General features: G+C 41.2%; 1 protein-coding gene across 2 annotated transcripts; it reads left to right on the top strand.

Annotated features, from left to right (window-relative positions):
- Positions 1–26243: 26243 nt before the first annotated feature.
- Positions 26244–213398, top strand: tulp4a (TUB like protein 4a). Of its 2 annotated transcripts, XR_009515206.1 has the most exons (15): positions 26244–26795; positions 62160–62288; positions 68456–68617; positions 96725–96905; positions 102002–102136; positions 118033–118199; positions 125496–125720; positions 138173–138407; positions 159312–159456; positions 161034–161178; positions 161604–161697; positions 175874–176017; positions 181274–183759; positions 200824–201360; positions 213268–213398. XR_009515206.1 is itself a non-coding variant. In XM_059986566.1 (14 exons), the coding sequence occupies exons 1-14, from the start codon at positions 26496–26498 to the stop codon at positions 200938–200940; spliced, it is 4665 nt and encodes a 1554-aa protein (XP_059842549.1). In that variant the 5' UTR covers positions 26244–26495; the 3' UTR covers positions 200941–208205. The 2 variants fall into 2 exon arrangements, 1 of the variants encoding a protein (XP_059842549.1); XM_059986566.1 differs by lacking the exon at positions 213268–213398 and having other exon boundaries at positions 200824–208205.
- The last annotated feature ends 30698 nt before the right edge of the window (positions 213399–244096 follow it).

Here is a 244096-nt window from a genome sequence, read left to right as displayed (position 1 = left end):
CTCCCAAGGAGTTGAGTGCTGGTGGGTCCTCAGGTGGCTGTAAAATCTGATTTAGGATCCACATAATCTGCAATGTCAGGGTGGATTCCTTTAATGGAGAGTGCCTGTGCGTGATTTTATTGTGGGGAGGCTGATACATGGGCAACCAACACAGAGTCCTTGACAGATTGGGGTCAGGGTCCAGTGGCATGGAATGCAAGACTGAGGACCCTTCACCGCTGCAGCCTTCCTCTACCTTCACTGGCATTGTGGTGTGCCATTATTTTCTGCCAGCTCCACCGTTTTGGATTTAGAACTTCACTGTACAAGTTCTACCCAGTTTGACTGTCCAACGTGCACCACTTCACACTTATGTATGTTAAAATCCATTTGCCATTCCTCACCCCATCTCCCTAACTGATCAAGGTCGCTTCACAATTCATTGTAACCTGCTTCACTATCAACAAGACTCCCTAATTTAGTATCATCCGCGAACTTGCTGATCATATAGCAATCATTTACATTAATAATGAATAACAGAGGCCCCAACTCTAACCTCTGGGGCACCCCACTAGTCATAAACAGCTTTGATGGTCTTTAAGAGGACTTGGTCTCTCCCTAAGTCACCCTTTTACTATACCTGAAGAACTTCTTGGAATTATCTTTAACCTGGCCTGCCAAATCTTTCTCATACCCTCTTTTTTTCCCTCTCAAGCCTGATCTAAACTTTTTATTTGTTGAGGGATTCATTCATATTCAACTGCCTAGATGTGATGTCTCTCATTAAGCAAGGTTCCTTGAACTTGGTCTGTCTCTTCCCCCCACCCCAGAACAGGTACGTGCTATCCCTGGACTATCTCTTTAAAAACTCCGATTTGCACTACCCTACTGCTCTCATAACTACATACAATCTCTCAACACATCCGCCCCTCAAGTTCCCACTGGCTGTTGGGGCTTTTATAATATAGCATTACCATGATGACAAATGGCTTTGTCAGATAACCTCCCAAGAATATCTCAAAGCACTGCGTGTCAAAAAGGCAGCCCCCACCTCCACTCTTACCTTTCCTTCTGCCACACCTAAAGCATTGCAACATTCCCTGCTCTCAGCACGTTTTCAATACGTCCACAATACCTTAATCTCCAGAGGCAATCCTTGTTCATCTGCCTAACCCGTTAAACTAGTTGCTTTGAAAAAGGTGCAATTTAAAGCAGTGGTCCTACCTACTGTTTTACTGTTAACACTGCTATCCTGTTTGCTGGGCTTACACGCTCTGGTTGTGCACGTGACTTTGCCTTCTCAAAGATTCATTTATCATCAAAGCATACAACTTTGAAATTCTCCGGGTAACCATGAAACCAAGAAAGAAACGAAAGGCAGCACGATCATCAACCCCCAAATCCCCCTGCCCACACAAAAAAATGAACAAAAACGGAACAGGCACATCAACCTCCAAACCCTCTCCCTGTACAAAAAAAAAGAGAAAGATCGGGTGAATAACTGAATATAAAAAAACTGTAAGACTGGAAAAGAAAGTATAGTGCGTCTACATGGAAAATGCAGGAGAGCAGAGGCAGGCTCTCCCCTCTCCGGTAGCAGAACAAGCAGCTGGCATTCACCTCAATGCTTCAGTCTCAGCGCACGATGGAAGCTTTAATCGGCGAAGCATTCAAACATTGGCTTCCCACAGCCTGCCCACCACGAGGTTTGTGCACACTACCTCTGTCTCCTGGGATCCTCTCAGAGACTGCAGAGTGCTGAAGCACCCAAACAATCTCCAAATTTCTGCATTTGCCTCGATGTTTCAATCTCCCTCGTTCTAGTCAACGAACAATGGAAGTTTCAATCGGCAAAATGGAGTCGGACATCAGCTGGCGCCCTGTTCCGCAACCACCTCACCACAAGGTTCACACGCGCTGCCTCTCGAGTCAGAAGACACTAAGGTAGGTTAAGTGAACCTTTTGGAGTGAAAGAGGGTGGGAAGTGACCTGATACGGGTGTACGACATGATACCAGACAGATCGTGTGAATCTTTCTTCCAGGGTTGAAATGGCTAATGGTGGAGGGAGCATAATTTTAATGTGATTGAGGAAAGTTTAGAGGGGATGTCTGAAGTAGTTTTTTACACAGTGGGGTTGGGTATGTAGAAAGTCCTGTCAGGAGTGGTGATAGATGCAAATATTTTAGAAGCAAGACATTTAAGAAACTTGGATAAGCAAATGGATGACAGAAACATGGAGGGCAATGTAGGAGGGAAGGGTTAGATCAGGCATGGGCAAACTTCGGCCCGGGGGCCATATGCGGCCCGTTAAGCTTTTTAATCCGGCCCGCAGAACTTGATGAAATTATATTAATAAACCTTGTTAACATTTTTTCCCCGCAATTCTGGCATTTTCCCAATAGATGACGCACTCTATATACATTGACCTTTGTTGAGGTGCAGCGTATTACTCCACATTTGCGCTTTACTCTTTGATCGGCTCGACCTATTTGTGTGAACAGGCGTTTAGCGTCATGAACATCAACAAAGCCAGCCACAGATCCAAGTTAACTCACCAACACCTCAGATCCATCCTGAGAATCACCACAACAAAACTAAATCCAGACTTTGATGCGCTGGCTAAAAAGGGAGACCAACAACACTGTTTCCACTAAAATTAAAAATAAGTTTCTTCGTTGTGTTATGTAAAAAATGCATTTGAAAATATTTTTTTCAATAAGCCTTACATGTTACATGTCATTTCTGTTAAGTAATGGACATGAGTAGTGCGCAGGTGCACGTACATTCTCAAAATAAAAAATGCGCTCCAGATCAAATAATGCGCTCCGCATACTGGCGTGCTGTCACTGTTCTGTCCTTGTGCTGGTTGTTGTTGAGTTTTGGCACAGGGGACAATTGAATAAGAAGGAGCAGGACAAGTAGACCTGCATCTCCTACCGTTTTTGAAATAAAGACAGTCAGGAGGAGAGTGATGATGATAATATCTTGAAGGATAACAGAATTTTCAGTGCTTTAAAATAATAACTGTTACTATTAAAAAAAGCGGTATTTTATTCATTTAATTTTCAGTGTTTTAAAAGTCATTTCAATAAATACCATGTTGTAATGCATTTGTTCATTTTCAATTGAAATTAAAGCACATGTTTTCTACATATCCCATGATATTTTATTTTCTCTTATGAGGTGTATTACCAAAACACTCCGTCCATCTGCTCCTGGTCCGGCCCCCCTGTCAAATTTTAGAACTCTTTGTGGCCCACAAGTCAAAAAGTTTGCCCACCCCTGGGTTAGATTGATCTTCAGGTTGGCTAAAAGGTCAGCACAACATCATGGACTAAAGGGCCTGTATTGTGCTGTAAAGTTCGATGTTCTATAAGTCTCCCCCCCCCCCCCCCCGCCAATCTAGTTTGAATCCTCCTTGGTGGCAAAAGCAAATATCCCTGCAAGTATATTGGTTCCCCACTGGTTCAGGTGCAACCTCTTGTACAGCTGCCTCGGTCCCAGAAGAGATCCCAGTGACTCAAGATGCTGAATCTGTGCTCCCTGCACCGATTGCTCAGACCCACCTTTGTATGGCCTTCATTTCTATTCCTAGACTCACTGGCACATGGCACAGGGAGAAATCCAGAGATCACTATCCTTAAATTCCTGAATTTTAACTTCTAAGCTACCGTAACTCTCTATCTTTGTTCTGCAGGAACTTATCCTTTGTACGACCCATTTCATTTGTACCAATGCACGCAATGACCTCTGGCTGTTTGCCCACTGATGCACCATCAATAACTCTCTGAGAAGTGAGGCGAGATATCGGCTTTTATTGACTGGAAGAAAGAACAAGCAGTAATTGACCACCATGCTACATCCTGGAGACTGAGGGCAGGGCTCAGGCCTCAATCGCCTTTAAACCGGGGTCTGTGGGAGGAGCCACAGGAGCAGTCAGCGTCCAGACAGGTATATGTAGTTCACCATACCCACCGCTGGAGGATTTCCTGCAACCACTCAGAGACATCTTTGACCCTGGCACCCGGTAGATAACACACCATCCTGGCACTAACTACTCCTTAACTTAGAATTCACTTTGGATTGATGTATTAATTGTTTTAGTACATCAGACAGTTCCCTGCTTGTAATCTGAACTATTCGCAAGTGGGAAAAGAATGAGACAGTGTGTAAGAGAGGATCATGTGAACAGTGTGAGGAGAGAGTGAGCGGGTGCAGGAAGCACATTCCGAGTCGGCGAGCGAGCCTGCTCAGCACTCACGACTCTGCCCAGTCTGAGGGCTGGAGGAAGGAGGTGCTGTTCCTGCCAGCCTGCAGCATCAGGAAAATCTGTCCCATCAGTCTCCTGATCATTGGTTCTTGTGTGCAGGGTGTCCATAAGTCAGACACTTGTAAACTGAGGAGGATCTGTATCAAAAAGCAATGAAGAAATACTGGATTCTCTTTAAGCCTTCAATTGATTAAGGAGGCTAATTCCTTAACGTTTGAAATTCGGTATGATTTTTGTCATCCTCCTGCAATTAGGGGTTTTGTCACCATGCACGAGCCACGCGATGCTTCCTCATGCTCACTTCATAAGAGTTTCAGAGCCTGGCCATTTAACATTGTCATTTGTAGTTAAAAACAATCTCTGTCCATCTTTCAGAAGGAAACATTTTTGAAGCTATCCAGCCAGTGAGAATTGATAGCGAATTTGGTACCAAAATCCTCATTCCTGCACTCACACTGCAGTGTAGATATGTTGAGGCACTTTCTATGCCCTGGTGGTTTCCACGACAACTGGTTTAATTTTATATCGATGTAGCCAAGTATTCATAAGCGTATGCCATTGTGTAGTGATTTTCATTGTAACTCACGACAGCAACTAGATGGGATACGAGCTTGACCATTTTTAAAATTTTCTGTATTTTGTCAGCAATTAAAGTGGGAATATTTCATCATTTGCAGATATCTCCCGACCTGTAAATTATTTGGAGAGAAAACCAAGGATTATTATATAGTACATAGTTGTACCATGGGGGTTCAGCACAGAACTCCACCCTTCGTGTCTGTGCTGTTCCAGAGCAACTTGCTAGTTCTATATATGTATTTATTCGCACCCTAATTCTGCACTCCCACACCTGATCCACTTAAATAACTTAAGTAATACTGAGTTAAAATTAAACGTTTGAAATTGTACATCTACCTTTCTATGCCATGCTCAAGGGTGCTACAAACTTTGTATTCTTTAGAGTAAGGGAAGAAGAGTTTTGGATGAGTGTTAGCATGGGTTTATTCACACTGTGGCTGAACAGTCCAGTAGGCATTAGGGTAGAGCAAGGATATTTGCTCACTGGAAGGAAATTAGATTATATTTCAAGCTGTACCATGTTCAGAAGCCTGGACGTGACTTATTTAATCCAGTTCCATGAATGTACAAGAGAGAAAGGACACGATCTCAATTTAAAAAGATCATCTCAAATTGCATGAGAGAAAATCTAAAAACATTTAGGCTGTATTGCATTTAGTCGGTAATATAAAACCATAGGAATTTCACACCATTCGATAAATGATAATTAATATTTCAGTTACTGAATCACAGTCTATAATTCAGTGAGAGGGAAGGGAAGGGAATACATATGTCTGGAGGTTTTTATTGTACAGACAAAACCATGGAAGGCTTCTGCTTTTACAATGCGCATCAAATATGCAGGAAGAAATGAGCACTTGTTTTAGCAAAGCCGTGTTCGGAAAACTGCCTCTGAACTACCAGGCTGAAATCATGGACTGGACCATTAGAAAAAGGGAGTGATTTTTTTTTAAAGCATTTTAATTGCTTTATTGAGTATATTTTGATTCTGTCATTTTGAAAGAAACTGAATGAATAGGAGCAAATTATCTAGCATCTTTTACCAGTCAACTGTTAACTATTAACAGCAGGGCCTATCTTTTCTTAATTTCTGTCAACTGGGCGGCATGGTATCAGCGACTTGGGTTCAATTCCCTTTGCTGTAAGAGATTTGTACTATCACCACGTGACCATGCGGATTTCCTCCTGGTTACTCCAGTGTCCTCTGACAGTACAAAGATGGTTTTAAAAAACTTACTTTGGTTAAATGGGGGATTGCTGGGTGGTGTGGCAGAAGAGCCCATTCTGTGCTGTATCTGAATAAATAAATAACCTTAATCAACAAATAATATTTAATCTGAGGTTACTAGTTAGCAATTCATGCAGCAACTATTAATGCTCAGTTTTTTTTAACTTCCTTCCTGTTTGTAAACCCTCATCATAAACTACATTCAAACTGCTCTTTAGCTTTCTAAATAAAAAAGGTCGGTTTTTGTTATCTCTTTGTGGAGTCCTGGCATTATTCTGATAAACTTACACAGTCCTCCTTTGAAAGGAGTGGCACGTGGCGTAGTGGTTAACACATCGCTTTACAGCACCAGTGTCCTGCGTTCAGGTTCTGCCGCTGCCTGTAAGGAGTGTGTACATTCTCCACGTGACCATGTGGGTTTCCTTTGACATTCTACATTTCCTGCCACATTCCTCCCAACTGTAAGTTAATGGGTCACAGCGGGGTATTTGGGTGACACAGGCTCACTGGGCCAGAAGGGCCTGTTACCTGTATCTCTAAATCAAATACGTAAAATGAAGTAAAAAATCAATACATCCTTGTTAATCTGTAGTGACCGGAATAGCAAAAAACTCCCAGTGTTTAGGTGAAGTTATTCAGGATGGTCCAAACATTAAGTTTTTAAATAAAATTATTAAGTTGCCAAAAGTGAGGTAGTTACTGAAAATGTGAAATACGCACGTGCTCAAGTCCTCCCTCTCAGAATGACCTGACTCAAAACCATATGTAACAGATGGTACTGATAGAGCAATCCTTTTAGACATTGTATCTATTCTCAATATTAGGGAGATCTGAAGCTCTTGGAAAATAAACAGCCTGGGTTACATCAACATTCCTAGACCCTGTTGGCCATAGAAAGTAGCGAGGACAAGGTTGTGCTACCTTCTGTGTGATTAGGGAATCGGGAATTGTGGATCAGAGGGCGTGAGTTAGAGAAATGGCTGATTAAGATGTCAGCAGTTCATGGTAGCAGTAAGGGGTTGTTTGGGAGTCATTGAGGAGTGGAGTTAGTTCTATGTGAGGTTAAACCTGCATGCAAAACCAAGAGTCAAGACTTGCCTTGAATGGAAATTCTTTCCAGCATGATGTTAGAAACATGGTTTGAAACATGGTTTGACCACTGAATTTTGATTAACAATTCCAACTTGAACCTTGTAGGTTAGAAAGTTGTTGCAACTTCATGGACCCAAGGACCTGTACCGTACTGTGATGTTCTATATTATAATAACATGATTCTATTTTGCCTGCAGCGTACCAAAAATCCAAATGGTGAATCCACAGTGACTGGTTGATTTTCTGGTGCAATGATAAGTGCATCAAAGGAGCTCACATCTACTCTGATGTCACCGAATGATTTCAGATTCTGTTGTGCTCAACAGGACAGCAACACAGGACCCCCTTCCACTGTCATGGGTTCTATTAAGTTCATAGAACATGGAGCACGGTACAGGCCCATTGGCCCACAGTGTTGTGTCAACATTCTAATCTACTCTAAGATCAATCTAATCCTTCCCTCCCATATAGCCCTCCATTTTCCCATTATCCATGTGCCTATCTAAGAGTTTCTTCTCTGCGCCTAATATATCTGTGTCTACCACCATTCCTAGCAGGACATTCCACACACCCATCACTCTGTGTAAAAAAAAAACAAACAAACAAAAAAAAACAACAACTTACTTCTGACATCCCCCCTATACTTCCCTCCAATTCTCTTAAAGTTATGCCCCCTCCCTATTAGCTGTTTACACCCTGGGGAAAAATCTCTGGCTCTCCACCCAATCTATCTCTCTTATCATCTCTAACACCTCTATCAAGACATCTATCATCCTCCTTCACTTCAAAGAGAAAAACACTAGCTTGCTCAACCTGTCCTCTTATGACGTGCGATCTGATCCTAGTAGGATCCTGGTAAATCTGCACCTTCTCTGAAATCCCCACGTCCTTCCTATGATGAGGCAATCAAAATAAAACACCATATTCCAAGTATGGTATTAAGAAGCTGAAGCATTACCTTGCAACTCTGAAACTCAATCCCCTATCCAATGAAGGCCAATACACCAGTTGCCCTCTTAACTATCAATTTGTACAGCATCTTTGAGGGATCTGTGAACCTGTACCCAAAGATCCTTCTATTCCTCCATAAGAATCTTGCCACTAACCCTGGTTTCTGCCTAATTCAGAGTCCACTCAGATTTTTCCTGGATCCCACGCCTCCCAACTTTCTGAATGAGTAAACCATTGGGAACCTTATCAAACACCTTACGAAAATCCATATACACCATATCCACACCTCTAGCTTCATCAATATGCTTTGTAAAAACTTTAAAGAATTCCATCAGGCTCGTGAGGCATGAAATACCCCTCACAAAACCATGCTGACTATTCCTAATCAGACTATGCTTCTCCAAATGCTCATAAATCCTGTCTCTTAAGAATCTTTTCCAATAATTTGCCCATGACTGAATTAAGACTCACAGGTCTATAATTTCAACGGTTATCCCTACTCCCTTTCTTAAACAAAGGAATAACACTTGCCACTCTACAACCATTTGGTACCACTGCTATGGCCAGTGGGGACCCAAAAATCATCACCAAATGTGTAGCAATTTCTTTCCTCACTTTCTGTAGTAACCTGAACTATATCCCATCTGGCACCAAATTCAGCCTGGTTAATTGCGAACTCTTCAGATGACCATAGGGAATATTATTTTTACCATGTAAGATTTCAGTTTGAACTATTTATTTGTGCTCAACATTAAAGCATAGTCTTGGCAGTGATTGTTGTTATACAATATAAATTGTTAATTCCTTGGTATTAAAATGTTAGATTTGACAAATTAATATATAAACTTTTTTTTGGACACTGATATTGAGAGCTGCTTCAAATAATATCCTATCACCCGGTTATTATTTTATCATGTATGCTTGTTAGAGGTCAAAATCCTAGAGGGGTTTTGCATCCTCCCAAGGTGTTGTGCATGCATTGGTTTTACATTCAGATTAGGTGGAACAAAGTTTGTGTCATCCAGTTCCTGGTTTATGTCTTTTGTATGCTTGAAGTAGTTGAGGAGTCGGGAGGAGAGTCATTAGCCACAGGGTGCTTAATGTCTGCTTTGCCCTTGTTCCAGCAGCGAGGTTTCTGATCAGAGACAACCTGTTCATCGCTATTTAGGCTGGTCATTGGCTAGCAAATAATAGGTAACACTGCAGCATCATTAACCCATGCTCACTGTTCACTAGTGGCGCAAGGGAAATGGCTGTTTTATTTTCTGAGGAGTTGCAAGTGGAAGTGAATATTGCCATTTTGCTTGATGAAGCTAGTGGAGATGGTTGGGCCTGGGAACTCCAGCAGTAATGTCCTAGGGCTGGGATTATTAACCTCTAACATCGACAATCCTTTTCCTTATAACTCCAGATTTTCCCACTGACCCCGTACAATGGGTTCTTAGATGTCACCCTTTGTCAAATACTCAAGATATTCTTACCCCATTCTCCTATTTACTCAAATTTCCATATTTGCTACCCTCAGGATTTCTGTTAGTTATGATTTCGGAGCCAATGAGCAATTTAGGTTGTAAATTTCTCTTAAGAACATAAGAAATAGGATCAGGAGTAGGCCATCTGGCCCATCGAGCCTGCCCACCATTCAATAAGATCATGGCTGATCTGTTTGTAAACTCAGCTCCATATACTTGCCTTTTCCCCATAACCTTTAATTCCCTTACGATGTAAAAACCTATCTAACTGTATCTTTAATATATTTAGTGAAGAAGCTTCAACTGCTTCCCTGGGCAGAGAAATCGATAGACTCACCACTCTCTGGGGAAAAACAGTTTCTCCTCATCTCTGTCCTAAATCTTCTCCCTGAATCTTGAGGCAATGTCCCCTAATTCTAGTCTCACCTACCAATGGAAACAACTTTCCTACCTCTATCTTATCTATCCCTTTCAAAATTTTGTATGTTTCATTCTTCTGAATTCCAGAGAGTATAGTCCCAGGTGACTCATTCTCTCCTTATAGGTTAACCCCTTCATCCCTGGAATCAACCTGGTGAACCTCCTCTGCACCGCCTCCAAAGCCAGTATATCCTTCCTCCAGTATGGAGACAGAACTGTACACAGTACTCCAGGTGCGGCCTCACCAGTACCCTGTATAGTTGCAGCACAACCTCCCTGCTCTTGAATTCAATCCCTCTATCAATGAAGGCCAACATTCCGTTTGCCTTCTTAATAACCTCAAACTGTTCTCCCCCAAAGTCTTCCTCACCTTTTACAATCTTTCAACAGTGTGTACACATTAAGGGATGCATCACTGAATTTCTAACTTGGAATTTCCCACAATTTGGACGGACCTGCTCTCCTGATCCTGCACTCAGTGTGTTCCCCTTGGGACTTTTCACCCAGCTACCACTGTTGGGGATTCTTCATGCTATTGTGTTAGTTCAAGTATCTTCACTACTCATGTTGTCCGTTCTTCATAGCCCAGGTACACCTCTTCATGCTCCCCCTGCCCACCTGTGCTGCGCTCTGAATCCTCACCTTGGAAACAACTGCCTGCTTAAAAGCACTCTATCTGTTCTTTCTTCAGAATCCCTTACAAAATGGCTCTACATCTGATTGTCCTCTTCTCATACCTTCTCCCCGTGCCCTCAACCCCGTCTTCAATCAGGTTCATTCATATTATATTGCTTCCCTCTGGATTCTCCTTTCAGATTTTTATTAATGAAGCACTAATTGAGGGAATCGAAATCCACTGGTTGTCTGCTCTACCATCACTTCCTCTTTAGCGCCTTTCACTGGCTTTGCACCCATTTGGATTTCTCCAGAATTTTTTTTTGTTGAAGCTCATCATCAGACAAATATTTCCATAAGATGTATTTCAGGCATCGTACATATATATCATATAATCATATATATCACAAATCTCCACAAAGTATTTATATGAGGTATACACTTATAGAAAAGAGTGGAAAGAAAAAACAAACAAAAGGAAAGAACTATGTACAAGTAGGGAGTGATCTTTTTTTCACAACAGATTCATTGATTTGTGAGAATAAAATCAGGCCTATGAGGCATTATGTAGTTGAACCATTTTTCTCAGTATGAATCAAATTGTTCCAGCTTATGATTAACAGATGTTGTTATCTTCTCCATTTTGTAAATGTCCATTGTAATTTCCATCCATGCATTTAAAGTTGGGTTTTCCTGTGATAATCATTTCCTAGTAAGAGTCTTTTTACCAGCCACCAACAGTATATTCATTAAATATTTATCTCTTTTCAACCATTCTTGAGGTATATATCCAAAATATATGGTCTTACTCTCTAAGGGTATTTCACATTTAAAGATGTCTTGTAGGGCACTGCGTATTTCCCTCCAATAGTCTTTGATAACAGGGCAGTCCCAAAAAATGATAATGATTTGCATTTTGATTTCCACAATTTCTCCAGAAAACGGGGAGGTTACTATCATAATGGAATTTCTGAGAGGGTGTAATAAAATATCTTATCAAGTTTTTCCATCCAAACTCCCTCCATTTCTGTGAACTGGTACACTTCCATTGATACCTCCATATTGTTGTCCATTCTTCCTCAGATATAATTATCCCTCCTTCCTTCTCCCATTTTGTTTTAACGTATGAAGTCAAATGTGTTTTAAGATTGACAAACCCTTATACATGCTTGAAATGATTCTACTACTGTTATCAGAATTATATGCTTTTCTAAATAGCTCTATCAAGCATGTACTTACCTTGGTTACATTTTTAAATGTCTTATTAACATATTGTTGCATCTGTAAATTAAATACCGATAAAAATATTTTTCTAATAAGTGTTTCTCTTTAAGCATTTCAAAACTGAACAGTGTTCCTTCTTTCATTATGTTGCAAAGAACTGTTATTCCTTAGCTGTCCAGTCCTTAAATCTAGCATCCAATTTATTCGGTGTAAAATCAGAGTCATATGCACACCATTTAAGAATTGCAATATCTCCCTCTAGATTATATTCTTTTATAGTAGTTTTCCATATTTTAAGAGTCAGTTTCACTCATGGGTTATCAATAGTATTTCTGTACCTTTGCAGATTGCAATCAGCCAAAATTGCTTGTATGGGGATGGGAAGTACCCGCTCCTCAATGTTTATCCATTGAGCGTCATATGATGGGTTACACCAACATATCACAGCTCTCAACTGTGCTACAAAATAATAATCTCTAGAGAAGGTAGGCCCCATCCCCCCTTTTCCTTTGCTAATTGCAAAGTTTTGAGATGAACTCTAGGCCTTTTACCCTGCCAAATATACCTTGATAACATCTTGTTCCATTCATTGAATTGATTTTGATTAATCTCTATTGGTAAGGTCTGAAAGAGATATAACAGTCTGGGCAGTATATTCATTTTAATAGACTCAATCCTTGAACTGAGGCTGAAAAAAGGAATCGGGTTCCATCTTGCCATATCTTCCTTAATTTTTTATATAAAGGCTGATAATTACACTCTGATAATTTTGCCAAATCTTTTGGCATAGTGATGCCCAAATGTTTGAAAGACTCTGTTTGCCATGCCCAGGGATATCTACTTTCAATTTCTCTTGGTGGGCTATAGTTATATGAAAGTAATTGGGTTTTATCTATGTTGATCTTGTATCCTGATAATTGACCATGTTGTTCAAAGGATTGCATCAATTTAGGTAAAGAGTATGTTGGTTGCCTTGGATAGATCAAAATGTCATCTGCGTAACAAGCCAATTTATGCTCTGTCCCTTTAATAGTAATTCCCCTGATATCTTCATTTTGTCTGATGTATTGAGCTAATGGTTTCAGATATAATGTGAAGTGTAGCAGTGACCATGCACAACCCTGTCTCGTGCCCCTTTCTAGGGTAAGACTATTTGATAAATATCCATTGATTTTAATCCTAGAAGTAGGGTTGTCATATAGTGTCTGTATAAATAATTGTGTCTTGGAAACCAAATCTATGTAAAACTCTGTAAAGAAATTTCCAATTAACTGAATCAAATGCCTTTTCAGCGTCCACTCTTATCACTATTGCTTCGATTTAATTTTTTTTGTAAATGATCCATATTGTGAAGTGTCCTTTGTATATTGTCTTGTGTCTGGCGTTGTCATATAAAACCTGTCTGATCGTTACGTATCAGTATGGGTAGAAACTCCTCTAATCGTTCGGCCATGATGAAGGTAAATAATCTATAATCTACATTAAGAACGGATATTGGTCTAAATGACCCGCATTCCATTTTATCATTGCCTTCTTTCGGTATAGCTGAGATTATTGCTTCCTTCCAACTGGGAGGCATTTGTGCCTTTTTTTAGAGCCCAGTTCAGTGTGGGGAGTAAAACAGGAATTAACTCACTTTTGAATTCTTTGTACCATTCTGCTGTATACCCATCTGATCCTGGTGACTTGCTTAATTTAAGCCTACTAATTGCAGCTTTTAATTCAACTTCAGTTATGTCAGCAGTCATCGTTCTATTTTGTTCTTCGCTTAAGGTGGGTAACTCTAGAGAATTCAGGAAGGTGTCAATTTGGGTTATGCTTCCCCCTGGAACTTTGGAATATAGAGTTTTGTAAAACACTTCAAAAGCTTCTTGAATTTCACTTAGCTTATTTTTTATCATTTTCGTTCTTGGATCCATAATTCTATGAATTGTAATTTCTGCTATCTTTTTTTTCAGTTTCCATGGCAGTACTTTCATAGACTTAGATCTATTTCATAATGTGTCTGCTTTAGAAACATTAAACTTTTCTTGATTTATTGCATAGCCAAACTATTAATTTCATTCCTAATTTTTTTAATTTCCCCTAATGTATCCTGTGCCAAATTCAATTTGTTTTTTCTCTAGTTCCTTCAGCCTATTTTGTAATTCCTCTAATGTTTTATTCCTTATTTTTTCTTATATGAAGATATCGCTATAATTTTCCCCTCTTAAGACCGCCTTCAGAGTATCCCATAAAATGGGAGGTGAAACCTCTCCATTATCATTAAATTCTAAGTAGAGACCAATTTCTTTTTTAATTTGTTCCTTAAAGTACGGATCATTGAGTAGACTTGTATTTAGTTTCCAAATAGTATTCTTTGGTTGCAGGTCAAAATCAACAGATAAATATATAGGTGCATGGTCACTTACATCTATTGACCCAATTCCACAGGTGTTTATTTTGTCTTTGTCTTTTCCAAATGTTATGAAATAGTCTATTCTTGTATATACAGAATGGGGAGCAGAATAATGAGTGTAATCCCTTCTGTCAGGGAAAAGGTCCCTCCATATATCAATTAACCCAACATCCTCAAAATGTGTATTAACTTTGTTATGTAAGGATTTTGTTTAATAGGTTTTTCTATTTGAAGAGTCTAAGTTTGGTTGTAATTGTAAATTTAAGTCTCCCCCACATATCAGGAGACCTTCTGTTTCCGCTACCATAATATCAGTAATTTTCTGAAAGAAACCAGTATCACTTCCCGGGGGTGTGTATACATTCAATAGAGTAACTGAATTGCCGTCTATATTCCCCCTTACCAGAATATATCTGCCCTCTTTATCTCCCATTTTGAATACTTTTTCAAAATTTAGTTTACTTGAGATAAGAATAGCAACTCCTTTCCTATGCCCTGATTTATATGAGGAGAAAAACAGATTAGTGAAGCCCATTCTCCTTAGTTTTCTATGCTCTTTATTACTTAAATGAGTTTCCTGTAAATATACTACATGGCTTGTTCTTTTTTCATTTTGGATAGAGTTCTATTACGTTTGATTGTATTTAATAGTCCATTTACATTAAAATAAATGAATTTTACTTTGTCCTTAGCCATCTGTATTTATCTGTCAATGTATCATTGAAATTAGCAGAATAAAACTTAATCAATCTACTCCCTGAATAAATAAGAACTAAGAAATGCAAATAATAACAAAAAAGGCAACAAAGGTGTGATTCCAAGGCTGAGGTCACTAGTAGATGACCCTGCATTGAGCTAGAGGAAAAGTCTAGCTGTGGGGGATAACCCCTCCTACTTGTGAGTTGAGGGCCCCCAGTGCAGTATTCATAAAAGTCAGTGAACAAATCCATTACACAGAAAAGATTTCCCTGTGTACTCCTCCTATACACACACACACATTCTCATTTTGGTGGGAAAAAGGAGTAAGTCAGCGAATAAAGAAGAATAACTGAGTAATATAAAATCCACATTATAATAAGTATTTCTCGAGATAGGTATATCACCGTCTACTTTTGCTTCCGTTTAGCTTCTCAACATTTTTAACGTTAGCTACCTTCTGGAGGGGGTGAGGGCTGTCTTTGGAAAACTCCCAGTCTCTTCCTGATATACTTCTCTCGGCCTCCTCCCATCTCCTGTCTTCTCGATTCTCGCACTATTTCCCAAGCGGAGCAGGAAAATTCCTCTGCCAGGCTTTCCCTTGGTTTAATCATGCTGACGGGCAACCCTCTGGCCTTCATGTCTGTAGTCACCTCTTCCTCTGTCTGATACAGTTGGATCCCATCTTGATAAAACACTCGAAGTTTAGCAGGATATGGAGTTTGAAATCTAATCCTTTCTTGCTTTGGTATTCGCGTTACTTCAGAGTATTCTTTATGTTCCTACAGGACCGTGGGGGGGGGAGGGTAATCTTGGTCGAAATATATTAATTTATCGTCTAAAAACACCTTCTTACTCCATGCCCTTTGTAGAATCTCTGCCTTGGTACTGTATAGAAGGAATTTAATTATTATTGAGTGTGGCTTATCTGCTCTGTCTCGGGTAGGCCTCAGGACAATCACGCGATGCACTCTCTCAATTTCCAGCTCCATAGTCGAGGGAAGCTCCAGCCCTTCCTGCAGCAACTTTCCGACAAACTCTGTCATAGACAAACTCTCTGCTCCTTCGGGAATGTTGTATATCCTGATATTTTTCTGCCATGATCTTCCCTCCAGGTCAAGCAGTTTACCTTCTTGTTGATTTAATATTTTTATCGTCTTACTTAGTGTCTGTTCCACGTTTTCCACGTGATCTTCCACCTTCTCAATTCGAGTCTCTGCCACCGCTATTTTTTGATTGACGTTGGCAAGCTTTGACTTAATATCATGTAGCTGCTGTTTTATCTTTCTGGAACTCCCTTATCTCTTTCGAAATTTTGATCATATTCACTGCTTCGCCTGTACGAAGCCCAGCATCAACCTCGCTAGCACGCGGTTGGGTAGGAGAGCAGCTCGCTGCACTCCTCTTGTCTGCAGGCTCCGCAGTGTGGCTTGTTTTATTTCCATTCTTTTTCCCCATTCTTGCCCTCTTATCAGTTGAAATACTTTCGAAAAATACTAGTTTTGATGTAACGTGTTCTTTCGGAGGAGCTAGTGACTTAAGCTGCCATTCTCGACAATGATGTCACCGGAACCTTCTCCAGAATTTCTAAGCCTCCTCTGCCTTTTAGGGATGCTTTTTCCTGTTCGGCTTTCCTTGCCTCAGAAATTTTCACCAAATTGTGCATTACTCAGGATTTTAAACCTATTTTGGTTCCCTTAGAACTATTTACCAAATTTATACTCATGTATACATAACTTTCATAATCTTAGTGTGTAGACAGGAGATACAGGCAGGTAGTTACACTTAAGGGGCAGGACTCAGGTAACTGGGTGACTGTCAGGAGCAAAGGGGATATGCAGCAGCCAAGTCCCTGGCAGTGAGTCTGTTAGGGGACAGACTCCCCTATTTTTATTCTGTGGATAAAAACGAGATTCCTGGGTGGTATGTTGCCTCCTCAGTTCCAGGGTCAGGGACATCTTGGTTTGGGTCTGTAACATTCTTAAGTGGTCATGGTTCATGTTGGTACCAAGGTAAGAAGGGTGAAGAGATCCTGCAAAGTGAGTTCAGGGAGTTAGGTGCGATGTTAAAGGACATGGTTGTGATCTCAGGATTGCTACTCTGATAGGGAACCAGACAGGAGATTTGAGGGCATGGCAGAGACTCTTGGATAGTATGTTGCCTCACAGGTGCTAGGGTCAGGAATGTCTCAGACTGACTCCTTCGCTTTATAAGGGGGATAATGAGTAGCCAGAAGCCATGAAAGATATTGGTACCAATGACATAGGTAGGAAAAGTGATGAGATCCGAAAGGGAGAATATAGGGAGCTATGCAGAAAGCTGAAAAGCAGGACTTCAAGGATAGTAATACCTGGATTGATGCCTGTGCCACGTGTCAGTGAGGATAAGAATAGGATGATTTGGTAGACGAATGTGTGGCTGAAGAATTGCATGCAGGGGTCAGGGTTTCAGATTTGTGGATTATTGAGATCTCTTATGGGAAAGGTATCATGTGTACAACAGGAACAGGCTACATCTGAGCTCGAGTTGGACCAATATCCTTACAAGCAAGTTTGTTAGAGCTGTTGTGGAGGGTTTAGACTGGTTTGGCAGGGGGATGGGAATATGAGTAATAGGTCAGAAGATGGGCCAGTTGAGGCAAAAGGAAATTGTGAGGAAAAATAGGTAGTGAAAAGGGAATAACTCCAGTCAGTTGGATGGGTTGAAATGTGCCTATTTTAATGTGAGAAATATCAGGAACAAGGGTGATGAACAGGGCATTGGTCATTAAATGGGACTAAGACATGACCATTACAGAGACTTGGCTGTCACAAGGGCAGGAATGGCTGCTGGATGTTCAGGGCTTTAGATGTTTCAAAGGGGACAGGGAGAGAGGTAGAAGAAGTGGGGGAGTAGCATTGTCAATCGGAGATAGTGTCACAGCTGCAGAAAGGGAGGATGTTGTGGAGTGATTGTCTACTGAATCAGTGTGGGTGGAAGTCAGAAACAGGAAGGGAGCAATCACTCTATTGGGAGTATTCTATTAACACCTCCTCCCTTAGCAACAGAGACACTCAGGAACAGATTGGGAGGCAACTTTTGGAAAGGCACAAAAATAACAGGGGGCACCTCGGTAGTGCAGAAATTTTAGATGGAGTGGAATTTGTTAATGTGTCCAGGAAGGATTCCTGACACAGTATGTAGATTGGCTGACTAGAGAAAAAAACATACTGAATCTGGTCAGGTGACAGATTTCTCAGTGGGCAAGCATTTCAGAGGCAGTGACTTCAACTCCCTGATCTTTACCATAGTTCTAGAGAGGGATAGGAGCGGACAATTATGGGAAGTATTTAATTGGGGGAGGGTGAATTATGATGATATTAGACAGGAACCTGGGAATGTAAATTGGGAATGGATGTACTTAGGTTATTAAGAGCATTTGCATGGGATTCTGGATAGGTTTGTCCAGTTGAGGCAAGGAAAGGATGGTTGGGTGAAGGAACCATGGTTGACAAGATGTGAAGTATCTAGTCAAGGGGATGAAAGAAGCTTATTTAAGGTTTAGGAAGCAAGGATCAGACAGGGACTTGAGAGTTGCAAGATAATCAGGAAGAAGCTTAAGAATGGACTTGGGAGAACTAGAAGGGAACATGAGAAGACTTTAGCAAGTAGGATTAAGGAAAACCTCAAGATGTTCTACATGGACATGAAGAACAGGAGGATGACCAGAGTGAGGGTAGGACACATCAGGGATAAAAGAGGAAACTGCCTGGAGTTGGAGGAATTAGGAGAAGACTTTAATGAATATTTGCTTCTGTATTCAGTGAAAGGGACAGCACAGAACAGGCTGATATGCTGGAACATGTTGACAGTAAGAGTATGTACTGGAACTTTTAAAAAGATTGTGATAAATAACACCCTAGGGTCAGACAGGATATACCCCAGGTTACTACAGGAAGTGAGGGAAGAGACTGCTGCATTATTGGTGATGACCTTAGCATCCTCACCGGCCACTGGAATAGTATCAGATAATTGGAGGCTATTATTTCTTTGTTCAAGAAAATTAATAGGGATTACCCTGGGAATTATTGATCAGTGAGTCTTACACTATTGGAGAAGATTCTTAGAGACAATAATTATGAGCATTTGGAGAAGCATAGTCTGATTAGGGATAGTCAACATGCTTTTATGAGGGGCAGATTATGCCTCACGAGCCTGAATGACTTCCTTAAGGATGTGATCGATGAAGGTAGAGCAGTGCATGTTGTGTTTAGTTTTTTAGTTAGGATTTTAGTAAGGCGTTTGATATGGTTCTCCATAGGAGGCTCATTCAGAAATTGAGGAAGCATGAGATCCTGTACAAACTGTTTGTGTGGATTCACAATTGGCTGCCCAAGAAGGAAGAGGGTTATATTAGATGGAGTATATCCTGCCTGGAGGTCAGTGATCTGTGGTGTTCTGCACGGGGGACCAATATCCTGGCGGGGAGGTCTGCTGAGGCTACTGGGGAGAGTTTAAGCTAGAGCTGTTGGGGGGTGGGAACCAAACTGAAGAGACTGGGGATGAGACGGTTGGCTCACAAATAGAGAAAGCTTGGAGACAGTATGTGAGGGAGGATAGACAGGTGATAAGAGAAGGGACGCACTCAGACTGACGGTTTGAAATGTGTCTATTTTAACGCAAGAAGTATTGTGAACAAAGCGGATGAGCTTAGAGCGTGGATGAGTACTTGCAACTATGATGTGGTGGCCATTACAGAGACTTGGATGTCTCAGGGACAGGAATGGATACTTCAAGTGCCAAGTTTTAGATGTTTCAGAAAGGACAGGGAGGGAGGCAAAAGAGCTGGGGGCGTGGCACTGTTGATCAGAGATAGTGTCACGGCTGCAGAAAAGGTAGATGTCATGGAGGGATTGTCTACGGAGTCTATGTGGGTGGAGGTTAGGAACAGAAAGAGGTCAATAACTCTACTGGATGTTTTTTATAGGCTGCCCAATAGTAACAGCAATATCAAGGAGCAGATAGGGAAACAAATCCCAGAAAGGTGTAATAATAACAGTTGTTGTGGTGGGAGATTTTAATTTCCCAAGTATCAATTGGCATCTCCCTAGAGCAAGGGGTTTAGATGGGGTGGAGTTTGTTTGGTATGTTTGGGAAGGTTTCTTGACACAATATGTAGATAAGCCTACAAGAAGAGAGACTGTACTTGATTTGATTTTGGGAAATGAACCTGGTCAGGTGTCAGATCTCTCAGTGGGAGAGCATTTTGGAGATAGTGATCATAATTCTATCTCCTTTACATTAGCATTGGAGAGAGGAACAGACAAGTTAGAAGAGCGTCTAATTGGAGTAAGGGGAACTTGGAAGCTTAAATTGGGAACAGATGTTCTCGGGGAAAGGCACGGAAGAAATGTGGCAAACGTTCAGGGGATATTTGCATGGAGATCTGCATAGGTATGTTCCAATGAGACAGGGTACAGGAACCACAGTGTACAAAGGCTGTAGTAAATCTGGTCAAGAAGAAGAGAAAAGCTTACGAAAGGTTCAGAGAACTAGGTAATGTTAGAGATCTAGAAGATTATAAGGCTAGAAGGAAGGAGCTTAAGAAGGAAATTAGGAGAGCGAGAAGGGGCCATGAGAAGGCCTTGGCAGGCAGGATTAAGGAAAACCCCAAAAGGCGTTTTACAAGTACGTGAAGAGCAAGAGAATAAGATGTGAAAGAATAGGACCTATCAAGCGTGACAGTAGGAAAGTATGTATGGAACCAGAGGAAATAGCAAAGGTACTTAATGAATTCTTCAGTATTCACTATGGAAAAGGATCTTGGTGATTGTAGTGATGACTTGCAGCGGATGGAAAAGCTTGTGCCTGTAGATATTAAGAAAGAGGATGTGTTGGAGCTTTTGGAAAGCACCAAGTTGGATTAGTCGCCAGGACCAGATAAGATGTACCCCAGGCTACTGTGGGGGGCAAGAGTAGAGATTGCTGAGCCTCTGGCGATGATCTTTGCATCATCAATGGGGATGGGAGAGGTTCTGGAGGATTGGAGGGTTGTGGATGTTGTTCCCTTATTCAAGAAAGGGAGAAGAGATAGCCCAGGAAATTATAGACCAGTGAGTCTTACTTCAGTGGTTGGTAAGTTGATGGAGAAGATCCTGAGAGGCAGGATTTATGACCATTTGGAGAGGTATAATATGATTAGGAATAGTCAGCATGGCTTTGTCAAAGGTAGGTCATGCCTTACGAGCCTGATTGAATTTTTTGAGGATGTGACTAAACACATTGATGAAGGAAGAGCAGTAGATATAGTGTATATGGATTTCAGCAAGGCATTTGATAAGGTAACCCATGCAAGGCTTATTGAGAAAGTAAGGAGGCATGAGATCAAGGGGGATATTGCTTTGTGGATCCAGAATTGCCTTGCCCACGGAAGGCAAAGAGTGGTTGTAGATGGGTCATATTCTGCATGGAGGTCGGTGACCAGTGGTGTGCCTCAGGGATCTGTTCTGGGACCCTTACTCTTTGTGATTTTTATAAATAACCTGGATGAGGAAGTGGAAGGATGGGTTAGTAAACTTGCTGATGACACAAAGGTTGGGGGTGTTTTGGATAATGTGGAGGGCTGTCAGAGGTTACAGTGTGACTTTGATAGGATGCAAAACTGGGCTGAGAAGTGGCAGATGGAGTTCAAGCCAGGTAAGTGTGAAGTGGTTCATTTTAGTAGGTCAAATATGAAGGCAGGATATTGTATTAATGGTAAGACTCTTGGCAATATGGAGGATCAGAGAGATCTTGGGGTCTGAGTCCATAGGAGGCTCAAAGCAGCTGTGGTTAAGAAGGCGTACAGTGTATTTGCCTTAATCAATTGTGGAATTGAATTTAGGAGCCACGAGGTAATGTTACAGCTATATAGGACCCTGGTCAGACCCCACTTGGAGTACTGTGCTCAGTTCTGGTCGCCTCACTACAGGAAGGATGTGGAAGCCATAGAAAGGGTGCAAAGGAGATTTACAAGGATGTTCCCTGGATTGGGGAGCATGCCTTATGATAACAGGTTGAGTGAACTCGGCCTTTTCTCCTTGGAGTGAAGGAGGATGAGAGGTGACCTGATAAGGTGTATAAGATCATGAGAGGCATTGATTGTGTGGATAGTCAAAGGCTTTTTCCCAGGGCTGAAATGGTTGCCACAAGAGGGCACAGGTTTAAGGTGCTGGGGAGTAGGTACAGAGGAGATGTCAGGGGTAAGTTTTTTATGCAGAGATTGGTGTTTGCGTGGAATGGCCTGCCGGCAACGGTGGTGGAGGCAGATATGATAGGGTCTTTCAAGAGACTTTTGGATTGGTACATGGAGCTTAGAAAAAGAGGGCTATGGGTAACCCTAGTAATTTCTAAGGCAGGGACATGTTCAGCACAACTTTGTGGTCCGAAGGGCCTGTATTGTGCTGTAGGTTTTCTATGTTTCTATGATATGTTCAGTGACCCCTGCTCTTTGTGATTTTTGTAAATGACTTGGTTAAGGAAGTGGAAGTATGCAGAAGACATGAAGGTCCGTGGCATTGTGGGTAGTGTAGATGGTTGATGTGGTCAGAAACAATGGGATATTGATAGGATCCAGAGCTGGACTGAGAAATAGCAGATGAAGTTCAACCCAGAGAAGTGTGAAATGATTCACTGGAAGGTCAAAACTGAAGGCAGAATACAAGGATAATGGCAGGGTTCTTAACAATGTGGAAGAACAGAGGGATCTCGGGGTTGCAGCACAAGGTGCTAGAGTAGTTAAGAAGGCATTTGTGACCTTCATTAGCTGGGGGATTGAGTTCGAGTCATGAGGAAATGCTGTAGCTCTTTAAAACCCTAGTTAGACCACACTTGGGACTATTGGGTTCAGTACTGGTTGTTTCATTATAGGAAGGATGTGGAAGGTGCAGAGAAGATTCACCAGAATGATGCCTGGTCTAGATGGCATCTCTTCTGAAGTGAGCTAGGACTTTTCTCTTTGGAGCAAAGGAGGTTGAGAGGTGACTTGATAGAGGTGTACAAAATGATTACAGGCATAAATGGAGTGGATAGCCAGACACTTTCCTAACACAAGAAGGCATAACTTTAAGGTGTTGTGTGGGGGGGGGCAGGGGAAGAGAGTGCTAGGTGCATGAAATACCCTGGCAGGGGTGGTGGTAGAGGTAGATATGTTAGGGAGATTTAAAAAAAAAACTCGTAAATAGGCAGATTGATGAAAGAAAAATGGAGGACTCTGGGGGAGAGAAAGGTCAAATTGACCTTAGAGTACACTAAAAGGTTGGCACAACATCAAGGGCTGATGGACCTGTACTGTGCTGTAATGCTCTGTGTTTTAACCGCGACTCTCATGGAATTATATCCAAAGACGCACTATAGGTCTCAGTATTGCACAGTGATATGCAGATGGGAGGGAGTGACACTTGAAGTGTCACTAACTCTAGACCCTTAAACTTTCATGTCACAAGGTCATCAAAGTAAGGAAACCTCCTCCTGATTACCTCCACCCCCAGTGCTCTTCCTCCTCCCGATTACCTCCACCCTCAGTGCTGTCCCATGCTGAATAACATTTGCAAGCACTTAAGCCAACATCACGGAAAGGGGGTTCTTGTAAACCACTGCCAAGCTTTAGTAGTATTTCTCCATGACCTTCTGAGAGACAGGCCAAACAACTAGAAGAGGCTGAGAGAGAATGGATACTCTGGGAATGTTTGAGGAGGGGAAGATGCCCCTGAGAGTGCCTAGAAGGGAGAATGAAGGCTTTGGTAGTGAGGATGAGGGGGAGACCCCCAGGAATGTTAGAGGAGGAGGGATGGATCTCAAGAGTGTTGGCAAGATGAAGAGAGAGAGAGAAAAACCCTTCCGGTATTCCTAGAGCGTCATAAGTGGACTAACTGATAGCAGTGGGTGAGTGATATTGTAAGATCTGGCATTTCTACACTTAATCAGTAATATTTTACTGCAAATTATGTCCTAAAACATTGCCTGTTGTGCTGGTTCATGTAGAGTTTTAGCTTTCACAAGTAACAAGATGAATTTTAGCAGTACCTTGGAGCATGGACAATTCTGAAGGGTATGAGTGCATGGATTTCAAATGATACCTGATGCACCAGTGCTCCTGCTGAATTTGAAACCCATGCCCGAACCTCCTTTCGAATGATTGGTTGACTTCCATTATCCCATTTCCCTGTCCTTTCTCCGTATCTTTTTTAATATTTTCCCTTTGACCTCACCTTCGTAGTTCCATGTTAAATGTTATATTTCCTGCCTTAATAGCCACCAGACTTTGAGTGACAACATTTCTTGAACTTGATCCTTTGTTTTTATTGATAATTCTGAAGTAGATTATTAGCTCACTACCTGTAAAAGGACAGAACAAATAGGTCTCAAATCTAATGCATGTATACAGGATATGATTTGGTCAGCCCCTGGCAAAGTAATCTCATCAGAACTATCCTCCCACTCCTAGTTCCTTGTAGCTCTGCAGCCCATTCTTCCTCACTCGCCCATCAATTTCCCTTTTACTCTGTTGTCACTTATGCACACTTTGGCCAACTAATCTGCCAACAGTCTGCAGGATATGGGAGGAAATTGCAGGAACCCCGAGGAAAGGCATGTGGTCACAGGAGGAACATGCAACTTCCACACCGAGACCACCATCTACTGATTAAGTGGCGACCACTCAACTTGCCAAGAGACCTTTATTGATTGCAGTTTACATACCGACAAAAGCAAGCATTCAAGATTCAAGATGGTTTAATGTTATTTCCAGTACACAAGTGTAAAGGAAAACAAAGTAATTGTTAGTCTGGATCCGATGCAGCACAAAACAAGCTGAGCAACACAATAGTAAAAAAACACAATAAATATAAAGGCATAAGGTATCTGATATACATAGGTTGTATGTCCATAAAGTGATTGATTGTGTGCTGCTTTCACATTCTTGTCAGGATTCAGGCTAGCTTGAAGAAATCTCTGCCCAACTATCATCAGCACATCACATTAGGCCCCTTATGTTCAGTTTGACCGACTGTACACAGAGGCACCTTCATGAACTGCTGCAGGTCCTGACGACCCTGTGATTTCAGTCTTTGAAGCCAAACCCATGAAAAGCATCTGGTCCAGGTACACCATCTGACATCTTCAACCTCTCACTCAACTGATTCAAGCAGGCTTCAATCATACCTGCCTTGAAGAAGAATGTGGTAACCTGCCTCAATGACTATGGTCCAGTAGCACTTACATCAAAGTCCAAAGTAAATTCATTATTGACGTACGTAAGAGACACCATATACAACCCTGAGATTAATTTTCTTATGGACATATTTAGTAAGTCCATAGAATAACCATAACGGAATCAATGAAAGAAGGATGAGACGCAACTTAACAGAGCTGTACAAGGTGAAAGGAGGCAAGAAGAGACTTTTTCACAGGATGGTAATGGCTCATGCAAGAGGCGTACTTTTAAGGTGATTGGAGGATGAGGACGTTCGAGCTGGGTTTTTTTTCTGCAGAGTGGCAAGTGCATGGAATGTGTTGCCAGCTATGGTGATAAGAGGCAGGAACATTAAGAAACTCAGATAGGCATATGGATGAAAGAAAAGTAGAAGCAGGAAGGGCTAGATTGATCTTGGAGTAAGTTAAAAGTCTGGCACAACAGCATGGGGCCGAAAGGTCTGTATTGTGCTGTTACGTTCTGTGCTCTATGATGTGAATAGGCTGGAATGGGTGCAAAAAAGATGGACGTGTACGTTGTCTGGGCAGTAGGGCCTGAATTAGAGGGAAAGAGTGGGACTCTCCTCTGACGTCTGGACTGCAGGAAGCTGAAGGGTGTCCTTTTGGAGGTTTATAAAATTAAGATGCTGAGATAGTGGATGGTCACTTTTTTCCCTCTCTAGCCTAGGAAAGTCTAACTGATTTAGCTGAGGAGCAGGTTTATCTGCAAGAGGGTGGTGGGTATAATTACATCATGTAACAAATATTCGGGCAGGCACATTGCTAGGAAAGGTTCGTGAGGATGTGGGCCAAACGGGACCAGCCGGTGGGCCGGCGAGCCTGCTTCCAACGATTTCACAATGAAGATACCTGCATCGCGCCCCTTGCATTTTATCTCGGGGAAGCCAAGCCCCCGAAACCGGAGCCGCCGCACCTCAGGAGCCGTCCCGACGCCGCTGGGCGAGGGCAGACCCCACCCCACCCCCCAGTGACGTGCGCGCGTCTGCCAGGGTGAGCGTGAGCGTGAGCGCGCCGCCCGCCACTCGCGCTGGGCGCTCCCGGGTTAACGGTGACGCTCGAGGCGCAGCCGACAGCGGAGCCGCCCGCGTCACTCCTGCGCGTGCGCGGACGCGCGCTCCAGCCGCGTCAATGGGCAACGGTCTCGGGTCGGGCTGAAGCGGTCGGTCGCCCGTCCCTGTATCGCGGAGCGGGGGGGTTGTAGGCACAGCGCCTCCGCCCGGCCCCACCCCTCCCCGGCTCGGCTCGGCTCGGCTCGGCTCGGTCAGGCCAGGCCAGGCCCGGCCCCGATGCTGCTCTCGGCCGCCTGAGGGGAAGGTCGGCGTGCTTCGGCCACTGTTTGATGAGCAGCCGCCCGGCAGCGAGGCAGTCAGGCCTCGGGCTCAGCGGGATGTTCGCGGCGGTGGAGCAAGGCCCGGTACTGTGCAGCGACTCCAACATTCTGTGCCTGTCGTGGAAAGGCCGTGTGCCCAAGAGCGAGAAAGAGAAGCCCGTGTGCCGCCGGCGTTGCTACGAGGAGGGCTGGTTGGCGACCGGCAACGGCAGAGGGGTGGTCGGCGTGACTTTCACCGCGAGTCACTGCAGGAGGGAGCGCAGCAACCCGCAGAGGATTAACTTCAACCTGCGAGGCCACAACAGCGAGGTGAGCTCTGCACGGCCACAGACTGAACGGTAGCACCCATTCATTGGCTGTCGGTAGGAGCAGGTGCGACCCCAGGTCTGTCCTGCAGCTCCAAGGCTACCTCTCACTCCCTTTTCCCTTTCTCCTCCGGAAGAGAAAATTAGCTCAAGGGTTCTTTTCCACTGCCGCTTCATTTACCATTAGAGACAAGTGCTTGCTTTTTTGGGTGACTATATATACAGTGTATTAGTTTTGCTGCATCCCTTAGATAAGAGGGATGATAGCATCTGGAGGGTTGATTCTAACATGGGGTTGAATTCCAGTACAAGGTCAAATTTGAGTACACTCGGGAGCCATCCAACAAAGGGCTCGGAGTTCTATACGAAACTTCAAACTGGAATTTGTAATGTGTGTGTAACTGAGCCTGACCCCTTGCTTGCTTCTGATTCAGTTCCATTTGCATCTGGTTGAAACAATGCCTGTGACAACATCTAGATAACATTCAGAGGTGTGTGGACTTGTCTGGCATAAATAGTATTTGCCACAGTTGGAGGCAATGATCATGTCCAAGAAGTTTAAACGTTGGAGATTTAAGTGTAATCGTTAACAAGTTTCTCACTATTGACATCCCTATCCATTAATAAGAAACTCAGCAGGACTAGCTACATCTACATTGTGGCTGAAAATGCAGGACAGAGTTTGGGTATCCAGAGACAAGTAGCTTACAGTCTTAACATCTGAAAGTCTTTTCATCAGTTATGTGGTACATGCTAGGAATTTGGGTAAAATACTCTGTACTTGATCCAACTGTTCAGAAGAAGCTCAACATCAAAGCAGACAGGTTGACTTGACAAATTATCCATTTATTCCATCTATTGGTTTTGTTCTGTGATTGCCAAGAGTACCATCACAAAATGTACTGGGCTTTTCCCACACCTAAAAAAAAATTACATGTGTTTAGAAGGAGGGCAGTGGGTATGAATGAGGGAGCACTGCTACCTACAGATTGCCCTGTCATTCACCATACAGACTTAAAAAATATATTGCAATGTTCTCACACTGTCTGACGGCAGTGGGAACGTCAGCACCACAAAGACTGAAGTGGCTTTAGCAACAACATCCAATTCCTTTGAAAGGAATTTAAATAATTCCTTTTTAGATTATGATTTTGAGTATGGAGTAAAACTGAAGTGGAGGTTGATGGTGATGTAGTTGGTAAAAAAAAATAAGCTTAAGGAACTGACCTGTTGACTGCTGTTCCTACTTGCATAGTATTACAGTGGTGTAAAGTGAACTACCAAGTCATGAAAGATGAGAGACACTAGCAGGGATGATGTGAGAACAGCAATGGTTGGAGTTTCTGGGAGCAATTCGTAAGGCACAGAATAGTTACATCCCAAAGATGATGTATTCTAAAGGGAAAATGAGGCAACTGTAGGTGAAAGGGAAGTCAAAGACAGCATAAAAACAAAAGAGCAAAAATTTGCAAGATGTTAGAGGATTGGGAAGCTTTTAAAAACCAACAGGAGATAACTAAAATCTATAGAGAGAGAATATATGAAGGGAAATATGAGGGTAAACTAACCGATAGTATGAGGATACAAGAAGTTCAGATATATCGAGTAAAAGAGACACAAGTGGATATCAGTTTGCTGGAAGTGATGCTGGAGAGGTAGTGATGAGGGACAAAGAAATGTTGGACGAAGTTAAGTATTTTGTCTCAGTCTTCACTATGGAAGACCATAGCAGAATGCTAGAAATTCAGGAGTGTCAGGAGGCAGAAGTGAGTGTAGCTGCTGTTAAAAGGTGTCCTCAGAGTTCTCAGTGGTATTGAAGAGATTGTGGAGGCATTAGTTGTCATCTTTCAGGATTCACTAGATTTTGGAATGGTTCTAGTAGATTGGAAAATTAGAAATGTCACTCCACTCTCCTTTTTTTTAAAATAGAGAGAGGCAAAAACAGGAAATTATAGGCAAGTTAGCCTGATTTCAGTGGATGGTGGCACATGATAAAATAGATGGGAGTCATCATGGTTTCCTTAAACAAAAACCTTGCCTGACAAATCTGTTGGAAATCTTTAAGGAAATAACAGGCAGAATAGACAAAGGAGAGTCAGAGGATGTTGTGTACTTGGATTTTTGGAAGGCTGTTGACAAGGTGCTGCACGTGAGGCTGCTTAACAAAATAAGAGCCCATGGTTCTGCAGGAAAGATACTGGCATGGATAGCAGATTGAATGGCAGGAGGCAAAGAGTGGGAATAAAGGGGACGTTTTCTGGTTGGCTGCTGGTGACTAGTGTTTCATAGGGGTTGGTGTTGGGACCACTTCTATTACATTACTGTATATGTCAAAGATTTGGATAACAGAATCGACGGTTTTGCGGCTAAATGCAGGATGAAATGAAGACAGGTGCAGGAACAGGGAATCTACAGAAGGTTTTAGATTAGGAGAATGGGCAAAGAAGTGGGGAAGTATATGGTCAACCATTTTGGTAGAAGGAATAAAGGCATAGTCTATTTTCTAGATGGGAAGAAAATTCAAAAATGAGAGGTGCAAAGGGACTTACGAGTCCTCATACAGGATTCCCTGAGGTTAATTTACAGGTTGAATTGGTGAGGAAGGCAAATGCAATGTTAGCATTCATTTGAGAAAACTAGAATATAAAGCAAGGATGTGATGCTGAGGCTTATCAGATTGCACTTGGCATTGGTCAGACTGCACTTAGAGTATTGTGAGCAGTTTTGGGCACTTAGAAAGGATGTGCTGGCATTGGAGAGGGACCAGAGGAGATTTGTGAGATTGTTTCAGGGACTGGAAAGGTTAACCTGTGAGGAGCATTTGATGGCTCTGAGCCTGTACTCACTGGAGTTCAGAAGATTGAGGGTGGGATCTCATTGAAACATTGAATATTGAAAGGTCTTGATAGAGGGGATTCCTATCATGAGGGAGTCTAGGGCACAGCCTCAGCATAGAAAGGCGCCCCTTTACTACAAGGGTTCCCACCCTTTTTTATGCTTTGGACCAATACCATTAAGCAAGGGATCCGTGGACCCCAGGATGGAAACTCCTGCTTTAGACATGGGTAAGGAGGAATTTCTTTAGCCAGAGGGTGGTGAATCTGTGGAATTCATTGCCACGGGCAGCTGTGGAGGCCAAATCATTGGGTATATTTAAAGTAGAAGTTGATAGGTACTTGATTAGTAAGGGCATCAGTGGTCACAGAGAGAAAGCAGGTGAATACAGTTGAGAGGGATAATAAATTGGCCATGATGGACTGTTGGTGCAGACCTGATGGGACAAGTGGCCTAATTCTTCTGTTGTCAAATAATCTTATTATTTATGGTATAATTATAATACTGTCTCAAAATTGTTCATGGAATTCATGTCATAATTATAAATTTATTTTTAATGAGTTTCCAATAAATTCAGGTGTAAATTTTCTTTATCACAAAGCTTAACCCAGTGCTATAACCCCAAAACTTTTTTTAAACTCTGGTCTCATTCATAGCTTGTGCAAAGATTTGACACAGGAGGCCATTAGATTATTGTGGGTCTTGGTCACAAAATAATTACCTATTCCACCTTCTTTCATAGGCTTATGAGCTTGAAGATCATGTCTTCTCTGGTAATCAATCTAAATTGGATGGTGTAATAGATGGTGTAGAAGGCTATGAAAAATTACAAGGATTTTGGAAGATCAAACTAGGATAGAATTTGTACAATGAATGGTAGGGCCGGGGAGAATTATGGAACAGAGGGACCTAGGAGTGTGAATGCACAGTTTGCTGAAAGTGGCATTGCAGTTAAGATAAGATGGTGAAGAAGGGATTTGGATTACTGGCCTCAATTTAGATGTTGGGCATTATGTTGCAGTTATGTAAGATGTTGATGAGACTTTTTGAGTACTTTTTTTTTAAAAAAAGGGTTTTGATCACCCTGTTAAGGAAGGATGTTATTAAACTAAAAAAATATGGCACAACTATTTTCTGGGATGTTGCCCATACCTTGGTGCCTGAATTATATGGAGAGGTTGTATAGACCTGGACTTTATTTCTTAGAACATAGAAGATTAGGGGATGACCTGATAGTATACAAATCAGGAAGGGCATAGTTAGGGTGAAAGAAGAGTCTTTATTCCTGGAGGGGGTGCGAAAAGAAGAGAGCATTGGTTTAATATCAGAGACAAACGATTTTCTAAAGACATCAGGGACAGCTTCTTCATGTAAAGGGTTTTGTGTATTTTGCCAGAGATGGTGGTAGGCATTAGCAAAACTTAAAATACATCTGGATACGTACATGGATAGAGATATAGAGTACCAGCTTGCTGTGCAACAGTTGGTCTGGACTAGATGGCCCAAGGGCCTGCTGTTTCACTCTAACTAATCAAATATTATTTAAATTGATGTGGTTTCTGCTTGTCATGCAGTGTGATCCAGACTCTGCCATCCTCTGGATAAAAATATTTTCTTCGTCTCCCAAGAAAACTGTTCAACCCATTACTTAATCTGTAACCATTGTTTTATCTCTCCAAGATAAATCCTACATATTTACACTATTTAGGCCCCTTCATACAAAACAGAAGGAGACTGTCTGTTCCATCAAGTCCATGCCAGCACTAAAGATCATCTCTTTTCCCCTACTTGTTTCCCTGGAACTGATTCTCCTGCACCCATCAGTATCAGGAATCATTTACAATTCTCATTTAAGACCTGAGGAAGGACATCTGCAGTCAGTTATTAATAACATAGGTATTGCAATTATTGTTTGAAGTTTTAAAATGTTTTCTTTATTTGGATTGGTTAATAGAGATGGAGGGTCAGACTGAAGATTTCAGATGTAGTCAAACAGGCTAAACATTAGGAAGTAATTTCACATAAAGCCAGTGCCACTAAAACATATAATAAGCAAGTAGTTCTGTGCATTCACTCAAACAAGAACAATATATTCCTCAATATCTTTCACCCCACTGATTACCTGTTGAGATTTTAATCTCAATTCTGCTATCTGCTGGTTCTTGCACCTTGGTGAAATCAGATTGCCTGTCCTAAAGGCAATATTAGAGGACCTGTCATTTCCTGCAATAATTAGTTATAACGTCAACTTTTCACTGCAACATAAACAAGTAGGCCATTGAGGGCAAGCTTGTCTCATTAAATCATGAGTAATCTATATTCTTATATAGGGTTGATCATGCTGATAAGGTCAGTGGTTATTTTTTTAAAATCTAATTTCCCAAGTGCTGATGGTATTGAACTGCAGCAGTCCTTGTGTGGCGAAGGAACTCTTATGCTAGAAACTCCACGATGAAAAGCAATTATCTGAAAAAGTTAATGACATTTTGGTCAAGTTGGTCTACACTTTGGGGAGCCTGCTGTTATGATAATCTCATGCGCTTGTCCTTGTATGTAGAAGAGATCATGATTTTGGAAGTGATGGCAATGGATCCATGAAGAACTTTGCTGCAATTTTAATATACTATACACCGTGCTGTGGATAGTGTGGTATTTGGGTTTCTTTGTTTAGGATTCTTTTGACCTAATTGTAATGGGGCATCGTTCTTCCAGCCAAATGGACAGTATTGCTTAATGATTGGGATGTGCCTTGGGGATAGTGTATAATCATAAATTGTATCATATATTACTGGATGCCCAACTTCAGAACTTCTCTTGTATGATGTTTACTTCCCAGATGTTGCTCAACAATTGAAACTTGTTTAAATGTTTAGGTGTTGGTGACATTCCCTTATTGTTAGCAATGGTCATTTTCTGGCATGTGTGGTAGAAATATTAATTTAGTCAGGTCTTAATTTGGAGAAAATAAGGAATTATATGTTTATCTTTGGAGCTTGAATTGTTATTGAATTTTGTATGATCCATTCTAAAGTTTTCTACTTTTGATTTTGTAATTGTTGATAAAGCAGCCAAATGGTCACCAACCATGTCCATTTTTTCATGATAGGTATGAGCAATCAGTGGAGGATGATACTCTATTCTTTGAGTTCAGTTTTGCTAAGGCACCTTCAGTTCAACTGTGTGGTAGGTCTTGAGTGATATCATCCTTGGTCAAATTAAGACTTTTAAACCAATCTGCAGTGGTGTAGCAATGAGGCAGAAACCGAGCTTCAGTGAGTAGGTAATTGGGTTGATTATACCTCACAAAGTTACTTCTTGCTTTGAATGACAGTAAATAGGGTATCTACTATACTTTTTATTGTGGATTTTGTGGGCAAAGCATGACTGCACAATTTAAGGCATTGGTCAGATAGCAGCCATTGTGTATTGAAGTTGCTTGGCCAGAGATGTGGCTAGGTTTGGATACCGGATTTTCAGCGCTATAAACAGTGTATTGGCCAGTCACCAGCTATTGCTGTATCTTTGCCTAAGCAGTTTCTGGATCCCTGATCGGTCCTAACCTGAATCCAGTCATTTTCTCTTCTTCACCGATATATAAAATGCCTGGAGTTGCCAAGGCCTTTTCCTGTCCCCTTCTGGTTCTCTGAAGTCCATTCTTAAAGTCTTTCCTGGGTACTATGTAACTCTCAAGAACCGTGTCTGATCCTTGCTTCCTAAACCTTAAACTTCTTTCTTCTACTTGCCTCGATGTTCTACCTTTCTTTTCAACCATGGTTCTTGTATCCTACCATCATTTCCTTCAATGGGACAAACCTATTCAGTACCTCATCCCTAGACAACCTCTACATTTTTGTTGTGTATTTCTGAGTGCATCTGTTCCTGCCAAATAGCATCATAGTTCCCCCTCCCCCATTTAAATACTTTCCCAAACTGTCTGCTTCAATCTCCTGCTAAGGTCAGGTTGCTGTAGTCATTGTCTCTAAAATGCTCACCCACTGAAAGATCTGACACCTGACCTGGTTCATTGCCTTGTACCAGATTCAGTATGGCCTCTTCTTAATCGGCCTGTCTACATATTGTGTCAGGAACCTTTCCCAGACACAGCTAATGAATTCCACCCCACTTGAATGTTTTGCACTTAGGAGATGCCAATCAGTATGGAAGTTGGAACACAAACGAGAAGATCTGCAGATGCTGTAAATCAAAATAACACATACAAAATGCTGGAGGAACCTCAGGCCAGCCAGCATCTATGGAAAAGAGTAGACAGTTGACATTTCAGACCAAAGGTTCTGATGCAGGGTCTTGGTCTGAAACATCAATGGTTTATCTTTTCAGTAAGTGCGGCCTGGCCTCCTGAGCGTAGGGAAGTTGAAATAATTTATGTTAACAAGCCTGTTATTTGTTTACCTTTCCAAAATCTGCTTCCTGATCTGGTTCTTCTCTGTTACCACTGGGGGGGGGGGGTCCTATAAAATATTCCCAAAAGAGTGATTGCTCCCTTTCTCTGACTTCCATGCACACAGTCTCAGTAGATGATCTCTCCCATTCTGTATCTGGTGATACTATTCCTGATTAGCATTGTCGCACTGCCACTTCTTTTGCTCCCACCTCCTTGTCCCTTTTGAAATATTTAAACCCAGAACATTCAGCAGCCATTCTGGTCCTTGTGACAGCCTAGTCTCTGCAATGACCACACATCATAGTTCAATTTACTGACCCACGCACTGAGTTCATTACCCTTGTTCCTGGTACTTTTTGCGTTCAAATTGACGTACTTTAATTAATCCAACTGACTGTAATTGCCTGTCTGTTTTGAGATACAGTATAGTAGCAGGTTCTTCCAACCCAAGCAGCTTGCACTGCCTAATTATATCCATGTGACCAATTAACCTACTAACCTGTATGTCTGTGGAATGTGGGGTGGGGGTTGGAATAGAGCACCCAGATGAAACCCACATGGACATGGGGAGAATGTAAAACTCCTTACAGACAACAGTGAGAATTAAACCGAGGTTGCAGGTGTGGTAATAGCATTACGCTAACCACTACACTACTGTGCCACAACATCCTTCCTCAGTGTCTCTGCACTCTGTATCAACCTGTAGACCAAAAGCCTCATCCTCTGATTTATCTCATTGGTTGCAATCACCCTGCCAATCTAGTTTAAATTCTTAACAGCTCTAGCAAATCTTCCCCCAAGGCTACAAGACCCCTTCAAATTCAGGTGTAACCAATTCTTCTTGTACAGGCTGTGCCTTCCTCAGAAGCATTCCCAATGATCCACAAATATGAAACCCTGCCCCCTGCAATTCATCAGCCACACATTCGTCTGCAATATCATCCTATTCTTATCCTTACTGGAGTATGGCACAGACAGCAATCCAGAGATTACTGCCCCTGAGGTCTTACTTTTCAATTTCGTACTTCGTTCCCTATTTTCTTGTATTCCATTTGAGTTAATGGATTGTTCAGAGATCTAATGGTGGGAGGAAAGAAGCTGTTCCTAGTTCATTGTGTATGGGTTTTCAGCCTCCTGTACTTTTTTCTTTATGGCAGTGATTCTTGTTGATGTCCCTGATGACAGGAAGTGTCGTGCCTCTGATGGAATTAGCTGAGTTGATAAACCTCATGCGATTCTGTGCATTGGAGTCTGCGTGCCAGACTTTGATGTAACCAGTCAATGCACTCCACTTCTAAAAGTCTGTCCAGAGCCTTATAGGCTCATCAGGCTGGTGCTAGTGCCGTTTTCTGTGGTGTGAAGTGACTGAGAGTACGAGATTCTCTGAGCACTCTTGAGTGCAAGGGGAACCCTATCCCGAATGGGGTGGCAAGAGGATGAGGTGAGAGCAGATGTGCGTGAAATGGGAGAGATGCGTTTGAGAGCAGAGTTGATGGTGGAGGAAGGGAAGCCCCTTTGTTTAAAAAAGGAAGACATCTCCTTCGTCCTGGAATGAAAAGCCTCATCCTGAGAGCAGATGCGGTGGAGATGGATGAATTGCGAGAAGGGAATGGCATTTTTGCAAGAGACAGGGTAGGGAGAGGAATAGTCCAGGTAGCTGTGAGAGTCTGTAGGCTTATAGTAGATATCAGTAAATAAGCTGTCTCCAAAGATGGAGACGGAAAGATCAAGAAAGGGGAGGGAGGTGTCGGAAATGGACCAGGTAAATTTGAGGGCGGGGTGAAAGTTGGAGGCAAAGTTAATAAAGTGAACGAGCTCAGCATGCGTGCAGGAGGCAGCGCCAATGCAGTTGTTGATGTAGCGAAGGAAAAGAGGGGGATGGATACCTGTATAGGCTTGGAACATGGACTGTTCTACAAAGCCAACAAATAGGCAGGCATAGCTGGGACCCATACGGGTGTCCATGGCTACACCTTTAGTTTGGAGGAAGTGGGAGGAGCCAAAGGAGAAGTTATTGAGAGTAAGGACTAATTCTGCTAGACGGAGGAGAGTGGTGGTAGAGGGGAATTGGTTAGGTCTGGAATCCAAAAAGAAGCGAAGAGCTTTGAGACCATCTGGGTGGGGGATGGAGGTATATAGGGGTGGGATGTCCATGGTAAATATAAGGCGGTGGGGGGCAGGGAGCTTAAAATCATCGAAAAAATTCAAAGCGTGAGAAATGTCACGAACATAGGTGGGAAGCGATTGAACAAGGGGGGATAAAACAGTGTCAGGGTATGCAGAAATGAGTTTGGTGGGACAGGAGCAAGCTGAGACAATAGGTCTACCTGGACAGGCAGGTTTGTGGATCCTGGGTAGGAGGTAGAAACGGGAAGTACGGGGTGTGGGAACTATGAGGTTGGTGGTAGTGGATGGGAGATCCCCAGAGCTGATAAGGTTGGTGATGGTGTGGGAGACAGTGGCCTGGTGCTCCTTAGTGGGGTCACGATCGAGGAGTAAATAAGAAGAGGTATCAACGACCAGGTAGAGGCCAATACGTCAGACCACAACAGTGCCACCCCTTATCAGCGGGTTTTATAGTGAGGTTGGGATTGGAGCAGAGGGAGAGAAGAACCGAGCGTTTGGAAGGAGTGAGGTTGGAATTGGAACAAGGTGTGGTGAAGTCGAGATGGTTGATGTCCTGTTGGCAGTTAGCAATAAAGAGATCCAGAGCAGGCAGAAGACCAGAATGGGGTGTCCATGAAGAGGAGGAGGGTTGAAGACTGGAGAAAGGGTCATCAGTGGGGGTGGGAGAGTCATTGCCGAAGAAGTAGGCTCGAAGACAGAGCCGGCAGAAGAAGAGTTCAGCGTCATGGCATATGCGGAACTCGCTGAGGTGTGGGCGAAGGGGGACAAAGGTGAGGCTTTTACTGAGAATAGAGCGCTCTGCCTCAAAGAGTTGAAGGTCGGATGGGATGGTAAAGACCAGGTGTGGATGAGAGACGGGATCAGAGGGGGGAGGGGGGAGGCTGGTGGTGTTGGTGGAGAGGGGAGGGTTGGGGTGAGAGGAAGATGGAGCCTCTGAGGGCCTAGGAGCTGACGGTGGGATCTGAGGAAGACGGGGTTGCAGAGTGGTGGTGGGGGAAGGAGAGACAGGAGTCACAATCATAGCAAAACTCAGACTCCAGCACCATCAACGCGGGTTCCAACAACCATGAACACCTTCAAAGTGATTGCGCAGCCTCCAACTGCGACTCCAGCCTTGAACTCCAGGCCAGGTTTTCACATGCTGCGATTGTGACTCCCAACCGCTAAGGCCTTCTCATGGCCCCTTCCGGCTCTCCTAATTTCATTCTTAAGCTTTTTCCTACTATTCTTATAATCTTCTAGTTCTCTATCATTACCTTGTGTTTTGAACCTTTAGTAAGCTTTTCTTGACTGGATTTACAACAGCCTTTGTACACCATGGTTCCTGTACCCTACCATCCTTTCTGTCTCATTGGAGCGTATCTGTGCAGAACTCTGCACAAATATCCCCTGAATATTTGCCACATTTCTTCCATACGTATCCCTGAGAACATCTGTTTCCAATTTATGCTTCCACGTTCCTGCCTGATAGCCTCATATTTCCCCTTACTCCAATTAAACGTTTCCCTAACTTGTCTGTTCCTAACCCTCTCCAATGCTATGGTAAAGGAGATAGAATTGTGATCACTATCTCCAAAATGCTCTCCCATTGAGAGACCTGACCCTTGACCAGGTTCATCTCCCAATGCCAGATCAAGTACAGCCTCTCCTTTTGTAGGCTTATCTACATATTGTGTCAAGAAACCTTCCTGAACACACCGGAGCCTGATGCCTCGCAGATTTTGCTCTCTTAAATAATGATCTGACATCAGTGTCTATGATAGAGATCACAGAGCTGTTGGATGCTCTGGGGGACTCATGGGTGTAGTGATATTCTCCCTTTCAAAGTGTGCATAAAAGGGTTGTGCTCATCAGGGAATGAAGCATCACTTCATGCTGTTAGATTTTGCATGCAAACCCTGCCACAGCTTGTTAAGCATCCTCTTCAAGGGTTGAGAGAGAAAATAAATCAGCCATGATTGAATGGTGGAGCAGACTTGATCGGCCAAATACCTAATTCTGCTCTTGCGTCTTTTGGTGTTATTGTCATCTGATTCTGTCTCTAGCTTTTCTCAGATTTGCCTTTTCACTGTCAAGCATTTCCTAGGCCGTAGCTTGACATTTTGTAGATTATGGATCACTGGTCTTTAATGTTACAGATAGAGCCCTTAGCAGTCTGCAGTTCTCCCAGTTCATCCAGGGCTTCAGTTTGGGAATTTCATAAGAAATAAGAGCACGAGCTCTTATAACAAATAAGAGCCTTCTGGCCCGTCAAGCCTGTTCTGCCATTCAATAAGATCATGGCGGATCTGATCACGGACTCCTCTCCACGTACCTAACTTTTCCATATAACCCTTAATTCCCCTAATATGCAAAAATCTATCCGCAATCTTTTGTTTTAAGTGTATTTACTGAGGTAGCCTCCACTGCTTCATTGTGCAGAGAATTCCACAGATTCAGTACTCTTTGGGAAAAGCAGTCCTCCTCATGCACACAAAAGTGCCCCCTCTCCGGCTTCATATATTTTTTTAGGCACCAGACCCCTCAAATTATGTAATTGTAGCTGATCTATGTTGACCTCCATTCCTTTTCTAATTTCTTATAATGCTCAATTCCTTATCATTTAAATATTTAAGGTGAAGGTAGATAAATATGTTTAATGATCTGGTCATCACTACTCTAGGTAGGGTGTGCAAATTAGACAGACAATCCCAGAGATTGACTGCATTGAATTGTCAACCATACAGGCTGCATGTAGAACCACAAGCAGTTTAGACCGGAATATATCGCAAAAATGACTGTAATTATGAGGATAGCTTCTATTCTGCTGAGACTTTTGAATTGTTTCCTTGTAAGGTGGGCTCTTGACCTCACAATCTATCTTGTTAGATCCTTGCACCTTATTGTCTACCTGCACTTTATTCTGCAGTCTATCATTGGTTTACCTTGTACTGCCACAGTGCATGATTATAATGAATTGATATGTATGAATGGTATGCAAGAAAAATTTTTCACTGTTTTTCCCACCACCCCACTAGAGATAGGGTTCCCCTTGTCCTCACCTACCACCCTTCCAGCCTCCGTGTCCAATATATAATTCTCCGTAACTTCCGCCACCTCCAACGGGATCCCACCACCAAGCACATCTTTCCCTCCCCCCCCTTTCTGTTTTCCGCAGGGATCGCTCCCTACGCGACTCCTTCGTCCATTCGTCCCCTCCCATCCCTTCCCACCGATCTCCCTCCTGGCACTTATCCTTGTAAGTGGAACAAGTGCTACACCTGCCCTTACACTTCCTCCCTTACCACCATTCAGGGCCCCAGACAGTCCTTCCAGGTGAGGCGACACGTTACCTGTGAGTCAGCTGGTGTGTCCGGTGCTCCCGGTGTGGCCTTTTATATATTGGTGAGATCTGACGCAGACTGGGAGACCGTTTCGCTGAACACCTACGCTCTGTCCACCAGAGAAAGCAGGATCTCCCAGTGGCCACACATTTTAATTCCACGTCCCATTCCCATTCTGGTATGTCTATCCATGGCCTCCTCTACTGTCATGATGAAGCCACACTCAGGTTGGCGGAACAACACCTTATATTCTGTCTAGGTAGCCTCCAACTTGATAGCATGAACATTGATTTCTCTAACTTCCATTGATGCCCCCCCCCCTTACCCCATCCCTTATTTATCTATCTATATCTATCTATCTATCTATTATTTTTTCCTCCTTTTTCTCTTTTTCTCTCTCTGCCCCTCTCACTACCACTCCTTGCCTGCTCTCCATCACCCTCTGGTGCTCCGCTCCCCCTTTCTTTCTTCCTAGGCCTGCCGTTCCATGATCCTCTCCTTTCTCCAGCTGTGTATCCCTTTTGCCAATCAACTTTCCAGCTCTCAGCTTTATCCCACCCCCTCCTGTCTTCTCCTATCATTTTGGATCTCCCCCTCCCCCTCCCACTTTCAAATCTCTTACTGTCTCTCCTTTCAGTTAGTCCTGACGAAGGGTCTTGGCCTGAAATGTCGACTGTACTTCTTCCTGTAGATGCTGCCTGGCCTGCTGCGTTCCACCAGCATTTTATGTGTGTTGTTTGAATTTCCAGCATCTGCAGATTTCCTCATGGTTGCGTTTTTCACTGTACCTTGGACATGTGACAAGAAGCTGCTTTGACAGCACGTGGCAAGCCTGCAACCTCAGCCACCAAAAATGGCAAAGGTAGAAGATTTGTGGGAAGGGAGCACATTCTGCTCCAAGTCTTAGGTCTTTCCAGCTGAAATTGCCATTTATTGCTGCTTGACTGAAATTGGGGAGAGGCAATAAATGTTCTTGGCCTGTAGAGCATGACCAGTTAAAGGCAAATAGTCTTTCTAGCTTTTTAATTGCTTTTACCAGAATTTCAGAGTCGGCGCCAGCACCTTGGACATATGAATTTCTAGTATCTTAATCCAAGGATTTATTCATGAAATGAGCTGAGTCTCCTATGGACTAATGTGACAGCACTGTTTGTTTATCTAGAGGTACAGCAGGGTAATAGGTCCTTCCAGACCAACGAGTCCTTGCCTCCCAGTTACTCCCATGTGACTAATTAACCTACTGCTCTGCCCATCTTTGGAGTGTGGGAGTAAACAGGAGGAAACCCACATTCATGTGGAGAACGTACAAGCAATATACATACAGCAGCAGAAATTGAGCCCAGATTGCTGGCTCTGCAAAATGATGCGCTAACCACTGCAATACTGTGCCACTTGGTTTGGGTGACCGCATTTGATGACTGATGGTTGAAGGTTCCTGTTGGAATTGAACTGGACTGCTTCAGTCTTTCCTATACCGGCCCGATGTTGTTCTTCAGTGCCATGCCAAACTTGTAGTGACTTGAAATATTTCAATGTACAAGTGCAAAGGAGACGAAGTACTACAAATACGGTCTTTAGCTATTTTATTGTTAATCTTGTAAGTATATTGTTAAATATTGGAGGGACACAAGTTCATCCGTGCAGCAAAGTATATACTACAAAATGCCTTTGTAAAATAACAGTCAAAAATTTAGAGAAAGGAAATTAAACTCAAATTAGCACAAATACTAATCTGGAGAATACAGGGAACACTTTTTAATAGTTACAATAAGGAAAAGAGTACAGTTAGCAGCAGAGGAGTTATGATTATGATAACAGTGGATATGGTACTGGAAATAAATGAGACAGGTTGTTTCATCATTTTGTGTTTAGAATTTACATTAATGGAACAGGAAAGCAAGCTGGACCTTTAAAGAAATCTATTATTGAACCAAAAACTGTGGTTCACCGAAGTTTTGAGCAGCCCATTCTACTGCTTAAGAAAGATGAATTGAACAGAAACCAGCCTACATTTGTGAAGTGGGGTGCTGTGCGCAATCATAATCAATTGAAAATGGATGTGGGAGCATGGAGGAACATCGGGAAATTTCCAGGAAGACCTTTTTCGTTGCTGCTGTGAGGTCCGGGACTCTGCTGGGAAGAACCTCGGGGTCGCGTTGCTGATGGCCGTTGGTGCGGCCGTCTTAATACGCTCGGCAGAGGATGGTGCTCGGAGAAGCTGTGCCGGAGGGAGATAGTCGTCGGCTCGGAGGTTCGACGGACTCGGAGTCCGCTGCGGTCAGGTCGCTTTCGGTGTGTGCTGTGTCTGCGAGGCTGGTTTTGAAGGAGCTTTCATTGTGTGCTGCGTCTGCAAGGCTGAGTCGGGCGGTACCGTGGAAGACCATAGTGGGGGTATTCCCTTCTGCCGCTGGCATGGGATGGCGAGTCTGTCAGGACCCTGGGGACTTGTGGAAACTATGTGGTGATTTCTTTCGAACTTGTAGTCCTTTAACATCTTTGGACTATTTTTACTGTGCCTATAGTCTGTTTTTTTTCATCAATTATGCTATTGTTTGCACTGTTGTAACTATGTGATTTTGTGCAGGTCTTGTAGCTTTAGTTTTTGGTCTTGTTTGGTGGTTTTGGAGCTCCTTTCCGGGGAACGCGCTAAGACGGTAGTGCAATATTAATACACAGCAGCCTGTCCAGACTCTGGACTGGGGATTGCCAAACGTTACGTGGATTTTCTGGTGTAGTCTGTTTTGTCATATGCTTTTGTGATATCATTCTGGAGGAACGTTGTCTCATTTTTTAACTGCTTTGCATTTGTGGTTTCTAAATGACAATAAACTGAATCTGAATTTGTTGAAATATAATAAGAGTCGAAAAGTGACTGAATACTTGAAAAGGGTCACAGCTATTTAAAGGATGGGTAGATGTAGCTGCTTGCCTGGAAATTTAGTTTCTGCCTAGCTCTCAGCATATTAGTGCCCACGTTTGTTGAAAACACTACTGATTATAATCATTATGGATGGCAACATCAGGTTGCAGAAGGGTTGAAATTTTTTTTACATCACTATCATGTTTGGTTAGGTTATATTGAGATTGAGGTACCGCAGTTTAGGAAAGCTACCATATCTCCAAGGTTCAAATTGTCAGAGCTAATACTAATAAATGCTCGAGTTATGTTGAAGTATTTTAACTGTGATAGGGAAATGAGAGCAAATAATGGACACAGCCTCTGCTTCTTGCTGAGTCATGGACATGGATGCAGTGTCAATAAAAAGGGGTGGCAAACTTTTTTGGAAGTGTGTCTCCAAATTAGAAATAATCTTTTAACAAAAAAGTATTCTTGCATCCTGTGGTAATTTTGAGCAGATATTATCTTTGATTAATGAACTAGCAACAATAATTATAGACTTTTAAGGATGAAGGATAACTCTTACATATCCATTGTTTTCTAATTAATGAAAGTATAACAGATTAAATTAATGAAGAATTTTAGAAAACATGCTTAAAATGTCTGTGTTGATCTTTAAAAACAATTGAAGTAACATCGTTTTTAAAAGTCTTGTTTATTATACCTCATAACATGAGGAATGTGAAATTATAAACTGTACATACTCATAAAAGATCAAAGAAAGGAAAATAAATGCACTTAAGAATTGAGGGGTGACGCTGCATGCTGTATGCCAACACAATTTTGCTTGTTCCTTAAGTTCACTATTCCTGACATTCTTAAAATTTAGGGCCAGGTCTTGCAGGAGTGAAATTATATGACACTTCTGTGTGCAAAGGAAGATGAAAGACTGGAGGGTACTGAGTGCTTGGATCTTTTGTCAGTTTAAAATCTGAGGTTGATAATTTTTTATTGACTGATGGTATTGAAGGGTATGGAGTAATGGTTTCCAAGGGATTTGGTAGAGAGACAGTTGGAGCTGGTTTGCAGTGGTGATCTTACTGACATTATTTGAGGGGACAAGTGGCTTAATCCCTCTGTTCTCATGTAACCTATGGTACTGCTTCATTTTAATTTTAGTATGTACTATTTTTATTTCACATCAGTTAATTCTGAAGAAAACCCGCATTCTGATTAGCATTCTGATTATGCATTTTTAAATTTTGCAAGTGATAATTGATAATTACAGCATTTGGGCTGTCTTTATGGCTTGAGCTATGCTTCTATTTCTGCATACGCTTTGTTTGCAGTACAGTTTTTAACAATGTTATGTAGCTTTATGGTCTGACTAAAGACACTGGGCTTCTAAATTCTGAGCATCATGTTCTTGGATTGCCACTGTGGAAACAATTGCTCAATTTTCACTGGCACAAGCCACTGCTGTCTCCCACTCCTGAATGTAATGTACGTACTTGTGAAACTATCTTGTGGCAGCAAACTCATTCCCTGCTTCACAGCCTTTGGATTTTATTAATAACTGAATGTTTCCCAAGGCTCAAGTTTTAAAAGTAGGGTGATCAGAATCTTCAAAAGTGAATGGATCACCTATGATATGGATTTTTTTTTCTCTTCTCTGGTTCAGGGGAAATCTTGGTTAAAACAAATCAGCAATGCTGCTGAACTTCATGTAGTTGATTTGATTATTGCCCTCTATGATTTCTCTCAGATAACTTTACTTCTGTACTTCTATTCTCTCATTTATAAAGGCCTTCATACCATTTTCCTTACTATAATTACTTTCTCAGCCTGCATGTTGACTTTCAGTGACTTGTGAAAGTGGACACCCAGGTCTTGTTGAACATCAATGTTTGCCAATCTTTCATCATCTGAAAAATATTCTGCTTTCCATAGTGTGCTGAAATCTTGTACTTTATTTTCCATCAGCCATGTTCTCATCCACTCCTTTAGCTTATCTAAATCCCCTTGAAGCCTTTTTACATCCTCCTTCCTCTTCATCTCACTTTGTCTTATATCAATGTGAAGAGTAGAAGAATTTGGATAAGTGTGGTAGCCGTTTCTTTTGGTGAAGGGGAATAGATGATTTAAACAAGATTCAAGATTATTGCTATTCTTCAGTACGAGTATAAAGGAGAACAAAATGATTGTTGTTCCAGTTCTGATGCACTGTAAAAAAACATAAGCATAAAAACTCAAATATAAATATAAAAGCAATCCTATAAAACAATGTATAAGTAACTGTTTTGAGTGTGGTTGTAAATACATAGTAAATATATAAGATTAGATTATATCCATAAACCGATTGTATGTATCTAAAATGATGCTTGGTGCATGAATATCCATACATAAAGATTGACATGACAGGAAATGGCAAAGTGACTCTTGGTAAAAGGAACTCTTCTAGGTAGCAGCAGGGCCAATGACTAAACAGTAGGATGCCGACTGCATCAGTGTAGTTTTGAGGTGTGCAGTGTAATTGTAAAGTGGCAGTGCATGGGGACGAAGGGTGCTGAGGGGCTATGGAGAAGAGTGTATGTAGTGGGGGCGGGTGGATTAATGGGTGAATTTGTTGATCAGCCTGATGATGGGGGGAAGTAACTGACTTTGAGTCTAGTGGTCCATGTGTTGACACTGTATAGCCTCTTCCCTTTTGCAGTGTGATGAACAGTCCTTAAGCAGGATGTGTGGGTGCGTTCCTTCATGATATTGCTGGCCTTTTTTTCGGGACACTTTTTGGTATATATGTCCTTGATGGATAGGCTGGTGTTGGTGATTTGGCAGTTTTAACTACCTGCTGTAGAGCCATCCTGTCCACCACAGTGCAGCTTCTGTACCATGTAGTGATAAACTATGTTAGGATGCTCTCTACTGCGATCTGTACGAGGTCAAGGGTATTGATGCCCAGCTATCTTCTGCTTCTTCAGAAAGTAGAGGTGTTGGTAAGCTCTCTTGACTGTAGAGGATGTGTTCTGGAACCATGAGCAGTTGTGTGAATTGTGCACTGCCGGGTTTTTGAAACTCCTCACAGTTTTTCCTGCTGTGTCGCAAAGTTAGAGCAAATGCAAATCATTCTTTAAGCAGGAGTTGATGTGCTTCATGACCAACCTTTCAAAGCACTTCATCGCAGTGGATGTAAGTGCTACTAGGTGATGATCATTGAGGCAAGTTACCATGTTCTTCTTGGGCATGGTGTGACTGAAGCCTGCTTGAAGCAGGTAGGTACGTCAGACTGCCAAAGCAAGAGGTTGAAGATGTCAGTAAACATGCTAGCTACTTGATTAACATGGGACCTCAGTACTCAACCAGGTACACCATCAGGGACAGATGATTTCCATGGGTTCATCCTTCTGAAGGATGCTCTCATGTTGGTGTTTCAGACTGAAATCACATGGTCATCTGTGGATGTGGAGGGTTTGTGAAGTTGTCTCCATGTTTTGTCAGTCAAAGCAAACTTAAAAGGCATTGAGCTCAGCTGGGAGCAAGACCTTGTCACTTATCAACATGTACAAACAAGCTGGATGAACTCAACAGGTTGGGCAGCATCCGTTGAAACGAGCAGTCAACGGATACTGCCCAACCTGCTGAGTTCATCCAACTTGTTTGTACGTGTTGATTTGACCACAGCATCTGCAACGTACTTTGTGTTTCCTTGTCACTTATGTTGCTTGGTCTTGCTTTGTAGGATCAAGCTCTGCCAGAGCTCTTCAAGCATCCTTCTGTGATTCAAATTCGGTACAGAATTGTCACTTCAGATTGAAATGGTTTTCTGGAGGCTGTACCTCTTGTACTTTCCTGGGTTGCCATTCCTCAACACCACCAACCTAGCCTTCAACAGATTAGACGTAGATCAGCTTGCAACGTGGGACCTTTCTGAAGTCCTTAGTAATATCCATATTCACAACATCTACTGCTCTACCTTCTCCTATATCCATGGTTATCTCTTTGAAAAATTCCCAAGGACTCATTACACATGTCCTCCCAAGCACAAAACCATGCTGACTATTCCTGTTCTGGACTTGATTCTCCAAGTGATGATAGATTGTGATCCTCTGACATCGCCCCAGTAATTTCCCTACAACTTTTAAACTTTTCCTTACAACTGTTTTTAAAGCTCTCAAAGGTCTGGGATCACAGTATATCACAGATTCACTGTAGTTTTATAACGCTGTTTATGCTCTCGGGTCTTCTTCTGCTGGTCTTTTAAATTTAAACAACCTCCCTCAAAAGATAATTAGCAGATCAGCTGCTTTGAACTACACTCCTAAACTGTGGAATTCAATACCTCAGACTATAATGGATTAACCTGCTGAGGACTATCTTGGTGTTGTTCAGGAGCGGTGACCCAGAAAAGTACAAGAGGTCCAGGTATGACTTCTGGAAAGCTGTTCCACATCTGAAGTGAAAATTCCGCAACAAACTTGAATCACAGAAGGATGCTTGACAGCTCTGGCAGGGTTTGAATCCAAATAATTGATGCAGACTTAGTTGACATTCCCATCCTTGATCAATGCCCTATTTGCATTGAGCTCTCCTACCCTGGGGAAAAGACATCTTGATCTATCATGTTAATCCTTCTGTAAAGTTGCCCTCCTTGTGTTCTAGAAATAAAGACCTAGTCTGGCCAACTAGTCCGCATGACAGAAACCCTCGATTCCTGACAACATCCTGGCCACACTGGATCTTTATTCTTAGGAGAATGAGAAGTGTATAAAATCATGAAGGATATGGATAAGGTGGAGGCTTATAGTCTTTTTCACAGGGTTGGGGGGGGGGGGTTCAAAACTAGAATGAACGTATACAAGTTACGATTTTAAAAGAGACCTGAGAGGTAACTTCTTTTCCCAGAGGGTAGAGAGTACCTGGAATGAGCTGCCAAAGGAAGTGGTTAAGGCAAATATAGTTGCAACATTTGAGGCATTTCAATAGGTACATGAAGGGGAAGGGCATAGAGATTGTGGGCCAAATGTGGGCAACTGGGATAAGCAGGAGAGTGCTGTATTTGGTATGGATCATTTGGGCTAATGGCCCTGTTTTGGTGCAGTATTACTCTATGACATCCTTGTAAATCTTTTCTACAGTCTTTCAAGTTTCACCACATTTTTCCAATAACAGGCTGAGCAAACAATTGCACAGTATTCCAAGTATGGCCTTACCTATGACTTAGCTAACTGCAACTACTATCTCAACTTCTATACTCAGTGCCTTGACAGAAAGCCAACATGCTAAATGCCTTTTCCACCATCTTGTCTATCTGTGATGCCTCTTTTCAACAAATATGCCCTTGTACTCGTTTTGAAGTCAGACGCTTGGGGATTGAACTCCAACTTCAGAGCAGACTATGTGTGCACTAACACTTCTCTTGCTGCATGCCTCCACTCAATTCTGTACTGGCTATCTCTCCTATCTCTTTCTGTCCAGGTAAAGGGTCTAGATCTAAAATGTCTGCCTGTTTCCCTCCACAGATGCTTTCTTACCTGCTGAGTTCCTCCAGCAGTTTGTTTTTATTTTCCTTCTTCCTATTCACTCTCTCTAAACGTCTCATAATTTTCTACTGCTGGATTAGATGCTTCCCTTGGCCTCCTTTGATCCCAGTTTACCCAGTTTCTACTTGTAATTCAAATTTTCCACACCTGGCAATGTCCTTGCAAAAGGGTGATGCAGGTAGTAGAGCTACTATTACATAGGGTCAGAGTTTTGGGTTCATTCCTGACATTAAGTGCTGTCTGTGTGGAGCTTGTGTGCAAATTTGGAATATGTTGAGTTGTAATCATCATTAGGATTAGATTGAGCAACGATGGTGGATTTGTGAAATTCTCTTTCTATATCCATTTGCTTATAAAAATTAGCATAATTAGCCTTATTTGTCACATGTACATTGAAACCTACAGTAGAATGAAGCATTTGTGTCAGCGGCCAACAAGTCTGAGGATGTGCTGGGGCAGCCCACAAGTATTGCCATGATTCCGGCACCAATGTAGCATGCTGGCAAATTAATAATCCTAACCCATACATCTTTGGCATGTGGGAGGAAACCAGACCACCTGGATGAAGCCTGTGCAGTAATGGGGTGAATGTACTAACTTCTTAAAGACAGTGGCAGTAATTGAATCTGGGTCGCTGGTACTGTAAAGCGTTACACTGACACTTTGCTATTGTGCCACCCTATAATTAATACTATGATGTCTGATTATAGTTGTGAAACTTGAAGGCAAATTATTACTAAACAATAAATAATTATACAGGGTTAACATCAGCAATAAAAGTTAATAATTATGGATGAATTTTTGTTATGCAAATACATTGCTTGCAGTAGGGTATAGCCTAATGAGGATACTCCAATGCAGCAAATACCTTGAAAGGACATGTTTAGTGAGCTGTGCTGTTTTCAGTTGTCTCTTTGCACTCTCCTTCTGATTCTCAATACTACCAAATATCTCAATTCAAAATGTCGACTCACTTTTTGGGCTACAGTTGGGTTGTTGATTTTTGATATTTAACCAAATTGAATGATATGTCCCATCAGAGTCCAAAAAAAAGGAAAAGTGACTAGGAGAGGACTCTGAGTTACTGCAAGTAAGGGTTTTTTTTTTGGCTCTTATGTTAGAGGAAAATCAAAAATCTACAGTTTCTGGAAATCAGAAATTGTATAATAAGCTCTCCTTCAACATACCCCTATATTTTCCTCCAGTCACCTTAAAATGATGCATGCTGGTATCAGCTATTTCTGTTCTTGGACAAAGTCTCTGTATCTCTTATCTTGTTAACATCTATCAAGACACCTCTCGTCCTCCTTTACTCCAAAGAGAAAATCCCCAGCTCATTCAACATATCCTCATGGCTTGTAATCCAGGCAGCATCTTGGTAAATTTCATTTGTACTTTCTCTAAAGCTTCCATACCTTCCTCTAGAACACAATTCTCCAAGTGTGATCTAACATGAGTATTATAGAGCTGCAACATTGCCTGGCGGCTCTTGAACTCAGTTCCCTGACCAAAGGAGGCCAACACACCAGGCATCCTCTTAACTACCCTATCAACTTGTGTGGCAACTTTGAAGCATCTATGGATATGGACCCCAAGATCCTTCTGTTCCTCCACACTGCTAAGAATTCTGCCATTAATTCTGTATTCTGCCTTCAAATTTGACTTTATAAAGTGACTGTTTCTTAGCCTACCTCTACATTGTGTCGTGGTCCTGTTGTATCTATACAACCTTCTACACTATTCGCAACTCTACCAACCTTTGTGTCAAATGCAAACTTACTAACCCACACTTCCACTTCCCCATCCAAATCATTTATAAAAATCACAAAGAGCGCAGGTCCCAGAGCAGGAAGTTCCAGCACATCCTCTTAATGTTGACGTGTTCTAGATATCAGCCTGTTTTACGCTGTCCTCACAAATGTCGAGGTTTTCACTGGTGAATACTAAAGGCAAAATATTCATCAAGGACCTCCCCTACCTCTTCCGACTCCAGACAAGCTTCTTCTTATCCCTGATCGCCCCTACCTCATTCTGATCATTTTCCTGTTCTTTATGTGTGTAGAATGCCTTGGAGTTTTCCTTAATTCTACTCAAGGCTTTCTCATGAATCATTCTAGCTCTTCGAGGTCTATTCTTCAGCTTCTTCCTGGCTACCTTGTACCACACTAGAGACCTGTCTGATCCACCCTTCCTAAATCTTAAGTAAGATTCTTTCTTCTTTTTTCTGCATCTCTTGTTTCCTTCACCCTACCATTCTTTCTCTGCCTTAATGGGGCAAACTTATCCAAAACCACATGCAAGTGCTTTGTAAACAACTGCTTCTGTTGTGGATTTCCCTGAGTACATTTATTCTCAATTTATTCTCCCAAGTTCGTGCCTAATAGCATCATGATATACTTTCCTCCAGTTAAATACTTTCCCATACCATCTGCTCTTATCGCTTTCCAAGGCTATGGCAAAGGTCAGGGAGTTGTGATCCCTGTCTCTGAAATGCTTATCCACTGAGAGATCTGATACTGACCTGGTTCGCTGCATAGCACCAGATGTAGTATGTCCTGTCCTTTATTTAGCCTGTCTAATTGAGTCAGTAATCCTTCCTGGACACACCTAACAAATTCTGCCCCATCTAAGCCATTTGCACTAAGGAGATGCCAATCAATATTAAGGAAGTCCCTTATAATAACATCCTTGTTATTTTTGCACTGTTCTAAAATCTGTCTCCCAATCTGTATCTCAATGTCTCTTGCTAATGGGGGATCCATAAATTACTTTGAATAGTGTTGCTTCCTTCATATTTCTGACTTCCACACTGGCTCAGCAGGCAATACCTCTATAATGCCCTCCCTTTCCGTAGCGGTGATACTCTCTCTGGTTAACAATGGCACTATCCTACCCACCACTAATAGTAAAAAAGGCAATAAGGAGAGAAAAGATGAAATATGAATATAAGTTAGCCACTAATATAAAAGAGGATACTAAAAGAGTGGATATTGGATATTGAAAATGACACTGGAAACGTAATAATAGGGGACAAAGAAATGGCAGATGAGCTCAATAAGTATTTTGTGCCAGTCTTCACTATGGCAGACTCTAGCAGTATGCTAGAAATTCAAGCATGTCAGATGTTAGAAGTGAGTGTAGCTACTATTACTAAGGAGAAGGTGCCTGAGAAGCTGAAATGTTTGAAGGTAGATAAGTCACCTGGATAGACTGATGAGATTTTGGAGGCTTTAGTGATCTTTCAAAAAATCACCAGATTCTGGAATGGTTCTCAAAGACTGGACTCTCTAAAATGTTGCTCGACTCTTTAAGAAGGCAAAATCTAGGAAATTATAGGTCATTTAGCCTGACTTTAGCGGTTGGGAAGATGTTGGAATCCATTATAAAGGATGAGGTTCCATGGAGTCACATGATAAAATAGGTTGAATTCAGCATGGTTTCCTTAAGAGGAAGTCTTGCCTGACAAATCTGTTGAAGTTCAGGGAAATAACAGGCAGGATAGACATGGTGTTGTTTTCTTGGATTTTCAGAAGGTGTTTGACAAAGTACCATACATGAGGCTGCTAAACAAGATAAGAACCCATGATGTTATAGGGAAGATATTAGCATGGATAGAGGATTGTCCAACTGGCAGGAGGCAAAGAGTGGGAACAAAAGGAGCCTTTTCTAGTTTACTGCCAGTCATTAATGATGTTCTACAAGAGTTGGTGTTGGGATTCCTTCTTTTCATGTAACATGTCAGTGATTTGGATGTGGAATTGATGGCTTTGTGACCAGATTTGTCGATGATACAAAGATATCTGGAGGGCAGGTAGTGTTGAGGAAGGAGAGTCTTCAGAAGGACCATTAGGAGAATGGGCAAAGAAGTGGTAGATGGAATACAGTGTTGGGAAATGTATGGCCATCCATTTTGGTGGTAGGAATGAAGGCATAGGCTATTTTCTAAACCCGGAGAAAATTCAGAAATGGGAGGTGTAAAGAGACTTGGGAGGTCCCATGCAGGATTCCCTAATGGTTAACCTGCAAGTTGAGTTGGTGGTAAGAAAGGAAAATGCATTATTAGTATTCATTTCAAGTGGGCAAGAATATAAAGCAAGGATGTAATGCCGAGGCTTTATAAGGCATTGGTCAGACTGTAGGTGTATTATGAGCAGTTTGGGCCCCTTAGAAAGGTTGTAATGGTATTAGAAAGAGTTTCAGTGGTGGTTCATGAGTATGATTCTGAGAATGAAATGGTTATTGTATGAGGGATGTTGTACTGGGCCTGTGCTTGTTAGGGTTTAGGCAAATTAGGGGTGGCTGTCATTGAAACCTATCGAATATTGACAGGTTTTAATAGAGTGGACATGGAAAGGATGTTCCCTATAGTGGGGGAGTCTAGAATAAGAGGGATCGGCCTCAGAATAAAAGGGCATCCTTTTAGAACAGAGATGAGGAGGAATTTCTTTAGCCAGAGAATGGTGCATCTATGGAATTCATTGCCCAGACTTCTGTGGAGGCTGTCATTGAGTATATTCAAAGCGGAGTTTGATAGGTTCTAAATTAGTAAGGGTGTCAGAGGTTACGGGGAGAGGGCAGGAGAATAGGGTTGAGTAGGGTAATAAATCAGCCATGATAGTATGGTAGAGCAAACTTGATGGGCCGAATGGCTGAATTCTGCCTTATGGATGGGAGGGTAGAAAATGTTGTACTTTGTTCTAGAATGGAAATGGGGATAATCCAGGTAATTATAGTCCAATGAACCTCTCATCAGAAGAAAATGAGGGATATGGCTTATGCACTTTTAGAAAAGCATGGTTCGCTTGGGAATGGTCAGCATGGCTTTGTATAGGGCTGATCATACTTCGCATACCTCAGTTGAGTTTGTTGAGGAGGTGACAAAGGTGCCTGATGAGAGTAAGGCAGTATCTGCACAGACTTTAATAAGGCATGTGATAAGATCCCTTATAGTAGGTTAATTCAGAAGATATGGTGTTGACCTTCATCAGTTGGAGGGTAGAGTTCAAGAGCCGTGAGGTAATTTTGCAGCTCTATAAGATCCTAGTTAGACTACTTCTGCAGTATTGTGTTCAGTTCTGGTCACTTCATGATTGGAAGAATGTGGAAGCTTTTGAGAGGATGCAGAAATTTACTAGGATACAGCTCGGAGTAGAGAACATGAGGAAAGGTTGAGTGGACTAGGGTGTTTCCCTTTGAAATGAAGAAGGATGAGAGGTGACTGATAGAGGTGTACAAAATGAAGGGTACAGATAGAGTGAACAGTAAGAGACTTTATCCCAGAGTGGAAATGGCTACTATGAAGGGGAATAATTTTAAGGTGATTGGAGGAAATTATAGGGGTGATGTTAGAGGCAAGTTTATTACACAGAAAGTGATTTTTGTGTGAAACATCCTAGCAGGGGTAGAGGCAGATACATTAGGGTCATTTAAGAGACTCTTAGATAGGCACATGGATGATTGGAAAAATAGGTGGTTATGTAGGAGGGTAGGGTTAGATTGATCTTGGAGTAGGTTAAAATATTGGCACAAAATTGTGGTCCAAAGGGCCTATACTGTGCTGTAGTATTGTGTGTTCCATTTGAGCACTTTTCCAATCCACATAATGATTTTACTCTGAAATGTTAATAGTTATAGCTACATCTAGATGCTTCCAAGATGTCCTTGAATTTTTGTTTTTGAAGATTTTAGCTGCCCTAAGCAAATAGATGCCATAATTCAATCTAAACCGAATAAGAAACTTACAGAAAAAATTTAGATACCAGGACGTACTAAAGTTACTTTGATGTTAATGGTCTATTTTAATATTCTTACTTCAGTCATAATAATGACTGAAATTAAATTTTGCCAAGTGGTTCTCATTATTAATAAGCAGGTTTTTTTTACAATTTGATTTTAATTTCATATTTTATGAAGTAATTTACTGTGAATGAAAATGGTCAGACTAGTTGAACCATAGAACACTACAGCACAGAAACAGGCCTTTTGGCCCTTCTTGGTTGTGCCGAACCATTTTTCTGCCTAGTCCCACTGACCTGCACCTGGACCATATCCCTCCATACACCTCTCATCCATGTATCTGTCCAAGTTTTTCTTAAATGTTAAAAGTGAGCCCGCATTTACAACTTCATCTGGCAGCTCATTCCACACTCCCACCACTTTCTGTGTGAAGAAGCCCCCACTAATGTTCCTTTTAAACTTTTCCCCCTTCACCCTTAACCCATGTCCTCTGGTATTTTTCTCCCCTAACCTCAGTGGAAAAAGCTTGCTTGCATTCACTCTATCTATATCCATCATAATTTTATACACCTCTATCAAATTTCCCGCCTAAACAGAATTCATAAATCCCTCAAAAAATTGAAATACGAAATAAAATTTGCTCTCAGATTTCATCTGAAAAGTAATAAATGAGCACAATTTGTTTTGTTAACTTGAATAGATTATACAGCTTCACATTATAGAGAATTGTGATTATGATTGTTCTCCAATATATTATTTAAATACCTGCAGTTCCAACAATTAGATAGTTTTTAAAATGTTTCTCCATTGACTGTAACTAGTATTTTATTCTATATTTGGTTTGTTTAACATACATTGTTCAACTCCTGGAAAGACTTTACACTTCTGAGAATATAGGAACGTGTTTTACTATTGCCTGATGAGTCCTTTTTTGTTTTTGTTTCTAACTCCCTTGAGCTTCTGTTACTGACAACACTACGGGAAGCTTAGTGGGAGTAGCAAAATTGTTTTCATTGCTTTGAGTAGATAACAAACGTCCCCACAAGCTGGGGATATAACAAGAGCATTTTTGTTGGAAGATGTGGAATAGGTAGAGACGTGCTTTACAGAACACCTATTTTCACTTCCATAACTTTGACTTTTGTATGTCTAATCTGTGCTGCTGAAACTCTCATTTATGACTTGGTTAACATTGACTTGACTGTTCTAATGTACTCCTGTCCCTACAGGTTTGAAAATGCTTAACTTGCCTGTATCCCATCATCTCTCTTCATGGCAAATGCAGACCTAATGAGTCGTACAATACAGAAGCAGGCCTTTTGGCCCACCATTTCTTTTACAACCTTTTGCCCATCTACACAAATCTCATTTTCTGCATTGGGACAGTATCCTTCTATGCCTTCCCTAAATAAGTGTCTGTCTATGGTAATTGTATCTGATCACCTTTCCACCTCTGGCAGCATATTCTACATGTCACTAATCACCATGCATTTAAAACAGAAACAAAACCCTCTTTAAAGCCAATGCCTCTATCTTAAACCTGTAAACATGAGGAAATCTGCAGATGCTGGAAATTGAAGCAGTACACACAAAATGCTGGTGGAATGCAGCAGTCCAGGCAGCATCTATAGGAAGAAATACAGTCCGCCCTCCTTATCAGCGGATTCCGCATGTGCGAATTCAACCAACTGCAGATCGCGAAAACTCTAAGTGCTCTTCCAGCACTTGTTGTTCGAGCATGTACAGACTTTTTTTTCTCTTGTCGTTATTCCCTAAACAATGCAGTATAACAACCATTTTACATAGCATTTACATTGTATTAGGTATTATAAGTAATCTAGAGATGATTTAAAGTATACGGATGTGTGTGGATTATCGTGCATCGGGATCGAAAAAATCGGAAGTTCTCTTACTAGGTAAGTCGGAACAGGTACAACCAGTATTATTTACCGTCAGTTAGTCAAATGTTTGTCTTAGTATATAGTATATATTTTACCTTTCTATGCATATAAAACACTTAAGAGCATATTTTTCAGCGCCGGGCTTGACAGATCTAATGACAGATCACAATCGAGTGCGCTCTCCACCGTACCGGGTTGATGTGAGGATCAAAACCCCAAAGCCCGATAATTAAACCACTGTGTTGCTTAGTAATAATTGTAGCTTTCATCAGGGCAGAGCCTTTCTCACTTTATCCTTTAAAATTGTTCCGCTCGTTGACCAACGTAGCCTAACACTTTTCCAATGACCAATGGCATTTCACCTCTTTCCGATTGTTTTATTATTTCCACTTTATTTTCAATCGTGATGGTGATTATTTTTGTGAACAGAAACACTGCGCATTCAGAGCTCTGGTGCCGGGTCTTAATGTCCACCGCACTGCGACAGGTTAAATAAGGTCTGGAGTTCCGCTGGGTCCTAAGGTCCACCAGATTGAGACAGGTTGCATAAGGGACTTGAGCATCTGCAAATTTTGGTATCCGCGAGGGGTCCCAGAACCAATAGCTGCGGATAAGGAGGGCTGACTGTACTTCTTCCTATAGATGCTACCTGACCTGCTGTGTTCCACCAGCATTTTGTGTGTGTATCTTAAACCTGTGCTGTCTTGTTTTTGATACTCCTATTCGGGGGTGGTGGGAAGAAAGACATTTTGATCATCTACGCCATCTGTGGCACTCATAATCTTACATCAATCAAGTCACCTGTCAGCTTCATTTCTCCAGGGTAAATAAGTCCAACTAAACCAATTTCTCCCCCATAACTAAAGTCCTCCAAGCCAGGCAACACCTTGGCGAATCTCTTCTGCAATCTCTAACACATTCACATCTTTTTTATGATGATCAAGACTTCTTATGGGGGATTTCAACTTCCCTAATATAAACTAGTACCTTCCTACTGCAAGGGGTTTAGATGGGATAGAATTTAAGTATAACACGAGGAAATCTGCAGTTGCTGGAAATTCAAACACACACAAAATGCTGGTGGAACACTGTCGACATTTCGGGCCGAGACCCTTCATCAGAACTAACTAAAAGGAAAGATACTAAGAGATTTGAGATACAGATATGGTCATTATAGGAGAGTTTTAAATTGGAGTAGGGCAAATTACAAGGGCATTAGCAGGAACTGAGAAGAGTTAATTGGGAACACCTTTTCTCTGGCAAGTTCACATCAGACATGTGGAGGCTTTTTAAAGGTCAATTGCACAGACCACAGGAAGGGTATGTTCCTGTTAAATGGAAGGGCAGGCATGGAAAGATAAGAGAACTTTGGATCTTTAGCGAGGTGATGAATTTAGTCAAGAAGAGAAAGCAATTGTATGTAAAGCTTCATAAGTTAGGGTCAAATGAAGCACATGAGTATAAGGAAACCAGAAAAGAACTAAAGAAGGGGATTAGTAAAGCCAGGAGCGCCATGAAAAGTCCATGCCAAGTGGGTTTAAGGTGAATCCTAGGGCATTCTACACATACTTCAAGAACAAGAGGATAGCTAAGTAGTGGGTGGTACCACTCAAGGATAAAGGGTGGGGGTGGGGGACATTTGCTTAGATGCAGTGAGAATGAGTGGTACTTAATGAGTGCTTTGCTTCAGTATTTACCAAGGAAAAGGATATGGAGGACCAGGAGGTCAGTGCTGAGTGTATAAATACATTAGGGTTTTTAAGAGATCAAGGAGGAGGAAATGTTGGACATCCTAATGAGCATTAAGGTGGTAAGTCTCCAGAGCCTGATGGGATTGACCCCAGATTATCGAAGGAGGCAAGGGACGAGATTGCTGGGACCTTGACCAGTATCTTCGTGTTCTCTCTAGCCACACATGAGGTCCTGAAGGACTAGTGAGTGGCTCATGTTGTACCTCTATTTAAGAAGAGAACAAGGGAACATCCTGGGAATGATAGAATGGTGAGTCTCACGTCATTTGTAGGGAAATTGCTGGAGGAAGTTTTTAGGGATAGGATATATGAGAATTAGGGAGAGCCAGCATGGCTTTGTGCAGGTTAGGTAGTGTCTTACCAATTTAATTGACCTTTTTGACAAGATGATGAAAGAGATTGATGAGCGTAGGACACTGGATGTTGTCTGCGTGGATTTTAGTAAGGTGTTTGACAGAGTCCCTCATGGGAGGCTAACCCAGAAGATAAGATGCATGGGGTCCACGGCAAATTCATTGTTTGGATTCAGGCATAGAAGTTAGAGGGTAGTGGTGAAGGGACTTATTTGAGCTGGAGGTCTGTAATTAGTAGTTTTCTGCAGGGATCTGTGCTGGGACCTTTGCTGTTTATGATGTGTATAAATGACCTGGATGAAAATGTAGGTAGACTGGTTAGGTGAAGTTGTGGATAGCATAGAACACTGGCAAAGAGTACAGTGCGATAAAGATCAGTTGCAGATATGGGCAGAGAAACAGCACATGGAGTTTAACCCAGATAAATGTGAGGTGTTGTACCTTGGTAGAGCAATGCAAGGAGAGACGTACACTGTTAGGGCACAGTGTTGCTGAGCAGAGAGATTTTGGGATCCAAGTTCATAGTTTCTTGAAAGGGGCTGCACAGGTCAATAGGATAGTTAAGAAGGCTTATGTCATATTTGCTTTTATTAGTTGAGGCATTGAGTTCAAAAGTCTAGAAATTATGTTGCAGCTTTATAGGAGTGGTTAGGCCACATCTGGAGTATTGCATTCAGTTCTGGTCACTCCACTGTAGGAAGGATGTTGAAGCTTTTGAGGGAGTGCAGAAGAGGTTTACCCAGATGTTACCTGGTTTAGAAGGCATGCGCTATCATGAGAGGCTGCATAAACTTGTTTTTTTTTCTGGAGTGCTGGAGGCTGAGGGGAGATCTGATGGAGGTTTATAAGATTGAGAGGATGGATAGAGTAGGCAGGGAGAATCTGTTTCCTAGGGTTGAAATGCCTAATACCCGAGGGCATGCATTGAGGGTGAGAAGAGGGTAGGTAAATTTTTTACCCGATGAATGCCTGGACTTTCCTGCATGGTGTGGTGGTGGAGGCAAATACATTAGTGGCTTTTAAGAGACATTTGGATAGGCACACGGATGTAAGGAAGATGGAAGGATATGACATTGTGCCGGTAGGAGGAATTAGTGTCTGGTTGTCTTTGATTTGCTGTTTTGCTCATTTGATATAATGTGGGCCAGATGGCCTATTTCTGTGCTGTACTGTTCAATGTTCTATGTACCCCAAATGAACCTGACCAGCAATTTATAAAGTCGGAGCATATTTTTTGAACTCTTATATTCTGTTCCTTGACTTACTGAAGGCAAGTGTACCATTTGACACCTTTATCAATTTATCTTCCTGTGTTGTCACTCTTGGGGAGCTATTGACCCTGGACCTCTTGATGTTTTCTTTAATCAATATTCCTTAGGCCCTTCTATTTACTGTGTATACTCTATCCCTATTTGACTTTTGAAAATGCATTTCCTTGCACTTGTCGGGATTAAATTCCATCTGCCAACAATCAACTGTACATTCCAACTGATGTGTATCCAGTTGTTAACTTAAGACAACCTTTCCTGCTATTCATAACAGCACCATCATGCCAATTGCAAACCTCCATACTCATATGAATCTCTGATATATGTCACATACAGCAAACCTCCTGTGGTACATCTCTAGTCACAGTCCTCTAATCAGGAAAAAAATGCCTTTGCTCCTTTCTCCAAGCCAATTTTGGATCCAGTTAGCCAGTTTGCCTCAAGTCCTATGTGCCTTTATCTGTTGGACAAGCTTAAGGTGGCCATTTCAATTTCATCAATTTCATTGATTGTCTTTAAAAAAAACTCATCTCATTTCTCCTCATTTTATAGCCTTGATATTCCTCCAGTTTAGCAACCTCTGAAATGTTTATTTTCCAATTCATCACTCAAATCTTCCTCCATGGATCTAGTGGAGTAGAGGTTAAGTTACTGAGCTAATATCTGGGCTTTGAACAGTTGTAAACATTGTAAGATCTGAATTTGTAAGCATTTATCCCACCATAACAGTGGGAAATTTGAACTCAAGTCTGAAATTAAAGAAAAAAATTGTTCATAATACTAACGATGAAGCTACTGTATTGTCTTTAAAACACCACTTGGTTCGCTATGCTCCAAATCCACTTATGTGATCAACTCTTAACTTTCCCTAATTCAAAACTTAGATGTGAATTATAATAATAGATACTGGGTGGCAGAATAGGCAAATAAATGCCAGGTGAAGAATGTGAAGTCATACATTTTTGACAGAACATCTACAAAGTAAAACAAGTGAAACACAAGACTGCTGGAGAAGGATTGTCTTAAAATCCACTGAGTTCTTCCAGCAGATTGTTTGTTGCTACAAATTAAAGTGATGTAGGTAGTGTGTATGAACAGAAGACATGTAATGTGGTATAACTGGTTGAGAAGATAATTAATAAAGCATTTGGCATCACGAGCTTCATGAAGAATACAAAGGGTAGGTGATTATGTTGAGGGTTTGAGATACTTGTTGGGTCACAACCCCAGGTAGATGGATTGAAAAGGTTTGGAAGGTTATGGACCAAATGCTAGCAAATGAGACTTGGGTTGGATAGGGCACCTTAACCGGTGTTACGAACCCCGTAACTGGGTCACTTACCAGCAAAGATAGAGAGGTCCGTTGAAGTCTGATGATACGTTTTTTAACAGTATTTATTAGTACAAATACACAAAAATAATATCAATGCAAATATACAGATAATATACGTTGTCAAAACTAAATCTAAAAGTGCGGGAATAATAATAAGAAATAAGCTCTATTGTTGTCTAGGGGATAATGTATTGTCCGATGGAAATATAAAGTTCACTCAATTCATGCAGGTTGCAGCCTTTGGGGACTGCTGGGTTGCAGTGGTTGGAGAGAGAGATTTTTGGGAGAAAAACTTGCCGGCTTTTCCTTTTATGGTTTCGATCCGTCGGAGTCTCGTTGGTGTGGCCGTTCACTTGTGGCCTCTCCTTTTAGCTAAGCCGTTCTTCTATGGTGAGCCCGCCAACCCAGGCAAGGGAAGGACGCACATGAGCTCTCACCGGCTGTCGCTTTTAAACGCTGACACGGGATTTCTAGCGTTTCTCCTGGTCCGTCTAAAGGGGTTGTTCCCCAGACCCTCTTTTATCCTTACTCATGGGATCTCAGATGTCAATCAGGTTGGGATGATGCAATCCCTCAACCAGCCCACTCTGGTCGTCCCCTGAGGGGCTTCAATGAATAGTACAGTACTCAGTACACAATTCTGTCTCCAAGAGACAATAGCCATTATCAGTGGTTTTATTTTGCTGAGGCCAGGACACATTCCAAACCTTGTGGATTCTCTCTCATTTCCTGGGTCCCAGACCCGAATTAATAGCGATCTTGCGATTCTCAAAAAGGAGGGGGCGACTTTGTACCCTTGAGTTGTGGCACATTCGTAACACTGGTCACTAACCATTTGGGCCATAGGTCCTTTTTCTGTACTCTGACTCTATGAATTTTGCATCTCTTATCCAGATCCAGCTATCACAGTTTAGGAAGGATATGAAGATCAGAAGGAGAAAGTGAGTACAGAAGGAGATTGACTAGAATATTTCCAAGGATATGGTATTTTAGCCAAAGATGAGAGGTAGAAGCTAAATAGGTTTGCTTGGATCATAGAAGGTTGCGGCAGTAGTTTGTGGCAAATATGACTGGTTTAATTTGGGCAAATAGGAACCATTGTTATAAGCAGATAGCACATATTTTAAAGGAAGATGAAAAGCAATTGGGGAGGGTAGAGACGTGGAGAAAAATTTTGTGTGGCGAGTGACATGATCTAGAACTGGCAGACCACAAAGATGGTGTGGACTGTAAATCAAGGCTTTCATAAAAGAGCTGAGTAATCACTTAAGGGAAGTAATTTACAGAGCAACTAGGAAAGCAGCAATTCACCCAATGGGATCACTACTTCAACTCTTTAGAACTTTACTTCTATCATGTCTTTTGGTCTGATAACTCCTTAGTCTTGTTTTCTTTTGTAACTTTCATGTAAAGTGGTTTTGATGCGTTGAGCTTGAACCCATTGTTTAATCTATATTTGCTCAAAAATATATAAAATATTTAAATGGCCCGAGTAATGTTTGGTGACCTATTCTTGTATTTTTGAGATGGGGATTTAGTGAGTAGTGTTCTGAAACAAGATTTATTTAAGAAATGCATTAAAAGCTGGGTTTCAGAGAAATTGAATGATCCACCGGCTGCTTAATATGTAAAGATGTTCTAATCTGAAATTTCACCACCTTCTCCAAAAAAGCAGTGGATTGTCATGGAAAGGTAGAATATTTATAATACAGAAGGAGACCATTGATCTGTAATGTTAATTGTTTCTCTCTACAGAGATTGCTGCTGAGCTAAGTACTTCCAACATTTTCTGCTTTTATTCTAGTTTTACTGTATTAAGTATTAAATGTTATGCAGTAGTATTTCAAGCTTTTAGTCATTGACATTGGGTTCTTCCCTTGATCTTTCCTGATTTTAATCCTGTATTTCAAGCAAACATTGTTCCCCCTTCTTGGACTTAATTGTTGCTGATTGTTTTCAGGTGGTGCTTGTGCGCTGGAATGAACCATTTCAGAAACTTGCAACTTGTGATGCTGATGGAGGAATTTTTGTCTGGATTCAGTATGAAGGCAGGTGGTCAGTTGAACTGGTCAATGACCGTGGAGCACAGGTAAATATCACTAGAATGAAATAGTTGAAAACATCCATTTTATTTAAATCTGTTTCAAATCAAAACTCCCAAAATTTTGCTCAAAAGATTAAAATGCTGTGAGATGATTTTGTGGTTTTGAAGTTTCATAGTAATTTATAAATGTATTATATCTTTGTCAAGTTCTTTTTGATAGAGGTGTTAATCCATCAATTTAGGATTTTCTCAAGTGGTTTAGAGATGATTACGTTTAGAATTAGCATCTGTTGCCACAATCCAAGGCCCGTTTAATGCTTTATTTCTTCTACAAGACTGTTCTTTTGCATTTTTAAGTGTGAATTTCATAAATAGGAGCATCAGAATTAATACATTAAAATGGACTTTCTGTCCCCTTCACTTTCTACCATCCTAGCAAATGCATGAAGCTACAATAAACATTGTTATTGCCTGATGTGGCAGACTTACTGTCTTTATACTAAACTAGACCACATAAAGATGCAAAGAAAACTGGTATGATTGAAAGCCTTGGAAATCATAGGTCCATGGTTGCATATTTCTCTCAAACATAACATATTTCACATGTCATATATTCTCTTCCCATTTCCCAAATAAATCAAATGAATGTTTCTTCCTCATCCCTGGGCTAAGAGGAAAGCAGCTTCTATTGATGCACAATTCAATCATCAACTCAGTTATTGCTTCAGTGTTCTGTTGTCTAAATAATGTTCTTTGTAGTTTACCTATCCTGGGAAACTTGTTTTAACTGGATCACTTCTAAGCATTGAGTATGTGTTTAATTTGAGAGGGCACCAATGTGAACTGTTACAGTTGAGTCAGAACTAGTTTATATACAAGGATCTCCGATAATAAAAGCATTAAGACTGATTTGGGTAGCACTATAAGTGGGGAAAAAAATTCAATCATTAGTTGTTAGCAGAAACATTGTCTCTGAAATGCACATTCTACCAGACTGGTAAGGATACAGTAACACAAATAACTACATTGGTGTGTAGAAGAGCGTCTCTGAATGAACAACAGATTGAACCTTGAAGTGGATGGGCTGCAGCAGCAGAAAATCACAAACATTAAATACATGAGGTATCTAATAAAGCAGCCACTGTGTGTATATGATGGGTGCAGGTCAGGGTGATTAAAGTAGAGGGTGACTGTCAGAATAGCAGTAAATGTGGACATTCTGCTGAATTTAATGATGGAGACCGCAGTTAATTTTATTCTATTTAACAATAGCTACTTTGAGTGGAAGGTAAATATGACTAATGTTTGAAATGGTCCTTGGCAATCAGTGACCCAATCAAAACCGATCAATACTTCTCAGTGATTCAGAGCACTCAACAATTTCAAATTGTTCTTTGCAGTTTGGAATAACTGAGAGAGAGGGAGAGACCTGATTTATACCATGCTGGTCATTTTAATTCTGAAGAGAAAACACCTAGACACTATTTCTCAAAAACTGAATGAATTCTCAGTGGAGAAGCATGAATCACTATGGGGCACTAACATGCAAGTGTGATGTTAGCATTCATTTCAAGAGGGCTAGAATGTAAAAACAAGGATGTAATGTTAAGACTTTATAAAGCATTGGTGAGGCCTCACTTAGAGTATTGGGAGTAGTTTTGGGCCCCTTAATCTGAGAAAGGTTGTATTGAAACTAAAGAGGGTTCAAAGGTTCACATGATTCTTGGTTTGAACAGCTTATCATATGAAGAGTGTTTGATGGCTCTGGATCTGTATTCACTAGGATTCAGAAGAACGAGGGGTGACATCATTGAAACTTACAGAATGGTAAAAGGTTTTGATAGAGTGGATGTGGAGAGGATGTTACCTATGGTGGGAGAGTCTAAGACCAGAGGACACAGCCTCAGAATAGAGATGAGGAATGCCTTTAGCCAGAGAGTGGTGAATTTGTGGAATTCTTTGCTATAGGCAGCTGTGGAGGCCAAGTCTTTATGAATATTGAAGGCAGAGGTTGATAGATTCTTGATTGGTCAGGTCATGGAGGGATATGGGGGAAATGCAAGAGATTGGGGCTGAGAGGCAAAATGGATTAGCCATGATGAAATGGTGGAGCAGACTTGATGGGCCAAATGACCTAATTCTGCTCCTATATCTTGTGGTCTTGTGGGCAGTCAGCATGGTTAAAGACAGACCTACTTTGAGATCCCTCAGCTAAGTCATTGGAAGATTACTTTTCATAAATTGATTCAAGTTGTTCATTAGATATGTATGTAGATTTTCAAAAGGCATGTAATACGATATCTCTTTTCAAATGTATTTTTATAGAAACTTGGAGAAAAGGAATAAGTTGATCATCCAAATTCACCCTTCCCCAACCTGGGTCCGTCTATTGCCGGTCAGCTCTTAACTTGCCCCCTTCTCTCCACCTTTTAACTCGTGACTGTTGCCTCCCTATCTTACAGTCCAGGTGAAGGATCTCGACCCAAAACATTGACAGTCCACTTCCCTCCATAGATGCTGCCTGACCTGCTGAGTACCTCCAGTGTTCTGTATGTTCAGATTTCTGCCTGTATCCTGTGATCCTTTTGGCCCTCAGAGAAAAAAAATCTAAGCCTTGAATATATTGGAAGCATTGGAAAGGGTACAGAGGAGATTTACCAGGATGCTGCTTGGTTTAGAGAGTATGGATTATGATCAGAGATTAAGGGAGTTAGGGCTTTACTCTTTGGAGAGAAGGACGATGAGAGGAGACACGATAGAGGTGTACAAGACATTAAGAGGAATAGACAGTGGACAGCCAGCGCCTCTTCCCCAGGGCACCACTGCTCAGTACAAGAGGGCATGGCTTTAAGTTAAGGGGAGGGAAGTTCAAGGGGGATATTAGAGGAAGGTTTTTCACTCAGAGAGTGGTTGGTGCATGGAATGCACTGCCTGAGTCAGTGGCGGAGGCAGACACATTAGTGAAGTTTAGGAGACTACCAGACAAGTATATGGAGGAATTTAAGGTGGGGGGTTATATGGGAGGCAGGGTTTGAGGGTCAGCACAACATTGTAGGCTGAAGGACCTGTAATGTGCTGTACTATTCTATGTTCTATATTTAGGCTTCCTTAAGCACCTATGTGTATAGCACAATAGCTAATGCTTATTACAATGCTTTACACTACTAGTGGAGTTTAATTCCTGCCACTGTCTGTAAGGAGTTTATATATTCTCCCCATTTCCTCCAGGTGCTCCGGTTTCTGTCCACATCCAAAGATGTACGGGTTAGTGAACTGTGGACATGCTTTTGGTGCTGGAAGCATGGCAACACTTATGGGCTGCTTCCAAAACATCCTTGGACTGTGGTCGTTGACACAAACAATGCATTTCATTGTACGTTTTGATGTACGTGTGACAAATGATGCAAATCTTTCTCTCATTCTACATGCATAGTTCCAAGCCTATACACGCTGGAGTTTAGAAGAGTGAGGGTGGATCTCATTGAAACCTATTGTATATTGAAAGGCCTAGATAGAGTGGATGCGGAGAGGATATTTTTTATAGTGGAGGAGTTTAGAACCTGAAGGCACAGCCTCAGAATAGAAGGACATCCCTTTAAAACAAAGGTAAGGAGGAATTTCTTTTGCTGGAAGGTGGTGAATCTGTGGAATTCATTGCTACAGTTAGCGGCAGAGGCCAAATCATTCGGTATATTTAAAGCAGAGGTTGATATGTTCTTAATTAGTAAGGGTGTCAGGTTATAGGGAGAAGGCAGGAGAATGTGGTTGAAAGGGATAATAAATCAGCTTTGATGGAATGGCAGAGGAGACTCGATGGGCAGAATGTCCTAATTCTGCTCTTGAGTCTTATGGTCTTTCCTAATGGTCTCATCATTCAGATAATATTCCTTCCTGTTTTTGCCACCAAAGTTTGTTAATCTTGTGAAAGCCCGCTGGTTTCCTTGGCTGCGTAAGTCCAGGGATGACGTGCTCTGGTCCCATCAAACTGGTGAGATTGAGATAGCTTTCCCACCCCAAACCCCGGTTGGTGTGGATGCTCTGTAATTTGATTTCCTTTTACAACTCAGTGCCAAGAAATAACAGACAGCACACTACATACGACAAAAGGAATTATATTTATGAATCTTACTTAACTAAAGGGGTTAGTAAAGAAAAGGAAGAGAAACAAAAGGAGCCCATTATGATTAAACAGTCAAAGGTGCACAAGTTGGAGCTTATCTTGAACTTCTCTGTCACTCACGAGCTGGGCCCTTGGTGTTCATGAAAGCACACTCCACCTTCTGAACGTCACTCGCAGTCCATCTCAAATAAACGGATCTCCCACCAGATCGTATTCTACGACCAGTTGTCCCCAGTGTCTTCTCTCTTCATCTCCCCTCAAACAAAAGCCCCAAGACCATCCTGAGTGTCCCTCACCAAGAAAACCTTTCCCTAGTTCCACTATCTGAATTGGATGGCACATATTCCTCATCATCCCTTATCTTCAATAATAACCCAAACAGGCTGAAAACAGAACAGACTGGTCTTATAGAACTGCTATATGAAATAGCATAACAGTACAGATGTGAACCAAGTTTACACAAGTTTATCCCCAAACTCAACCTGCGCACTCCTTTTGCCTGTTCAAATCACTGTAGAACCTCTCTTTGTCCACAGCACATACTTCCACCATCTTTGTGTTGTCCAAAGACTGACATATTACATTTTGATATTAAATATAAAATCAATGTTTATGGTGAATAACTGCAGTCCTAGCACAACTATTGATATCTCAATACGTACAAAAGCTGGATGAACTCAGCAGGTCGAGCAGCATCTGTTGAAGTGAGCAGTCAAAGTTTCGGGCCGAGACCCTTCATCAGGACTGAGTTCATCCAGCTTTTGTACGTGTTGATTTGACCACAGCATCTGCAATATACTTTGTGTTTACTATTGATATCTCACTTGGAAAAGGACTGCCAATGTGTTGGGGCCTTGTGAAAAGCTTTTGGGAAGTCCAAAATCGCTGCCTTTTCCCCTTGTTAGTTCTGCTAGTTGTATCCTCAGATTGTGGTAAATTGTCAAGCATGATCTCCTTTTCATAAATCTATGTGAACTTTGGCTAATCCTGTAACAAAAAGAAAATAGAATGCTGGAAGAACTCTGGCTCAAGCAACATTTGCAGAGGCAATATTGTTACAGATTCCAGTATATGTACCCTGTTTTGTTTTTGATAGATCCTGTTGCTGCTTTCCAACAGCTCTTCCCCTGCATCCTTAATAATGGGCTTACATTTTTCCAGAACTAATATCAAACTAACCATTCTGTAATTTCCTATTTCTTCTTGCATGGCTTTATTAAACAATAGAGTTACGTTATCAACCTTCCAGTCCATCAGAACTATTCCACTTTCTTATGGACTCTGAATATTTATCATTTAAAGTTGACTTGTGTGTTGGTTTAGAAAAAACATTTGTTATACCATGAATTCCTGCTCCACGGTCTTGTTACTAAATTGGCTACCACTGTTTCCGCTGCACTGCGTGGATATATGGTTGCGCATTAACTGAATTGGTCCTGAGCACATAACCTTTGTTGCTGCACAGCTGCAATTTTCTTTGATATTATGTTTTTTTTTGAAGTGCCATGCAGTTTTCAGACCATGTTTAAAAAAAAAACATCCTGCTTGGAGTAATGGTGGCTCTGTGCAGCTGTTAAACACAATTAGGGGGAATATTGTGGCAGCCCAATTTTTGTCTAGATTAAAGTCATCCATAATTATAGATGTATCTTTGTCACATTTGATTTTCTGCTTTTAATTAGATTAAAGGCTGATAAATATCACTGTTTCCCTAATAATACCGATTTCCTTTGGTTTCTCTCTCCCCCCCCCCCCCCCCCATCATCTTGGAGGATAATTGTCTTAATGAAAGGACGTGGAATATTAGGTAAATGGAAGATAAAATCACGAATCATATTGCAAATGTAATACCAAGATACTGATTTGAGTAAGAGATTAGCAGTAGAAAACATAAATATTCATATCTAACAGTAAAAAGTCAAGAACTGGAAATATGAAGTTAAAAACAACGTGGTCGAGATATTGAATGGGTCAGGTCTACTGAGGAGAAACAGTTGATGTTTCTACCTAGAACAGCCAAATCATGAAAAAAGATTTTTTTAAAAATGTACAGTATGGTAATTGATGTATTTTCTCCAATTCTGCTTTACAGGTGAGTGATTTTACCTGGAGTCATGATGGTACTCAGGCACTCATTTCATATCGAGATGGCTTTGTCCTGGTTGGATCTGTCAGTGGACAGCGACATTGGTCTTCTGAGATTAATTTGGATAGCCAGATTACCTGTGGAATATGGACACCAGATGACCAACAGGTATTATTAATGAATTTTCATATCTGAAAATTATAATGTTTCACCAGCAGTACTCTCAACAATTTGTTTCCCTACAAGTCATTACCATTGCAGTACAGACAACAACAACATATGGCCCACTAAGTCCATGTATGCTTGGTGAAGTACCACCCAGACAGTTTTCTTCCCCTGTTGCCCTGGAAGCTTATTTCTCTTAATTACTAGTGTATTTCCTCTTGAAATCAGTAATCACTGCAATCATTCAAAAGCAGCAAGTTCCAGGTTCAGGTCATGACAAGTTCCAGGTGATGACAACTTTATTAATGGGAACATCTTTCTTAGAGTATCTTGCTAAACCTATCGTGAACTTAAGTCTACCGTCCTCTTCCTTTGCTCCAAGCAGAATTACCTCAGTCTCCAACCTAACTAACTAAAATCCCTCATCTCTGGAATTATTCCCAGATGGTAATTCTACTCTGCACCACCTCAGAGGTTTAAGTCCTTTTAAAGTATGAGGTGCAGAACTCAATATGATGATCTTGTCATTTAATCTGAATATTATAAAGGTTTGGCATAACTTGCTGCCTTTGAATTTGGTATCTCTATTTATGAAACCCAAGATCACATAGCTTTGTAGTCCAGTTTGAGTATTGTCTGCTTGTCTCTCCGTGACTTGTGTTACAAGTGTTATCTCACTGTTGCACTCTGTGATCATCAGCAAATTTTCTTTAAATTAGTTTTTTTAATGCATTTTCTACATCGCTACAGATAAAAAAACCCAGATCGAAATGAAGAACATTAATACAGTGCAAAAATAAACATACAAAAATAATATAATACAAAAGAAGATAATTGAGAAAGCACCCAAATTGAAGATATGTAAAATTAGAATCCTCCCCAAGTCCCGCAACAAAAGAGAACTCCAGACCAACCACAACACAATATAGACAGTATAAATCAGGACATTCAAACCCCCAAAACTGTAAATACACTTAGCAACAGAAGATATTGATGCCTACTACCAAAAAAAAAGGAGCTGAAAGCAAGGGACCGAAAAAAAATCCTTAGTTAAGAGGAAGGTTATGAAAGTACTCAATAAAAGGTCCCCAGACCTTATGGAACTTTGTATCCGAATTAAGAACTGAATAATGAATTTTTTCAAGGTCTAAGCAGGACATAATATCATTAAGCCATTGAGCATGTGTGGGCGGGGCAACATCTCTCCATCTAAGGAGATGCGTACTCCATTTAATGCGTACTTTAGATCTGTCTTCACCAGGGAGGACACAAGCAATCTCCCAGATGTATGGATGGGCCAGGGTCATAAGATATCAGAGGAATTGAGACAGATTGACATTAGGAAAGAAACTGTGATGAGTAGACTGGTAGGACTGAAGGCTAATAAATCCCCGGGTCCAGATGGTCTGCATCCGCGGGTTCTAAAAGAGGTGGCTCAGGAAATTGCGGATGCATTGGTGATCATTTTCCAATGTTCCTTAGATTCAGGATCAGTTCCTGAAGATTGGAGAGTGGCTAATGTTATCCCACTTTTCAAGAAGGGAGGGAAGGAGAAAACGGAGAACTATCGCCCTGTTAGCCTAACGTCAGTCGTGGGGAAGATGAGTCCATTATTAAAGACGAAATAGTGGCACATCTAGATGGCAGAAATAGGATTAGACCGAGCCAGCATGGATTTACCAAGGGCAAATCATGCTTGACTGATCTGTTAGAGTTTTTTGAGGGTGTAACAAGGATGTTAGACGAGGGTAAGCCAGTGGATGTTGTGTACCTAGATTTTAAGAAGGCATTCGATAAGGTGCCACATAGGAGATTGGTGAGTAAAATCAGAGCTCATGGCATTGGGGGCAGGGTCTCAACATGGATAGAAAACTGGTTGGCAGATAGAAAGCAAAGGGTAGCAGTGAATGGGTGTTTCTCGGACTGGCTGGAGGTGACTAGTGGGGTACCACAGGGCTCTGTATTGGGACCACAGCTCTTTACGATTTATGTCAATGATTTAGATGAGGGCATTGAAAACTATATCAGCAAGTTTGCTGACGATACTAAACTGGGTGGCAGTGTGACATGTGAAGAGGACGTTAGGAGAATACAGGGAGACTTGGATAGGCTGGCTGAGTGGGCAGATACTTGGCAGATGTCATTCAATATGAATAAATGTGAAGTTATCCACTTTGGAAGCAGGAACAAGAGGGCAGTGTATTGTCTGAACGGTGTAGAGTTAGGTAAGGGAGAAATGCAAAGAGACCTGGGAGTCCTAGTTCACCAGTCAATGAAGGTGAATGAGCAAGTGCAACAGGCAGTGAAGAGGGCAAATGGAATGTTGGCCTTTGTTACAAGGGGAATTGAATACAAGAGCAAGGATATCCTTTTGCATTTGTACAGGGCCCTGGTGAGACCACACCTGGAATATTGTGTACAGTTTTGGTCTCCAGGTTTAAGGAAGGACATTCTGACAATTGAGGAAGTGCAGCGTAGATTCACTAGGTTGATTCCTGGGATGGCAGGGCTGTCTTACGCAGAGAGATTGGAGAGATTGGGCTTGTACACGCTGGAATTGAGGAGATTGAGAGGGGATCTGATTGAAACGTTTAAGATAATTAAAGGATTTGATAGGATTGAGGCAGGAAATAATGTTCCAGATGTTGGGAGAGTCCAGTACCAGAGGGCATGGATTGAGAAGAAGAGGTCAGTTATTTAAAACAGAGTTGAGGAAGAGCTTCTTCTCCCAGAGAGTTGTGGAGGTGTGGAATGCACTGCCTCGGAAGACGGTGGAGGCCAATTCTCTGGATGCTTTCAAGGAGGAGCTAGATAGATATCTGATGGATAGGGGAATCAAGGGATATGGGGACAAGGCAGGGACTGGGTATTGATAGTGAATGATCAGCCATGATCTCAGAATGGCGGTGCAGACTCGAGGGGCCGAATGGTCTACTTCTGCACCTATTGTCTATTGTCTATTGTCTAAGGAGGATTAAACGTCTAACCAGGAGAGAAGCAAAAGATAATATTTGACACTTAGTCGAACTCAGACGTAAATCTGCCTCACCCAAAAAACCGAATAAAGCAATTAAAGGGTTAGGTTCTAGGTGGTGATTCAGAATATAAGATAACGTTATGAAGACATCTTTCCAAAATTTCTCCAAGCTAGGACAGTTGCCCCTTTTACATTTATCACAGAGAGGACTAATGTTAGGGTAAAATCGAGATAGTTTAGATTTAGACATAAGGGCTCTATGAACAATCTTAAACTGTAAAAGGCAATGGTGAGCACAAAGAGAGGTTGAATTAACCGATTTGAGAATCGAGTCCCAAGTCTCATCAGATAAGGAGATATTTAAATCATGCTCCCAAGCCATTCTAATTTTATCCACGGGGCAAGCCGTAAGGATGCTAATTTATCACGAATAAATGATATTAAACCTTTACCTAGTGGATTAATAGAAAGAAATAAATCCATAACATTTTTCTCAGGCATTTCAGGGATGTTAGGAATTAAAGGATTGATAAAGTGTCTAGTTTGGAGATATCTAAAAAAATGAGCATTGGGTAGATCGAACTTAGCAGAGAGCTGTTGAAAAGATGCGAAGCGATTATTAATAAAAAGATCTTCAAAATGTCTAATGCCCCTCCTATACCAATCATGGAATGCTGAATCATACGTAGTAAGTTTAAAAAAAAGGTGATTATGTAAGATAGGGCTAGAAAAGGAAAAACCATGGAAACCATAAAATTTCCTAAACTGAGCCCATATAAGCAAAGTGTGTCTAACAAGAGGATTAACAATTAATCTGGACAGACTACTAGGGAGTACAGAGCCAAGAAGTGCAGAGATAGATAAATCTTTAGTGGAACTCAACTCCATTGCCACCCAATTAGGGCACTCGGGTTGGCCATGGAAAAAAGACCAAAAGGTAACACAACGTATATTGGCTGCCCAATAATATAAACGAAAGTTAGGTAAAGCCATGCCACCCTCTTTTTTAGATTTTTGGAGATAAACTTTATTAATTCTAGAGCGCTTATTCTTCCACAAATATGACAAAATAATAGAGTCTAAGGAATCAAAAAAAGATTTAGGAATAAAAATTGGGATTGATTGAAATAAATATAAAAGTTTAGGGAGAACATACATTCTAACAACATTAATACGACCTACCAAAGACATAGATAGAGGTGACCACTGTAACAGACTCTGTTTTATAGTATATGAAAGATTGGCAGTTTTCACGAAAGAGATCTTTAAACTTCTTTGTGACTGTAATCCCAAGATAAGTAAATTGATTATGAACTACTTTAAAAGGGAGATCACGAAATGTTAATTCTTGTGCTTCTTTATTAATTGGGAAAAGTTCGCTCTTATGTAATTAAGTTTATAGCCAGAGAGCTGGCTAAACTGATCAAGAAGTGAAAACATTGGAGGTAAGGATGTAGACGGATTTGAAAGAAAAAGTAATAAATCATCAGCATAAAGAGAGACTTTATGCTCAACACCCCCTCTCCAAATCCCGGTCAATTAAGGACAATTTTGAAATGCTATCGCCAAAGGTTCTATAGCCAAATCAAAGGGAAAGGGACTTAAAGGACATCCCTGATGGGTGCCACGTTTGAGGTTAAATAACTGGGATTTCTGAAAATTAGTCAAAACAGAGGCAGTAGGACACAAATACAGCAATTTGATCCAAGAGATAAAACTTTGACCGAAGTCAAATTTTTCTACAACTGCAAAAAGGTAGTTCCACTCTATACGATCAAATGCTTTCTCCGCATCGAGGGAAATAACACATTCAGGAATCCCAGTTGGAGGTGAATATAAAATGTTAAATAAACGCTGAATGTTAAAAAAAGGAAGACGGTTTTTAATAAACCCAGTTTGATCATCAGAAATAATAGAGGGAATAACAGTTTCTAATCTATAAACCAAAACTTTGGCCAAGATTTTAACATCAACATTAAGCAAAGAAATCGGCCTATACAAGGAACACTCTGTTGGGTCTTTACCCTTTTTTAATAAAAGAATAATAGATGCCTCATTAAAAGAAGGTGGCAATTTACCTTAATTAAACGAGTCAGATAATACTGAGAGTAACTGAGGAGAAAGAAGTGAAGAGAATGATTTATAAAATTCTATGGGGAACCCATCAGGTCCAGGAGATTTCCCTGAAGACAATGCAGAAATTGCACAAGATATTTCTTCTGATGATATAGGCGCATTAAGTTTGGCTTTAAAATCAGATGAAAGCGAAGGAATATTCAGATTATTTAAAAAATGATCGACGGAGATACTGTTATTCAAAGATTCAGAGGAATGAAGTTGAGAATAGAAATTTTTAAATACGTCATTGATTTCTAAGTGATCCGATGTAAAGTCTCCATTCTCCTTCCGGATCTTTGTAATATGTTGTTTGGCTTTGGAACGTCTCAGCTGATTGGCTAGAAATTTACCAGATTTGTCACCATGAATGTAGAAGCGACTCTTACTTTCACCAAGTTGACGTTCGACAGGTTGAGTAGACAAAAGATTAAATTTAGTTTGAAGTTCTACACACTTCTTGTATAATTCAGGATTCTTAGTTTAAGCATACAGTTGATCCAATTCTTTAATCTGATTAATGAGGTCTAATTGATCTGCACAGGACTTTCTTTAAGATTTGCTGTACAGGAGATTATTTGACCCCTCAAATATGCTTTCATGGTATCCCAGACAATCTGGGATGACATTTCAGATGATGTATTGATGTTAAAATAAAAGGTTATCTGATTCTTAATAAATTTTAGAAAATCATCATCCGATAATAAAGTCGAGTCAAAACGCCAGTGTTTATTCCTCTGACGGAGACCAGGAAAATTTAAAGACAAAGTAATTGGGGCATGGTCAGAAATCAGTATACTCTGATAGTCACAAGAATAGACAAATGGAATAAGTTGATTATCGAGTAAAAAGTAGTCAATTCTAGTAAAGGTATGGTGAACATGGAAAAAAAAGAATAGTCTCTCACTAGGATGAAGGAAATGCCATATATCAGAGATACCATAATTAGAGAGAAAAGAGTGAATAGCTAAGGCAGATTTAGTAGGTGGTCTAGTAACAGAGGACGATCGATCCAAATTAGGATCTAACCAACAATTGAAATCGCCACCCAGTATAAGAGAGTATGAGTTTCAATCTGGTAGTGAGGAGAAAAAAACATTCAAAAAAATTAACATCATCAAAATTGGGAGCATACAGGTTTACTAGTACAACTTTAGTATTGTGTAATTTACCAGAAACAATAATAAAATGCCATTTGTATCAGATATCTTATTGAGTTCAAAAGGAATATTTGAATTAATAAGGATGGAGAAGAACCCCCGCCCCCCCCCCCCCCTTAGCTTTGGCAGCAAAGGATGAATGAAAATGCTGACCCGCCCACTTTGACAGAAGCCGAGAATTATCAAAACTACGAATATGAGTTTCTTGAAGGAAAGCAATGTCAGCTTTGAGTTGTTTAATATGCGAAAAGACCTTCCTTCTTTTAACAGGATGATTCAATCCCTTTACATTCCAGCTCACAAATTTAAGTGAATTAACCATTATCAATTGTTAGTGCGTAGAAGGTAGCAGGCATATAAAAAATCAAGCAGTACAATAACAGTCTGGGAGCAAAAATGTAAACATAGATCCATAGAATGAAAACAGAGACAAGTCCTGAATAACAAAGGAAAACAAAAGAAATGGTGAGTAGTGTTGGAACTGGAGAACCCATCTCCCCCCCCCCCCGCAACCCAGAATTAGACGGCTACCTAAAAAAGCAGCTAGCTCTACTTAAAAAATTAACCCAAGTATGACTTCCAGTTCTGTGTCGTTAACAAAAGTTCTGTATAAATAATATAGCAAATAATAACTAATTTATGCACTAGAAAACAGAATTACAGATAGGAACAGCTTCAACAGAAGTATAAAACTTAACACAAAGAAAATCAGAAGAAAACTAAAACTAACCTACCCGTGAAAAATTATAAAAGATTAAAAGAAAAAAAGGGAGGGAGAAAGGGGGAAATTATAAAATTCAAAGAGAGTCCTTATCAACCATTTACAGAAAAAAAAAGCAAAACTTAAACTATGAATCAACCAACAGGGAGGCCTTCAATAAAAACTCCAAACCCCCAAAACAAGTTAAAGACAATTGTAGTTCTCTATAGATAAGGTTATACAAAAATAAAATAGATTACACAGGTAAAATCTAAAAGTTCGCAGGGAAACATTAAACTTAAATTATCTATTTAGAAAAAACGCACCAAGTCCAGGGAGAGATTGACTACAGCCCTTAGAGTTTCAATAGATAATGACTGAATTATTCAAGTAAAGTCTGAGTTCGGAAACAATAGTTTTACTTCGAGAAGTACTTATCAACCATTTTAGAAGGTCAGGCCGGTTCCGAAGAAGACGAGGTGGCTGGAAGACTTCCAACAAACGCCTCAGCCTCCTTCACTGATTTAAACCATTTATAATCTTCAGTAGTAAGCGTAATTCGAAGGTCAGCTGGTTTTCGGAGAGAGGGTCTGAATCCGCGATCAAAAAGCACTTTCATTACACCTTTAAACTCAGCACGCATCTTCAGAATCTGGGGGGCAAAATCCTCCACAAAATGAATGACCGTATTTTGAAAAGCAAAAGTACCTCTGCGGCGTGCCTCCATCATCAAACGGTTTTTCACCTGGTATTGATGAAAGCATAAAATAATCGGCCTTGGGCAGGAACCCAGAATTGCTCGAGGAACATAGATCCTGTGTGCCCTTTCAAGCTCAGGTGGATTCGGAAGAAATTCTTTCCCGAAAATCTCACAGAGAAACTTGGAAAAAAATTCAACGGGAGAGTACTTTTCGGTGGCCTCTGGCAAACCAAGAATTCGTAGATTGCAACGTCTGCTCCGATTTTCAAGATCCACCATTTTGGAAAAAAGTTTACTATTCTTCTCCTCTAGGTTGGAGCAGGGAGTTTCAAGATATTGAACACGGCTTTTTAAATCTTCAGAAGTTACGTCAATGCGAGATAAATGTTCAGCATGTTCATCCACTCTAGCATTGATCTGATCCAATTTGACATTCAACTGGTTGAAAGAAGTTCTAAATTCAGTTCTAAAATCCATTAAAGTATCTTGTCGATGTTGTTCCAGAACAGCGAGAATGTCAGCCGGCAAAGCCGTAGAAGTTTCCTTTTTCCCGGTTTTAGTACTTTTGGTAGCCATTATAAGATAGATGTGTTCGCAGGCAGGTAAAAGAGAACTAATAAAATACCTAACTAAGGTTTAAGAAAGGAGACATATAGTGAGAAGAATAACGGAGCAAAAGTTCGGAGCAACTAAACAATCGCCATCTTACCGGAAGTCCTCATCATCAGCAAATTTTGAATGTTTTTTCTTTCTCTACTCTAAAATTTGTCATTCTATTTAACACAAGTAGTCCTGTCATTGTTTGCTGTCCTTTAGTCCAAATGCAACCATTGACCGTGTAAGAACATTAGAAAACAGAATGAATAGGTCATTCTGTTTCAATCTCCCACTTTCTCCCCATACTCCCTTTACTCATTTATTCAAATATCTATAAAATTCCATGTTTTGTATCTTCAGCTCTATTTATAAGATTCTGAGAAGAGTTGACAATGAATACTGATGGGATACTTCCCCTAGTGGGAGTATCTATGAGACATAATTTCAGAAGGAAGAGGAAGAATTTCTATCAGGGCTTATGGCATTAAAGCAGGGTGTTTTGAAAATCATAAAGCTGCCATGCAATGTACAACATGGTCTTGTGTTTGAATTTTACACACTTGTCTCAATTCTGTTTTCCCTAAGTTAGCAGAATTCCTTCCCATACTAATATATTACCCCTGACACACTGAGTTCTTATCTTGTGCATGTACCTTTTCTGTGACGCCTTACCAGCTGCCTTCTGGATATCCAAATAAGTGTACTGGTTCTCCTTAAATTTTTTCACTAAGCTCCCTATACTTATTGTGTAAGACCTCCTTGTTCTAACTATGTCATCTGTACCAACCTGTACAATAAATTCTGGCTAGTTGTACTCTGCTCCCCCTCCCCCTTCAAATGCTCTGCATCTGCTTAGAGACATCTTTGGCACTTGACCCTGGGAGACAACGTACCATCCCGGTGTCTCCTCTGCAACAACGGAATCTCCTGTCTGTCCCCCAGTGATCAAATCTGCCATCACTATTGCCCTCTCTGACTGTCTTCTGTTTGAACCTCACAGCGCCAGGACCTGATTGTTGTTGCTAGCTCCAGAAAGATCACCCACTCAATAGTAACTACATCCTCAAAACCCATGAAATTGGTCAAAGATGATTTTTGTTTCATAAAACCGATTAATGGATTCCAGCATTTTCCCATTGATAAATGTTAGCCAAATTGGCTAGTAGTTATTTTGTGTTCCTCTCCCTCCTTTTTGAATAATGACATTACATTTGTAGTTTTCATCAATCTTCTTGGATCTCTCCCAGGAATCCAAAGAAGTTTGGTAGATTGTAACCAACACAACCATGATCCCATAGTTGTATCCTTTAAGGCCTTGGGATACGGGCCAATGGGTTGAGTTTCGCTGCTACTTTTTTCCCCCTCACTTTTGAGATGAGTTTCCCCCCCACCATAGCTCATTGATTGGAGTATCTTTAGTGTCTTTACAGTGAAGTCTAATTATTATAACAATTATTAGAATCTCATCTTTTCCATTATCAGTTCCCCAGTCCTATTCTCTGACGTGCACTTGTGTAAAAAGACATGTCTCATTATCCCTGCAAATGGAAGAAGTGCTACACCTGCCCCCACACTTCTTCCCTCACCACCATCCCAGGCCCCAGACAGGTGAGGCACCACTTCACCTGCGAGTCAACTGGGGTGATATACTGTATCCGGTGCTCCCGATGTGGCCACTTATACTTTGGGGAGACCCGCCGCAGACTGGGAGACCGTTTTGCCGAACACCGGCGCTCGGTCCTCCAGCAGTGGCGGGATCTCCCTGTGGCCACACACTTCAATTCCACAGACCACTCCCACTCTGACATGTCTGTCCATGGCCTCCTCTACTGTCAAGATGAGGCCACACGCAGGTCAATGGAGCAATACCTTATCTCTTGCCTAGGTAGCCTCCTTCCTGCCGGCATGAACATCCAACTCACTGACCTCCTTTGATACCCCTGCCCCCCACCCTTACCCCCATCCCTATCTATTATTTTAGTCTGGTTCTCTTTTTCTCTCTTTTCCCCCTCACTATAATCTCTCCCCCCAGCCCTACCTTTCTTTCTCTTTTATTTCCCATAATTCTCCACCTTCCCCCTAGCCCATTTCCCTCCAGCCTATCACTTCCCAGCTTTCTACTTTATCCCTCCCCCCACTTCTTATCCCCTCTTGACCATCCCATGTTACTTCACTCCTGATGAAGGGTTTTGGCCTGAAACATCGTTATTACCTCCTCCCATAGATGCTTTCTGGCCTGCTGAGTTCTGCCAGCACTTTGTGTTTTTTATTTATTTCCAGCATCTGCAGATTCACTGGTGAAGTCTCATTTCTTGTTAGTTTCATTTTTACAGGAGCTGAAAGTGAAAGCAGGATCCCTGTAAAATAGCAAGTCTCACTATTGAGTAGACTTGTGTACTTTAATCAATTAAAGAAAGGTCAGATTAAGTGAAATGGCCATGGTGGCAGCGAGCCAGTTTAAAAGTGGAGAGATGAGGCTTTGGCTAAAGAGACTTTGTTGTGCAGGCACCAATAGGGAGCAGGTAAAATTTTAAAATTCCTTATATATCCTTAGCATTTCATTCAGTGTGGATAAGATGGCACTTAGGGCACTGTAATACTCCTGCGAGGTATGTCAAGTCAGGTTACCTCATGGTACCCCCAACTGCTGCTCCTTACAGATTGGGTCATGGAACTGGAGCTGAAGTTGGAGTATTCAGGATCCACTTGCATGCTAACAACGTCCAAATGAGACTTTTACTGAGGTGATCACACCCAAGGTACAAATTGAAGATAGATATGTGAGAAAAGTACAGAGAGTAGGCAGATAGTGCAAAATACATCTTACAGAGTGGCCGTAGCCCTCAGTGAGGACTATAGCTCTTTAGCTACTGTTTCTGGGGCTAGCAATATTGATCAAATCTCTCATGTTGAGGCAGTGGGAAGACAGGGTGATAGTGATAGCAGATTTGATCACTAGGGGGCAGACAGGAGATTCTGTGGCTGCAAATGTGACACCCGGATGATGAGTTGCCTCCTTGCATCCTGAGTACAAAGGGTCAACGATGTCTCTGAGCAGATGCAGACATTCTCAAGGGGGAGGGTGACTAGAGGTGGTTGTACGTGTTGGTACAAATGAAATGGGCAGGGCAAGAGAGGAAGTCCTGCAGAATGAACATAGAGAGGTAGGTAAGAAGTTAAGAAACAGAACCAGAGAAACAGGAATTCTGCTGCACAGAGACTACCAGAATTGGATAGTCTGATTAGAAGGAGTCAGTTTGGCTTTGTGTGCGAGAAATTTACAATTCTTTGAAGTAAGAGTAAGGGTAGATGAGGGTAGTGCAGTGGATGTTATTTATTTGGAGTTGAGCAAGGCCTTCAGCAAGCTGGCAGACTGGTCCTATAGGCTATGTCCAGTAGAATCCAAGGAAATTTGTTAGGTGGGTTCAGATTCGGCTTGGGTAGGAAGCCAAAGGTGTAGATTGAAGCTTATTTCTCAGAATGGGATATGGTGACTAGTGATGTGCCACAGAGGTTGCTATAGAAACCTTGTTATTCATTATTTATACAAATGATTAGGTTGCAAATGCACAAGGCTTGATCAGCAAGTTTGCAGATGACATGAAATTACAAAGTGTTATTGATAGTAAAGGTTATTGTAGATTACAGGGGAATTGTGATCCGTTAGGGAAGAGGGCTGAGGAGTGGCAAATAGATTTCAATGCTGGTACAGTGGCATGCATAAGTTTGGGCAATCCCTGCTCAAAATTTCTGTTACTGTGAAAAACTAAGCGAGTAAAAGATTACCTGATTTCCAAAAGGCATAAAGTTAAAGGTGACATATTTCTTTAATATTTTAAGCAAGATTACTTTTTTTATTTCCATCTTTTACAGTTCCAAAATAACAAAAAGGGAAAAGGGCCTGAAGCAAAATTTTGGGCACCCTGCATGGTCAGTACTTAGTAACACCCCCTTTGGCAAGTATCACAGCTTGTAAATGCTTTCTGTAGCCAGCTAAGAGTCTTTCAATTCTTGTTTGGGGGATTTTCGCCCATTCTTCCTTGCAAGAGGCTTCCAGTTCTGTGAGATTCTTGGATCATCTTGCATGCACTGCTCTTCTGAGGTCTATCCACAGATTTTCATTGATGTTTAGGTTGGGGGACTGTGAGGGCCATGGCAAAACCTTCAGCTTGCGCCTCTTGAGATAGTCCATTGTGGATTTTGAGGTCAGTTTAGGATCATTATCCTGTTGTAGAAGCCATCCTCTTTTTATGTTCAGCTTTTTTACAGATGTTGTGATGTTTGCTTCCAGAATTTGCTGGTATTTAATTGAATTCATTCTTCCCTCGCCCAAGGAAATGTTCCCCGTGCCACTGGCTGCAACACAGGCCCAAAGCATGATCAATCTATCCCTGTGCTTAACAATTGGAGAGGTGTTCTTTTCATGAAATTTTGCACCCTTTTTTCTCCAAACTTACCTTTGCTCATTGTGGTCAAAAAGTTCTATTTTAACTTCATCAATCCACAGGACTTGTTTCCAAAATGCATCAGGCTTGTTTAGATGTTCACTTGCAGACTTCGGACGCTGAATTTTGTGGTGAGGATGCAGGAAAGGTTTTCTTCTGATGACTCTTCCATGAAGGTCATACTTGTGCAGGTGTCACTGCACAGTAGAACAATGCACCCACCACTCCAGAATCTGCTAAATCTTCCTGAAGGTCTTTTGCAGTCAAACGGGGGTTTTGATTTGCCTTTCTAGCAATTTTACGAGCAGTTCTCTCGGAAAGTTTAGTTGGACTTCCAGTCTTCAACTTGATCTCCAGCATTCCTGTTAACTGCCATTTCTTAATTATATTACGAACTGAGGGAACGGCTACCTGAAAGCACTTTGCCATCTTGTAGCCTTCTGCTTTGTGGGCATCATTTATTTTAATTTTCAAAGTGCTAAGCAGTTGCTTAGAGAAGCCCATGGCTGTTGATTGTTGGGACAAGGTTTGAGGAGTCAGGGTATTTATAAAGCTTTGAAATTTGCATCACCTGTCCTTTCCTAACGATGACTGTGATCAAGCCATAACCCTAACAAGCTAAGGTTTGAGACTTTGGTAAAAGTTATCTGAGAGCTCAAATTTCTTGGGGTGCCCAAACTTTTGCAAGGTGCTCCTTTCCTTTTTTTTCACTCTAAAATTGTACAAAACAAAAATAATACACTAATCTTGCTTAAAATGTTGAAAAGAATGTTTCATCTTTAACTTTATGACTTTTTGGAGATCAGTTCATCATCTACTTAACTATTCACAGTAACAAAATTTGACCATGGGTGCCCAAACTTTTGCATACTACTGTATGTGTGAGATAATACTTTCTGGAAAGTCAAACCAGAGTAGGGCATAATACAGGACGATGTGGTTGGCATGGACTCATTGGGCTGAAACACCTGTATCCATGCTGTATTGCTCTATAACTCTAGGTGGCAATTCAGAAATGGGTTTCAGATCACTGGCATATGTCATGAAATTTGTTGTTTTGCGACAGTAGTACAGTGCAATATTTTAAAAATTTATAAAATACAATAAGTGTATACATTAAAAAATTAAGTGGTGCGAAAGAGAACAAAAAGAAAGTGAGGTAATTTTCATGAGTTCATTGCCCATTCAGAAAGCTGATGGTGGAGGGGAAGTTGTTCCTGAAATGTTGAGCATATCTTCAGGCTCCTAAACCACCTCAGTGATGATAGCAATGGGAAGAAGGCATGTCCAGGGTGATGAGGTCCTTAATGACATGACAGGGTGATGGGGTCCTTTTTGAGCCATGGCCTTTCGAAGGTGTCCTCAATGCTGGGGATTTTAGCTCATCTTTATATATTAATAGAGTATGAAAGCAAATAGGAAAACAGATACCAGCTTCTCCCTCTTTCATATTTTTTGTCAATCTTTGTGGATTTCAGTCAGTATCCCAATTGTTTATTGTTAATATTCATATTGTATGTGTTTTTTAATTCGATACCATCCTTAACCATGGAGTATTGTTTTTGCCTCACAGAAATATCTTTATTGAGGTTCATGAAATATTCCTGAAATGTATATGGCAGCTGATCTACCGTTACACCTTAATTTATATGTCCAATTCTACCTAAATAGTTATTCTGTAGGAGATCTAATCTGGTTTGTGAGGTGCGCTTGAACATTAATTCAGCGAATGATGCTTCTGTAAATTCAATTGAGGTAACCTGGTAATGGAAAAGAAAATGTCACCATGTGTTTGCTGTTTGACTGTTTAACCCTTTACATTGCTTGCTCCACCAGGCCATTTAACGTTGTGTGATATGAAGCCATTGTCCGGTAATAGAGAATCCAATGTGGGGGTTACCCCCCCCCCCCAATATAGTTGATGCAGGACAATAGGACAGTTACAGTAGCATCTTTTTAAAAGAACTACTGCCCATCAAGTTAGGTAGTTGGCCATTCCTGACCATATGCGCGAGTAATTGAAACTGGTGTCCCGGTGAACCATTTCCACCATAAAGACACCATGCACATCCACGCCATCTCCAGTATATCTGCAAGACTCTGGGTTCACGGTCACAATTTTGGAATCTGACGTAAGGATAATTTGCTTACCAATGTGATGGTTGACCTCATAACCTGATCAAATTTCATGGGCTGATTGTCCACTGTAAGTGTAACTAAGGAAGAAGGCAGGTTTCAGTGGCCCATGTTATGGGTTTAGAAAATAGTGTCCACTTCCTCAATCTGGCTGTCTCCATGCATGGAGTTGATGGTGAATTCTTCTATTTTCCCATGGTGTGTCACTTCGTGAAACACATCTTCTTGAGGTGCCCTACCTTCTGATGAAACTGACAAACTGTCTTTTGATGCTTGCAATTGGACTATTGGGCATGACTTTCACCACAGCAATGCATCTTTGTATAGACTTGCGTAATCTCTGTGGAGACTCTAGGCCATGGGTCAGTATCAGGAGGGGTCTCTTGTATAAATACTGCCTGAATGGGTGGTGACGGGAGTGGCTGAATCTGAGTAAAGCCTCTCTTGACTCCTGGTGACAAGCTTTGGAGCATGCTTTGTTCCTGGACAAATATTAGACCGAAGAATGTCCTATGTCCTCCCATCTTGGACTCCAACAAACAAAGCTTAGATATGAGTCGCTTCTTAGAATTGGTTGGGGGGAGATATCTTAGTATTTACATTCCTGTACCACTAGGGTCAATCTTGTGATGAAATCATCTGCATTCTTGTCAGGGGTTTGCTGCAGCTCTAAGAACCTGAAATGTACCATAAAGATATTGTTCATTGTCCCCAAATGTTATCCAAAGCCTCCACAGCGCCTGTCAGTTCAGATTTGTTCTGTAGGTGCGGAGCATTGAAGTATTTCTGCTCAATTTCTCCTAAGTGCTTACAGAACAGCTTGATATTCTTTGCTTCCTCCAGCTTTCCTACTGGTGTTAAAGCCAGTAGGAGCTCAATGCTGTCTTCCATTGTAGCCAGGTTTTAAGGGTTGGTTTTGCTGTAGCTGGGGCCTACTTGGAGTAGAGAAGCCATTCTTAATTTTGATCATCATCGTCAAATGTTACATCTGTGCAGAATAAGAAGAACAATGGAACAGTAGGATTAAATGTTTTTACTAGGTCATTTTAGCCACCGACACACTGGGTAAATTACAACGGGAGCAATGAATTGAATCCACTGAGGTGAAGATGTGTATTGAAAGCCCATGCCAGAAGCAAGAGCTCTCCATGCATAGGAGGCTCATTTGATCCACTGCAATCAATGCACACTTGCCACATTCTTGAAATGTATCCAGTACGGTTCATTTCCTGCCTTTCTTATTTCTTATCTCCACCTGACCTGATTTCTACATCATCTTAGCCAATATTTTTCCTTACCTTTGCAGCGATCACAATCTTCGTTGGTGAGGCTATCCCACCTCTTTTTGCATATCTTTTTAAAATCTTTTAATATTAAATTCATAACCTTTGTCACCTTGCAGCCATGTCTCTGTAATAGCCAAGATTATACCCAATTAATCATAAGTAAAAAGTAATTGAAAAATAATTTGTCTTATGAATGCTCTGTAAAGAGCTTTTCATTTTATCAGTTGCTCTGCTTGTTCTCTCTGGCTTCACCCTAATTTTTCACCCTGACGGACATTGAACCTCTGATTTGGTGAGCTTCTATTTTGCTCACCTTCAAGATAGAAAATATTTTGTCAAATGCACTTTTAAAGTTCAAGTAAAAGTCCATTATGGCAATACTTGGCTGAACCAGGTGAACTTCAGTTTCTTATGTAATCAGCATATCATGTTCCTTAGTCTCTATTTATGTGTCTTCTGGTCACATTTAGAGGTTTTATATGAATTAGGTTTGTTTTGCTGTGCTTCCTGTGAAGCACCTCACTAAACTGAAGGTGTAACACAAATACATATTGTTGGACTGGATAAGACTGATCTGCCTTCTTGAATTAGTGTTTGTCCACATTTGGGTGGCAAATTTTATATAGACTGCAACAGGTGCTTTTATAAGTTTTGGCTGAACTTGTAAAAGCACCCATCCAGAGTGGATCAAATGAAGGTATCATCTTATTAATATCAGGGTCTTGTTCTATCAAAGTTGGAGTACAGACATGTCACCACATACAACCTTGAGGTTCTTTTTCTGTGAATATACTTAGCAAATTTATAGAACAGTAACTAAACAGGATCAATGGACAACAAGCACTGCAAATGCAGATATAAATAAATAACATGAAATAAAAAGATAAGTCATTTGTTGAAAAGCCTGATGGTTGCTGGGTAATAACTGTTCTTGAACCTGGTGGTGCAAGTTCTGAGGCTCTTGTACCTTCTAACTGATGGCAGCGAGAACAGAGTATGGCTTGGGTGCTGAGGGTCTTTGATAATTGATGCTACTTTCCTATGACAGTGTTTCATATAGATGTACTCAGTGGCTGGGAGGGTTTTACCAATGATGTACTGGGCTGAATCTGCTACCTTTTGTAGGATTTTCCGCTCAAGGCAGTGGTGTTCCCATACCAGGCTATAATGCAGCCAGTCAGCACACTTTCCACCATACACCTAAGAAGTTTTCCAAGGCCTGTGATGACACGTTGAATCTCCGCAGACTCCTGAGGAAGTAGAGGCGCTGTCCTGTTGTCTTTGAAATAATATTTATATGATGGGTCCAAGACAGGTCTTCTGAGATAGTGACCCCTAGGAATTTAAAGTTACTGACTGTCTCCACCTGCGATCCTCTGGTGATTACTGGCTCTGGATCTCTGGTTTCCCTCTGCTGAAGTCTACAATCAGTTCCTTGGTCTTACGACATTGAGTGAGAAGTTGTTATGATAAATTCAGCCAAATTTTCAATCTCCCTCCTGTATGATGATTCATCACCACCTTTGATACAGGCCACAACAGTGGTGTTATCAGCAAACTTGCATAAGGTGTTGGAGCTCTACTTAGCCACTGTCATAGGTATAAAGCAAGTAGAGCAGGGGGCTAAGCACACATCTCTGCAATTCTCTTTTGGTGATGGAGATTGTGGGGAAGTTTTTGCCAACATCCAAACTGACCGGGCTGTACAAGGAGGAAATCCAGGATCCAATTGCACAAGGGGGTATTGAGGCTCAGATCTTGGAGTTTACAGATTAAATCTGTGGGGATGATGGCATTAAATTTGAGCTGTAATCGATTAAAAAGCATGCTGATGTATGCATCTTTGCTATCTGGTTGCTCCAGGGTTGTGCTTAAGAGTCAATGAGATAGCATCTGCTGTAGACCTGTCTCAGTTGGGAAATTGAATGTCTACTCTTAAGTAGAAAAATAACTCTATTAGTCTATAATTTGGTGGGGGTGGTGTAGGGTTGGAATTCCTTGTTATCGGTCCATGTTTGCATGATAGATTCCTATCTACTCTGACCATATCATCTCTCTCTAAAATTGGTTACTAATTCTGCAATTCTTTGGGTTGCCTTTGGTTAGCTTACAATCTTATTGTGATTGTAACATCTCTATCAAAACTTCCTACATTGTCACCTTGAATGAATTACATCCTCTTCTGCATTTATCAAGCTGCCCCTTGGTATCATCCTGTGCAGGCCTATTTTGCCCTCTCTCTTGACCCTTTTTTTTTAATGTCAGACCAGTTGTGCAATATCCACTTTTAGTTTAGGCATTATCTCCTGAACATTAGGAGGCACAACAGTATAGCAATTTGCACTGTTACTTTACAGTTCTAGAGATCAGTGTTCAAACCTGACCTCCGGATCTGTATGTGTGGAGTTTACATTGCTTCCTCCAGGTGCTGAGGTTTCCACACATGCATATAAAAGATATCCAGGTAAATTAATTGGTTTTAATATAGAACAGTGGCAATGCTTTCAGTCCTGAGTGTCTTTATTGGAGCAAGCCTTGACATAGCTGCCAATTCTACTGTTTAATTACTGTCATCCTCACTTGAGTTACTAGAAGTCCCAGCAGAGTCCATATCATGTCCATATGTAATTCCTGGGAATCTATGAGGCACTGTGGGCCATCAGCAGCAGCAGAATTGTACTCAACTACAATCTATAACCTCATGGCCTGGCATATCCCCACTCTAACATTACCACCAGACCAGGGGATCAACCCTGGTTCAATGAAGAGTGCTGAGAACAACACCAGGCATACCTCAATATGAGACATCACCCTGGTGAATCCACAATACAGGACTACTTGCATGCCAAACACCATAAACAGCAAGTAATAGACAGAGCTAAGTGGCCCCACAACCAATGGATCAGATCTAAACTCTAGTCCTGCCATATCAAGCTGTTAATGGTGGTGGAGGAGGAGGAGGTGTTTCCTCAAATATGCCCATCATCAAAGATAGAGGAGCCCAGCACACCTGTGCAATAGATAAGGCTGAGGTATTTGCAACAATCTTCAGTCAGAAGTGCCAAGTAGATGATCCAACTCAGCCTCCTCCAGAAGTCCCAGATGTCAGTATGCAGCCAGTCTGATTCATTCTACATAATATCAAGAGATAGCTGAAAGCACTGGATATTGCGAAGGCTATGGGCCCAGACAAAATCTCAGCAATAGTCTTGAAGACTTGTGCTCCAGAACTTGCCACACCACTAGCCAAACAGTTCTAGTACAGCTGCAACATTGGCATCTACCCTATGTGGAAAATTGCCGAGGTATGTCCTGTACAGAAGAAAACAGGACAAGTCCAACCCGGCCAATTACTGCCCTACAGCCTACTCTCAATCATCAGCTAAGTAATGGAAAGGGTCATCAACAGTGCTATCCTGCAGCACCTACTCGGCAATAATCTACTTACGGATGCCCAGTTTGGGTTCCATCAAGGCTACTTGGCTCCTGACCTCATTATCTCCTTGATCCAAACATGGACCAAAAAGCTAATACTAGAGGTAAGGTGAGAATGATAGCCCTCAACGTCAAAGCAGCATTTGACCGAGTATGGCATCAAGGTGCCTTAGCTAAAATGGGGTAAATGGGAATTAGGGGCAAAACCTTCCACTGATTGGAATCATTACCTGACACAAAGAAAGATGGTTGTGGTGGTTGGAGGCCAATTTTCTCATCAGGACATCACTATGGGAGTTCCTCAGGGACCAGCCATCTTCAGCTGCTTCATCAATGACCTTCCTTCTGTCATAAGGTCAGAAGTGGGGATGTTTGCAGATACTGCTCAAAGTTCTGCACCATTTGTGACTCCTCAGATAGTGAAGCAGTTCATACCCAAATGCAGCAGGACTTGGGCAATATCCAGGCTTGCGCTGACAAGTGGCAAGTAACATTCGAGCCACGCAAGTGACAGGCAATGACAACAACAAGAGAGGATCTAACCATTGTCCCTTGACATTCAGTGACATCACCATCACTGAATCCCTTACCATCAACATCCTGGCGGCTTACCATTGACAGGAAACTGAACTGGTTTAGTCATGTAAACACTTTGGCTACAAGAGCAGGTCAAAGGCTAGGAATCCTGCGGTGTGTAACTCACCTCTTGACTCCCCAAAGCCTGTTCACCATCGACAAGGCTCAGGTCAGGAGTGTAATGGAATACTCGCCACTCACCTGGATGAATGCAGCTCCATCAACACTCGAAGTTTGACACTATCCAATACAGGGCAGCCCACTTGATTGATACCCCTTCCACAAGCATCCGTTCCCTCCACCATTGACAAACAGTTGCAGCAGTGTGTGCTATCTACAAGGTGCACTGCAACAGCACACCAAAGTTCCTAAGGCAGCACTTTGTAGACCCATGACCACTACCATCCAGAACAGGGGTGGCCAACCTATGGCACATGCGCCAAAAGTGGCGCATTGGATGATTAGAAGTGATGCATTGCACCCCAGTGATAATAATAAAAAAGTAAGCATACTCATGCAAAAAGTATTAAACAAAAACTGATTTGTAGAAAAAAGAATCTATAATAGGAATTCAAGTAGCTTAGAACTAGAAATGGGTTTTACTGAGAATAAATCTAAAAGTTTTTAGTGATTTTATTATTTCATCCACATCGTTTGGCCAATGTTACGTTTTTTCACATTATCTGTTTTCAATTTTTTAAAAAATGTTCAATGAGTCAAACTAGGAAAGAAGGACTTTTGCTCTGCAGTCATTCCATAACTGTTCAATACACGTTTGATACTTGTTTGATTCTGAGGCACCAGGCGTCTGCACCAGCAGTGTGTTGCAAGTTTTTACCAGTCAGTTTACAATTGACACTTGTGCGCTACTTGTGCTTTGTTCTTTCTTTGTGAGCATTTGCAGTTTTGTACTTTTTCAAAAATTAATCCTTGTTTTTACATTCAGTTACCCATCACAGTGCAAAAGAAAATGAACAAAAGACAAGCGGAAAGTGATAGTAAGCGTGAATTGAATGAACAGTGGGAAACTCAGTTCTTATTTATAGCGGGTCTGTTGTGCATTGTCTGTGAAAACGCTTTCTCACATAATAGAAGACATGATCTTAATAGACACTATAAAACACACCATCAGACTGAAATAGAAGGAAAACTGAAGCTAGTGCTTGGGTTTGAGTTACGGAACGAATATGTGATTAAGAAAGGAAGAAATCAAAAAAAAAATATATTTGTTAAAAATCTCATTAAGGTAAGTAATGTTTATCTTGTTTTTATATTAAATCAATATATCATACAAAAATGCTAACTATGTCTATATTAACATATTTCTACAAGAGTTAAATGGGGGTACAAGAGTTGTATGGCACATCTGAACTTGTGCGTGAAAAAAATTGATGCATGGAATGTAAAAAGTTGGCCACCCCTGATCTAGAAGGACAAGAACAGCGGATACCTGGGAACACCACCACTTGGAAGTCCCCCTCCAAGACACTCCCCATCCTGACTTGGAATCATATCGCCGTTCCTTCACTGTTGCTGGGTCAAAATCATGGAATTCCCTCAACACTGTAGGTGTACCTACACCTCAGGGACTGCAGGGGTTCAAGAAGGCAGCTCATCACTACCTTCTCAAGGGCAACGAGGGATGGGCAATAAATGCAGGCTTAGCTGGCGACGCCCACATCCTGTAAATGAATAAATAAAAAAAGTTATTGTGTGTTATGTGTACTAATGTGCTTTATACCCTGGTTCAGAAAAAGATCTGGTTTCTATATATGTTATATGGTTATATGTTTTATACATGTATATAGTTAAATAAAAATAAACTTGACTGGAAACCCTCACTCACCTGTTCATATGTAACTGGAGATTCAGCACCCCCTTTTTCTGTACAATTCATGACTTTTGGCCATTATCTTAATTTTATCTCATGTAACACAACCTGTACATGCTTTTGATCGCATGGACAGTGATTGAAATACTGTTGGATTGTCTCGAAATATCGTTGGATTGCAATTGAAGTATCATAGGATTGTGATCAGACTTATCCTTTGAGAATTTTATATGTATATCAAAATAATCATTTTAGAATTGCAGTTGGAATTGTATAGGATATTTCAATTGGTATTTCATAGGAGTACAATCAGTATTTTATTTTAGGAATAGAACTGGAATTTTGTAGAATTGCTATCGATATTTTATTGATTTCCAAATTATTTTTTCCCTTCACTGGATTGTAAATTTCAATATTTTTTTAAAAGCGTTAGATTACAATCGGAAGATTTGGGTACTCTTTTAGTTTGCACAAATTTAACTTGTTCTCAATGTTAATTTTAGTGCTGAACTAATTTTTTTTCAGAATAGCAATACTGTATATAAGAGTTCTCCATTTGTCTTAAACTTCCACTGGATGGTATATTGAAGCAAGAACTAGGCGATTTCTCAGATGATTGAGAAAATAAGAAACAAGGTCTTACCTCCTTTTAAATTTGTATGGTGGAAGTTTCCACTTTGTTTGGGATTCTTCTGAATCTTAAACCTCAACCATCTGCCATCTGCACCAAATATTGTTGGATGATGATGTTTGTGATCCGAAGTTCTTCAGAAGTCAAAAATGAGGCTTGTCATTGTATATTAAGCATTACAAGATCAAAGAAGATGAAGGCAGGAAGATGAAGCATGAGGAAGAGAGAGCGAGAGGGTGGGTGGAAGAGATTGTAGTGGCAGCAGAAAGAACAAAGGGGAAAGATAAAAAGCCAATGTAGTTTACTCCTCTTTTACCAGTTTGCTAATTCTATTGAATATCCATAAGATTACAATTAACCAATCAAATAACCCATATTCAAGTATTATGATAATCGCAGCTGCAATCACAAAAATACAGAAGAATTGTAGCCCTTTACATGTACAGTATATAGGTAATCCAATAAAATTACAAAAAAGCGTAAAGATTATATGGTCCAATCCAACAATATTGTTAATATAGATGACAAATGAGAGTGGGCCCAGCATCGACCCAGTTAGATCACTAATCACAGACCTCCAGTTGGACAAGTGTCCTTCCACCATCGGCTTCTGCTTCCTGCCAACCCGCCAATTTTGTATTGAATTTGCTACTTCTCTTTGGGTGCTATGTGATATAACTTCCAGAGCAGTCTACCATGCAGAACTTTGTCAAGCATTTTGCTGAACTCCATGTATGCTATGTTTACCCTTCCTCATCACTTCATCAAAAAACTCCAAGTTGGTGAATGAAGGTTCTCCTAAGCATGAGGCCATGTTGGCTACCACTAATCAATCCCTGATTCTCAAAATCCAATTATTAGTATCTTATCCCCTAGGGTACTTTCCAGCAACTTATCTACCACAGTTGTTAGGTTAACAGGTCATTAATTACCAGGTCTGTTGGTACAGCCCTTTCTAAATAAAAGCACATTTGCCAACCAGTAAGTCAGGTGACATCAATGGGGGGAATAAACAGTAACGTTTTGGACCGATACCCTTCAGGACTGAAGAGGACAAAAGGTGGGGTGTATTTCCCAGTTACCAATCATTTCAATCTGATGTCAAACAGAAGATCTGCAGATGCTGTAAATCCAAACAGCACTCAAAATGCTGCAGGAACTCAGCAGGCTAGCCAGCATCTATAGAAAAGAGTACAACTGACATTTCAGGCAGAGACCCTGCTGAAGTTCCTCCAGCATTTTGTGTGTGTCAGTTTGATGTCATTCCTACTCTGACATATCATATCAGCCCACGGCCTAGTCTTCTGCCACAATGAGGCCACACTCAAACTGTAAGGACAGCACCTCATTCCGTCTGGGTAGCCTCCATTCTGATGGCATAAATATTGATTTATTTCTAACTTCTGGTAATTTCTCCTCCCTTACTCTTCTCTTTTTTGCCATTCCCCATTCTATTTCCACTCTTGTGCTTGCTGTCTTGAGGCCAATTAGGGTGGGTAAATCCCCAGGGCTTGACAAGGTGTTTCCTTGACTGGCACAGAAATTGCATGGGCTCTCACCGAGGTATTTAAAACATCCTTAGCCACAGGTGAGGTGCTGAGAGTCTGGAGGATAGCTAAAGTTATTCTGTTGTTCAAGGAAGGCTGTAGGACCAAGTCAAAAAATTGTAGGCTGGTGATCCTGACATCAGTAGTAGGTAAGTTATTAGAAGGTATTCTAAGGGAACAGATATATACGTACTTGGAAAGACAGGACGTGTAGGAGTATTCACCTTGGCTTTGTGCATTGTAGGTTGTGTGTAGAATTTTAAAGAATTTTTCAAGGAGATTACCAGGAAAGTAAATGAAGGAAACGCAGTGGATGTTGTCTTCATGGGATGCCAGCAAAGCCTTTGACAAAATCCTGTATGGGAGGCTGGTCAAGGAGGTTCAATTGCTTGGTATTCAGGATAAGGTAGTAAATTGGATTCAACATTTGCTTCTTGAGGGAAGCTAGAGAGTTGTAGTAGATGAATGTCTCTGTGACTAGTGGTGTGTTATAGGGATCGGAGCTGGGTCCATTGTTTGTCATTTACATCGACATGACGATGTAAAATGGATCAGCAATTTGATGCCAAAATTTGGTTGGGGGGGAAGTTGTAGTAGACTAGTAAGAAAGGCTATCAAAGCTTGGAAGAAGGATCTAGACCAACTAGAAAACTGGTCTGTAAAATTGCAGATATAATTTAATGCAGGCAATTGTGAGATGGGCAAACCAGAGTAGGGCTTAGACAGTGAATGGTAGGGTGCAGAGGTGTGAGGTAGAACAGAGGGTTATGGGAATACAGATCCATAATTCCTTGAAAGTGGTGTCACAGTTGACAGGCTCATAATGAGAGCTTTTGGTATGTTGGTCTTCAAATTCAAAATACTGAGTGCAGGGGTTGGGAAGTTTTGTTGAAGTTGTATAGGACATTGGTGAGGTTGAATTTTGAGTATTATGTGTAGTTCTAGTCACCTCCCTACAGGAATGACATAAATAAGATTGAAATAATACAGAGAAAAATTACAATGATGTTACTGGGACTTGAGAATCTGAGTTGAATGGTTAGGATTTTATTCCCTGGGCCATAGCAGAATGAGGGAAGATTTGATAGGGGTATTCAAAATTGAGGGGTATAGATTGGGTTAATCCAAGCAGGCTTCTCCGCTGAGGTTGGGTGAGGCTAGAACTAGAGTTCATAGGTTAAGGATGAAAGGTAAAATATTTAAAGGAAACCTGAGGGGAACTTCTTCACTCTGGTGTGCATGTGGAACAAGTTGCCAGCAGAAGTGCATGCGGGTTTGATTGTAACATTTAAGAGAGGTTTGGATAAGTACGTGGACAAGAGGAATGTGGAGGGCTGTGTTCCAGGTTCATGTTGACTGGGCTAGGCAGAATACCAGTTCACTATGGATTATTGAGTCAAAAGGCCTGTTTTGTGTTGAGGTGCTCAATGACTCTCATCCCTTCTCACCAGCCCATCACTTTCCTCTAGTGTTCTTCCATGGCCCACTGTCCTCTTTGATCAGATTACTTCTTCAGCCCTTTATCACTTCCCTGTATCTTACTTCACCCCTCTCCACACAACTACTGCTTCTACTGTTTATTCCCCTCCGTAGATGCTGTCTGACTTGAGTTTCTTCAATACATTGTGTGATGCTCAAGGTTTTCGGCATCTTGTTTAACATTTGCTATCTTCTAGTCTTCCAGCATCTTGCCGGAAGATAGCGATGTTGCAAATATCTTTGCAAGGGTTTTGCAATTTATTCTAGCTTCCCATATGTTCTTGGAAATACCTCGCCTGGACCTGGAAATTTGTCTTTCTTCATACATCTTAATACCTACAATACTTCCACTGTAATATGGACTACTGCCAAAACATCTCCATTAGTATTGATAAATTTCCAGCTATTCACATCTTTCCTCAAAGTTCAAGGTACATTTATTATCAAAGTATGTATACATTATACAATCTTGAGATTTGTTTCTTTACAGGCAGCCACTAAACAAAGAAACCCAATAAAACACGTTAAAAAAACCGTCAAACACCCAATGTACAGAAAAAAAACAAATTGTGCAAATAATAAAAATAAGCAAATGGCAGTCAGAATTGAAGTTCATGAAAGTGAGTCACAGACGTGAGGCCAGGCATCACTGCAGCCAATTCAGTTCTCTAAACTACGTATGGCTCCATACATAGATTTCCATCGTGGTCTGAGAGGCCCTATTCTCTCCCTAGTCATTCTTTTTCCCTTAATATATTTAAAAATTCTTAAGATTCTCCTTAAGTCTTTATGCCAAAACCATTTCATGCCCCCTTTTGGTCCTTCTAATTTCATTCTTGAGTATACTCTAGCATCTGCTATATACCCCCAGTGATTCGCTTGATCCCAGCTGTACATATTTGACCCATGCTACCTATTTTAATTGATCAGAATTACTGTATACATTGACATCCAGTGTTTCCAAATCCCAGCAACTTTGCCTTCAACTTTAATAGGAACATGTAGTCTTTGAACTATTGCTATCTTACTTTTTAAAAACCTTCCACTTGCCAGAGATCTCTTTGCCCACAAGCAGCCTAGCCCAATCAATCTTTACAAGTCAAAATTCTTCTTGCCCAAGTTCAGAATTCGAACAAGCAGACCAGTTCAGTCCTTTTCCACAACTACTTTAATACTAACAGAGCTATGGTCACTGATCCCAAAGTGTTTCCCTACCATGATCTCGGTCACGTGCTTTTCCTTATTTCCCAGTAGGAGATCAAGTTTTGCCCCCTTTCTGATAGAGCACCCTATCTACTGCATGTGGAAACTTTCTTGAACCTACTGAAAAAATCCCACCTCCTCTAGAACTTTGACAGTCCCAGTCAATGTTAGGAAACTAAAATGACAACCCTATTATTCTTGCAACTCTCCCGAATCTACCTGCACATTTGTTCCTCTAATTCCCAAGAACTACTTGGGGACTTGTAGTACAATCTCAATAATGTGATTATCTCTATCTTCTCCATTCCACCCATAAAGCTATCATTGTCATCACTATATATTAATGGTCCCTTAATCAAAAAAGCAATTGACCCTTCTCACCACCTATTATCTTACCTAAAGCACCTGTCTCCCAGTGTTATGACCACTGTGGTCAATTTCTCTGACTTTTGTCTAATAAATACCAGAAAACATGCCAACTAAGTAGTGGGTTTGTTCAAGGACATTCACTGCTGTAAATGAAGATTCCCACCTGCTTCAACAGGGCAACAGTCATACCAGTGCCTGTGAAGAGCAGAGTGAGTTGTCTCAATGACTATCGCCTAGTTGCACTCATACCAACCGTGATTTAAGTGCTTTGGGAAGTTGGTCATGGCCAGAATCAGCTCCTGCCTAAGCAAGAACTTGGGCCTGCTGCAATTTAACTATTGCCACAACAGTGAGTGCAATCTCACCAGTTCTGTACTTGACCTTGGATCACCTGGAAAATAGCAATATTTACATCAGTCAGCTGTTTGATTACAGTTCAACATCTAACACAATCATACCTTCAGTTCTAATCAACAAGCTCCAAAACCTGGGCCTTGCTATCTCCCCATGTGGATCCTTGACTTCCTCACTGGGAGAACATGGTCAATGCAGTTCAGAAATAGCATATCCTTCTCACTGATAATTAATATTGACACACCTAAGGTTTGCATGCTTAGCCCACTGCTTGAACTGTGCCCACGATTGTAGCTAGACACAGATCATATGCCATCTATTAATTTGCTGTTGACATAACTTCTGGTAGAATTTCAGATCGTGACGAAGAAGTAAAAAGGAGCAAGGTGGATCAGCTGGTTGAGTCTCCTTGTAAAGTGAAGAAGTCTGAGTTTGTCTTCTGTAAAATGATCATCTACAGTTTCATTATTGTTCCATTTTTTAAAGTTCAGCATGAATTTCCTAGAAATATAAGTGGCAAATGTCTTTGTTCCTTTACGTAGTTTGTATTCACTTTGATCTCATTTTAGGTGTTATTTGGAACAGCTGATGGGCAAGTGATAGTGATGGACTGCCATGGACGTATGCTAGCTCATGTACTACTCCATGAATCTGAAGGTATCTTGGGAATGTCTTGGAATTATCCCAGTTTCCTCGTGGAGGACAGTAGTGAGAGTGACACAGATTCTGATGACTATTCGCCACCACAAGGTATCTCCATGTCTACCAAAGTTAACACAGTGCAGGCTGGTAATACTAGAAATAGTCTTCTGCTTGCTAAATATTGTCCCTGAAATGATTATGCCTGGTTGCTTCAGCCAGTTATTTGCTTTTGACCAGTGCTGAACTTTATTATACAGGTTTTTTTCCTAAACTTTATTTCTAGCAATAAAACCAAGATTTTATGTAATTAATATTGGAAACAAAAACATTAAGAGTGTTGTCTTTATGGAAATGTGTAAATCTTCAGATTTTTAGAATCCTTAGTCCACATCTGTGATAATTGTCATTTACTAATTTGTGGAGGGGTGGTCTTTTGAAATAGATGTTGAAACATTTTCCTTACTAAATGGGACAGATTATCATTGTGCTAAATGGGAAAAATTCAGACCTCCACCATATCAAAACTGGCTCATTTGGCTCATGATTTTGTACCAAACTTTTAACCTACTCTAAGATTAATTTAGCCCTACCCTCTCGCTTGTCCTCCATTTTTCTATCATCTAGAGGCCTATCTTAAGAGTTTCTTAAATGCTTCTAATATATCTGTGTGTACCACCACTCCTGACTAGGTGTTCCATGCAGTCTCCTCTCTGTGTGTAAAGAATTTACCTCTAGCATACCTTTATAATTTCCTCCTATCACCTTAAAATTATGCCGCCTTATATTAACCATTTAAGTTTAAGCTTAATTGTCACTTAACCATACATGAATGCCCATGAAACAGTCAAACTATTTATCAGGCAAGATTTCTCCTTGAGGAAACCATGCTGACTTTAGCCTATTTTATCATATGCCCCCCAAGTACCCTGAAACTTCATCCTTAATAACAGACTCCCAACATCTTCTCAGCCACTCAAGTCAGGCTAACTGGCTTATAATTTCCTTTCTTCTGCCTCCCTCCCTTCTTGAAGAGTGGAGTGACATGCAACTTTCCAGTCCTCTGGAACGATTATGGAATCAAGTGATTCTTGAAAGATCATTGCTGATGCCTCAGCAATCTCTTCAGCTGCCTCTTTCAGAACCTGGAGTTTAGTCCATCTGGTGAAGGTGACTTGTCTACCTTCAGACTTCGCAACTTCCCAAGCACCTTCCCCCCTGTAATAGCAACTACACCCACCACTGCCCCCTGACAATCTTGAAATTATGACATACTGCTAGTGCCTTCCACAGTGAAGACTGGCACAAAATACGTATTCAGTTCATAGGCCTTTTCTTTGTTCCATTATTACCTCGTCAACGTAATTTTCCACTCTTGCATTTTCAGTCCACTCTTTAGCATTGCCTACTCTTGCCACTCTTTTACTCTTGGTGGAGGGAGCTTTTGGTTTCTCCTTTTATATAATTGGTTAGCTTCAGATTTCATCTTTTCTTTCTCTTTTTTTAGTTATCTTCTGTTTATGAAAGCTTCCCAATCCTGTAACTTCCCAATAATTTTTACTATAGTAAATGTGCTCTCTTGCTTTTATACTATCTGCCTTTATCAATCACGGTTTCTTCTTCCTTATTTTTGGGTTGTATCTATCCTGCAACTTTCCAATTGCCCCAGGAAATTCCAGCCATTGCTGTTCTGCCATCATCCCTGATAGTGTCCCCTTCCAGTCAATGAAGGCCAGCTCTTCTCTCATGCCTCTGTAATTCCCCTCACTCTACTATAATATGGATACATCAAACTTTATCTTCTCTCTCTCAAATTATAGGGTGAATTTTATCATATGATCACCACTCCCTAAGGGTTCCATAAGCTTAAGCTTCTTAATCAAATCTGGTTCATTCCACACCACCAATCCAGAATTACCTTTCCCCTAGAGGGCTCAACCACAATCTGCTCTAAAAAGCCATCTCATAGGCATCCTACAAATTTCTTCTCTTGCGATCTAGCACCAACCACGCTTTCCCAATCTACCTGTATATTGAAATCCCCCGTGACTATTGCAATATTGCCCTTATAATGCATTTTTCTGTATCCCATTGTAATTTATATCCCACATCTTGGCTACTGTTCGGAGCCTGTATATAACTCCCATCTGGGGCATTTGCAGTTTAATTCTACCCACAATGATTCTACAGTTTCTAATCCTACATCTTCTGATCCTATGTCACCTCTTTCTAAGGATTTGAATTTCACTTTTTATCAACAATGCTACCCCACTCCCTCTGCCTATGTGCCTATCCTTTCTATGCTCCCAATGATGACCTTCTTTCAGCCACAATTCAGTGATGTCCCCAACATATTTGCTGATCTCTAACTTCACTGCAGGATAATCTACCTTGTTCCGTATACCATGTGCATTCAAATACAGGCAGTCCCCGAGTTATGTGCGTCCAACTTACAAACAACTCGTACTTACGAACGTCCTGCTATAAAGCCTATTATATTAAAAGTTTGTCGGCTTGAAGGAGAACGCTGTCCGCCATTTTAAGTGGGATCACGTTGCTGTTAACACTTTGTTGAGTGTGTAACTTTGTATTTGGCTTAAATTTTTCTTAGCAAGATTCATCCAGACCCTGCTTTTCCAGTCAGCACCACCCCTACTTGTTCCATTCAACCAGTCTCAGTGCGGGTGGACCTGAGGGGAGCTCAGGACCCACCACCAGCGGCTGCTGCTGAATCCGCAGGGTTTTGGTTCCGTTGACGGAAAACTATCATGATTGAAAATAAAATGGAAATAATAAAGCGATCGGAAAGAGGTGAAACGCCATCGGTCATTGGAAAAGCGTTAGGCTACAGTCAATCAACGATCGGAACAATTTTAAAGGATAAAGTGAGAATAATGGAGCATGTGAAAAGCCCTGCCCTGATGAAAGCTACAATTATTACTAAGCAATGCAGTGGTTTAATTATTGAAATACATACATTTCTTAAGTGTTTTATATGCATAGAAAGGTAAAATATATACTATATACTATGACAAAAGTTTGATTAACTGATGCTAAATACTACCGGATGTACCTGTTCCAACTTAAGTACAAATCTGACTTAAAGACGGAATCAGGAACGGAACTCGTTCATAACCCGGGGACTGCCTGTATGGCACTTTCAGTCCTGTATTCATCATCCATTTTTGATTTTGCCTCATGTTACATTTGAACTCATGCCATTGACTGCATTTTTTTCCTTTCATCTGCCTCTTCTTCCTCACTCAGTATACAGTGCACCAACTTGTATACCAAATACCCCATTCTCTGCTCTACCACTCCAGTTCCTATACCCCTGCTAAATTAGTTTAAACACTCCCCAACAGCTCTGCAAACCCGCCCACAAGGATATTGGTCCCCTTTGGGTTCAGGTGTAAAGCATCCTTTTTTGTACAGGTTATACTTCTCCCCATACAAGATCCCAATGGTCCAAAAATCTAAAACTCTGCACCCAGCACCACACCCTCGGTCATTCTTTCATCTGTACTATCATCCAATCTTGCCCTGACTAACGTGCCACTGGGAGTACTCCAGAGATTTCTACCTTGGAGGTCCTGCTCTTCAGCCTCCTCCCAAACTCCTGATGCTCACTGTGTAGGACCTCTTTCCATTTCTGCCAATGTCATTGGTGCCGATGAGCACTGAGACCTCAGGCTGCTTATTCTCCCCCTTGAGAATCTTCTGCAGCTGCTCTAGACATTTGGGAGGCAACACTCTATCTTGGTGTCTCTTGTGGCCACAGAATCTCCTGTCTGCCCCTCTTACTATCGAGTCTTCGTTCACTATCGGTCTGCCTGACTCTATCCTTCTCTCCTGAGCCTCAGAGCCAGCCACAGAGCCACTGGCCTGGCTGCTGCTGCTGTGCCCTGAAAGTTCATCCTCCCAGCAATATCCAAAGGAGTAGTATACTTGTTGCCTCCACTCTGGCTGTGAACACCTCAGTAAAAGTCTCATCTATGAGGATTTCAGCATCCTGGATGGTCCTTAGTTCATCCAGCTCCAGCTTCAGTTCTTTGACCTTGTCAGTCAGGAGCTGAAGTTGGGTGCACTTCCTGTGGATGTATTCCTCAGGGAGACTGAGGTACTCTGAAATCCCGCATCTCACAGGAGGAGCATTCCACTGCCTAAACTACCATCCTGCCTTCACTTCTTATATATCTAACTTATCAGGCATAATTTCTTGCTTGCATCTGTTCTCACCCAAGTCAGTTGAGCCAACAATGACCGAGCCGCTTACACTTCACTTCTTTTTATTGACTAAAAGATTCAGTCCGCCAAAAAGTTACAAAAGGCCCCAAGCTCTCTTCAAACTCACTAACGAACCAACATGATGATTGCAATCTGCCTTAAAAGATCTGAAAGACCCTGAGGTCTCTTTAAACCTCAAGCAGCCTCACCGACAAACGACTTCTCACGATGATTTTAGCCCACTGAATACTGAAGCAAAGTATTCATTCAGGATCTCTCCTACCTCCTCCAGCTCTAAAACCATTTCCTGCACTATCCCTGATCAGCCTTGCCCTCACTCTGACCATTCTCCTGTTCCTCACGTCTTGTAAAGCATCTTGGGGTTTTCTTTAATCTACTTCACAAAGGGTTCTCATGACCTCTTCTATCTTTCGTAAGTCCATTCTTCAGCTGCTTCCTGACTACCCTGTAACTCTAGTTCTTTGGTGATGACCATTGAAGGATAAGTGTTGGTTGGTCCTTTTGGTAACTTCTCTGTTCTTTATAGTGGCATGGGATTTTGTTTTTACATACACCTGAGACAGTATATAGTTGTGATTTAATGTCATTTGTTAAAAAACATACCTCCTGGTGAAGGTATGGTAGCTGAAATTTTTGTGCCCGGGTCTCTGGAGAGTGATCTATCATACCAATATCTGTGCCACAGCTAGTACATTAAAATCAACAGTCATAATTTGGATGAGTTGACAATTTTTCACATAATTCTGAAGCACATTGCTGAAAAATAGCTCGCTGGAGTACTTAATTTAAATACCTGGATCTGTATTTTTATTTCATTTTGTTAAGTTGATCAGCTGACTGAACTGGTCATGGTCTCAACTGGGTTATTTGAAATGATTGCAGAAATAGTTCTTTAGAAATTAATGTGTTTTTTAACTAGAACGAGAATTTGTAAGTCTATTTGTTGTTCTTTGTTGCAGATGGTCCAGCATTATATCCTTTACCAATCCAAAACAGCAAGCCACTGCTGACTGTTAGCTTCACATCAGGGGATATCAGCATGATGAACAACTATGATGATTTGTCACCTACTGTTATCCGCTCGGATATGAAAGGTGAGAAATTCAGCTTCGGGAAAATGTGATGTGGTAGCTCAGTATTTTCATCAAATAGTATTTAATTATTTTGCCTTTGTGTAAGTGCACTTTTGTAATGACAAGATATCTAGCTTTGTACCTAAGATGATACAATACTGCCTTCTCTTTCAAAACTGCAAGCACTTTCACAGCATAGTGCTCCTTTAATTAGTAGAGCTACTAGGACTTGGTGTTTCAATCCCAATGATAAAGTTGGCACTCTCGATGTTGGCAGTGGCTTGGAGTGGTGATGAGGAGGGTAGCTATGTCATCGCAATCCCAAGCAACATACAGAATGCTTATGTCCTTTGATGTTACTTGGTGCACTGGAGGTTGGCCTGCTGGTACAAATCATGTAATGTGGACATTTACTGCCGACGTTTGTGGGAGAGCGTTTACGGTGGTTTGCCTCTGTTCCAAGATTGATGCCAGCTGTCTGAGAACTTGGTTATACTGCCAAGTATACTGTCCCTGGCTGAGGCTCATGGTGCATCCTGTTAAAATGTGCCTTAATGATCCAAGTGTTTGACAAAGAGAGCAAGTGGGGTCTTCTCCCCACCACTGGTTGAGGTTTTGAGGTGTTGGTAGGAGGTCATAAGTGGCTCTGATGACAGAACTTAGCCGAGATCCCTCCATCTCCCAGGTGTCATGCCAACTGAGTTTCCTCTTTTCCAGGCTCTCTCAATTAGTCCATTGGCTCTGCTTGTCCATTGAGACAGCCCTGGTATGTCGCTCTGCCTCCTCCTGCCTTCTTGCCTCCTCCATCACGAGCCATCTCTTCTGCACTGCTGTTGCCTTGTGCCGTTGAGGAGCCTTTGGGTTGAGCCCGAGACCAGCTCTCCCATGTTGGACTTGGCCAACCACATCCCTGAAGTGAAGAGCAGACCTAGCTTGAATGGCTTCAGATGGGGTCCACTTCCTCCCTGTTGCCACATGGGGGGGCCGCTGTTCGAATAACAGTATCTTCAGATTCAGTGAGGGTAATGACCAACCTTGCTTTGGTGCATTTGTATTCTTCCATAAGACCTGTAATTGGTAATTCCAGTTTGCCATTCCCATACAGTCCAACAGGACTTAAGCATTGTGGAAGTCCAAGCCACTGTTTCACATGTGTGCTGATCACTCTTTCGAGCTTTTCCACCTTGTTAATGGGATTTCACATACTGTTAAAGACCACATGAGTCTTGGGAGTATGCCGAACTGGAAGCACCACAGCTTGAGTTTTCCTGGCAGCAAGGTCTTGTTGATGCGAGCTATGTACGTGATGGTATTCTTTTTGAGTTGTTTAAACTGCTCGGTGTCCTTGAGCTTAGCAGCATACCATCAGCCCAGGCTCTTCACTGGCATTTCTGAAACAGTTGGGACAGGTGTTCCATCAATATGAATTCTTTGATCCGTGAATTGACCTTTGACAATGAAGATGCTTCTGCACTTGCTGAGCTTGATCTTCATCCTCGCCCATGTGATGTTTTGATGAAGCTTTTGAAGAAGTCACTTGGTGCAGGGGACATTTGGCGTCAGTATTGTTATATCATCCATATAGGCTCGTATCGGTGGTAACCTTTGACCAAACTGCAGCCGTTTTCCTCCCGCAACCCATTTTGAGGCTCTGATAATGAGCTCCATTGCCATAGTAAAGGCCAATGGGGAGATGGTGCAACCCGCCATGATGCCTACTTCCAGTGGTTGCCAAGCTGTGGTGAAGTCTGATGTTGTGAGACAAACTTGCAGATCCTGGAAGTAGTGTTTTACCAGATTTGTTATTGTTACAGGCACCTGAAAGAATTCAAAAGCAGTCCACAGCAGGGAATGAGGAACTGATCCATAGGCGTTGGCCAGGTCGAGGAACAAGACATGCAGATCCTTTCCTTCTTTCTTAGCTGTCTGGATTTGATGCCATATGATGCTGGTATGTTCAAGGCATCCCAAGAAGCCTGCTATGCCAGACTTTTGGATTGATGTGTCAATGAAATGATTTTGTTTCAGATATTTTGTAAGTCTTTGCGCCAACACGCTGAAAAAGATCTTGCCTTCTATGTTCAGAAGGTTTATTGGTGAAACTGTTCAATGGTGGATGAATTCTTTTCTTTTGGGATCAGAACTCCCCCCGCTCTTCTCCAGGCTTTGGGAATAATTTGCTTTTCCCACGCAACCCTCATGTTTCTCCAGAGTAATCTCAGAACATCCGGGATGTTCTTGTAAACTCAATACGGAACACCGTTAGGGCCTGGCACTGATGCCGATCTTGCCTTCTTCACTGCCTTTTTTACCTCACTCAGCTTGGGAGGGCTGATGTTAAATAGATGTTGTGGGGGTGAGATTGGTGGGATGTCAGCTGGGACAAGTATTGGTTCATCTTTTAGCTCATCTGTGTGGGTGGTTCTGAGATACCTTTCAACCTCCTCTTTTGATGCTTTCAGGGATCCGCTTTTCTCTTTTGTGAAAATACCTTTCGCATATTTATAGGGGTCTTTGTAGAAGTCTGTTCTAGCTTTTTCCTTCTTTTTGTGTCATTTCCTTAAATTCTCTGCTCTGCGTAACTTCGAGAGCCTCTGTTTTAGGTCCTCTTGAAGAAGGCTGATGTCCTCCCTTTCTTCTGCTGTTGCTTTTTTCCACAACTTCCTCAGACCTCTTCTTTCTTTAATAAGTTGTTGGATTTCCTGGAGACGATGGGATTTGGGGGGGGAGGAGGCATATCTTTCCTGCTGATTTGTTCCTTCACTCCAAATTTCTCCTTTCCATAGCTATAGATCAAGTTGTCCATCTTCTCCAACTTCTTTTCTGCTGATCCCTTGATACCACTTAAGATCACACTTACATCTGCATTGATAGTTTCCCACTCCTGCTGTTAGACTTTGGCCATTTCACCAACGGCTTACGTCCTTGCATGTTCTCCACTATACGATATGCCTGGTTGTGTCTTGGACTGCTGCTTGTGCCTGAAGCTTTTTCCACATCCCGTAGGGTGCTGATACTCTGCGGACTGTGGGTTTCTTCCTGCCACTGAGTTTCATTCGACTGATTTGACCTTCCTCTTAACAGAATTTGGTCAATGCAGGGCCCTAGGTTGGGGATTTTCAAGCATTTCTTCCGTCCTTGATTAATTTTAAGACCACGAATTGATGTTACTTTAGACCAGCCACATCTTCAGTACTGAAGAACATGTCCAGCTGCTGGTTTCTCAAGAGTATTACCACTTTCTTGATTCATTGTTGTGTCCATGCCAAGGTTCATTCAGAGAGTGTTCTTGTGCCCCCACTCTCGCAGACTCTGGGGATATACTTTAAACTTTCCATAGCCAAATGAGGGTGGCTCTTGTGCTCTGACAAGGTGACAGAGCTTGCTGTTATGGGTAGCTAGCCCATAACAGCCCCGTTGGGGTCTATTTCCTCCTGTCAGCTGTCTCTAGCTGTCACATGGTCTTTCCCTTGTTATCAGCTGCACTTTCACAGCAGTCACTGGTTTCTTCCAGAAGATCAGTAGAGCTACTAGGACTTGATGTTTCAATCCCAATGATAAAGTTGGCACTCCCAATGTTGGCAGTGGCTTGGACTGATGACGAGGAGAGTAGCTACGTCATCGGGGTCATCAAGTGAGCACCCTCCTTCTTTGACGTTTCGTTGATAAGCCCATGATGTCTCCAGAGGGCTCAACGGTGCTACCTAGCATCCCAGATACACCCCCCTCGGTTCCGTACCCTCCTGTCTTCACTTGCAGCCCAGTTGTTGTCTTTTCTTTTAATCCAAATCCAATTGCTGCTTTTCTCTGCTGCATTTGACAAGGACTTGATTTCTTGTTGGAGGGAGACACCCCTCACCCCCACCTTCTTCAGTAGACTGGTCATAGATATAGCAACGAATCCCCTGCATCCCACTTCTACAGGGAAAATCTTGGTCTTTCAGCCTTTCTGTGCAGCTTCAGTTGCCAGTTCAGAGTACTTGGTCTTTTTCTTCTCATAAGCTTCTTCAACGCTATCTTCCCATGGTACTGTCAATTCCACAACATGTAGACCACAGGACTATGTCTGGCCGGAGTGTTGTAGCCGCAATGTCTGGGGGAAACATAAGCTTTTTCTCCAAGTCCACGTCCATTTTCCAGTCCCGAGCAACATGCAGAATGCTTATGTCCTTTGATGTTACTTGGTGCTCTGGAGATTGGCCTGCTGGTACAAATCGTGTAATGTGGACATTTCCTGCTGATGTTTGTGGGAGAGCATTTACGGTGGTTTGCCTCTGTTCCAAGATCCAAGATCTGTTCCAAGTCTGAGAACTTGGTTATGCTGCCAAGTATACCATCCCTGGTTGAGGCTCGTGGTGCATTCTGTTAAAATGTGCCTTAGTGATCCAGGTGCTTGACAAAGAGAGCAAGTGGGGTCTTCTCCCCACCACTGGTTCAGACTTTAAATCTATAATGGATAAAAGAACAATTAAATATATCAAAATGATCTCTTCCTGTTTGGCATTCTCATCAGAATCAATTTCTCATGGGCAAATCTTGTGAGGTTTAGGCTGTAAAAGCAAAATGGTTGTTGAAACAAATATTTTATACTCATTGGGAATACAAAATTCATATGTTGTATTACAATAAAATGGAATGGTAATTTGTGCCAGGTGACATGTTCCCAATAAAGAATGTGTTATTTAAATATTTAAATACAATTTATGGACATCCATGAAGAGGTTAACTATAGATCATTTTCTTGTACCTCTCAGTAATCAATTGAAAAGCACTTAACAGAAAATGGGCAGAGATGTTTCAACCACATTCTCTGGCTAGAGGAGTTGTACAATTAATAATGAAAATAGTGGCAATTCACATAATTTAAGAGAAAATTATTGACAAAAGAGATGAATACTGAAAACTGGAGATTTTGAGAATTACACAGCATGTGCTGACTTGCGAAAAAAATGTCTTATGACAACTGCTGGATTTGTATTTCAACACTGTTTATTTAATCACTGTTTCACTGAATTGCAGGAGTTCAGCTATTAGTGAGTTTAGGGAAGAGGGAGACTCAGGGTTAGGATGTGGAAGATGTGGCCCAAGTATTAAATCTCTCAACTATTTGTTTATACATCTGACTTGGACATCAGTAATGCATGCTCCATGCCAGTACATAACTGGGTAGAGAAAATAATTCTCTGAGCTCAGAGCTCATATTGCAGGTCATCAGCTTTAAGCCTGAATTCCTTGAGCAGCCAGCACTTGCTAGAGATGTGCTTACCAGGAGCCACAATAGGGGTCAACAGCTCTTGCATCATGCAGCTGCAAGGTATCATCTGATCCCTATTTTTGTTGTAATTTAGTATCTGTAAAACCCATACCTGATAAATGAACAACAGTTACCTGTTCTTTGGCCTCCTTGCCAAAGCCTTTTTGATTTAAAGGATTAGATCTTCAACTTCTCTTGGCCACTCTCACATGGCCACCAAAATGGCATTGCTTGTTCTCTCTGAAGCCTCTTGAGCCAAAGTCTCAGTTCTCCACTCTTAACTCTGTCCACTTCAGCAATGGCCACACTGCTTAAACCTCACTTCTTTTCATTGGCTCAAGTAAAATTCACACGCAGCCAGACTTGCTGCTTTTAATAGTTCAGACTCAACACATCAGGGAGCATCTGTATAGAGAAATAAAAAGATCTTGTATCTTAGGCCAATGGTCTTTATTCAGAAATGGGAAAATTTAGAATGGTATTTAGTTAAATAGTTAAGAGAAGAGGGAGGGGCAGAGTGGACGGAAAGGAAGCTGTATGATAGTCTGAGGAGTGGTGAGCTTTGATACGTGATGGTGTTGCTGTTTGGCTGGTTGAAACTAGTAAAAGATGCATGTGCTGGCATTTGAGAGGGTCTGGAGGACGTTCAAGAGAATGACTCCGGGAATGAAAACATTAATGTATGAGGACTATTTCATGACTGTTTGATGAAGGATCTCAGCCCAAAACATCAACTGTTTATTCCTGTACATAGATGCTGACTGACCTGCTGAATTTCTCCATTGTTTTGTGTGTTGTACTCCAAATCAGACAGCATCCTTGTAAATCTCATCTGTACCTTCTCCAAAACTTCTATGTACTTATATACTTGAACACAATACTCTTTCCTTTCCTTTTTCAATCTTTTTATTAAATTTCATATATAAAAAAAAACAACACATAATAATGAACAGATTACAAATTCAATAAACTTGAGATTACATTAGTAATAGGATAATAATATCCTATTAAACATCAATCGACAAAAGGTACATAAATCAATCAAGTCTATATAAATATATATGAAAAAAAACCAAAAATAATCATCGAAAAAAGAAAAAAAAATTGAAATTATATATGAGAAAAAATATATATTGAAAAAAAAATACTAAACTAAACTAACATGGGCAATAATAGCACTTTATAAATATATGAAGGTGTCAAGAAAAGAACTCCGGAACTCCATACCTGAACAAGGATAAGTAGAGAAAAGGATCTGAAATAGGCCAAATTAATTCATATGAAAGTGTCGAATAAATGGTCCCCAGGTTTCTTCAAATTTAATTGAAGAATCAAAGATAGTGCTTCTGATTTTTTCCAAACTCAAATAAGAAATGGTTTGGGAGAACCACTGAAATGTAGTAGGAGGATTTACTTCTTTCCAGTTTTGTAATATAGACCTTCTGGCAATTAATGTTACAAAGGCAATCATTCGTCTGATTGAAGGGGAAAGCTGATTGCCATCTTCATTTGGTATACCGAAAATTGCAGTAATAAAATGGGGTTGTAAATCGATATTCCATACTGAGGAAATGACATCAAAAATGTCCTTCCAATAGTTATGTAAAGTGGGACATGTCCAAAACATGTGAGTCAATGAAGCCACTTCTAAGTGACATCTGTCACATTGAGGATTAATATGCGAGTAAAATCGGGCAAGCTTATCTTTAGACATATAAGCTCTATGTACAATTTTAAATTGTATTAAAGCATGTTTAGCACAAATAGAAGAGGAATTAACCATTTGTAAAATTTTTTCCCATTTATCTGTTGATATATTACATCGAAGTTCTTTTTCCCATTCTTGTCTAATTCTATCCGATATTTCTGGCTGTATCTTCATAATCATGTTATAAATAAAAGCTACTAATCCCTTCTGACAAGGATTAAAAGTAAAAATCAAATCTGAAAAATCCGATGGAGTTGAATTAGGAAAAGATGGAAGAATTTTATGTAAGAAATTTCTAATTTGTAAGTATCTAAAAAAATTAGATTTAGGTAATTCAAATTTGTTGGATAGTTGATCAAAAGACATCAAAGTACCTTCAAAAAAAAGATCACGAAAACATTTTATACCTTTCCTTTTCCATATACTAAAAGCTTGATCTGTCAATGAAGGTTTGAAAAAAAAATTACATAAAATAGGGCTGTCCAGAGCAAAGTTTTTCAGATTAAAGAATTTGCGAAATTGAAACCAAATTCGTAGTGTATGTTTAACAACAGGGTTAGATATCTGTTTATTGAATTTGGCTAAATCAATAGGAAGAAAAGAACCAAGAACGGAAAATATAGAATATCCCTTAACCTCACTACATTCCAAATTTACCCACTGTGGACACACAGGTGAATCCAAATCTAGTTTCCAGTACATTAGGTTACGAATATTATTCGCCCAATAATAAAATCTAAAGTTAGGTAAAGCTAGACCACCATCTTTTTTAGACTTTTGTAATTGCCGTTTGCTTAACCTAGGATTTTTATTTTGCCACACAAATGAGGAAATTTTTGAATCAATATTATCAAAAAAAGATTTAGGAATAAAAATTGGTAAAGCTTGGAATAAATATAAAAATTTCGGTAAAATCATCATTTTAATAGCATTAATCCGACCAACTAATGATAAAAATAAGGGAGACCATCTTGTAGTAAGTTGTTGAATTTGATGAAGCATAGGTAAAAAATTCAGTCCAAATAAATCTTTATATTTCTTGGTGATTTTTATACCTAAATAGATAAAGTTATCAGTAACAACTTTAAATGGCATCCTATCACTCAATAAGGTTTGCGCGTTTAAAGGGAATAACTCACTCTTATCTAAGTTTAGCTTATAACCAGAAAAGCTACCAAATTGAGCCAACAAGGATAAAATAGCAGGAATAGACCTACTAGGATTAGAAATATATAACAACAAATCATCAGCATAAAGCGATAATTTGTATAACTTCTCATTACGGGTAATACCAAAAATATTAGGAGACTCACGAATAGCAATAGCTAAAGGTTCTAATGCAATATTAAATAATAAAGGACTTAAAGGACAACCTTGTCTCGTACCACGAGATAATTGAAAAAAAGAGGATCTATAATTATTTGTAAGAACAGAAGCAACAGGTTTATAATATATTAATTTAATCCATGATATAAAATTAGGACTAAAATTAAAGTTTCTCAATGCATTAAATAAATATGTCCATTCAACTCTATCAAAGGCTTTTTCAGCATCTAATGAGATAACACATTCTGGGGTTGTAGGTGATGAAGTATAAATTATGTTAATCAATTTTCTAATATTAAAAAAGGAATACCGATTCCTAATAAAACCAGTTTGATCTTCTGAAATAATCTGTGGTAATACCTTTTCTAATCTAATGGCTAAAATTTTTGTAAGAATCTTAGAGTCTACATTTAATAATGATATAGGGCGATAAGATGCACATAAAGTAGGATCTTTATCTTTTTTAAGAATTAGAGAGATAGCTTCATAAAACGATTGAGGTAGTCTCTTCTTAACAAACGCATCATTAAAGATTTCACATAGCCAAGGAGAAAGCAATAAAGAAAAAGTTTTAAAAAATTCTACAATAAAACCATCGGGACCAGGAGCTTTCCCTGAATTCATTGATGAGATAGCCTCTCTTATTTCATCCATAGAAATAGGAGCATCAAGCAAGCTACAATCTTCATCTATCAGTTTAGGAATATTCAAGTTATTAAAAAAATTATCCATCGTAAACCGGTCACCGTCAAATTCTGATTGATATAAAGATTTATAAAAATCTTGAAAAGTGTTATTGATTTCTTTATAATCAGTAGTTAAATTACCGTCTTGTTTACGAATTTTAATAATTTGTCGCTTAGTCGAAATAGCTTTTAATTGATTAGCTAACAATTTACCAGTTCGATCACTATGAATATAAAATTGAGCCCTAGTCTTAATTAATTGATTCTCAATTGAAGAAGATAATAATAAACTATGTTCCATTTGAAGCTCAACTCTCTTCTTATAAAGTTCTTTGGTAGGAGTAACGGAATAAATCTTATCAATTTCTTTAATTTTATCCACCAATAAAGCTATATCTGAATATCTTTGTTTTCTTTTACCAGCGGAATATGAAATAATTTGTCCACGAATAAAAGCCTTGAAAGAGTCCCAAAGTATTCCTTTATCAATCTCTTCATTATAGTTTGTTGAAAAAAATAAGTCAATTTGTTGTTTTATGAAGGTAATAAATTCTGGATCTTGAAGCAAAGTAGCATTAAGTCTCCAAGATCTAGTATTGATAGAAGAGTCCGGAATCTTGATAGATAACTTCAAAGGCGCATGATCCGAAATAGCAATAGAATCGTATTTACAATCAATAACATCTGTTAATAAACGATGATCAATAAGGAAATAATCAATTCTAGAATAACTATGATAAACATGTGAAAAAAATGAAAATTCTTTATCTTTAGGGTTCAAAAACCGCCATATTTCAGTAATTCCAGAATCAACCATAAAAGAATTAATAAGTAAAGCTGATCTATTCGGAAGAGTTCGAATAGGTTTAGATCTATCCATCGAAGGATTCAAACAACAATTAAAGTCTCCACCCATAATCAACATATATTCATTCAAGTTAGGAAGAGAAGTAAATAAACGTTTAAAAAATTCAGGACAATCAAAGTTTGGAGCATAAATATTAACTAAAACAACTTTCCGATTAAAAAGTGAACCAGTTATCAACAAAAATCTACCCTGTGGATCCGAAATAATTTCATAATGCGTCTATAAAAATAGACACACCCCTAATTTTAGCGGTACAATTTGAGTGAAATTGTTGTCCTTTCCAGAACCTAAAAAAACGTTGATTATCCTCCCTCCTAATATGGGTCTCCTGTGCAAAAATAATATTAGCGTTCAATCTATGGAATACTTTAAATATTTTTTTACGTTTAATCGGATGATTTAAACCATTAGTATTCCACGAGATAAAGTTAATAGATTTATCCATCATACCAATATTAATTGTGTGTATCATAAAAGGTTAAAAAGACACATAACCCACAATTTAGGAAGAAGGAAAATTGATTCAGGAGCAACCGGAGATCCTGACACCTCAACAATATTAACAATTTAAAGTCAGCCCATAAACTAAAAGCAAAAAAATAAAAAGCAAAAGCGTGAAAAAAGATCCCTCCCCCCTCCCCCCACCCTTTGAAAGAAAGCCAAGCGGCAGGCGCATAAACTAATACTAATATTACCCCCATTTCAAGATGGCAGCTCCATAAGAAAATTTTTTTAAGAAAAAACTATATAACACCCTAATTAAAATATAGAGTTGCAAAAAAAAAATATATATATATATATATATACCTACATATATACATACATACACATACACACACACATCAGTCAAGTCAAGAAAAAAACTAAAATAGTAAAACCAGAAAAATCATTAATAAAAAAAAATGAACATTAAAGTTTAAAAATGTAATACACCTTTAAAAAAGAAATTCCATATTCAGATACAAAGATGACGTTTCACAAGCCAAGACTTATGGGAAGAAGAAACGACATTTTGAGAAAGCCATATTACAAAATATGAATATAAATTCAGCAATCAAAAAAGTTATCAAAATAGAATTTTTTTTTTTAAAAAAAGATTTAATAGACACTATAACATATATATAAAAAAAAAGACTAAAAAAAAAGAATTCAAAACCTTTGTTCCATTTCTAAATACAGGCAAGCAAATAAACGCTTATAAAAAGTAAAGACTTATGGGAAGAAGAAACGACACTTTGAAAAAATAATTCATTATTACAAAATACAAACGTGTATAAAAAAGGATATTATAAAAATTAAAACAGCATCTATAAGCAATAATAATAGTAGTAAAAAAAAACCCAGACCTATAGTCCAAAATAAAAAGTTATAACCCAACTTCCAGGGTTAAAACTTAAAATGAAATGGCATCCTCTCTCCAAAAAAAAATCTTCAATGTAACTCATAGTTCAAGTTGCACTAGAGGATCGATATTCTTCAACAAATTTCTTCGCTTCTTCAGGAGTGTTAAAAAAGTGTAGACTGTTGTCGGGCAGCACAATTCTAAGCTTCGCTGGATACATTAAAGCTTGTTTAAATCCAATCGAATGAATCTCTGCCATCACTGGTTTAAAAGCGATCCTGGCTTTCATTACTTCATACGAATAATCCTCAACAATTCGAAATGAGTAGTTTTTGTAGGAGATCATACCTTTTTTACGAGCTAACCGAATTAGAAGCTCTTTCTCACGAGGATAATGAAGGCGAACAATCACCACTCGTGGTTTATCAGACACAGACGAAAACCTCGCAACTCTATGAGCGCGGTCGATAACAGGTTCATTTTTCAAACCTTCACCACCGAAAATTTCCCACAGTAATTTAGAGAAAAATTCAGTTAAATCACCGGACTCAACTTTTTCGGGAATTCCGATGATGCGCAAATTCTGTCTGCGAGAACGATTTTCAAGATCAGTAATTTTAAACTTATACTGATCTAAAGTTTTAGCAGTCGACTCTATCTTCTTCTCTAACACTTCAATTATACGTGCTTTTTCACAAATTGATTGTTCAAGAGTCGTGATCTTATTTCCATGCTGTTGAACCTCTAACGCCTGCGACTGAAACTTAGTTTCAAGCGATTTAACAACTCCTTCAAGATCGGATATTTTCGTAGTAATCCTCCTTTCCAAATTTAACAGTTTACTGTCCAATTTACCTTCTAGTCTGCCTTCCAGACCCGCCAGTTTAGCATCCAGTTTAGTGTCCAAAAGACCAGAAATTGCGTCGATGGATACAGGATCCTTAACCGATTTCTTACTTGTAGCCATTTTAGGTTTGACAAGATTAGATCAAATATTATTTTAGGAAAAAAGGGTCAATCAAAGGTAGCAACTCATATGATTAAGTTCGAAAAGATCTAATTAAAGGGTGATTATAGTTGAAAAAATAAAGAGTGCCTAAAAGGCAGATGCTTACGTCGCCATCTTGAAACTCCACCCCCGAACACAATACTCTAAATGTACTCTAACCAGAGTTAGAAATTGTAACTTCCTTGCTCTTGAACTCAATACTTCAACTAATGAAGGCATGCATGCCATACACCCCGTTTACAGCCCTGTCAACCTGTGTGGCTACTTTTAGGAGCCACGTACCTTGATCCTATGTTCATCGGCGCTGTTAAGGATCCTGCCTATAACTCTGTAGTCCGTTTATGTTTGATCTCCCAAAGTGCAGCACCTCCCACTTGCCTGGATTAAACTCCACCTGGCATTTCTCCACCCAAGTCTGCAACTGATCCATATCCCACTGTATCATTTGAAATCTTTTATGGAATTTACAGTGCCACCAATTGTGTGACCTGCAAACTTGCCCACCTATAACATTTTCATTGTAACAAGCAACAGAGGCCCTAATACACATCCCTACAGAACACCACTAGTCACAGATCTCCATGCAGAATAAGACCCATTTATCATTACCTGCTGTCTTCTACGTGCAAACCAGTCTTACATCTCTTCAGCCAAGTTACCATGGATTCCATACATCTTATTTTTGTGGATGAGCCGACTGTATGGAACTTAGCTGAATGATACTAAAATCCATGTATACATCTACTGCTCTACCTTTCACAATCAGCTTCGATACCTCCTCAACACAATTCAGTCAGATTAGTCAGAAAGGTCCTGTCCTCTACAGTCATTCTGACCATCCCTAATTAGATTATGCTTCTCCAAATGCTCATAAATCCTATCTCCAAGAATCCTCTCCAAAAGCCTCCCTACCACTGATGGTGAGACTCAACGGTTTGTAATTTCCAGGATTATCTCTGCTTCTCGTCTTGAACAAAGGTGTAACATTAGCTACCTGTTAGACCTCTCGTGCCACACCTGTGTCTAGTGAAGATATAAAGATCTTGGTCAAGGCCCAGCAATCTCATCTCTTGCCTCTTAATAACCTCAATAACCATCAGGTCTTATCTACCTTAATGCTTTTCAAGAAACCTAACCTTTATCTTTCCTGGCGAAGGGTCTCAGCCCGAAACGTCGACAGTGCTTCTCCTTATAGATGCTGCCTGGCCTGCTGTGTTCCACCAGCATTTTGTGTGTATTGTTTGAATTTCCAGCATCTGCAGATTTCCTCGTGTTTGCTCTTTATCCTTCCTAATGTCAAAATGCCCCAGCATCTTGGCATGCTTCACTCTGATCTCACTATCCTTTACATCCTTCTCAGTAAATACCGCTGTAAAGTACTCATTCAGGATGTCGCCCACATCCTCTGATTTAAGCACAAGTTCCCTCTTCTACTCTTCAATGGTTTTACCCTCTCCCTAGTTATTCTTTTGCCCCGATTATGTGTAGGATGCCTTGGTCCTATTCACCAAGGACTGGCCTCTTCCAGCTCTCCTAAGTATTTTCTTAAGTTCCCTGATGGCTCAAGTGTATATTCAGTTCCAGCTTCCAAAGCCTTGCATATGCTTCCTGCTTTTTCTTGGCGAGATTAACTACCTCTTGTTGGCTGGCTTATTCTCTAGTAGAAGATCCTAGTCGAATAATCTTCCCTGTGGTTTGACTAGGAACATACTGCTTGAAGAAACTGTCTTCAACACACCTAATAAATTCTGTCCTGTCTAAACTACTTGCTCTGAGGAGGTCCCAGTCTATTTTAGGATATTTGAATCCCCAAAGACGGCAATCTTGTTGTTTTTACACCTTTCCACAAGCTGCTTGCATGTCTGATCCTCATCCCTTTGGCTATTTAGGAGTCTATAGAAAAAAGCCCATCAGTGTGGTGGGATCCTTCTTATTTTTGTATCAACTCAGTCAATAAGCTGTCCATTTCTTCCCCTCTGAGTGCTTCTGTGATATTGTCCTTGACTAGGTAATGCAATCCCCCACTCCCTTTAACTCCCTCCCCATTTCTTAACATCAAAATCCAAAAACATTAAGCAACCGTCTCTTAACGATGTCTCTGTAATTGCTGCAACATTATAGTTCCATGCTTCAAATTCATCACTATTATTCCATTGGTCTTAATACTCCTGACACTGAATCAAACACTTCTCAATCCATCTGTCATGTTGTTTATATCCCCTAGCTCCAGGCAACCCTTACTTACAGTATTGCTGCTCGCTACTTTTAATTTAGCTACAATCCTTTCATTCTGTGTCTGATAGTTTGATTCCCATCCCTCTGTCAATCTAGCTTAAACTCTCCTGGTTAGTAGTAGGACTCCGTGCCAATATTTTCAGTTAAGATGTAACCTGCTCCTCAGCCACACATTCACCTGAACTAACTTTCTATTTCTACCCATGCTAGGTTAAGGCTCTAGAGGTAATCCAAAGTTTACTATCCTTGGTCCTGCTCTTTAAGTTCTTTCCTAACTCCCTATTATCACTGTGCAGAACCTCATCCCTGTTACTATCCACATTGTTGGTACCAATGAACTTGAGCTGCACCCCTCCCCCCCAAGAGTGTTCTGTAGCTGATCTGATGCACTCCTGCTCCTGGCACTCAGGAGGCAACATGTCATCCTTGTATCTCTTTTATGGTTATAGAATCTTCCATCTGCCATCACTGTCACTCTGCCTGACGTCTCCCTCACCTGCTGACCCACAGGGCCAGTCTTGGTACCCCTGATCTGGCTGCTGCTGCTTTGTCTAGGAATGTGATAGCCCAGCAGTATTGGAAGAGGTAGAGCTGTTACTGAGAGGATGGACCAAAGGAGACTCTGCACTGCCTGTCTATTGTCCTTGCCTGTCCTGGCAGTCACTTAACTTCCTGCTGCATGCACCCAAGAAGTGACAACCTCACTGAAACTCTGATCTATAACATTCTCAGCATCCCATAAGGTACTCTGTATGTCCACCTCCAGTTCTTAATGTATCTCCTGCAGTTTCTCATTCTTTGTTAAATGGTGCCTTTTGTCTTCTCAGGATGCCTCAAGGCATTTCACATATTAATAATGGCCTTTGGAAGTACAGCCATTGCCATTTTTAAACAACCATCTGCAACAGCTTTGATACTGTGAAAATCCTTATCCACATCATTATCTCAGGACTGACAATGATTTTGTTTTATAATAATAGCTTGATTTTTTTCCATCTTATGAGTATACTCGTATTTATAATATATACCCAGACTTCAGGGTTATTTTTCAACATAGGAATGGTATTAAAAAAACCTAACCTTTCCATGGATAGTGTTGTCTCCTCAGAAGTAGAGACCTAGATTCAATCCTGACATCAGCTGCTGTCTGAGTTGGGATTGCACACTTTGTGTCTGCATGGGTCTCTTCCCAAGTTCTAAATATGCACAGGTTGTTTGGTTAATTTCCCCTTGTGTAGGTGAGTGGTAGAATCTGGGGGAGTTGATGAGAAATTGGTAACATTTATTTAAATGATATTTATATATGCTTAGTTTAAATGGATGGTTGATGACTGCTCGCAGAGGACTGAAAAGCTTGTTTCCATTTTCTGAGTCCATTAAATAATTCTTTTACAATTTTGTATACTGCTTTTGCAGACCACATTGACTGTTGCAGTATTGTCTGTAAGTATTTGGCTTAATATAGTTTTGTGTCTGCTCATTATTCTAGATGTGGTGGTACAGTGGAGCACCCAGGGAGATCTGCTGGCTGTCGCAGGCATGGAAAGACAGAGTCAATCTTATGAACCGGGCAGTGTTTCAGTAGTGAAAAATGCTGCTGTCAAATTCTTTAATAACCATGGTGAACATATTTACACACTGGAAAGTCCCACCCAGGTATACAAATCTGTACAACTTGTTGTCTTTGCATCATTAATTGTTAACTATATGAAAACATAACTTTTTTTCAGTTTTATAGCTCAGGAATAATTTAGTTCAGATTATTATGTTTACTTTACAAAATAGCCTATGACCTATAAAATACCAGAGCGCTTGTTTCTGGAACAAATAAATAAATCAAAAAGGCAAGCAAATAAACAGCGGGGGTGTCTTGTCTCTGTTGGAAAAGAACACTGGCAGAGCAGCAATAGCTGAAATTTCTGGAAGCAATTCAGAAGACAGAGGATATGTACGTCCCAATGAGGGATAAGTCTTCTAAAGGCAAAATGACACAACCATGACTAACAAAGGAAGTCAAAGCCAAAGAGAGGGCATATAATAGAACAAAAAGCAGTGTGAGGTTAGAGAATTGGGAAGCTTTAACAAACCAACAGAAGGTAACTAAAATGTCATTATGAAGGAAAAGGTGGAACACAAAAGTAAGCTAGACAGTAATAATAAAGAGGTTACCAAAAATTCTTCAGTTACATAAAGTGTAAAAGAGGCGAGAGTGGATATCGGGCCGCTGGAAAATGAAGCTGGAGAGATAGTAATGAGGGACAAGGAAATGGCAGATGAACTGAAAAAGTACTTTGCATCAGTCTTCACTGTGGAAGACTCTAGAAATTTGCTGGAAGTTCAAGAAGGTTGGGTCTGAAGTGTGTGAATGTGCCATTATTAGGGAGCAGGTTCTTGGGAAACTAAAAAGTCTGAAGGTAGATGAGTCACCTGGACCAGATGGTGTACACCCCAGGGTTCTGAAAGTAGTGGCTGAAGAGATTGTAGAGGCATTAGTAATGATCTTTCAAGAATCACTAGATTCTGGAATGGTTCTGGAAGACTGGAAAATTGCAAATGTCTCTCCAAGAAGGGAGAGAGGCAAAAGAAAGGTAATTATAGGCCAGGTTGCCTGATCTCAATGAGGGGTCAATTGAAACCTACCGAATGTTGAAAGGCCTTAATAGAGTGGATGTGGAGAGGATGTTTCCTATAGTGGGAGAGTCTAGGACCAGAGATCACAGCTGCAGAATAGAGAAGAATGGAGATGAGGAGGAATTTCTTTAGCCAGAGTGTGGTGAATCTTGATTGGTTTGGAAATAAAGGGATACAGGGAGAAGGCAGGAGATTGGGGCTGTGAGGGAAAAATGGATCAGCCATGATGAAATGGCAGAGCAGACTCCATGGGCCAAATAGCCTAATTCTGCTCCTATATCTTGTGGTCTAAATTCTGGCTCTGGAAATCAGAAGGTTGGAGGTATGAGAACTGAATGTAGCTGTTCTGTAATGTGATTGCACAGTCTCTATTGAGTCTCCCCATGTTGAAAAGACATTTTAGCCAGTGAATGCTTACATTGAACTGAAAGAAGTACAAATACAGTGCCTATCTCTACAAAGTGGACTAAATTAATTACCAACATATAATAAAAAATAATTGATTGCATAAGTATTCACCCCCTTTAATGTGACAGACCAAATCCTAACTGGTGCAGGCAATTGGTTTTGGAAGTCACAAAATCAGTTAAATAGAGATCACTGGTGTGCAATCAAGGTGCTTTAATTGATTGCAGTAAAACTACACCCATATCTGGAAGGTCCAGCTGCTGGTCAGTCAATATCCTGGCAAAAACGACACCATGAAGACAAAAGAACACTCCAAGCAACACTGCGATAAGGTTATTGAAAAGCAGAAGCCAGGAGATTTATGCAATAAAATCTCAAAGACACTGAATATCCCATGGTGTTACAGTTAAGTCAATCCATCAAGAAATGGAAAGGATACAGCTGTAATTCTAACTGGAGCAGGCCAACATCAAAAACTGAGTGACCGTGCAAGAAAGGAACAAGTGAAGGAGGCCACCAAGAGACCTATGAGAACTCTGGAAGAGTTACAAATTTCAGTGGCTGAGATGGGAGAGACTGCACACAACTGTTGCCTGGGTGCTTCACCAATCACAGCTTTATGGGAGAGTGGCAAAGAGAAACCACTAGTGAAGAAATCTCATGAAATCTTGGCTAGAATTTGCCAGAGGGCATGTAGGAGAGGCTGAAGTCAGCTGGAAGAAAGTTCCATGGTCTGAAACCAAAACTGAGCTTTTCTGACCATCAGACTAAACACCACACACTATCAGAAACTCACCATGCCTACCATGAAGCATGGTGGTGGCTGCATCATGCTGTGGGGATCCTGCACTGCAGCAGGCCCTGGAAGGTTTGTGAAGGTAGACGGTAAAATGAATGTAGCAAAGTACAGGGAAATCCTGGAGGAAAACTTGATACAGTCTGCAAGAGAACTGTGACTTGGGAGAAAATTTGCTTTCCAGCAAGACAATGAGCCTACACAGGAATGGCTTAAAAACAATAGACATAATGTGCTGGAGGGGCCAAGTAAGAGTCTAGACCTCAATCCAATTGAGAATTTGTAGCTTGATTTGAAAAGGGCTGTTCACTCCCCATGCAATCTGACAGCTTGAGTAATTTTGTGGATAAAAAAAACAATGGGGGAAAATTGCTGTATCCAAGTGTTCAAAGTTGATAGAGATCTATCCACACAGACTCAAGGCTGTAATTGTTACCAAAGGTGCATCTACTAAATACTGACTTGAAGGGGTGAGTATGCACTCAAATATTTTGTGTATAATAATTGTTGTAAATTTAGGTCAATTTGTAGAAATGTGTTTTCACTTTGATACAAAAGTGCCTTTTGGATGATCAGTGTCAAAAGAGCCAAATTAAATTCACTATGATGCAATGTTGTAAAACAATAAAACATGAAAACTTCCAAGGGAGTGGTTGAATACTTTTTATGGCACTGTAAATCACTGCTTCATCCACAAAGTGTGTGTGTTAACCTTCGGGCTGGGAGAGAGGTAAAGAGGCAGATATAATGTATCAGGCAAAGATATTTAAATCTCTACTTGTGAGTTTTTTTGTAAATATGGAAAGTTATACTTTTTTCCTATTTGTAATGAAGAACAGTAATTAAATAACTGATCTGTGTAAATATGGCTACACACAAAATGTTGGAGAAACTTAGGAGGTGTGAAAGTGAATAGTTTATTCAATGGAAATGAATAAACTGTCAACGTTTTGGCCTCATGAAATGTCAATGTGGATACTGCATGACCTACTGAGTTTCTCCAGCATTTTGTGTATTGTAGTTCTGGATTTCCAGCATCTACAGAATCTCTTATAAATACGGCTGGTAACTTTGTGCAATAAGGACAAGCATCATAAAACATTAATCTGCTGTCTTCTGGCTGAAGGAGTAAAGTTCTGTAAATGACAGATGTTTAATGTGAAAGGTCAGGATTTCCTTAAGGATGCTGTTCAGGCAGAATCTGAATCTGCGGATGCAAAATGGCAAAGACAATGCAGTCACTTGGTTTTATCCTAATCATTTCCATAAGACCATAAGATATAGGAACAGAATTAGGCCATCTGACCCATTGATTCTGCTCTGCCATTCAATCATAGCTGACCCCTCCTTTTCCCTCTCCTCCTCAACCCTAGTTCTCGGCCTTCACCCTGTAACCTTTGATGCCGTGTCCTTTGAAGAACCTCTCAATCTCTGCCCTAAATGTACCCAACAACCTGACCTCCACAGCTGCATATGGCAACATATTCCTCAAATTCACCACCCTTTGGCTAGAGAAATTTCTCCACGTCTGTTTTGAAAGGGTGCTCCTCTATCCTGAGACTGTGCTGTCTTGTCCTAGACTTTCCCATCATGGGAAACATCCTTTCCACATCTACTCTGTCTAGGCCTTTTAACATTTGAAAGGTCCAATGAGATCCCCCTCATCCTTTTGAATTCCAGCGAGTACAGACCCAGAGCCATCAAACGTTCCTCGTGTGATAGCCCTTTCATTCCTAGAATCATCCTTGTGAACCCCCTCTGGACCCTCCTCAATGCCAGCACATCTTTTCTAAGATGAGCCCAAAACTGTTCACAATACTCAAGGTGAGGCATCACCAATGCCTTATAAAGCCTCAGCATCACATCTTTACTCTTGTATCCTAGACTGCTTGAAATTTGCCTTCCTCACCACTGACTCAACCTGCGAGTTAACCTTTAGGGTGTTTTGCCCAAGGACACCCAAGTCCCTTTGAATCTCAGATTTTTGGATTTTCTACCCGTTTAGAAACTGTCCACAAATTTATGTCTACTACCTAAGTGCATGACTATGAATTTTCCAACATTGTATTTCATTTGCCACTTTCTTGCCCATTCTCCTAATCTGTCCAAGTCCTTCTGCACCCTACCTGTTTCCTCAACCATACCTGCCCTTCACCAATCTTCATATCATCTGCAAACTTGGCAACAAAACTATCTATTCCATCATCTAAATCATTTATATACATCATAAAAAGATGTGGTCCCAACACCGACCCCTGCGGAACACCACTAGTCACTGACAGTCTACTAGAAAAGGATTCTTTTATTCCCACTCGCTGCTTCCCATCAATAAGGCAATCCCTAACCATGCCAATAACTTTCCTGTAATGCCAAGGACTATTAACTTGATAAGCAGCCTTATGTGTGGCACCTTGTCAAAGGCCTTCTGAAAGTCCAACTATGCAATATCCACTACATCCCCTTTATCTATCCTACTTATACTCTCCTCAAAGAATTCCAACAAGTTCCTCAGGCAGAATTTTCCCTGAAGGAAACCATGCTAACTTTGTACTATCTTGTCCTCTGTCACCAAGTACTCCATCACCTCATCCTTAACAATTGATTCTAACATCTTCCCAACCACCAAGGTCAGGGTAACTGGTCTATAATTTCCTTACTGCTGCCTTCTTCCTTTCTTAAAGAGTGGAGTGACATTTGCCAGAGTCCAGTTATTTTTGAAAGATCATTTCTAATGCTACCTCTCAGAACCCTGGGGTACAGTTCATCTGGTCCAGGTGACTTACGTACCTTTAGGTCTTTCAGCTTTTTGAGCACCTTCTCTCTTGTAATAGTAACTGCACCTATTTCTCTTCCTTCACACACTACAGCAACAGGCATACTGCTTAGTGTCTTCCACAGTGAAGACTGATGCAAAATACTCATTTAGTTCATCAGCCATCTTCTGCCCCCCATTATTATTTTTTACATGAAAAAGCTTTTACTATCCACTTTGATATTATTTGCTAGCTTGATTTCATATTTCATCTTTTCCCTTCCAGTGATATTTTCTTGCTCTCTGTAAATTTTTAAAAAAACTACTCAATCCTCTACCTTCCTACTAATTTTTGCTTTGTTGTATGCCATTTCTTTCGCTTTTACAATAACTTAGACTTCCTTTGTCAGGCGTGATTGTACTATTTTACCATTAGAGTATTTCTTCATTTTTGGAATAAATATGTCCTGCACCTTCCTCATTTTCACCAAGAACGCACATCATTGCTACTCAGCTAATATCCCTGCCAGTAGCTCCTTCCAGTTTACTTTGACCAACTCCTCTCTCATACCACTGTAATTTCCTTTACTCCACTGAAATGCTGCTATGTCAGACTTTACTTTCTCCCTATCAAATTTCAAGTTGAACTCAACCATATTGTGATTGCTGGTTCCAAAAGTTCTTTTACTTTAAGATCCCTAATTGCCTCCGGCTTATTCCATAATACCTGATCCAGTACAGCTGATCCCCTAGTAGGCTCAATGACAAACTGCTCTAAACAGCTATCTCTTGGGCATTCAACAAACTCACTCTCTTGGGATCCATTACCAACCTGATTTTCCCATTTGACCTGCAAGTTAAAATCTCCCATAACTACCATAACATTGCCCTTTTGTCACACCTTTTATATTTCCTGTTGTAATCTGAGATCCACCTCCCAGCCACTGTTGGGAGGTCTGTAAAATAACTGCTGTCAACATCCTTTTACCCTTGTTGTTTCTTAACTCAGATGAATGTTTATTAGTGTACATTGCATTTTACTGATTATTTAGCACTGTTGATATATTATTAGATAGGTCTCAGCAAAAGAATCATCAACCTGCTAATCTAGCAGCTTTGATAGAAGTATTATGGTTTCAGGAAACCTAAGGTTCTTTTGACCATTAAAGAAGTCAGATTATGTGCTTGCAAAGTTTTCTAAAAACTATTTTTTAATCATTTTAGTAGTGACTTGGTATATAAGATCAGGTTATCAAACAAAGGAGATAATTACCAAAGATTCATGTGTGTGTCTGGGATTTGTGATATTGCAGACAGTGAGGAGGAAAGTCTAAGGCTACAGCATGGTATTGATCAGCTGGAAAGTTGAGCAGACTAATGCCAAATGGTATTTAATGTGACATTTGCAAGGTGATGCATTTGAGAAGGCCAGCGATATAGGACATTAACAGTAAATGGTAGAGTCAAAGAAATGTTTATGAACAGATGGACGTCAGGGTACTGCTCCATAGATCACTGAAAGTAGCACCATGACATACCTTTTATCAACCATGACATAGAGGAGCATAAGCTGGCAAGTGTTTGGTGAGACCAGGTGAAGGGGAGGATGGATGGAGTGATGAGCTGGAAGGTATTTAGACAAGTACTTAAATCATCAAGGCTGGGAGACAATGGATCAAATGTGTGTAAATGAGATTTGTATTGATAAGAATAATGGTTGGATATAGTGGGCTGAGAGTCCTCTTTCTGTATGACTTTGATTCTATAATTGCATATCGGGCAAATAATGAAACTGAAAATCTTAAGAAACGCTGTCTTGGCATTGGTTAAGGCAAAATATCCAAGAACATAACTTTAAATTTCATTTAATTTCTGACTTTATTATTCATCCCAGCTGTAAACCCACATCACTTCTCCGTAACTTTGAGTCTCAATGTCCATACTGTGACTAAAACAATACTGGAAAATTCTAGTTTGAAAAATTAGTTATGTTGCATTCATTCACCTCTTTACAATCATCAAACTTCAACAACCCCAATCTCCCTTCCTCCTACTCTACATCCTGATTCAGCAAGGTCTGGTGGTCTATCCAGAGATAATAAACCACAGTCCCAATACTAATAATCCGCCCCAGTCTTTTACTTGCAGATAAACATTTTGTTGCATGTCTTGCGTCATTAAAAGGTAATAAATAGATAATTAGTGAAGCTTAACTTGTGTGCCTGAGGCTGTTCCAAGATCATTTGATTATATTGGTTGTCTGCACATACTATATAAAGTAAATGAGAAGCTGTGTAATGTACTTGCATCATATTTTTTGAATGGGCTGTATTGCTCAGCAGTAATATGCCTTTTTACTTTTTAGCGTCCTATTACAGCCATCTGTTGGGGTCATCGTGACTCTCGCTTGTTCCTGTCTTCTGGACCTGCCTTGTATGTTGTTCGTGTGGAGCACAGGATTGCCAACTTGCAATTATTGTGTCAGCAGGCAATTGTCATTTCTCTTCGTGATGAGAAAGACTTCAGTAAATTAACACTTCCACCTCGTCTTTGTTCATACCTCACTGCTGCCTTTGTATCAACAATTAAGGTATTTACTATTATTAAAAGCATTAAATTGCAGTCCTTACAGTGAGTATTGAATGTTGTGAGAGGTTAAAAATTATGCGGCATCAAAGATGTTACTTTCATTTACGTAATGGAATTGATGCAAGATATATATACCGGATGTATTTACCTGTATACACTACATACCTCTAGAATAGGTCCAGATAACTAGCCGTGTATTATGTAATCACATGGTGTTGTGTAAAAACTCTTTGTGGGTGTTACTGCTTGATTTGCCCAGCAGATTCATTACTAAAACCATTATATCATCCCAGATTATTAATGCAGGAGATAGATTTTTCACATCAACTGCTTTCTAAATATAGATAACCTGTTTTCAAGCATGGTGAAAATGGCATTTGCTAATTCTGTGTTCAGCAATCACTTTCAATCTAATGTCTTATAAAATTAAATATTGTTATCCATTACTTATCCCTGTAATAACTTAGTTAGAAAGAAGTTGCCTATGGTCTATCTTTAAGGATCGTTGTAGGAAACATCAAAATGGGCTATGAGCTTAGCAATTTTGTCTCAGTCTTCTGTAATGTTATTTTTGAGATCCCAAGTTAAAATGGTGTTCTCCACTTGTGAAGCTTGGACAGTTATTAACCACCATTATTCATGAACATAGAGCAGAACAATAAAGCACAGGAATAATCCTTTAAGCCCAAGATGACTGTGCTGAACATGATATCAGATTAAACTAAACCTATCTGTCCGTACGTGATCAATGTCCTTCCATTTCCTGCATGTTCATGTACCCATTTTAAGTGCTTCATAAAACCATTATTTCATCTGCTTCCAACACCACTCTTCACAGCACATTCCAAGCAAATGTGCCCCCTCTCACCTTACTCCACATTTCGTTTCAACTTTCCCCCCTCTTGCTTTCTGGCATAGATCTGGTAAAGTACTTATTACATTTCCATTTCATCATCTATGCCAAGAGCAAGAAGGGTACAAGAGACTGATGGAAGGGCCTTAACTGTTTGTTTCCCTCCATAGATCTTGCCTGACTCACTGAATTCCTCCAGCATTTTTGTATATTGCATGACAATGCAGGTGATATAATCTGAAACAAGAAATAAACTGCTGGAGGAACTTAGCAGCTTGAGCAGCATCTGTGGAAACAAGGGGCCTTTGCCATCACCGTTGCTGTTCAACTAGAGTAAGAATTTGTTACCAACTGAGTTTGAGCTATACCGAATTCCAATCTTTATCCCCACCTGATAAGTCAGCTGTTGGCAAAAGGTGTTGTTTTCAAATTATTGGGGATTTACTGAAATAAATTTTCACTATCACTCTTTAGAAACATTCTCCATAAGTGAAGGTTGCTGCTTGACAATTGGGAGAAAACCTTGTGCCACAATAGGTAAAAATTATAGAATTGGTTCTTCAAGTTCTCACTCTTGCAACTCCTTTCTTCTTTCTTTTTCAATCTTTTTATTAATTTTCAAATTCATATACATAACAACAGTAATAGTGTAAAGAGATTGGGATTACATCATTGATAATTGCATATGTGAAAATAAACTAGAAATAACATAAGTATACTAAGCTTCCCAAACTCTAAATGTAATTAAACATGATTTGAAAAAAGTGAAAAAATATCAAAAGAAAAAAAAACCCAAAATCGAAAAAAAGGAAAAAAAATGTATACTAAACTAAACAAAGCTGGGATATTATATTACATCAGATAGAATCATTAATGTCATTAGTTCTGATCCTCTATCCATATATTTAAGGTTAATAAAAGGAATTCGGAAAGGTCACATTACATCATATGAAAGTGTTGAATAAATGGTCTCCAAGTTGCTTCATATTTAACCGAAGGGTCAAAAGTGACACTTATGATTTTTTCTAAACTTAAGCATGATACAGTTTGGGAAAACCATTGAAGAATAGTAGGAGGGTTAATCACTTTCCAATTTAACAGAATAGATCTTCCAGCTATTAATGTAGCACAAACAATCATCCGATGAGCTGAGGAGGATAAATAACTATGCTCCGTCATTGGTAAGCCAAAAATTGCTGTAATAGGATGAGGTTGTATATAAATACACAAAGCTGTTGAAATAGTATCAAAAATATCTTTCCAGTATTTTTCCAAAAGCGGTCAAGACCAGAACATGTGGGTCATAGAAGCTACCTCAGAATGACATCTATCACAGACAGGATTTATATGAGAGTAAAAACGAGCTAGTGTATCTTTATCTAGTTTATGCATAGGGACATGTGGGTCCTATGCACCACCTTAAATTGTATTAACGCATGTTTAGCACATATAGAGGAAAAGCTAACTAATTGAAAAATTTTCTCCCAATTCTCTATTGGTAATACAAGTTGAAGTTCCCTTTCCCATTCATTTTTAATTTTATTAGATATATTTGGCTATATTTTCATAATCATATCATAGATAGTAGTTATTAAACCCTTCTGATAAGGGTTTAAACCTAGAACTACTTCTGTGATATCAGTTGGATATGAAGTCAGAAAAGTAGATAAAGTAGTATTCAAAACGTTTCTAATTTGTAAGTATCTAAAGAAAAATGGGATCTGGGCAAGATATCTATTAGATAACTGTTCAAAAGGCCATAGAACCATAGAACATTACTGCACAGAAACAAGCCTTTTGGCCCTTCTTGGCTGTGCCGAACCATTTTTCTGCCTCGTCTCACTGACCTGCACCTGGCCCATATCCCTCCATACACCTGTCATCCATGTACCTGTCCAAGTTTTTCTTAAATGTTAAAAGTGAGCCCGCATTTACCACTTCATTTGGCAGCTCATTCCACACTCCCACCACTCTGTGTGAAGAAGCCCCACTGATGTTCCCTTTAAACTTTTCCCCCTTCACCCATGTCCTCTGGTTTTTTTCTTCCCTAGCCTCAGTGGAAAAAGCCTGCTTGCATTCACTCCTATCTATACCCATCATAATTTTATATACCTCTATCAAGTCTCCCCTCATTCTTCTATGCTTCAGGAAATAAAGTCCTAATTTATTCAACCTTTCTCTGTAACTTAAGTTTCTCAAGTCTCGGCAACATCCTTGAAAACCTTCTCTGCACTCTTTCAACCTTATTAATATCCTTCATGTGATCCGGTGACCAAAACTGCACATAGTACTGCAAATTCGTCCTCACCAATGCATCATACAACCTCACCATAACATTCCAACTCTTATACTCAACACTTTGATTTATAAAGGCCAATGTACCAAAAGCTTTCTTTACTACCCTATCTACCTGTGACGCCATTTTTAGGGAATTTTGTATTTGTATTCCCCGATCCCTCTGTTCTACTGCTCTCCTCAGAGCCCTACCTTGTATATACTACCTTGGGTTTTCCTTCCAAAGTGCAATACCTCACACTTGTCTGTATTAAACTCCATCTGCCATTTTTCAGCCCATTTTTCCAGCTGGTCCAGATCCCTTTGCAAGCTTTGAAAACCTTCCTCACTGTCCACTACACCTCCAATCTTTGTATCATCAGCAAACTTGCTGATCCAATTTACCACATTTACCACATTATCATCCAGATCATTGATATAGATGACAAATAACAATGGACCCAGCACTGATCCCTGTGGCACACCACTAGTCACAGGCCTCCACTCAGAGAAGCAATACTCCACTACCACACTCTGACACTTCCCATTGAGCCAATGTCTAATCCAATTTACTTACCTCACCATGTGTACCTAGTGACTGAATATTCCTAACTAACCTCCCATGTGGGACCTTGTCAGAGGCCTTACTGAAGTCCATGTATACAACATCCACTGCCTTCCCTTCATCCACTTCCCTTGTAGCCTCCTCAAAAAACTCTAATAGATTTGTTAAGCGTGACCTACACACACAAAGCTGTGTTGACTCTCCCTAATAAGTCCTTGTCTATCTAAATACTTGTAGATCCTATCTCCTAGTACTCCTTCCAATAATTTACCTACTACTAGTGTCAAACTTACCAGCCTATAATTTCCCGGATTACTTTTATAGCCTTTTTTAAACAATGGAACAACATGAGCTATCCTCCAATCCTCCGACATCTCACTCGTAGATACTGACGTTTTAAATGTATTTGCCAGGACCCCTGCAATTTCAACATTAGTCTCCTTCAAGGTCTGAGAGAATACCCTGTCAGGTCCTGGGGATTTATCTACTCTGATTTGCTCAAGATAGCAAGCACCTCCTCCTCTTCAATCTGGATAGGATCCATGACCTCACTACCAGTTTGCCTCATTTCCATTGACTCCATGCCAGTTTCCTTAAAAAAAAAACCCATTTAAGGTCTCCCCCCCCCATTTCTTTTGGTTCCATACATAGCCGGCCACTCTGATCTTCAAGAGGACCAACTTTATTCCTGGGATGGCAGGACTTTCATATGAAGAAAGACTGGATCGACTAGGCTTATACTCACTGGAATTTAGAAGATTGAGGATCTTATTGAAATGTATAAAATTCTAAAGGGATTGGACAGGCCGGATGCAGGAAGATTGTTTCCGATGTTGGGGAAGTCCTGAACGAGGGGTCACAGTTTAAGGATAAAGGGGAAGCCTTTTAGGACCGAGATGAGGAAAAACTTCTTCACACAGAGAATGGTGAATCTGTGGAATTCTCTACCACAGGAAACAGTTGAGGCCGGTTCATTGGCTATATTTAAGAGGAAGCTAGATATGGCCCTTGTGGCTAAAGGGATCAGGGGGTTTGGAGAGAAAGCAGGTACAGGGTTCTGAGTTGGATGATCAGCCATGATCATACTGAATGGCGGTGCAGGCTCGAAGGGCCGAATGGCCTACTTCTGCACCTATTTTCTATGTTTCTATCCCTTACTATCCATTTGCTCTTAATATAACTGTAGAAGCTCTTTGGATTATCCTTCACCTTGACTACCAAAGCTACGTCATGTCTTGTTTTAGCCCTCCTGATTTCTTAAGTATGTTTTGCACTTTTTATACTCAAGTACCTTATTTGCTCCATTTCCTATCCATGTCATACGTCTCTCTCTCCTTCTTTATCGGAGTTCCAATATCCCTGGAGAACCAAGGTTCCTTATCCTTATTCACTTTGCCTTTAACAGGAACATACAAACTCTGCACTCTCAAAATTTCTCCTTTGAAGGCCTCCCACTTCCCAACGACATCCTTGCCAGAGAACAACCTGTCCCAATCCACACTTTTTAGATCCTTTCTCATTTCTTCAAATTTGGCCTTTTTCCAGTTTAGAACCTCAACCTGAGGACCAGATCTAACTTTATCCATGATCAAGTTGAAACTAATGGTGTTGTGATCACTGGAACCAAAGTTTCCCTACACACACTTCAGTCACCTGTGTTAACTTGTTTCCTAATACAAGATCTAATATTGCATCCTCTCTAGTCAGTACCTCTATATATTGATTTAGAAAACTTTCCTGGACATATTTTACAAACTCTAGCCCGTCTAGATCTTTAACAGTATGAAACAGACATGAATCAGTTATCCAAAAATAAGTCGCAAAAGCATATTATGCCCTTCATTTTCCATCTCAAAAAGGCTTGATCCAATACAGGGTTGGAAAAAAAATTCGATGTAATAGGGCTTGATAGGATAAATTTATTCAAACCAAAAAATTTATGAAACTGAAACCATATTCGTAGTTTATATTTAATTGCTGGATTAGCCATTTGTTTAGTTTAGAAAGAACAAAGAGAAGTGAAGTCCCTAAAATAGAAACCAATGAAAACCCTATGTACAGATGTACATATGTACAAATGTACAGATTTACATTCAAGGTTTACCCGTTGCGGACTTGGAATTATATCCAAGTTCTGTGTCCAAAATATTAAATATCAGATATTAATTGCCCAATAATAAAATCTTAAATTTCGTAATGCCAAACCACCATCCTTTTTAGACTTATGTAAGTATTCTTTATTTAACCTAGGATTTTTACTTTGCCATATATATGAAGAAATCTTAGAGTCAACAGTATCAAAAAAGGATTTAGGAATAAAATTTGGTACCGTTTGAAATAGATATAAAAATTTATGTAGAATAATCGTCTTAATAGCATTGATTCGACCAATCAGTGATAAAGACAATGGGGATCATTTAGTAAGCAATTGTTTAATCTGAGCAATTAAAGGTAAAAAAAATTGACCTTAAATAAATCCTTAAATTTCTTAGTAATTTTAACACCCAGATAAGTAAAATAGTCAGTAACCAATCTGAATGGTGAACGTCTATAAATTGGAACCTGCATGTTTAATGGGAAGAGTTCACTCTTATTAAGATTCACTTTGTAGCCAGAAAAATTACTAAACTGAGCAAGCAGGGTTATTACTGTAGGAATGGATTTCTCAGGATTAGAGATGTATTGTAACAAATCATCTGCATATAGTGATAACTTATGTATCTCATTCCCACGGGTAAGACCAAGTATATAAGGTGAGTCTCGAATAGCAATAACTAAAGGTTCCAAGGCGATATCAAATAATAATGGTCTAAGAGGACTGTCCTGCTTGGTGCCTTGAAACAACTGAAAAACGGGAGATTTTTGATTATTGGTAAATACCGAAGCCAAAGGGTGTATGGTATGGCAGTTTAATCCAAGATATAAATTTCAGGCTGAAATTAAATTTCTCAAGCATACTAAATAAATATGTCCATTCAACTCTGTCAAATGCTTTCTCAGCATCCAGTGAAATGACATATTCTGGAGTAGGAATGTAAACAAAATTCATTAGTCTCCTAATATTAAAGGACGAATAATGATTTTTAATAAATCCAGTCTGATCAATAGAAATAATTTGAGGCAATGCATTCTCCAATCTGGTCGCCAGTATTTTAGAAAAAATCTTGGAATCCACATTCAGCAAGGATATGGGCCTATATGATGCACATTCAGTAGGATCCTTATCTTTTTTGAGAATTAGGGAAATAGATGCTTTGTAAAAAGATTGTGGTTATTTACCTATAAATAATGGATCCTTAAAGATTCTGCATAAGCAAGGGGAAAGTATAGTAGAAAAGGATTTTTAAAAATTCTACTGTATAGCTGACCAGACCAGGTGCTTTACCTGAATTCATTGAAGAAATAGCATTCTTTATTTCTTCTTCCGTGACAGCTACATCTAATGTTAAACATTCATTGGGTGGTAGTTTCGGAATATTCAATTTCATTAAAAACTCATGCATTATAGTAAGGAAATTCTGATTGATATAAAGAAGTGTAAAATTCTTGAAAAGCTTTCTTTAGCTCATTATGATTAACCATCAGAATTTACGTATCTTAATTATCTGGTGTTTAACTGAAGCAGTTTTCAATTGATTAGCCAATAATTTACCAGATTTATCATCATATATATATATATAAAATTGACTCCTAGTTTTAATTAATTGATTAGCAATGGAGGATGTTAATAATAAACTATGCTCCATTTGAAGTTCAACCCTCTTTTTATAAAGCTCCTTACTAGGAGCAGTAGAATATTTCTTATCAATTTATTTTATCAGCTTAAGTATTTCATTATTAGTTCATTTTTTCAATCCAGCAAAATAGGAAATAATTTGTCCATGGATATATACTTTAAAAATGTCCCATAGTAGCCCGCTGGAAATTTCTTCCATAGAGTTTGTTGAAAAGAAAAAATCAATCTGTTGCTTAATAAAATTAACAAAATCCGAGTCCTGAAGTAGGACAGATTTGAACTGCCATTGTCTAGTATTAGAAGATGTAGCCAATAACGTGATAGAAAGTTTCAGACATGGCAATGGAATCATAGTTACAATCAGCAACAAGTGGAATTAAGCAAGAATTAATAAAAAAAAAACAATTCTAGAATAATTGTGATATGCATGAGAAAAGAATGAAAATTCTTTATCCTCAGGATGTGAAAATCTCCGAATTTCTGAAACTCCAGAATCAACCATAAGGGAATTGATAAGAGTAGCTGATTTGTTCGGAAGTGTCTGATTAGGTGCAGATCTATCCATCCAGGGATTTAGACAGCAGTTAAAATCTCCACCCATTATCAACAAAAATCATTTAAATTAGGAAGGGATATAAATAAATGCTTAAAAATTCTGGATAATCATCATTTGGATCATAAACTTTAACCATAACAACTTTTTTGTTACAGAGTAAGCCAGTAATTAACAAAAATCTACCATTCGGATCTGAAAGTGTTTCCTGATGAACAACTGAGATTGAAGAATCTATAAAAATAGAAACTCCATTCACTTTAGCCTGAGAATTCGAATGATATTGTTTACCCTTCCAAAACCTAAATAAAAACACTGATTATCCTCTTTCCTCACACGAGTTTATTGTGCAAAGGTATGAGCATTCATTCGATGGAATACTTAAAAAAAAATATTCCGTTTAATCGGATGGTTTAAACAGTTTGTATTCCAAGAAACAAAATTGATCATCTTATCCATGTTACTAGAATGAGCCATATGGTACACAAAGGGTTAACCAGAATACAAACTCATGAACCCGGAAGAGGAAAAAAGGTTCGAAGAGGAATCTGAATTTACGACATTTCGGACATTTTAATAGTTTCAGATCAGCCCAGTTGAAAAAATCTAAACTAAAAATAGAAATACCCCTCCCCACCCACAAAAGCCTGGGGAGAAAAAGGCCAAAGAATGGCCAAAGAGTAATCTAACATTAAATCTAACCCTATCTCTCCTGAAAGCGGCTTGAAAGATATGTTTTTAAAAAAAAACACCCACACTCAAAGCAGAAGTTAAAAAAAAAAGAGATTATCATACATGAAGAACCAGCGCCGATTCATATTGTTAGTTATTTTCAAACACAAACGATTGAAAATGATGCACTGAAAAAATAGCATCATAGGCAACTCCTGATAATTGAAGTAATTGATTGGCTTTCATCTCTCATTGATCCTTTTGGAATTTTCAACTAAATTTCCACATTCGCTTATGAATCAATCTACATGTCCTGTTTGGGTATAAATTATGATAGCAGTGCGGATCGCACCTATTAGATTACAAGCCATGGAGTTTGATTTTCAAAGCAGTTAGCATATTCTCCAAAATTGCAATGTCGTGTTTTGAGACACAGTTTCCTTATGTTGCCAGCTCAGGGCTTAACCTACCTGGTTTCACTTGTTTACTCATTTGTATAAAGTATACACTGCTTGGAAATCCAGTCTTTTTTTTTTATTATTATTATTCTTTTAAATGTGAAATTATTCTTTTATGTACAAGCATTATTTAGATCTTTTGAAGCAAGAAAAATCTGTTGAGTGTGGGTGTCTCATTACTTCCTCCTTGGAACTTTTTTTGAGCAAAACATTCTTCTTGTAGATATTGAGAATTTGTTGTTTGCCCTTCCAAAGTTGTATATAAACATTCAGTTAAGTTATTCAATATTTTTCTAAATGGTTTTGCACTCTACATAATGGAATCTGATCATCTTCCACATGGCATGTATTTTGCATTCATCACTCTTGGGCTGTATTTTTGTGCCATGCAGTTCCAGTGTGCCCTGTCAAAATCATTAATGCAATCATTTCACATGTACTCGACCAGGAGCACATCTTGCTGCACATGACAGAAGGCCAAGACCCCATTCACTAGCCTGGTGACCTATCTACTCTTTATGTCTACCTAATGATTAAAGATAAACATTTAAAATAACTGAATAAAATTACCAATTATTTAAAACCATGTTACAAATTTATTAAAACAGTAGTAAAATAAATAGAGGAAAATCAACCTTTTTACTGAAGTTTGGCACCCCCATGCAAATGAATGGGATTGCACTAAATGTAACTGGGTTGATGTACAGCTGAGGGGCCAGATATGAAATGTATGTGGCCTCACAGCTCAATGCTGAGTCCATCAGTAGAGTAGGAAGTCAGTTGAACTGAACTGCCATCTGAAGAGCTAGTATATTGCCCATTGCACAGATCAGGTGCACCATTTTATACTTATGAGAAAAGGTTTGATTAAATCAATGAATGGAATTAAATCTTTGTACGAGTTTGTCAATTTGAAAGGGGTTGTTTTTCCTAATTGATTTGTGAATCCAAGTTCATTTGAAGATGGCCTAATTTCTGCATCTAGTGAACATTTTTCAAAAGCAGTAAGGAAAACATTTTTAGCTGCACACGTTTTATTTACTTAATAATCAATATTTGCAAAGTCAGTCACGTTGGGTTCACTTTCAGTTATGGACTTTTCATTCCATTTAAATCAGTGGTTCCCAAGCTGGAGTCCGTGAACCCCTTGCTTTATGGTATTGGTCTATGGCATAAACAAGGTTGAGAACCCCTGACGTAAATAAAGCATTGGTGAATCTGGAATTTGTATTTTTATTCTACCGACCTTGGCTTATAACATTGAATATTTCAGCAGTTTATTGACACGGTATACTTTTATGACTGTGAACATTAAAATAAATAGAGGAAAACCAACCTTCTTACTGAAGTTTGGCAGGAGGAAATTGCATTGTGGATCCAGAGCTGGCTTGCCCACAGAAGGCAAATAGTAGTTGTAGATGGTTCACATTCTGCATGGAGGTCAGTCACCAGTGGTGTGCCTCAGGGATCTGTTCTGGGACCCCTACTCTTCGTGATTTTTATGAATGACCTGGATGAAGAAGTGGAGGGATGGGTTAGTAAATTTGCTGATGACACAAAGGTTGGAAGTGTTGTGGATAGTATGGAGGGCTGTTGGAGATCACAGCGGGACATTGATAGGATGCACAACTGGGCTGAGAAGTGGCAGATGGAGTTCAACCCAGATAAGTGTGAGGTGGTTCATTTTGGTAGGTCAAATATGACGGCAGAATATAGTATTAATGGTAAGACTCTTGGCAGTGTGGAGGATCAGAGGGATCTTGGTGGTCTGAATCCATAGGACATTCAAGGTTGACTCTGTGGTTAAGAAAGCATATGACGCATTGGCCTTCATCAATCGTGGGATCGTGTTTAAGAGCTGAGAGGTAATGTTGCAGCTATGTAGGACCCACTTGGAGTACTGTGCTCAGTTCTGGTCACCTTACTATAGGAAGGATGTGGAAACCATAGAAATGGTGCAGAGGTGATTTTCAAGGATGTTGCCAGGATAGGGGAGTGGCAAAGGATGAGAGGTGACCTGATAGAGGTGTATAAGATGATGTGAGGCATTGATCATGTGAATAGTCAGGGCTAAAATGGCTAACACGAGGGGGCACAGTTTTAAGGTGCTTGGAAGTAGGTACAGACAAGTTATCGGGTTAAGTTTTTTACACAGAGTGGTGAGTGCGTGGAATGGATTGCTGGCGACAGTGGTGGAAGCGGGATATGGTAGAGTCTTTTAAGAGACTCCTTGACAGGTATATGGAGCTCAGAAAAATAGGGGGATAAGGGGGATAATTTCTCAGATAAGGACATGTTCGGCATAGCATTGTGGACCGAAGGACCTGTATTTTGCTGTAGGTTTTCTATGTTTCTATTGTTATATATAATGCAAATTTTGCCTAATTTGTACAGAGAAACAAGGTTGTAGCAGATTAAACTGCAAGATCTGACCACAGACATTGAGGTACAATGACAAATTCACAAACAATTTTCTTCACTAGGAGCAATATCTGCTGTTTGATTGTATAGTACACTATAGTTCACAGTACTGGTAGAACTGGGTCTGTGGTCAAATTTTAGCTGCTAAATGGTATCTAATTTAAGACATGTATGTAATTGTCAATCAACAAGTGCAAAGAAAAAAATTATCCCATTCTAGTTTAGAATATGTGTTATGGATTAGCATTTTTCTCCTCTTGCAGAGATTGATAGCAAAATATTGTGGAAGTATTGATGTGAATAGCTTAAAGTGGATTACTTTAAAAACCTGTGCTTTTGAATAACTAGTACAAGTTAAAAGTGTCTTCCACTTCAGATGGTCTTTTGTGTTAGTATTTGAAGTCTTAATCAATTGGCATGTAAAACATTACAATGAAATCTCTAGTCTAGTAAAAAGGGTGTTTTGGAAATTCAGACTGTGTTAGAGATGGTTTTCTGAAAATTGGATTTGTTGCTGCAACAGTTTAGTAAGAGCTTTATTTATTTTGGGGGGCATTGGATTTCATAAAATCCTGAAATTTAAAAGTAACAGATCTTGGTAACAGTAAGATACTGGGCTGTCATTGGAAAAACCCTCAAGATTTAGTAATAGCCATCAGGAAAGGCAACCTATCAAGCAAACCTATTCTGACTTGGTTTATCCTTAAATGGTTCCTCAGTGCAGGAGAAATTGGGAATGGTCAATAAACCCTGGTATTGCATTATGTGAACAAATTTTAAAAATGTTAAAGTGAGCTGTACCAAATATGAAATATTTGTGATGAATTTTAACTATTGCATTGTAAGTGTATTATTGCTACAGAAATATAATTCTTATGAACTAAGTTGGTTATTTAACTAATTATTGTTGTCTTCATTTAGCCTCCAATCCCAGACCCAAATAATATGCGGGATTTTGTAAGTTATCCAACAGCAGGAAATGAAAGATTGCACTGCACTATGAAGCGTACAGAGGATGACCCAGAAGTAGGAGGGCCATGCTATACCTTGTATCTGGAATACCTGGGTGGATTAGTACCAATCTTAAAAGGGAGGAGAATTAGTAAACTTCGACCAGAATTTGTCATAATGGATCCTAAAACGGATGCTAAAACAGGTATGAACAGCTTTTGATTCAAATTTGAAGCATGAAAATTTAAAATGGAATAATTTCATGCTGGTTTGTTAATTTTGAAAGCCTTTTGAGGAACACTATAATTTCTAAGTATCTTTGTAATACTGAAATTTTATTACAAATTATGGAAAATCTACAATAAAAACAAAATGCTGGAAATACTCAGCAAGTTGAACATCATCTGTGGAGACAATTAATATTTTAAGTTGAATTGTTGCCTGAATTGAAAATTTACAGGACTTAAGTCAATGTTAGTACTAGGAAAGGAGTGAGTGGAGGAAAACACAGGAAAGTATGGGATAAAGGAAGATAGAGATAATGTTCAAGCTGTGACTTACATTAAGTTAGCGGCTCAGCTTTAATTGTTTTTGGTTTTTTGTGTTGGTGGATGGTCTTCCAGGACCAAGATGGGCATAGGGGTCATGTTAGAGTTTTGGGTGCAAAAATTGTTTGGGAATTAGAGGATGGGCCGGAGTCTTAAGCGTTTGTTCTGCACTTAAAGGATGATGACATGTCTCAGACGTGGGACATCCGTGGACCAGGCTGGAATATTCAGCTGACAGACCAGTGTGGATGAAGACTGACTAGGGTCAATAGGTTTCAATGAGACACCCCCCCGCCTCCATTCTTCTCAACTCCAGCAAAACAAGCCCAGCGTTATCAAATGCTCCAAGGATCATTCTCATGAACTTCCTCTGGACGGTCTCCAGTGCCAGGACATCCTTACTTAGAGAGGCCCAAAACAGCCCTCAAAACTCCCAAGTATGGTCTGACCAATGCCTTATAAAGCCTCAGCATTACATCCTTGCTTTTATATTCTAGTCCTCTTGAACTGAATGCTGACATTGCATTTGTCTTTCTTACTGGTCACTGGTAGCCACCCAGAAAAGCTCCCATTTATTTCCACTCTGTTTCCTGCCCGTCAGCCAATTTTCTATCCAAGCTATTATCTCTTCTGTAATACCATGGGCTTGTACCTTATTTAGTAGCCTTATGTATGGCACCTTATTAGAGGTTTTCTAAAAATCCAAGTAAATAACATTCATTCACTCTCCTTTGTCTATTATGCCTGTTATTTCCTCAAAGAATTACAACAGTTTGTCAGACAAAATTTCCCCTTAAGGAAACTGTGCTGACTTTGGCCTGTTTTATCATTTACCTCCAAGCACCCTGAAACCTCATCCTTAATGGATTCCAAGATCTTCTCAGCCACTGAGATTAGGCCGAATGGCATATAATTTCCTTTCTTCTGCTTCTTTCCCTTAATGAGTGGAATGACATTTGTAGTTTTTCATTCCTCCAGGGCTATTCCAGAATCTAGTGATTCTTGAAAGATCATAACTAGTGCCCCACAATCTCTTCTGCTAACTCTTTCAGGACCCTGAAGTGTAGCCCATCTAGTTCGGGTGACTTGTCTACTTTCAGATTTTTCAGCTTCCCAAGCACCTTCTCTTTAGTAATAGCAACTTGTCGGTCATGGCTTCCTCATCCTTCCATTAGAATACTACTACTTGGGAACTTATCAAATTGCTCCCAGAAATTTGCTATTCTGCCATCATCCCTGCTAGTGTCCCCTTTCAATTAACTTTGACCAGTTCCTCTCTTGTGCCCTTGTAATTCCCTTTGCTCCACTGTAATATTGATAAATCTAATTTTTAGTTTCTCCCCCTCAAACTACAGTGTGAATTCAGCCATATTATGGTCACTGTCTCCTAAAGATTCCTTTACCTTAACTTCATAATCAAATCTAATTTATTTATACAACATCAAATCCAGAAATGCCTTTTCCTACTGGGATTAACCCCAAGCTGCTCTGAAAAGCCATCTAGTATGCATTCTTCTAATATACTCACTCGGGATCCAGCACCAACCTGATTTTCTCAATCTACCTGCATATTGAAATTCCCCCAATACACTGCCCTTTACACACACCTTTTCTATCTCCCATTGTAATTTGTATTCCACATCCTGGCTACTGTTTGGAGGTCTGTACATAACTCCATTCTGGATCTTTTAACCCTTGCAGTTTCTTAACTCTACCCACAAGGACTCTACATCTTCCGATCTTACGTCACCTCTTTCTAAAGATTTAATTTCATTAATTGGGGGACTGCATTTTCTCTGTGGAGTGCAGGAGGATAAGAGGTAAGTTGATAGAGGTGTAAAAGGTGATAAGAGGCATAGAGTGAGTGGAGAGCTACTGTTTTTTTCCAGGGTGGAAATGGCTAATATGAAGGTGACGTAATATGAGGGTGCATAACTTTAAGGTGATTGCAAGAAAGTGTGGGGGATGGAGGTGTTGCTAGGTGCCCCTTACCAGGGATAGTGGTAGAAGCAGATACGTTAGAGGTATGAAGGTCTTAGGCACATGGAGGGTTAGATTGATCTTCAAGTAGGTTAAAAAGTTGGCTCAACATTGGGGGCCAAAGAACTTGTACTGTTCTGTGACGGTCTATGTTCTATAACTTAGAATGTAGGGGCGGTTAGATTTAGAAGTTTGTAGATGAAATGAAAATAGATGGGTAATTAGCAGAGAAAGTTTTCAAGTCCAAATGAACTGCATGTTACGATTTTTAAAGAGGTGCTACAGTGTTGATGGACCCTTTGATAGTAATTTTTTTTGTAATTCCTTGAACTTCAGGATTGGGGGGTATTTGGATACCAGAAGACTGGAATATAGCCAAAGTGACTATTTTTCAATAAGATAAATAGATACTTATAGTGTCACAGTTGCATTACAAGTGCATAGATAAAAATATTAGAAGAGAAGTAGAAAGAATAGAAAATAAGTCTAATAGTCTTAACAGGAGGGCAAGCATCACTTCCCCAGCTATAGGTTGACTCAATATAGAACGTACTGGCTTCTCTTTGGAGAAGCACAGTTCTCTTAGTCTATTACTAAAAGTGTTACTCTGTTCAGCCAAAATGGCATGCTGAGGGTGAAAAACATTGTTCAGAATTGCCAAGATTTTCCGTAGGGTCCTTTGTTCTACCAGCCTCCAGTGTGTCTAGTTTGACTCCTATAATGAAGCTAGCTTTTCTAATCAGTTTATTGAGCCTTTTGGCATCACCCGTGTTGACGCCATTGCCCCAGCACACCACAGCAGAGAAGATTATACTGGCGATAACAGACTCATAGAACACGTGAAGGAGAGGCCTGCATTCTTCAAAAGACCTCAGTCTCTTCAGGAGATAGGGGCAATTCTGGCCCTTCTTGTACAGAGCCTCTTGTTGGTGCTTCACTCAAGTCTGTCATCCAGGTGCACCTGCAGGTATTTGTAGGTCCTCACCACATCCACGTCCTCACCGTCAATAATAGCAGGGAGCAATGCAGGCTTAGTGTTCCCACGGTCCATTACCATGTCCTTTGTTTTACTAGCGTTGATTAATCACTGCAGGTGATTCAGCTTGCACCCTGGCAAAGGGAATTTAGTGAGAGATCATGCACTTCAGTAAGAGAAATCAAAAGTGAGATTATATCTAGAGAGAGACTGCAAAGGATGTCTGACTCGATGAAACTCAAAAAGTTGGCTGGCAGATCCAAGAAGGAGTTAAGAAGGTAAACAACAATTTGACCTTCACAGCAAAGGAGTTGAAATTTTGTTACAATTGTATAGGGCATTGGCAAAGCCTCATCTAGAACACTGTTTTGGTCTCCTTCATTCACCAGGCTAGTTTTTGGGATGAGTTATATTGTGCTACCACGAGTAATTAAATAGTTTGGGCCTATATTCCTTGGCGTTTAGAAATAAGAGGGTTGACTTAATTCAAACATAAAAGGTACTGAATGGGCTTGACAGAGTAGATGTGGAATGTTTCCATGGGATGTCGTGAACAAGGGGGCATAACTCCAGGTTAAGGGACCAGTCATTTAAAACTGCGGGATTCCTTCTCGCAGAGGGTGGTGAATCTCTGGACTTTTCTGCCCTGGTGGGTGGTGCAAGGCTGAATCATTAGTACAGTATGTGAAGTGGAGCTGGATAAGTATTTGATAGCTTAAGGAATGGAAAGATATGAAGAAATCGCACAGAGCATGAGAAGAGGTTAGTACAGATCAGGGCCTGATACAGCTAAATGGAATAGGCAGCGATGGGCATCACAGATGGCATGGATGAGGTGAGCCAAAGTGGCCTGTTTCTGTGCTGTACAATTCAATTTCTAATATGTAGAACCTTGGTGAGACCACATCTAGTCTTTTTTTTAAAAGGCAGTACTTGCTGATGGAGTTTAATGAAAGTTCACTAGACAGACCATTTAAATGGGTTTGCCATAGAGAGTTTCAGTAGACTAGGTCTGTATTCACAAGTTTAGAGAAATGAGAGAAAATCTGTTTGAAACTTACAAAATTATTCTGGACTTTGACAGGGTGGAGACATGGAAAATGTCTAGAATAGTCTTAAGGACATTTGGGGCCAAGATGAGGATTTTTTTTCACTAAGAATGCAGCAAACCTTTGGAATTCTCTGTTCTGGGGGCTGTGGAGGCTCAGTCATCACATATATTCAAAGTAGAGCCTGAGAAGTCCCTCAAAATAAAATAAACTGCAGTGCTGGAAAATGAAATAAAAATAAGAAGTTCTTTTTTTATTTTATGTGTTTTTACAATGTAACAAAACCAAAAAAAGCAATAGAGGTTTATACAGTGCAAAATGTACATAACAAAGTACAATTCATAACAATTAAGCAAAGTACCCATAGTAAAATTGTGTAGTTACCACTCCACCATCCCACTACTCAACTCCAAGCCAACCTTATAATATATAAAAAAGTAATCAAAACTATATCACCAGAGAGCTGTATTTATGAAAAGAATGTATATTGCATACTACCTAAACTATAATTATGTTTACACATTAAAAAAAACAAATCTTAACCGTAAGAAGCTGGAAGGTAAAGGATTTAAATGCAAAAGAACAAAAAGGGAGGGATGCACCTTTAATCTAAACAAGCATTATGAAAATATTCAAGAAAAAGGTCCCCACATCTTTTGGAACTTTATATCTCAATTAAGAAGTGAATAATGAATCTTTTCAAGGTCTAAGCAGGACATAATATCTCTAAGCATAAGTGGGAGGGGCAACATCTCTCCACCTAAGGACTGCACATCCAGCCAAAAGAGAGACGAAAGACAATGTACGATGCTTAGTCGGAGTTAAATGCATGTCAGCTTCTCCCGAAGTACCGAAAAGAGCAATCAGAGGGTAAGGTTCCAAATAACAATTAAGTATGTGAGATAAAGTTTAAAAAAAAAATTGCTCCAGAATTTCTCCAAGCTAGGACAAGCCCAATACAAGTGAATAAGAGAGGCAGCTACCCCCTTTGCACTTATCACAAAGGGACTGATATCAGGATAGAACCGCAATAGTTTAGTTTTAGACATATGAGCCCTGTGTACCACCTTGAACTGTAAAAGGCAGTGGCGAGCACATAGAGAAGTTGAATTAACTGAATCCGAAACCTTGTCAGACAAAGAAAAACTTAAATCATGCTCCCCAACTGTTTTAATTTTGTGGAAGGGGGCTCACTTCAACATCGTTAACATATCCCGAATAGTAAAAATTAAACCTTTACTCAATGGATTCATATGAAGAAACAAAACCACAACATTTTTAATGGGTACCTCAGGAAAGTTGGGTATTAAAGGGTTGATAAAATGTCTAATTTGTCTAAAAAGATCTTCAAAACATCTAATGCTCTTTCAGTGCCAATCTAGAAATGTTAAGTCCTGCATAGAAGGCTGAAAAAGATGATTACGTAGAGAGAGAAACCGAAGCCCACTATGTTTTCTGAACTGAGCCTATGTTCTCGGAGTGAGTCTGATAACCGGATTAACAATTGATTTAGGCAAATGGCAAGGAAGTGCGGATCCAAGAAGAGTGGAGATGGGGAGATTCTCCATTCTCCATTCAACTCCATTGCCACCCCTATTGGGCAGTCAGACTGATTACAAAAGTAAGACCAAAAAATAAGACAACGAATGTTGGCTGCCCAGTAATATAAACGAAAATTGGGCAAGGCCATACCACCTACCCTTCTAGGTTTTTGAAGATGAGCTTTATTTAGTCTGGGATGTTTGCCCTTCCATAGATGGACGAAATAATAGAATCTAATGAATCAAAAAAAACTTTAGAAATAAAAATTGGTAAAGATTGAAATAAGTATAAAAATTTAGGAAGAATAAACACGTTAACAACATTAATTCGACCTATGAAAGACATGGACAAGGGTGACCACTGTGCTAAGCTCTGTTTTGTATGATTGAAAAGATTAGTAAAATTTTCTCCAAAAAGACATATATAATTTCTTGTTACTGTAATGCCAAAGTAAATATTATTATTTACTACTTTAAAAGGGAGGTTATGAAATTCTAGTGATCGTGCTTCTCTGTTTATTGGAAAAATTTCACTCTTATGTAAATTAAGTTTGTATCCGGAATGTTGACTAAATTCATTAGGGAGTGAAAACATTGGGGATAAGGAGGTAGTTGGGTTTGATATAAAAAGTAAAAGATCATCAGCATAAAGAAAGACTTTGTACTCAACACCCCCCCTCCAAATCCCCATCAATTCAGCACAACTTTGAAATGCAATCGCCAATGACTCTATAGCCAAATCGAAAAGTAAGAGACTTAAAGGACACCCTTGCCAGGTGCCACGTTTAAGACTAAAAGGTTGGGATTGCTGAGAATTAGTCAAGACAGAAGCAGTGGGGTGTGAATATAACAGTTTGATCCACGTAATAAAACTTTGTCCAAAATCAAATTTTTCCAAGACCGCAAAACGATAGTTCCACTCCACATGATCAAACACTTTCTCTGCATCTAGAGAAATGACACATTCAGGAATTCTAGTTGGAGGTGAGTATAAGATATTAAATAGACACCACGTATTAAAAAAAAAGAGGCAATTTTAAATAAAACCAGTTTGGTCTTCAGAAATAATTAAAGGTAGAATGTTCTCCAACCTACAGGCCAAAACTTTAGCCAAAATTTTAACATCAACACTTAGCAAGGACAGCGGCCTGTACGAGGAGGACTCTATTGGATCTTTACCTTTTCTCGCTAAAAGAATAATACATGCCTCATTAAATGATGCTGGCAATTTACCATATTTAAATGAGTCAGTTAAAACTAACATTAGTTGAGGTGAAAGCAGTGAGGAAAATGATTTATAGAATTCTGCAGAGAACCCATGAGGTCCGGGAGATTTCCCAGACTGCAGTACAGATATAGCTGATTATGTTTCCTCTAGTGACAATGGTGCATTCAATTTTGCTTTAAAATCGGGAGAAAGCATAGGAATGTTTAAACTATTTAAAAAATGCTCAACAGGAATATTGTCTGAGGATTCAGAAGTATAGAGTCGAGAATAGTAGTTCTGGAATGTATCATTAATTTCAGAATGATTCAAGGTAATATTTCCATTTTCCATTCGTATTTTTCTAATATGTTGTTGAACTTTGGAGCATCCTAGTTGGTTAACTAAAACTTTACCGGATTTATCACCATGAGTATAAAACTGGCTTTTACTTTCCAGAAGTTGGCGTTCAATTGGGTGAGTGGAAATAAGGTCAAACTTTCTTTGAAGTTCCACTCGTTTCTTATACAGATCTGAATTTTTAGTCTGGGTATATATTTGGTCTATTGCTTTAATTTGATTAATTAGATCTAATCACTCTTTATGGGTCTTTCTATTTAAATTCGCAGTATATGAAATTATTTGACCCCTTGGGTATGCTTTCATAGCATCCCAAACAACTTGACTTGAGGTTTCAGATGACATGCTTTTTTTAAAAAAAAAGTTATCTGGTCCTCCATAAATCTTACAAAATTATTATTCAACAACAAGGTCGGATTGAAACGCCGATGTTTATTTATTTGGAGGGAACCAAGAAGAGTTATAGACAGGGTGACTAGGGCATGATCTGAAATCAATATACTCCGATAATCACAGGTGCAAACAGATGGAGTCAACTGACTATCAATTAAAAATTAATCAATTCTACTTAAAGTATGATGAACATGTGGGGAAAAAAGAATAATCTCTCACATTTGGATGAAGAAAACGTCATACGTCTGAGATACCACAATTAGAAAGGAAAGACTGAGTTGATAGAGCAGATTTACTTGGAAATCCAGGAATAGAGGACGATCGACCCAAAACTGGATCTAAGCGACAGTTAAAATCACCACTCAATATGAGAGAATATGAACTCAGCTCAGGCAATAAAGAGAAGAAACGATCAAAAAACACCACATCATCTGAATTGGGGGCATATAAATTGGCCAAGACTACCAATGTGTTATAGAATTTCCCTGAGACAATAATAAAACAACCATTTGTATCAGATACTTTATTATGAAGCTCAAAGGAAACATTTTGATATATATGAATTGAAGCACCACTGGCTTTAGCCTGAAAAGTTGAATGGAAGTGCTGCCCCACTCATCTAGACATAAGACGAGAGTTATCAGAACTATGAATGTGTGTTTCTTGCAAAAAAGCGATCACTGCATTAAGCTGTTTAAGATGTGAAAACACCTTCCTTTTAACATTCCCTTAACATTCCAGCTTACAAAATTTAACGGACTAACCATTGTCCTTTAAAAAATATATAGCGGATAATAGGCATAAGCATTATCTGAAATTCACATAACAGCTCTGGGGCAAAAGTGTAAAACAAGAAAAACAGGACAGAAAAACGTCCTGAATAATACAAATGTCTAAAGGTTCTATGAATAATGTTGGTGTTAGAGTTCCCTCTCTCCCGACCCCAAAACATGAAAGCTACCAAAGAACAGTAGCAAGCTCTTCAAAAAAAAACACCCCGTAATCCCACTTCCTGTTTCTTGACATCATCATCATCTCCATTTTGTATCGGTTACAAAGAAGAAAACTTTTAGTACTACAAACTAAAGTTATACAAAGTGAAAAGAAAAACCATTCCACTGAAATTTGATATGATTAACTCAAGGTACTAATCCCAAAAAAAGAAATGAACTAGTGTTTAAGAAAAAAATATAAAGACAAGTAAACAGATGTTACCCAATAACCTAATAACCTACCTGCGAAAAACTATGAAAAAAAAATTTACTGACTTAAGAAAGAAAAATCAGGGAAAAAAAGAGGAAAATAAAGTACTTCTCCACCAGTGTGAGTCATCAGACTGAACCAGAGGGAGTCGAAGCCACAGGGAGGTCATCAATAAATTTCTGAGCATCTGAAGCCGAGTTAAACCACTTTTTGTCTCCACTAGTAAGAATTATTCGGTGGTGAGCTGGGAATCGAAGGGAAGGCCTAAATCTGCGATTATATAGTTCTTTCATAACTCCTTTAAATTCAGCTTGCAGACCCAGAACTTGGGGAACATAGTCCTTGATAACATGAATTGGTTGATCCTTATAAACCAGCTTTCCTCTCCAACGAGCTTTAATGAGATACTCTTTGGTCTGGTAGCGATGAAAACAGATAATTGCACGACATGGCCTGTGTCCTGGGTCCAGGATAGGCCCTGAAATGGGGTGAGCTCGGTCCATCTCAGGCGGGGTCAGAATTTTCCAGAAATCTCACATAGAATAGAGAAAAATTTGACGGGAGATCCATGTTAGGTACGTACAGCAAGCTGAAAATGCACAGATTTTGATGTCTGCTCCGACTTTCCAGATCAGTAACTTTGGATAGTAACTTACTGTTATGATCTCTTAAGTCGGAACAAATGCTTTCTAGCTCTTTAAAATGGCGGTCTAGCATATCCATAGTAGACTCGAGTTGTGATATGCGTCGGGCATGATCCTCCACCATGGATGTAATATAATCCAATTTCGAATTCACCGAACTAATAGTAGAAGACTTAATTTCAGCTACTGTCTGTGTTGCGCCAAAATAGAGGTAATCTTGCCCGAGGGGCCAGCAGCAGGAACTTCTCTCTTCCCGGATTTGGTGGTCTTTGAAGCCATCGCAAAACAGGCGTATTCGCAGGCAGATAGGAAAATAAGTTTGGAGTTAAAAAACAAAGGGAGAGAAGGAGTGCGGAGATAAGAAATAAAACAGAGCGATAGCTTTTAGCAACTAAACCATCACCATCTTAACTGGAAGTCCCAAAATAAGAAGTTCTGAAAACACTTAGCAGGCCATGCCACATCATTGGAAGGAGAAATACTGTTAATGATTCAGTGTGAAGACCAGTGTCAGAATTGATAGAGCAAGTTAGGAGACTCCACTTCCGGGGCACCATACATAGACAACTCGAAATGGCAATTCTCATTAAAAATGATGGAAATCATCAAATATTCACATTTTGGCATGCTACATCTGAAAACCACAACTGGACCTAAGATGTGTACAGTCAGAGATGAAGTTTTAATGTGTTTGAATAATCTATTGCTGCTTAAAACTGATGGAAATAAACTGGATTGTGCCTGGCACACTTCCCCTTTAAGAAGCCGATGGCAAAAGCAGGGTTGATGTGCTGGTCTGATGGTATTATATATTTAAAAAATTGATGATCTCAGAGCTAGGGTGCTGTATTGGAGGGACATTAGGACTGCTTGCGTTCTTTATTTCATGGAATCATGGATAAGCCTTTCTGTACTGGACGCAGTGATTTGAATAAACAGGTTTACAATACACCATCAAGATGGATCAGTTGAGTCTCTCAAAAGCAGAGGTGGAGGTATGTGCCTGGTGATCAACTCCTCGTTGTGCACTTCTCAATATTTCTGACCTGACCTGTTAAATGCTGGTCATTTTACCTGCCATGGGAGAAATTAGTGATCATTTTGGTAGTGGTGTCTTCCACCAGTGTCAACAGGCAAACTGCAATGTAATCAACAGGCATGCAATTGCACTTCCTGATGCCTTCATCATTTTGGGGGATTTAGGCCAGTTAGATAGATCACTAAAGAATTGTCATTAATAAATCACCTTTAGTACCAAAGGAAATAACACACTGGATCACTGTTACACTAAGTTCAAGAGTGCCTAGAGACGGGAGACTGCAGCACCAGTGGTGAGGACCAGGGAGGCATAGGAGCACTTATAGGACTGCTGTGAATTGGTGAACTGGACTGTATTCAGGGAGTCATCTTCGTGTCTGGATGAGTATGCCACAGTTGTCATCTGTGTGGATGAGTGTGTGCCAACGAAAGTTTACTGTACATTCCCAAACCAAAAGCTGTGGATGAATTGGAGGTTCATAGTTTTTGGAGGGCTAGATCTGTGGCATTTAAGTCTGGCGACCCAGTTATAACTTGAGGGCTATTTCAAGAGCGAAGAAACATTTCCAAGAGTGTTTGGAGGCAGCATCGGATGCACATCAACTCTGGCAATGTTTGCAGGCCCAACCAAAGCCCAACAACATGAATGACAGCGATGCCTCACTACCAGATGAGCTCAACACCTTTTATGGTCGCTTTGAAAGGGAGAATAAAACCATAGCTATAAAGATCTCTGCAGCATCCAGTTACCCTGTGATCTCTGTCTTGGATGCCAACATTAGTCTTTCTTTCAATGGGGTGAACCCTCGCAAGGCAGCAGGGCCCAATGGGAGTACCTGTTAAGGCTCTGAAAACCTGTGCTAACCATCTAGTGGGGGATACAGACATTTTCAGTCTCTCATTGCTATGATTGGAAGTTTCCACCTGCTTCAAAAGAGCAACAATTATACCAGTGCCTCAGAGGAGCAGTGTGAGCTGCCTTAACGACTATCGTCCAATAGCACTCATGTCTACAGTGATGAAATGCTTTGAGGGCTTGGCCATCTGAAAACCACAACTGCACCTAAGATGTGTACAGTCAGAGATGAAATTTTAATGTGTTTGAATAATCTATTGCTGCTTAAAACTGATGGAAATAAACTGGACTATGCACATGGTTGGAATCAACACCTGTCTCAGGAGTGACCTGGACCCGCTACAATTTGTCTATCGCCACATAACTCTATAGCTGAGGTGATCTCAATGGTTCTCCATGCGACCTTGGATCACCTGGACAATGCAAAAACAGAACACTGTTTATCAACTGTAGCTCAGCATTTAACAGCATCATTCCTACAGTCCTGATCGAAAAGCTACAGAACCTGGGCTTTTGTACCTCCCTCTGCAACTGGATCCTTGATTTCCTAACCATCAGACCACAATCAGTGGGGATTGGAGATAACATCTCCAGCTTGCTGACTGTCAACACTGGCGCACCTCAGGGATGTGTGCTTAGTCCACTGCTTTACTCTCTCTACACCCATGACTGCATAGCTAGGCATAGCTCAAATACCATTTATAAATTTGCTGGTGATACAACTACTGTTGGTGTAGTTTCAGAGAGTGATGAAAAGCATACAGGAGTTACTGACCCTCACTGTGACCAGTCCCACACGCACTGACCCTCACTGGGACCAGTCTGATGTGCCAGTTCAGTGGTGTTGCAGCAACTACCTTGTGTTCACGCTAGCAAGACCAAAGAGCCGAGAAGGTAAGACAAGAGAATACAAACTAATCCTCATAGAGGGATCAGAAGTGAAGTGATAAGCACCTATAAAGAAGGCAAGACAGTGGCTATATTTCATTTGAGATTTGATTTGTCAAATAAAACACCCAAACCTCTACAACTACACATGGAGAGCATTCTGACTGCCTGCATCACCATCTGTTATGGAGGGGTGGGGAAGCTACTGCACAAGTTTGAAATAAGTCACAGAAACTTGTAAGATTGGTCAGTTCTATCATGGGCACTAGCTTTCGTAGTATCCAAGGCATCTTCAAGGAGCAATGCTTTAGGAAGATGGTGTCCATCATTAAGGACCTTCACCACCAAGAATATGCCCTCTTCTCATTGTTACTGTTGGGAAGGAGGTTTAGAAGCCTGATGGCATACACTCATTTGTTCAGGAACAGCTCCTTCCCTTCTGCTGTCTGATTTCTAAATTGACATTGAAGCCATGAACACCACCTCACTATTTTTTTTGTACTACTTATTTTAACTTAACTATTTACTAGACATACTAACTGTAATTCAGTTTTTTTGTTCACATTTATTTATCGTGTATTTCATTGTACTGCTGTCATAAAATAAACAATTTCACAACATATGCTGGTAATATTAAACCCTATTTTGATATACTGTACAGTTGCAAGAAAAAGTTTGTGAACCTGGTTTTCTGCATTACTCAAAAGGTAGTCTGATCTTCATCTAAGTCACAATACTAGATTAGCACTTTCTGCCTAAACTAACAACACACAAACAATTGTACTATTTCTTGTCAATGCTGAGTTCACCTTTTAAGCAATCACAGTCTAGGGTCAAAAAAGTATGTGAACCTATGGGGTAATGCCTTCTACAAAGCTATTTGAAGTCAGGTGTTACAATCAATGAAATGAGATCTGAGGTGTGGCTTGTAGAGGTGCCCTGCCCTATCAAAAAAAGACGCACATAGTCAGGTTACTGATGGAGCCTACTCTTCTCAAAAAAAGATCTGTTTATGTGCACCATGCCTGGATCAAAACAACTTTCAGAGGACTTTAGAAGAAGAATTGTAGAGATGCATGAAGCTGGAAAAGGCTACAATGGCATTTCTAAAGACCTGAGTGTTCATCAGTCCACAGCAAGAGAAACTGTCCTGCAAATGGAGGAAACTCAGTACTGTTGCTACTCTCCCTAGCAGTGGATGTCCTGTGAAGATCACACCAAGAGCACAATATGCAATGCTGAAGGAGGTGAAAAAGAACTCGAGCAGCAGCGAAAGACCTGCAAAGGTTTCTAGAATGTGCCAAGGTCTCTGTTCATGTGTCACTATAAGAAAACCACTGAACAAGTATGGTGTTCATGGAAGGACACCACAGAGGAAACCACTGCTCTCCAAAAAAAACATTGCTGAACTTCTCAAGTTTGTAAAATACCACCTGGATGTTCCACAGCACTTCTGGGACAATGTTCTGTGGACAGATGAGATAAAAGTCGAACTTTTAGGCAGAAATGCACACTGCTATGCTTGGAGATTTAATGAGCAAACCAAGCTAAGATGGGGTCCAGAGTTGACCCCCCCCCCCCAGTGAACTATTCTGCTAATGAGAGAGAAGAATGGGGGGGGGGGGTGGAGATATCCCAAGCAGATGAGAGAGAGAGAGAGATGATTTACTATTATGGCTCCTTGGCTGATTGTTTACCTTTGCTCCAAGGACACTTTTGCCTGCTTGAAAAATTCTTGCAGAGACAGCAAGGCGGAGCCAGTTTGATGGACAGCCGGTGTCCAGCAAGTGATGATAAAAAGCAGGTCTGCGAAGACACAAGCAGACACACTACGGAACATTGAAAGAGCATTGTGCACCCACGTGAAGATGGGGGTTTGGAGGATCGATTTGGGGAATTGATCTGTGGCTCACAGTGAGTGAAGGTGCGATCGGTGTGGACTTGTTTGTTTGTCCACCCTTGCCTGGGTGACAGGTCTACCACTGAAGAACGGCCATAGTCGGTGACCGCAACAGGAAGATATGGGAAGATCGACAGCGACAGACATACTTTATTGATCCCGAGGGAAATTGCATCACTTCTCGCTCGCTCTCTCTCTCTCCAACGTTACACCAGAACTACCTCGACCTAGACTGAACTGAACTCTTCACCATCGTAAGACTTTCCATTTACCCCCTAGACTTTGAAAGAGCTTGGTTTTGATTCCTATTTCCACACTTCTGTATATATCATTGCTAACCTGTTTCATATATTTGCATTTTATAGTACTGTATTACTTAGTTTACTAATAAATGCTATTAGTTACAGTAGTACCAGACTGCAACGTGTATTCCATTTCTGCTGTTTCGGTAACCCGGTCACAGGGTACGTGACAGAGGAAAAAGAAACATTAACACCAACACCAAAACCCTGACCCAACTGTGACACATGCTGGAAGGAGCATCATGGTTTGGGGCTGCTTTGCTGCCTCAGGGCCTGGACAGCTTGCAATTGTTGAAGGAACGATGAATTCAAAATTGTATCAAGATATTTTACAGGAGAATGCCAGGGGAATGGTTTGTCTCCTGAAGCTTAATAGAAGTTTGGTGATGCTTTAAGACAATGATCCGAAACACAAGAGTAATTTACAACAGAATGGTTTAAAAAGAAGAAAATTTGTGTTTTGGAATGACCAAGTCAGAGTCAAGACTAACCCAATTGAGATGCTGTGACATGGCCCGGAAGAAGGCTGTTCATGCAAGGTATCCCAGAAATATTGATGAACTGAAACAGTTTTATATGGAGGAATGGTCTAAAATTTCTCCTTGCTATTATGCAAGCCTGATCAGCAGCTACAGGAAACGTTTGCTGGAGGTTATTGCTGCTGAAGGAGGTTCTACCAGTTAATAAATGCGAGGGTTCACATACTTCTTTCAAACTGGACTGTGAATGATTAAACAGTGTGTTTAATAAAGACGTGACAAGTTCAATTGACACACACAAAATGTTGGTGGAACCCAGCAGGCCAGGCAGCATCTATAGAGAGAAGCGCTGTCAACGTTTCAGGCCGAGACCCTTTGTCAGGAATCAAGTACAATTGATTGTAATTAGTTTAGGCAGATTGTGTTTGTCTATTATTGTGACTTAGATGAAGATCAGACCACATTTTATGAGTATTGTAATTAAAGCAGAACACCAGGTAATTGCAAAAGATTCACAAACTTTTTCTTGCAAATGTATGTTGCAGGGAGGTGGAGGAAGGCAAAGGGAATATTTCTAATAAGGTTACTGTAGGGTTGCTGTAATGAAAATCTGTTTATGAAGCTAGTCGATTATTAATGAAGAATTGACTGCAACCAAAATTGAAACATAGAACTGCAGGAAATACCCAGCAGATCAGACCATGTTAGTACAGGGGTAAAAAAACAGAGTCCTGTAACAGAAATGGCTGGTTGTGATACAAATGTTGAAAGTGAATTACCTGGGGTTGTTAAAATTCAGAAGGCGACAAATGCCCAGGTAGAAGCTCAAATTGTTCTTATTATATTCCACATGTTATTCAGAGATTGGTCAGAATGGGTGTGTGATGGAGTTAAGGGATGGACCCAAGGAAAGTGACAATATCTTCATCACTCCTCCACAGATTAAAAAACGAACTTGTTTTCCCCAGTTCTGAATAAACATGAACTGTATTCCTTTGTTGATAGGTTTTTTGATATTAAAGGAATCAAAGGAGTATGGGGTAGTGTGGGTAGAAGTCAGTCATGAATCATGGATGAAGCTCAGGGCAGGATGGCGCACAATCTAATTAGCTGTGAAATGAGCACTGCCTGAAGAATATCATCCTAAATTCCCAGAGAATGTGGTTATAAAAAAGTGATAAAGGTGCTTTTTCTGGATTCAACCATATGCTGGAGTCTTTTCAGTGAATGGGTACCCAAAGTATTGAACACTGCTTGCATAATGTGTGTTTGGATTTCATTTTGAGACTGGTTTCTGCATCTTTTGAATCTCTGTGCCCTTGAGTTTGATTTGCACTCGCTCAATAATTAAATTTTATCCAGCTTGGAAGAAGTTACAGTAATACGTAATGTTTAGGACATTTATCAAATCGTCATTATTTTTTAGGAAGAGTTGGAATCTCAAGTCACAATAATGATAGTTATGAAAATATGTTGTCCATCTTTTGACCTTTGAAGCATTTAGTTAATTTTCTATCCCCCTGACATTTGTCTAACCAGCTCTCTTGGTTATGCAAAAGGCCGTTAACATTTCTATGGTTTAATTTTCAGTTGTGTTCACTGTTTTTTTGCCTTCCTACAGATGGTTAGAACTTAGAAGGAACCAAAGTTGAAGTATTAAGTTAATAATTTAATTCAAGTAGAAATAGCTGGCTAGTTGTAGTAGTTTTGTCAGTTGGTTTCAGTGATACCAACTTTGACCAGCAGGTGGTGATGCTCACCAGGTTTAAATTCTTACAAACAACTGAGATAGATGCTAAACTGCAATAAATCTTAGGGATAAAAGAAACAGGATTAGAGCATACATACTGTTCTGAATTCTGTTACTTACATTGTCTATTCCTTTATTCAGATTTTTGTTTGCATCATTTGCAATTGTTATGTTAAAACAACAAGTATGCTTTTCCATATTTTTGTAGGTTTGCAGGATAATGCAAGGTGTCATAAATTCTAACTTGCCTTTTGCCCTATTTTTCAGTATTCTAAAGAGACTCTTTCTTGTATGCGAAGGTCAATTACTTGGATAGATATTTTGATACTGCCACAGATGGAATTAATAGAAGTCTTATCAGTTTGTAAGGGGAAGATGGAACTGTAGAATTAGTGAAGGGCCATTTCCCTCAATAGTAAGTATACTGTTTTGGATACTTTTGGAAGGGATGGCCTCCCAGGTGAATGCCATAGTGACCGGGTTACTGGCATTGAGCATGGTGGTGCAGAAGGGAAAGAGGGAGAAGAGGAGAGCAGTAGTGATAGGGGACTCAGTAGTCAGTGGATCAGACAGAAGATTCTGACGTGAACAGGGTACCTGGATGGTATGTTGCCTCTGAGGTGCCAGGGTCAGGGATGTCTCGGATTGCATCCATAACATTTTGGAAAGGGAGGGAGAGCAGCCAGATATCTCACTACATATTGGTACCAATGATATAGGCATAAAAAGCAAAGAGGTCCTGAAAAGAGAATTCAGAGATCTAGGTAGAAAGCTGAGAAGCAGGACCTCCTGGTAGTAATTTCTGGATTGCTGTCTGTGCCATACACCAATGAGGGTAGAAATAGGATGATTTGGCAAATTAATGCATGGCTGAGAAGCTGGTGCAGGGGCAGGGCTTCAGGTTTTTGGATCATTGGGATCTCTTCTGGGGGAAGGTATGTCCTGTACAAAAGTGAACCTGAAGGGAACCAATATTCTCGTGGGTAGGCTTGTTAGAGCTGTTGGGGAGGCTTTAAACTTTGGCAGTGGGGTGAGAACTGGAGTAGAGGAATTCAGGGTAGGAGAGATGGTAAAAAAGCAAAGACAGTGTACAGTAAGGAGGGGCAGGCAGATGATCGAACGTAATTGCAGAATCAAAAAGGGTAGCAAATGCAGCACTGTGTTATATCTCAATACCTGGAGTATACGAAATAAGGTGGATGATCTTGTTGCACTATTATAAATTGTCAGGTATGATGTGGCCATCACTGAATCGTGGTTGAAGGATGGTTGTAGTTGGGAGCTGAATGTCCAAGGTTACGCGTTGTATTGGAGAGATAGGAAAGTCAGCAGAGGGGGTGGTGTGGCTCAGCTCATAAAGAATGGCATCAAATCAGTAGAAAGATGTGACATAGGATTGGAAGATGTTGAATCCATGTGGGTTAAGTTAGGAAACTGCAAGAGTAAAAGGACTCTGGCAGTTATATACAGGCCTCCCAGCAGTAGCTGGGATGTGGACCACTGATTACAACAGGAAATAGAAGAAGTATGTCAAAAGGGCAACATTATGATAGGAGAGATTTCAACATGTAGGTTGATTGGGAAAATCAGGTTGAAAATGGACCTCAAGAAAGTGAGTTTCTTTAATACCTACGACATTGCTTTTTAGAGCAGTTTGTCATTGAGCCTACTAGGGGACCAACAATATTGGATTGAGTGTTATGTAATGAACAGGAAGTGACTAGGGAGCTTAAGGTAAAAGAATGCTTAGGAGGCAGTGAACACAGTATGATTGAGTCCAACTTGAAATTTGGTAGGGAGCAAGTAAAGCCTGATGTAGTAGTATTTCAGTGGGTGAAAGGAAATTACAGTGGTATGAGAGAGGAGTTGGCTAAAGGAAATTGGAAAGAGATGCTGACAGCAATGACAACAAAGCAACAATGGCTTGAGTTTCTGGGGAAAAAATGAGGAAGGTGCAGGATAGATGTATTCCAAAAAGAAAGAAATACTCAAATGGCAAAATAGTACAACCGTGGCTGACAAGGGAAGTCAAAGCTAATGTAAAAGCAATAGAGAGGGATTACAATAAAGCAAAAATTAGTGGGAAGGCAGGGAATTGGGAAGCTTTTAAAACCCTACAGAGAGCAATTAAAAGAATCATTAGAAGGGAAAAGATGAAATATGAAAGCAAGCTAGCAGTCAATATCAAAGTGGATAGTAAAAGCTTATTCAAGTATGTAAAAAATAAAAGAGGTGAGTGTAAATATAGGACTGCTAGAAAATGAGGCAGGACAAGTAATAATGGGGGCCAAGGAAATGGCAGATGAACTAAATGGGTATGTTGCATCAGTGTTCACCTTGGGAGACACTAGTAGCATACCATATGCTCAAGGGTGTGAGGGAAGAGAAGTGAGTGTGGTTACTATTACAAGGGAGAAGCTGCTCAAAAAGTTGAAAGACCTAAGGGTACGTAGGTCACCCGGACCAGATGAACTGTTTTCTAGGGCTCTGAAAGAGGTAGCAGTAGAGATTGTGGAGGCATTGTAATGATCTTTCAAAAAAATCATTGGATTCTGGCATGGTGCCAGAGACTGGAAAATTGCAAATGTCCTGTTTGATCAAGCTACGTTCCCAAGATTGCTGCTGGTGACATTATGCACTTTCTTTAAGTGGGCATTAACTGAGAATTTGATTTTCAAAAAATTTCTTATGATATTGGAAAGTACTTTAAGCTCATCTTGAAGGTAATAACTAAGCTTGAGCTACACACAAAATACTGGAGGAACCCAGCAGACCTGGCACCATCTATGGAGAGAAATAAACAGTTAAAGTTTAGGTCCAAGACTCTTCATCATGGAGGGTCTGGAAAGGAGGGGTGAAAAGCCAGAATCAGAAGATATTGGGAGGAGAAGTATAAGCTGGCAAGAGATAGGTGAGGGAGAATAAAGTGAGCTGGGAGGTGATAGGCGGTAAAGGGAAAAGGGCTGAAGAAAAAGGAATCTAATATGAGAGGAGAGTATTCATAGTAAAAAAGGAGGGGCACCAGAGGCAAGTGATAGGCAGGTGAGAAGAAGAGAAGGGGAAGAGGGGAGCCAAAATAGAAATGGGAAAAAAAGGAAGAGGGAAGAGAATCCCACCTGCTGTGGTGGACAGTCCGCTATAACAGAGATTTTCCGGTGACAACTCATTTTAGTTCTACTTCCCATTCCCATTCCCATTCCAACATGTCAGTCCATTGCGTCCTCTACTGCCATAATGAGGCCATTCTCGGGTTGGAGGAACAACACCTCACATTCCACTTAAAACCCACCCACCCATCTTCCCCTTCACCTCTCACCTTCCAGCTTATTCTTTCATTTCCTCCCACTATATTCTAGATTCTTATCCTTTCCTTACCAGTCCTGATTAAGGCACTCAGCACGAACTATTGACTGTTTGTTCCCCTCCATACATGCTGCCTAACCCACTGAGTGCGTGCAGCATTTTGATTGTGTTGCTATGGCTTTCCAGCATCTTGTCTTTATAACTAAGCGTGAAATTGTTCTTCATTAACTCTGCCTTTTAAAGTCTTCCATTTTTTTCTTTTTTTTAAATTTCTTCCATTTTAAGCAGTATTCAAATATGATATAACTGAGGAAATAATTTAAAAATTCCTAAAAAAATTGTATTTCTCTTATGAAATAACTTATTTCCAAGGATTAATACCTGACTAATTTACCTTTTGACACTTTGTATATGGACCACATTAAATTGTAATCATATTCTCTATTCCTTCATTTCCTGTAGTCTTCAATCAGAAAAACAAGCTTTTAGCTGGACTTTTCCAATGTAGTCATGCGTGTATTGTATAGTATATATGTCCATAAGTTCACCGTAACTGTTTTGGTTGCTGATTTCTCAGATTATGTATATATTATTGCAATACCAAATACTATTTCTGAAATACTTGTAAACTATTCTTAGAATTACAAGATGTGCTTTTAGCTAGCTTTTAATTGTCCTTTCCTTTATTTTACTAGATGAACCCTTTGGCAACAACTTGATTTCAAATGTAATTGACAGCTGTAATTGTTCTGACTCCAGTGATATAGAACTTAGTGATGACTGGGTGGGGAAGAAATCTCCAAAGATATCTCGAGCAAGCAAGTCCCCCAAATTACCCAGGTATCCAGCCCAGTTGAGTTAAAATATCATTTATGATGTGAGCACTTTCCTGATGTTAAGTGTTTTTACAGAAGTTCTTCTATCCCACATATGCTTTCTTGGGGCCTTTGGTGCTTATCACTAATTAAGTTGGACTGCTTCTTTAACTTTAAAAGATGCAGCAATTTTTCACAGCATTATGTCCAAATTTAATATGTAGAACCTTTAATTTAGTCCCAAGATGTTTCATAGAATCATTAATCAGAACTGTAAAGTAGTTATGTAATGAATAGTGGGCCAGGTATGTAAAGATGATCAAAGATAAAGATTTTAGAGAGGACCAGTGAGGAAGAGAGAAGTTTAAGGAATCTGAGCTTGTAGCTAGGGCAACAGTGCCTTATCAGTGGAACTCAGGGAGGCCAGGAGTAGAAAGATGTTTGTGTGGAAAGATGAGGCCATGGATATTTTTGTGAGAGAGAATGGATGAGATTCTGTGTGCTGGTGTGTTCAGAATGATGGGTGAGATATCTGGATGCAACACAGTCTTGGATGAACTCAGCTTTAAGGAGGCTACCAGAGGATGGAAATGGCTGAATCTAGAAAGTGGATGAAGGGTGGTCTGACCCTGGTGATAGAGAGGCACTCTTCTTGTCATTGAAAATATGAAGCTGAGCATAATCAAGAATGTACAAATAGCAGAAGATCTAATTCCGTCTTGGTGGCTATAGACAAGGATGATGATCAATAGAAGGGTTTATATAATAAATGGGAGTTCATGAGGTGGTAGGAAAGAACAATGGGTCCTTGAAATCCAGTACATTCTTAAAAGAAACAGCGCAGATCACTCAATGATTAAAAGGGCCTTTAGGCACAGAAAATAAGAATGCAGAGGCTGCACTGGAAAACTAGTTAGATTACAGTTTGGGTATGTATTCAGTTCACATTACAGAAAAGATGTAATTGATCAAGAAAGTGCACCAGAGGTTTGAGCTTGCTGCCAGGACAGGAAAATTGTAGGTATTGGGATGTTTTAATTTTCTTTAGAACATAGGAGATTGAGGGAAGATTTAACTGAGAAATAAAATTGAGGTGTTCAGATAGAGCAAATGGGAAGGATTAATGAAAGGCATTATTAATCAAGGAGCTTAGATTTTAAGTTGGTAAAGTAAGAGAAGAGATGAGATAAATCTTTTTCACTGGAGGATGGTGTGGTCCTGGACTCACCTGTAGGAATGGTAGAATCTCTTCATATTTAAATAGTATTTGGATGTGTACTAGGCAAGTTTAACTTGCAAATTTAGGCACCCAGTGTGGAAGGTGGGATTAGACTGGGTGGTTCTTTTTTGATTGATGTGAACATGATGGACAAAATGGCTCTAAAATGTGGTAATTTTTCAGTGATGTTACGAAAATATACTGAATAAATGCTTCAGCTCCTTATACTATAAATAATGTGTTCTTTTTGGCATTTGGTCAGAGGTACTATTTGATTCTAAAGCAACTAATTATAGCCAAGGCAGAAGTTGGTCTGCTAAAATCAGCTCCATTTGGCTAAAGATATTATAATTTCATGCTAATCCATGTGCATTTTTTATCAGAATTAATCTTGATGCTAGAAAATCACCCAAACTTTCTCGGGCTAGCCAGGAGATATCAAAGTCTCCACGATTGCCAATTAGGAAACCTTCTATTGGTTCCCCAAGCTTAACTCGTAAAGAATTTCCTTTAGAAGATATCACACAGGTATGAAATTATACATTTGATTCTTTATTAGAATTCTTGTTTGATATTAAAGTGAAATGAGTAGTGCAGATTGACAACAAATTATATTTTAGTTGATACTCGTGTTCTCTACACAAGAGCCGAGAAAGAATGGAAAATTTGAACAATAAATTGCCAATCTTCTAATATTTTACATTACTTGGGATGCGCTTTAATATGATGGATGTTGGTTAAGGAGTGAACATTCTTCAGAACGAAGATTAATCATTGCTTCTAGGTTGTAAGAAAAAATTGTTCACGAAGTCCTACGTAATGTAAAGATGTAAAGTTCAAATTCATTTATTTTGTGAAGTGTGCTTGCCATATAAATAAATTTGGATGATACTGTGATATTGTAAACCAGTATTTTTGATATTGTAAAAATAAAATTCAATTGTTTGTTTCAGCACAACTATCTTGCTCAGGTCACATCCAACATTTGGGGAACGAAGTTCAAAATTGTAGGATTGGCTGCATTTCTACCAAGTAATCTTGGTGCAGGTAGGAATTTAAAGATTAGTACTCTGTCTAGGAGCAATTCATGTTTGTCAAATGGCAAAACAGCAGAATAATTGTGACACTGTAAACCTAAAGTTGCCCAGCGTTAAAAATTTTGCAGAATATGGCTGCTGGGTATGTAGCAGGTAGTGAGTGAACTAACAAGGAAAATGTACCCCCAAATCCATTACCTCAAGGCCTGGTATTACCCCACCCTACCATTAATATAAAGCCAGGGTCACTGAGAAGTTCATTGGCCCATAAGGTGCAGCTTTAAAAATATGCTACAGAACACAATGCGCAGGCTAGACTGCATAAACAATTTACAACAGCCAACGAACTGACCTCACCACCAACCAGCAAATTGAATCAAAACTCTGCTGTGCTACCCTGTCCAGTCTTAAACTGTACTGGATGCTTAAGTAGCTAATGAGAACAGTACCTATAAGCTGTGCTCTCCCTTATTGCCACTATGTTCCTTTTCATCCCCTTTTACCATGGTGCTGTGGTCAGTGTACTCTCATCCAACAAGCTGCAACATCCTCACTCTCATTGGGCAAGTGCAAGGGCTGATGCTCCTGTAATCCTACTTTCTGGATTCCCACATTAGCCTCATGCAGTCACTACCTCCTGTTCTTGACAGACCGATTCTTCAGCACTTAATGTAAGGGATGTAGCTTCCTGCTGGAACAAAGTCTCCAGGTAATTTCCCTCTCCCTGATGCATTGCCCAAATCCATCAGCTGCTTTCACTGAATGTGATGCCATGGATCTGCGTGGTTTCTATCAGCTGTGGATCACTTGGACAATATAAGTACCTGTGTCAGGATGCTCAGCATTTAACACCATCATTCCTACAGTCCTGATCAAAAAGCTACATAACGGAGGCTTCTGTACTTCCCTCTGCAACTGGATCCTTGATTTCCTAACTGGAAGGCCACAGTCTGCAGATTGGTAATAGCATCTGCATCTCATTGATGGTGCACTTCAGGGATGTGTGCTTAGCTCACTGCTGTACTCTTTCTACATGACTGTGTGGCTAGACATAACTCAACTACCACCTATAAATTTGCTGTTACAACCATTGTTGGCAGAATCTTGGATGGTGATGAAAGGGTGTACAGGAGCAAGATGTACCAACTGGTTCAGTGGTGTCGTAATAACAGCATTGCACTCAGCATAGGTAAAACCAAAGAGCTGATTGTGGACTTCAGAAAGGGTAAGATGAGGGAACACAAGCCATTCTTCATAGAGGGATCAGAAGTGGAGAGAGTAAGCAATTTCAGGTTCCTGAATGGATATCTCTGAGAATCTAACCCGAACCCAACATATCAACGCAACTATAAAGAAGGCAAGATAGCAGCTATATTTCATCAGGAATTTGAGGAGATTTGGTTTGTCAGCTACGACACTCAAATTCCAACAGATATGCCGTAGAGAGCATTCTGATTGACTGAATCACTGTCTGGTATTGGGGGGGGGGGGGTACTGCACAGGATCATAACAAGCTGCAAAGAGTTGTAAAATTAGTCATCTTCATCATGGGTACTAGCCTCCGTAATATCCAAGACATCTTGAAGGAGCAGTGTCTCATAAAAAGTGGCTTTCATCATCAAGGACTCCCACCACCCAGGACATGCCCTCTTTTCATTGTTAAACAATAGACAATAGGTGCAGAAGTAGACCATTCGGCCCTTCGAGCCTGCTTTGCCATTCTGAGATCATGGCTGATCATCTACTATCAATACCCGGTTCCTGCCTTGTCCCCATATCCCTTGATTCCCCTATCCATAAGATACCTACCTAGCTCCTTCTTGAAAGCATCCAGAGAATTGGCCTCCACTGCCTTCCGAGGCAGTGCATTCCATACCCCCACAACTTTTTGGGAGAAGAAGTTTTTCCTTAACTCTGTCCTAAATGACCTACCCCTTATTCTCAAACTATGCCCTCTGGTACTGGACTCTCCCAGCATCTGGAACATATTTCCTGCCTCTATCTTGTCCAATCCCTTAATAATCTTATATGTTGCAATCAGATCCCCTCTCAATCTCTTTAGTTCCAGCGTGTACAAGCCAAGTCTCTCTAACCTCTCTGCGTAAGACATTCCGGACATCCCAGGAATTAACCTCGTGAATCTGTGAATTTGTTGCTATCAGGAAGAAGGTACAGAGGCCTGAAGGCACACACTGAGCAATTCATTAACAGCTTCTTTCCATCTGCTATCTGATTTCTAAATAGACATTGGACTCCACTCCTCAATACTACCTCACTCCTTTTTTATATATCTGTTTTTCACACTACTAATCTTAATTTAACTAATATACATACAGTATACATACTATAATTTAGTTTTTTGTTTATTTATCATGTATTGCATTGTACTGCTGCTGCAAAGTTAACAAATTTAACGACATATGCAGATGATATTAAACCTGATTCTGTACACTTTCTGGTGCTACCATATATTGTCAGGCTTGCAGAGACCTTCGAGTCTCTACCCAGCTAACAGGAGTCACCTGCCACTTGTTTCAAAATGATCACCTGCAGCCCATTTAAACCCAGTTCTCATCCACAATCCTTGTTCATTCATAGAAACCAGCCGGCTTCCACTAGCTGTTCCTAGCCTTCAGTTACCATGTTGTGTTAAGTGTCTATTGTAGTCCTTTGTAGCTTGTCATTTTGTGGTTTGTTAGTAAAATATTTTACTGCTTAATCATCTCCGCCGTTCTGCTTTTGGGTCAAGCTTCTACGTTTCCAGACAGGATGAGTGAACCAATGATTAACCCATCAGAGTATGCTTGCCTAAAAGAAGCCGTCTGTCAAAAGAAGCACTTGAACCCAAAGCAGCAGGAAACCATTGACCAACTTTCAACCAACTCTGTCTCGATACAGCAACCCCTCGCCAGGCAACCTCTCTTATGAGCCCCAGATTCCAGTGCCTGAATACTTCAACTGATCCCCAGTCTGATGCTGCAACTTCCTGTCCTAGTACATCTTATACTTTGCCTTCAGCTTTCACTGTATATTATGGAATGAGCCAAATTTGTCTTTGTCATTTCTCTGTTGACTGGGTGAGCTCTGACCTGAGTTGCTACTAACTGGGACAATAAAACCACCATTTGCAATAAGTATGGAGATTCTACCACTGAGATGCACTGTTTTTGTTTACTGTCCGGGAAGTGGATGGGAGTTAGTAGATCGGGTGCTGGCAGTAAGGGGGTGAGCCCTGTCAGGCCTGCAGAGGCTTGCACCTTCCATTCTCACCCAGCAAATAGGAGTCACCTGCCACCCATTTCCAAATCATCACCTACAGCCCACTTAAACAAGTTCTCATCCATAATCCTTGTTCACTCATAGGAACCAACCAGCCAGCTTCTGTTCTCTCTTATTTTGTGACCCCTCATGGTCCATTTTTAGATATTTTGCAGTTCATTAGTAAAATATTGTTGAATTGTTTTTGCTGCTCCGCTTTTGGGTCAAGTCTCTACATTTCCTGAGACATCCTTTTTATTGTGCGGTGATCAGAATTACATACCAGCATATTCTATATCTAACCCTTTGCAGAATCAAAATGGCTTCATCCCAATAAGCCCCAACCACCTATTTTTGTTTCATTGGCAATCATGGAATACTTGCATTTTTCTCCTCCCTCAGGTGATTAACATAAATTGTAAACAACGTGGGCCAAAAACTGATCCTTGGTACCCCGCAGGTTATTTCCCTGTGGCCTGGTAAGGACCATAGCCATTTGACAGCCAGTGTTCAATCTATGCTAACATATTTCCTCCAGTACATGTTACTAGTCAGAGTTGTTAGCCCTGAGCTGAACCCTTACCTGGAGGCCTAGTGAACCACTCCTAGTCTTTTCTCCACTCTTTGACCTGTTTGGCATGGGTGACCTTATCAAGAGACGAAACATAAAGCCCTGACTCCAGCCAGCATAGCTTTCCTGGTAATTGAGGCATACAAGCCTACAAACTGTGAAAAGGTTCTGATCCTTTTGGAAGATAAAGCCATTATGACTAGGTTTCATTCATCATTAAGAAAACTGAATATACAATGCCTATAAAAATTACTAGCCCCCATTGGAAGCTTCCATGTTTTATTGTTTTAAAACATTGAATCCCAGTGCATTTAATTTGCCTTTTTTTGACCCTGATTAACATAAAAAGACTCTTTTGTGTCAAAGTGAAAACAGATCTCTACAAATTGATCAACATTAATTACAGCTATAAAAGACAAAATAATAGATTACAGAAGTATTCACCCTCAAATGACATACCAAATCATCACTGGTGCAGCCAATTGGTTTTAGAAGTCACATAATTAGTTAAGCGAAGAAGTCATCACCCTGACACAGTGACGTCAAGAAAGCAACCTCTCCCTCAATGTTACAAATACAGAGGAGCTGGTTGTGAACTACAGCAGGAATGGAGACTAGCTAATCCCTATTGACATCAATGTTTCTGGGGTTGAGAGGGTGAACAGCTTGTGGCCAAGTTCCTTAACATATACATCACTGAGGATCTCAAATGGTCTGTACATACCGGCTGTGTGGTGAAAAAAGCACAACAGCACTTCTTAACACCTCAGACAGTTGAAGCTTGGCATGAGTTCCCAAATCCTAAGGACTTTCTGCAGGGGCACAATTAAGAGCATCCTGACTGGCTGCATCACTGCCTGGTGTGGGAACTGTACTTCTCTCAATTACAGGATTCTGCAGAGAGTGGTGTGGACAGCCCAGCACATCTGTATGATGTGAACTTCCCACTATTCAAGACATTTACAGAGACGGGTGCATAAAAAGGGCCCGAAGGATCACTGGGGACCTGAGTCACCCCAGCCACAACCTGTGGCCCTGCTACCATCTGGGAAATGATACTGCAGGATTAAAGCCAGGACCAACAGGCTCCGGGACAGCTTCTTCCACCAGGCCATCAGACTGATGCTGACACAATTGTATTTCTATGTTATATTAACTGTCCTGTTGTACATACTGTTTATTACAAATTACTATAAATTGCACTTTCAGATGGAGACGTAATATAAAGATTTTTACTCATGTATGTGAAGGATGTAAGAAATAAAGTCAATTCAATTCAAGATGTTCTAGATATATATAAAAACCTGCGTACAGTCAAGGTGTTTCAATTGTAAAAATCCACCTGTATCTAGAGGTTCCAACTGCTGGTGAGGCAGTAACCTAGTAAAAACTACACCATGCAGACAAAAGAACACTCTAAGCAGCTACACGAAAAGGTTATTGGAAAGCACTGGTCAGGAGATAGATACAAGAAAATCTCCAGGTCACTTGGATTACAGTTAAGGTCAATCATCAAAAAATGCAAAGAATATGGCACAGTTGTAAATCTGCCTCGAGCATGGAACCTGAATGACTCTGCTAGAAGGGGACTCGTGAGCGAGGCCTCCCAGGAGACTTATGAGAACTCTGGAGGAGTTACAAACTTCAGTGGCTGAGATGGGAGAGACTGTGCATACAACTGTTGCCCAAGAGCTTCACCAGTCACAGCTTTATGGGAGAGTGGCAAAGAGAAAGCCACTTGAAGAAACTCATGAAATCTCAGCTGGAATTTACCGGAAAGCACGTAGGAGACTCTGAAGTCAGCTGGAAGAAGGTTCTATTGTCTGGTGAAACCAAAATTAAGCTTTTTGACCATCAGACTAAACACAGCACATAATCAGAAACACACCATCCCTACCGTGAAGCATGGTGGTGGCTGCATCATATTGAATCAGAATCAGGTTTGTCATCACCAGTATGTGTCGTGAAATTTGTTAACTTAGCAGCAGCAGTTCAACACACTAATATAGAAGAAAAAAAATATTAAATAAGTAAAGGGCAGGACCTCCAGGGTAACGATCTGAGGATTGCTACCTGTGCCACGTGCGAGTGAGGCAAGGAACAGAAGGATTATACAGATTAATACGTGGCTGAGAGGATGGTGCAGGAGGGAGGGCTACAGTTTTTTAGATAATTGGGCTTTGTTCCAGGGAAGGTGGGATCTGTTCCGAAGGGACGGTTTACACCTGAACTGGAGCGGTACTAACATTCTTGCAGGAAAGTTTGCTAGTGCTTCTTGGGGGGGGGGGGGGGGTTTAAACTAAATTTGCAGGGGGCAGGGACCCAGAATGTGAGAGAGGATAGCGAGATGAAGAATAAAGGACAGGTGGGGACTACACGGTTCTGGAATATTAAGTGTGTAGAGAAAGGTGAGGCAGAACAAGTGATAAGGAGGACACATGTACAGAGGGATGGTCTGACTGAATATGGAGTTAAATGTGCAGAAAGAATAAGTAAAGTTAGGAAGGACAACAAAATTCAAGGGGTGCATAGCCCGATGGGAGTTTGGGGAGCTGGGTTAAGCACATTAGGCAGCGATTTAAACAGAGAGAAGAGAAATGGGCTAAAAATTCTATATCTGAATGCACGAAGTGTCAGAAATAAGGTGGATGAGCTTGAAGCTCAGGTGCGAATGGGTAACTATGATGTTGTTGGGATAATGGAGACATGGCTGCAGGGAGATCAGTCCTGGGAAATGAATGTACAAGGGTATACGTGCTATCATAGGGACAGAAGTGTGGGCAGAGGGGGTGGGGTGCCCCTGTTGATGAGGAATGAGATTCAGTCCTTTGCAAGGGGGGACATAGGATCAGGAGAAGTAGAGTCTGTGTGGATAGAACTGAGATACGGTAAGGACAAAAAGACCCTAATGGGTGTGGTCTACAGGTCACCAAACAGTAGCATGGATATTGGGTGCAAGTTGAATAGGGAGTTAACATTGGCATGTGGCAAAGGTAATGTCCCAGTAGTTATGGGGGATTTCAACATGCAGGTGAACTGGGAGAATCAGGTTGGTGCTGGACCCCAGGATAGGGAGTTTGTAGAGTGCCTACGGGATGCATTCTTGGACAGCTTGTATGAGAGCTGACGAGGGACAAGACTATTCTGGATTTAGTGTTGTGTAATGAACAGGATTTGATAAGCGATCTTGAAGTAAAGGAGCCATTAGGAGGTGGTGACCATAATATGATAAGTTTTTATCTGCAATTTGAGAAGGATAAGGGCAGATTGGAGGTGTCAGTGTTGCAGTTGAACAGGGGAAACTATGGAGCCATGAGGGAGGAGCTGGCCAAAGTTAACTGGACGGATATCCTAGTAGAAAAGACAGTGGAACAGCAATGGCAGGTATTGGGAATAATGCACAAGATGCAAAATCAGTTCATCCCCAGGAGAAGGAAGGATTCAAAGGGGGCGGAAAGGGGCCTCAGTGGTTGACAAAGGAAGTCAGAGATTGCATAGAATTTAAAAAAAGGAAATATGACAGGTCTAAGGTGAATGGAAGGACAGATGATTGGGAAATTTTTAAAGTACAACAGAACTTAACTAAAAAGGCGATACGGGGAGAAAAAATGAGGTACGAACGCAAGCTAGCCAGGAATATAAAGAAGGATAGCAAAAGCTTTTTTAGGTATGTGAAGAGAAAGAAGATAGTTAAGAACAATGTTGGGCCCTTGAAGAATGAATTGGGTGAAATTGTTATGGGAAACAGAAATGGCAGAAGAATTTAATAAGTACTTTAGATCTGTCTTCACTAGGGAAGACACAAGCAATCTCCCAGATGTATGGATGGGCCAAGGACATAGGGTAACAGAGGAAATGAAGCAGATTGACGTTAGGAAGGAAACGGTGGTGAGTAGATTGATGGGACTGAAGGCTGACAAATCCGCAAGTCCAGATGGTCTGCATCCTAGGGTACTAAAGGAGGTGGCCCTGGAAATTGCGGATGCATTGGTAATCATTTTCCAATGTTCCTTAGATTCCTCAGTTCCTGAGGATTGGAGAATGGCTAATGTTTTCCCGCTTTTTAAGAAAGGAGGGAGGGAGAAAACAGAGAACTATCGACCTGTCAGCCTGACATTGGTGGTGGGGAAGATGCTAGAGTCCATTATTAAGGATGAAATAGTGGCATATCTAGATAGCAGTGATAGGATTGGGCCGAGCCAGCATGGATTTACCAAGGGCAAATCATGCTTGACTAATCTATTGGAGTTTTTCGAGGATGTAACCAGGAAGTTAGACAAGGGAGATCCAGTGGATGTAGTGTACCTCGATTTTCAGAAGGCATTTGATAAGGTCCCACATAGGAGATTGGTGGGTAAATTCAGAGCTCAGGGCATTGTAGGGAAGATATTGACATGGATAGAAAACTGGTTGGCAGATAGAAAGCAAAGGGTAACGGTGAATGGGTGTTTCTCAGAATGGTAGGTGGTGACTAGTGGGGTGCCACAGGGCTTGGTATTCAGACCACAGCTGTTTACGATTTACATCAACGACTTAGATGAAGGCATTGAGAATAACATCAGCAAGTTTGCTGATGATACTAAGCTGGGTGGCAGTGTGACATGTGATGAGGATGTTAGGAGAATTCAGGGTGACTTGGATAGGCTGAGTGAGTGGGCAGATACTTGGCAGATTAAGTTTAATGTGAATAAGTGTGAGGTTATCCACTTTGGGAGTAAGAACAGGAAGGCAGATTATTATCTGAACGGTGTAGAGTTAGGTAAGGGAGAAATACCAAGAGATCTAGGAGTCCTTGTTCATCAGTCACTGAAGCTGAATGAGCAAGTGCAGCAGGCAGTGAAGAAGGCTAATGGAATGTTGGCCTTTATTACAAAGGGAATTGAGTACAAGAGCAAGGAAATCCTTTTGCATTTGTACAGGGTCCTGGTGAGACCACACCTGGAGTATTGTGTACAGTTTTGGTCTCCAGGGTTAAGGAATGACATCCTGGCTATAGAGGAAGTGCAGCGTAGATTGACGAGGTTAATTCCTGGGATGTCTGGACTGTCTTGCGCAGAGAGGTTAGAGAGACTGTGCTTGTACATGCTGGAATTAAGGAGATTGAGAGGGGATCTGATTGCAACATATAAGATTATTAAGGGATTGGAAAAGATAGAGGCAGGAAATATGTTCCAGATGCTGTGAGGGTCCAGTACCAGAGGGCATGGTTTGAGAATAAGAGGTAGGTCATTTAGGACAGAGTTAAGGAAAAACTTCTTCTCCCAGAGGGTTGTGGGGGTCTGGAATGCACTGCCTCGGAAGGCAGTGGAGTTCAGTTCTCTGGATGCTTTCAAGAAGGAGCTAGATAGGTATCTTATGGATAGGGGAATCAAGGGATATGGGGACAAGGCAGGAACTGAGTATTGATAGTAGATGATCAGCCATGATCTCAGAATGGCGGTGCAGGCTCAAAGGGCTGAATGGTCTACTTCTGCACCTATTGTATATTGTCTATTGTAAATCAATTACAATATGCATATATTGAATAGATTAAAAATTGTACAAGAACAGAAATAATTTTTTTTTACAAATGAGTTAGTGCTAAGGGTTCAGTATCCATTTAGGAATCGGATGGCAGATGGGAAGAAGGTGTTCCTGAATCGCTGAGTGTGTGCCTTCCGGCTTCTGTACCTCCTGCCTGATAGTAGCAGTGAGAAAAGGGCATGCCCTGGGTGCTGGAGGTCCTTAATGCCTGAGACATCTCTCCTTGAAGATGTCCTGAGTACTTTGTAGGGTAGTACCCAAGATGGAGCTGACTAAATTTACAATCCTTTGCAGCTTCTTTTAGTCTTGTGCCACAGCCTCCCCATATCAGACAGTGATGAAGCCTGTCAGAATGCTCTCCACGGTACAAAAATAGAAGTTTATGAGTGTATTTGTTGACATACCAAATCTCTTCAAATTCCTAATGAAGTATATTGGCTGTCTTGCCTTCTTTATAACTGCATCAATATGTTAGGACCTGGTTAGGTCCTCAGAGATCTTGACACCCAGGAACTTGAAACTGCTCACTCTCTCCACCTCTGATTCCTCTATGAGGATTGTTGTGTGTTCCTTCGTCTTACCCTTCCTGAAGCCCACAATCAGCTCTTTTGTCTAACTGACATTGAATGCCAGATTGTTGCTGTGACACCACTCCACTAGATGGCATATCTCGCTCCTGTACACTCTCTTGTCACCAACTGAGATTCTACCAACAGTGGTTGTACCATCAGCAAATGTGTAGATGATATTTGAGCTATGCCTAGCCACACAGTCATGGGTACAGAGAGAGTAGAGCAGTGGGCTAAGCACACACCCCTGAGGTGCACCAGTGTTGATCGTCAGCGAGGAGGGTCACCAATCCGCACAGATTGTGGTCTTCTAGTTATAAAGTCAAGGATCCAATTGCAAAACGAGGTACAGAGACACAGGTTCTGCAACTTCTCAATCAGGATTGTGGGAATGATGGTATTAAATGCAGAGCTATAGTCGCTGAACAGCATCCTTACCTAGGTGTTTGTGTTATCCAGGTGGTCTAAAGCCGTGTGAAGAGCCATTGAGCTTGCATGTACCGTTGACCTATTGTGGCAATAGGCAAATTGCAATGGGTCCAGGTCCTTGCAGAGGCAGGAGTTCAGTCTAGTCATGACCAACCTCTTAAAGCATTTCATCACTGTAGATGTGAGTGCTACCAGGCGATAGTCATTAAGGCAACTCACATTATTCTTAGGCACTGGTATAATTGTTGCCTTTTTGAAGCAAGTGGGAACTTTTGCCCATAGCAGTCAGAAGTAGAAAATGTCATTGAATAGTCCTGCCAGTTGGCACAGGTTTTCAAAGCCTTACCAGGTACTCCATCAGGACCTTCTGCCTTACGAGCGTTCACTCTCTTTAAAGACAGCCTAACATCGGCCTCTGAGCCAGAGATCACAAGGCCACCGGGTGCAGCAGGGATTTCTCCCTTTCAAAGCGGACATAGAAGGCATTGAGTTCATCTGGTAGTGAAGTATCAATGCCACTCATTCTATTAGGTTTCACTTTGTATGAAGAAACGTCTTGCAAACCCTGCCAGAGTTGTTATACATCTGATGTCACCTCCAACCTCATTTGAAATTGTCTCTTCACCCTTAAAATAGCCCTCCGCAAATCATAACTGGTTTTTTGGTACAGGCCTGGGTCGCCCGCTTTGAATGCCACAGATCTAGCCTTCAACAGACAACATACCTCCTGGTTCATCCACGTTTTTGGTTTGGGAATGTACAATAAGTCTTTGTAAGCACACACTCATCCAGGTTTTAATGAAGTCGGTAACAACTACAGCATACTCATCCAGATTCAAAGATGAATCCCTGAATACAGTCCAGTCCACTAATTCAAAGCATTCCTGTAAGTGCTCCTGTGCTTCCCTTGTCCATACCTTCTTGGTCCTCAGTACTGGTACTGCAATCTTCAATCTCTGCCTTTACTCGGAGTAGAAATACAGTCAGATGATCAGACTTCCCAAAGTGAGGATGTAGAATAGCAAGGTAGGCATTTTTGATGTGGGGATCATCATACTGTGGGATTGCTTCACTACAGTAGGTCCTGAAAGCTTGTGAAGGTGGAGGGTAAAATGAATGCAGCAAAAAGCAGGGAAATCCTGGAGGAAAACCTAATGGTGTCCACAAGAGAACTGCAACTTGGGAGAAGATTTGTTTTCTAGCAAGGCAATGATTCCAAGCAGAAGGCCAAAGCTACACAGAAATGGCTTAAAAACAACAAAGTTAATGTCCTGGAGTGGCCAAGTCAAAGTTCAGACCTCAATCCAATTGAGAATTTGTGGCTTGACTTGAAAAGGGCTGTTCACTCATGATCCCCATGCAATCTGACATAGCTTGAGCTGTTTTATAAAGAAGAATGGGGAAAAACTGCAGTGTCCAGACATACAAAGCTGATAGAGACCTATCCACACAGGCTCAAAGGTGCATCTACAAACTACTGACTTGAAGGGGGTGAATACTTATGCAATCAATCATTTTGTGTTTTATATTTGTAATTAATGTAGATCACTTAATAACGTTTTGCTTTTACTTTGACATGAAAGACTCCTGTTAATCAGTATCAAAAAACCAAATTAAATTCACTGTAATTCATTGTTGTAAAACAATAAAACGTGAAAGCTTCCAAGGGGGTGAATACTTTTTATAGGCACTGTAGCTATGTCGCCTTTGATTATTGGCTCTAGCATCTTGACATCAATGGATGTTCAGTTAATTGCCCGATAGTTTACTCATTCTGTCTTCCTTTCTTTTTGAACAAGGGAGTCACATGGCTGTTTTCTAACCTTCACTGAATTCAGTGAGTTTTGAAAATTTTCAGCCAGTGGGTCCACTATTTCTTTAAAACACTTCCTTTAAAACACTTCAGTTCAGACTTCCAGTCCTTGAGATTTATCTGCCTTTGGACCAGTGAATTTCTCTGATACCTTATCCCTCGTGACTAGGATTTTTACAACTTCCTCCCTATAACTTGAAATAGACCCTCCTGTTACCCTGACAGATGAGGGTATTTGTAGTATTCTCCATGGTGATGCAAAAAAAAATTGCTTTAACTTTTCTGCCCTGTTCTTAATTCACCAGACTTGTTCTCCAGAGGTCCCAAACCAACTTTAGTCACAACTTTCTTATAAATCTCTCTAGAAATTCTTATTGGATGCTTTGATATTACATGAAACTTTCCTCTCAAAATTTATTTTATAGTCTTTTTGCTAATAAATCCCAAAATAGTCCAAATTTTCTGCCTGCTATTACTCAGTGCCACTTTGTAGGCCCCAGTTTTCAAGTCAACATTATCCTTCACCTCTTTTGTTAACAACAGTCTACATCTTTCCCATCGAATCCCTTTCTAACTGGGATAAATTCCTGCTGAGTGTTATGGACCAGATATTTGAATATCTACCACTTTTTAGATAGCAATCCGTTTCATAGCTAATTTCCCCAGTCCATCGTAGACTGCTGTAGGTTCATTCCATTGAAGTTGTCCTTATTTAAGTTGAAGACATAGGTTTTGGTCCTGAGATAATTCAATTTGTATCTGAGATTTTATCATACCACTGTAATTTCCCTTACTCCACTGAAATACTGCTATGTCAGACTTTACTTTCGCCCTATCAGACTTCAAGTTGAACACAATCATATTGTCATCAATGGTTTTTAAGGGTTCTTTTACAAGCTCACTAATGGTCTCCGGTTCATTACATAACACCTGATCCAGTATAGCTGATCCCCTAGTAGGGTCAACGACAAACTGCTCTAAGAAGCCATCTCTTAGGCATTCAACAAACTCATTCTCTTGTAATCCATTGCCAGCCTCATTTTCTCACTCAACCTGCATGTTAGAATCGTCCATGACTATCATAATATTGCCCTTTTGACATGCCTTTTCTATTTACTATTTTAATCTGTAGTCTGCCTCCCAGCCACTGTTGGGAGGTCTGTATTTAACTGCCATCAGGGTCCTTTTACCCTTGCAGTTTCTTAACTCAACCCACAAGAATTCAACATATTCTGATCCTATGTCACATCTTTCTACTGGTTTGATGCTATTTTTTACCGGTAGAGCCACACCACCCTCTCTGCCTACTTTTCTATCCCTCCAATACAACGTGTAACCGACACTCAGCTCCCAACTATAACCATCCTTCAGCCAAGATTCAGTGATGGCCGCAACATCATACCTGGCAATTTTCACTTGGTACTAAAATATTCTAATACATATTCATGTTTAATACAGATCTTTTAATGTTACAAATTCTGAATTGTTAAAATAATCAACATTGAAATCAATTAATTTCTTTTAAAATGGAAAGCAGATTAAACTGCACAACGCAGATTTTCCACAAAAGGAAGAAATGTGTGTAAAAGGGCAAAAGGAATGTAGGTGTTTTTAATGCGAAGAGCACTAAGTTGGTGAATAAATTGAATCATCTTTGGCTTTAAGGAACTGAAGAAATATTGACCCCACTTCATGTATTGGCAAATGCAAATGTAGACAACAGCACAGCATAACATTTAGGATATTCTGAAGGGATGAAATGGTGGCATAAGATACAGTTTCTTTGAGGGAGTTTGTTCATCATGTATGAATATAAGTTTCTGATATGAAAAGTAGTCATCTTACATAATTATCTTCCTTTTCGCTCTCACTTTCTACTTTCATTTAGCTTTTTTTTCCCAGTTTCTATGTAGCTGTCAAGTTAATTAAATTTAGCTTCAGTACAATTTATGCCTTTTGCTGATGTGGTTATAAGAATGTGGTACACATGATTTAACATTAATATATATCCTGTTGTTCTTAGTCATCTATAAGACCAGCCTGCTCCATCTTCAGCCCAGACAGATGACCATCTACCTACCAGAAGTGCGCAAGTTATCAGTGGATTTGATCAACATGTCTATGTTCAATCCCAGTGTTTTCAGTGAAGATGAGGATGATCTTGCAGGTGAGTCTCTTCCTGCATTCACACAAGATGTGTTAAAACTTATTTTATGCCTTAAATATTTTGATGAAAATTTTGTGAACCTTGATGATTATAAGTGAGATTGGGTGCTGCTCATTCTGTCCAGTTGCAAAAGACAGGTAACTATAAGCCAGTTAATTTAATATCTGTAGTTGGGAAAATGCTTGAAGCTATCATTAAAGAAGAAATAGTGAAGCATCTGGAAGGAAATGGATTCATCAGGTAGATGCAGCATGGATTCAGCAAAGGCAACTGTTCACAATATGCATTAACGATCTGGAAAAGGGGGCCGAGTGTAGTGTACTTAAGTTTGCTGATGATATTAAATTGAGTAGAAAAGCAAATTGTGCAGAAGATACAGAGAATCTGCAGAGAGAGATAGATAGGTTAAGTGAGTAGGTAAGGACCTGGCAGATGGAGTACAGTGGTGGTAAATAGAAGCTCATCTGCTGTGGAAGGAAAAGTGAAGGAGCAGATTATTATTTTAATGGTTAAAAAATGCAGCATGCTGCTGTGCAGAGGGACTTGGGAGTGCTTGTGGATGAATCACAAAAGGTTGGTTTGCCGGTGCAGCAGGCTATCAAGAAGCCAAATGGAATGTTAGCCTTGATTGCTGGAAGGATTGTATTTAAGAGCAGGGAGGTTATGCTGCAGCTGTACAGGGTACTGGTGAGGCCACAGCTGGAGTACTGCGTGTACTTCTGGTCTCCTTACTTGAAGGATATACTGGCTTTGGAGTCAGTACAGAGGAGGTTCACAAGGTTGATTCCTGAGATGAAGGGGTTAGTCTATGAGGAGAGGTTGAGTACCCTGGGACCGTACTCGCAGGAATTCAGAAGAATGATAGGAGATCTTATAGAAACATATAAAATTATGAAAGGGATAAATAAGATAGAGGCAGGAAAGTTGTTTCCACTAGTAGGTGAGACTAGAACTAGGAGGCATAGCCTCAAGATTCAGGGGAGTAGATTTAGAGCAGAAATGAGGAGGAACTGCTTTTCCCAGCGAGTGTTGAATCTGTGGAATTATCTACCCAATGAAGCAGTAAATACATTTAAGACAAGGTTGGATAGATTGTTGCATAGATGGGGAATTATGTTGGAAAAGGCAGGTAGGTGAAGGTGAGTCCATGGCCAGATCGGCCTTGATCTTATTGAATGACAGAGCAGGCTCAACGGGCCAGATGGCCAACTCCTGATCCTATTTCTTATGTTTCGCTGGCAGTTCAGCTTTGTTAAATTTTGTAATGGACAAGATTTGGTAATCAACATTTTCACAAAGATATTCAAACTAGATTTCAGCCAAGATTTTTTCAGATATCCAGGTACTTATCATAACTGAAATTTGCATGAAGATTTGAAGGACATTTTTTAATGATAGAATTTCAATTGTTAGTGCCCTATTTTTTTCAAGTTACAGGCAAAAGATGTGTATGTATTTTATATTTCTTTTCAAAAAGTAAGGAAGACATTACACTTAACTGGTTTATTATGTAAACTTTACTTTCAAAAAAACTTTTAAATGCAAGTTGCTAAGTCAAATCTTTGCCTTTAGAATGTTTTCCGTCCCAATTTTCTGTCTTCTATCTGCACAGCTGTTTCTCCGTAACTATACTTTATTCTGTATTCTATTTGTTTTCTCTTCTACCACTTCAATGTACTGATGTAATGAAGTAATCTGTATGGATGGCATGCAAAACAGTGGTTTTCACTGTACCTCAGTATGTGTAGTAATAAAAACAATCAGTCTTCAATCCATGCCTATGCATTTCCCCCAATACCATGAGCAATTAACTTATACTTTTATGTGTAATCTTATTGAAAGTCTTCTGGAAATTCAAATACACATTTACAGGGACCCTTCTATTGACTATTGAAAAATACTCAAACATCCAGCAATTATGTCAAACATGATTTTCCCTTCATAAAGTCATGTTGACTAGGTTTGATTGCATTCAGCTTTTCTAAGTAGCTAGCTTTTATGACTTTTATGAGGTGCCCAGCCCTTCTGCTATTCCCAATGCCATTTCCCTGAGTCGCTTGGGATTCAAGTCACTCAGCCCTGGCAAATTATCCACTCTGGTACACAAGGTGAAACTTAAAAAGCCAACCTTTCCAGTACTTCCAGCCTGTACAGTTTTCAGCCTATCTGAGACCCCTGTCCTCTCCACTTAAATCAATGTTTTATCACCATTTTCATCCTTATTAAACACAGATGCAAAGATGTATTATCATTTTTCCCTGTACTTCTAAACACGATTTGCCTTTCATCAGGATTGGAGTGGAAGGGGACAGAAGCCAGAATTAGGTGGGAGAGGGGAAGGAGTGCCAACTAGCAGGTAATAGATGAAGCCAGATGAGGGAGAAGGTGGTTGGGTGGGGCGAGGGGTGATGAAGTGACAAGCTGTGAGGTGATAGTTAGAAAGGTGAAGGGCTGAAGAAGGAATCTGCTAGGAGAGGATAGTGGATCATGGGAGAAAGGAAAGGAGGGGCAACAGAGGAACGTGATGGGCAGGTGGGGAGAAGAAAGTGGTAATGGGGGAAAATGGGAAATGGAAAGAGGGGGTAGGGGCAGAAATTACCAGAAGTTAGAGAAATTGATGTTCATACATTTGGGCTAGAGGCTACCCAGATGAATGAGGTGTTACTCTTCCAATCTAAGTGGCCCCATTGTGACTTTGGAAGCCATGCACCGACATGTCAGAATGGGAATGTGAAATAGAATTAAAATGGGTGACCACTGGGGAATCTGGCCTCTTATGGTGGATGGAGTTATTCCTTCTCTCCCCTACCCCCACCCCCAAATCTGTACATTTTTATCAAGCGAATGATTTTCAGCATGTGAGCTACCATAGGTCAATCGGTTGAAAAATAGTGCTGATATGAAGAAATTTGAAGAAGTTTCCAAGTGGCCTGATGAGATCTGTTTTATGCTTTTGACATGAATTTGGTCACCTTAGTATCTTCTGGGTCTTCACTGTTTCCTGCTGAGAATTCTGGGAAGAATGCTGAGGACCAAACTAGTAAATTGTAAATGTTTAACTATTCCAGTTACAGTTACGAAGTCAGGATTTTACATACACCTTAGCCAAATACATTTAGACTCAGTTTTTCACAATTCCTGACTTTTAATCCCAGAAAACATACCCTGTCTTAGGTCAGTTAGAATCACTACTTTATTTTAAGAATGTGAAATGTCAAAATAATAGTAGAGAAAATTATTTATTTTAGCTTTTATTCCTTTCATCACTTTCCCATTGGGTCAGAAGTTTACATACACTTTATTAGTATTTGGTAGCATTGCCTTTAAATTGTTTAACTTGGGTCAAACATTTTGGGTAGCCTTCCACAAGCTTCTCACAATAAGCTGCTGGAATTTTGTTCCATTCCTCCAGACAGAACTGGTGTAACTGAGTCTGGTTTGTAGGCCTCCTTGCTCACACACACTTTTTCAGTTCTGCCCACTAATTTTTTTTCAGATTGAGGTCAGGGCTTTGTGATGGCCACTCCAAACCTTGACTTTGTTGTCCTTAAGCAATTTTGCCACAACTTTGAAGATACGCTTGCGGTCATTGTCCATTTGGAAGAACCATTTGCGACCGAGCTTTAACTTCCTTCCTGATGTCTTGAGATGTTGCTTCAATATATCCACATAATTTCCTTCCTCGTGATGCCATCTATTTTGTGAAGTGCACCAGTCCCTCCTGCAACAAAGCACCCCTACAACATGATGCTGACACCCCCATGCTTCACGGTTGGCATGGTGTTCTTCAGCTTGCAAGCTTCACCCTTTTTCCTCCAAACATAACGATGGTCATTATGGCCAAACAGTTCAATTTTTGTTTCATCAGATCAGAGGACATTCTCCAAAAAGTAAGATCTTTGACCCAATGTGCAAACTGCAGTCTGGCTTTTTTATGGTGGTTTTGGAGCAGTGGCTGAGCAGCCTTTCAGGTTAGGTCAATATTAGACTTGTTTTACTGTGGATATAGATATTTGTCTACCTGTACCCTCCAGCATCTTCACAAGGTCCTTTGCTGTTGTTCTGGGATTGATTTGCACTTTTCGTGCCAAAGTACATTCATCTCTAGGAGACAGAATGCGTCTCCTTCCTGAGCGGTACGACGGCTGCATGGTCCCATGGTGTTTATACTTGTGTACTATTGTTAGTACAGATGAACGTGGTACCTTCAGGCATTTGGAAATTGCTCCCAAGGATGAACCAGACTTGACATCATTTTCGACCTCAATCAGTTAGAAAATTTGTAGGCAGAACTGAAAAAGCTTGTGCGAGCAAGGAGGCTTACAAACCTGACTCAGTTACACCAGTTCTGTCTGGAGGAATGCAACAAAATTCCAGCAACTTACTTTGAGAAGCTTGTTTAACAATTACAATTTAAAGGCAATGCTACCAAATACTAGCAAAGTGTATGCAAACTTCTGACCCAATGGGAAAGTGATGAAAGAAATAAAAGCTGAAATAAATCATTATTCTGACATTTCACTTTCTTAAAATAAGTAATGATCCTAACTGACGGAAGACAGGGAATATTTTCTAGGTTTAAAAGTCAGGAATTGTGAAAAACTGAGTTTAAATGTATTTGGCTAAGGTGTATGTAAACTTCTGATTTCAACTATATATGTAAACAAACATTTCCTATCTGGTATTCAAGTGAAAGGATATTTTAATTCTTTCACATGAATATGGTTTTTATTCCTATTTGAATTGTGAATCTGTATGATAAAACCCCGTTAAAGTTTTTGACTTATTTACATTTTTCAATTACAATTGTACTTGTAATCAGATAATTTGAATTTTGTAAGATTGTGATAAATTAATTTTTTGTGTTTTACGTGGATTTACTGTAAGCTTTTGAAACCACAAAGGTTTTAACTTTAATTTTCAGTTATTTGCAGCATGTTTGTTTACAGCTACCCTCTGGTAGATTGAGTAATATTTGCAATGGGTGTGTGGATTAAATGTTTACAATGAGTCCTGCAGCAATATACAGGCTAGTTATTTTTTTGGTGAAGGAAGATGGACATTATTTTTTTTCCTGCCAGGGTAATTTTTAGGTTCATGTTTAACCTACAGAAACATTTCTTAAAATTGTAAACTATACAGAGCAGCTGAAACATGACAATTCAAAGTCATTGCAAAAGTAGGGGGTCATCTTTATTTTAGGGTATGGCAAGTACTTGTTTTGTTTTTAACTACTATTTTTCTTTACTCCTACAGTGAATGGAACATCTGGAGCTCCTGAAAACAATCCTCCTTGCACTGTTAATATTCCCATTGCACCCATCCATAGTTCTGCACAAGCAATGTCTCCTACTCAGAGTATTGGTCTTGTCCAATCATTACTAGCCAATCAGAATGTGCAGCTGGATATTTTAACCAATCAAACTGCTGTTGCAGGAGCCGTGGAACAGACTTTGGACAGCTCTAGCCAGTATGCAATTCCCAATAGGTATTCTAACCCAGGGCAGGCTATCTTTGGAAGTTTGGAAGCAAGCCGTATGACAAGTGGATCACAGCAGCCATCGCAACAGATCTCAGGGATGGTGCAGATTCCTTCTCTGGAGCATGTTGAAAGGGAGCCTGAACACACTCAAAAAATCAAACCCTTGCGAACAGTGCCACAGTTGGTTGAAAGCGATGCAGTGGTCTTCTGTACAACTCCCGATGTTCAGTTAGCTAAACTAAATGCACATCCACCTCCTCCATATCCAGGAACTACCACGGCTTCTGCAGCCATTCCTGTCACTGCTCCATCAGTTGATATCTGTCTGAAAAAAGCAGATTTTTCCCTCTTCCCTACGGGGCACCTGCAAACCCCACTAGGTTATGAAAGAATCACAACATTTGATAGCAGTGGGAATGTAGAGGAAGTGTGCAGGCCTCGTGTGAGAATAATGAGCAACCAAAACATGTACACCCTCCCAGGCCCAGGGCAGTCATCGCTACGCCTGCCTTCAGCAGATGCAAGGAAAGTACAACAGGTATATGGGACACTCAATAGGCTGAATGTGTCTCACTGTGTTATTCCCACTGGAGATCCACCACCTTATCCTGATGCAACTATTAGGAGGCACCGTATTGACAGTAATACACTACAGATGCCATTGCGAAGAAACAGCAAAGATGCCACAGTAAAGGTGTCTCAGCTTCTAGAATCCCAACGAGTTGTTCAACACGGTCATAAACCAAAAAGCAACTCTGTGACTGCACAGTACCAACAAAACACACTGCGATCTCCCCCGGCTCTGTACACCTGCAGTCAATGTATCAGCAATGGAAGTAACACCAGTAACATTGGTAGACAGGAACTACCTACTGGAAGTGGCTCTCAGCACAACACTGTAATTGTGCACTCATCTAGCACATCACCACTCTCCTCCCAGTCATCTTATAATCTGCTGAGCCCTCCAGACAGCTGTCATGATAGAACTGAATACATTAATAACGCTTTCACTGAGGATGAGTCCATTTTACAGCCCTGCCAGATTGAGAAATCCATTCGGCATATTTCATTAAATAATGATATGACAATGAGCATGAAGCGGCCACCTCCATATCAATGGGATCCAGCAGGGGGTGAGGAGATTTGGATCCCACAGGATAGACCAACTGCAATTTCATCAACAGTGAATCATAAACCTCCACCCCTCATGCTGGACCAATCACATATGGAAATGTCACATGTGTCATTCGTTCCTATTAAATCTCCTACCAGTCCAACAGTCACTTTCCAATCAAATTATGGGCTGACTTTACCATATCCTATAAGTTACACAGCGTCTCCTATTGCAGCCTTCCAGGCATCATTTCCTCCCCCAGAAGCTATAGGTCCACCACCATATCCACAACAAGACCCTTCAGTAGTTGTCCAATCTGGTTATCCACCAAACCTTACCTGTTGTCCATTGCCACCAATGTACCCAACCAGTAACACATTTTCTAGTTTACAACTCCCCCACATTGCTTTGCACCAGTGGAATGCCTACAGTGCTTGTTCTCCAATGCATAGTGCACAAGGGACTTTAAGCTCAAAGCCGCACTTGCTTGTTGAAAAATCTGGAATGCCTCCATTTTCAACAGAGCTTCAAGATCATACGGGAACTGAAGTGATTGTGGAAACAGCAGACAATTTTCAAGAGGTTCTCTCTCTGACAGAGTCTCCTGTACCCCAAAGAACTGATAAATGCAACAAGAAAAGTCGTAAACGGTTAGACAGTCGGCCAGAGGAAACAAACATGCAAGCCGTAACTGAGGGGAAGATGAAAAAAGAGGCAAAGGCACTCACAGACTTCAACTCCCTTATTTCTAGCCCAAGATTAGGAAGAGAAAAGAAAAAGATCAAAAGCCAGAAGGATCAACTAAAATCCAAGAAACTAAACAAAATGAGTGAGTTTCAAGACAGTTCAGAGAGTGAGCCAGAGTTATTCATTAGTGGGGATGAGCTAATGAATCAGAGCCAGAGCACGAAGAAAGTCTGGAAAACTAAGAGAAATCTAAGGACTGCAAATGAAACGGATGAGCTGAAATGTCGAAGAGCAAATGATAAAGAGGACGGGAAATTGGGCAATCAAGGGTTTGTGTATGTGATGGCTAACAAACAGCCACTGTGGAATGAGGCAACGCAAGTCTACCAGTTGGACTTTGGTGGAAGAGTGACTCAAGAATCAGCTAAAAACTTCCAAATTGAACTTGATGGGCGACAGGTATGGTAAAATAATTTTTTTAAAAAAATTCAAGTCGTTGCAGATCTTTATAGGCAATATGAGTAGTGGTTCATTTGTGTCAAGGTCATTTGTGCTCGTGGGGGCACTGGTTTGGTATGCAAGAGAAATGGTTCTCTTGAAAGTGATAGTCAGAATTGTACAGCAGAGAAATGCGCCCTTTCAGTTCACTTCATTAATGCTGACTGTGATGCATGTCTACAGCAATCCCATTTGCCTGCATTAGAGCCATATTGCTGTGTGCCTTTCCTAGCCAGTACTTGGCCCCTCTGGCACCTTGTTCCATCCTTAGTGCTGAAAATCATGCCCCTCAGATCTCCTTCAAGCTGTTCCTTTCTAACATTAAGTTTGTGCACTCTAATTCTGAAGTTCCTTGTCCTGGGAAAAGGACTGGCTTTCATTGTTCTTCATAATTTAATAAGCATTTACAAGATTATCTGTCAGCCTCCTATATTCTGGTGAGAATGTCTATGCAATCTATAACTACAGCCCTCCATTTCAGGTATTACCCTGGTGAGTTCCTTTTTCACTCTTTCTAATGCTACCATATCCTTGCTGTAAAGTGGCAGTGTTAGGGTTAGTGTAGCAACCTAAACTGTAAGTATGCGATCTAGCCAATATTTTGTACAGTTGCAAGAGGTTAGAAGTGAAGATCAAGATGAGTTGCATTAGCAGTCGTGTTTCTCTGCTGAAATATTTAAGGGAAACATGAGGGGGATCTACGGTAGCGTAGTTGTTTGCGCATCGCTATTACAGCACGAGGCATTCCAGTGTCCTCTGTAAGGAGTTTTTACATCTTCCCCTTGGGATGTGTGGGTTTTCTCCAGGTGCTCCGGTTTCCTCCCACAGTCCAAGGCTGTACCAGTTAGAAGGTTAATTGGTCATTGTAGCTTGTCCCATGATTAGGATTAAATCAGGGATTGCTGGGTGAGGGGGCACGAAGGACTGGAAAGGCCTGTTCTGTGCTGTATCTCTAAATAAACTAAAATAAAATTCAATCATAAGTAACCGCCTCACATTCAAAGACTGCCACGCATTTCCCTCTGTCTTAAGGGAGACCTGGTATCTGATGCCAGTGCCATAGAGCACTGTATGAGATCAGTAATGAGGTCATATGCGTATCTATTTTTCTTACTGCCTCCCTGAGTCACTTCTCACAAACAACAGATAAATGCAGACTTCCAATCTTGATTTCTCCCTCACCTTTACCAGTCCCACCCATTTTCATTTCAAATAGACAGAACTGAAACCTACCCAGAGAAAGACAAGGAGAAAATAGTGTAGCTAGGAGAACAGCTGCCTCACAGCACTAGCGTTCCAGATTCAATCCTAAACTCGGGTGGTGTTAGAACGTTTCTCTTTGTGACTGATGTTCTCTAGGTGCTCCAGGTTCTTCCCCCATGCCATAAATATCCAGCTTGTTGGGTTAATTTCCACTCTAGATTGCCTCTAGAGTGTAGTTGGCCTCTGATTGTAATATGGAGAAAATACAATGAGATCAATACAGATTAAAGTAACTGGGTATGCTTATTGGTCTCTGTGAACATTATGGGCTGAAGATTTTCTTTCCATGTTGTATGAGTATGACGATGCAAATGAAGAGGCATCATTTCCTTATTTGACATTCAGTGCCACCAACCTCGAGACTGACAGTGCATCAATCCAAGTTTAGGACAGAGGAAGGTACTGTGGCAAATATACAAAAGTCAGGATCAATAGAATGGTTGTCCATTTTCTCGCTTTCCCTGAGGACATTGTAGCCTGTAACAAGGGAAGCTCAAGAGAATATGTAAAAATATTATACTGGAAGTGATAAAAATCTGTTGGAGAACATTTGAGGTGCTGCATCCAGTGCCACAGGACTAGGAATTCATCTTTTCTAGCATGTAAAAAATGATTGTCTCCATCATCTGTGGAAATCACCATGATGTGTCTGGCTAATGTCTCAGCTTTAATTGCATGATCAATTTCCATCCAAGTTTTGCCTGCGCAATAAACAATTTTCAGTTGAAATCATGGATTGGTGACTGATGTGTCGGGGCATTGCACCATGATCCATGCTATCATTGTCATTGTTGTAGCCTGCTGCAGCCCAGGCCAAGCTGTTTGGATCCCAATCTGGAGCTACTACTACAAATCTGGATTTGTGAAAGGAAAATCATGTCTGATGAATCTTATAGAATTTTTTTGAGGATGTAACTAGTAGAGTGGATAGGGGAGAACTAGTGATTGTGGTATATTTGGATTTTCAAAAGGCTTTTGACAAGGTCCCACACAGGAGATTAGTGTGCAAACTTAAAGCACATGGTATTGGGGGTATGGTATTGATGTGGATAGAGAATTGGTTGGCAGACAGGAAGCAAAGAGTGGGAATAAACGGGACCTTTTCAGAAAGGCAGGCAGTAACTAGTGGGGTACAGCAAGGCTCAGTGCTGGGACCCCAGTTGTTTACAATATATATTAATGATTTAGACGAGGGAATTAAATGCAGCATCTCCAAGTTTGCAGATGACACGAAGCTGGGTGGCAGTGTTAGCTGTGAGGAGGATGCTAAGAGGATGCAGGGTGACTTGGATAGGTTAGGTGAGTGGGCAAATTCATGGCAGATGCAACTTAATGTGAATAAATGTGAGGTAATCCACTTCGGTGGCAAGAACAGGAAAACAGATTATTATCTGAATGGTGGCCGATTAGGAAAAGGGGAGGTGCAACGAGACCTGGGTGTCATTGTACACCGGTCATTGAAGGTGGGCACGCAGGTACAGCAGGCGGTGAAAAAAGCGAATGGTATGTTGGCATTCATAGCAAGAGGATTTGAGTACAGGAGCAGGGAGGTTCTGCTGCAGTTGTACAAGGGCTTGGTGAGACCACACCTGGAGTATTGTGTGCAGTTTTGGTTCCCTAATCTGCGGAAAGACAATCTTGCCATAGGGGGAGTACAAAGAACGTTCACCAGATTGATTCCTGGGATGGCAGGACTTTCATATGAAGGAAGACTGGATCGACTGGGCTTATACTCGCTGGAATTTAGAAGATTGAGGGGGGATCTTATTGAAATGTATAAAATTCTAAAGGGATTGGACAGGCTAGATACAGGAAGATTGTTCCCGATGTTGGGGAAGTCCAGAACGAGGGGTCACAGTTTAAGGATAAAGGGGAGATGAGAAACTTCTTCACACAGAGTGGTGAATCTGTGGAATTCTCTGCCACAGGAAACGGTTGAGGCCGGTTCATTGGCTATATTTAAGAGGGAGTTAGATATGGCCCTTGTGGCTAAAGGGATCGGGGTGTATGGAGAGAAAGCAGGTACAGGGTTCTGAGTTGGATGATCAGCCATGATCATACTGAATGGCGGTGCAGGCTCGAAGGGCCAAATGGCCTATTCCTGCACCTATTTTCTATGTTTACTTGGTACATCCATCTTCGTCTCCACAGAAAGCCATCAGCCATGTTGCAGTCACTGGCAAGGCACTTTATGAAATGTAGAGGCACACCGAAGACACATTAATGTGTTTTGTATCAATTATGTATTTTATTGAACTCAAAATTGATTTCAATTCTATGGATTTCATGTCTATCGGAAGACATGTTTATGGTGTTAGAGGAAAGGGAGTAACGACATGACAAACTTTGCTTATCTCTCCATTCATCCATTTGCTGTTGCAGTGTTTGCACCAGCTTTAAATTGCAAAAATATTGCTTAAGGATGCTGTCAGTGTGGTCCATTGTATTCCTTGTGGCAGTTTGGCCTCTTGTAAACTTGCTGTGCAAGCATACATGGATTCTAGAGTCAAGTTATAGACCATGTTTAAGCTGTAACCAGGCTTTGACTTCAAGGTTCAAGATTCAAAAACTTTTTTGTCATTCCAATCATACATCATGAGACAGCGTTTCCCAGGGGCAAGTGCATAACATAACAAACGCAACAGTAATTAGTAAACACAACAATATATAGTAAAACACAACAGCCACATGTCAGTTAAAATCAAGTTATGAGTGTCCAGTACAAGCTAAAAGTGTAAAAAGCAGAGTCAGGTAGAGCAGTTGTTTAGCAGTCTGACTGCCTGTGGGAGGAAGCTGTTTAGTTGCCTTGTGGTTTTTGTTTTGATGCTCCTGTAATGTTTGCCTGATGGCAGAACAACCAACAGTTTATGGAGAGGGTGTGAGGGGTCTTTAATGATGTACCGTGTCTTCTGGAGGCATCGACTCTGAAACAGGTTTTAGACAGAAGGTAGGGAGACCCCAATAACCTTCTCTGCCCCCCTAACCACAAGGCTTTTTTGTCGGCAGCACTGCAGCTGGAGTACCAGGTTGTGATGCAAAAAGTCAGCACACTCTCAACCACGCCTCTAGAATGTAGTTAAGATGTTAGTGGGGAGTGATGCTTGTTTAAGTTTCCTCAGAAAGTGCCATCTCTGCTGGGCCTGTTTCACAATCCCAGTGGTGTTCCTGGATCAGGTGAGATTGTCCGAGATCTGTACCCCAAGGAACTTGCTGTTTTCCACTCTCTACACTGTAGAGCCGCTGATGCTGAGGGGTGTGTGCTCAGGCTGAGACCGTCTGAAATCAACGATCATCTCCTTGGTTTTGGTGACATTAAACATCAAATTGTTGCCACTGCACCAGCTCTCTAGGTGTTTGACCTCCTCCCTGTACATTGTTTCATCATTTTTGCTGATGAGCCCCACCACTGTGGTATCATCAGCAAATTTAATGATCAGGTTCCCCTTGAATCTGGCTGCACAGCCATGTGTTAGCAGCGTAAACAGCAGTGGGCTAAGCACACAGCCTTGTGGGGATTCAGTGCTCAGTGCGATGGAGTCAGAGATGTTCCTGCCAACACGGACTGACTGTGGTCTCTTTGTCAAGAAATCCAGAATCCAGCGACACATGGCAGTGTTAAGGCCAAGCAGCGACAGTTTCTCCACTAGTCTCTGCGGGATGATGGTATTGAACGCTGAACTGAAAACAATGTACAGAATTCTGGCGTAAGTGTCTTTGTTGTCCAAGTGAGAGAGAACTGTGTGCAGTGTGGTGGATATTGCGTCCTCCGTAGAGCGGTTGGGACAATAAGCAGACTGCAGGGGATCCAGCGATGAGGGGAGGCTGGCTGTGATATGAGGCTTGACAAGCCGTTCAAAACATTTCATCACTATGGGGGTCAGGGCGATGGGACGGTAATCATTCAGTCAGGCTACAACTGATTTCATTCAGACAGGCTACAACTGATTTCTTTGCTACAGGGATGATTGTGGAGGTTTTGAAGCATCTGGGGACAATGGCTTGACTAAGGGAGATGTTGAAAATGTCTGTCAGGACATCTGCTAATACATCAGCACATTCCTTGAGCACACGCCCAGGGATGTTGTCGGGACCTCCCGCTTTTCCTGGGTTAACCCTGGCGAGGGTCCTCCGTTTTTGGTCAGATGGTAAGAAGGGACTGGCTCTCCCCCTTGCTGTAGTGTTTGATGCTTCGAAGCGTGCAAAGAAATTGTTTAACCTGTCTGGAAGAGAGGCATCGCTGTCATCAGTTTTCTGCCTGATCTTGTAGTCTGTCAGAGCTTGAATTCCCTGCCACGTCCATCTGGTGTCACCTGTATCACAGAAGTGTCCATGTATTTTGCCCGAGTAGGCCCTTTTTGCTTTCCTGATCCCTGGCTGAGCGAAGCTCACTCCCGTCCCCCGATCTGTAGGCTGTGTTACGGGCCTTCAGTAGTGAACGCACCTCTGTTGTCATCCATGGCTTTTTATAACCACGTGCGGTGAAGGTTTTCATCACAGTGACATCCTCCGTGCATTTGGCTATGTAGCTGATTACTGCCTCGGCATACTCCTGAATGTCTATATGGTCATCACAGGAGGCTGCTGTCTTGAATATGTCCCAGTCTGTGTGCAAAAAACAGTCTTGTAGTGCTGAGGCTGCTCCTTTTGGCCAGACCCTTATCTGACTTTTCTCTGCTCTCACACGTTTAAGCAGTGGTTAACATGACAGATATGTGGTCAGAGTGGCCAAGATGGGGGCGGGGGACTGCTTTGTATGCCTGTGGGGTGTTGGTATAAACCAAGTCCAGTGTGTTGTCTCCCCTGGTTTTGAAATCCACATATTGCAGGAATTTGGGGAACACGGTCTTTAAGTTGGTGTGGTTAAAGTCCCCAGCAATCACCACAGAGCTGTCAGGATGTGTAGTCAGTAGCTCACCGATGGCTTCATGTAGGCCTCCCAGTGCTTCGTTAGCATTAGCCTCAGCATTGGCACTGGGAGCTACGGAAACAGTTGCTACAAGCATGATGGTGAATTCCCTCAGCAGATAGAATGGCCGGCATTTCACAATCAGAAATTCAGCCAGAGGTGAGCAGTGTTTAGCAGCTACTGTAGCATTCACATGTACATCAACAGTCTTTGTTGATGTAGATACACAGATCCCCTCCCCGGCTGTTACCAGATGAAACAACGTCATTCCCTCTTGCTGTATCGCCGCGTCCGGTATGTTGTCGTGGAGCCAGGATTCCATGAAAACATACACACAGCAGTCTTTAAACTCCTTGCGTGTTTCTCTCAGCAGATGCAGCTCATCCAGCTTGTTGTTGATGGAGCGGACATTTGAGAGTAGGAGGGACAGTACCGCTGGCCTGGTGGGGTTAGCTTTTAGCCTAGCATGGATGTTGGCCCTCTTACCCCTCCTCTGTCTTCCCTCACAGCGCTTTCGCTTCCTCCTCCCTCGGGAAGCAACTGGCTTGGTAGCAGATAGTGGTCCGTCGCGGCGTAAACTGTCCATGTCACACCAGAGCTCATCAGTTTTTCAGATGTAGTTTGCCCTGATGTTAACGAGCATATTCCGACTGTATGTTATGCGTCTAGGACAAACAGAACAAACACTAGATACACTTACCGCTCCCCAGGGGGTTGCTGCGTCCATGCGCGCCGCCATCTTCCACACTTCAGCAAAGTTCAGCTGATAACAGAAGACTACCACAAATTAACAGAATAATTTGGATTTACCCCTATGGTGTGTTGCCTGTACCTGTGCGTTGAGAGCATGAAATTTTGCTTCATAAAAATGGTTGTTTACATAAAATATACAGTATGTACTGTGTGTCATTGTGCATTTATACAGAAATGTCCTTATATGGGGTCCAGTCTGCTATCTGCAAATCTTGTTCTAGTTTGTCTGTTATCTGTGATAAAAGGATCTACTTAAAAGTGGTTTCTGTTTTATTTTAAAGAGCATAGGTGCCTTATACAAAAAAGTTTTCAGAAAATGAAATGTTACTTGTATCTTCCCAGAAGGATACAGGTGGCCAAAAGTTTAGAGCTACAGTTATCCTGACAACAGAGTAATGTAGTTATATAAAGCTTTTTCAAGTATATAAAGAGTAAAAGACAGGTGAGAGTAGATATAGGACCGATAGAAAATGATGCTGGAGAAATTGTAATGGGAGATAGGGAGATAAGGAGATGGCGGAGGAACTGAACAAGTATTTTGCATCAGTCTTCATTAAGGAAGACATCCTTAATATATAATAATATATAATCACATATAATTTATATATGTGTGTGTGTGTGTGTGTGTGTGTGTGTGTAACATATATAATCATTCAAGGGTGTCAGGGAACAGAAATATGCGCAGTCACAATTACAACAGAGAAAGGAAGCTGAATAGTCTAAGGGTAGATAAATCTCCTGGACCAGATGGAATACACCCTCGTGTTCTGAAGGAAGTAGCAGTGGAGATTGCAGAGGCATTAACAATGATCTTTCAAAAGTCGATAGATTCTAGCCTGGTTCCGGAGGACTGGAAGATTGCAAATGTCACTCTGCTATTTAAGAAGGGGGCAAGGAAGCAAAAAGGAAATTATAGACATGTTAGCTTGACATCGGTGGTTGGGAAGTTGCTGGAGTCGATTGTCAAGGATGAGGCAGGATTTTCCTTTAAGGAAACCATGCTGAGTTCTGCCTATCTTGTCATATGCCTGATGTTACAGAGTACCTGGAGGCATATGACAAGATAGGCAGATCTCAGCATGGTTTCCTTAAAGGAAAATCCTGCCTGACAAACCTAGTGCAATTTTTTGAGGAAATTACAAGTGGATGTTGTGTGCTTGGATTTTCAGAAGGCCTTTGACAAGGTGCCGCACACGAGGCTGCTAAACAAGATAAGAGCCCATGGAATTACGGGAAAGTTATGTACATGGATATATATATATATAATTGGCTGATTGGCAGGAAACGGAGGGTGGGAATAAAAGGATCCCATTCTGGTTGGCTGCCGGTTACCAGTGGTGTTCCACAGGGGTCCGTGTTGGGGCTGCTTCTTTTTACGTTGTATATCAACGATTTGGATTATGGAATAGATGGCTTTGTGGCTAAGTTTGCTGATGATACAAAGATAGGTGGAGGGGCAGGTAGTGCTGAGGAAACAGAGTCTGCAGAGAGACTTGGATAGATTGGGGGGATGGGCAAAGAAGTGGCAAATGAATTACAATGTTGGAAAGTATATGGTCATGCACTTTGCTGGAAGAAGTAAACGGGCAGACTATTATTTAAATGGAGAGAGAATTCAAAGTTCTGAGATGCAACGGGACTTGGGAGTCCTTGTGCAGGATACCCTTATGGTTAACCTCCGGGTGAGTCGGTGGTGAAGAAGGCGAATGCAATGTTGGCATTCATTTCTAGAGGAATAGAGTATAGGAGCAGGGATGTGATGTTGAGGCTCTATAAGGCACTGGTAAGACCTCAGTTGGAATACTGTGTGCAGTTTTGGGCTCCTTACTTAAGAAAGGATGTGCTGACATTGGAGAGGGTTCAGAGAAGATTCACTAGAATGATTCCAGGAATGAGAGGGTTAACATATGAAGAACGTTTGACTGCTCTTGGACTGTACTCCTTGGAGTTTAGAAGAATGAGGGGGGACCTCAAAGAAACATTTCGAATTTTGAAAGACATGGACAGAGTGGATGTGGCAAAGTTGTTACCCATGGTGGGGGAGTCTAGTATGAGAGGACATGACTTGAGGGTTGCAGGGCGCCCATTCAGAACAGAGATGCGAAAAAAAAATTTTAGCCAGAGGGTGGTGAATCTATGGAATTTGTTGCCACGGGCAGCAGTGGAGGGCAAGTCATTGGGTGTATTTGAGGCAGAGATTGATATGTATGTGAGTGGTCAGGGCATCAAAGGTTATGGTGAGAAGGTGGGGGAGTGGGACTAAAGGGGAGATTGGATCAGCTCATGATGAAATGGCGGAGCAGACTTGATGGGCCAAATGGCCGATTTCTGCTCCTTTGTCTTATGGTCTTGCCATGGGGGTTACTGAGATCAAAATGACAACCTCAGTTGTGAAGTGAAAGAAGGGCTTCCTACTTCTTACCCCTCTTCAAATTTGTTTCACTTTGCAGAGCCTCACACATGCTTAGTTGCACAATCCACAGCAGGGAATATGTGAGAGAGCTACCTTTTAATCAGGACAGCGATTGAGATTTTAAAGGCAGAGTTTTGTGGCAATTTACAAAAAAGAACTGACCAGTAATCAAGTGGAATTTGAGATTGATTAGCAAGAGCAAATTTAAGGAAGGCAAGGGCAAGCTCAGCGACCGTTGTCAGAGCGGACAGAGTCAGAGTGGTCATCTTGAGATCTTAGCTCTTTGAAGCTTCAGTCAGAGAAAGTAAAAGAAAAGGTTTAGGTTAATTTTTTTTCTTTCCCTTTATATGTGCTCTGCTAGGACAGTAGAGATACCAGGCAGGATAGTTGAATGCTCTTCTTGCAGGATGTGGGAAGGCAGGGAATCCTCCCATTATTCCGGACTACTGCAACTGCAAGAAGTGCATCCAGCTGCAGCCTCTAATAACTAGTGTTAAGAAGTTGGAGTTTGGAACTGGATGAACTCCGGGTCATTCAGGAAGCTGGGTGGGTAATAGATAGGACATATAGAGAGGTAGTTACATCCAAGGTGCAGGACACAGGAAACTCGGTAACAGTCAGGGAAGGGGAAAGGGATTAAGGAACTATTGTACCCCTATGGTCATCCCCCTCAACAACAGGGATATCACCTTGGATACTGTTGGGGAGAGGTTGACCTATCAGAGGAAAGTCACAGTGGTCAGGTCTATGGCACTGAATCTGCATCTGTGACTTAGAAGAGAAAGGGAGAAGAGGCACGCTGTGGTGATCGGGGATTCGTTGGTTAGGGGAGTGGGCAGAAACGAGATTGCCAGATGGAATGTTGCCTCCTGGGTGCCAGGGTCTGGGATATCTTGGATTGGGATCTCAGCATTCTTAAATTGGAGGATGAACAGTTGGAATTCATGGTCTGTGTAGATACCAATGACATGGGCAGGACGAGTGACTAGATTCTGCATAAGGCGTTCAGGGGGTTACGTCCTAACTTAAAGAGCAGGATTTCAGGGTTGTGATCTCAGGCCTACCACCTGTGCCACAGGCTAGTAAGGCCAGAACTAGGAAGATTATACAGTTTAGTACATGGCTAAGGAATTGGTGTAGGAAAGAGTGCATAAGATTTTTGGATCAATGGGCTCTCTTCCAGAGAAGGTGGGACCTGTAAAAAAGGAATGGTTTGCACCTGAACTTCAGGGTGACTATAAAATAACAGGAAGACTTGTGAATCCTGTATTGTGGGGTTTAAACTAGAGTAGCAGGGGGATGGGAACCAGAATGCCAGAAAAGTTAGTGCAGATGTTATGGAGGCAGTTATTGGTAAAACCTCAGACAAATTAGGAATCGAAAGGTTGAGCGCGATGTGAGTAGAGTGTTGAGCTGTGTAAATAGGAAGGGCAGTTAATAGTGCTAAAGATGAGGTAGCTGGTTTACAAAGAGAGGCAACGTGTAGTGAAGACCAGAAGACATAGGAGCAGAATTAGGCCATTCAGCCCATTGAGTTTGCTCCGCCATTTCATCATGGCTGAAGAGAGGCTGTTGATAGTGCAAAATTGTACTTAACAGGATGAGGAGTTGCAATGTGTAAAGGGCAAAGTTGAAAAGGGTGAATGCAGAACTGAAGGTGTTATGTTTGAATGCATACAGTATACAGAATAAGGTAGATGAACTTGCAGTGCAGTTGCATATTGGTAGGTATGATGTTGTAGGCAAAGCTGAATCATGGCTGAAAGAATATTTTTGATGGGAGCGTAATGCCCAAAGATTATACATTGTATTGAAAGAACATGCAGGAAGGCAGAGGGAGCGGCATGCCATGTCAGTAAAAAAAAAATCAATTGTTTAGAAAGAGGTGACATAGGGTCGGCAGATGTTGAATCATTGTGAATAGAGCTAAGGAACTGCAAGGGTAAAAAGATCCTGGTGGGAGTTGTATACAGACCCCTACTTCCCCCCCCCCCCCCCCATACAGTAGTAAGGATGTGGTCTACAAATTACAACAAGGAATAGTGTATGCATGTCAAAAGTATAATGTTACAAAGGTCATTGGGGTTTTTAATATGCAGATAGATTGGGGAAAATCGATTTAGTGCTGGATTCCAGGAGGGGAATTTCTAGAATGCCTATGAGATGGCATTTTAGAGCAGCTCGTAGTTGAGCCCACTAGAAGATCAGCTGTGTGATGATGAGGCGTTGTGCAATGAGCCAGATTAATTAAAGACTTTAAGGTAACAGAACCCTTGGGGCAAGTGATCATAATATGATTGAATTCACCCTAAAATTTGAGATGCTAAAGTCAGATGTATCATTATTACAGCGGTGTAAAGGGAATTAAAGAGGCACGAGAGAGAGGAGTTGGCCAGAATTGATTGGAAAAGAACACAGGCAGGGATGACAGAGCAGAAATTGCTGGACTTTCTGGAAGCACTTTGCAAGGTATAGGATATAAACATCCCAAAGAGGAAGAAATATTCTAAAGGAAAGATGATATAACCGTGGCTAGTGAAAAGTCAAAGCCAGCATAAAAGCCAAAGATGGCATATAACAGAGCAAAAATTAGTGGGAAGTTAGAGGGTTGGAAAGCTTTTAAAAACCAACGGAAGGCAACTAAAAAAGTAGTTAAGGTAAGGATGGGATACATAAATAAGCCAATAATATTAAAGAGGATACCAAATGTTTCTTCAGATACATAAACTGTAAAAGAGAGTCAAGAGTGGATATCAGAATGCTAGAAGATGAAGCTGGAGAGCTAGTAATGGGGGACTAGGAAATGGCAGATGAACTGAATAAGTATTTTACATCAGCCTTCACTGTGGAAGCTCCACATGTAAGAGGTCATGGTTACCATTACTAAAGAGAAGGTTCTTGGGAAATTGAAATGCCTGAAAGTAGATAATTCATCTGGACCAGATGGTGTACACCCCAGGATTCTGTGAGGTGGTTAAGAGATTGTGGAGGTTTTACAAATGATCTTTAGATTCAGGGCGGTTCTGAAAGACTGGAAAACTGCAAATGTTACTGTACTCTTCAAGAAGGTAGAGAAGCAGAAGAAAGGAGACTAAGCCAGTTAGTCTGTCCTCAATGGTTGAAAAGATGTAGAGTTGATTATCAAGGATAAGGTCTCAGGGTACTTGGAGGCACATGATAAAATAGGCTGTAGTCAGCATGGTTTCCTCAAGGGAAAATCTTGCCTGACAGATTAGTTTGGAATTCTTTGAAGAAATAACAAGCAGGATAGACAGAGGAGGATTGGTTGATGTTGTGGACTGAGATCCCACCAAATAGATTGGTTGCAGATATGAAATCAGGCTAATGTGAAATCAATTCTTACTTACAAAAACTACAGGTTAACTTGGGATTGCTTTGATTCCCAACATCACACTCAGTCACCACCCCCCCCCCCCCCATGCAGCTGTCAGAACTTAGAGTCTTGAAGTTGAGGACTGTGATCATTTTACAACCACCAGCATACAATCAGTAGATCTCACAGAATCACCTGATAATGGATGCTGGATTGCCTGGGAACACTCATGTTCCCAGAGCTTCAGCAAACAGCCACTGCCTTGGGGCCCTGTGATGAGCAAATGACTGACTTCCTGCAGGTTGAGACTTTGACATGAACTTGTGTGCAGCAAGATGAGAAATTCTGCTTCTGTTTTCCCTCCGCATCTTAACCTCTGCCCCCACCCCCAAATATGGATGTATGTCTTCTGACCTCCTAAAAGAAAAAGCCTCCGGAACCACCAGCAGGAGAACCAAATCAAATTCATGAAGAAAACTTTAACCAAGTTGCTCTGTTATTCCATTATTATGACCTTTTTGGGTCTTCACCAGCTCTCTCAAACTCAAGGCCAGGGTGCTGCCAACTGGGTGCTTCAGCTTCAGTAGCTTCAAGTTCCAGGGCATCAGCATTTCTATAAGGATCTATCCTGGGCCCTCACATTGATGCAATCATGAAGAAGATATGCCATTAGAAGTTTGAGGAAATTTGGTATGTCATCAAGAATTCTTGCAAATTTGTACAGATGCACAGTAGAGAACATTCAGACTGTTCACATCCCAGCCTGTGGTGTAAAGTCTCCAATGTACAGGATCTCAAGAGGTTGCAGACTGTTATCAACTCAACCAGTTCTAATGGGCACAACGTTCCCCATCATTGAGGACATCTTCAAGAGGTGGCATCTCAAGAAGGCGACATACATCATTATAGACTCACCCTATCTGGGACATGCCCTCTTCACATTACGTCCATGGGGCAGGAGGTACAGGAGCCTGAAGACCTACACTCAGTGTTTTAATGACAGCTTCTTTCCCTCTGCAATCAGATTTCTGAAGTCTATGAGCATTAACTCATTATTCCTATTCTCTACTATTTATTTAGTTCGTAACTTGTAGTTTTTTAATGTCTTGCACTGGACTGTTGTCGCAAAATAATAAATTTGAAGTCATAGGGGAAAACCATAAGGTATTCTACACATGTAAAGAACAGGACGATGACTAGAGTGAGGGTAGGACCGTTCAGGGATAGAAGAGGAAATGTGTGCCTGGAGGTCCTTAATGATTTCCTTGGTTCAGTATTCACCAATGAGAGGGACCTTGACATTGGTGAGGACAGTGTAAAACAGGCTGATAAGCAGCATTAAAAAAAAGGAGGTGCTGGAACTTTTGAAAAATGTTTGGATAGATAAGGCCCCACAGCTAGACCAGATATACTCCTAGTTGCTACAGGAAGTGAGGGAAGAGATTGCTGTGTCTTTGGCAATGATCTTTGTATCCTCACTGGGCACAGGAGTAGAACCAGATAATTGGAGGGTGACAGGTGTTATTCCTTTGTTCAAGAAAGGGAGTAGGGATAACCCAGGGAATTATACACCAGTCAGTATTACCTGAGTGGTGGGCAAATTGTTGGAGAGGATTCTTAGAGGCAGGATATCTGAGCATTTGGAGAAACGTAGTCTGGGCAGGGATAGTCAGTATGGCTTTGTGAGGGGCAGATCATGGTTCAAGAATTATTGAATTATTTGAGGATGTAACAAAGCAGTGGATGTGGTGTATATAGATTTTAGTAAGGTATTTAATAAGGTTCCCCATGGTAGGCTCATTCAAAAAGTCCAGGGGCATGGGATCCAGGGAAACTTGGCTGCTGTCCTGCTAGTGGTGGTGGTAGAAGTAGATACATTAGGGACATTTAAGAAACTTCAATAGGGATATAGATGATGGAAAAAGGAGGGCAATTCAGGAGCAAAGTTTTATATTGATCTTGGAGTAGATTAAAAGCTCAGCATAAAATCGTGGGCTGAGAGGCCTTACTGTGCTATACTGTTCTATGTTTTGTATGTTGGTGATAGTAATTCTAATTCTGTCAAGGATTTTAGTGTGGCCTTTGATAAGCTCCCTCATTGTAAGCTGGAACAAGATTTAGAGTACCTGGGATCCAGGATGAGATAGCAAAATGGATACAAAATATAAAAGAAGGTGGTGGTGGATGGTTTACTTTTAGACTGGAGTCCTTTGACCAGTAGTGTGCTGTTGGAATCAGTGCTTTGTTCTTTATTGTTTCTCATATAAATGATTTAGAAGAGAATGTGTGGCATGACTGGTAAGTTTCAAACTGGTGGTTCAGTGCACAGTGAAAGTGATTAAGTTTACAGTAAGATTTAAATTAACTGGGAAAGTGGGCAAGGGGAATGGCAAATGGAATTTAACTCGGACAAGTTCAAAGTAATGTATATGGAGAAGTTAAACTACGTGAGGACAGTTAAGTTACTAGTATATGGTTTCCTGAAAGTGGGTGATCTTGGATTCTTGAAAAATTATAAGGGATACAGGAGTGGGTAGGTCCTTATAGTCGTCTTTGCAGCATAAGGTAGTATAAAAATAGAGGGTTTAGGCTTAAGTGAGAGGTTAAATGGTTAAAGGGGACCTGAGGGGCATATGGGATAAGCATCTTGGTGGCATAGATGAATTGGTCTGAAAGGCCTGTTTCTGTATCGCACAACTCTCTAAATCTGAATCTCATAGCTCATATTATGGATTCATTTAAGATCTATATGGAGAAGATTGTACTAGTTTTGTGAAGCTCACATCCTACAGATAATTATCTTTACATTGGCAATCTGACTTTCCCAAGCAAACCTGATGCATCTAGGTTTAATTTGAAGTTATTAGGACATTGTTAGTTTTCCAAGATTCTTGTTACCTATTTAGAGCCATCAGTGATTGGGATTGGTATCAAATAAAGTAGGTTATGCTGAAAATCTTCTGTGGGAAGAGTGGTAATATTTCAGGCCAATAATTTCAATCAGCTGAGGAAAAACTAGTAGTAAAATATCCTTTAAAGTACTAAGAAAGAGGGATTTGATTGTCATAAATTCACTGTTGTCCTTGCACCTCAATTCCTCTTTCCTGCCAGATCCTCCCATTCTCTAATTTCCTTAGTGCTCAAAAACCTCAGTCCTTCCCTTGAATATATGCAATAATCGGTCATCCTCATATTATTGTGTAGCTTTTAATGGAACTGAAGCATTTAGGACCTTGAGTCATTTTTACAAGGTATCTTCGGGGGGGGGGGGGGGGAAGCAAAATCTAGTTATTTATTCGCTCAGCTGATGAGTGTAAATAATGTTCTTTCAGCATATGTTGCAGTAATGGCCAGTCCAGATCTAAACCACCTGGTGAGCAATGTCCATTCATGACTGCACCTCCAAATCCATGCTGATCAGTCATTATAATTTTGTTTTTATTACGTTCTGTTTGTTATGTTGTAAAATAGCTTGGAAGCTCCTGGACAATGTACGTGTTTAAAATGATATCTGAATTGTATGTAGTTTTGTACAGTCCCACCTACAATTTTGTTAATTAAACTATATAAACTTATGATTTCAAATAAATAGAAGCAATAACTCATTAATATTACTGTGCAATAAATTCAGTACAGTACTATTAAAATTCAAAGTAAATTTATTATTGAAGTATAATATAGCACCAGGTACCTTGACATTCATTTTCCTATGGGCATTCACAGTAGTACTAAAATACAATTCATTCAATGGGGTGGGGGGGAACACACGGACTGGTGAGCAACCAGTGTGCAAAATATGACAAATTGCAAATATAAAAAAATAAGTAAATAAATAATACTGAGAACATGAGTTACAGAGTCCTTGAAAGTGAGTCCATAGGTTGTGGAATTTAGTTGGAAGAATACTGTCAAATTTCTGGAAGCTCTTTTCAAATTTTGATTCTGCTGCTTCAAGGTGATTAGTGAAGTGTCCAAGGGAGAGAATTTCTACTGTGGGCTAGAATTCCAAACAACTTGAAAAGGGTTGAAGTGAAGAAAGGAATGGGATGATCTTTAAATAAATGAGATTAATATATCACCTGTTTCATCTTACACACTGAAAAATAGTCTGCTAGTACTGTAGCATAGTTCTCCAGAATACCTATAGCTTATTTTTGAGCTGATGCTGATGATATGTTGTGCTCTTCAAATAATGGGGCCTATGTGTTTGTTATATTACATATTTATGAATTTTGCGAACATAGGCTATAAGTGATTGCTGAAAAAGAAGTGATATCATGCACCTCTTGTCAAATTAGTATAAATTAAAATTACTAACACAGTATTATCACAATAATATTCTTTGTTTTTTTTTAGGTGATGCAGTTTGGAAGGATTGATGGTAATGCATATATCCTGGATTTTCAGTATCCATTTTCAGCAGTGCAGGCTTTTGCTGTTGCACTAGCAAATGTTACTCAGCGACTGAAATGAATGGGATGAGCGAAACTGCTTTCTGGATCTAAGGAACAGAAGATGCCAGAAATGCACTTTGTATGCACTGTGACTGAAATGGTCTGGGTAGCTGTGCACTGCTGCCTTTTACTTTAGAGCTTCACAGATCACCCATTTAATCTTGAAGTAACCAGAAGGGCAAAGAGCATGCTTCTCGGATGCATGCCAGGATGATTGCAGTTCAGAGAGCTTGCTGCTTTGTAGACCTTTGCAGTGGATTACATGCTGCACCCTGCTTATCCGAATAACCCCATAGAATAAGTTTACCTGTTGACTAGACTGCCTTATACTATAGTGTTTTTGTTTCTTGCAACAATTACAGAATTTTGTTTTCTCTTCAATTTTTAATAACACTAATAATACTTGAATAATACAGATTCTTGGCACCGGAATGAGAAGGTATGGTATTGATAGGTTGCTCGGGTTATGTCAATACTTCTAAGCACTGGAAACAGCAATTTAAGGAGTTTATAAATTAAAATGACAAGACAGTGTTTAAAACAGAGTTTTGAGGCAGTTTGTTTTAATATTCATTGTTTTAAAATTAATATTTTGTGTTTTGTTAAGCTATTCTACTGCTATCAAAAACAAGTTATTGAGTTGGAACACGTTGATACTATGTCAGCAACTTTTAAACTTTACAAAATAATTTTTATTTCTAGTGACGATGAGTTGCACATGTATCCTTAATAGCGGATTGCTTTCCTGATTGACAAGCAAACCACCATTTTGGGGTATATCTGTAAAGTAGGGGACCGAATGCGCCTAAACTTGCATGGTACTTTTACAGAATGCTGGCCTGTAGTAACTTTTCTATAAATATTTTGGTTGCGTAGCTTGTTCTGTGAGGTTTGGTTTAGGCAGTGACACAGGTGTTGGGGGTGGGGTGAGTTATTGTTACAAGCTGTAGTATTTGTTGTCTCAAGGTTAGGAAAACTTGGAGATGGTTAAAGTTTAATGCAATGTAAATTCCTGAATACTTTAAACTTGATTTTGAAATATAATTTTCATCCACCATTATGAGTTGCGGTTCAAACACACATGCTTGAAAATACTAGGGTTTATAAAATCCTGAGAATCAAAGATTTTGTTATACTTATTCAACTTGACATTTCTCAGTAATAATTATATTTTTAAGTAGTAGCAACAGTCCTTTGTATCATGCAGACATTTGTTGGGCAAAAGCAGGTTATTCAATCCAATAGGTCTGTGCCATTGCTGATAGTCCATATAAGCTATTTCCCATCTTTCTCACCCATCTCATCATCTTCACTGATCCCTACCCACTATTCTGTTTGTCTAGCTTCTCCTTAATAAAGCTAGGAGTGGTGGTTCTAATTTTCCACTGTTACCAGAGTGATGTTTCCCCTGAATTCCTGAGTAGTTTTCTTCTTTTTTTTTGACCCCCATTGCAAAAAACATTCTCTCTGTGACCTCAGCTTTTAAAGACATCTATCAGGTCATCCTTTGGTCTGCTATCACCTTAAGACATAGGAACTGAAAAAGGCCATTGCATCATAACTGATTTATTGTCCCTTTCAACCTCATTGCCCTGCTTTCTCCCCATGTGATCCCTGGATTCAACAGCTTATCATATAAAGAGCATTTGATAGCTCTATATTCACTAGAATTCAGAAGAATGAGAGGTGACCTCATTATAACCTATTGAATGGTGAAATGCCCGCTAGAGTGAATGTGGAGAGGACATTTCCTATGGTGAGGGAGTCTAAGACCATAGGACACAGCCTCAGAATAGAAGGGTGTCCTTTTAAAATTTCTTTAGCCAGAGAGTGGTGAATCTTCGGAATTCTTTGCCTCAGGCAGCTGTGGAGGCCAGGTCTTTATGCATATTTAAGGCAGAGGTTGGTAGATTCTTGATTGGTGAAGGGCACGAAGGGAAGTTGGGGCTATGATGATAATTGGATCAACCATGATGAAATTCGGAGCAGACTCGATGGGCCATATGGCCTAATTCTGCTGCTGTATCTTATGGTCTTATGGTAACCTTTGACACCCTTACTAATCAAGAACCTATTAATGACTTGGCCTGCACAGTTGCCTGTGGTAATAAAATCCACAGATTCACCACACTCTGGTTAAAGAAATTCCTCCTCATCTCTGTTCTAAAGGGGCGTCCTTCTATTCTGAGGCTTTGCCTTCTGGTCACAGACTCCTGTTGGAAACATCCTCTCCATGTCCACTAGGTTTTACAATATCTGTTAAATTTCAGTAAGATCTACCCACATTCTTCTAAACTCCAGTGAGTACAGGCCCAAAGCTGTCAAATACTTCTCTTACATAACCCTTTCAATCCCAGGATCATTCTCATGAACCACATTCTTATCCTTATCAGTTAAGAAAAAGCGGTTTTACATTTCTAACAGAGACTAAGATTATGCATATCATTCCAGCCAAGGTTCTGCATGAGTTTAGTGTAATTGCTGTGCTTTTGAATTTGATTCCACTGAAATAAGACCCAGTGGTGTGTTTACACATTATAATTAGCACCCTGAGATTCCTTTGAGCTACTGCCTTAAATAAGTCCTTGTTTTCCATAGAAAATATGGATCCCGTCAATGAAGCACCTCATACATAATCATATTGAAACTTATTTTCATTTACATGTGCTTTTAGCAACACAACTGTCATTCTTTCTCCATATTAACAATATCTCCTATTTTGATATTGCTTGCAAATTTTTATATCATATTTCCAATTCATAAATCATTTAGTGGCCTTAAGGCTTATCGACATGGAACATTATTTCTCATCTTTTCAAGTTACTGATTGTTTTGGTTAGTTGCAATTAATTAAATGAGTGTTAATTACTCAGGTTTATTAAGAAGGAAAATTCTCCTTTTATTTATCACTTTGTCCCTCATCTGCTGTTATCACCCTTATTATTTAGCAGCTCAAAGAATCATCCTGAAACTTAAGAGTAATTGACAAGCATTGTACTCTGACCCTGGGTCATATTGAATCTTTAGGGTGGCATGTCCTTTGTAATCTAAAACAGTTTTATTGAGGTTTTAGCAGTGACCACTTCATTCAGTACAGAATGTAGGAATGCATAGAGAACTTGTATTCTCTGACTAAACAGAACTGTGTTTTGGAAATTGAGAGGTTTGCACTTTGTCACAGGAACTATTCATGTTTATAAACCTACGGGAAACAATGTTTCTTTTCTCTCCACACCTGTTCATTGATTTCAAGGGATAATATCCATTGTCAGTAGGAAGAGGAAAAAGATGTTATTAATTCATCATTATACTATTAATACTTTTGATGCATCCATGTAATATGTTGGCTATTTGTACAAGCAAAAAGAGATAACAAGTATTTCATGAGATTTTGATAAGCATGACCTTTGTAACTAGCAGCAGTGGAGCTACCATGCTTTTAGCTGTGAAGATAAGATTATTATCTGCACGCACTGTAATTTTGTTTTGTTGCAATTCATCATGATAAATCTCACTGCCCCTCAGTGAGAATCTTTAAACAAATCAATCACAAGGAGTCTTCTGGTAATGTGAAAATCAAAGACTGCAGATGCTGCAAATCTAAAAGACTAAACACTCAGCGAGTTAGGCAGCACCTATAGAGAGAGGAACAGAGTTAACATTGGTGTTAAGTATGTGCGTTGTCATGTTTGCCATTGGCAGAGGACAGGAGCAATAAGCATAATTATCCCACCAACTATGCGCATCACAAAAGTTGTTGATGGGTAGTATGATTTGAAGCAACAATGAGGTTATGCTTTTCAACTTGATTCCTGGAGGAGTTCCAGCTCAGTGCTGTGGATGATGAATTTTCAGAATTTTCCATCCAAGAGGCTCGGTTGCTGAATATGTTTAAGATGGAAAACAATAGATTTTTAGTATCAAGGGTTGTGGGCGTAGTGCAGCAAAGTGACAGTAAGGTTAAAGGTCAGCCATGATCTTATTGAATGACAGAACAGGAGCCATGACTGCTGCTGTTTGTTATTGAGGAGATCACTATCTGAGTATGCGTATCAGTGCTATGCTGAAAGAATAGCATTTATATTGATTAGTGCCATCACTATTTTCATGCTGAACTTTATTTAAAATATGGAGGTTTTTTTCAACGTGGAAATGGCTCAGTCTGAAAACAAGTGGCCAATGTTACAATAGCTGGAACAAGAAGATGAAGTAGTATTGTATTACTTTACATTTAAAGACAAGCTAATGTTCTTTTTGTACTCGGTGTTGTCTAATACACAAGGTTATTAAAAAAAGATGTTTCCTGTCAGAAAATAGCTTTTTGGTAGAGATACCTCCTTGACCTAACTTTATAATTGTTATTTATTGTAAAGTTATCCAGATTCTTGGCATTTAGCAAAAATGTACGTGTGTGTATATATATATATATATATATATTATATATTTTTAACAACCTTTTGGTATCAAATTATCAGGATTACAGGAACAAAACCTGCAGTTTGTAGTTTAATGTGGTAATGCTACTGTTTTGGACGTAAACATCTAAATTCAGCTTACACCAAAAATAACACAAGCAGTAAAATATGCACCTGGTTTATTGTAAGTCTTTGCTAACATACTTGCTTCATTTACTGTGTTTCATTCTGTATCAAGAAATAAATAATGACAGGAAATATGTAATATAAATACAATATATTGATAATAAATTTTACTTTTTTATTTCATTTAGTTAAATCTTTTACCTAAGAAATTTATAAACTTGACAGAATCCATGAAAAGTCTTTTTTTTAAATATAGCTCAAATTAGAAATCTCAACAATCCAGAGTTCAGAATAGTGGTGGCATAACTTAAAAATAATTTGGCTGATTTTTGAAGGAATATTAAAAGACTTTGGGTGAGTTGGGGTGACTACTGTGCACAAACATATTTGCCGTAAACGAGAACCTAGACAAAATTGATCAATGATAGGGTCTTAAATGGTGTCAAGTAGCATTTCCAGCTAGTTTTGTTATTTAATTTAACCTCAGAAATTTGTTACCTTACCCTAAAGGTGCAATGAAGAACAAATATTTTACATTTGCTGCACATCACTCATCTTTCATTTCAAAAGTCTGAAAAGATCAGCCTGATGATTTGGAGTACTTTCCAGGCATTTCTATTCCGTTTTGCGCAAATCTGCAACCAGAGATTTAAAGTTCAGTAAGAAGATCATCAAACTCTATACAGTTTTGTATGTTGAAACCATAACTAGAGCAGTGAAATTTTAATAAATGATTATTTAAAAAAAGAAGCAGCTTGAAATAAAGAAAAATGGAGTGTTTTTTTAAGTAACCTGAATAATGTTTCCAAAAGTAGGCTTGTTTGATTGGTGTTTGGGTGGCTGTGGTATGGATTGATGGTTCTTTTCAAAAAATTGTTTGTTATATCAGGGCTAGCACAAAAATTTTGAATTATGCACTAAAATGAATATCAGGACAGTGCTGCTGGAACTTTTATATCTACAGTGTATGCGCATATTTTCACACTGTCTCAATGTTTCTGCACAACACAATGCTTTAAATACCATAGGTCAAGTTATACATTTTTTCATGTCTAAAAAGAAATTGCACCTCCATCTTCAAGCTGAATGGCGTATTCTCTGTACTAATGGACACTGGATGCTGTGGCAAGTTAGGATAGAAATGCAAAGGCCTGGCCACAAAGTACACTATATAGCATTTAAAATAAGTGGAGAATAAAGTAGAAGTTACTGGGTTTGCTTTCACATGATACATGAAGCTTATAAAGTTTTGTGATGTTTTACATTAGTTACTAACAGCAGTTAATATAGTAACTGTAGTTAGTATCTGTAGTGCTATGCTATAGAAAATCATCTTTTTTCAACTATATCTACAAGGATGTACAAGTACTTCATTGTAAAAAGAAATGCCTTTTGGCTCCAGTTAATCTGGATTTTAAAACTATCAAATTAAATTTAACTTTTTAAACTCTAGTACAAGTAAAAAGATTTTAAGAACAATGCACTTAAGCACTACAACTTCAAAGAAAATTTTTTGAGTAACACCATAAGTTCATTTAGTAGTTTAGCAAAGAATTTTTTTTGATGGTTTTAAATGTGTTGATTAAGCCTAATGAAATGTTGGTTCTACACTGCACAGATTTCTGTGTACTGCATTGATGGGTTATTTCCTTTTACTTAGGTGTGCAATATCTTTAAGCCTACTTTATTTTCTCATTTAAACACACAATGTTATTGTTATAAATAGGAACTTCAGTTTGCTGTAGTGGTTTATGGGATTTTTTACATTATTATTGGTGGATTTTATAAACAGTTTCTGTATTTAATTATTTATAAAGAATGTTTATGTAACTAATGTTGGTTAGAAACTTTGGGTATTCTTTAAATTTGTTAATGTTGATGCTTTGTTTAATATTAGCATTAAGGGTTATGTGCTACAAAGGTGTAGAATGCTTTTGCATTCCTAGAGAAGTTGTTACTGATTATGTAGTATGTTAGAATTGCACAGATTGACTGTAATAATTGTATGGATCTTAATATTTCCAGTTGTTTTCTTTTCCTTTTGTGTTTTTATTCTGTCCTCCTGTCACTTTATTGTCCAAATTTCCAACGGAGAGGTTTGTAGCTTAACGATCAACTTTCAACACTGCAGCTGGTAGGTTTTTGAGAACTCATCAGTATTTCTGATCATTAGAGATTGAGTTAGAAACCTTTTGAGACTTGGCTTTCACAGTGCTGTCTTTGTGTAGCTTGTCTCAAAGTTAACTATTTAAAAGGCATTTGGAATAAAAGCTGTAAACCAGTTTTGTCAAGTACTGTACCTTTTACATTTTCTTTCTTTTACCAATGTGCAGATACTTCAATTTTTATTATGAAACTGCACCTATTAATGTAGAACTTGACTGAATATTGACCAGTTACTAAAACATTTGAAAGTCTGTCTCCTGCAATATATTAAAATGTTGTTTGAAATCTGTCATGCACAGATCTCTGCTCCTACAGCGGGCACCTTTGTACTAGTTTTATAAGGTACTGCATCAGCAGGTACAATAAACTGCCCTTTTTTAAAAAAAAATTGAATTCTGTAAGCATTGAAATGTTTGATTGTAGCTTACTACTAATTAAAATTTGCAGAATTGGATGTAATTATTTTCATTGCTGGTTTTGTATAATCTCCCTTGTGTGCACATTATCTTTTTGTTATTTTTCCCAAAGACCCTCTGTAAAGATCCAACAGATGAATAAATGGTGTGTTTCTAACAGATTTACTTTTAACTTGGTTGAATTATGTCTTTGTATATCCATCAAAAATAATAAATCCTTTCAGACTTCCTTAATCCACAATAATAATAAGAAGAATGGGGAACTTTATAACATTTATCTTAAGGCTATTCAGGCTTCATCCATTCCACATCTGACAACTGAACTAACAGACATGGCTGTCAGTAGTTATTCTGTGGACAGGAGACACTGGCAAGGTAACTTGGTTTCAGGTTCACGGGCAACAGTTCAGACTCCATGCCATGACAGAAAATTGTCAGGATAATATGACAAGTCTCTCAGTCCTTTTGGTTGATCTACAGGGTGTTTGGGGTGGTCCCCATTTAAATGGCTACAAGGACTTCAACCCAGTGCCACCCTCTCCCACATTGTTTTTCAGTCGCTAGCAGAACCATTGAGAGGATACAGTTCACTTGTGTTCACTCCCACTCAGGATGGAGCGGCTGCCTTCACTCAGTGACATTTTATTTTTTCTCTCTCTCTCTGTCCCCAGCCCCCTTCTTTCTCTGTCCCCTCCCACTTCTCTCCCTGTCCCCCTCCCCTCTCTGTCCCCCTCTCACTTCCCTCACTGTCCCCTCCCACTCCCTCTCTGTCCCCTCCCACTTCCCTCCCTGTCCCCTCCCCTCTCTCTGTCCCCTCCCACAGCTCTCTCTGTCCCCTCCCACTTCTCTCCCTGACTCCTCCCCCCTCTCTCTCTGTCCCCTTCCTCTTCTCTATCTGTCCCCATCCCCCCCACCCTGTCCCCAGCACCCTTCTATTTCTGTCCCGTCCCACCTCCCTCCCTGACCCCCTCCCCTCTCCCTCTGTCCCCCTCCCTCTCTCTCTCTGACCCCATCCCCCTCTCTCTGTCCCCTCCCACTCTTCTCTGTCCCCTCCCACTCCTCTCTGTCCCCCTCTGACTTCCTGTCCCCTCCACTCACTCTCTGTCCCCCTCCCCTTCTCTTTACATTTCCATCCCCCTCTCTCTCTGTCCCCCTCCCACTTCCCTCCCTGTCCCCTCCCCTCTCTCTCTGTCTCCTCCCACTGCTCTCTCTGTCCCCCTCCCACTTCCCTCCCTGACCCCTCCAACTTCTCTCCCTGAACCCTCCCCTCTATCTCTGTCCCCATTCCCCTCTCATTCTGTCCCCCTCCCCTTTCTCTCTGTCCCCATCCCTCTCTCCCTGTCCCCTCCCACTTCTCTCCCTGACTCCTCCCCTCTATCTCTGTCCCCCTTCCACTTCTCTCCCTGACCCCTCCCCTCTCTCTGCCGCCCTCCCCCCCTCTGTCTCCCTCCCCTTCTCTATCCGTCCCCATCCCCTTTCTCTCTCTGCCCCCACCCCCCTCCCCTCTCTGCCCCTATCCCCTTCTCTCTCTGTTCCCTTCCCACTAACTTTGTCCCCCCTCTCAATCTGAACCCCCTCCCTGTCCCCAATCCTCCTCCCTTTCTGAACACATCCCTCCTCTCTCTCTGTCTCCATCCCCTTCTATCTCTGTCCCCCTTCCACTTCTCTCCCTGACCCCTCACCTCTCTCTGTCCCCTCCCCTTTCTCTCTGTCCCCATCCCCTCTCTCTCTGTCCCCAGCCCCCTTCTATCTCTGTCCCCCTCCCACTTCCCTCCCTGTCCCCTCCCCTCTCTCTCCATCCCCTCCCCTCTCTGTCCCCATTCCCCTCTCATTCTGTCCCCCACTTTCTCTCTGTCCTCCCCCTCTCGGTCCCCCTCCACTTCCCTCCCTGTCCCCTCCCCTCTCTCTCTCTCTCTCCTCCCACTGCTCTCTGTCCCCTCCCACTTCTCTCCCTGACCCCTCCCCTCTATCTCTGTCCCCCTTCCCCTTCTCTATCTGTCCCCATCCCCCTCTCTCAGTCCCCTCCCACTCCTCTCTGTCCCCCTCTCGCTTACCTCCCTGTCCCCTCCCACTTGCCTCCCTGTCCCCTCCCTCTCTGTCCATCCCCCTTCTCTCTCTGTCCCAATCCCCCTCTCTCTGTCCCCAGCCCCCTTCTATCTCTGTCCCCCTCCCACTTCCCTCCCTATCCCCTCCCACTTCCCTCCCTGTCCCCTCCCCCTCTCTCTCCCTGTCCCCTCCCTTCTCTCTTTGTCCCCCTCCCCCTCTCTCTGTCGCCATCCCTCTCTCCCTGTCCACTCCCACTTCTCTCCCTGACCCCTCCCCTCTATCTCTGTCCCCCTTCCCCTTCTCTCTCTGTCCCCATCCCCTCTCTCTCTGTCCCCAGCCTTCTTCTATCTCCGTCCCCTTCCACTTCCCTCTGTCCCCTCCCAGTCCTCTGTCTGTCCCCTCCCCCTCTCTCTGTCCCCTCCCCCTCTCTCTGAACCCATCCCTCCTCTCTCTCTGTCTCCATCCCCTTCTATCACTGTCCCCCTCCCACTTCCCTCCCTATCCCCTCCCCTCTTTCTCTGTTCCCTCCCACTCTTCTCTCTCCCTCCTTCTCTCTCTCTCTGTCCCCATGCCACTCCCCTCTCTCTGTCCCCATCCCCCTCTCTCTCTGTCCCCATCCCCCTTCTATCTCTGTCCCCCTTCCCTCCCCTCTCTCCGTCCCCCTCCCTGTCCCCTCCCCTCCCTCTCTCTGTCCCCATCCCCCTTCTCTGTCCCCATCCCCCTTCTATCTCTGTCCCCTTCCCTCCCCTCTCTCTGTCCCCCTCCCTGTCCCCTCCCCTTCCTCTCTCTGTCCCCTCCCACTCCTCTCTGTCCCCCTCCCACTTCCCTCCCTGTCCCCTCCCGACTCTCTGTCCCCAACCCCCCTCTCTCTGTCCCCATCCCCTTCTCTATCCGTCCCCATCACCCCTCTCTCTGTCCCCCTCCCCTCTCTGTCCCCCTCTCACTTCCCTCCCTGTCCCCTCCCACAGCTCTCTGTCCCCCTCCTACTTCCCTTGCTGTCCCCTCCCCTCTCTCTCTGTCCCCATCCCCCATCTCTATCCGTCCCATCCCCCCCGTCCCATCCCCTTCTCAGTCCCAACCCCCTCTCTCTGTCCCCATTCCCCTCTCTCTGTCCCCATCACCCCTCTCTCTGACCCATCCCCTTCTCTCTGTCCCCTCCCCCTCTCTCTGAACCCATCCCTCCTCTCTCTGTCTCCATCCCCTTCTATCTCTGTCCCCCTTCCCCTTCTCTCTCTGTCCCCATCCCGTCTCTCTCTGTCCCCAGCCTTCTTCTCTCCGTCCCCCTTCCACTTCCCTCCATCCCCTCCCACTCCTCTGTCTGTCCCCTCCCCTCTCTCTCTGTCCCCAGCCCCCTTCTCTCTCCGTCCCCATCCCCCCTCTCTCTGTCCCATCCCTCCTCTCTCTCTGTCTCCATCCCCTTCTATCTCTGTCCCCCTCCCACTTCCCTCCCTATCCCCTCCCCTCTCTCTCTGTTCCCTCCCACTCTTCTCTCTCCCTCCTTCTCTCTCTCTCTGTCCCCATGCCCCTCCCTCTCTCTGTCCCCATCCCTCTCACTCTGTCCCCATCCCCCCTCTCTCTCTGTCCCCATCCCCCTTCTATCTATGTCCCCCTCCCCTCCCCTCCCTCTCTGTCCCCTCCCATTCCTCTCTGTCCCCCTTCTATCTCTGTCCCCCTCCCACTTCCCTCCCTGTCCCCTCCCGTCTCTCTGACCCAACCCTCTCTCTCTGTCCCCATCTCCCTTCTCTATCCGTCCCCATCACCCCTCTCTCTGTCCCCTTCTCACTTCCCTCCCTGTCCCCTCCCACACCTCTGTCCCCCTCCTACTTCCCTTGCTGTCCCCTCCCCTCTCTCTCTGTCCCCATCCCCTATCTCTATCCGTCCCCATCCCCCCCGTCCCATCCCCTTCTCAGTCCCAACCCCCTCTCTGGGTCCCCATCCCCCTCTCTCTGTCCCCTCCCCCTCTAACTCTGTCCCCTCCCCCTCTAACTCTGTCCCCTCCCCCTCTCTCTGTCCCCATCCCCCTCTCTCTCTGCCCCCAGCCCCCTTCTATCTCTGTCCCCCACCCCTCACTGTCCCCTCCGCTCTCTCTCTTTCCCCGCCCACTCCTCTCTCTGTCCCCCTCCCACTTCTCTCCCTGACCCCTCCCCTCTCTCTCTGTCCGCATTCCCCTCTCATTCTGTCCCCTCCCGCTTCTATCCCTCCCCTCCCCCCTTTTTTCTGTCCCCAGCCCCCTTCTATCTCTGTCCCCCTCCCACCTCCCTCCCTGTCCCCTCCCATCTCTCTTGTTCCCTTCCCCTTCTATCTCTGTCCCTTTCCCACTATTAACTCTGTCCCATCCCCCCTCTCTCTGTCCCCCTCCCACTTCTTTCCCTGACCCCTCCCTTCTCTCTCTGTCCCCATTCCCCTCTCATTCTGTCCCCCTCCCCTTTCTCTCTCTCTGTCCCCAGCCCCCTTCTAGCTCTGTCCCCCTTTCACTTCCCTCCATCCCCTCCCACTCCTCTGTCTGCCCCCTTCCCACTTTCCTCCCTGTCCCCATTTCCCTCTCTCTCTCTGTCCCTTCTCCTCTCTACCCCATCCCCCTCTATCTGCCCCATCCCTCCCTCTCTCTGTCCCTTCCCCCTCTATCTGACCCCTCCCCTTCTCTAAATGTCCCCATCCCCCTCTCTCTGACCCATCCACCTTCTCTATCCATCCCCCTCCCCTCTCTCTGCCCCTCCCCCTCTCTCTGCTCCTTCCTCCCTCTCTCCGTCCCGCTGCCCCCTCTGTCCGCCCCCCACTCTCTCTGTCCCTTTCCCCTCTATCTCTGTCCCCCTCTCTCTATCCCCCTCCCACTCTCTCTCTGTCCCCTCCCTCCCCTCTCTGTCCCCCTTCCTTTCTGCCCCTCCCCCTCCCTTTCTCTTCCCCTCTTCCCCCCTTGTCTCTGTTTCTCTCACTCCCACCAACCTCTCTGTCTCTCCGTCCCTCCATCGAGTTTGTAAAACTTGATGTCTCTATCATAACTGATATCCCTTTACACCTATTTTCCCATTGTCTTTATTCCTGTCAATGTCACTAATCATCTATCTCTCAGAATTAACTTTCATTATAAAGTACAGTTATTGATGCACTTTATTCAAGGTTTGCTGACACATGTTCTCTGTCTTATGATTTCAGTTTCCTGTTCCTTTTCATTTGCAGGTTGTCTTTCATCAGGAGTGGTCAGAGGTGGAGCAGAAGGCTGGTGCGCATCACTTAAGTTCTCAGTAATGACATGGTTACTGCATGGACTTCATCCCTTGTTCTGCCTGTAAGGGCGGGCGACGAGAAGGTGAGTCGTACTGTTAATCTGAGTCCAGTGTTTCACTGGCTGACTCACTGTGTCTGTGCACAAACACAGGTGTCATTTGTCAGGAGGACCATCTTCTCTCCCTCTGGTTCTTTCTGATCAGCAATATGCTACTGCCGTTTTGCTCTGTTCCTCATGTATTAACCTAGTTGCAGTGGTCCTTCACAGGATTTTACGCATATTGTCCTGTCTCTTATCCCTGCTTGAGACTGTTGTCTCTATCGGCCATGTCTGCTGTGTTCGTTGTCCCTGTCTTGTCCATGTTATTTTCTTTCCTGAGTGAATGATGTCACCCATCTTACTTGGAGTATCTATGCTCAAGTTAGTACCCCCATTGTTTGGGTGCACCCAAAAGTCCACTGGAAGTTGCACTCCCTCAATCTTAAGTACCTAAAGCTCACTTCTCTCTGCCCTCATTGTTTCAACACCCCCTCTCCTTCCCACCCGCCCTGGTAATGGAGATCATTCCTCCTGTCATGGGCAAGGGTAGATCAGTTATCAACACTGATGCCCTCTTGTCTGCATCCCTGGGTGACCATTACTGGTAATGGATGCTGCCACCAACTGTGTCTGATCTGGATGCCATCCTCACCGGCTCTATGATCTGGTCAGCAGACAGGTCAGACAGAGGTTGTGCTGCTGTCATTCCTGCCTGTTTTGCTGAATGATTCTCACACCTTCCTCCTTTCATAGTACACTACCTCGAGCTATGGCCCGAGAGGTCACAGCTTTAACATAATCATTTCCTTTACCCTTCCTTACTAAGTGCCTCGATTGCTGACACACAAAGTAAGTCCTCATAACTTCACAGCAGCTAAATCTACTGCAGCCACTTTGACTTCTTTTGCATGATCTCCCATCTATCTCATTGGCCCATGACACTATCGCAGGGTAGGTTAATCTCCACTGCTCTCCACAAATCTAAAAATGTTCTTGTAGACTGAGCTTAATGCTTCCTTTGACACTTTTAAGAAGACTAGATGATCTCTCCCTGGTCTGTCCAGCTCTGAGTGTTCCTCATATGCTCGATATGTACACTCTGCATAATCCATGGTACGCATTAGCTCTCTGAACTACCAGTATTATTATTCCCCAGTTCTCTCTCATACCCCCTGTCACTGTCTCACTTCCCTCTTAAAGCAGCGATAACTCTTCTATTTACTGCTGTTCCTGGTTCCATTTACCATCCTGCACTCTGTCAGCTGTACTGTCCCACATATTCCTTGGGCATTTCACTTTTGCCAGCACATCTATATCTTTTGGGTGCATCTGGTGAATTTCAATCATTTCTTCAAACTTGCGTCAGAATTCTCACAACCAACTTGAGGGCAGCTCAGACAAAATGCTCTGCATTTCCCTGTGAGTGAAGGGTGGTAATCAGTGTCAAGGATTGGCTAGATCATCAGGATTCTTGACCTGGTGTTGTCTGACCTCCATAAATGCCAGCCCACCAGATATCTCCCTCAAATATCTCCACACTAGTTAACATATTAAGCAACTAAGCAGAACACATTTAACACCACAGAGTATGCACTCTACAAACTTCCACTTGTGTGCTGCTGAACTCATGCCTGTTGTATTCCCTTTCATTCAAAACTCTGTACCCCAGAGTTTCAAACTTATTCTTAAAAACACAGGAAGATACTCACAAAGAAGTATGCTACTATATACTTCTATCGAGCAAGAATACACACAGCCCTCTGGTGTCCGGAATGGTCGGTACCCATCTTCTGGCCTTGCCTCACCAAGCTACCCAAAAAGTCCATTAGCATACACCTTCACACACCACACCTGTCCAGCTGTCCACAGTGCTCTTTAACACCTGGCTGGTGACCTGAAAAGATCTAAGCGTGGGTGCTGACTTAAAAATATTCACCCCTTAGACTGCTTAAGTCGCTGACCACGCAATGGGTGATGAACATATCCTTACAAATCCCTAAGTGTGACTGATCTGAGACACTGAAGCTGCTGATCTAGAAGTCTTTATTCAAAACGGCAGCAGTCATTCTTCACCTCACCTCTTGGTAGAGTCTCACAAGTTCATATTTTTATACCCCTAAGATCAAAGGTAACAGTAGGTGATTCAATACAATTTCAATAGTTACAATGACATAATTTGCTTCAATATTTTGGGTTGATAATGCTTCCTTTATATTACATACTGACAGTGGGCATTGCCTCTGAATGTTCAAATACCCTTGCTGGGACAAAGTCAATCGCACAGAATATCTAGAAGCTTTTGAGGACAGATTCCAGATGCCCAAAATTAATAGTTTAGGGCTGACTCACTTGAGGACACAATTCTCCCAACTATTATTAGATCACCTACTTGATGTACGAAGTATTAGTATCCGTCTGGTCTTCAAGCGTTTGATGCAGACCCAGTTAACGTTGTTTTACAGAACGTGTCATGGTCACTTAGTTTTGCAAACCACCTCATATTCTGTGGGCCAGCCTGTGCTACACAGATTATTGTTTCTTTGCAAAGGTGTGCTTTTAATTTCAATTTACTGCTTGCAATTTGCATTTGGTTCATGTTTGAATTATTATCTGCTATGTTCACATAACTCCAGGATACTCCCTAACAATGTACGAGTTGACGTAAAATGCATATATGACATATAGTATGCAACAGGAAAGTGCTACTGCATCATAAATAATCTGTACTGGTTTGCAGCAGGGTGTTCAAAAGTCTCAACGTGGGGTAAGAAACTGTTACCTACTTTGACAGTCCATGTACTTACACTGTGGTACCTTCTACCTAATGGTAGGAGGTCAAAGAGATTGCGGAAGAATTAGGACACTGTGTATGCAGCACTTGTGGTACATGTAGTGGATGGTGGGAAGAGAGAACCTAATGATTCTCTCAGCAGTCCTCAATCTGTCACAGGGTTTTGTGATCTGATGCACTGGTCAGGACTCTCAATGGTGGAGCACGGGAGCCCCCCAGGTCTGTATGCTCAGTCCACTGCTGTCCATTCTGCTGACCGATGACTGTGCTGCAACACACAGCTTGAACCACATCAACAAGTTCGCCGATGATGCGACTGGTGGGTCTCATCATCAAGAACGATGAGTCAGCTTACAGAGAGGAGGTGCAGCGGCTAATGGGCTGGTGCAGAGCCAACAATCTGTCTCTGAATGTGAACAAAACAAAAGAGATGGTTGTTGACTTCAGGAGGGCACGGTGCAACCACTCCCCGCTGAACATCGATGGCTCCTCGGTAGATATCGTTAAGATCACCAGATTCCTTGGTGTTCACCTGGCAGAGAATCTCACCTGGTCCCTCAACACCAGCTCCATAGCAAAGAAAGCCCAGCAGCATCTCTACTTTCTGCAAAGCCTGAGGAAAGTCCATCTCCCACACCCCATTCTCCTCACATTCTACAGAGGTTGTATTGAAATTGTATTGAAATTGTATTGAAATTGCATTATCTGCAGCGGATAGTGAGGTCAGCTGAGAAGATCATCGGGGTCTCTCTTCCCGCCATTACAAACATTTACACTACACGCTGCATCTGCAAAGCAAACAGCATTATGAAGGACCCCACACACCCCTCATACAAACTCTTCTCCCTTCTGCCATCGGGGAAAAGGTACCGAAGCATTCGGGCTCTCAGGACCAGACTATGTAACAGTTTCTTCCCCCAAGCCATCAGACTCCTCAATACCCAGAGCCTGGACTGACACCAACTTACTGCCCTCTACTGGGCCTATTGTCATGTTTATTATTTATTGTAATGCCTGCACTGTTTTGTGCACTTTATGCAGTCCTGAGTAGGTCTCTAGTCTAGTGTAGTATTTTTCTGTGTTGTTTTTATGTAGTTCAGTGTAGTTTTTGTACTGTTTCATGTAGCACCATGGTCCTGAAAAACATTGTCTTGTTTTTACTATGTACTGTACCAGCAATTATGGTCAAAATGACAATAAGAAGTGACTTGACTTCTGCTAACTCTCTCGCAGGAACCATTGATGTGCAGTAGGTAGTGGTCAGTCTGCAACTTCCTGCAGTCCACAATCATCGCTTTAGTCTTGTCCAAACTGCAAAAGAGATGGCATATAATGGAGCAGAAATTAATGGGAAGTTAGAGGATTGGGAAACTTATAAAAAGCAATTGAAGACAACTAAAAAGGAAAAGGTAAAAAAAAATTATAAATGAAGCTAAGCTAGTCAATAATATAAAAGGATAGCAGGTTTTTTCATATACGTAAGACAAAAAGGAAGGCATGAATGGAAACTGACATAAGACAGGTAGTAATGGGGGACAAGGAAACCAGCCTTTTCTGGTTGAATGCCAGTGACTAGTGATGTTCCGCAGACATCAGTGTTGTCAATGATTTGGGTGACAGGATTGATGGCTTTATGGCCAAGTTTGCAAACAATAGAAAGACAGGTGGAAGGTTAGAAAACCCCTTGTTAATGTGAGAGATCAGAGGAGAATGTCCAGGTTAGTTAAGCTGACAGGAGGGAGACAGTAACACAAATAACCACACATTACAACAGTGGTGTGCAGAAGAGCATCTCTGAATGCACGACATGGTGAACCTTGAAGTGGATGGGCTACACGAACATACACTTAGTGCCCACTTTATTAGAAACAGAAGGTACCTAATAAAATAGTCATTGACTGTAAATCTCTACATTCTTGATGAGTTTCGGCCTGAAGTGTCGACTGTTCATCTCCAAAGATGCCAACTGACCTGCTGAGTTCCTCCAGCATTTTGTGCGTGTTCCTCACCAACAACTTGGACAATGTGCAGGCAGAGACAGTTAATGTTTCAACCACAAGAGAGTTAGCCGTGGTAACATCTGACATGGAATTGCAGCCATATTCCTTTGTAGTTTAGGTGGCATTGCTGACACTGAGACCCTCACCATTTACATCCAGGTCGTCACCATTGACCAATGTTCAAAGTAAGTTTCATATCAAAGCACCTATATGTCACCATATACAACCCTGAGATTTCTTTTCTTGTGGGCATATATAGACCAGAAACTATTGTGGATCAGAAATACAACTGGACCAACCTCATAAATACAATGCATATTTGGCATATGACTGACAATTAAAACTTTTGAACATAGAAGATATGTTATTAGTGTGATAGTACTGCCACGACATGGCTGAAAGAGTTGAACACAATCCAGGATAAAGACGTGCACCTGATTGGCACTCCGTCTACTATGCAAAATGTTTGAGTGCAGAGGGCCTGGTGTGTATCAGGATTACAAATGCAGCGTGATTAATCACCCAGCTTGCCCAGAGGCAGATCCCTTTCTCACGACTTAGAGCATCAAGAAGGACGTGAGCAGCAGGTTTATGAGACTAGCTGTAGGCTGCAGCTAAGCTGGACACGTCACCATTCTTCAGCACTAGGTGCAAGAACCAGAATCTGAAATAAATACAGAAAACCAATCACTCAGCATTGTAGGTGTGGCAATTAGGGTCTTTGTGGGTGAAAAGTCCACTTAAGTTTATTATGGACCTGCCTTTACTACCGAGCAGGTGAGAAAGGCTCTGGGGAAACTCAGACACGGCAAAACATTGGGACCAGATGGTGTGAACCCCAAGGTCCTGAAGGAATGTGCTGAGCAGCTGTGTGGAGTTCTCCAATGCATTTTCAATCTGAGTCTCAGTTTGGAAAGGATCCCAACTGTGTGGAAAACATCATGTGTGGTTCCCATACCCAAGAAGGATCAACCAAAAGTCTTGATTGACTATCATCCAGTGGCCCTGACCTCTGTCATCATGAAGACCCTAGAGAGGCGGGTCCTGGCTCACTTCTGATCCCTTGTCATATCACCCCTCGATCCCCTGCAGTTTGCCTACCAGTACCACTTAACAAAACCTTGCTGACTTTAGTCTATTTTATCATGCATCTCAAAGTCTCATACCCCAAAGTCTCATCCTTAATAATGGACTCCCAACATCTTCCCAACCACTGAAGTCGGGCTAACTGGCCTATAATTTCCATTCTCCTGCCTCCCTTTCTTCTTCAAGTTTGGAGTGACATTACAAGATTATTAGACTGGAGCTAAGGAGAAGTAATAAGGAACAGCTGTTTTTGAACAGACCACATCTAATATACGGTGGTTAAAAAACCAATCGCAGATCACAGGACAAGTATGTTCCTATAAGAAGATAGGACAGGCATAGCAAGGTAAGGGATCCTTGGATGTCAAGAGATATGGTGAATTTAGTTACGAAGAAAGTCAAACAGACCCCTTGAGCATTATAAAGAAATTGGAAAAGATCTCAAGGAGAGCCGAGGAGGTCATGAAAAGTCTTTGGCAAGAATGATTAAAGAGAGTTCCAATGCAAGAGGATAACTAGGGAGAGGATAGAACTACTCGAGGATAAACATATGCTTGGAGGCAAAAGATGTGGACAATCCTAAATGAGTACTTTCCCTCTTTTAAGATGATCCGATTGCAGGCAGCCTTCACATAGTTTTCACGTGGTCCTGTCTGCCTGGAGCACCTCCAAAGTCATTGTTAAAGAATTTAGTTGTTGACAGTGAGAAATCATTGGTGCAGTGACCACCTCCTATCCAGTGCCAACATTCAGAGGCCATCCTTGGCTCATTTTAACTCTGCGTCTTTTTAAGCATGTCACTTTTCAACGCTAGGTCAGAACTGAGCAAGGAAAAACCTGTAACAGGAACTTTGAGAAAGGAGTGTCAGGATCATGGGGAGTTGTTCATCAGTCTCTGCCCATACAGTCAATGATGGGCCTGGGTCCTGCTGGAGGTGGCACCTCTGCTCAACCCCACTAGGAGCTGTGAGAAGACCACTTTGACCATTTCTGAGGATCAGCACCAGGAGGTAATGTGCTGTGTGAGCTGTGACCAGTTGGTGGAGCCCTTGCTTGAATCTGGTCTTATTCAGGGCCAGTCTTTACAGATGAACATGTTGACCTCTTAGGTGGGTGTGAACCAGCCCATCACAGACAACAGCAAGGAGAATGATTCTTTCACCATTACTTATTCTTCAACTGACATTACACCTGGAGCTGTTGTAGTCTTAGTTTATTGTTGTGGTCATTGTAACACAACAGGGCCTACTGTCTGAACTACATTGGTAGTTCTCATGGTGAGTCGACCCTTGTGTGTTAGAGTAAGGTTTTAGCTGCTCGCCTTCTCTATTCTCATCAGGCAATCATGTTTACAATGTAACTGTGGCAACTACAGGCTCAGTTGTTGAGAAATCCCATGCACAACTGCTGTTGTGAAGTGACTTGGCCCCGTGGTGCTTCTGTTCATCGCGACCACACCACAGCAGATAGGATGGGGGAATGCAAAGCTTTCACATCTGCCCACTATACTGTGTTCCACTGCTACTTTGCTCCTTTCTGACCCCTTCTTGTATTCACACCCACACTGTCAACTCGTACAGTGGGCGGACTCCTGACTACCAAGGGGAATTTCTTACTCTTCAAATTTTCCCTTTGTGTAAAGTAGTTTAATATTTGCAGTGCCTGTTCAGAAGTCACACTGACTGCTCAGGGTGGAGTGAATTCCTGAACAGGGACTTAATGGTGAGAGAGATCCCAAGTGAGAAAATGATTTAACAATAGGGATTGAACAAATTATTAACAAATAATCCATATGTTTTGAATTATATTAACATAATGCTATAGAAGTCATAAAACACTACAGCACAGAAACAGTCCCTTTGCCTATCTAGTCTATGCCAAGCTATTATCCTGCCTTGTTCCATTGATCTGTAATGGACCATAACTCTCCCATCCATGTACCTATCCAGATTTCCCTTAAATGTTGAAATCAAACCCACATCCACCACTTGCGCTGCCAGCTCATTCCACACTCTCACCACCCTCTGGATGAAGAAAATCCCCCTCATGTTCCCTTTAATCATTTCACCTTTCAACCTTAACCTATGACCTCTGGGTCTGGTCTCAGCCTATCCCAGCAGGAAAAGGCCCTATCTGTACTCCCCATATCCTTGCATATACCCTACCTCTATCCCTATGTGTAAGAGCAATGCTGCTGTAGTTAAAGGTGTGTTCATGATTTTCTGGTGTTAAAGATGGGCATCCTGTACAATGGGTATACTGTACATGTTGGTGCCCTGTACTGAAACATACACCGCTCTGAACAGTATATTTGGGGCTGTCTGGGCTGTCTGGCAATCAGGGTTCTGGTAATAAAGGGTTGAACCTTCCTTCGTCATTCTCTTTTGTATGACTACAGAGCTCACCAGCTCTCAACGCAAAGATTGGTGGAATGAAAGGATGAGGAGTTAGCGTTGAAAAGTGTTGCTGGTGGGGGTCAAAGATTAGCCCGGATGTTACTGAGTGACAAGATGGGTGTGAGAGGCTGGCTGGCATATTGGGCAGGATTAGAAATTTACTCCTTCAGTTGGTTACAAACACACACAAAATACTGGAGAAACTCTGCAGATCAGGCAGTGTCTATGAAAGTGAATAAACAGTCGATGTTCTTCCCCATTTGCTAATATTAAAATGACAATCCCTACAGCTCCACTGACCAATTCTGAGTGGAATCGAGCATCCTATGGGGAGCAGGGAAGAGGCTTGATGACTCATCTCAAGGTGAGGTCTGGTCAGGTTTAATTAGGGATTGTCCTTTCCTCAGTGACACACATTTGATAGCCCATGCTATGTGGTGATGAACATTTTAAGGTGAGGTGGAGATCCTGGTCTGGCCTGCTTAAACCCACCCTTATCCCGATGCTTAAATTTCAGCAGTTAGGGAAGGCTTTAAAAAAGGGACTTGGCCTGGTCCTCTTGTGGAATGAGTCTGGGAATCTCCAATCTGCACCTGTGGGGAAATGCTGATGTGCTGGGCTTGGGAGCGGGATACCCACTGTTGAAGGGCTAATGCTGTGTCACAGGCATTCAGAGATGTGTGGTGTGTGAGGTGTGAGTTATAATTCGAGGGGCTGTTCAAAATCAAAGCTGCTTAATGAAGGTGTGCCCATAAAAGAGCAGGAAAAGTGGGAACGAATCTGCTGCTTCTGTTCAATAAGTGAACTGTGTTTTCTACAGCTGTTAGTGATCAAATTAGTCATTCTTGGTGATATCAACCCATTCAGGATCAAGAAGAATCATAACCGTACCACGATTTTTTTCATTTTCCCCAAAGATGGTTTCCTTCGCCTTTGATCAAGTGATGCTTGGAGATTTCCAAAGTTTGACACATCAGTCAGGTGGAAGAAATGAGTGTGGTAAACACAGGAAGTATCTGCACCGATGTTCAATGTTCCACAGCAAGGCAGCAGCTTCCGTGGTGAAGCTCTTCCTCTGACCAGGGTTCAGCTCACAGCACAGGCTCCTGACATAAACTAAGACTGAAAGCACACTTATCCCATTGAGCAGAGCTAACAAGATTATTAGCTAAAGTAAATGCTTCCTGGAGCTTCAGTGGGGCAATGGTACAACATTCTGTCTGTTCCTCCAGCTCTATCCTGTGTCTGTCTACGAGCCTCACCGCAGTCCAGCTCCTGTCAGTAGCTTCAGTGGGGCAATGGTACAACATTCTGTCTGTTCCTCCAGCTCTATCCTGTGTCTGTCTACGAGCCTCACCGCAGTCCAGCTCCTGTCAGTCGGGTTCTACAAGTTGTTTAATTGTAGAACATGGTTCATTACAGCACAGTACAGACCCTTTGGCTCATCAGTTCTGCTGACTTTTTAGATCTTCTACTCTAAGGTCTGGGTGGCAAGGTGGCGATATGTCTTTACCAAAGGAGGTGTAAAGTGCTCCTTCCTTCCACTAGCCTGCAGGTCACCTTTGGACAGGGTGTAGTACCTGCTTAGCCCCCGATCAGGATCAGGTGAAGCCATGGGGGCAGGTGGTGGATGGTCATATGAGCAGCTGGTGAAGATCGCAAGTCCTGGTTATGTGACCACTGACACCTCTGAAGAGAATAGGTGAAGCCAGGTGGGTGGGAAAGGTCAAGGGCTGGAGAGGACAGAATCTGGAGGGGAGAGTGGACCATGAGGAGGGGGAGACCCGTAGGAAGTGATAGGTAGGTGAGAAGAGGTAAAAAGCTAGAAGGGTGACAAGGAAAGAGGGGAGTGGGAGGAAATACTTTTGTTGCAATCTCAGTTTTGTCTCCCCGCTGCATCCTCTCTATCAAAGAAAACAACATCAGCCTTTGAGGGCTGACCTGATAATGGGTGAACATTTTGGGAGTAGTGACTACATCTCCTTATGTTTTAAGACAGTTAAAAGTAAGGATAAAATCAGATGTTGCGGGGAGGTAATACGTTTTGGAATAAGACAGGAGCTTAAGGGTCATTGATTGGGAGCAACCTCTGTCAGACAAATCCACATCTGTCAGGTGAGAGTTGTTTAAATATCAGCTGATCTGAACTCAGGATCAGCGCATTCTGCTAAAGAGTTAGAATAAAGATGGTAAAGTCAACGAAGCTTGGATGGTCGAGAGACCATAAAATTAGTCAAGAAGGGAAAGGAACCATATCTTTGTGGAATATAAAGAGAGCAACAAAGAGCTCGTGCTGGTGATTAGGAAGTGTGAAGGGGACCATGAAGTGACAATAGGTGCAGAAGTAGACCATTCGGCCCTTCAAGCCTGCACTGCCATTTTGAGATCATGGCTGATCATCTACTATCAATACCCAGTTCCTGCCTTGTCCCCAGATCCCTTGATTCCCCTATCCATAAGATACCTATCTAGCTCCTTCTTGAAAGCATCCAGAGAATTGGCCTCCACTACCTTCTGAGGCAGTGCATTCCAGACCCCCACAACTCTCTGGGAGAAGAAGTTTTTCCTTAACTCTGTCCTAAATGACCTACCCCTTATTCTCAAACCATGCCCTCTGGTACTGGACTCTCCCAGCATCTGGAACATATTTCCTGCCTCTATCTTGTCCAATTCTTTAATAATCTTATAAGTTTCAATCAGATCCCCTCTCAATCTCCTTAATTCCAGCGTATACAAGCCCAGTCTCTCTAACCTCTCTGCGTAAGACAGTCCAGACATCCCAGGAATTAACCTCGTGAATCTACGCTGCACTTCCTCTACAGCCAGGATGTCCTTCCTTAACCCTGGAGACCAGGTGTGGTCTCACCAGGGCTCTGTACAAATGTAAGAGGATTTCCTTGCACTTGTACTCAATTCCCTTTGTAATAAAAGCCAACATTCCATTAGCCTTCTTCACTGCCAGCTGCACTTGCTCATTCACCTTCAGTGACTGATGAACAAGGACTCCTAGATCTCTTTGTATTTCTCCCTTACCTAACTCTACACCATTCAGATAATAATCTGCCTTCCTGTTCTTACTCCCAAAGTGGATAACCTCACACTTATTCACATTAAACGTCATCTGCCAAATATCTGCCCACTCACCCAGCCTATCCAAGTCACCCTGAATTCTCCTAACATCCTCATCACATGTCACACTGCCACCCAGCTTAGTATCATCAGCAAATTTGCTGATGTTATTTTCAATGCCTTCATCCAAATCGTTGATGTAAATGGTAAACAGCTGTGGTCCCAATACCGAGCCCTGTGGCACCCCACTAGTCACCACCTGCCATTCCAAGAAACACCCTTTCACCACTACCCTTTGCTTTCTATCTGCCAACCAGTTTTCTATCCATGTCAATGTCTTCGCCCCGATGCCCTGAGCTTTGATTTTACCCACCAATCTCCTATGTGGTATCTTATCAAACGCCTTCTGAAAACTGAAAACTACATCCACTGGATCTCCCCCGTCTAACTTCCTGGTTACATCCTCGAAAAACTCCAACAGATTGGTTAAACACGATTTACCCTTGGTAAATCCATGCTGGCTCGGCCCAATCCTATCACTGCTATCTAGATATGCCACTATTTCTTCCTTAATAATGGACTCCAGCATCTTCCCCACCACCGATGTCAGGCTGACAGGTCAATAGTTCTCTGTTTTCTCCCTCCCTCCTTTCTTAAAAAGTGGGATAACATTAGCCATTCTCCAATCCTCAGGAACTGATCCTGAAGCTAAGGAACATTGGAAAATGATTACCAATGCATCCGCTATTTCCAGAGCCACCTCCTTTAGTACCCTAGGATGCAGACCATCTGAACCTGGGGATTTATCAGCCTTCAGTCCCATCAGTCTTCTCATCACCGTTTCCTTCCTAATGTCAATCTGTTTCATTTCCTCTGTTACCCTATGTCCTTGGCCCATCCAAACATCTGGGAGATTGCTTGTGTCTTCCTTAGTGAAAACAGATCTAAAGTACTCATTAAATTCTTCTGCCATTTCTCTATCTCCCATAACAATTTCACCCAATTCATTCTTCATGGACTCAACATTGTTCTTAACTATCTTCTTTCTCTTCACATACCTAAAAAAGCTTTTGCTATCTTCCTTTATATTCCTGACTAGCTTGCATTCGTACCTCATCTTTTCTCCCCGTATTGTCTTTCTAGTTAAGTTCTGTTGTTCCTTAAAAACTTCCCAATCATCTGTCCTCCCACTCACCTTAGCTCTGTCATACTTCCTTTTTTTTAATGCTATGCAATCTCTGACTTCCTTTATCAACCACTGTGGCCCCTTTCCCTCCTTTGAATCCTTCCTTCTCTGGGGGATGAACTGATTTTGCACCTTGTGCATTATTCCCAAGAATACCTGCAATTGCTGTTCCACTGTCTTTTCTACTAGGCTATCCGTCCAGTCAACTTTGGCCAGCTCCTCCCTCATGGCTCCATAGTTTCCCCCGTTCAACTGCAACACTGACACCTCCAAGCTGCCCTTATCTTTCTCAAATTGCAGATAAAAACTTAACATATTATGATCACTACCTCCTAATGGTTCCTTTACTGCAAGATCGCTTATCAAATCCTGTTCATTACATAACACTAAATCCAGAATAGTCTTGTCCCTGGTTGGCTCTCGTACAAGCTGTTCCAAGAATGCATCTTGTAGGCACTCTACAAACTCCCTATCCTGTGGTCCAGCACCAACCTGATTCTCCCAGTTCACCTGCATGTTGAAATCCCCCATAACTACTGGGACATTACCTTTGCCACATGCCAATGTTAACTCCCTATTCAACTTGCACCCAATATCCATGCTACTGTTTGGTGGCCTGTAGACAACACCCATTTGGGTCCTTTTGCCCTTACTGTTCTTCAGTTCTATCGACACAGACTCTACTTCTCCTGACCCTATGTCCCCCCTTGCAAAGGACTGAATCTCATTCCTCACCAACAGGGCCACCCCACCCCTTCTGCCCACATTTCTGCCCCTACAATAGCACGTATACCCTTGTACATTCATTTCCCAGGTCTGATCTCCCTGCAGCCATGTCTCCGTTATCCCAACAACATCATAGTTACCCATTCGCACCTGGGCTTTATTACGAACCCCGTAACTGGGTCACTTACCAGCAAAGATAGAGAGGTCCGTTGAAGTCTGATGGTACTATTTTTAACAGTATTTATTAATAAAAATACACAAAAATAATATCAATGCAAACATACAGATAATATACATCGTCAATACTAAATCTAAAAGCGCGGGTATAATAATAATCAATAAGAAATAGCTCTATCATTGTCTAGGGGTAAATGTATTGTCCGATGGAAATATAAAAGTCACTCACTTCATTCAGGCTGCAGCCTTTGGTTGGAGTCAAGAGAGATTTTTAGAAACTTGCCAGCTTTTCCTTTTTATGATTTCGATCCTTCGAGAGTTCCGTTGTTGTGGCAGTTCACTTGTGGCCTCTCCTTTAGCTAAAGCCGTTCTTCCATGGTGAGGCCCCAATCCCAGGCAAAGGGAAAGGACGCACGCGAGCCCCCTACCGGCTGTCGCTACTAAATGCTGTCACGGGATTTCTAGCGTTTCTCCTTGTGCGTCTAAAGGGGTTGTTCCCCAGACCCTCTTTTATCCTTACTCACGGGGTCTCAGATGTCAATCAGGTTGGGATGATGCAATCCCTCAACCAGACCACTCTGGTCGTCCCCTGAGGGGCTTCAATGAATTGTACAGTACTCAATACACAATTCTGTCTCCAAGAGACAATGGCCGTTATCCATAGCTTTGTCTCGCTGAGGCCAGGACACATTCCAAAACCTTGAGGATTCTCTCTCATTTCCTGGGTCCCAGACCCAAATTAATAGTGATCTTGCGCTTCTCAAAAAGGAGGAGGCTACTTTGTACCCTTCGGCCCCTCAGAGTTGTGGCACATTCATAACAGCTTCAAGCTCATCTGCCTTATTTTTGACACTTCGTGCACTCAGATATAGAATTTTTAGCCCATTTCTCCTCTCTCTGTTTGAATCGCTGCCTATTGTGCTTAACCCAGCTCCCCAAACTCCCATCGGGCTATAAGCCCCTCGAATTTTGTTGTCCTTCCTAAATTTACTTATCCTTTCAACACATTTAACTCCATGTTCCGTCAGACCATCCCTCTGTACATGTGTCCTTATCACTTGTTCCGCCTCACCTTTCTCTACTACGCACTTAATATTCCGGAACCGTGTAGTCCCCACCTGTCCTTTATTCTTCCTCTCGCTATCCTCTCTCACATTCTGGATCCTCACCCCCTGCAAATTTAGTTTAAACCCCCCCCAAGAAGCACTAGCAAACTTTCCTGCAAGAATGTTAGTACCGCTCCAGTTCAGGTGTAAACCGTCCCTTCGGAACAGATCCCACCTTCCCTGGAACAGAGCCCAATTATCTACAAACCTGAAGCCCTCCCTCCTGTACCATCCTCTCAGCCACGTATTAATCTTTATAATCTTTCTGTTGTCCTCGGTGAGCAGGTCAAGGAAAATCCCAATATTGTATAATTATATTTTTGAAAGGAATATAACCAGGAAACAATAGGTCCACTCAAGGATAAAAGAGGCAACAACACACATAAAATGCCAGAGGAACTCAGCAAGTCAGGCAGCATCTATGGAGGGAAATATACAAATGGCATTTCAGGCTGAAACCTTGCTTCAGGACTGTAAAGGAATGGGGTGGAAGGCAGGAGGGTGGGGAGAGGAATGAGCTGGAAAATGATAGGTGAAGTTCAGTGAGAGGGAGAAGTTGGGGAGGGGAATGATATATGAAGCCTGATGGGATAGGTGTAAGAGGCAAAGGGATGAACAAGGAAGAGTTTAATAGAAGACAATAGTTTATGGAATAAAGAGGAGGTGGTGAGGAACAGGAGAGAAGAGGGTGAAGGCAATAGAAGGCATGGGAGGGAAAAGAGAAGTGAAGGAGCCACAGGAATAAGAGGAAAGGAAAAGAGTGGTGGGAGGATTGTGGAGAGGGGGCAATGGTTTCTGCAAGTTTGAGAATTCAGTGTTGATGCTGTAAGGTTAGAGATAATCAGGTCAGAATATGAGATGTTGCTTCTCAATGTGGCAATAGGCTGTGGACTGACGCATCTGTATGGGATTGAGGAGTATAATTAAAATGACTGACCACTTTAATTCTGGCCCGGCTGTTACAGCAGACAGATTGAAGGTACTTGGTGAGGTGATCCCTCAATCTACTAGAAGAGGCCACACCAGGAGAACAGGTTGTAGTAAATTGTATCAGTAGATTCACATTTGAAGAACAGCCTCACCTGGAGGGACTGAACTTTAGAATCTGAATGGTGTTGAGGGAGGGGCTACAGTATAGAGGCTGAAGCATATTTGCATGATAAGTGTCTGGAGGGGATTGGTGGGGAGGGATGAGCAGACTAGGGAGAGCAATCCCTGCAGAAAGTGGGGAGGGCAGGGGAAACGTGGGAAAGATATGCCTGGTGGTAGGATCACTCTAACACAAAGAATGATGTATTGGATGCTTAGGGTCATGGGCTGGTAAGTGTGGACAAGGGAAACCCTATCCTGGGGTGATGGGAAACAGCAGCTTCTACGGGATCAACCAACGGTGCTCTTGTTTCTTTTAAATATAATTTTTATGATTGCAACGTCCCGCTGGACATTAAGAACTTCAAGCTGCTTGCTGGTGGAGAAACTGAAGGAGCCAGACAGTGCAGATCTTGATGCTGCCTGTGACAGAGAGACATCGGTGCAGCCTAACAGTGAGTGATTGTCTAGTGATTGCTAGATCCTGATGGACATTGCTGGTATGGAACACTGCAAGTCTGATTCACTGTTTTATTGGCAAATGGGAGGGCCGGATAGCAGAGGAGCTGTGTGGCATCGGTCGTAGTCAGGAGTACGCCTCAAGTCGTGGCGACGTCCATTTGCAACCACCCAGGAGAGTGGCGTCAGAGTCGGTGCATACTGGAGGCATGCTGGAGTTGGTGCTGGCCCCCAGTGTTCGCTTGGCAGAAGACAAGCTGTATCGTGGTTGACTGCAGATTTCTGTGGCACTCATGGACTCAGGGTCCACACTCTTCTTTTGCGTGGCTGTACCTTACTGATATCTTACATGTGCTTGCTATCTTGTATGCGCTTTGTGCCGTGTGTGACTGTTGGTAGTGTGTTTTTCACCTTGGTTGCAGTGTAATACAGTCTCGTTTAACTATTCATGAGTGTTCAAGTATGTTTGAATGACAATTAAACTTGAATTGAACAGAGAAAATGTTTCTCACTGGATTTCCTTCATGAATAAGCTTTGCTTATAATTTCAGAAACTGTTCAAAGCTGTCATTGCACACCTGATGAAAGAGTTGGTGTAGGGATGTGTGGTTTTGTAAGACTTTGTCAAAGCAAATGTAAGATAGTACTGAGAATTAAACTGGGAGAGGAGTGTGTTGACTTGGCAGTCACTATCCTGAGTTCTTTCCTTATGCACAGAATGACGAAGCCAACCTCAAGCTGGGTAGGAGGAAGCGGATGCATAGCATTACCGTGAGCTGGGTGCCTCATCATAGGTGATTATCTCCCTCCCCTGACAATTCACCTCATCGATATTAATACTTGTTTATCGGGCATACTTTAAAACAACAAGAGCAAACTTTCTGCTTGGTGTAAAGCCTGACTACTACCCAGAATCTGTGGTGACAGGTGAACAGCTCTTCCTCAGCATGTGCTTTCAAAGAGTTGCTTGGTAATATTTTTATACCTGTAAGTACTGGCAGCACCGGATGAGCCTTTGTGGTAGATTGTTCCTTTGCTTATCAATTTAATTATTCATAACGTCAATATTTATTTGGATCTCATTTGAAGTTTGAGTTGAGTGTGGAAATACCAAGAATTATTCAGGAAACACATATCTTGGCTTTTTGAGTAACCATTGTTCCGTTGCAGTTGCACCTACCTGTTTCACTTAGTGTGTGCTGAGAGATCACAGCTTCAATAGCATACTGATCACAGCCATCCCTGGGCTTTAGAAGGAGAGACAGCAGCACTGGGGAGGAGAGGGAGAGAAGGAAAAGGGACAGGTGAGAGAGGGAAAGAATGAATACAGTGAGGGATAAAGATGATAGATAGGGAGAGGGAGGGGTGACAGATGAAGGGGAAAGGTAAGTGAGGGGGGAAAGGTAAGTGAGGGGAGAAAGGGAAGAGGGAAGTGAGGAGAGAAGCAATTTGAGAGAATATGAAAGAATCTAATGTCTACAAACAGAAATATGTGAATGATAAAAATGAGAGATAAATATATGAAAGAAATATGGTTAAGAGTAAGTGAAAAATGGAACATAGAAACACAGATGTTAATGAATGAGGAGGAACCAAAGAAGGAAATGGGTAAAGGATGAGGGAACAAGAGGGCCGGATTGTTGGACTCTGCTGGTACATCACCACCACCACAGAAAATCTCTCCACATGGAGATTTGCTGCTGGTTCTGACAGGAATGAACCATGGGAACCTGGGGACCACAAAAAGGGAATTAATTAGAAGTGGAAATGGAAGGCAGACAATTAATGAGAGAGTTTGGGGAGAGAGAGCAAAGGCAGTGGTGAGAAAGTAATGAAGGACAAGGCTGCAGTATATGTGTGTCGCTGGTGGATTGAACCCCAAACCTTTACCAATTCACTCACTAAAGATTGAAGGAAGTTCACCTTACACTGGAAGACCTGCAACCCACATCACAGCCTAGTGTGGAAACACCGGTGCCCTTGAACGGAAAATTTTAATAGTGGATGTGGCCCAGTCCATCACAGGTAAAGGCTTCCTCACCATTGGGCACATCTACACAAAGCACAGTCATAGGAAAGCAGCACTGCTGCCATCAGGAAAAAGGTACAGGAGCCTCAGGACTCACACCACCAGTTTAGGAAGTTATTACCCCAAACCATCAGATTCTCGAACCAAAGGGGATAGCTCTCAACTTCACTTGCCCTGTCATTGAAGTGTTCTCATAACCTGTGGACTTGCTTTCAAGACTCTTCATCTTGTGTTCTTAATAGTTATTGCTTATTTATTTATTATTACTAATATTTCTTTTTGTATTGGCAGTTTGTTGTCTTTTGCACACTGGTGGAACACCCAGTTGGTGTGGTCTTCCATTGCTTCTGTAATGGGTTTATTGAGTAAGCCCGTAAAAAAATGAATCTCAGGGTTGTATATGATGACATATATGTCCTTTGGCAATAAACTGACTTTGAACCTATCCCCATTATACATCTTTCACTGGCAATGAAGGCCCATGGCAAGACTCTGTAGCAAACTCTGAATGAGGACAGACATGACCTTTAGCTGTCCGGGGAAGGGTGTGTTTGAAATCAAGCCTCAGATTGGGCTCCACTTGGGCAGCTCTGATCCCCACCGTCCACCACCAGCTGGACACACCGGAGCAACATCTGGAGTGATACAACATCACTGTGGCTCAAGTCCGCTGGAAGGATGTGAGCCAGTAACAGTGGCCTCCCCAGGTTCCAAGGCCCAGTTATGGTGGGCAACATGGAATATCATGTAACAGATGGCAAAGCTGGCATGCTGATTGTGCACTCTGGAAACAGACAAGTTCAGGTTTTATTGTCATTCAACCATACACCTGGGCCAACAGTCACACAAGCTGTGCACACTGCCCCCAGTGGAGTGCACTGGCTCTGACACCTCTCCTGGCGGCTGTGAACAGGCCCCGAGTCCATGAATGCCACGGGTATCTGCCATCAACCACAATGCAGCTTGTTGATCATGAGATGGAAGGAGAGAGCAAGGGTGAATGCCCACACTCACTGGCAACATTGTGTTAACAGGGAAATCATCTTCACTTTCTCCAGTAAACAATTGTTGCTGAGTGCCATTGCATACCCTTCAGTAAACTAAAACAGTGCCTCTGGTGCAGACTTGGCCCTGCAGCTCTTGGACTGGAGTCAGAGTGTCAAAGTTATACACAGGCCCTTCAGCCCTACTTCTCCATGCCAGCCAAGCTATCCCTCTTTGACCCATATCCCTCCGAACCTTTCCTATCCGTGTCCTCACCCAAATGCCTTTTAAGTGGTCTAACTGTACCCACCTCAAACACTTCCTCTGGCAGCTGTGTCCATGTACCCATCACCCTCTGTGCCCCTCACATCCCCTTTCACTCTTTCTCCTCACCTTAAACCTCTGCTGTCTATTTCCTGATACCCCAGTCCTGGAGAACAGACTGGGTGTGTTCTCCCCACCAATGTCTGTCATGATTATACACAGCACACCTCTATAAGATCAGCCTCTCTGTAACTCAGTCTCTTCAGTCACGATGGGTTCCCTCAACCATGCCGTTAATGGGTTAATATCCACTAAGTGCAGTTATTGAAAATGACCCACCCTTAGTATCATATTGTAATTAATTAATTTATCTGTCTATTTATTCACCCACCCTTTTATTTATTTATCTATCTACCCATTTGTTTGTTTATTTTGATACAGCGCGGAATAGGCCCATCCAGCCACCCAGCAAAGCCCAACAACCCCTGATTCAACCCTAGGCTAATCACGGGACAAGTTACAAGGACCAATTACCCCACTAATCAGCACGCCTTTGGACTGTGAGAAGAAACCGGAACACCCGGAGAAAAGATACACGTTTTACCTGGAGGGCGTACCGAGACTCCTTACAGAGGACACCAGGATTGAACTCTGAACTCCGCTGTGAGCTGTAATAGTGTCGCGCTAACCGCTACGCTACCGTGGTCCCCCAGATAACCTTGGTTTAGCAGTCCCACCAGGTCTTTGTGTTTTGAACTGCAGGCTTTTTCCAGCTTTGCTGATTGCACTGATCTGGGCCGCATCTTACATTTGAGTGCGCAGTGCTAGGTTGATGGTGATGGAGCTATCCAGTAGAGTCCAAGGTTTAACTAGAAAACGTCCCAATACAACTAAATCCTCTGGGGAAAGTGTAATTGGAAAGCCCTTTCTTCCTCATAGGTGCCCCATTAAGATCAGTGCTTCTGAGTTCACTGTTCCCTATGTAAGAGAACGAAGAGGAGTTACGATCTTGCAAACAGTTTTTTATCTTTTTCCTAGGCTGGTTCTGAGCTTTGATTATTGGCTGCAGGAATGTCGGTGAACCTACTTGGGACTTATTTATTGCCCTGCACCCAAACAATAGCTTGCAAATGTCAGAAGGAAATGAAGTGAGAAAATTGCAGATTAGTGTGGGCGGAGGACTGACCACAGTGTGGAGAGGGGAAAGACCCTGGGCACAGGTGAGGAGACTGAACTTAGAACAGGAAATATCCTATCTTCACATCTTTAGTTATCATCGACACAAACTGAAATCTGGGGCATCAGACGAATGGCCAGCTCACCACTCATTCATCAGCTTTCTTACGTTAACAGGGATATTTGTGGCCACAGACCTAGGCGTAGGACAAAGGATAATGTAGCACAGGAACAGCCCAATCTAAACTAGTCCCGTCTGCCTGTATTCCTCTCTTCATGTGTCCACTCCAATGTCTCTTGAATGTTGCCATCATACCTGCTTTTACTTTTCTCCCCAGCAACATCCTTCCCGCAATGTGGTGACCAGAACTGCATACAGTACAGACGTTTCTCGTAGCCCAAGCTCAGTGGCAGACTCGCACGCCTGGGTCTCAGTTTCCCCACAGCTTAAACCAGAGCCCTCACCCACTGCCGGATCTGAGGGCAGAACCTGTGGCACAGCAGCACATTGTGGTTGGCTCAAAGTAGGTAGCCATCATTAAGGACCCATCATCCAGGATATGTCCTCTTATCAGGGAGGAGGTACAGGAGCCTGAAGGCACACACTCAGCGATTCAGGAACAGCTTCTTCCCCTCTGCCATCCGATTCCTAAATGGACATTGAATCCTCACTATTTTGTTTCAAATTTCTTTTTGCACTACTTAATTAAACTTTAAAAATATATATACAAATACTTCTTACTGTAATTAAGTTTTTATTATTGTATATTGCAATGTACCATTGCTGCATAACAACACATTTTATGATGTATGCTGGTAATATTAAACCTGATTCTGAGTCTGACTTCCTGTGTATAGACCCACTTATTCCTACCTCCATTTCCTGTCAGTCAACCATTTGTCTCTTAATGCCAATATACAATCCTCAGTGCCTTACTGTCAGTCTGATCTTTTAGGTGACTGATGATAGCAACGTGTGCAGCATGGCCTCTTGCCCAAGGCAGGGGTTGAGAGGGATGGGGTGGTGTGTGAGATATTGCCATCTTTCTGTTAGTTTGGGGCCTCAGTGTGCTCCTGATGCACGGACTCAACAACTCCTGAATATCCCACCTCCACTTTGAATGGCTGTGGGCAACGGATTCCCAGGAGTCAGTGCATTTTTTTAAGGAAGTTCTGAGAACCTCCTTGAATCCGTCTGCCCGAAACTGAGCTGGAGTGAAGGACCCATTTCTGAAGAATATCATCTGCAAGCTTTGCCATAAAGCCATCAATTCTATTATCTAAATCATTGACAAACAGTGTGAAAAGTAGTGGTCCCAATACTGACCTGACCCCTGAGGAACACCACCAATCACTGGCAGCCAACCAGACAAGGCCTCTTTTATTCCCATTTGCTCCCTCATTCCTCTATCCATGTCAGTATCTTTCCTGTAATGCCATAGGATTTTATCTTGTTAAGCAGTCTCATGTGCGGCACCTTATCAAACACCTTCTGAAAATTCAAGTAAATGACGTCCACTGCCTCTCCCTTGTCCACCCTACTTGTTACTTCCTTAAAGAACTCAACAGATTTGTCAGGCAAGATTTCTCTTTACAGAAACCATGCTGACTTTGACTCATTTTATCATTAGTCTCCAAATACCTTGAAACCTCATTCTTCATAATAGTCTCTAACACTTTCCAAACCACTGAGGTAGGCTAACTGGCCAATAATTTCCTTTTTTTTGCCTTCCTCCCTTCTTAAAGGGTGGAGTGACATTTGCAATTTCCAGTCTTCTGGGACCATGCTTGAAAGATCATGACCAATGCATCCATTATCTCTTCAGCAACCTCTCTCAGGACTCTGGGATGTAGTCCATTTGGTCCAGGTGACATCCACCTTCAGACCTTTCAGTTTCCCTAGCACTTTTTCCTTTGTAATAGTAATGACACTCACTCCTGCACCCTAACACTCATGGATCACTGGCACACTGCTAGTGTCTTCCACAGTGAAGACTGATGCAAAATACTCATTAACTTCATCTGCCATTTTTTTGTACCCCATTACTACTTCACCAGCATCATTTTCCTGTGGTCCAATATCAATGCTCACCTCCCTTTTACTCGTTATATAACTGAAAAAAACTTTTGATATCCTGCTTTATATTATTGGCTAGTCTGCCCTCATATTTTATCTTTTCCCTTCTTCTAGCCTTTTTAGTTGTCTTTTGTTGGATTTTAAAAGCTTCCCAATCATCCAACTTCCCACTCACTTTTGCTATCTTACATGCCCTTTCCTTGGCTTTTATGCAGTTCTTAACTTCCTTTGTCAGCCACGGTTGCCTACCCCTGCCATTTGAGAACTTTTTCCTCAGTGAGACATATCTATCCTGTGCCTTGTAAATTATTCCCAGAAACTTCAGCCATCTCTGATCTGCCGTCATCATCTCCACCAGTATCCTCCAATCCACCTGGGCTTCCATGAGGGACTTCCATGTAGGCAACATCCACTGCCCAATTCTCATCAATCTGTCTTGTCATCTTGTCAAAAAAACTCAATCAAGTTGGTAAGACACAACCTGCCATGCTGGCTCTCCCCATGGGTTTCCAAATGCTGAAATATTCTATCCTTGAGAATTTTCTCCAGCAATTTCCCTACAACTGACATGAGACTCACCAGTCCGTAGTTTCCAGGATTTGCTTTTGTTCCCAACAATTCCTCCTCTTTGACCTCCTAATGTATTTACACATTTAGAACTGATCTCCTGGTCCTCCGTATCCTTTTCCTTGGTAAATAGTGAAGCAAAGTATTCATTACCTCATTTCCATTCTCTGCATCCAAGCAAATGTCCCCTTTATCCGTGAGTGGTCCCACCCTCTCCCCAGTTATCCTCTTGCTCTTGATGTATAAAAAGTAGTCACCACCCCCACCCCCCAGAAGTTTTCATGCTTTTTTGTTTTAATTTGGCTTCTTTTGACATTGGCCAACAGAAAATCACTATTTTTTGTCAAAGTGAAAACCGATCTCTAAAATGTGATTTAAATTAATTACAAATATAAAACAAAATAATTGATTGCATAAGTATTCACCCCCTTTGATATGACACACCAACTCATCGTTGGTGCAGCCAATTGGTTTTAGAAGTCACAAAATTAGTTAAATGGAGATCACTAGTGTACAGTCAAGGTGTTTCAATATACCTGTATCTGGAAGGTCCAACTGCTGGTGAGTCAGTATCCTGGCAAAAACCGCACCATTAAGACAAAAGAACACCCCAGGCAACTCTGTGTAAAGTTCATTGGAAAGCACAAATCAGGAGATGGATACTACAGTCACAGAATATTCCTTGGAGTACAGTTGAGTTAATCATCAAGAAATAGAAAGAATATGCCACAGGTGTAAATCTGCCTAGAGTAGGCCATTCTTAAAATCTGAGTGACTGTGCCAGAAGGGGACTAGTGAGGGAGGCCACCAAGAGACCGATGGCAACTCCACAGAAGTTACAAGCTTTAGTGGCTGAGATGGGAGAGACTGTACATACAACAACTGTTGCCTGTGTGCTTCACCAGTCGCAGCTTTATGGGAGAGTGGCAAAGAGAAAGCCACTGTTGATTAAAAACTCAGATGAAATCTTGGCTGGAGTTTGCCAGAAGGTATGTGGAGACTCTGAAGTTAGCTGGAAGAAGGTTCTATGATCTGATGAAACCAAATTTGAACTTTTTGGCCATCAGGCTAAAAGCTATGTTTGGTATAAGCCAAATACTGTGCATCATCAAAAACACACCATCCCTGCCATGAAGCATGGTGGTGGCTGCATCATGCTGTGGGGATGCTTCACTGCAGCAGGCCCTGGAAGGCTTGTGAAGGTAGAGGGTAAAATGAATGTAGCAAAATACAGGAAAATCTTAGATGAAAACCTGATGCAGTCTGCAACTTGGGAGAAGATTTGTTTTTCATTAAGTCAATGACTCCAAGTATAAAGCCAAACCTACATAGAAATTGCTTATAAACAACAAAGTTAATGTCTTGGAGTGGCTATGTCAGAGTCCAGACCTCAGTCCAATTGAGAATTTGTGGCTAGACTAGAAGAAGGCTGCTCACTCACAATCCCCATGCAGTCTAACAGAACTTGAGCAGTTTTGTATGAAGAATGGGGAACATTGCAGTGTCCAGATGTGCAAAGCTGATCTGCAACCCTATCCACACAGACTCAAGGCTGCAATTGCTGCCAAAGCTGCATCTACTAAATACTGACTTGAAGGGGATGATTACTTATGCAGTCAATTGTTTTGTGTTTAATAATTGTAATAAATTTAAACCAATTTGTAGAAATTCATTTACTCTTCGACACAAAAGAATCTTTTCTGTCGAGCAGTGTGAAAAAAGCCAAACCACATCCATTGTGATTCGATGAAAACTTCCTGGGGTGGGGGTGAATACTTTTTATAGGTTCTGTACAGTTCCTTGTAAAAGTATTCAGTGTCCAACCTTTTGTTCAAATAAATGAGTATTACAACCAGGGATTTTGAATAATTAACTAAAAAATTTTATTTGTGAATTGTATGCTTCTTTTTCTCCCCACCATAGAACCCTAAATAATAGGGAAAATTGTACAGCATATAAAACAAAAAACTCAAAAACTGAAATGTCAGCAGTTCATCCCTCTTTGCTCAGGACTCAGTTGAACCACCTCTCACAGCTTTTACAGCCAGTCGTCTTTTTAGTTAGGTCTCTGTTAGCTTTGCATAATGTGACGGAGCAAGGTTTGCCCATTCTTCCTTGCAAAATTGCTTAAGTTGTGCCAGGTTATTTGGGGAGTGGCATTGGACAGCAATCTTGAGGTCTTGCCAGAGATGTTAATGTCAGGACTCAGACTGGACCACTCAAGGTCGTTAATTTTCTGCATCTCATAGTTGCTCTGGCAGCATGTGGGGGAATCATTGTCCTGCTAAAAGACAAACTTCCTCTCTAGTTTAAGCTTTCTAGAAGAGGCTTGCAGGTTTTTAATCCAGGATCTCTCTGTATTTAGCAGCAGTCATCTTCCCATCCATCCTGACCAGATTTCCAGGCCCTGCTGCTGAAAAGCATCCCAGAGCACGATGCTGCCTCCACTATACTTTACAGTAGGGATGTTGTTACCTGGCTGATGCACAGTATTAGATTTATGCCACATGTACCACTCAGTGTTCAGGCCAAAAAGTTCTACTTTAGTCTCATCTGATCACAAGACCTTCTTCCACATCTGTACAGCACCTTCTAAGTGATGCTTTACAAAGTCTTTATGGGCAGGGTTATGTTTCTTTTAGCCAGGATTTCTTCCTTGCCACTCTTCCATAAATACCCATTTTGAGCAAGGCCTTAGAGACTATGGAGCCATGACCTTCATCTCCACTTGCAGCCACTGACTTCTGCAGCTCATTCAGAGTGACTGTTGGCTCTCTGAGTCACAGTAGCCTCTCTTACAAGTTCATTCTTCTCCAGTGACTAAGTTTAGAGGGGTGTCCTGACCCAGGCAGTGTGGCTGTGGTTTCATATTTTTTCCACTTTTTCGTGATAGACTGCACTGAGCTCTGTTCAGTGCCTTTGAGATGGTCTTGTACCCTTCCGCATATTTGTGCTTCTCTATTATCATTTCCCTGACTTGCCTTGAATGCTCGTTTGTCTTCATTTTGGTTTGGTCTGTTGAAAGTCTGCCACACTGTTAGAACTTACAGTATTTCTTTTTTGAATTCAATGAAAATAGATTACCCTCCACTTTTCTACATCAACCAAGTGGGTGAGTTGGCAAGGTAATATATTGCCTCTGAGGAAAGTTAGCATAGTTATGACAAAAGGCACGAATACTTTTTCAGCTTCAGAATTTTGGTTTTTAAATTCCAGTAAATTGTTGATAGGTTTTGGAATTTTTCTTTTGATTTGATAATCAGGCACAGTGATTTGTAGATTACGTCAAAAAATCTAACTTTGATATATTTTAAATTTAGAAAATGAGTTAGTAAAATGTGAAAATTATTGTGGAGTTGAATACTTTTTCAAGGCACTGTGAATATGTGGAAGATATTGCAGTATTTCAAAGGAACTGATACATTTTCAACTTTCTACTTTGTTTTTGGATTATAATTTATCAATGTTGGGATCCAATTTGATATTAAGTTTCTGAGATGAAACTCAGAAATCTGAATTGTCTAAATTGCATGATAATTGATATTGTGTCCTACAAACAATGAGGTCAGATATGTGGTAGTGTGGCGGTTTATTGAGTCACACCCTTGTTTGTCTATAAACAATCCTTGATTTGGGTTGTTCCACTTTCTCGCCTTTACTCCTCCGCTGAAGCAGTGCTGATGTCAGCCTCTCATGTCGATGTTCTGGGGGCAGCTATGACTCATACTAGAGGAGGCTGGGCAGAAAGTTACGACGCTTAGGAATTACTACAAAAAAACTTGTACCCAAAATAACCTCATGTTACAACTTCAAGGGGCAATTAGGCCAGAGCCACTCAGTTATCTGAAATCCACACAAGTGTAGCATTAGATAAATATATGATGCCTAACCTGTTGCAACTGCTGGTATAATCCAAGTTTTAACAAGAGATTCTCTGTGAGCTATTTTAATGACAAGAGAAGATTAATTTGTAAGTTTGCTCTTCAATAAAATAGAGCAGTCTTTGCAGTTCATAGGCTAGCCTACTGCAGTTTGAGAAGCCAGTGTGCAGTGAAACTTATGCAAACAAGTTAGACTAAATCAATACTTGGAAAGGCAGGGATTGATCAGAGGTGTTCAGCACAGATCTGTTAGTGGAAGATCCTATCTGCCTAATGTTTGAACCGGGAACTATATTGACAGGGGCCGTACAGATACACAAGCGAATCTGCAGGTGCTGGAAACCTAGAGCAACACCCAAGTTGCTGGAGGAATTCAGTGGGCCAGGCAGCATCTATGGAGGGAAATGAATAGTCGACATTTTGGGCTGAAACCTTTCACCAGGACTGGAAAGAAAGAGGTCAAGAAACCAGAATTTTAAAAGTATGGGAGTGGGAGGAGCACAAGCTGGCAAGTAATAATGAGTCCAGGTGAGTTCGAGATTTGGGCCATGCTGTTGATGAGGCTTGCTTGCTCTCAAATGGAAAAGGACCTACAAGGAACACTGGTCCCAAACAGTTATAGACCATGTGATCCAAGGCAGATTGGCAAATTGGCTTGGTAATAGGAGATAAGGAGTAATGATAGACAGTTGCTTTTGTGATTGAAAGCCAATAACCAGCAGGTATTCAAGGGAAGACCAGATAGAGATACACAAAATGATGATGGGAATACATACAGTAGTTAGTAAGTGAAGAATTTTTTTCCCCAGAACGTGTATCTCCACAGTGAGGAATAAGAGCATTAGAAGAGATCTGAGAATGTTTTCACCCCAAAGATGTTTGGAGTCTAGAATGCAATCTCTGAGGGGTGGTCGAGGCAGAGAGTCTCTCAACATGTAAGAATCATCTGGACAAGGAGTAAATTGCCCAGTTAGAGAAGGCCGTAGACGGAAATATCTTTCAACTTACAACAAGGAGGTGCCAGAGAGTGGCGATTCTGTGCAGCTCTGAATAGAATCATCAAATATTCCCATTTACAATTTCTCCAGCCAAAGTCTATATCCACTGCCATAGGTACTTCAACAAGTAACATTTTTTCAAGATGTTTAAAAAATCTGTCAATCTTTATAATTGGCAGATTCCAGACTGCTGCCCGCCCAAGGAAGTGAGGGCAGTTTCTCTTTAAGATACCACAACCATTTAACTAGGCTACTGGTAAAAGTGGAACACAGGGCCCTGAGGCCCCCACTCCCTTTCATCCTCCTGGCTAACGTACCGTCTCTGGAAAGTAAAACTGAAGACCTCAGAGCAAAATTGCAGTGGCAGAGGGACATCTGTGTGCTTTGTTACACAGAAACATGGCTCACCTCCAGCACTCCAGAAACAGTGCTTCAGTCCAAGGGCTTCACCTTCCACTTGATGGACCACACAAAGGTGTGGTCAACAGAGGCTGAGGAACGCTAACAGCTTTTCTTTGATTCAGTGGACTGGACCATATTCAGGGTCCATGTTTTAGTGGCGTTTGATTGGCGGCCTGTAACTGCAGGGTTTAAAGCTTGTACTGGGATCTGGATTGCCTGGAAAAATGGGCTGAAGGATGGCAGATGGGATTTATGAGTTCAAGTGTGAATTGTTGCACTTCAGAAAGACCAACCAGGCTAGGACTTTTACAGTGAATGGTGGGGCACTGAGGAGTGTGGTAGAAAAGAAGGGGCTGGGAATACAGAGTTATAATTTTTTGAAAGTGGCATCACAGATTTATAGGGTGGTAAAGAGAAATTTTGGCATATTAGCCTGCATAAATTAAACTATTGAGTTCAGGAGTAGCAATGTTATGTGGAAGTTGTATAAGACATTGGGTTAAGGGTGAAAGGTGAAACATGAAGGTGTGTCATCACTCAGAAGGTGGTGAGAGTGTGGAGTGAGTTGCCAGTGCAAGCTGTGGTGTAGGTTCGATTTCAGTCCTGAATGAAGTTAGAGATGGATTGGAAATCGTGTCAGCTCTGACAGGGTTTGCTTCATGCACGGTGAAACCTAACGTCAGAGGAGGCCGTGATGCTCCATTATGCAAGCTTTGAACATGGGAATAAAAAAGTGTCCATGCAAGACTCTGCAGTGTCTGGTGTCCCTGTGATCTCTGGCTTAGAGGCCAACGTCAGGGCATCTTTCAAAAGGGTGAACCCTCGCAAGGCATCAGGTCCTGATGCTATACCTGGCAGCACACAAAAAAAAACCTGTCCCAAGCAGCTAGTCGAGTGCTCAGGGTCGTCTTCACCTCTCTCTGCTGCACTTGAAGATTCCCATCTGCTTCAAAAGGACAGTCAGGAAGAGCAGGGTGAGTTGCCTCAATGACTATTGCTAAATTGTGCTCACATGTGCTTCACAAAGGACAGGGAGGGAGGCAATAGAGGTGGGGAAGTGGCATTGCTAATCTGGGATAGTATCACAGCTGTAGAAAAGGAGGAAGTCATGGAGGGATTATCTACTGAGTCATTGTGGTTGAAACATCTAAAGCCCGGCACACTCAGCAGCCATTCCTGCCCCTGAGACATCCAAGTCTCTGTGATGGCCACAATGTCATAGTTCCACATACTGATCCATGCTCTAAGTTCATCCGCCTTGTTTATGATACTCCTTGTATTAAAATAGACACATCTCAAACCATCTGGCTGAGTGCGTCTTTGCTCTATCATCTGCTTGTCCTTCCTCACAAACTCCCTACAAACTGTCTCTATTTGTGCACCAACCGCCCCATCCTCTGCCTCTTCACTTCGGTTCCCACCCCCTGCAAATCTAGTTTAAACCTTCCCCGACAGCATTAGCAAACCTCCCTCCCAGGATAATGGTTCGCCACCAGTTCAGATGCAACCCGTCCCACTTGTACAGGTCACCCTTCCCCAGAAAAAGTTCCAGTGATCCAAGAACTTGAAACCCTGTCCCCTGCATCATTTCCTCAGCCACTCATTCGTCTGTGCTATTTTTCTGTTCTGACCTTTACTAGCTCGTGGCACCCAGGACTGTCTTACACAGAGAGGTTAGAGAGACTGGGCTTGTACACGCTGGAATTAAGGAGATTGAGAGGGGATCTGATTGAAACATATAAGATTATTAAGGGATTGGACAAGATAGAGGCAGGAAATATGTTCCAGATGCTGGGAGAGTCCAGTACCAGATGGCATGGTTTGAGAATAAGGGGTAGATCATTTAGGACAGAGTTAAGGAAAAACTTCTTCTCCCAGAGTTGTGGGGGTCTGGAATGCACTGCCTTGGAAGGCAGTGGAGGCCAATTCTCTGGATGCTTTCAAGAAGGAGCTAGATAGGTATCTTATGGATAGGGGAATCAAGGGATATGGGGACAAGGCAGGAACCGGGTATTGATAGTAGATGATCTCCCTTAAGTCCTTTATTATTTAATATCGCATTAGAACCTTTAGCCATTGCTATTCGTGAATCTCCTAATATTTTTGGTATTACCCGTAATTTTTTTTCTTTTGATGATTGTTTTTACTCTTTTTTCATGTATAATTATTATAGGTTTGATTGATTGATTAATGTACTATTTTTTTGTTGATATTTTAATAGGATATTGTTATCTTATTATTAATTCAACTTCAAGTCTAGTGCACTTATAACCTATTC

This window comes from Hypanus sabinus, chromosome 12 (genome assembly GCF_030144855.1).
Source record: "Hypanus sabinus isolate sHypSab1 chromosome 12, sHypSab1.hap1, whole genome shotgun sequence".
In the NCBI taxonomy this organism is placed as follows: domain Eukaryota; kingdom Metazoa; phylum Chordata; class Chondrichthyes; order Myliobatiformes; family Dasyatidae; genus Hypanus; species Hypanus sabinus.
This window is presented reverse-complemented; position numbering and strand designations above follow the sequence as displayed.

What these genes read in the sequence shown, in the direction of transcription:
- tulp4a (XM_059986566.1), top strand. Translation starts at nt 26,496, where the DNA reads ATGAGCAGCCGCCCGGCAGCGAGGCAGTCAGGCCTCGGGCTCAGCGGG. An exon ending in TGCGAGGCCACAACAGCGAG is followed by an intron (nt 26,796 to 62,159) that starts GTGAGCTCTGCA and finishes GATTGTTTTCAG; the next exon opens with GTGGTGCTTGTGCGCTGGAA. An exon ending in TCAATGACCGTGGAGCACAG is followed by an intron (nt 62,289 to 68,455) that starts GTAAATATCACT and finishes TCTGCTTTACAG; the next exon opens with GTGAGTGATTTTACCTGGAG.